The 288,358-nt window shown below is 34.6% G+C and overlaps 27 protein-coding genes, 3 long non-coding RNA genes and 2 other non-coding genes across 61 annotated transcripts in view; 22 read left to right on the top strand and 10 right to left on the bottom strand.

Moving 5' to 3' along the window:
- The window catches only part of LOC109603043 (ATP-binding cassette sub-family C member 4-like), a 3,590-nt gene extending 2,932 nt beyond the window's left edge, over window positions 1-658 (top strand). The window contains exons 5-7 of the mRNA XM_049966971.1: window positions 1-161; window positions 234-461; window positions 531-658. The exon at window positions 1-161 is cut by the window's left edge and continues 1,618 nt beyond it. Coding sequence (XP_049822928.1) covers window positions 1-161; window positions 234-461; window position 531 — 390 coding nt within the window. The 3' untranslated portion in view covers window positions 532-658. The remainder of the gene's footprint in view (window positions 162-233; window positions 462-530) is intronic.
- On the top strand, window positions 554-1,471 carry LOC126264130 (probable multidrug resistance-associated protein lethal(2)03659). Its single transcript, XM_049966772.1, has one exon. It carries the CDS (start codon window positions 554-556, stop codon window positions 1,469-1,471), a length of 918 nt encoding a protein of 305 aa, XP_049822729.1.
- Window positions 1,472-2,030: 559 nt separating this feature from the next.
- On the top strand, window positions 2,031-6,618 carry LOC109603044 (ATP-binding cassette sub-family C member 4). 2 transcript variants are annotated; one of them, XM_049966554.1, is made up of 9 exons: window positions 2,031-2,250; window positions 2,314-2,547; window positions 2,608-3,035; window positions 3,094-3,250; window positions 3,307-4,530; window positions 4,611-4,950; window positions 5,005-5,170; window positions 5,222-5,452; window positions 5,545-6,618. In XM_049966554.1, the coding sequence occupies exons 1-9, from the start codon at window positions 2,186-2,188 to the stop codon at window positions 6,459-6,461; spliced, it is 3,762 nt and encodes a 1,253-aa protein (XP_049822511.1). In that variant the 5' UTR covers window positions 2,031-2,185; the 3' UTR covers window positions 6,462-6,618. The 2 variants fall into 2 exon arrangements, with proteins under 2 accessions (XP_049822511.1, XP_049822512.1); XM_049966555.1 differs by having other exon boundaries at window positions 2,032-2,250; window positions 5,005-5,155.
- A 576-nt stretch (window positions 6,619-7,194) lies between these two features.
- LOC109603066 (probable multidrug resistance-associated protein lethal(2)03659) lies at window positions 7,195-20,588 on the top strand. Of its 3 annotated transcripts, none has more exons than XM_049966221.1 (7): window positions 7,195-7,479; window positions 8,095-8,862; window positions 8,933-10,749; window positions 10,807-10,957; window positions 11,017-11,247; window positions 11,311-12,260; window positions 12,330-12,480. In XM_049966221.1, exons 2-7 carry the CDS (start codon window positions 8,115-8,117, stop codon window positions 12,354-12,356), a joined length of 3,924 nt encoding a protein of 1,307 aa, XP_049822178.1. In that variant the 5' UTR covers window positions 7,195-7,479; window positions 8,095-8,114; the 3' UTR covers window positions 12,357-12,480. The 3 variants fall into 3 exon arrangements, with proteins under 3 accessions (XP_049822178.1, XP_049822179.1, XP_019875080.1); XM_049966222.1 differs by lacking the exon at window positions 7,195-7,479 and adding an exon at window positions 20,579-20,588 and having other exon boundaries at window positions 7,910-8,862; window positions 12,330-12,357; XM_020019521.2 differs by lacking the exon at window positions 7,195-7,479 and having other exon boundaries at window positions 7,911-8,862.
- Window positions 18,100-19,248, top strand: LOC109603057 (twist-related protein 2). The gene has a single exon (XM_020019508.2). The coding sequence runs from the start codon at window positions 18,126-18,128 to the stop codon at window positions 18,849-18,851; it is 726 nt and encodes a 241-aa protein (XP_019875067.1). The 5' UTR covers window positions 18,100-18,125; the 3' UTR covers window positions 18,852-19,248.
- A 1,727-nt stretch (window positions 20,589-22,315) lies between the features above and the next one.
- On the top strand, window positions 22,316-47,634 carry LOC109603045 (pleckstrin homology domain-containing family G member 5). 5 transcript variants are annotated; one of them, XM_049966219.1, is made up of 22 exons: window positions 22,316-22,495; window positions 24,191-24,336; window positions 26,572-26,624; window positions 30,925-31,003; window positions 31,085-31,196; window positions 31,918-32,104; window positions 39,126-39,344; window positions 41,837-41,940; window positions 42,319-42,458; window positions 42,525-42,595; window positions 42,664-42,780; window positions 42,878-43,028; window positions 43,093-43,187; window positions 43,249-43,586; window positions 43,761-43,881; window positions 43,946-44,056; window positions 44,119-44,274; window positions 44,649-44,876; window positions 44,937-45,142; window positions 45,203-45,717; window positions 46,639-46,739; window positions 46,816-47,634. In XM_049966219.1, exons 2-22 carry the CDS (start codon window positions 24,210-24,212, stop codon window positions 46,906-46,908), a joined length of 3,324 nt encoding a protein of 1,107 aa, XP_049822176.1. In that variant the 5' UTR covers window positions 22,316-22,495; window positions 24,191-24,209; the 3' UTR covers window positions 46,909-47,634. The 5 variants fall into 5 exon arrangements, with proteins under 5 accessions (XP_049822176.1, XP_049822177.1, XP_049822174.1 ...); XM_049966220.1 differs by lacking the exons at window positions 22,316-22,495; window positions 24,191-24,336 and adding an exon at window positions 25,739-25,794; XM_049966217.1 differs by lacking the exons at window positions 22,316-22,495; window positions 24,191-24,336; window positions 26,572-26,624 and adding exons at window positions 27,112-27,403; window positions 28,835-29,719.
- Window positions 47,635-47,761: 127 nt separating this feature from the next.
- On the bottom strand, window positions 47,762-48,911 carry LOC126265282 (uncharacterized). Its single transcript, XM_049966240.1, has 2 exons — window positions 48,765-48,911; window positions 47,762-48,594 (listed from the first exon to the last, which is right to left on the bottom strand). The coding sequence occupies exons 1-2, from the start codon at window positions 48,779-48,781 to the stop codon at window positions 47,766-47,768; spliced, it is 846 nt and encodes a 281-aa protein (XP_049822197.1). The 5' UTR covers window positions 48,782-48,911; the 3' UTR covers window positions 47,762-47,765.
- A 419-nt stretch (window positions 48,912-49,330) lies between these two features.
- LOC109607645 (eEF1A lysine and N-terminal methyltransferase homolog) lies at window positions 49,331-51,694 on the top strand. Of its 2 annotated transcripts, none has more exons than XM_020024119.2 (6): window positions 49,331-49,468; window positions 49,518-49,640; window positions 49,693-50,391; window positions 50,471-50,654; window positions 50,720-51,344; window positions 51,408-51,694. In XM_020024119.2, exons 1-6 carry the CDS (start codon window positions 49,377-49,379, stop codon window positions 51,680-51,682), a joined length of 1,998 nt encoding a protein of 665 aa, XP_019879678.2. In that variant the 5' UTR covers window positions 49,331-49,376; the 3' UTR covers window positions 51,683-51,694. The 2 variants fall into 2 exon arrangements, with proteins under 2 accessions (XP_019879678.2, XP_019875061.2); XM_020019502.2 differs by having other exon boundaries at window positions 49,357-49,449.
- LOC109607648 (beta carbonic anhydrase 1) lies at window positions 51,683-53,270 on the bottom strand. Its single transcript, XM_020024123.2, has 4 exons — window positions 52,781-53,270; window positions 52,608-52,692; window positions 52,242-52,429; window positions 51,683-52,183 (listed from the first exon to the last, which is right to left on the bottom strand). The coding sequence occupies exons 1-4, from the start codon at window positions 52,871-52,873 to the stop codon at window positions 51,782-51,784; spliced, it is 768 nt and encodes a 255-aa protein (XP_019879682.1). The 5' UTR covers window positions 52,874-53,270; the 3' UTR covers window positions 51,683-51,781.
- A 283-nt stretch (window positions 53,271-53,553) lies between these two features.
- LOC109603053 (ras-related GTP-binding protein A) lies at window positions 53,554-54,950 on the bottom strand. Its single transcript, XM_020019503.2, has 3 exons — window positions 54,801-54,950; window positions 54,651-54,750; window positions 53,554-54,594 (listed from the first exon to the last, which is right to left on the bottom strand). The coding sequence occupies exons 1-3, from the start codon at window positions 54,810-54,812 to the stop codon at window positions 53,783-53,785; spliced, it is 924 nt and encodes a 307-aa protein (XP_019875062.1). The 5' UTR covers window positions 54,813-54,950; the 3' UTR covers window positions 53,554-53,782.
- Window positions 54,951-55,269: 319 nt separating this feature from the next.
- LOC109603064 (serine/threonine-protein kinase Pak) lies at window positions 55,270-58,938 on the top strand. The gene is made up of 6 exons (XM_020019515.2): window positions 55,270-55,428; window positions 55,540-55,805; window positions 56,320-56,972; window positions 57,041-57,420; window positions 57,479-57,813; window positions 57,885-58,938. The coding sequence occupies exons 2-6, from the start codon at window positions 55,545-55,547 to the stop codon at window positions 57,966-57,968; spliced, it is 1,713 nt and encodes a 570-aa protein (XP_019875074.1). The 5' UTR covers window positions 55,270-55,428; window positions 55,540-55,544; the 3' UTR covers window positions 57,969-58,938.
- Window positions 58,939-59,012: 74 nt separating this feature from the next.
- Window positions 59,013-59,753, top strand: LOC126265283 (uncharacterized). Its single transcript, XM_049966243.1, has 2 exons — window positions 59,013-59,269; window positions 59,419-59,753. The coding sequence occupies exons 1-2, from the start codon at window positions 59,099-59,101 to the stop codon at window positions 59,665-59,667; spliced, it is 420 nt and encodes a 139-aa protein (XP_049822200.1). The 5' UTR covers window positions 59,013-59,098; the 3' UTR covers window positions 59,668-59,753.
- Window positions 59,754-59,817: 64 nt separating this feature from the next.
- On the top strand, window positions 59,818-60,388 carry LOC126265284 (uncharacterized). Its single transcript, XM_049966244.1, has one exon. It carries the CDS (start codon window positions 59,947-59,949, stop codon window positions 60,196-60,198), a length of 252 nt encoding a protein of 83 aa, XP_049822201.1. The 5' UTR covers window positions 59,818-59,946; the 3' UTR covers window positions 60,199-60,388.
- Window positions 60,389-60,759: 371 nt separating this feature from the next.
- LOC109603054 (elongation factor Ts, mitochondrial) lies at window positions 60,760-62,337 on the bottom strand. 2 transcript variants are annotated; one of them, XM_049966241.1, is made up of 5 exons: window positions 62,202-62,337; window positions 61,789-61,929; window positions 61,485-61,739; window positions 61,166-61,412; window positions 60,760-61,092 (listed from the first exon to the last, which is right to left on the bottom strand). In XM_049966241.1, exons 1-5 carry the CDS (start codon window positions 62,202-62,204, stop codon window positions 60,806-60,808), a joined length of 933 nt encoding a protein of 310 aa, XP_049822198.1. In that variant the 5' UTR covers window positions 62,205-62,337; the 3' UTR covers window positions 60,760-60,805. The 2 variants fall into 2 exon arrangements, with proteins under 2 accessions (XP_049822198.1, XP_019875063.1); XM_020019504.2 differs by lacking the exon at window positions 62,202-62,337 and having other exon boundaries at window positions 61,789-62,067.
- A 237-nt stretch (window positions 62,338-62,574) lies between these two features.
- On the bottom strand, window positions 62,575-63,346 carry LOC126265287 (uncharacterized). Its single transcript, XR_007547819.1, has 3 exons — window positions 63,224-63,346; window positions 62,705-62,803; window positions 62,575-62,640 (listed from the first exon to the last, which is right to left on the bottom strand). It is a non-coding gene; the product is annotated as an uncharacterized LOC126265287 (long non-coding RNA).
- A 205-nt stretch (window positions 63,347-63,551) lies between these two features.
- LOC109603046 (dynein axonemal heavy chain 7) lies at window positions 63,552-78,051 on the top strand. Its single transcript, XM_049966215.1, has 35 exons — window positions 63,552-63,783; window positions 63,847-64,076; window positions 64,138-64,439; window positions 64,502-64,994; window positions 65,058-65,431; window positions 65,491-65,712; window positions 65,777-66,278; window positions 66,351-66,763; window positions 66,817-66,970; window positions 67,027-67,948; window positions 68,004-68,140; window positions 68,209-68,605; window positions 68,677-68,822; window positions 68,881-69,129; window positions 69,197-70,066; window positions 70,130-70,327; window positions 70,394-70,514; window positions 70,610-70,785; window positions 70,837-70,988; window positions 71,038-71,185; window positions 71,251-71,463; window positions 71,518-71,690; window positions 71,747-72,532; window positions 72,592-73,000; window positions 73,058-73,283; window positions 73,347-73,917; window positions 73,986-74,465; window positions 74,528-74,754; window positions 74,821-75,190; window positions 75,246-75,430; window positions 75,496-76,166; window positions 76,242-76,398; window positions 76,461-76,627; window positions 77,028-77,696; window positions 77,751-78,051. The coding sequence occupies exons 1-35, from the start codon at window positions 63,552-63,554 to the stop codon at window positions 77,955-77,957; spliced, it is 11,949 nt and encodes a 3,982-aa protein (XP_049822172.1). The 3' UTR covers window positions 77,958-78,051.
- A 3,458-nt stretch (window positions 78,052-81,509) lies between these two features.
- On the bottom strand, window positions 81,510-81,825 carry LOC109603059 (uncharacterized). Its single transcript, XM_020019510.2, has one exon. It carries the CDS (start codon window positions 81,754-81,756, stop codon window positions 81,610-81,612), a length of 147 nt encoding a protein of 48 aa, XP_019875069.1. The 5' UTR covers window positions 81,757-81,825; the 3' UTR covers window positions 81,510-81,609.
- Window positions 81,826-84,100: 2,275 nt separating this feature from the next.
- Window positions 84,101-84,172, top strand: Trnae-uuc (transfer RNA glutamic acid (anticodon UUC)). The gene has a single exon. It is a non-coding gene; the product is annotated as a tRNA-Glu (tRNA).
- Window positions 84,173-92,952: 8,780 nt separating this feature from the next.
- On the top strand, window positions 92,953-93,070 carry Trnal-caa (transfer RNA leucine (anticodon CAA)). Its single transcript has 2 exons — window positions 92,953-92,990; window positions 93,026-93,070. It is a non-coding gene; the product is annotated as a tRNA-Leu (tRNA).
- A 647-nt stretch (window positions 93,071-93,717) lies between these two features.
- On the top strand, window positions 93,718-96,203 carry LOC109603058 (oligodendrocyte transcription factor 2). Its single transcript, XM_020019509.2, has 3 exons — window positions 93,718-94,255; window positions 94,875-95,116; window positions 95,182-96,203. Exons 1-3 carry the CDS (start codon window positions 94,127-94,129, stop codon window positions 95,615-95,617), a joined length of 807 nt encoding a protein of 268 aa, XP_019875068.1. The 5' UTR covers window positions 93,718-94,126; the 3' UTR covers window positions 95,618-96,203.
- Window positions 96,204-96,244: 41 nt separating this feature from the next.
- LOC109603049 (uncharacterized) lies at window positions 96,245-105,984 on the bottom strand. Of its 2 annotated transcripts, none has more exons than XM_049966226.1 (2): window positions 105,856-105,984; window positions 96,245-98,533 (listed from the first exon to the last, which is right to left on the bottom strand). In XM_049966226.1, exons 1-2 carry the CDS (start codon window positions 105,967-105,969, stop codon window positions 96,410-96,412), a joined length of 2,238 nt encoding a protein of 745 aa, XP_049822183.1. In that variant the 5' UTR covers window positions 105,970-105,984; the 3' UTR covers window positions 96,245-96,409. The 2 variants fall into 2 exon arrangements, with proteins under 2 accessions (XP_049822183.1, XP_019875058.2); XM_020019499.2 differs by lacking the exon at window positions 105,856-105,984 and adding an exon at window positions 100,424-100,740.
- Window positions 105,985-106,422: 438 nt separating this feature from the next.
- On the top strand, window positions 106,423-107,536 carry LOC109605587 (dTTP/UTP pyrophosphatase). Its single transcript, XM_020022174.2, has 4 exons — window positions 106,423-106,682; window positions 106,845-107,083; window positions 107,139-107,291; window positions 107,355-107,536. The coding sequence occupies exons 1-4, from the start codon at window positions 106,593-106,595 to the stop codon at window positions 107,491-107,493; spliced, it is 621 nt and encodes a 206-aa protein (XP_019877733.2). The 5' UTR covers window positions 106,423-106,592; the 3' UTR covers window positions 107,494-107,536.
- A 1,809-nt stretch (window positions 107,537-109,345) lies between these two features.
- LOC109605586 (uncharacterized) lies at window positions 109,346-127,317 on the top strand. Its single transcript, XM_020022173.2, has 5 exons — window positions 109,346-109,499; window positions 120,255-120,410; window positions 125,971-126,227; window positions 126,284-126,602; window positions 126,670-127,317. Exons 2-5 carry the CDS (start codon window positions 120,255-120,257, stop codon window positions 126,901-126,903), a joined length of 966 nt encoding a protein of 321 aa, XP_019877732.2. The 5' UTR covers window positions 109,346-109,499; the 3' UTR covers window positions 126,904-127,317.
- A 46-nt stretch (window positions 127,318-127,363) lies between these two features.
- On the bottom strand, window positions 127,364-133,241 carry LOC109605582 (SUN domain-containing ossification factor). The gene is made up of 7 exons (XM_049966225.1): window positions 133,071-133,241; window positions 132,766-132,999; window positions 130,031-130,934; window positions 129,587-129,970; window positions 129,319-129,527; window positions 128,880-129,255; window positions 127,364-128,820 (listed from the first exon to the last, which is right to left on the bottom strand). The coding sequence occupies exons 1-7, from the start codon at window positions 133,133-133,135 to the stop codon at window positions 127,957-127,959; spliced, it is 3,036 nt and encodes a 1,011-aa protein (XP_049822182.1). The 5' UTR covers window positions 133,136-133,241; the 3' UTR covers window positions 127,364-127,956.
- A 157-nt stretch (window positions 133,242-133,398) lies between these two features.
- On the top strand, window positions 133,399-138,506 carry LOC109602207 (probable multidrug resistance-associated protein lethal(2)03659). Of its 2 annotated transcripts, XM_049966224.1 has the most exons (8): window positions 133,811-134,133; window positions 134,376-134,606; window positions 134,667-135,097; window positions 135,162-135,318; window positions 135,385-136,590; window positions 136,649-137,136; window positions 137,190-137,420; window positions 137,485-138,506. In XM_049966224.1, the coding sequence occupies exons 1-8, from the start codon at window positions 134,057-134,059 to the stop codon at window positions 138,396-138,398; spliced, it is 3,735 nt and encodes a 1,244-aa protein (XP_049822181.1). In that variant the 5' UTR covers window positions 133,811-134,056; the 3' UTR covers window positions 138,399-138,506. The 2 variants fall into 2 exon arrangements, with proteins under 2 accessions (XP_019874089.2, XP_049822181.1); XM_020018530.2 differs by lacking the exons at window positions 133,811-134,133; window positions 134,376-134,606 and adding an exon at window positions 133,399-133,430 and having other exon boundaries at window positions 134,871-135,097.
- Window positions 138,507-139,364: 858 nt separating this feature from the next.
- Window positions 139,365-143,918, top strand: LOC109602214 (ATP-binding cassette subfamily C member 4-like). The gene is made up of 8 exons (XM_049966223.1): window positions 139,365-139,586; window positions 139,649-139,882; window positions 139,942-140,372; window positions 140,430-141,846; window positions 141,909-142,347; window positions 142,404-142,554; window positions 142,615-142,845; window positions 142,905-143,918. The coding sequence occupies exons 1-8, from the start codon at window positions 139,510-139,512 to the stop codon at window positions 143,813-143,815; spliced, it is 3,891 nt and encodes a 1,296-aa protein (XP_049822180.1). The 5' UTR covers window positions 139,365-139,509; the 3' UTR covers window positions 143,816-143,918.
- A 639-nt stretch (window positions 143,919-144,557) lies between these two features.
- Window positions 144,558-148,784, top strand: LOC109602213 (probable multidrug resistance-associated protein lethal(2)03659). Its single transcript, XM_020018539.2, has 8 exons — window positions 144,558-144,682; window positions 144,748-144,978; window positions 145,030-145,457; window positions 145,517-145,673; window positions 145,732-146,943; window positions 146,997-147,327; window positions 147,385-147,535; window positions 147,602-148,784. Exons 1-8 carry the CDS (start codon window positions 144,606-144,608, stop codon window positions 148,744-148,746), a joined length of 3,732 nt encoding a protein of 1,243 aa, XP_019874098.2. The 5' UTR covers window positions 144,558-144,605; the 3' UTR covers window positions 148,747-148,784.
- LOC109602202 (putative malate dehydrogenase 1B) lies at window positions 148,751-150,945 on the bottom strand. 3 transcript variants are annotated; one of them, XM_049966238.1, is made up of 6 exons: window positions 150,872-150,945; window positions 150,382-150,494; window positions 150,117-150,317; window positions 149,254-150,054; window positions 149,096-149,207; window positions 148,751-149,049 (listed from the first exon to the last, which is right to left on the bottom strand). In XM_049966238.1, the coding sequence occupies exons 3-6, from the start codon at window positions 150,306-150,308 to the stop codon at window positions 148,802-148,804; spliced, it is 1,353 nt and encodes a 450-aa protein (XP_049822195.1). In that variant the 5' UTR covers window positions 150,309-150,317; window positions 150,382-150,494; window positions 150,872-150,945; the 3' UTR covers window positions 148,751-148,801. The 3 variants fall into 3 exon arrangements, with proteins under 3 accessions (XP_049822195.1, XP_049822196.1, XP_049822194.1); XM_049966239.1 differs by lacking the exon at window positions 150,872-150,945 and adding an exon at window positions 150,613-150,791; XM_049966237.1 differs by lacking the exon at window positions 150,872-150,945 and having other exon boundaries at window positions 150,382-150,513.
- A 243-nt stretch (window positions 150,946-151,188) lies between these two features.
- Window positions 151,189-155,464, top strand: LOC109602215 (probable multidrug resistance-associated protein lethal(2)03659). Of its 2 annotated transcripts, XM_020018541.2 has the most exons (8): window positions 151,189-151,410; window positions 151,463-151,696; window positions 151,760-152,187; window positions 152,239-152,395; window positions 152,454-153,975; window positions 154,033-154,183; window positions 154,237-154,467; window positions 154,532-155,464. In XM_020018541.2, exons 1-8 carry the CDS (start codon window positions 151,334-151,336, stop codon window positions 155,425-155,427), a joined length of 3,696 nt encoding a protein of 1,231 aa, XP_019874100.2. In that variant the 5' UTR covers window positions 151,189-151,333; the 3' UTR covers window positions 155,428-155,464. The 2 variants fall into 2 exon arrangements, with proteins under 2 accessions (XP_019874100.2, XP_019874101.2); XM_020018542.2 differs by lacking the exons at window positions 151,189-151,410; window positions 151,463-151,696 and having other exon boundaries at window positions 151,944-152,171.
- A 16,663-nt stretch (window positions 155,465-172,127) lies between these two features.
- LOC109602208 (protein muscleblind) lies at window positions 172,128-265,268 on the bottom strand. Of its 16 annotated transcripts, none has more exons than XM_049966235.1 (11): window positions 248,767-249,089; window positions 239,333-239,999; window positions 196,352-196,522; window positions 194,841-195,023; window positions 191,985-192,200; window positions 188,973-189,101; window positions 185,879-185,920; window positions 185,353-185,482; window positions 180,382-180,437; window positions 179,010-179,094; window positions 172,128-177,220 (listed from the first exon to the last, which is right to left on the bottom strand). In XM_049966235.1, exons 2-11 carry the CDS (start codon window positions 239,516-239,518, stop codon window positions 177,069-177,071), a joined length of 1,350 nt encoding a protein of 449 aa, XP_049822192.1. In that variant the 5' UTR covers window positions 239,519-239,999; window positions 248,767-249,089; the 3' UTR covers window positions 172,128-177,068. The 16 variants fall into 16 exon arrangements, 12 of the variants coding, with proteins under 12 accessions (XP_049822192.1, XP_049822185.1, XP_049822184.1 ...); XR_007547814.1 differs by lacking the exon at window positions 180,382-180,437 and adding an exon at window positions 195,660-195,740 and having other exon boundaries at window positions 177,081-177,220; XR_007547815.1 differs by lacking the exon at window positions 180,382-180,437 and adding an exon at window positions 195,660-195,740 and having other exon boundaries at window positions 177,081-177,220; window positions 185,353-185,479.
- LOC126265286 (uncharacterized) lies at window positions 222,348-223,006 on the top strand. The gene is made up of 2 exons (XR_007547818.1): window positions 222,348-222,524; window positions 222,858-223,006. It is a non-coding gene; the product is annotated as an uncharacterized LOC126265286 (long non-coding RNA).
- Window positions 232,722-273,800, top strand: LOC126265289 (uncharacterized). The gene is made up of 3 exons (XR_007547821.1): window positions 232,722-232,806; window positions 232,869-233,804; window positions 273,465-273,800. It is a non-coding gene; the product is annotated as an uncharacterized LOC126265289 (long non-coding RNA).
- The last annotated feature ends 14,558 nt before the right edge of the window (window positions 273,801-288,358 follow it).

Genomic DNA, 288,358 nt, shown 5'->3' with positions numbered 1-288,358 from the left:
CTGTTCGTAGATAACATGCATGATAGTCGGAGTGACCTATCTGATATCCATCGTGAACAACATGTACCTGGTACCGGCCGCAATCTTTGCTTCCGTCGTCTACTTCCTGCGATGTTACTACATCCCGACGGGGAGGAGTCTCAGGAGACTGGATGCGATTAGTAAGCTGTCATCTGTGGCTATATATATATATATATATTGGTTGACGAGACTCAAAACGTGCTCATTTTTAGCGAGAAGTCCGATGGTGGGATATTTGAACGCAACTCTCGACGGTTTGAGCACAATCAGAGCTTACGAGACGGAACAAATCCTGAGAGATCAGTTCGACCGCCACACCGACCTGTTCTCCTCCTCCTGGTACATGATCCAATGCACTCAGAGGGCGTTCAGTTTCGCCATCGACATTATCTGCACAGGATTTATGGCCATCGTCATCGTCGGATTCTTCTTCAACAATGGTAAGTCACCGATCGATCGGATTGGCTGTCGATTGTCGTGATTAATGACGGAGGCTCTTCCTCTTTCAGATACGGATTCCGGAAGCGTCGGAATGGCCATAACTCAGGTGTTCATGTTGACTGCGGTCATAACGTGGGCGACCAAACAGTTTTCAGAGCTGGAGAGTCAAGTGACGTCGGTCGAAAGAGTTCTGGAGTACACCGAAATACCTTTGGAGAGCAAATCCGAAGGTAGGACGGTGACGGAGTGGCCCAAGAACGGACAAATCACTTTCGACCACGTCAATTTGGTGTACGAAACGACGAACGAGCACATTTTGAGGGACATCAGTTTTCGAGTCGAGCCGGGCGAGAAAATCGGAATTGTGGGTCGAACGGGGGCGGGGAAGTCCTCGATAATTTCGGTCCTGTTCCGATTGTACAACATCTCCGGCAGCATCGTGATTGACGGCGAAGACATCGGCACCTTGAATCTGGAATTTTTGCGATCCAGCATTGCCATCATCCCTCAGGATCCGATTTTATTCTCCGGAACGATCCGAAAGAACATCGACCCTTTGGACAAGTACAAAGACGAGGAGATTTGGAGAGCCATTCGAATAGTAAAACTGACCGAAATGGTTCCGAACCTCGAGATGAAGATCACAGAAAGCGGCAGCAAGTACAGTTCGGGCCAGAGACAGCTGATTTGTTTGGCCAGGGCGTTGGTCACTCGCAACAAAATCATCGTTTTGGACGAGGCCACTGCAAATATGGATCCGGAAACCGATAAGCTGCTCCACGAAACGATCCGAGTGCATTTCGGACACAGCACGGTTTTAACGATAGCCCATCGTATCAACACGGTCATTAAGTCTGACAAGGTTTTGGTGGTCGACGGCGGACGAATCGTTCAGTACGGTAAGCCAAACGATTTGTTGCGACAGCGAGACGGACAGTTTCGGAAGATGGCCTCTCAAGCCGGGATACAATTAACCGACGACATTCAAGAGGAAGACGATCAATATTAATTAGTTCCTACTCTTTACGCGTAGTTAAATCAGATTATGTTCTGTACTGTATGTATTGTAATAATAAAAATCGTGTGTTGGCCAAACTCGTACAAGTTTTATTTGTTGTTTTAGTTTCAGGTTTATATTTAGCCTGAAATGTGTGTGTGAATCATGGACCGCTATATCGGCAAACTCCAATCAGTAATGTGATTCGTGAAATTTACTGCCATCTATCGAGAGTGTACATTACAATCAATCGTTTGAATTTGCACCAATCAGTGTACATAGTTTTCGATAGAACCATCCGGTGTTGATGTGTTGAGAGTGCGCGTTGCGCGTTGAGCGTTGAATGAAGTAACACCAACCGATTCTTTGTTTTGCTCAGTTTAGTTTTACTGATTTTAATTGAATTGGTTGGTTATTATGTATTAATTATTATTAATATTTTAATTATTAATTAATTATTTGCCAATTATTATTATTATTACGTATCGTAATAATGCTGTGAAAAAAATTGAAGTTTAAACGTTTCAGAGAGTTGGCGTTTAAATTTTTGTATTTTGATTGTGTTTATTAAAGAGATATTTTATTTATTCGATATATAACTTTTATCGATAAAGATAAATCGACATCAAAGTTGTGTAATGATCGGCAGCACTCCAGATAAGGGAAATGAAATAAAGCAATAGGTGTTGATAAGAGTCGTGAACTCAAATGTAGCTGCCTGCGACAATGGATCGTCCGAATGTGAAAAATCCGGTGGAAAATGCAAACATCTTCAAGAGACTATTTTTCCTGTAAGCAATTTCATCACATTATTTATTCTTGCTGTGACACTGGTGGATTTTCTATAATTTTAGATACACCATTCCCATTTTCAAAAAGGGTCGAAAGAGGGAATTAAATTTGGACGACGTTTACGGAATACCCGAAAGCTTTGCGTCGAAAAGACTGGGAGATGCTTTGGAGAAAACGAAAGAACTCATGAGCATCGATGAGAAATCGGTCTCGTTGAAGCAACTATTGTGGAAACATTACGCCAAGACGTATCTTTTTTTGGGTGTGTTGCAGTTAATCGTAAGAACATCCATCATGTACGTCGCAACGGAATCAATCACAGACGCATCATAATGCTAAAACCAATTTACTTTCAGAGTCCTCCAACCGATTTTTTTGGAAAAGTTCCTCAACTACTTCAAGGATAAATCCGCCTTTCCCAAGTCGTACGCTTACCAGTACGGTTCCGCCTTGATCCTCATCGGCATCTTCCAGGTCATCTACAATCACAATTACATGCAACTGATCTCGGAATTCGGTATCAGAGTTCGGACGGCCTTCACCACTTTACTCTACCGAAAAATTCTCGTCATTCACGAAAACGCTCTGTCCGAAATCACAATCGGAAAAGTCACGACGCTCCTCACAAAAGATGTCGCAATTTTCGAGAGAGTTTTTATTTTCCTAAACGATCTGTGGATCGGATTCTTTCAAATATGTGTGATGTGTTATATCATCTACAGAGAGGTACACGGCGCCCTTTTCGCAGGACTCGTGTGCTTAATTCTGTTGACTCCTCTGCAAGGTAAGTTGATGGCTTATTTCGTTTCGTCCCGCCCAAGCGACGGTGTTTCTCTTTCCAGTTTACATGGGCAGAAAACTGACCTCGCAGAGAATATCGATGGGAAAGAGGACCGATTACAGAATAGAATCGACACAGGAGACTTTGAGTGCCATCAAAGTGGTGAAATACTACACGTGGGAACGGTTTTTCGAGGACAGGATCACCGGAGCCAGAAAGTAACTACACCGTCCGTTCGGTCAGGTTCCTTTCAAAAGAGTCTTCTTCGTTTCAGGGAAGAAATAAAAAAGTTGCGCAACATCTACTATCTGAAGGCGTTGGGATTGATCCTTCCCGTGTTGAACCACAGCATTTCCTTTTACCTGTTGGTGATGACTTATGCATGGCTGGGACATGCTCTGGAGGCGGGCACAGTTTTCTTCATTCATCAGTGCTACGGCAGTCTTCGATCCTATCTCCAAGTCACCATACCGTTAGGCATCATCTCCATTTCCGAACTGCTCGCCAGTTTGCAACGATTCGACCAGTTGTTGGGGGCTGAAGAGAGAAAGACTGCCGCAGACGTCAATGTCGAAGAACCGAAAATTTATTTGAACAAAGTGGCGGTCAAGATCGAAGAGAAACAAGTGTTGAATTACGTTTCCATGAAACTGACGTCCGGACTGAACGTCGTCACCGGAAATTACGGAAGCGGCAAAAGTACGCTGTTCAAGGTGATCTTGAAAGAGTACAGCATCTGTCAGGGAATGATGGACGTGCGCGGTTCGATCTCGTACGTCTCCGAAGATCCGTGGCTCTTTCCCGGCACCATCAAGGACAACATCCTCTTCGGACTCGAGTACGACACGGCCAGGTATTTGGAGGTCCTGAAAGTGTGTGCGTTGAACAAGGAGATAAACTCTATGCCGAACGGCGATGCCACTCTGATCGGAGACGACGGGATAAACTTGAGCAACGGACAGAAAACGAGGATCGCACTGGCGAGAGCCTGTTACAGGAACACCGACATTTATCTGTTGGACGACTGTCTGAAAGGTCTGGACTCGAACGTCAGCAAGTATATTTTCAACGAGTGCCTGAAGGGCTACCTGGCTACCAAACTGGTTCTGTTCGTCACGAACAACGTGCACTACATCAAACAGGCCGACCACAAAATCATCATGGAAAACGGGACCACACCAACCATCGAGAAGCAGAAGCAACTGCTCGACAAAAGGATCACTTTTTACATGGACGACGTCGACGAAGATCACTTCAACAAAGAGTTACGATATATCCAGGGAGACGAAGCCAACGAAAGCGACACCTTATTGGAAAACAAGGAGATCGCACATAATAAGCTGTACCAAGAAAAGGGAAAGGAAGGGACAGTTTCGTGGAAGGTTTACAAAAAATATTTGAATTTTTATGGCGGTTTTTGCATCGTCTTCATCGTAGTTCTGCTCTTCGTTCTCTATCAATGGACCACCAGTTACAGCGACACACTTTTGAGAGATTGGTGAGTTTCGTTTGACTTTTTACTTTGAAACAATCACCTATTAACCGTACCTGTACTCAGTTGAGTTAACCGTTTTTCAGGATCAACGTGGAAGACGAAATAAGCAAACTTCGTTCCAACAACACAACCCATACAATAGGGATGGGTCCTTCGAAAGAGATTGAAAGAACCAAAATAATGTACATTTACACTGTTCTCGTCTTTGGATCAGCCGCATTGGGAATTATCAAATCGTTTTCCCATTTCTATTTTTCTTCGGTTTCTTCAGAGAAGCTGCACAATTCTTTGATTTCGGCAGTTTTGAAGTCTCAAATGCAATTTTTCTACGAGAACAAAGTCGGAAACGTTCTGAACAGGTTTTCGAAAGATTTGTCTGGAATCGACGAGAATATTCCTTTTCAGATTTACGAAGTTTTCAGAGTATGTTATGAACACCCAAACACATACGTCTGAACGTAATTATTTATTTTTTAGGGTTTGTGCTTGTTGATTGGCAGAATTGTCGTAATAGCAACGGTGAAAGTTCTCTTTTTGATACCGTCCGCCTTTGTGCTTTTGAAGCTGTATTTTATAAGAATGTGTTACATCCCGGTGGGAAGAAGTCTGAAGCGTTTGGGCGCCGCAAGTGAGTATATTAAATGTATACAGCAATTAAATCATCAATCAAAATTTAAATGACAAATAATTTCAGCAAATGCGCCAATAATTGGACACATAAACGCATCGCTGGAAGGACTGATAACGATCAGAGCGTACAAAATGGAGAACCACTACAAAAAAGACTTTGACCAGCACCTCGACGTTTTTACTTCTTCTCTGTACATGGCCCAATGCTCGTCCAGAGCTTTCGGTTTCTATCTCGACTTGACGTGTCAACTGTTCCTCGCCACCATCATAATTCATTTCGTCATCAGCAACCCAGGTACGTACGTACGTGGCTCCCCATTAGAATTGATCGTCAATCCGTCAATCGTCAATCGGCAGAGCAATAAGAAAACATTAAAAACGTTTCAGTGAAAGCGGGAGATGTCGGTTTGGCGATCATCCAGGCTTCCGCATTGACCGGGATGCTTCAGTGGGTGATCCGTCAATGGAGCGACTTCGAGAGTCAAATGACCAGCGTGGAACGAGTGATGGAGTACATTGGAAATCCGCCGGAATCGACGCACGGCTCCATCCCGGAAAACTGGCCCAGCGTCGGTAAAATCGAGTATCGAGGTGTAATGCTGAGATATTTCAGAAAGTTTAATTATGCCCTGAAAGACGTCACTTTTACGATCGAGGCCGGCAAAAAAGTGGGAATCGTTGGGAGAACGGGAGCGGGAAAGAGTTCCATCATTTCGGCACTGTTTCGAATGTATCCGATAGAAGGTAAGATTCTGATTGACGGAATCAACATTGCCGGGGTAAAGCTGGAACTGGTACGTTCCAGTATCGCCATAATTCCGCAGGATCCGGTTCTATTTGCCGGCACGATCAGAACCAACATCGACCCTTTGGGCAAACACACGGACATGGCAATCTGGAAGACCATAGAGAAAATGAACCTGAAGGATCTGGTGCAATCGTTGGACTGCAACATCGTGGATGGAGGCAGAAACTACAGTTCCGGCCAAAGACAGCTCATTTGTCTCGCACGAGCTTTGGTCAGCAAAAACAAGATAATCGTGTTGGACGAGGCAACGGCCAACATGGAACCCGAACTCGACGACAAAATACAAACGACGATAAAGGAATGCTTCCAAAAGTGCACCGTCTTAACGATTGCCCATCGATTGAGGTCCGTCATCAACTCGGACTTGGTGATGGTGATCGAGGACGGAGCGATCAAAGAATTCGATGAACCGTCCGTTTTGTTAAAGAACGAAAAGGGTTTGTTCCATCGAATGATGCAGAACGCGAACGAACAAATCAATTATTTTATACAATAAATTTCATACTAAATTGGTTCCTTTGTTGTATTTTTTTAAGTTTAAGAACTGACCTTCAAACAATTAGCGTATACGAAACGGATTGAGCAATGTGAGAAAATATGCCATTGTTGGAGTTTAATTGTTTAGTCAGTATTAAAGTTATCTTTTGGAGAAAAAGAATCGACGTCTTAACTTTATCACCGGTTTACACAACTGTGTTGTATACTTGTTTCAATATTTAAATTAAAATTTTAGAGAAATTTATAAAAATATTTCCATATCTAAAACGACCTGCCTAAAATTGAAAGCGATTATGAAATACTGAATAACGTAACCTTGAAATTGCGGGGATTAACCTAACGCAAATACATTTCCATTCCATGCATAACACCGTAGTAATATTACGCAACGTGTAATTGTAATGGGAAACGTAAACGAATCAATCAGCTGTTCGATTAATGAGACGCGTCAGCTGATCCAACAAATTAATTGATCGGATCTTTCAGTTTTATGGCTTATTTTGCGTTACAGGTTTCATGATAAAAATAGTCTTTGTTGTCTGTCTGTCTGTCTGTTCCCCTGTTCCGTTCCTCCAATGAGAAATTCCGTTCAATGAAGAAAAGGGACAAGACAACAATCGCGAATCGATAATAAATGAGTTAGTTAGGTTCAAGGCGATTTATTTGTGTGTCCATCTCTCTCCCACTCGTCCGAATTTCGGTCCGCAGTTGCGCCACATGTTGCAAGAAAAATTCAATCTATCTGACAGCAGAGTATGCAAATGGAGTTTGCGCTGTTTTAGCCGGATTCAAACCGAACAAAAGTAAGTGAAAGACGTCAGACTACACTACAGACACGAGTCGGTACTCGTACTGATAACGAATCGTACGTGAATCAGTCGCGATTCGATCGTTGTGCCGGTCCGGACGAATGTCAATGGAACGCGAAGATCCAGTGCCGCGTTTTCTGTCTGTGATATTTACTTTCTTATTTATATTCATTTTCTAATTACATTTATCATACACACCAACATTCGGTAAGTTTTTATTATGTTTTAAAATAGTTTCATGCACGAAACAGGTGAAAAGTGTTCAACGTTTATCAACGTTGTCTTTCTATTTATACATTTGGAAAAATTTTTAACTAAATTGTTTTGCGTACATGAAACGTGCGATGACCAATGGTATTTTAATTAGCGTTCAATTTTTATCTGAAATTATCAAAAAATTAATATTCGACAAAATGTTGAGTACAAGTATTGATTGTGATCAATTGATATGCATATTTATAAATAAAGAACATTTTCAAATCTGATTAAACCATCTGTACTTTAAATTGTCTATTCATTTACATACATACATATTGTTTAACTGTCAACAAAATATTTGAGATAATTAAATGTGTATAGTGTAAACTTACTGAAAAGTGCTGATCAATTGTTGTAATCTACATTTCGACAGATTTACAACAGATCCCGGTTTCATATGCAAATGTGTAATTAAGAGATAAAATACGCACAATATGTATAACAAGTTTGAATGTGATTAATGCAGCATTACAAAGCGAAAACAAACCATCCTATCCTGCTCGTTATCAAAATCAAGGCTACTTACCTACCAACAACATATAAAGTCATTTTTAATTGTTGCAGGGTACTAAATTGGAAGAACAATGGAGGAAGAGAAATCGAAGAACGAAACCAAGAAACCCCATCCAGGGAAAGAAGCAAACGTTCTGTCGAAACTGCTCTTCATGTGGATGATCCCGACGTTCGTGAAGGGCTTCAAGAAACCGCTGGACGAGGAGGACATCTACGGCAATCTGAATTCCCACGACTCGGTCTTGCTGGGTGACAAAATGCAGACGGCCTGGGAGGATCAACTGCGAAACGGACGGACGCCGTCGCTGTGGAGGGCCGTGTTCACGGTGTTCCGCGGCGACATCATCAAGACCGGTTTCGGTTTTCTGGTCATCGAGTTTGGCATCAAATTGGGCCAGCCGATCTGCATTTCTAAGCTGATGGCGTACTACACGCCGAACCAAACGACGATGACGTTGAACGACGCTTATTTTTACGCGGGCATGGTCGTCCTGCTGTCCTTCCTGCAGGTGCTGTGCATCCACTCGAACGTGCTCTGCCTGCAGCACTTGGGCATGAAGATACGCGTGGCGATGTGCTCACTGATCTACCGCAAGGCGCTCAGATTGAGCAAGTCGGCGATGATGGAGACGACCGTGGGCCAAATGGTCAACTTGCTGAGCAACGACGTCAGTCGCTTCGATCAAGCCATGGTTCACTTCCACAACGTGTGGGGAGCTCCCGTTTTAACGGTGATCGTTCTCTATTTGCTCTACGACCGGTTGGGAGTCACTTCTTTGACGGGAGTCGCCTTCCTCTTGATCTTCATTCCGTTACAGCGTAAGTATTGTTTGTTGATGCCTCCAACGTGTTCCGTGTATCTATTTACATAATTGTTCTCTTGTTTCAGTGTACATGGGAAAACGGACGTCCGTTTATCGATTGAGAACTGCGATCCGAACCGACGAACGGGTGAGACTGATGAACGAAATCATTTCCGGCATTCAGGTGATCAAAATGTACACGTGGGAAAAGCCGTTTTCGAAACTGGTCGAAATTGCGCGGAAGAAAGAGATCAAAGAGATCTGCAACAATTCGATGTTGCGTGCCCTGATGCTGTCCTTTAATCTGTTCATTAACCGAGTGGCGATTTACTTGTGCATCCTGACGTACTTCCTGTGCGGAAACAAACCGAACCACGAGTTCGTGTTCGTTTGCACCTCGTTTTACGGCATCCTCAGGATGACGGTCACCATGCATTTGCCGCAGGCGGTCACCATGATGGCGGAGAGCAACGTCTCGGTCAAACGGATAGAGAAGTTCCTCAATTACGATGAGGTCGTCGATTCTTCCAACTCCAAGAGCTTCATCGTCAACGGCGCAACTGAGGTAGGTGGAGGTAAGAAGGACGGCGCCACACTCAACGGCATAGTTCTAACGGAAGTCGGAAGAAAATCGGAACCGACCGGAATCAAGATAACGAACGGGACGGTCGGCTGGGCCAAAGAAGCGGATGCCACGTTAACGAATGTCGATTTCAAAGTCGCCTCCGATCAACTGGTGGCAGTCGTCGGTCCGGTGGGAAGCGGCAAAACCACTCTTTTACACGCCATCCTCAGAGAACTGCCTTTGCAAAGCGGTTCGATCGACGTGCACGGAACCGTCAGCTACTGTTCCCAAGAGCCGTGGCTGTTTGTCGGTAGCATCAGACAAAACATCCTTTTCGGGCAAAAGTACGACGAACGCAAATACAACGAAGTGGTGCGAGTGTGCGCCCTGCAAAGGGACTTTTCCCTCTTCGCGTACGGCGACAGAACGACGGTGGGCGAGAGAGGTGTTATGCTGAGCGGTGGCCAAAGAGCCAGGATCAATCTTGCCAGGACCGTGTACAAGGACGCCGACATTTATTTACTGGACGATCCTTTGTCGGCCGTCGACACTCACGTGGGGAAACAGCTGTTCGACGAGTGCATAACCAAATATCTGGCCGGAAAATGTGTGGTCTTGGTGACGCACCAACTGCAATATTTGCACAAAGTATCTCGTATCGATTTGCTCGAAGACGGGAAAATAACGGTGTCCGGAACGTACGAACAGTTACAAAACTCCGGACGAGATTTCACGAAACTGTTGGACGAACACAAAGAAGAACACCATCATGAGGCTGCGACGGCGGCGACTGCGCACACTAAAGACAGAAAATCGAAGGAAATCGGAAAGAGCAATGGCGACGGTCCCGTTCAAATGAAAGAGCAAATCCAAAAAGGCAAACTTAACTTTAAGGTTTATGTGAATTATTTTGTAGCCGGAGGAGGTTTAGCCAAGGCCACGCTCATGCTGATCATTTTCGTGACGGCCCAAATTCTGGGCAGCGGCAACGATTACTTCATCACCCAATGGGTGAACTACGAGCAGGACAGAACGACCAACACCACGAACAACACGAGCACTCTCGCAGACGAGCTGTTCGCCGACAACCACGGATTGTATATTTACAGTGCGTTTGCGTGCATGGTCATTGTCTTCACCATAACCAGGTCGGTTCTTTTCTACAGGTTTTGCATGACGGCTTCGAGAATCATGCACAACAGCATGTTCAACAATATCGTAAACGCCACCATGAAATTCTTCAATACGAATCCTTCCGGAAGGATTTTGAACAGGTTCTCCAAAGATATGGGAGCGATCGATGAAAATCTGCCCATGACCATGATCGACACTCTGCAGGTAAGTGCGTCAGCTTTTACACGACTGCGCAGATATTAATTTGAGTTATTTTTTCAGATCGGTTTGACCGTTTTGGGCATAACTTTGGTTGTCGGTTCCGTAAATCCGTGGATTTTGATGCCCACTGTCGTAATTCTCGCCATTTTCTATGGACTGAGAGTGGTCTTTTTGGCCTCGAGTAGAAACATCAAACGCATGGAAGGAACAAGTAAGTACATACAATATAATCAACTCGAAGAGTATTAACGAGGAAAACGTTACTTTTAGCGAGGAGTCCCGTGTTCTCACACCTCTCCGCTTCGTTGCAAGGATTGACGACGATAAGAGCGTTCGGCGCTCAGGACATTTTAAAGGACGAGTTCGACAAACATCAGAACTTGCACAGTGCCGTTTATTACATGTTCTTGGCCGCAAATAGGACGTTCGGGTTCTGGTTGGATTTCCATTGTGTCGTCTACATCGGTCTGGTGACTGTCAGTCTTCTCTTTATACAACAAGGTAAGTGGATTCGAAAATTGATAGTTTAATGATGGTATAATTACGATCGAATTTATGTTACAGAAACTTACGGTGGAAACGTGGGTTTGGCTTTGACCCAATCGACCTTGCTCTGCGGCATGTTCCAATGGGGAATGCGACAGTGGAGTGAACTGGAGAATCAAATGACTTCGGTGGAAAGGGTGCTGGAATACACCGAACTCACGCCAGAAAACGACCGGAAAATCAAGGAACCGCCGAAATTCTGGCCGGAACAAGGAAACATCCGGTTCGACGGAGTGTCGATGAGATATTCGGAAAATGAGCCGTACGTGTTGAAAGATTTGAATTTCAACGTGAGATGTAGGGAAAAGGTGGGAATAGTTGGGAGAACGGGAGCAGGAAAGTCCTCACTGATCAGTGCCTTATTTAGATTGTGCGAAGTAGACGGAAAAATTTTAATAGACGACGTAAACACGAAGGAAATCAGACTGCGTCAACTACGTTCGAAAATTTCCATCATTCCTCAGGAGCCCGTTTTGTTTTCGGGAACGTTAAGGAAAAACTTGGATCCCTTCGACGAATTCAGTGACGACGTGATTTGGAACGCTCTGGAGGAAGTCGAATTGAAATCGGCAGTTGCGGAACTTCCGTCCGGTTTGGACAGTAAAATGTCTGAAGGCGGAAGCAACTTTAGCGTCGGACAAAGGCAATTGGTTTGTTTGGCAAGAGCGTTGATCCGTCGTAACAAGATACTGGTTTTGGACGAGGCCACGGCAAACGTCGATCCTCAAACGGACGTTTTGATACAAACCACCATCAGAAACAAATTTAAAGATTGTACCGTTCTCACGATCGCTCACAGATTACATACCGTCATGGATTCGGACAAGGTTCTGGTGATGGACGCCGGAAGAGTCGCAGAGTTTGGACATCCGCACGAATTGTTACAGAAAAGAGAGGGAATATTCTACGGATTGGTACAACAAACGGGTAAAGCGATGGCAGCCAATCTAACGTCAATTGCAGAATTGGTAAGTTCTATTTATATTGTTTGTATTGTATGGATATTATTTTAATCGTATCTATGTTTTTTCTTTCAGACTTTTAACTTTCAAAAGGATAAGTGATATTTATGAAGAAACCGATACGGATAAAAAGTATGAATTCGAGGAAACGTTTGTATTATGAAGTATTAATATTTTTATAAAAAAATTGTTATTGTTAAAATAAAATATTATTTTATTAATAAAATGTTTAAATGTTTGTTTGTCAACCTAAATTGGATAGAAATTGATTTTCGTACGAGCACTAATAAATGTTAATTTAAATCTGTTGAAAAACTCACTTTGCGTTGCCAGTTGCCCAGTTAACTAGTCTCGTGCTGGACCTACCTATAAAAATGAAATTTCTTTGAATTAGACTGATCGATTAATTGGATCAAACGTCGTTATTTTTTATACCTTTAATGCCCTTTCCATGTCGTCTCTTAGGGTAGAAGAATCTTGAAACTTTTGAAAACTTCATTCCTCTGCTTCCTGTAAAAAAAATAAAAAATATGTAATTAAACAAATTTAAATATTATATATAGTTTTGATTAAAGTGAGTAATAAATGTGGGAATAAATTAAGTTACAACTATTTCATAAACTTATAATCGTAATTAGATTATCGTTTCTTGTAATTTATAATATGACTGATATCATTAATTTCGTTTTTCTTAAATTATTTAATAAAATTATAATGATTTTTATATATACTAATTCATATAATATGTAAAAATGTGTATTTACGTTTGAAAAGTTATTGAATGCTAAAAAATATTATGATAGATAAATCGTTTGTAACTGTAAATTTTGTAATTATTTCTGATAATTCGTATTTTATTTAACATTTTAATAAAATAATCATTTCATATTTAAAAATGATTCCTGTTTTGATTCAATCATTTGTTGGTCGCTGTACTGTAGCGTTCCGCAGTATGAGATATTGCCATCAGAGGGCACCATTTATATTTCGAAGAAACATACGTTCACAAGTTGGCACCGTCAAGTCGTTCCAAATTCTGTGTTTATTACTATATTTTTTTGGAATTTTAACATGATATTGTATTAATAGTAAAATGTATATTAGGAATATATGTAAATATATTGAAAAAATAAATTTACTGAAATAGTTATGTACAATATTTATGTTTTATTTTTTTTAGGAATCATCAATGAAATTGGAAATAATATACTGAAACGGATTTGAAATATGATGTGAAATAAATTTACAGAACTATTAATTGTTGTTGTTTCGTGGAAGAAAAAGCGCCTTAAGTGTAATCTAAAAATAGATGAAAGGAGACAAGACTGGTGAACCATTGTATTTTTTCCATCTTGATTCTCGTCGTCGAATCATTAACGGTGTTTTCAGTGACAGTTTGTATGAATTACGACGTTCCGCCTTTCGAGGAAAGGGCGGGAGGGAGAGAGAGAGAGAGACGCTACCGAAATTGATCTCGGATTTCAAGGCAACAAACAATTCACTTTACAATTCATTTCTGCGGCACCTCGTGATTTTTTCATTCCAAGACGGGAGAAAGGAATAGATGATTGTATTATTTTATTGCGAGATGAGTGAGTTGAGCGATCGGAATGTCGTCGGATCCGTAAATTATTAGACACAAGTGTTTTTCGGTATCCCGTCTGAAGTGAAATGACATGACACACTTCCAGACAGGATGTGCTCCCAACTGGGGGGTTCGAAACTTTCAGCTGTCCTTCGTTATAACTTGTGTATCGTCGCAACGGCAAAAACTGTTTTAATTAAAACAACCATGACTGACTAAAGTTTATTTTAACTTTACACATTTTTATTACGCATATTACGCATACGTGGGTACCACCACGGTCTGTTCCAGGAACGGTTCGAACCACTCATAATTGGGATTTGTTTATTCGAAGCGGACAATTATTATTTTAGTATGAGCAAGAACAAAAGCACCGACGCGAAGACAGAAACAAAACCAGAAGCCCCGTTGTGGTCACAAATCCACCAATAAAATGTTTCCGACCGGCTCCTTTCAATTCGCCGCCGACACCGGAAACATGTTTCACGAAACGGCGAACAAATGAATAAGCAAAAATCGCTTATTAGTGCGGCGCATCGAGATGAAGAAAGAGAGAGAGAGAGAGCGAGAGAGAGAGAGAGAGGAATTTTGTACCTGGGTACGCGAACCAATTGGATTTCGGCCGTTGCGTACCTGTCCAATTAAATTAGGCGGGAAGGGACGATACGGCTTCAAGATGGCACCGAGCATCGTTAAAAAGGGATGCGATGAGCTCAGTTTCACGGTCTCGGTCTCAATAATGAACCGAAACAGGAAGTCGGAATGTTCGGACGGTTTTTAATTAGGACTACCGTCACCGAACCGACTCCGGTTCCATCCATATTCGCACCATCCAAATTTAGAACGATTTACTTTTATACGATTGAAAAAGTGTGGATGGATATGATTGAATTTAATAGAATGTTTAACGTAAATGAATTGAAATGAATTTTGAAACGTGTAAACGTGTTTTCAGGTAAAATTGTTTAAATTCGTCGCATTCGATGATTGGAGAATTGGAAGTAAATTCGAGATCGGTATTGGCCGTTTCACCTGAATCGAATTAAAACCTGTTCCAATCGTTGGGGAGGGTCGTCCCAACCAATCGGACGGCGGACCCTGTGTCGTCGTCTCTACCTGAAAAGGGCCACTTTGTGTTTCCTGAAAAGACATCTGAATTGTTGTAATGACCGAAACAGACCCCGAAAGGAATAATTGATGGTCTGGGGTTGTTTTTACGTTGCCTCGTCGTTTTGTCATTTTGTTGTCCGGCGTCTGTTTCTTGCATTAAGTTTTAACAGAAAAGTGGTCGCCTGGTTATTGTTGTTTCGTTTCGGATTTGGGTTCTTTCCCACTGGGAAATCCAATAAGCGTCTCTCTTTCTTAATCTCGTTAAACGAACAACTCCCGGAAAACAAGATTATTTCTTTCGAGTAGGAATAATCAGTTTGATTTATTATTTCAGATTGATGCATGTTGTTGATGAAGAGTGAATGAAACGGTGCATTCACGGACGCAGAGTATTACACAAGAATGGAGTTACACAAGAAACACACACACAGAGAGAAATTTCAATTTAGCCAAAGTAAACGACTAATTAATGGCGGGTTTTGTTTGGACGATCGTGATTGAAAAGCTCTATGCAATGTAAACATCAGTTAAAACCGTTTTACTTTTTATCATGTCCATTTTTGAGGGATTTCTACGGGATCTAATCGGCTGCTGACAAATTGGAGCGGATTAAGCATTTATAATTAGAACGAACGGAAGAGATTGTGCCAATGAAAATAAGACGTGGTGGTGGGATCGCCTGAAAGTTGGCTGAGAAAATGTTTTTCTTTTCGCGAGAATAAATCTTGGTTGAAATAATGGAGTGACGAAGCCACTCAACATGTGACACTTCGGGTGTAATTAAACGATGGAACGGAGTGAAATGCACCCTCTGAGATTTTTTCATTGGTGTAATCCGAGCCGAGATAAGCCGCGTCTCTGTGGGGTGGAAAGAGAAGCGCAGGAGGTTGACATGAGTTATGGATGCTTTTACCATTTCTGCCGCGGCGGATGACGCATGTTCTCCGCCGAAATTCACTTTTGGACCTTTCGTCGGTCGCTCTTTCTTACCATCCTCGCGTTTATTAATAACCCCTCCGATTCCGATCAGCCACGTTTTGTTTACTTGTGTTCGACATTGGTTTGAAGCAAATCTAAACAAATTGTTTAGTTTGCCTATTTGCGTAGTTTGTTGACATAATTTTTTTCACAGTCAAAACAAACGGCGGGAAAATGAAAATGGGCCATGAGAAATATCGGTGCGGCGCAACAATAAAAAGAGGAGGATGAGGAGACACATGTTGGTTTTTGGAAATGTTTGCTCCGACACGTTTCCGAAATCGGCGATCGACATCTGCGGGGAAAAAACGGCAATTCCTCTCCATCTGGACGACAGATAAGTTTTCGGGGCTCGTGCGAAACTCCGAATTATTATTGCGGTAAAAGCCCACGTTTTTATTGCTCATCGAGAGAATCGCACGAACATTACAATATTTATTATTGGCTTATTGCTCATCGCTTATTGCCTGTTGCGCCCCGATCGACATTTGTCTCACACATTTTTCGGGATTCACGTGAGTCTTCTGTGACTGAGGGAAATGAATGATCATGAATATTGCATAAGTTCATAAAATGTTCGTGCACAGCCGAACCGTAATAACGCAGTTACGATGGGAAAATCAAAACGGGAGGAATTCCCTTGTTAGCCCTTACACAGGTAAAGCTGATGATGCTTCTGGTAATTCCTAATTCAAACTACTGTTGCTCACTGCGACGACGGATTAAAACTTACAACTGTCATCCCTTAAACCGCATCGGAACATTTGTAATCCAATTTTTCTAATCAACCTCATTCGTAAAGCGAATCTGTGCACAATAAAACTGTTTGTTTGTTTGTTTGTTTGTTTGTTTAGTGTTTGTTTGAGAAAAACCGAAAATCAATTGGGCCCAATAAAGTTGGGATGGTTCGGTTCTGGTTTTACCGAACACTTTAATAATTCATGCATTTATATTCAAATTGATTTTGGGTCCAGATGCAATAAGGAACAGAAGTCAAAATGTTCGCCTCGATTTTAGCTCCATTATGATAATGGTGATTGACGACTGATGCAAATAAAACGCCCACAAATTTTTACCTTTTCTATTGTTTATGTTAACATTTTAATTAAATATTTTTTCCAATTATTAAAATATGTAATTCATAATATACAAATATACCTAATTTATCTAAATAAATAATGTCGAATGTACCTTTAGAATTTTTTAAAATCATTTTATTTAAAATATAGTAGTTATTTGAGAAATGAATGTTAATCAACAAATGGTCAATTTAAATTATATTTATAAACTTAATGATAATAAAAATCAGTTTCATCTCTTAACAATTAATTAAAATTAGTTTGTTATAATTAATAATAAGAAATTAGTAAAATTTTGAAGAAGAATAAAATGAAATATTGAATATTTTTCTAATTGTTTGATAAATATTTTCTGATAAAAATAACATCTTATAGATTTTGAACTAAGTTTGAAATTTAAAGATAATTAATGACTTTTAATTAAATTTATTTAAATTTAAAAAAATCGTATAAAAATGTTATGTTTTATTTGGAGCAGTGAGACAAGATCAATCATGAGGATTTCAAGAGAAAACATGACGTCAAAGTTTAGTTTCATTCATTGACGTCGACACAAGTGTAGAAAACGTCCCGGAAATGTTGATCTCCTGCGGGATTTCTCTCATGTCCACGTACAGAACACAGGAATTTCATTCTGTCCAGCTGTCTGTCTGTCTGTCTGTCTGTCTGTCTGTTTGTCTGTCTTTCAGGCGCCTCTTTTCATATTCCTCGCATTGTTTCACGACTGACTCTGTGTTTTCCACCGCTCAATTTAAATGGGGAACTGATTCACGACTTGCAAGTCGGATCAACTTTAAGTTTAACCATTCGTTATTAAGTAAAAATGAGGAATTGTCAGAGAAGAAAGATTTTAAAGTCAACGCAAGTTTAGAACAAAGACAACCAACAGAGAGGGTAAAAAGTAGAGAGTGAGAGAGAGAAAAGGCATAAACCATAAAGATCGGGATGCGACAAAAGCCGGAGCATCTTGCGAGATGGGCGGGAACATCTGCCGTCCCATTGGTCGGACGATCCCGGTTTATATTTAAGTTAAGTCGCATCGGACGATCATTCTGATCAGTCTGTCTCAGAAAGTGTTTGGTCGTCGTTATCGTCGCCGTTGTTACCGTTGTCGCGAACATGTTCGAGACGCGCAGTGATTCCTCTTCGTCGCCGCGTTCCAGTGAATACGAACACTATTCGCCCGCCAAGCTGATGGACCTCACCAACTCGAACGAAAAGTATTTGCCCACCGTGTTGCCCCACGAGTCCGTCCACCAAAACACCTACAACTACTACAACTACCACCACAAGGAGCAGCCGTACCAGTCGGAGCTGCGCTACTACGAGGACGAGTACCCCGATTCCAGGACGCAGAGCTTCGATTACGGCGAGACGTACATCAAAGTGGAACCGGAGGACGAAGCGGCGCCGAAGCCGCGGGGCAGGAAGCGCAAGAGCATCGAATCGGACGACGAGAACTCCAACTCCAACTCCAACTCGAACGGCAACTTCGGCAAGTGCAAAGCGAGACGGAAGAGTTCCCAATCGTACGAGGACATCCAGAACCAGCGGATCATGGCCAACGTGAGGGAGAGACAGAGGACGCAGAGTCTGAACGAGGCGTTCGCCAGTTTGAGGAAGAGCATTCCCACTTTGCCGTCGGACAAACTGTCCAAGATACAGACGCTCAAGTTGGCCGCCCGCTACATCGACTTCCTCTACCACGTCCTGTCGACCTCCGCCCCCGAGAACCCGGACAACAACGACGTCCTGGGCAACGTCTGTTCGTACACGGCCCACGAGAAGCTGTCGAGGGCGTTCAGCATGTGGCGCATGGAGGGCGATTGGAACACGCAACTCTAAACACCACCAACCCCATCAATCAACCAGCGTGCTGATGAAATATGTGATAAACTGTACAAAGGACCAAAACAAGGACGAGAAGGAGGAGAAGGAGGAGAAGGAGGAGAAGGAGGAGAAGGAGGAGAAGGTGGTGTGTGTGTGGGTGACCGAACGCACAAAGTGGTGTGTAAAAAAGTTGGACGAGAACTTGATACGTTTGGGAACGGGACTGACTGCTCTCGGTTCCACAGCTGTGTCCCAACGACCATTTTGTAATTGCGACACTTTAGGACTGTTAATCATTTGTTTTATTCCATTTTCCAAAAGTTAGTTGATAAGTTTATTATTGTTTTATACCAAACAAACAAACAAACAGATTGATGTATTTATTTTTGTTGAATAAAATTATTTTTTTACACACCCTCTTTTACTTACGAACCAGGTAGACAGACACATAAAGAGGTGGAGTGGGAAAACCACCCGATTAAGGCCCATAAAACACTCATGTTTATTCGCAAATTTTCGTAAATCACAACAAACGAGGGCAATTTGCAGTAAATCTCGTGTTAACGATTAACGATGACTTTTTTATTTGGCACGGCCCAAAATAAACGGTCTCCTTTGAACCGCCGCACCAATTTTCTCTAATAAAATATTTTCCCGGCCGAATAAATTAGTAAAAGTTAGTTAGTCAGTCAGTCCATCTCCAAAAATAAACGGAACCAAGTTCCGTATCAAAGAGAGAAATGTAAAAATCATCGCTTCATTAAATTTAGATCGAATCCAAATTTATCCGTTAATATTAATGCGAATGTGACACATTTATTTTATTTTATTCTATTTCTCTCTCTCTCTCTCTCTCGACTCAACATCAATTCTCATTTGTGAATTTCTGTCATTTGTAAAGACATCAAAGGTACAACTTTGCCATTGCTGAGTTTCCGTCTCGAATTCGGAAAACCACAAACAATCTCATCTTTTGTTGTTAACACAACACAAAAACGCTTAGCAGGAATGCCGAACGTAATTTTTCAGCAGGAATTTTCAGTCGTCGTCGTCGTCGTCGTCGTCGTCGGTATTTTCGTCGGCCACCGCGATTCTTTTAATTTATCTCTTCCTGCTTCGAATTTATTTATTTCGGCCCAGTTGAAAAGTAAATTCGACGTGAAATCACATCTCTTGTAATTTTTCGTTGAATTTCGAGAGTTATGAAACCGGCAGGAAGTCGGGATTTATTTGTAGAGGCGGAAAAAACGAGAATGTCGTGGAATTGAACGGAGACGAAGAAAATGTTTATGTTAGTTTATGTGCGAGAAGAAACAAACAATCCGACGACGACCTGTGCACTGTTTTACACGCGCAACGCAAACAAACACTGCACTCGAAAATGCGTAATTCGAAACTGCTTTTAACTAACTAAACAAACGGGCACGTTAATCGACTCCCCCAATTATTAACTCCATCCTTCCATCCCCGGATTCAAGATGCGGCCGCCACTTGTTGGATGCGACATCGCAGCCAATGTAAAACAACATCCATGCACAGATATTATTAACCTGTCGCTGCCGGATAAACAAACACAGAGACAGACAAGTGTGGAACGATCGACGGCCCAATATTCCCCAAATCTAAACACTCCGTAATTTACGTTGGAGACAAGATTATAATCGTAATTGATAGACACAATCCGAATATGTCACCGGCTCCAATTAGTGTCTAGAACGGATTCGGTGGATCAACACTTTTTATGATTTATGATTTTTTAGCTGAACAAAAATACAAAAACCCAAAAATAAAAGTGCCTTTGCTTCGTGAACGTCGGCTAATTTGACAAGACAGTTTGAAGGGAAGAACCGGTTCGAGAGTTGTAACGTACACCACATCAAACTTAATCACTCACTCTCTCTCTCGATTGAAATGGGCGAAATAAAGTTGAAAGTTTCGTCAAAAGAACGTGTGTGCAATAAAGGAAAAAGCTTTTCTGTCCGTAAAGATCAATGGGACGGAGGAAGATGTAAATCGAGAACGGGTGACTTTAACGATTGTCCGTCTCTTAAAACTAAAACCACTTTTATCTTTTGTGATCTTTTAACGTGTCACTCAACCGTTTCAAAACGATCCCGGACGAGTCTAAACAAACTCGCATTCATTTTCCATCGACTGTTTTACGACTTTCCGATGATGAACCACTTTTTGTTCCCAACTGCGGATACTCAATTCTCCTCTTTAATTCATTCCGAGACTTAATTGACATCATGTCAGATGGCAACGTAATTTTTGAGGCCAATTTACATGTAAAAATCGCTCATAAAAAACCTGCTGGTTTCAATGTAAAACAACGTGTTTTGGCAAACGGCTCTTGATTTATTTGGCAACGGAACCGACCACCAACTATTTCGTTATTATTTCCAACAACACATTTATTGCGGTCGCCTTTTCAATTATGCTCCACATCGATCCGTCAATCATCACGTGGGGCATACGTTGGAATAAAGAAAGTCAACCCGACCCGATTTACGCGGCGGTAATTAATTCGGGAGTGCGGAGAGTGCGGAGAGAGCATTTCGTGTCTGCCATAAAACTGGGAACGGGACAAGTATATTTTGAGGCCCGGTTGTCAAAGCAGAACCGTAAACGTCGCCTTTGACAACGCAAACAGTCCCAATTATGTGCTGTTTATGTCGTCCCATTCTAAATCCGGATTTATTCCTCCTCCTATTTTATCTCTCGCTCGCACTTTCGACAATTATTATAAATAATGTGCGTGTTATGTCACACTTTGATCTTTTATTTAATCTCTTCGAATGTGCGACGTTTACGATCTACCGATTTACTTCGTCAACCGTAATTGACGCACTAAAGTAAACGACATTTGCGCTAATTTAATAATTTTACGTCAAATTTCGAACTTTACGATGTATTTACTTACAATGTTACATTTAGAGTTTAGAAAAGTTCAGAGCCGCCATCTAGGTGGGACGCGGTGAAACATTATTTTTAAATTGTACATGTGGCGACGCGAGTGATAACATCAAGAACTGCTTTATTTTAAATACAGTTTCCTTTAAAAGAAATGGTGATATTTAAATTAAATGTGTTATCTTAAATAAATTTTGTTTTAATTAAACACTATTCAACACTAAAATCTAATCCCAGTGTGCACATTATTTATTATTTAGTATACCACGTGACGTGAATTTTTTTTATTTATGTATGAATTTTTTATAATAAAATTATGTTCGACGTAATTGAACAACAATTAAATAAATCGGTTACAGAATTAATAATATTATTTCTGTATGTCTACAGTCAAAACAGCCGGTTGCATTTTGTAGTAAACAAACCGTGGTCAGGTTCAATCAATCCGTCTCTCTTTCTCAGTTATTTTTTCGCGGTGCGCTTTCTAAAGAGTCGCGACTCGCGTGTTCTTCGGGTTCTCAAATCAAAAGAACCGGACGGACAGTTTGGTGCGGTATCTGTTCGGTAAACGGTCGACTTTTCTCTGTTTTTCTTCTCTTTTATGGTGTCGCCTTCACACCTTCACACCTTCGTACGAATCGATGATTTTTTGTGAAATGTGATGTGATGTGTTGTTTTAATTAAAATTGTCGCGTGATTTTGTGGATTTTTAAAGGAATATATATTTATTTATTTATAAACTAAAGGTAAATATTATTTAAATTTTATGATTTGTGTTTATTCATAATAATGGTCAATTGAATTGTAAAATTGTTGACATTCATTGAACGTAAGAAACGATTGAGCAGAGAGAAGAGAAAAGAAGGAAACAGTTTCGTTTGAATTAAATTTGAAAGAGGAAACAGACGATTGTGAATGGAGGAAAACGAAAAACGTGCTCGTTAATTGACCGATTTAATTAGAAATTACGTGTTTGGTTTGGAAACATGCAAAGGAAACGACGACGCATTCGCGTTTATGCTTTTTAGAGAAGAAGAAAAATGTGTGATTTTTAGTTGGAAAGTGGAGCGAACTTGTTCAATCTAAACAAATCCATTCGAATTATGCGTGACTTTTGTCGCTAAATAAACGTGGTTGTGTAACAAGGAACCGACCGACCGACCGACCGACCGACCGACAGGTAATGTTACAACAATAGTTTGTTGCAACGCGAATTATGATGAATGTCCGTTCGAAGCAGGAAAACGATCGCGTAATTGCGGTTTCACTTTTCAACAGTTCAACTATTCAACTAAACGTGCATTGATTCATCCTCTTCATTTTCGTGTAAAGGTCCGATGTTTGAGTCTTCAAAACCGGTCGCGAATTTGATTCTCGGTCTCTTGACCCAATTCACGCATTTACCGTTCCTTAGTTACCATCTTAATTATAACGCAATTCATCATTACCGAAATTTACTATTTTCCTTCCTTTTTTCACTCGTTTTGCCGGTTTACAACTTTACAACGTTCTTCGACGATTACACAATCGCGCCTTCAAATTGCTCTACATTTCACGTAACACTCTTTGTTTATATAATTTCAATTGGAATTTTACACTTTTTACACAAAATCTGTGTAACGCTCATGGATGGATGGATGGATGGACAAGTCGAGTGTTGTTATTTGTTAATTTAATTATTGCCTGTCGTTGCAATGGTGGTGTTAATCGGAAAGTAACGGTTACTGTAATGGTCACAATGAAAACATGTAAATTTGACAATTTGGGTGGATCGGAAAGAAAAAGAAAAAGAAGAAGAAGAAGAAGAAGAAGAAGAAGGAAGAAGGAATTAATCAGCTGAAGAGAAGGAGGTCAAGTGCAGAACACCGGGCCACCAAATAACCCGGGGCTAAACGTACGACTAACGACCAGCCTCTTCCATTTCTCTTTTTCCGCATCTTAACACGATTTTACATAACCCGATTCCATAACTCGTTTCCTCACACAAATATTTTGTTTTTTATCCAAAATATGCTTTCGCATTTTGGAAATGTTATTTTACTCTGCTGCTCTTAAATGTTATTTTATGATTTAGAAAGAGAAACAAACGCGATTGCGATAATAATAGAAACGAAGACGAAATGAGTGAAGGAATCAATCAAAACAGGTTTAAAAGAGAGTCAGAAATGTTGGTAACCTGTAACACATACCTAGTTATTACGTGAGAGATGAGATGAGATGCGATGCGATGCGATGCGATGTCCAATTCAATTTGACTCGTTTATTGCCTTTCTAAAATGCCATTAGTCCAACTTTATTTATTTTGTTTATTTGCGTTTATTTATTTGTTGTCTTTCTTGAAATGGGACATTTATATTTTTATATAATTTAATTCGAACACATAACTATAAATTTGTATGCAGCAAATTAATATAGACATTCTATGTTGGATATGTTTCTAGTTTGAAGATCGTCGCAACAATGAGGGACAGAGACATAAAACTGTGGTCGGTCGGGGCGGGAAGATTTTTGAGTCATTCGGAAGATTTGGATGGAGGTCTTCATTCGCTTTCGATCCAAAGATTGGACGCCCTCATTTATACGAACGGTAAGTGATTGTTCACTACAGAAATCTGTAATGGCGATCGTTGTAGTTGTCACGAACGGTTATGGATGGTTCTGTGCTCTGCGCAGTTGTTTAAAATTAACATATATTTGTATTAATTTTGAGTATGTTGGTCATCATTATTACAAATTTACAAATGAGTAAATTCTATATATAAATTGCTATTTATGTGTTTGTTAATTGCTATTTAAATGTTAACATTTAATGTTTTGAATGGAGTTTAAATAGAAAAGAATTTGTGGTAATGAAAAAGAGGGATAGATAAAAGATGCGGAAATTAGGGATGCACCGGCGTATAAATATTTGGGAAGGAGGCACTTGGCGAAATTGAATGCGGCAATTATGAGAGAGTCCTTCATCTCCATGCGGGAGAAACGAGTGGGAAAGGGAGGACGGAGAAGCGACCCTAATAATACGTGTGCGGGTCCGATATTGATGTAAACCGTTTATCTCCCAAGTGAAGTGGGAAAATGGAAAACCGAATCTCTGTTTCCGCTTCTGTTACTCATTCTCAGCGAATGACGATGGTTTATGTGTTTTTTTTTTATTTTATTTTTTCGATGGGACATGTAAAGAGGGTAAACAATAACGGGGCTTAATAATTGGATCGATGGTCTAAAAATATCCGGTGCGATTCGGTGGCAAGATAGTTGGGAAAGAGCAGGAGTAACGTCGCAGGTCGAAACGCCGTCCAGTCACGGAAAGTTATCGGGGTCATCCCGTGTCTGTTAACACTTGACGGAATCGACGAATTCTTACAAACAACCCGATCAATTAGGGAGAACAATGTCTGTGCGGTGTCCCTTAATTGAATTAACAACGGAGATCTATCTGGAGGAATTGCGGATCACTTGAAACGCACAAATGGACCCATTGTTTGACCTGCTGACCCATTCACTCTCTCATCATCATCATCATCATCATCAGTAACGATAATTGTTTCCCGATCTAATTTTGGAGCATTGTCTCCGTCCGTCTCCGTCCGTCGTCGTCACATGATTCGACTCCCGAAACAGTTTTTAATCGTCGCGTGCCCAAATTGTGGATCGTGCGTGTTTTCAACAATTATTCTTATTATCATTAACACGAAAACTATTTTTGGTGCACGATTTAATGTTCTCGTTCTCGTGGCAAACCGTGTCGAATTTGGCCGATTAACTGATAACCATTTTCGACACAATAAAAAAAGAAATAAATTAACTAAGCGTCATTGGCATCGGCCGATTTTTGGCGCATCACCGTCGAAACGAAGTGTTCGCCTTTGTCGACCTTGTGTGCGAAAATGTATCGTATCGTATCGATCTAGCGCAGCCTTGGCTCGATGAATACTCTTCGACGTCGCTTTAATTTCTGCTGCGTCGTCGGAACATTCGCAACGGCCGTTCCGCCAATTCGTGTCGCACGTTCGAGGTGCAGTGTTGAAAAATGGTGGAGTCGCCGGTATAGTCAGAATTATAATAATAGCGAATCAGTTCGGTGGTTGATAGTTGGTCGGGTGGTTTGCGTTCCCTTTAAAATAGTTGGGGGCAATTAAAACGGTTGCAGGTCTGCCAACTATCGATCCGCGTCGAACGTTTACATGTCGTGTGCATCAATTCTTTCTATGTCTGTGTCTGTGTCTTTTTTGCGTCTCGGCTCTTTGCCACGTTCTTTTTAAGACTAAACCGTTCTTTGACGATAAGAAAGGAACAAATTATTAAATTATTTTCTTTAAATATTGAAAGTCATTGACAAATTTCAAGTTTTATTCACATTTAATTACATTTATCGAACATTGGAAAGATTTCGAATGTAATTGGGATGACAATCAAAGTTTGCAGTTTAAATGATCCGTTTAGAGAGGATTGAAAAAAGGGAATTTGGGGAATTGTTTTGATCGTTCGGTTAAGACGTGATCCCGTTCGAAGATTGCGTTTTATCTGCACTCGAAAGCTGAATTACTCATTTGTTTCTGTACGTGATCAAAATTCTATTCCATTTCATCTATGCAGTGGATGGTTACTATTTTATTTGCTTTATCCCGACCGTAACAATAAAAATGTGTCATTAATTATTAACGTTATTTTAACGACCGCATCAAATTATTATATGCAATTTTAGAGTTTCCCCGTTTAATGTCGTAATAATAATAATAATAATAATAATAATATTCAGTTTAGTGCTGAATATACGGAGGTTGGTTTATAAATATTTAAAGGATGATTCGTGTGTTTTCAGGAAAGAAAGCAAACGTGGAGGAGGATGATTCGATTGAGGATTCGTTGATTGTAGTAAGTAATTGAAAAGAAAAAAGCGTGAAGTGAAATTAATGCGGCGACGACAGCTTCGAAGCTGCTAATCCGAAATTGATTCGGGCTGAGCGACTTATGTTGTAAAAAAGTCTCTCACGTTCACAATCAATTTTATTAGAGTGTCAAAAAGAAAACAATATGTGTTTCTTTTCTCTCCTTTCTCCTCATCTCGTCTCCCGCAAACTTCCACACAAATTCAGGTTTTTTAAACTTCATTCTTACTTCGACGTCCGTCGAACGTTTAATTAAAATATTTAATTCATAGATCGAAATAGACAAGAGGAGAGACGAGAAAGAGAAGGAGAGGAGAGAAGAGAAGAGAAGAGAAGAGAGAGGTTAGTGTATGTAGTGGGCAGAATGTTTAGTGTAAACAAAGAGAAAAAGTGCGCAAAAAAATGGGCGAAGAGAACGGTTAAAAACGGAAGACGCAGCGCAGTGCGATTGTTCCCTTTCCACACACAGAAAACACTTGTAATAATAATTTATTATTAAGCCGGGTCGGCTCGGAAATAAGTATCACCAGTTGCGAACACTCGTTTCGTCGCGACGCGTCGCTCGTTCAACCGACTGACTGACGCACGCCGACCGTGCTTTTCCTTCCTTCCTTCCTTTCCTTCCTTTCCTTCTGTTTTTCTTGCGACTTTGTAGTTCTGGTGCAGTGCCCAAAATGGATGTGAAGTGTTTGGTGTCGTCGTTGTCGTCGTTGGCGTCGTCCAGTATTCGATGTTCAGTGTAGGAAGAGGAGAAGAAGAGCGGCGGTGTGTAAGCATCATCATTTTAAGCCGGTTTGTTGTACGACCATTGGGAGGGAAGAGGAGTTCGGGACCGGGATCGGATCCGACACCTGTTGACTCGAATTCCTGCAGGACTGACGTCCGTTTTATCACTTCTCGTTTGTACAGTGCGTTTTCTCGATCTTATCGGATTCTCTTTTATTTATTAACAACTGAGCGAAATTGATTAACTTTTTTCTCGTCGAATCGTCGTATCGACGCATTTTGACATTTAACGGGAACAAATTCACTTCTCAGAATCGGCAAGAGTCACTCAATTATCAGTTTATCGATTTATCTGTAATTACATAAAATATTTCGCTTATCTGCGATAAATGGACTTGTTTAAATCAAAACAATTAGTCGTGGATTTTTTTAACGTCCTTGACCATATTGTTGTTGGTTACATTAAATAGTGTTGGAACAGGAAGGCATTCTTCATAAACAACTATTTAACTTTCTAGTTGCTTTAATTGATCAACATATTTTCATTGTTTCAAATTAACACTACACTTAATTAATCCGTCGTCGAGACAATCGAATCTTTCTGCTGTTTTCCGACTTTTTGAATCTTTTCTCTATTCATTGTTAATTTAATTAATTTGATTACTTATTTTGTTTAACAAAAAGATCAATTAATCTGTATCTCGTAAATTGGAAAAGTCATTTTCAGATGATAACATGATAAGAAAGAGGCAAATGAAAATATTTGTCGCATTTAAATGAAATTATGACATGGGATATGTAACAGAAGGAATCCGAAGCGACATTTCACTTTTTTATTGTGACTTTCTCCGGTACAATTCGTCAGTTTCAAAAGCGGTTCAGATAAAAATGCGACGACGGTGACCTTCGCGATTATCTATTGATAAGATTGTTTGGTTTTCGAGGCAATTAATCAGAGAAGAGGTGAACGAGGTAATGAGAGAAGGAGAGAGAGAGAGAGTCCTTATTTTTGGAGCGCGTCTAATTTAAACCGCGACAAATCGTGTTATCGTGTTAAATCGCGTTTTGGTCGATACTAATTTTGCAATTCGCATCAGCCAATTCAATTCAATTCAATCCGTTTAACGCGTGGGCGATCAATTCAACCTCTCAATGATAATGATGATGATGATAATGTTGCATTTGGAAACGAAACTAAAACAATTTCGATTAAACGTCGGAGAAAGTGTTATACAATTTGTACACACACACACACACACGTTTGTGTTTGTTCTAACGTCAAAAACTGATTTACATTGTTGAACTTTACTTCGAAACTTTTGTTTTATCTCTCGTATCTCGACACACACTAAGCATAAACATAATAAAAAACAAAATTCCAATGTGGTATTATAGTACAACGAGCCGGTCTTTAAATATTACACCATCCCCTTCCGCGAACCAACCGTTGAAACTATCGATTTGTAACAGAACAAGATGGTCCCTGAGGAATATGAGGATGCGAGTGAAGAAGCAAACATGAAAATTTCACACGAAAATGCGAAGGGCTGCGAAACGGAGTCGCCATCCGACTTCATTAGAAGCATGTTGTGGCAAATCGTGAACGACGCCGTCGAGAGCAGTTCGGAAGTGAAGAGACGCAACTCTGTGATGGACCAGATCGAAGTCGACAAACGAAAAACGCACAGAGAGACGAGTCTGTTCGGCGATGACGCGGTGTGCGAAGTGTTCAATCCGAGGATACATCGCAGGACAGTCAGTGAATGCGTCGCCGATGAGGGCGACAAACAGCCCTTCAAGAGTTCCTCGAACGTTCTCGGCAAGAAAATCAAAGAGGCCAACAGGAAGAAAAAGTTCTCGTTGACCACGTTCCTGGGGAAGAAAGCAGCGAAGGACGTGGACAACAGCCATTCGGAGACGTACGACAGATTCGAGTCGTTACCGCCGTCCGAACACAAACTGAAAAAGTCCGTGTCTGCTTTGGAACTTACCACCAGGAAGCCGCAGAGGAGCAACTCCTTCATTAAAAAAGTGTTGAATTTGGGCGAAGAGTCGACCAACTTCCTGAAACGGTCGTTGAGCGTTCGAGACGTGACCAAGAAAAAGGAGTCGAGCAGAAAGACGTCCGAATCGGGCGATCAAAAGTGGAAACAGTCGCTGCAATCTTTGGTGGAGATGGACGTGAGCATCAGCTACAACGACCTCAGTTTCATCAACTACAATCCGCTGAACGACATCAGCTACGAGAACGAAGACCGAACCGAAGATGACGATCGGACGATGACGACGCAAAAGTTTGAGAGGTTCGAGGAAAACAACAAATTCATCGGACGCACACAAAGCATGTATGTCAAAGTAAGTTTTATATAAATAATGTTGATTTCGAGTCGATTGTGCCGCTGCCAAAAATTTCAAGATCGATTCATTCCACTGCTAAAATATACACTAAAAATAAATTAGATTATGTCATTTGTTCATTTTTTTTGCCAAACTCTCAATTCTGTGTTTGACTTGTTTCATTATTTCAAACCCGTTCCTTAATCCTCTCCTTAATTTTATTTGTAAATTTGTTATTTTCAATTTAAGTCCACATAAATTGTAGATCTTTAAACTAGGTTAGATAAAATCTAATTAATTATTTATATTGTATTAAATATTTTATTTTAATATAAATCAATCAAATTAATGAAATATAATATTTTATTGAAGAACAATAATTTGAGCATCTTGTTCTTCTTTAATTGTGCAATATTTTTAAAATTAATGTACAACTTTAATTAAAGATGATAATTAGAAAAAATACTCAAATTGTTTTGTTGTTTGTTGTTTAGTTTCATAGAAACATTAAAAATATTATATATCTTATATAAATTAGCTCTATTAAATAGAAAAAATAATAATTAGTTATAAAACTATTGACAATATTAAATATTAAAAATTAATACTTTGTACAAATATAAAATTTATTAATTTTTTACGTACAGTTTGATAAATATAGAATATTAAACTAATATTTTTTATCTATTTCTACAATATTTGTTAATTAAACACTTTTGTACAAATTTTATGAAATTTAGCTTTGAAAATTGTATTGATCAAAATAATATATTAATTTTATTTTTCACAAATCATTATTACACTATTTTAATTGTGTTTTAAATGTTAATTCATTTTAAACATTTTATGGTTTAGATGTGGTATTTTTTTACAATTATCTCATAAAATAAATTTATTTAATAATGACCTTTTGACTCGTTTTTTGTCATTAATTTTTCATTTTTTATAACTTGTATAAAAGTATACTAATAATATATTCGAGTAGTTGTAGTTTTGTTGCATGCCCAATAAATATCATTCATTTTCATAAAATAGAAATAATAAAATTTACTCTGTTAAATTATAATATATAAAAGTTACCTATAATAAATTTTATTATTTATTTTATTTATGATTTTTCAATCAACTGAAACTATTAATATATTAAAATTATTCAAAATGTTTTGAATGATTAATTTAAGTAGATTTTAATAAAATGATAGTGTACAGTATATCTTTTGTAGGGTTCGCCCGAATTGCAAAGACCTTCTTACCAACGGATGTTGTCCGCTTCTTCGGGGGATTACCGGTCAGATGTGCTCAGTAAGCAACAGCAACAGCAACAGCTTTTCATTAACGCAACAACAACAACAACGTTTGTCTGTCATTTATCATTTGTTGCAGACTTATCGGAACAGTCGGGTGCGACATCGCTGCCGACGTTGTGTCACTTGAACATCCAAGAAAAGGAGACGCTTTCCAGTCAGGATCCCACTCAGACGACTCAGCGACTGTTGTGAGTAGTAAAGGCAAATGAACGAAAGGCGCAATCAACCAATATCGCGCCATATTCCCTTTCTCACCCCGTGCAGATTTTAATTATCGGCCGGGACGCCTTTTATTGGATCCTCTCTTTGTTTCCCGCTCGTTCCCTGTTCGTTCAACGAGAGTCGCTCTTTTTCAAAACGCACAATTCAGATATTTCCTCTCGCTTCGATTGGCCCTTTAGAAAACATATTCGAAACGATTTGAAATTGATCGCGTCCAGTTGACGATAATTACGTCGTCTCGTTGATGACCTGTGCCATCAATATTTTAACGAAATAAATCAAATGGTGCACCGAGTGTGCAATTCGTTCGTAATTGAAAACTCTTTGATCTACTGTCGTTCAAACATGTTAAAAAATTGTACAACTGAATTTCGTCAATTTATTATTTGTTTCTCAAATTAACCGCAGTTAAGAGAAGAGCGTACGTACGTACGTTAATTAAAACATAAAGCGTATAATGGTAATTCGTCTGCGGAGCGGGAACGATCAGTTTCGACGCGTCGAACGACACGAAACATTACTTTGGCGAAATCCGGATCGGTTTCCACTTTTGATGAATATGGATATGACGGTAAAACTCGTGGGAACCCGAACCGCGATTATTTTCACGGTGTTGTTGCTCCCGCTGCTTTTCTCCTCTCCTCCCCTTCGCGCCGTTCATTAATCACGGAACTTGTTTTCTTTCAGCCAGAGGAGGAATCAAAGCATCACGTCCGAAGACGGCTGCAGAGGAAGGTCTTCGGGAAGTTTTCGGTCGGCGTCCGGCGGATGTGCGAAACTGAAGAGACAACATGCGACCCGACAAAAGACCAGGGCGTCCTTGAACATCGAGAACCGAAGGACACAACATGTGGACCAACAATCCGGATCCACGGTAAGTGCACTTTAATTAATAACTAATCCGAATCTCGTAAATTCGGTGAGTTCGCGTTCCGTTTCCGACGGCAAGTTTGCCAACAAACACCCGAAACTTGTTCCAACTAGCGAGAGAGGTCAATTCAAATGTTATAGACGAATCGAACAATTGAATGCCTCGTGCGTTTCACTAAAAAGGACGAACAAAAGGTTTTATTATTTGCCGAGGTATTTTGTCAATTAATCGGATTCCCGTCATTTACTGCTCCTTCCCTTAATTTCCTGCTGCTGCTGCTGCTGCTGCTGCCACGCTGAAAAGGTATTACCCACATTTGCTTCGGAAATTATTCACGTGCATAAATCAGAGATGAGTTCATTTTTTAGAGTGTTGTGTAACGGAATCATTCGCAGATCAGAGAGAGTGAGAGCGACACACGCGACGGAATCGACCGAAATCACTCGATCGATTCTTGATTTGCGTCCGTCCGAATGTTCACTCACTATTTCATTTGTGTCCAATTTCCCCAGAGAGGAAAAATCCGAACTAATGCCAAACGGATTGTTCATTGACACGTTTACATTTCCAACGCGATAAAAGTCGTTTCAATTATCAATCACCACAACTGATTATTATATTAAACTTGTATAACAATTGAATGTAGAAAAAATGAAGAAAAGAAAAGCAATGGAAAGAAAGAAAGAAAGAAAGAAAGAAAGAAAGAGGTGATGTAGAGGATGTAGAGAGGGTGGATGGTGTGGCGGCGTCGCGGCGCCTCGTCTCCCGCTCCAGTCTCGCACCGACCGCCGTTCGAATCGCACCGTCCCCGTTCCGAGACTTGAATCGCCGTCGGACGCACACGCGAACATCGAAATTCCCTTTTTTACACCGTTTTCATTTCGGAATACGTTCGTTTGTTGAGTGTGTCGGATTTCGCATTTTCATTTCCATTTGTGTTTGTTGCGAGAGTGTTTTATGTAAGCGATTTTCAATGTCTTTGTTATTTTTGTTGTTGTTGTTGTTGTTGTTGTTACCGTTGTTATTGGTCTTGTTTTGTTGTTGTGTTTTGATGACGATTTGGTTGGGTGATTGGATTGATGATGAGTAAAACACCGGCGCATCCGCCAAAATCTCTTCCGTGTTCAATTAATTGAACAACCAACTCGTAACAACATTTCGAGTCGAGTTGAACGACGAATGCAAAAGAATCGATCGGTTTGAAAATAGCTGTACAACACACACACACACACAGTTTAGATAGAATTAAATTGTGGAATCGCGAACGAACGTCGTAATTAATAAACCATTGAAATTGACCGCGATCAATTTGTCGTCGGCGTCGCGACGCTTAGATGCACCTAATGAAATTCGCACGAGATGCACAAAGACCTTAATTACAATGTTGTCGACACCACTGCACATTTGCTCTTCAATTACCGTCACTTAATAATAATAACAATTCTCCCCATCTCTTAAAACGAACGAATAAAAATCATTAACGAACCGAAAAGAGAGAGAGAGAGAGAGAGAGAGAGAGAGAGAGGAAAGAAAAGTGAAAAGTTTTTTGTGTTCGAGTATGATTAATAGTGCGGAGTGTGAAAAGTATCGATTTAATTTAGATCGGTATGAATGCAACACACGGTTCATTAATCCCGAATGGCGAAAAAATGTCCAGAAACGAGTCGTTTGGTATTTTGTTGCACGACGGACGGTTCGTCATTTTCCATGACATTTTCTCCTAAAGAATTATCGATTACTGCCAATATTACAATTTTCCTGCCTCTGTTGCACATTTTGTTGTCAAATCTGCACACACATTTTATTTATTCTGCCGCACAAATGCTGTTTTCCACTTAGAGAGGACTCCTCTTTACTTTCAAATATTCAACATTGATCAATACAAACAAATAAATCTTTCAATTTTTAACAAAATAATTATAATAATTCATTTATTCTCTATACATAATTTATTGATTCAGATTTTAGAGGTTGCTAAAGAGTTTGTTCAATAAAACTAAAGATCGATTTCCCTCTTTTCAAATTTGGGCTGAGATGATTTATTTACGTTGATCCATTATCAGTGCAGGAGGAATCTCTTAATAATGTAACAGAAAAGTAATTTTCAGTTGATCGATTCCTCTCGAGGTCTCCAATTTAGTTTTTAATATAGAAAAATCTGTTTCGAAACGGACAGAATAAAAGGGGGGTGAAGTGATACGTAATAATATCGGACCGTAATGAACAGGACTCCGGAGGATAATAAGCTTTCGGTGGAAGGGACACATTATATGAATAATTTAAAAGCGAAACTTCCAAACAATATAACCGTTGTCGAACGATGCTCCGGAGTTTAATAAACGTGCCAAAATTCCCTTTCGTTGTCCACTTTTTACTCGTACTACGAATGACGACACATACAATCCTCTGTCGCAAGTGAAACCGCTTTGCGACCGAGATTTGATCAATTAAGTTGGAGCGAGATTAATTTTTAATTTTGCTCGAGAGAGAGAGAGAGAGAGAAAGAGACTCGAAGGAGTTTTCAAATTAATTCCTCTGGAAATTAAATTGAAAAGGTGTCGCCACACCTGTCTGTCTACCTTTACCTACGCTTTCATATTTATCAGAGTGAGGCTCAAATTAAAAACACCAAACAGAGAAACAGAATCAATTTTTTCAGTAGATTAACGCAACGATCTCGAATATGTGTATACTCGGTGTGGCATGAATTCCATTTATGTTAATATTGTCACAACTTGACGCACGTTTGGCAAATGGCTGAAGATTTGAGGAGCACCAATGCTTTTGGAGTAGACTACGTTTTTTGCAGTCCATACGTAAAGTTGGACCTAGAAACGTCGTATCAAAGACAGAGGAATTAATTTAACTGATTTATCGTTTTGTACGTCGACAAATTCGTGAAATGTTTTCTGCTTACTACGAATTTACGAATTTACCAATTTACCAATTCCTCTGTCTGTTCAGCCAAATATTAATGGTTTCGCAACAATTTTAATTAAATTTCTGATGATCGTTTTGTAACAATCATAAATGGCGCACTTTGCATTATTTGATTTTCGTTTTTTCAACCATTCCATTTCACTTCCGATGATTTTGTTATGAACGTCAAATGTGACAAAATTGAAAATTGAAAGTTGTTCAAAAGACAGAGGAAAGAGAGAGAGAGAGAGAGAGAGAGAGAGAGAGAGAGAGGAAAAAGAGAGGAGACCTTTGATAATTAAACCGCATTCATTGAGTACACATTAACAAAGCGGATCGCACCCGTTTAATTAACCCGTTTCATCGCACGACTCGATCAAATTGTTACATTGAACTGTTAATCATCTTTCACGCGCGTTAAACAACCTTAATTAATTATCAAAAACTAAATTGCTCTAACGAATTCTAAAGTTTACAATTTACAATGTGGAGGAGTCTCTCATAAAACTATTGAATCCGGCGCATCCGCCAATCCCAACCAAAAAGTTGAAACACAATGAATCAGTCACAACCGACAACAATCGACAACAATCGACAACAGCCGACAACAAACAAACAACTTTCCAGTTTGAATTCGAATCATCGAGTCGAAAAGCACCAATGCGTTTAGAGTACGTAAGTCGAGTCGTAACCGGACAAAGGTAGAGAGGTACCTCGGTACCGTGTTCAACATAGTGAGGCTCTTCAACGGGCTCGACGGCCCCAAAATCGAGAGGGCGGAGGCGCAGGAGCAGCCGCCCCACCAAGAGTGGCGCCGGTTCGTCGGCTCGATCCGCCGTCGCGTCCAGAGACATGCTTCCGACGCCAGGGCGGAAAAGGCGGCCGCCCCACAGGCGCAAGCGGCGCCCAAGCAGAGCCTTTCCAGAAAGAATTCCCTGACGAGTGTAGAGACGTCCGTCGGAGCGGACGAGCGTAGCGTTAACTTAGATAAAGGTGTTCGAAAGAGTGAGTCGTCGTCGTCTAAGAAAGAGGGCGGCAGAGGCGGCGGCGGCGACGTTAGACTTAGGCCGAGCATTAGTTTCACTAGGATTAGGAGTAGCCACACTAAGTGTAAGGAGGTCAAGCAGGACGACTTCCTCAAGGCCACCATGAGAATCTTTTTGGTCGTTTCTCCGCCGGTCGGCAAAATACAGGTAAAGTGCAACAACAGACACACAGACAGACAGCAACAACAACTCTATTTCTATTTTTAACCGTGAACTTTCGCGTTGACATTTTGCACGAAACGCCCCAATGCGTCCCCTTTCCACAACCCCCCACCCCATTTGTCCTTTTTATTGCAATATTTACACTTTTTTCATTAACTAAGTAATCTTTGGAGAAATAGAAAAACACTTTTTATTAAACGTGATTTAAAATTCAATTCAAATTCCGAATTAATTGATGCATTTAAAGAAAGGGTCAAAAATTAGATAAGACCCTTTCATTAAGGTTTATTTGCAGCACGAATGAAAAATTATTGAATGAATTTTTCACAAACAACAGCTTTACTTGTATAACGCAGAAGAACGAAAACAATTATTAAATTTATTATTCATCAGCTATAATTAATTTTTGTCAGCGGTTCATTAATTATCTGAACGAGTATTACAGACGATAAATTTAAAAGTTGCATTGTTTTCCTACACCGATTAATCACTTAATTGCCGCTTACCTAAATCTTTTTACAAAATACAATGCATCGTCTTTTAAATGGTCTCCCTTTAAGTGTTTAATGATTTCTTTTCAAACAACACTAAAAGAAGTGTCGAAGTAAAGTCGTAATTAAACAGCTATGTAGCTGTCAAAATATCTCCAATTAATTTATCAACAGGTATCAAATTATGTTTAATTATGCTCTGTTCGAAAAACACAGAAAATATGGGGAATATGAAAATCGAGAGAGATTAGAATATAAAACATAAAATGTGTAAAGTTGAGTTTGTTTTAAATTGAAAATAACGTTACAACTTCCGTATGATTCTGGTTGGAAATGTCAGTGAATAAGATAAAAGTAAACATTTTTCAACATCTTCGGCGTTTCCAATCTTATTGTGAACGATAAGAAAAAGGAGAAATGTTAATTTAATAGAAAACCGATACATACGAACCACATTTCCTTTCCCCGATAACTTCTTTATCTTTGACTCTCTTTGCATTCATTCATTTTATTTGAAAGTTTCAAGAGAAACAATTTCGATTTTCAATAATCGGGGCTCGGCGGTCAGAGGAAAGGGTTCTCTTCCCCGCACCGCACACACATATAAATCTTCGCCCCCCACATTGTTTACTTCCAAACAAGTCGTAATGCGATTTTCCTCCCCCCTTTCCACCCGGAAAAGTCCATTAATCGATCCGAAAACAGGTTGGACAATTTAAACGGAGCCGAGATTTACTGCCGTTTAATAACACACAAAGTGGACGTTCCTTTCCTTAAACTCTTCACCTTTACGATCCAACATCTAATTAACCGGTATCAACAATCATCGAAATGAAAAAAATTGCCAACGACCGATTTAAAGATCAATGGATCCTGATTAATTGATTCAGTCAGTGAATAATCGCGTGTCGAAGCGTGATGGTGTAAATAAACAGAGTCCAAGTTTCGCAGTGCCCGAATATCGATCCTCCTTCGCTGTAACCGTAACCGTAACCGAAACCGAAACGTCTGTCGCGTTTGGCGCCTCCTTTTCAACGTATCGACCCTCGGGGGAGTATTTTCGCTGATCATTTCTAATCGTTAGATGAGGAAATCATCAGCAACAATCGAAAGCGGGTTTGTGATTGATTTCCAATTAGTTGTCTGGATTATCCTGGTTCTCTTTTTCGGCCCAAAAAAGGGATCAAATGAGTTGAATGAAAAGGCTCAAAGGACGCATTTGCATAATCCGGAGCAACGTTAATTGAATTTTCCAATAAACTACTCATACTTGAAGCCAAAGTTGATCCAGTCGAAGGTCAAGAAGTGCTTTCCGAACTAATCAAGAATGGGGCAGAAGAGAGGCAGAGACGGCAGAGACGGCAATTAACAAAACAAATGGAAAAGTCGAAATAAAAGCAATTATATTTTCGTAATTATGCGAAACCGAAACAGTTAGGTCGGTTTCAGATTTCACTTAACTTGGATTTAGGAGTGAAATGAATTTAAGAAGAGTTTCAAACTTGACTTGAATAATTATCGAAGTAATGATGATGGCACAATAAAAAGAAAACATTCGAACGACGTCAACGAACGTTAATCAAATGAGAAAGGTTTCTTAATCACGACTTTCAAAGGATTCATTCCTCCATGATAAATGTCTCTGCTCGATTGGAGTGGGATTAAATTTAAACGGGTACGGTATGGTTTTAATTTCATAAATGTGCATATTCCAATTGTGTTTTCTGTCACATGTTAAATTTTACGTGTACATTCGCGTTGACGTGTGTGACTTTAACCAGTCACTCTTTCAACATTCAAACTGAAATGTTTTAATAGCAACGTTGACCCACAAAATGCTCCTTTATTCAGGTGAATAAAATTTCATGAAAATATTTTTAATAACCGCATAGAGAAGTTTAGATATTTACGACCGTTTCGGGAGGAGAGTAAAACACACATAAAACGTGTGTGTGTGTGTGTGTGTGCGACCGCAAAAGGCACTTACCGTCTCAATAAATAACGCACCGCCCCCACATATTTTTTTATTATCCCTCCTCTCCTCGACCAATATGAATTGTGGCTGCTGATAATAGTTTTACCGCCGCATTATCAGATTATAACAATAATAAGAACTCTTATTTCTGCGCACAAACACGTAAAGAACTGATTCAAATCGGGAATCGGGAATCGGAAATCGATGCGAGGAACAAACGTAAACGGAGAAGCGTCGTGGTTTGCCTAATTGTTTATGCATCAATTCCATCTTACGTCATACATAAAAAGTGAAAGATCCGACTCCGGTTTCTGCGTTGAATTCGTACATATCAAACGACCCCTCCTAAATCACGTATACGTTTCCATGTTTCATTCAGCACATCTGCTCAAGAAGAGGTCGAAATGAATTCCCTTTTTCGCTTGTTGCAGGTTCGCTCCCGATCGCTGAACCACTTGGACACGCTGGAGATGCGACAGAGCGTGGTTCCGACGTCGGAGGGGGCGACGCTGAAGGACTCGCGCTCCGAGCCGGACTGCACGAGGTCCGTCGTGCCGCCGACGTCGCCCCACGACCACAGACCGTCCACGCCGACCAACGAACCCCAAACGCAGCCCGTCAACCGGAGACACATGCTGATTCGGTCGCAGGTAACTTTTGTGTCTGATCAATAAAACAAAGAGCCGCAACCGCGACATAAAACTCACTTTCCACGAGAACGGACACTCCGATTGAGGTTCGATTAATATGAGCAATTTGGAGGTGGATTGATGTCCAACATTTGTCAGACGTACGCTCTCTCTAATCACTTCCCCGACCGAAACTCCAAATTCGGGGACACTCCCGATTGCCCCGACATCAATTAACTGCCGTACACCGCACACACACACCTTCAACCAACAACTCCCACAAACGAATTTTGATTGAATCGAAATAAACTCTCAAAGATTCGACTAATTACTTTTGTTCAAAGTTCACTCATTCATTAAATCTCTCGATCGGCTTTTTGCACCGCCCATCAAATCACTGAATCACACTTTAACCCTTATTTCGTTATCAATTTTGATAATTAAAACGTTCAACATCGCCCCATTAATTTGCATAAAGTAAAAGTAAATTATTTGCCTTTAAACAAACACGTATTAAGTTAACAAACAAATTTATCAAAGTTAAACTATTCTCAAATTCACCGCTTAACTTAAAGATGAAACTCTTGAAAACTTCTTGACCTTGTTCCTCACCCTCTAATAACTTAAACACGTTTCGAATTACTTTTTTAATTTTCCATTTTGTTCTTTCAGTAAAACTGTAATTAATCTAAAATTGTCTTTCATAATATACGTTTATTATTATACTGATAATGTCAACGTATTTCGAATGAATTCTAATCTAACCAAAAAATTAAATAAAACTTACCAAAAACTCGTTCAAAAGCAGCTTCAAAACCTCACAAATCGAACGCACACACACACACACACACACACACGCGTACCGCACTATTTTCAAAGTCAATATAATAAAGTACAACGATATTAAACTGTCTAAAGTCGGAGTGAAAATCGCGGACGCCTTTTAACCGTCATAACTATTCGAAATTCGTTTACCCGCAATACACACGCACCGCATTTGACCACCGTCGACCAATAGAACCACTCGATACACGACCGGTTTTTCTAATTCCCGGAAATAATAATGCTCGTGTGGTCTGTCCTATTTTTTGCCAATTTTAAAACATAAAATCTCACTTGCATGAATTTCAAATATTTCCCTGTCCAAATTATATCGACATAAAGAACTGATTTACCATAAAACTGAACAGCAAACAATAAAATATTTGTGAAATTTCAACACGTTCATACAATAAATTCAATTCATTAAAATAACTGGAAACACTAAAATAAAACAGTGGACATGTTTTGTTCGTCGTCGTAAAAACAGAAATGTAGTTTGTATAAAATTTTCACTGGTACGAATCGAATAATTAAAAACAATATTTGGACTAATTAATGGTAGTTTCGTTTGAATCTTTTGAGAATTTTAAATGCGAAGCGAATTTTTGCTAAAAAATTGTCAGACCTTTTTACTCCTCGTTTTTTGCGTCGTCGAAAAAAAATCCTTTCAAATTGCTCCGTCTCGGTTTTACCTGCATTCATTTTTCTTTCGCCAATTTCTTTCATAAACAAACTAAACTGAACTAAACATTTTTTTAACACTTCGCTCCGCTCCGACGACGGTTCTACGCAACTTTAAGAGTAACTAACTACACTATCGGATACAAAATTGTATTACCACCTCCCCTCCACAAATATAATTTATGCTTCACTTCACTTCACTCATTCAAAACAACTACAACGAAACAAGATAATATCCTTTTTTGTTCTATTGTTATGCTTTATACTTATTTTTTACAAAACAATTTTGAAATAATTCATTTTAAAACATTTGTTTTTGAAAATAGCCTACTTTACTTTTATATAATATCTTTCAAGAGTGTTAAGCAGTAATTAAAATTAAGTTAAATATAATAAATATAATTAATCTCTTATTTGCTAAAATAAAAAAGTATAATATAATTAATAAATTTATTATTATATATCAATTTTTTATTAAAATTCTTATTGTTGAAGAAAAACAGTAATAATAAAACCCCAAATAAATTATTTGTACAAGATACAGCTTATAAATTCCAATATGAATCGGTTTATGTGTGGCAAACACTACAAGCAGTGGAGTAGTAATGCAATTCTATAATCCGCAATAGATCTTCGATAAGTAAATAAATAAAAATATCGTAGCGCATTCACCATTCTGTTAAACAAATAACCATAACTGGCGAACTCACTAATTTATCAAACAACCAAACTAAAAATGGTATATCCACAAATGTATTAAATAACATATTAATACTTTTACTGACGATTGATATTTTTTGTTTACAAAAATCTTATGCTTATTGTTGATATATTTCTATTTACATATTTCAATATAAAATACGAAAAGTTCGTTAAAAAATTTAATAATTTTCTATTCATTGAGATTTGACTGCTTCCGCTGAGAAAAAACTGGCGCATCCACCAATTTATTAAACGATCAACTTAAAACTGGCGCATCCACCAATTCATTAAATTCAATATTGTTACAGAGATCGAGTAGCGAATGTTTCTACGTGACATTCGAAACTGGAGAATCGAATGAAGATTGGCATAACGAATCGCCTTTTCCCGCACAACGAGGATTCACCTTGCAGTAAGTCTACTTCCCCTTAATTGTGGCCTCAACTTAATTGCATCGCTAATATAAATCCTGTCCAAACTACTTTTGCAACGACACTCTCCTACTTTGTCACTGCTTTAATGTTTAAGATTATTATCGGGAAAACTTCTACTCCTTGCTGGATTTGCTGTAGAAATGATAAATAAAAATGATCTGAAAAGACAAATTAATCTCCTCCTCTTTATGTGACTTGATCTCTTCCAGAATCCTTTTTACCATTGACGCATTTTAATCCTCGACAAGTCAATTGTATGTGGCCGGCCTCATCTCATTAAAATTTCTTAACATCACTCGCAACGCTGCTTAATTAATTTGGAGCACCGACTGACTTGAAGCACTTGTTCTTTCCAGGGATCAAATTTCAGGTGTTCACAACATCGATTTCGCAAACAGCGAAGCCCGCTTAATCGACAAGGAGAACAACAAAGAAACAATAATATCGTTCAACGAAGATAGCGCCAACTTACTCGGCAAACACATCAGAATCATACGTAAGTCCGATCCACGACTCCATCAACTGATTCAACATTTTCGTTGCGCCGCTCTTGTTGTTACAGAGAGAGAGTCGACCAATAAAAAAGGGTCGGGGGGTTCGTTTTACGGCAACCACTCGAGAAAGCAATCGGGGGTAAGTAGGATCGATCGATTTAATTCCGATATTCAACGTTAACGCTCATTATCGAACACGTCAAACAGAGTTATCGATTTCGGACGAGCAGCACTGAAGATTCGACGGCGTATTCGTCCCACGACGCGGACATCAGCAAGAAACAAATCAAAACCAGGTTCACCGCCTTTTTCGGAAACCCCAAGGTAAACAATTTATTTCCTATTATAAAACCGTTCACAAAGCAAATTACCCACAGCGTCGTCTTCGTTCAGTCTAATGGCAAACTTATTTTTAAATCAGGATTCCCGCATGGAAGCTCTCGTGGACCAGTTGGACAAGTACACGAAACTGGGAATTCCTTCAAATCAAAACTACAAACAGGGACAGTGCGAATCGATCGACGCTCTCTACAAACTGGAGGACGATTGGAAGGACATCGTCGAATATTCCGGTAAAGCATCCATTCTTTTTCCCCTCTCTTCCTTCGACTACAGCAACAATGTGCACATTTTTAGACCTGAACGAAAAACAGAGGCAGCAACAAACGGTCCTGTGGGAACTGATCACAACGGAAGTGGCCTACATCAAAATGCTGAAGGTCGTAACCGATGTAAGCAAACGGATTGAACACGGTGCGCGGGGCAGGATGTTAATGCTAGTTCGGATTTCAGTTGTTTCTGGCCTGCCTCATCGATCTGCAGTCGAAGAACCTGCTCAAGGAAATCGACACGGCCAAACTGTTTTCGAACATCACGGACATTCTGAACGCGAACGTCATGTTCTGGCGCAACACCCTGTTCCCGCTGGTCCGCACGATGAGGCAGTACAAGAGGCCGCCCTGCATCGAAACCATGGCCGAGGGTTTCTCGCAGATCAAGGACATCTTCCAACCCTATCAGCACTACTGCATCGAGCAGGCCAGATGTCAGCACTACTGCAGGGAGAATCTGAACAACGACTTTTTCGTCACGTACCTCGGATGGTGCGAGAGCCAGAAAGACTGCAATAGGTACGTTCGTTCCCCCTTTTGATTTAATTAACTTTAACTTTCCCATTTTACGATCTTCCCTCGGGCAAACAAAAAATAAAATAACGGGGAATCAAATTTAGTCCCGGGACTTCTACTCGAAATGTTCCGGTTCAGCTTAAATCGATAGATGAACGGTTTGCTTTGCGTTTTCAGATTACGACTAATGGACATATTAGTGCAACCTATGCAAAGACTGACCAAGTACGGTTTACTGCTGAAGGCCGTACTGAAAAACACCGACGAGGACGTGGAACGGGAAGCTTTGTCCGCCATGGTACCAAACACTCCTCCAATATTACACCGTTCGATGCATATTGATGCCATTCTTTCCTTTCCAGATCAAGATGGTCGACGACTTTGTTTATCGAGTCAATTCGAACATCAGAGTTCGACAAGACAGTGAGAGGCTGAAAGGAATCATCGCCAGAATAGAGAGCTACGACATTGTGGTACTTTTTTATTTTTAACCTTTGCCCCCACACAACTAACTACTTTCTTGCATTTCGTACAGGAATCCAAGGACGAAGATATCGACAAACTACTGAAACAGAACAAGACTTTGATGCAATTGGATTTGCGTCGACCGATGATTAATTGTCCTCCAGAGAGGAAGAGACACCTGCTAAGAGAAGGAGATTTGAAACTGAAAGACAACTTGACGTCAAAGGTAAACGGAAGGATAAAAGAGGAACAGAGTGTGTCGAAAAAACCCAATATACCCTCGACATTTAATCTTAATGTTATCAATCAGGGCCGGAGACCGGAGATTATTAAATTCACAAAACATAATAACGACATTCCCGTGTCTGTTTTACGCAGGCAACCATTAACCGAACGAAAATTAGGATCGTAATAAAATGTTGATCCGCTCCGGCCGGAAAATTGCAAATAAACTCGCTCAGAGTGTACGACTTGTATTGGATTGTGTCGACACGAAATGCTACACTTGCACGCGATCGCTTCTGACTTTTCGCGAGCACACGAACGGCTTTGACAGCTTTTTAAGAGATGACTGATTGACAATGATTGCATTATTTTCAGATGGAGGTGCACTGCTTCCTCTTAACCGACATGCTGCTGATCTGCAAACCCTCGACGAAAAAGGGCGGCGCTACGGTGAAAGTTATTCGACAACCTTACTTGGTCGACAGACTGGAAGTTCACAGACTGGAACGCGAAACGCCGAGTTTGTGTGTCGTTTACAAAAACGAATTCGACATGGCTGTGGCTGTTTTCATCTTGCAAAGCAACGATCCCAAAATAATCAAGGTCAGTCAAAATTAAATTACTTTTTTCCCCTTTTTCCTGACATTCGCTCCTCCTTTCCAGTCTTGGAAGGATGGAATTGAAGAAGCAAGGAAATTGTACGCGCAGGCGAAACAGATAAAGCACGCCGGTTCGTTGCTCTATCAGAGTTTCGACGACAACGTTTCCGACGACGCGGAGTACTATCACAGTCAGTACATCATTCCCAAATCGCCTTTGCCCTCTTCGTCCCGTGCGAGCAGAGTCTCCAGTCTTGCACACAGTCACAGGTAACTATGACACAGCTGCCTTTCTCTTCTCATCTCATCAATGTATGTACTGTTTTACAGCGGTTCCGTCGAGATGAACGACCAGTCTTCGATTGGCTCGACCCGAGACGCCTCCCGAGGAGTGTCGGTCGAAAACGACAACCGCACCGCATCCATTTCTTCGGACGAAGGCGTACAACCCCTGCCCCCCGACAAAAGTCCCGTAACCCAACAGAAAGCGTCCTCGTTCAAGAACCGCCTGTTTCCCAAAACCCCAAACACTCTGTCTGTCCAACCGTACGGCAGTTTGGGTCAAAGTCTCCCAAATCTCACGTTGGGATCACCGAACCTGTCGCTAAGTCCACAGAACACGCTCTCGGTGCCGGGCAAGAACGGAGGCGGACATCTGCTGAGTCCCACACACAGAGGAATATCGTATCCGCCACCGTCCCCGACCAGGGGCAACCTGAGACGCAGTCTGGCCATTTCGCAAAACAAAAATCCTCCTCTAATTAAAACGAGACAGGTCAATTCTGCATCGAGTGCGAGTCAATTGGCACCGGCCAGTCTCGACTTCGACGTACCTGTTATCGCAGGTGATTATTCATTTTTTTTTATACTCCATCACCATTCTACGTATTTTTGTTTGGGTTGTGTAAACTATATAGATTTTTTTAATCGAATTCATATGAAATCGATAAAACCGAATTTTGTCACAACCCAATCAAAAATTCACTAAAACATTTTACATTGTCGTCTGTGTCTGATGTGAAATTTTTATGTTCCTCACTGTCCTACCAGAAGAAGACCATTCAGAGCCGTCGTAAACTCACTCTCTCTCTCTCTGTGTTCTAAAGTTGTGTGTGAGTTGACTAATTTCTTGTGTGTCCAAAAGAGTTTTTAGTGCCGTTTTTAGTATGCTTCTCTTTCATTCGAACCGCGTTCTTTGTAGTTGATGCAAACTTGCAATTATTCGAATCGAATGATTTTGTACATAATAAACTGTTTGCTTGCGTATTTTTAGTGATGGGAGTTTGTAAAGGACCCTGATAAACGAGGTACCTACCACCTACGTATTTTAATCCACCACCGATCCACCTCTTTCCAATCCCTTTACCCTAACCAATCTAGACAAACGAGAAAGCTCATTCAGAACGGTGTGTCGTGTGTTCGTTTGCCTAGTACAGTTACAAATAAGCGAAAGCATGCCCTTTTCCGACCTCTCGTCCCGTCCCCTCGTGCATGCATACAACTTTATGTCAACTATACTCACTGACATAAGCAAATGAAACGTACAATATTTCGAAATCAATTCAAAAAGAGCACATAGTTCTTTTTTTAGTTCATAGAGCAATTAGCACACACGGGTCGATAAATCCTTGAATTATTCCAGAATGACTGACTGGATAAATTAAGGTTTTACCACCGAAACTGCTTCAGTTTAACGATTTAACGAATAATTATTCGGCTTTGAAGATAAATTGCAAATATGATCGTGTGTTCGTAACATTTTTCAGCAACCGACGAACCTTTCGAGTCATTTAGTAGAGGTCATCATAGGCAAGCGATGAAGAGGACCTTTCGATATCATACCGCCGGAATCGTCGACGATATCAAGGTTTGGAAGCAAAGTCAATAGATAGATAGATAGATAGCGAGTAATATGTGTGGGTGTGTGTGTGTGTGTGTTGCAGAAAAATGATAGCAGAGACGCGAGCATCCACAAAAGGTTGTCGTGGAACTGCAGCAGTCAGGAGCAGCGACAGCCGAACGAGGACCAGACTTAGCATACAATAATCAATCCCCTTGTGTCTTGTTTAGTGATTTACTATCTAGTTTCCGCCCTGATCGAGCTCCGGGCTTTGTTGGACTCGATCCAGGAACTCTTGTGAATTTCCCTAACAAAATTTATAAAAAATATTGCTGCGCGACAAAGATCTCCTCTTATTAATAGTTTACAATGGGGTGGACCAAAACATTCCCCCGAAAACATTCCGGCGATCAAACGCGCATTGTACCTAATCAAAATAATAATATGAATAATAAGAATAAGAATAAGAAGAAAAAAGAAACAAACATAAAAATTGTGAGGCCTAATTTTTTTACAGAAAAATTAGATAAAATAAAATAATTAATAATAAAAAAAACATTAGGTTAGTTGGTCTAGAAGCTTTAGAGGCGGCGGAGGCGGCGGCGAACGACGAACGACACGCGGCCAATCCGTCGACGGCATTTGTGCACTTGTTTTTTTAGCCGTCGGCCGAGTGACGAGACGAGTCACGTCGTGACGCACACCTAATCAAAACGAACGTTACGCCACGTTCCATTTGTATATTTCAAAGCCCCAAACAAACAAACAAACAAACAACCTTACAAACAGTACAATTTTATATTTTTGGTATAATTTATTTTTTGTTGTTGTTCGAGAATGAATATTTATTTATGATTATACACAAATGTATATTAAACTACGTTATATTTATTGAGAATAAATAATACATTCTTTGCATTGATTTTTTCTTTCCTTCTGCCAAATAAAACACACAACCATTAACGGAAATACTTTAATTTTAACTTATTTGCTAAAATAAACAAAACAAAATTTGAAATCGATAACAACAGCAGCAAACGATATGGTTAATAATTATTGATCAGTTTCCTTTTCCTTTTTCCTATGAAACGACGGTAACGAATTAAGAAGTTTTTGAATTGTAACATCACATTCCACAGAATTTGGTAAATCCACCGTCGAATAATCCACGTCCTTTTTCTCCTTACTCAAATAAACGTTGGCGAATTTCAATAAAACTTCTGACATCATCATACAAGGTGACAACGTAAAATTATTCTCAATTTCCATTTGTTTCAAAAAATTCTTTACTTCGTCCGTTATTTCTACTTTTATGACATCTTTGGGATCTTTTTCTTTAAACTCCTGTCTTATGTCTTGAAAGTATGGCAATCTGGTCATGATAAAATACGGCACGTTTTCATCGGTGCATGGTATTAAAGCGTAGTACTTTGGAACGTTGTTTTTGACATAAACGCGTCTCGCAAGTCCGTACTTCTTCAAACGCTTTGCTTCCAAAATTAAGTATTTCATCAGTCTGGTTTTGGGTTTAACTACATATGAACCGTTACTATTATCATTTATCAAATAATGCTCCATTAAGTTGTCATCTATAAAACCATAAAGGACAAACTCTTTGAAAGAATCAACATAAAACATGCTCTCGCTTTTGATTGGGATCAACCTGTCACACCTCTTCACACACCTTATCAAATCTTTTCGATCATATGAAACACTGGAATCATCAGCACTTACATATTTCCTAATTACATATCTTGCTCTACGTGAAAAACTAATCTTCTTATCGGTATGTAACATTCTTACCATGCTTGAAGGTATCTTTAAACTTGAACAGATTGTTAGAGGTTCGTTCCATGGTTGTTTCTCATGTGGATTTCTGTAACTATAAAAGAGATGCAATCCAACTGACAAACCACAAACAACAGAATTGTTTGTTTCTTTGATGATCTTCTTTAAATATTGAATGTTTGAAGTTTCTTCCAAAAATTGTAAAGATGACATGCATTTTTGAACATCACCTACTGACTTGATGACCATAGGAAATTTACTAACCTTTGGACCCAAAGCATAAAAATATATTTTATTCTCTTTGATTAGTTCGATTACAGATTTCAGGTAAGTCTCATCATCTATTTCGGTCTTCAAGTCAGATAACAATACCAATTGCTTTGTTAAAATGCCACGGCCTTCATATACATCCTGAATATAATTACATCCCACATATAGAGCTTCAAGCCAGTTTCCTTTACTCGTGGTGACATCCAAAATGTCATCGATTTCGAAAGGTGGATCACTAAAATCTAGTGATTTATTACAGAGGCATATGTTCTCAAATTCGAATTTGTTATCAGATCCTTTGGTGTTTAAAAGTAGAATGCGGATTTTGTCGTTTTGAAACTGTGACCATTGCAGGAAACACACTTTTTTGAGCAGCTTAAATTGTTCCACTTTGTTTTCGGACATACAATCGAAAATGATGACACTGCAATGTTGTTTTCGTGGCGGAGGCATAATTTGTTTTCATGTGTTACCTTTGTATTTATCTTCGTCAACAATGTTTATATTTGCGACCTTTTGATAATTGACAGAAAAATATTAAAATTAACCTCACTTTTAAAAAACTTAACCTCAAAGAGTCGGGAACGTCGGGTCGTATTAACGAAGATGAATTTGTTACCGAAATCGCATGAGGAATTTAGCCAGAAAGAATATTGGGACTCGTTTTTCAAAAAACGGGGTAACAAAGCATTTGAATGGTAATATTTGTTAAAAAAATCATCAACATTTTATCATTTAATATTTCAGGTATGGCGAATATCCGGAACTATCAGAACATTTACATAAATACATAAAAAAACAAGATCAAGTGCTGATCACAGGCTGTGGCAACTCTGCTTTAGGCCAAGACTTATATGACATTGGATATGAGTTTGTAGTGTACTCAAAAGTGTAACCTTTTTATTTTGTCCGCTGTTTTCAGGAAAATCACAAATATTGATATATCCCCAATTGTTATAAGACAAATGTTGTCGCAAAATGAAAAAGACAGGCCCGACTTGAAGTACCTGCAAATGGATGCACTGAACACAACTTTTGACAATGAACAATTTAATGTAGTATTGGACAAAGGCACGTTGGATGCTTTAATGCCCAATGACAACCCAGACACAGTTACCACCATAACAAAATACTTTGAAGAGATCAGAAGAGTATTAAAAATAGGCGGTCGATACATATGTGTCACCCTCTTGCAAGAACACATTTTAAATATACTTTTAAGCTATTTTCCATCCAACAATTGGATGTTTAGAGCGGTTCGTTGTTTTGATGCGGAAAAAAAAGCGATCGAAAATGGTGAAAACGCTTTTCCAGTATTTATAACAATCTGTACCAAATTTAAAGATTTACCTAGAAAAATTCTAGAATTAAATCTGGGTTCGTTTGATAAGATGCAACGTTTGGAATCCGTGGAAGATGTAAAAACTCATATAAGTGGAGCACAACGTGCCTCGTTCGTGTGTTCCGGCTTGAAGCGAAGCTTGTTAAATGAAGATGACGAAGTTTCTTTTGATTTAATGGTACCTGGAAGTGATAAAGCCCGGTTCACTGTTTACGTTGTTGACGTCTCGCCTGCTGCCAAAAATTCGCAGTACGCCGCATTTATTGTACCTCAAGGAAGGTAAAAAAAAAAAATTATTACTATTATTAATTTTTGCATATAAAATATATACGACTATTTCTGATGTATATACATTTAGAGAAGCTGAGTGGATGTTTTCGACAAAAGCGGGACGTAAATGCTTGGTAAAAACGACAAAACACAACAGATTGGCAATTATTACGATGCATCGCGGACAAGTGTACAACTCATTCGAAGCGGTCCAAGACGAACTGTCCGATATCGTTTGTAATTTAGCTCCGGCTAATATGACCACGAAAAAGGTTAAATTGCAAAGTAGTGGATTGTAAAATCCCGTAAATCGATCTATCCGGATTAATTGTTGCAGATTCCGTTTTTGTCTTTGGGTTCCGATGTAGGCAAGAGGACGGTCAGACACGAAGGGAAATCGGAATTATCCGGCGGTTACATAATCGAAGACGTAGAAACAGATACGAAGGAAAAATTCAGACGACTCTTCTTTTCAAGTACTCAAATGGTGATTCAGTCTGAGGCCAAACTGAAAACGATCTTAAAAAAGGGACAGCCAAAAGAAATTGTGGATCTAAACTTTTTATCCTGCCAGCATCACATTTATATGAGTGTAGGTGCGCACTTGGCAGCTAACGGACTGACAAACGCCGTTATCGCTGTGATCGGTCTTGGAGGTGGAAATTTATGCTCGTTTCTGCACAAATTTCTTCCAAATGCGAAGATAACGGGCGTAGACATCGACAAGGACATGCTGAAAATTGCCACCGATTGGTTTGGGTTCCAGCAGAACGACAAGTTGAGCGTCGTCATTGAAGACGGTCTCGAGTTTATCAGAAATGCGGTACGCAGTGAGAAGAAAATCAATGCGTTACTCTTCGACGTTGACAGTAAAGATACGTCGATAGGTATGAGTTGTCCTCCCAAACAATTTTTGGATGACAGTGTTTTGGATGATATTGTTACAATATTGGATTACAGAGGTAATTTGTCTTCTTAAGCCATTAATCCAGTTTTTTGACTGTTCAGTGGACTTTAATTTTTAGGGCTCTTTGTGCTGAACATCGTTCTGAGAGATACTTCGTTGAGGCCGGAAATTCTTTTGAAATTGAAAAAGAAATTCAAAACGATTGTGGCTTACAAGTTTGAAGCAGACGTCAATGAAATTATGATTTGCTCCAAGGATGAAATTGAGGAGGAGAAACTCAAACAGTCTCTTATGGAATCGTGTAAAGTCGTAAATAAATTTTTCAAAAATAAAAACTTGAAATGTGACATTTGTGTGAGCGATTATATCAGTTCCTTAAAAATAAACTCTTGAGAAAATGAACAACTGTATTTCATTAACAACATTATTATTATTTATAAAAATATAGAGATATATAAATAGAAAAATATATATAAAATTACGATATCACATTTAAGAATAGTACTTGTTGACTTCTAGGAACAACTTTTCAAAATTATTTTCGTCGATTATGACAAACTTTTTAGCCGCCCTGCTAAAGTAATAAATATCGCCCGTGTAAATGTCAAACCACAAAGCGTGAATGTGCAGTTGATGTTTTTCCAGTCTTCTTTTTAAAAAGCCATAGCTGGCGATGTTTTGGAGCTGTTGTAACGTATTAATCTGCGACAGTTTGTCTTCTATTGAGAATTGATTGTCCGGATCGATGTATGCCACGAATTTCCTTAAAGGCGTTTCCGCTTGAAAAATTAATGGTTTTGAATAGTCTGTGACCTGCAGCTGCTGGAATTTCTCGAGACTTGATAATGCGTGCGAACACAACCACGCTCTCAACGGAGATATCCTTCTGTTGTCCTAAGAAAAACATATACATAAACATAATCTTTTTAACGCCACATTAATAAATACATACTTGCGACGCGAACTCGCTGTCTTGCAGTTTATACAAAAGATTTATGGCTTTGCAATCGCTGTGTCCGCAAACGATGATGTGCCTTATGTCGTTGACGACGCAACCCAATTCCAAAGCAGCCGGTTCGTTTGTCGTTAACTCGTCCATAAAATGTTGCGAGTGCGGGATTATGTTTCCCGCATTTCTCACTAAAAATACACGATGCAAATATGTAATATTTCTAATATTATTGATGGATGTGTGTGTGTGTGTGTGTATAAATAATGAAATAAACGAAACACACGTGTTGTCGAATTATTATAATTATTTCAAATGCGCGCGGCGTCCTTTGTATTGTAAATTTATCATTATCTAAAACATTCTCACCAATAAACATATCACCCACGTTAGTTTGTGTGAAGCGCGTTGGGATCATTCTGCTGTCTATGCACGTGAAAAATACGGCTTTCGGCTAAAAAACACTTTCAATGACGCGTGTTGCGTTTTTCAGATTTAATTAATTAATTAAACGTCGAATTCGATCGAACGTTCCTCCTTACCGTTGGATTGTCTTTGACTTGTACAAATTGCTGCACCATTTTGTCCTTTATCACTTCTCTGTAACGCATAATCCCTTTTAACAGTTTGTCCATAGCGAAAATTCCTCACCGGACACTTGTTGACGGACGCGTTGCGATATTATTTGGAAAATCGTATGCAATCAATTTCCCCTTCCACCAACACTGAGTCAAGGTTCAAGAAAGTTTGTTTTCAATACCAATTCGAAACGAATTCTATTGATTCGGAATCGTGTGCACATGGTACGAACGCTTTTTTCGCACCGAATCCATTATCACCGCGTATTTAGGGTCAACGTTATCTTGTTTTGTTTTCGGATGTATAGTGTTGACCTTCATCCGCATTAATCGTCCGCTTTTTCTAAGATTAACCAAACTAGTACGTACGATTAGCGCACACTTGTCTGAGTCGTCTTTTAATAAATTTCTGATAAGAAAAAAGAAAAAAAAATAGGACTAAGCAATAAAATTATTTTGAGACACGCACAAATGCGTTCTATGCAAGTCGCAAGATAAACTGTTAATAAAACAGGAACCTTTAATGTTTAAACCACATTTTAACATGATAGACAGTATTAGGCAGTGGAATTGAACTTTTTCTAATCAAGGAATATACATATTGTTTTAGTAATAAAATACGATTTCTCTCATTTTATTTATATATATATTATATTTTTCTAAAAATCATTAATAACCATTATTTAAAGTTGTTTTAAAATATATATTTATTAGGAACTTATAAAATAATAATAACATTTAAAACAATATTATTTAATTAATTTCATACATATTTACAATCAATAATAAAAATATACATGATCCTTTCTCACATTTTTTAATTTATTTTCCGCAATTAATAAATACCCTGATAGGTTCGAAACCAAAGTGAGAAAAAGAGTGGTTGCAAATATCCAACAGTATTCATCAATTTTAACACAGCTCCAATAAAAAGAAGTCGGCACCAAACGCATTTTGTAGTTAGATTTAGCGCCCAATCGACGGAGCTGAACTGGAAACTTTTTCCAGTTTTTCAAAGTGCTTCCTGGCATTTCTGATATTGATTAAAGTCACTTCTGATGGAATCTGTGGATCAGACATGCAAACCATTACATATGTATTACTCGTAAACATATCAATGTAAGCTGCAAAGGCAGAATTCCTAACTTCCATGCTTTGAAACTGGGCAGCCAATTTGGAACATGACAGTTTGAACTGTTTTATTATGTTTGAGACTTTTTCAAATCTGTGCACGTCTCTGTGATGTTTTCTCTGACAATGTGATATGACTAAAAATGTGGCTCTTTCGAACAGCAACACCTCATCAGCATCAACTATGTTGGCAAATTGTTGCAAGCTGTGCTCCAATTCCTCAACATTTGGGATTAACATGTAAACAATGCTGGACCAGGCACGGTACAGAGTTTCATCCCAGATTGAGGTTCTGAAACATGTACATTCCATAGGTTTGCTCAATTCTTTCAAGTCATTTTCCCTCTCTTTAAAAATTATATCCCTCTGCTCCTCTGTCACCAAGTCCATTTTGTGAATGAGACAGAAGATTTTGGCATTCGATGAGTTTTGCATTATGGCTTCCACACATGTCTGATAATAGTGCATATCTTTTTCCAATTCCCTACTTTCCACGTCAAATACGTAGATCAGAACTTCGACGTTTCGAAAAATATTGTCGCGTTGCGAAGCGAAATAATTCTCCATGAATGCTTCTTGACCGCCGCAATCCCACAAATTCAATACCAGATTTCCCAGGAATCTCACATGAGAATGTTCAACATCAACTAAAAATTATAACCATTAGATAAGTTAACGAGACGTTCTGAAATTTATTATGTACTTGTAGCTCCCAGACGTCGTGTGTCCCTCGCAATATAATTTGCAAATATTATGGATCTCATACTGGTTTTTCCGGATCCACTTTTACCCATAAGGAGCACCTGTAACGATTTCTTTTACGAAAACGTACTAATCGTTTCAATTTTCTCACCTTTTTCTTCATTTTGATCTTTTTGTTTTTCAGTCAATTACTTTTTCTTAATTAATTAGAAGATGAAATGTCAACACACAGTTCCACAACAATATGACCCAGACATCACATCACAGAATAACAAACCTGAGTGTATTTAGCCTTAAAATCCCTAATAGCTGTCACATACAAAATAGATGCACAAATTACAAAGTTATTTTAAAAATGTTACGAATGAAAATGTGAGTAGCTACTTTTTGGGGTTTGTAACATTATTTGTGATTGTTTTAACAATAAATAAAAGTATAGGAAATGGACACGTCCAATGGTACAGTGTTTTTAGTACGGTGACAAATAAAAAATCCCTACCAGTTGTGACTGTCAATAGATTGTTCAACATACGTCCGTATTTTTTATCTCCCTCTATGTGACGAAATAAACAGAGATGAAAGAAGATCAGATAGTGGTCCATCATTTTAAACATGACTAAAATGGTGGTCATCAAAATTCTTATCTGTTTTTAGATATGGATTTTGTACATATCTTCCTCTAGAGTACCCCGTTTAAGTTTAAGATTAAAATTGAAAATCGCACGCGAAAATACGCGATTTCACTTGGTTTCGTATATACAGTGCCTGTAACAATTAGGGTGAGTACCATTCACAACGGCCTTTCTTTCTTAACTGGGAAACGAAATAAGTGCCCCTCCCAAGAATTGTCTGCAAAGAATGCTCAAAACGAACTCGTTTTTCAATTTCAGTGATAATGTCATCGGATGACGAAAAGCCACCAGCACCCCCTGTTCGATTGACCTCGAACAGGGGCACAGACCTGGTCAACAGTTCGATAGCGGTGGACAGGCCGCTGCCGAAGGAGCCCGAGGACATAGACAAGAAAAAAAAGACGCCGAAATCAAAGAAAACCGCTAAGTCCGTCTATGCCTCTGAAAAGCCCAATATATCTTACCCGACTGATTTTCAGCACACTGTTCACGTCGGTTTTGATCCCGTCACTGGCGAATTTACGGTAAGTTTTCCGCACTTTTTACTACATTCATTTGAAACTTGTTCAATGTAGGCGCTTGTTTTTTTTTTTAAATTGATTCAATTAATTGTTGAACATTTTGTTCCAAGCTGCCCCTGAAAGTAAGTAAAGTAAAGATGTTTTTGTTTAGTTGCATCTAGAATTCCAAGCACATACAGTATGACTTTCGGTCACTGCATGATCAAATATTCATTTTTAACGCGTTTTACATTTACAATAAATTCGTTGTTTGTCCGTGAATCATTGATTGTAAACATGTTTGACTATCTAATATATCACTTAAAGTAAATATTGCTGCATTGATATGGTGTATGAATTTTAATTCTGTTAGTTTTTCACTTGGAAAGATAAATAAAATTGAATTAAACAACAATCAATCAGCGATTCGCGTATAATTTTAGTTTGTTAGCATTAGTATGCACATTAGAAGTAGGTGAGCATCGGTGCGTGGTCTGCGAGTCACACTGACAACAATTTTTGTTCTCGTTACTTATAGGGTATGCCGGAAGCGTGGTCTAGACTGTTGCAAAGCTCTAACATTACGAAGCAAGAGCAGAAGAACAACCCGCAGGCGGTCATCGATGCCATAACGACGTTCTACGATCAGCAGCCGAAGGAACAGTCGAACACCAAGTACATGACCAAGGCCACCACCACCACGCATTCGGGTTCGTCGTTGAGCCGCGTGTCGAGTTCGAGTCCGAGCAGCACGACGCCGACGGACGGCGAGAGCGGCATCCACATCTACCACAGTCCCGCCCACGCACCCAGCTCCGAAATCGAGGAAGACGTTCCGCCCCCGCCCATCGCCAGTCGTCCCGAGCGCACCAAAAGCATTTACACGAAACCGGTGGACGACGCGAATCCGACGCCACCGCACGGCCTCAGTCCGGCGCACGGCGCCTCGCAAACGGCGCACCTTCACGCGCTGGGCGCCAACTCGAATGGAGGCGCGGCTCCGCAGCAGGCGCCGGGTGCGCCCGCCCTCGACCGCAACAAGAATCAACAGGGCTCGGAGATGTCGCGCGCCGCCTCCGAGAAACGCAAGAAGAAAATGTCCGACGAGGAGATACTGGAGAAGTTGCGCAGCATCGTGTCCGTGGGCGATCCCACCAGGAAATATGTCAAGCTGGAGAAGATCGGACAAGGGTAACGTAGCACTTGTATGTGCGTCGCATGCACATCTTAACGATCTGTTCGTGTGTGTTTTGGTATAGGGCGTCGGGAACCGTGTACACGGCGATCGACAATTCGACGGGCATGCAGGTGGCCATCAAACAGATGAACTTGTCGCAGCAGCCGAAAAAAGAACTGATCATCAACGAGATTCTAGTCATGAGAGAAAACAAGCACAGCAACGTGGTCAACTATTTGGACAGCTATCTGGTGAACGAGGAACTCTGGGTTGTGATGGAATACTTGCCGGGCGGTTCCCTGACCGACGTGGTGACCGAGACATGTATGGACGAGGGTCAGATCGCGGCCGTCTGTCGCGAGGTGCTCCAGGCTTTGGACTTCCTCCACTCCAACCAAGTGATACACAGGGACATCAAGTCTGACAATATTCTGCTGGGCCTGGAGGGCTCGGTCAAGTTAAGTAAGTAGCCGACCGTAGTAGCTAAACGGCGTTCGTTTCATTGATCTCCTCGTTACAGCCGACTTCGGGTTTTGCGCTCAAATTAGTCCGGAACAGTCGAAGCGGACGACGATGGTGGGCACTCCGTACTGGATGGCGCCGGAAGTGGTCACCAGAAAGCAATACGGCCCTAAGGTAGACGTGTGGTCGTTGGGCATAATGGCCATCGAGATGATCGAGGGCGAACCGCCCTATCTGAACGAGAACCCCCTGCGCGCCCTCTACCTGATCGCCACGAACGGCAAGCCGGAGATCAAGGAGCGGGAGAAACTGTCCGAGGGCTTCCTCGACTTCCTCGACGCCTGTTTGGCCGTCGACGTCGACAAACGCGCTTCGGCACGCGAACTTCTCAAGGTAGGAACTTTCTTCCGCCGAGTAGCCGGCCGATTGCCGAATTGCCCATTGACCGTTCCTGTTTGTTTCAGCACCCGTTTTTGAAGCTGGCACGGCCGCTGACGAGTCTGACGCCTCTGATCTTGGCGGCAAAGGACGCCGCAAAAGGTCACTGATAGCCGAGTGCGCCTTCCGGGGCCGCCTTCTTACTACTGTATTATATACTTGTGACAGACTATATCCCGTGCAGCCCGCGAGACTGTCCGAATTCGTTAATTCGTTTCCACGGCTGCGCGGGTGCTATTTTCTTAGGGACGTAAGCATTTAAAAATAGAGCCATGTTTGTATAAATGACAGGAGACTGTGCCTAATTTCACAATAATGCACACGCGGGTCCGGAGGAGGCGACGACGCCGTCGACAAAACGTTCGAAATTTAGACGTTCTGTGATACTGTATAAAGTTGTAGTGCTGCAAAATTTGTATTCGTTCATCATCCGCGTTACGTAATCCTAGTACCGTTGCCATTGACGCGTCGCCACGCTCCGCTTTTCGGGCCCGACAAACTACAAACTGCTGATCGCAGTTCCATTGTTATTTTCATTGTTATCGAATTTGTTGTTGTACTCTGGACATTTATTTTTCATACGTTAAAAGCATATTGAATGTATGCTGGTTCGAATTAAAACCGTGTCTAGAGATTAGTCTAGGCTCCAACAAAATATTGGTTTCCCGCTTTAAAAATTGTCTTGAGCTGGGCAGGCAGTTCCATCCTTTCACATGTTTTATCGCTAATGAGTTCTTATTAGACTTGTAGTATTTATTATCACTATTTTTATACGTATTCATTACATTTTGTTTATTGCTTTCATTGTCAATCTATTATATTTTATATAAACGCCATTTATTTATTGTATTTCATTCTAATATATATTTTTTACGAGATAATGGATTTAAAACAAATACATAAATATATAAACGCCTGAAAAAGGGGTCTACAGTGTAAATGAAGATGGATGAATGAGTCAGAAAACTAGTTATAGTATTTTTGCACTAGTATTTATGAACAAAACATATGTGATTGCGTAGACATATTGTTGCCAATGAAAGATAGTGTGTGGTATGAAATAAAATCATTTTATAAGCATATTCTTTTTTCTTTCCGTCTCTCCTCTCCTCTTCTCTATATGACACTTTTGACACAAACTGGCTGACTGACTGACTGACTGTCTATCTGTCATTTATTACTTTACTAATTTTATACACCGCATAATTTTTGTGAAGACTACTCCCCCACCGATTCAAAAATGAGCACAGAAGATCTAAGTCCCAGAAAAGCATTAATAAAACCGGGACGACTGGTTTTAAGAAGATCCGTTTCGGAAACCAAAATAGACTCGCTTTTTCCTTTCAATTTGTCACTCAGAGAAGCGAAATCGTGCAACGTGAGCATGGAAGAGATCGCCAACAAAGAAACGGTCGGTATAAATTTGAAATAAAAAACACACACACGAGTTTTTACTTGAAATGCCATAGACTCTCGTATCGCTTCAAATTAATAATAATGCCCCGTGTAATTGTAAGTTCCCGCTTGACTCGTTTGATGAATAAATCATAATCATTTCAGTCGTTCACGTTGGAAGACTTGTATAAAACCGAAGACCCGAACGACGGCGAATTCTTCGAAACGAAAGACATGGGAGCGAACCAAATGGTCACGATGAAATACGACATACTGAACTCGCAGGGACGCAAACATTCGCTCTTCGAGGTCGCTTACAAGTGGAAGAAGGATTGTCGCATCTGGCTCTGGAAGAACAGTGACGAGTTCAAGAGGAACAGATCCGTTGCAGAGATGAATCCCACAAGATTTTAAACGATGTGCCATTTTTGCCAATATGTATGTGTGCTTTTAATAACTTGTATTTGTGATTATACCAATAAATGGGATTGGATTTTTAATTCGCATTTTATTGCCACTATTATCAAGTTGCCAGTGTGCGTGCCTAATGTGACCATTATTATTTTAGTAGGCTTTGGAAAAAATTAAGTGGCATTGTTTGCAGTCACCATGGATGTTTTACTTTCAAAACTCATTTATACTGGATCGGTTCTGCCACTGGTAAGTGGAATGCAATAGTTGTTGCAACATAAAATGATGGCCGGGGCCGATCCTCAGTCGTTCTCGTTCGAGACCAGGGACATCGGCACCAACACGATGGTCACGATGAACGGCAACATCCTAAAGTCGAAAGGACGCTGCCACACTATGCACGAGGTCGCCTACAAGTGGAAGAAGGACTGCCGCATCTGGCTCTGGAAGAACGACTATCAGTTCAAGACGAAGCGCTCGATCGCCGAACGCATTGCGGAGGGCATGATCTACGAGGCCGAACAGTTCGACTGACAACTTTGTTCATTTAAAATTAGTATTTAGTTGGTAGATTGAACACCTGACACACTGACCGTTCGTAATGTAGGTTTTCGTTTTTTGGATTGAATAATCCACCAATGTTTTATTAATCAATATTTCACTGTAATGACTTTAATGAAGATTCACTTTTGTCCATTTTGATACCTAACTTTCTATATATTTAAAGACTGTTCATCCTGACACTTCCAATAAATTAATTTGCAAAAAAAGATTTAGTTTTATTTTTTGTAAACTTCTCGAAAAACGAAGAAACAAATCACACACAGATTGAAAGATGTGTTCGGGTTTTTAATTAGTCTTAACATTAAATATATCTACGTTTGTTGGAATTATTTTCTGACGTTTCACTAACTAGCATGAGTGGCACGTTGGCCGTTTTTTATTTGCTTTGCGATTTTGGTGTCCATATTTTAAGATGAACACAACGAAATTTCTAAATCTGTTATATTTTAGTAAAAAACTTTTCGTTCTGTGTATATCAAAAATGTGCCTGCCGTGTGTAGAGCACAATTAGGAGAATAAAAACAAAAGTAATATATTTCTAAACGCAACAAATTTATTTGATAAAAACGATCCATTACTACTGGCAAGTCTCTACAAAATCGATGGGCTGTTCAGTGATAAGAGGCGAGCCTTCTCCGCACTCGAATCTCTTGAAATCGACTATCTCGACTTGGTGCTTGTTCAAAACTTCTTGTACAGTCATCGATTCGTCCAAAAGGTAGTCCTGGTGAATCAGGCACGTTTCTTCGTCCCTTTTCGCCGCAGGTTTGTCTTTAGCACTGCCAATTTTGAGGGGATTCATGCCGACCACGTGTTGGCACAGTTTCTTCCCCAAGTCTTCTAAACTTTCGTTATCCATATTATCTGTTTTTCGTGAAACAAACAAATTAGCGGGGCCATCGAGGACGACACAGAAAGAGAGAAATAGTCCTTTTACCTGAGTTAGATTTAAGCGCAATTAAACCACAAAGTCGTCCGAAGAGCACGTTGCCTTGTGAATTTCCCGATGGATGCGCGTATCCGACAATTTTTGTATCCTCACCGGCTTGTAAACATGTCGCGCGTTTCAGGGACGCGTTTTCCCCGACAACGCCGATCATGAGTGCCAAGTGATCGGATAGGGGTTTACCGTCGTCGGCCTTCAGACTGCCCAACTGCTCTGCACTCAAGCTACTCTGAATGGTCTGGAACGAACGAGTCAGTCAATAAGGAAGGAATAATAATCAGTAATTGGATCGGATGACTGCGGTTCTTACCCGGGAGACGGATTTGGTTTGTGGGCGCGCCTGGGAATGAGAAAAGTTGAGGCAAACTTTTGTTGCCGTTTCAACGATTTTCCGAAACTCCTGGTTCCGGGCCACGAAATCTGTTTCGCAGTTTACTTCCACTAGGACTCCGTGCGATTTATTAACGGCGACTCCAATTAAACCCTGCGACGTTTGTCTACCTTCTAATTTTGTTGCCTTCGACCAACCCAAAGCCTGAGCCTGTTCTCTTAACCAAACCTCAGCCTGAAACCAAACGATTCTCAACCCTTGTACAAAACAAGGGAACACTCACCTTTTCCAGGTCGTTGTTGTGCATTTCAAGAGCTTTCTTACAGTTGGAGAATGTGTAACCGGTTTTCTTTCGGAGCGCCGCCAACACCGATTTCTCTTGGCTTGTGGACGAAAAGAATCGCGTCCATACTCTCGTGCATATCTGTTGGAGGATGAACGCAACGATTAGGGCGGCTATAACTCCGAAACCGTATGCGTAATGGATCATTTTGTGTTCGCAAAAATTTTGATCTGACTATCTGACCGAACGTGCCGAAATCGATTTAATGTTTTATTTATTCTGGCAACTGTTGCCAGGTTCGACAAAACATTTGTTTCAACACACTCGAATAAAACAACAGTTGTCAGGCAGTCGATTGTCAAGTTTGCTATGAAATGTTTGGTGTCAGCTAATTGAAGGTCTGTAAAACGTACCATTTTTCTTGTTTTTCTTTTTTTAAAGTGACCAACTCCGGTACACCACTTCTAACCTCACTTTAATCGAATGACATAACTTTATTCATTGAACAGCGTTGCCAAATCCGTAAACGTATTCCTTACATATTTTATACGTGATTTCAAGCGATAAATGTCATACACAAACATTTAAATAAATTGGTAATTTACTTAAATTATTTGACTTCATAAGCGCACAACACATAATACAAGAAGTGCTACAACTGAACATTTTAAGTCTGAAAATATTATTTTATTATGGTGGGGAAGGAAAAATAAGTGTGGTGATTAAAATTAATAAGTTAGTTACTTTTTTATTTAAGCTGAAAGAGAAGGTAATTTTCCAATTACCCAGATTGTTGAAAAACTCACTTTGCGTTGCCAGTTGCCAGATTAACTAGTCTCGTTCTGAACCCACCTGAAATCATTCAAAAACGTTCTATTAAAATTGATGTTACATTGATAAATAAAATTATCATTACCTTTAATGCCCTTTTCCTGTTGCCTTATCGTCTTTCCAATGGTACATTGAGTCATCAGGCTAAACGTATCCAAGGTATTTATAAGAATTATTTGCTCCTCTGTAACAATAATAATAATAATAATAAATCATAATGCAATTTGATTAAAACGTATAGCTTATATTTGATTTAATAATGAATAACTAAATAGTAAACATAAAACATAAAATTTATATAAGTTAATTTGATCGAAATAAGTTTTTATCGATCGGGACAATGTTGAATTCATTTCCGAGTTTAATTAGAACGAGTGAAAATATTGTATTTTATATTTTTCCCATTATTTAATATACGAGTCTACATTGTTTGAAAGTTTAAATGAGTTAATTTGTCCAACAGTAAAAAGAACTCTTCAAATGAAATTCAAAGTGGTTTACCGAAGACTTACCGGTAACTCTTATCTAATATCTATGTAATTGAAATCCTTAATTAACCTAATCAATTGTCTGTCTTATAATAAATGAGTGTAAAAAGACGTACCGTTAACCATCTTAAAGGGTATAAACGTATCCACTTATCAATTAAAGCACTAAACACATCACTAATTAATCGCAAAAATGACTAAACCGACCGCACCACCGAATAAATTAGCGCACCGACCGATCGATACTCGGTTCGATAACGTACTGACTGATTTCACGACACGACTCAAGGACGACTCACCCCTTGCGACAACTTATGTAATTACGTAAGTCTGTGCCGAATATTTTTCTTTGTCTCACAAGTTAACAATCGACAACAAAATCCGTTCCCTTGCCGACATCCTCTCTAATCAATTTGAGTAAAAATGTTTTTGCAATTTTTCTAGATGTCTCAGAGGAACGTGGAAAGAGACCGTCTGCTGAAACGGATAGCTGAAAAGCGGCAAAAATTGGAACAGCGTGGCGACCTTAACATCAAAATACCTAGGATCAGTCTCCCCGAAGATTTTAATATCAATGATCGATCAATTTTCACTCTTCCGCCGGAGGTTTTTAAACCTGTCTTGGCGTCGCAACATCCCAAGTATCGTAAGAAAATTGCGGCGCAGAACAAGAAAGGTAAAGTAAAGTATGGAATTAGTGAGATTAGTGAGTTTCTATATAGATTCGGTGTGTTTTCAGCTGCCGAACAAAAAGCCAAGTTGAAGACGTACACTGAAGTGCGGAAGCAACGAGAAGAATTCAGACAGCGTCTCGTAAAATTGATTACATGCAAAGAAGACGACATGGAAATAGATCCCGCCGACATTCCGAGCGCCGAGGAAAAAGAAATGCTTCGCTACTATTACTACATTCGATACGGAGTCGACACAATTTACGTTGCTCCTATTGACAATCTGGTCCTCAAACGGGTACGTGCTTCGATGATTTATGTCGCACAATAATTTCATACATTTTGAACAATTTCGACAGATCCTGAATTTAATTCCTCCACGTCTGCAAAAGTGGAAATCGATTCTCGATCAGTCCGTGGAAGACGTGAAAGAAGACTTCATGATTGCCGTGAAAAAAGCGATTGTCGATTTCGTTTTGCAAGATCCGAGTTTCGTTATGTCGAGCAGTGAACAGGATACGGTTTTTAAAAACGAACTCAAACAAATCGGCCACAGTTTCAGGCCCAACTACGACATTGCGAAACTGAAGATGGAGCGTCACCTGCACATCATCAATCCGTGCCTGGCCATGCTCCTGGACATTTGGCACGGACGATTCACGTCAGTAATCGTTCTTTAGGATATCTATACAGTTTTGATGAAACGACTCATTTATTTTACAGGGAACTTCGGTTGGTGGATACAAAAGCTCTGATAGCAACCGGAACAGCGTTTGATCTTAACGATTTTCGAACAACAGTTATCGATCATATAGCAGTATGCAAGAAAACGTTGATGGAGGAATATTTTTATGCAGTTACCGACGTTTTTCTTCAAGGTTCCAAAAGGAAAAAGCTCCCGGAACCGTCGAAACCCAAAAAAATGAAATCTTTCTATAATGCCGTCGCTGCAATCATGACCGGTCAACTTCAAGAATTGTGCCTGAAGTCCTTGTACGATTATGTCAATTATATTTTGGATATTAAGTACAAGAATCAAGGATTCATTGTTAACTTGGTGATGAAGGTGAATGCTCTCGGTTTTGATCCTTCTTTCAAGAACATACAACACCAACTTTTGAACATGTTGGAATTAATACAAGAGGCAGTTATGGATATTCCTCGTTTGGAAACCAAACTCTATTTGGATTACGCAGGAGAGGAAGAGTTTCTAAAAGTAGAAATGTCATTATAATAATTTTCAACGCAGTACGATAAGACTTGTGTTTTTCTTTTTCAGCCGATCATCTCCGAAGAAATAGTCGCGGGTTACGCTGAAAGGATCACTGAATTATTGGAAAACCAACGAATCGGTCCGGAGTTAAGGGTCCAAGATTTTGATGATTTTATGCCTCTTATAAACGGCGAGTATCATGAACACGTCACCAACTTTCTTTTGAATCCGCAGAGAAGTTTAGAGGAACTCGAGGAGGAAATTTTAAAAATCACAAAAATAATCGATTCGATTCCGTTTGCAACAGCGCACAGTGTTCGCATGGAGATGTACGACATGCACAGAACCGATTTGATCAACACTTTGGAAGTTCAAGCCATAAGCTTTAAGGATATGTTGATCGGAAGGTGTTCGACGGATTATCAGTTCATGAGCAAATCGTACGTCGGCTAATCGCCTTTTATTTTTATTAAGCTAATTGTGCTAATGTTTTATTCAGGTTGGGAGAAGAGTTCCAAACGATAGCGGAAAATTTGTTGCGTCCTCCAGAAAACACGGAACAGTTGGTGCAACTTATTTACTACGCTAACGAGTTTGATACGAAAACTTTCTACAAAATGGAGGAGCGACTGAAAGACATGCTACAATATATTTTGTTCTTAGCCGATCACATGCTTTTCACTCCGGTGGAGGTCAAACAAAACAGTAACACCTTCCTCTGGTAAAATATTCACAAATCTGTTCTTCTAAGTGGACGATAATAACGGTGGACGAACGTCTTGCAGGTACCTTCGCATGCCGAAAGTTTTGGAGGAGAACAAACAGCTGGTAGATATAAAACGCGACGAGTTCCAAGCAGGATTGGCCGACAAGATCCAGAAGTTTAGGGACGAATTGGAGATGTACGCCAAAATGGTGGACGACATGGAAAACAACGGAAATATCGAGGACTTGGAGAAATATCACAAGAAGGCCACCAAGATTGACGAACGTCTTATCGCTGCGATGGAGAAGATAGATCAGTTCAACGAAGAAGAAGCAGCGTTTGGTTTTGAATTGACTCAGTACCCGTTGAGGAAACAGATTCACGAGAAACTCGGTCCCTATAAGAAGTTATACGATAACGCTACAGATTTCTTGTCCAAGAGAAATTTGTGGCTGTGCTCGAAAGTTGGTAGTTTCGATCCGGATGAGATCGATAGCGATACCGGAACTTATTACAGAAACGTCTACAAGTTAGAAAAACTATTTTCTGATAAACCTCCGACTCTTATGTTGGCTTCAAACGTAATGTTTTAAACAATTTTCAATGTAGACTGATCATTGTTTTCTATTTTTTTATTTTTTTGCTTCATCTAGGTTCGAGAACAGATCGAGGAATTCAAGGAGCACATGCCAATCATTCAAACGTTGGGCAATCCTGGAATGAAGGAACGTCACTGGGAGAAGATCTCGGAGATTGTGGGCTTCCCCATTGTCGTAGACGAAGATCTCACTCTCGAAAAAATCATTGATTACGGTCTGGACGATTACATCGAGAAGTTCGAGGCGATTTCGGAAGCTGCCACAAAAGAGAACAATTTGGAGAAGGCTTTGATCAAGATGATGGCCGAATGGAAGGACATGGAATTTACCATATTGACTTACAAAGATACCGGAACATATATATTGTCCGCTGTAGATGACATTCAAGTGTTGCTCGACGATCATTTGATTAAAACACAAACGATGAAAAACTCTCCTTACATCAGACCCTTCGAAAAAGAAATACTGTCAGTATTAATTTCAATTCACGTTCGATTTGTGTTAAATGGATATTTTTTAGATCTTGGGAAGCGAAGTTGCAACTGTTACAAGAGATTTTGGACGAGTGGCTCAAGGTGCAATCCACATGGATGTATTTGGAACCTATATTCTCCTCTCCAGATATTCAACAGCAAATGCCCGAAGAAGGAAGACGTTTCAGCGCTGTTGACAAGGTAATCGATTCTGCTACGACATAAGGTGCAAATCTGCAAAAATTACATTTTTCCAGATTTGGAGGGATTTAATGAAGACCGTCTACGGCGACGTGTTGGTAATGACGGTTGTCGACATCGATAAGATGGCTGAGAAATTGAAAAAATGTAACACTCTGCTAGAAATGATTCAAAAGGGACTGAACGACTATTTGGAGAAGAAACGTTTGTATTTCCCGAGATTCTTCTTCTTGTCAAACGACGAACTGTTGGAAATTTTGTCAGAGACAAAAGATCCTACCAGAGTACAGCCGCACTTGAAGAAGTGTTTCGAGGGGATTGCCAAACTTACCTTTACCGAAGATCTGGATATTTTGGAAATGCGATCAAGTGAAGGCGAAATCGTACCGCTGAACGATGTCATATCCACTGCGCTTGCACGTGGACAAGTGGAGAAGTGGCTGGTTGAACTGGAGGTCGATATGAAAAAATCGGTTAGGCAGATGGTTCACAATTCAATTTTGGATTATCCGAAAGTAAGCAGAGAATCTTGGGTATTGAAATGGCCGGGACAATGTATCCAATCGGTGGGCTGTACCTTCTGGACATCGGAAGTGACCGAGGCAATCAATCAAGGTAATCAGGCGATGATGGATTATCACATCAAATGTAATAAACAAATTGGCAAAATTGTGGATTTGGTTCGTGGCAAACTGAACACACAGAATCGAATCACACTTGGAGCTTTGGTCGTGCTCGACGTTCATGCCAGAGACGTTCTCCACGACATGATCAGACACAAGGTGTCCGATGTTACGGACTTTCAATGGTTAGCACAATTGAGGTATTATTGGGAGGAAGCCAATTTGATTACGTCAATGATTAATTCCACCTTGAAGTATGGTTACGAATATTTGGGCAACACTGCCCGACTTGTGGTCACTCCTCTAACCGACCGATGCTACAGAACATTGTTCGGAGCTCTGCACTTGCACCTGGGTAATGCTGGACACATCAAAATTGTATTGTATTGTAATTAATTATGGAATTTTAGGTGGAGCACCGGAAGGTCCTGCGGGAACGGGAAAAACCGAAACCACAAAAGATCTTGCGAAAGCAGTTGCGAAACAATGCGTGGTATTCAATTGTTCTGACGGACTGGACTACATTGCTTTAGGCAAGTTCTTTAAGGTACGACTTACAAGCTATTTCGATACGTGTATGTCAAGATGATTCGTTGATATTTAAATAATTAACAGGGTTTGGCTTCTTGTGGGGCTTGGTCCTGTTTCGATGAGTTCAATCGCATCGACTTGGAGGTACTCTCCGTAGTGGCACAGCAAATCATGACGATTCAACGTGGCATCAACTCCGGAAACGAGAAGCTCTTCTTCGAAGGGACCGAACTAAAGTTGGATCCGACTTGTGCTGTATTTATCACGATGAATCCCGGTTACGCGGGAAGATCCGAACTGCCGGACAACTTGAAGGCACTGTTCAGATCTGTTGCGATGATGGTGCCAGATTATGCTCTCATTTCCGAAATTGAACTGTACGCCTCTGGATTTCTTACCGCCAAGCCACTCTCCATTAAGATCGTGGCGACGTACCGACTCTGTTCGGAGCAATTGTCTTCGCAACATCATTATGATTATGGCGAGTTTTAGTTTTCCCATTCGGCCAATCGTTGATGAATGAATAATAGATTGATTATTTCAACGTTTTAGGCATGAGAGCAGTCAAGTCCGTATTAAGAGCGGCTGCAACTCTTAAACTTCGATACCCAGACGAAAAGGAAGACATATTGGTTCTTAGATCTATCAAAGACGTGAATCTGGCCAAGTTTTTGAATTACGATGTGCCACTGTTTCAGGTAAAAATAAATGTATTAATGTATTGTAAACGTGCATTGGACAATTACTATTTTTTAGGGTATAACGTCTGATTTGTTTCCTGGTGTCGTTTTACCGGAACCCGATTACGTTGTGATGAACAGGGCGGTAGCGGACGCTTGTAAAGCCAACAACATCCAAAACACACCGTTTTTCTTAGAGAAAGTGCAACAGTTGTACGAAATGATTGTCGTCCGCCACGGACTGATGATTGTAGGTTTGCCATTTGCCGGAAAAACCACCTGTTACAGAATTTTAGCCGACGCACTTGCTTTGATCGAAGAAAGAGTGAGAGACATGCCTTATTTCAACTTGGTATTATTTATGCCTTTGATTGAATATTAACTTCTTTTAGGGCGGTATGGATGAACATCGAGCTGTTTACACGATAATGAACCCAAAGTCGATAACAATGGGTCAATTGTACGGCCAATTTGATCCAGTCTCCCATGAATGGTCCGACGGAGTTTTGGCGGTGAGTTTCAGAAATTATGCGATGGCTCAAAACGACGACAGAAAATGGTTGATATTCGATGGTCCGGTGGATGCCGTTTGGATCGAAAATATGAACACAGTATTGGACGACAACAAAAAATTGTGTCTCATGTCCGGAGAAATTATTCAGTTATCCAACAACACAAATTTGATTTTCGAACCGATGGATTTGGATGTGGCTTCTCCCGCGACCGTCTCAAGATGCGGCATGATTTATATGGAACCGTCCTCCTTGGGTTGGGAGCCTCTACTGCTCTCTTGGCTCAATAATTTGCCTCCATCGATCAACACGGACTTTTACAAGAACATGATGTACACATTGTTCGTCAGGTTCTGCTATCCTCTGCTGTGGCTTATCCGAAAGGGAGGAGTGAAGGAAATAGCAACAACGTCGGATCATAATCTCGTTCAAGGCACGATGTACATGTTCGATTGTTTCATGGACGACTTCTACGACGAGAAGTACAAGGAATCGGTGTCCGATTTGGACGTGCGAGCACAACTCGAAGGCTCCTTCTTTTTCAGCTGTATTTGGTCGCTCGGTGCGACTTTGGACGTTAGGAGCAGACCAAAGTTTAATCTTCTTTTCCGGGGACTGCTGGAAAAGGAATTTCCAGAGAAAACTCTAGAGTCGTTGGGAATTCCGTTCGAAATATCCAAGCCGGATAAACCATATATTTTCAGTCTGCCCGTTGGAGAATCGGTCTTCGATTATAGGTTCTTCAAAGAGGTAAGACACGGTATCTTGTAGTTGAATATGGTAGAAGCAGGTTTGACCAGTTATTATTTTCAGGGTAAAGGAAAGTGGAAGTTGTGGTCGGACGAGCTGATGACGGCCCCGCCAATTCCGAGGGATATTCCCGTGAATCAGATCATCGTAACCACCATTGAGACCGTGAGGAACATTGCCTTGATGACTTTCCTTGTCAGGCATCAAAAACCGGTGATGATTATCGGTCCCACGGGAACTGGAAAATCAGTTTATGTAACAGTAAGTGACACGTGTTTATGTGTGTGGTTCGCGAACAAGGATTATTGTATGTGAATTGTGTTTTAGGATTTCTTATTGAAAAAAAATACTAATGAATATATACCATTGTTCATCAATTTTTCTGCTCAGACTACCGCCAATCAGACTCAAGATATTATAATGGCCAAGTTAGATAAGAGAAGAAAAGGTGTGTGTGTGTGTGTGTGTGTGTGTGTGTGTGTGTGTGTGTGTGTGTGGGTGCCCGTATGTTTTACCTCATTACTATGTGGCGTATTATTTTAGGAGTATTTGGTCCTCCGGTTGGTAAAAAATGTGTGATTTTTGTTGACGACGTGAATATGCCACTAAAAGAGGTATACGGAGCACAACCACCAATAGAACTTCTTCGACAATGGTTCGATCACATGATGTGGTACGATAGAAAAGAAATTGTTCCCATGAAATTAATTGACATCCAAGTATGTTATCTGAATCTAGAACGTATCCATATCGAAATGTGTTTGTTGCAGTTCATGTGTGCCATGTGTCCTCCTGGGGGTGGTGGGAACACAGTCACGCAAAGATTTTCAAGACATTTTCACCACATTTGCATCGACGAATTCCAAAACGACGTGCTGATCAATATTTTCAGTAAAATTATGCTCTGGCACTTGGACACGAGGTAATTAAAATTTGATTTTTGCTACTGCATTTTTCAATTGTTATTTCAGGGGATTTTCCAAAGATTTCGATCCTTGCATCGAAGAGATTGTCATGGCTACATTGGATATTTATACGTGGGCCAGAGCCAATCTTCTCCCTACACCTGCGAAATCCCATTATCTATTTAATTTACGAGACTTCTCTAGAGTGATTCAGGTTTGTTTTCTTTTCCCTTCTTTTCTTACGGATGCACGCTCGGCATCTGTCGTATTCCATTTCAGGGAGTATTGCTGTCAGTTCCTGAAGCAATGGAAGATCTGATGTCGATGAAGAGACTGTGGGTTCATGAGGTCCTCCGTGTCTACTACGACAGACTGACGGACGACGACGACAGAATGATGTTGATCGATGCCTTGAGGAACGTTTCTCAAGATCGACTTCTTGAAAACCTCAACGACATGTTTGTGCGACTTGCCACTCCCGGATCAAAGGAGGTGATTAAATTTTAATTTTTATTTAAATATTTTTACTAATTTTCTATCATGCAGATAGGAGAGTTTGAGCTGCGCCAACTTTTGTATTGTGATTTCGCCAATCCGAAAGCCGATACCAGACATTATATGGAAGTCCAAGACTTAGATCAGCTAAAGGAAATTGTGGAGGGGTATCTCAATGAATTCAACAACATGTCCAAGAAACCCATGAATCTCGTTTTGTTCCGGTAAATTGGATGGATGGGTTAATGTGAATCGATGGGAGTGTTAATTTGTGTTTCAGTTTCGCAATAGAGCATCTTTCGAAAATATGCCGCATCTTGAAACAACCTCGTAGCCACGCGTTGTGCGTGGGAGTCGGGGGTTCGGGTCGTCAATCTTTGACACGTCTTGCCGCTCACATTTCCGAGTACGAGCTGTTTCAAGTGGAGATCACCCGTTTGTACGGTGTGAACGAATGGCGGGAGGACGTTAAGGGCATTCTGAGGAAAGCCAGTGCGACCGATCAGCACGGCGTTTTCCTCTTCAGCGACACGCAGATCAAAGAGGAAGCGTTTCTTGAGGATATCAGCAATCTGTTGAACTCGGGAGAAGTGCCCAACATCTTTACCGGCGAGGAGAGAGTTGAATTGTGCGAGAAGATGCGACAACTGGACAGGCAGAGGGACAAGTCGATGCAAACCGATGGCAGTCCGGCCGCGCTCTTTAACTTCTTCGTGCAAATCGTCAGGGAACAGTTACACGTCGTTCTGGCGATGTCTCCGATCGGTGACGGTTTCAGGAATAGAATCCGTAAATTTCCCGCGCTGGTCAATTGTTGTACGATCGATTGGTTCCAGACTTGGCCTGAAGACGCACTTTTGGCTGTGGCCACCAAATTTTTGGGTGTTATAGATTTGACTGAAAAGGAGAGATCGGTGTGCATAGACATGTGTCAGATGTTTCATGTGTCCTCTCAGAATTTGTCCGATGAATTCTTCATGAGACAAGGCAGGAAAAATTATGTCACTCCCACTTCCTACCTGGAGATGATAAACACTTTCAAAACTTTTCTGGACAAAAAACGAAAGTAACTCGTTTAAAATTCCAGCCCCATTAGTACATGTCACATAATTGATTTATTTTTAGTGAAATTCTCGTAGCTAAGAACAGATACGAGGTGGGTCTGAAGAAGTTGGACGCCGCAGGCGCGGAAGTGGCCGTGATGCAGAGTGAACTGGAAGCTCTGCAACCACAATTGGTGCACGCTGCCAAAATCGTCGAGGAGACGATGAAAAAAGTGCAAGCTGAATCGGCAGATGCGGCGGCCGTCGAGCACACCGTGATGGAGGACGAGGCTGTGGCAAACGAGCAGGCGAAGGACGCGCAAGCCATTAAAGACGAGTGTGACGCCGACTTGGCCGAAGCCATGCCAATTTTGAATGCGGCATTGACGGCGTTGAACACTCTAACTCCAGCTGACATAGCCATCGTGAAGACGATGAAGAATCCGCCCAGGGGTGTGAAATTAGTAATGGAAGCTGTTTGTATCTTGAAGGTAAGCGAAAGGAAATCGCATCCAGATCAGTTAATTTTGTTGCCTTTTGCCTTTTAGGATGTCAAGCCGAACAAGGTTCCGAATCCAGGTGGTGTAGGTACATATGATGATTATTGGGGTCCTTCGGTGAAACTGTTGGGCGACATGAAGTTTTTAGAAAGTCTTTTGCTCTTCGATAAGGATAACATATCTCCCAAAATCATGGATAAACTGAAGAAAGAAATATTTACCGACGAGAACTTTGATCCAGACAAAGTGAAGGTAGCTTCGACGGCTGCCGAAGGTTAGAGACGCATTACATTGAGGTTGTTCTTATCAGTAAGAACATAAATGATAAATATTTCAGGTCTGTGCAAATGGATTATTGCTATATCTAAGTACGATAAGGTGGCAAAAGTGGTAGCGCCAAAGAAACAAGCTTTGGCAGCGGCCGAAGCTAAATACAACACTGCAATGGCTGCGTTGGAGATCAAACGGGCTCAGTTAAGAGACGCTCGTGAACGAGTGGCACTATTGGAAGAGATGCTTGCAGCCGAGAATAAAAAGTTCCAAGATTTGACAGATTCGGTGAATTTGTGCCAGCTAAAGTTGCAAAGAGCGGAAGAACTGATTGGCGGTCTCGGCGGCGAGAAGACGCGATGGAGTCAGACGGCAATCGATTTGGGAAAACAGTATTTCATATTGACGGGCGACATTTTGATTGCTGCCGGAGTTGTGGCCTATTTGGGACCGTTCACTATGATTTACAGGTCGAAACAGATCGACATGTGGTCCTCCACGTTGTCCGGATACGGAATTGTGTGCAGCAGAGATTTCCAATTGACTCAAGTACTGGGAGAACCGGTGGTGATTCGTGCCTGGAACATATTCGGATTGCCTAGTGACAATTTCAGTATCGATAACGGTATTATTATAACGTGAGTCTTCTCTAGCACGATTTCAAATTCCAATCGTTAATTATTAATTAATCAATTGATCCATTTAGAAATGCCAGAAGGTACCCTTTGATGATTGACCCACAAGGTCAGGCCAACAAATGGGTGAAGAACATGGAAAAAACGAAAAACCTCGCCATCATCCGATTGAACCAATTGGACTACGTCCGAATCTTGGAGAACGCCATACAATTCGGTCAACCGGTTTTGTTGGAAAACGTCGGCGAGGAATTGGATCCGATCCTGGAACCTGTTCTTGCGCAGCAAGTGTTTAAACAAGGCGGTGCGATGTGTTTGAAACTGGGAGATTCGGTCGTTGAGTACAACGCGGATTTTAAGCTTTACATAACGACGAAACTGAGAAATCCCCATTATTTGCCCGAGGTTGCTGTTAAAGTAACGTTGGTGAATTTCATGATCACCGCCGTCGGTTTGGAAGATCAAATTTTAGGTATTACGGTGGCGAAAGAAAGACCCGATTTGGAAGCCGAGAAGAATGCCCTTATTGTTCAAGGAGCCGAAAATAAACGGTGTGACGTATTTTTTTTACATAATAATTAGTGTAAACATTAACATTTAACTTTTGTCGTAGAGCGTTGAAAGAGATCGAAGACAAGATCTTATACGTTTTGTCAACCTCTGAAGGCAACATCTTGGAAGACGAAACGGCCGTACAGATTTTGAGTTCTTCCAAACAACTCTCGAATGAAATAGCAGCGAAACAAGCAGTTGCGGAAGTTACGGAGAAACAAATCGACAAGGCCAGATTAGAATACAGACCGATTGCAGAACATTCCACCATTTTATTCTTCACCATCGGTAACATATATTCGTTTCACTAATAAATATCATTATTTGAATGATTTATAATAATTGTGATTGCAGCTGATTTGGCGAACATCGATCCGATGTACCAATATTCTTTGGTGTGGTTCATCAATTTGTACAAGTCAGCAATTGATAATACCGAAAGAGTCGAGGAAGTGAACCAAAGACTCATCGACTTGCAAAAGTTTTTCACCTATTCGCTGTACGTCAATATTTGCCGCAGTCTTTTTGAGAAAGACAAAATATTGTTTTCCTTGTTGTTGGTGGTGAATTTGTTGAAAAGCAAAAACGAAATCGAAATATCGGAATGGATGTTTTTGTTAACCGGAGGCGTCGGATTGGAGAATCCGCATCCGAATCCGTGTCCTTGGATGATTAAGAAGTCTTGGGACGAAATTTGTCGACTCGATGATTTGCCCAACTTCAAGTACCACAGAAAACCGATTCTGTTTGATCAATCTTAATAATTTTTTTTTTTGCAGGGGTTTGATGAAACATGTGCGTGACAATTCCGATAAGTGGAAGGTGATTTTCGACTCTGGAGAACCCCAACATGTACCGTTGCCTGATCCGTGGAACACTAAATTAAATACGTTACAAAAATTGATCGTCTTACGTTGTATCAGGTACGACAAAATCGTACCCGGAGTCCAGGACTTTATCGTTGGTAAATGTGTTCTCTGTCGTTGAGATTGATTGAAACGAAATTAATTAAATTAAAAATGTTTACAGAAAAACTGGGAAAACAGTTCATCGAACCGCCACCGTTTGATTTGAACTCGTCATTTTCGGATTCGCACTCGTGCATCCCGTTGATCTTCATTTTGACCCCCGGTGCCGATCCGACGGCGGTCTTGTTAAAATTTGCCGATGACCAAGGATTCGGACACGGGAGACTGTTCGCCCTGTCTTTGGGTCAAGGACAAGGTCCGATAGCTCTGAAATTGATCGACGACGGCGTCAAGAACGGCACTTGGGTGGTGCTTCAAAACTGTCACCTGGCCAAGAGTTTCATGCCGTCGTTGGAACGAGTGTGCGAAAACCTCACCCCGGACTCCACACATCCTGATTTCCGATTGTGGTTGACGTCGTATCCGGCCGAACATTTTCCCGTCACCGTTCTACAAAACGGAGTTAAAATGACGAACGAACCGCCGAAAGGTTTGAGAGCCAACATAATCAGATCGTATCTCAGCGATCCGATATGCGATTTGGAATGGTTCGAGGGCTGCAAACAGCCGATGCCTTTTAAAAAATTGCTGTACGGTTTGTGCTTCTTCCACGCGTCCGTTCAGGAAAGGAGGAAGTTTGGCCCTTTGGGTTGGAACATACCCTACGAATTTAACGAAACCGATCTAAGAATTAGTGTCATGCAACTGAGAATGTTCCTTAATCAGTACAGTGTACGGTGTTTTTTGATTCTGATCAATTTTCACCGTGTCTCGCCACTTATAGATCTCTCTTTTCTTCTGTTTTAGGATATACAATATGACGCGCTTTTATACTTAACTGGTGAGTGTAATTACGGAGGAAGAGTAACTGACGATTGGGATAGAAGGACTTTGTCGACAATTTTAAGGAAGTTTTACTGTACTGAAATTGTTGAAGTGCCAAATCATGCTTTGGATCCGTCAGGTGAGTTACATTATACACTACATTAAGTCTGGCAAATTTATATTGATGTTTAAATGATTTAGGCGTTTACTATTGTCCGGATAAAGAAGACTATGAGGATTACATAAATTACACAAGAACACTGCCTCTGATTTCACATCCGGAAGTGTTTGGAATGCACGAAAATGCGGATATCCTTAAAGATCAGCAGGAAACTAACTTGTTGTTTACTAACACCCTTTTGACACAGGTATGAAGTGAATTCTTTTAAATTACTTAAATTCATATAAATTTTCTGCTTTTATCTCTCACTTCTAATGCTTTTTGTTGAATCTTTTATGCTCATCCAGGATCGTATTGTAAGTATTATGTGTAGTTATTATGCCAGACAGAGAAGTTGAACTATAAATTTTAAAATGAATTAATAACAATATGTAAACGCTGCTCAATCAGGACAAGTACCAGTTAAAGGTATAGTAGATGAACGTTAATCTTTTATGGGAGGTCTATTGAAACTGTTTTTTTTTTTGTAAAAGCTGCTCGTGGAGAAGGTAAGATGTGACTAATGGTAATATTTACTATTCATAAATGTGTATTTTTACGTGAATGTATTTACATATGATATACATAATTATGATTGATTTTCTTAGGACACCATGGCTTCGGGAGGTTCTCAAAAGTCCCCCGAAGAAGTTCTGATAGAAGTGTCATCTGACATTCTATCTAAACTACCAAAGAATTTTGATAGAGATGCCGCAATGCAAAAGTATCCGGTGTCTTATACGCAAAGTATGAACACCGTGTTGGTGCAAGAAATGAACAGATTTAACGCTCTGCTTTCGACGATAAGGGACAGTTTGAAGAATGTCCAGAAAGCGATCAAAGGATTGATAGTGATGTCCACAGTTTTGGAAGAGGTCGCGACCAGCATGATGACGGGACGAATTCCGGCACTGTGGGCGAAAAAATCTTACCCTTCGTTAAAACCTCTAGGAAGTTATGTGACCGACTTCTTGGAACGTTTGGAATTTTTGCAGAAGTGGTACGATGAAGGTCCACCTCCCACTTTTTGGATATCGGGTTTTTATTTCACACAAGCGTTTTTGACGGGTGCCCAGCAGAATTTCGCCAGAAAATACACCATCCCCATTGATCTGCTTGTTTTCGATTACGAAGTGAAAAAGGAAAAAACGTTTTTGAAGCCTCCAGTTGATGGCGTGTATGTTTACGGTCTGTATTTGGACGGTGCCCGATGGAACGAAAAGAAAATGGCTCTTGCCGAATCGCTGCCCAAGGTTTTATATGAGCCCGTTCCAATTGTAAGTTACACATACTATTTTCTACGTAAGCAGATAAATTCTTGTTTGTTACAGATCCAACTGATTCCCCTGAAAAAAGACGATTTTAAACATTCTAAAACCTATAAATGTCCTGTTTATAAAACGGCAGAAAGAAGAGGCGTGCTGTCGACAACGGGACACTCGACCAATTTTGTAATTGCTATGTATCTGCCGACGACTGAACCGCAGGATCACTGGATCATGAGAGGTGTCGCAATGTTGTGTGCCCTTTCTCAATAGTATAAATATTTATTTATTTACATTATTTATACAGTCTAGAATAGCTAGTAATATTTATTATAATCATATTATAAATAGAAGTTTTACAAGTACAGTTTTCCTAAATGAAATTTATTAGTGGGGGTAGTATTCTACGAAGTGGAGTTTAGTTTACGACGCAGTCTTCGTTTAGATGGCACCACAAACGAAATTGTAACCGAATCCCTCTCAGTCAATAGTCAATTAATTCTCGCAACATCCTTCTGTATCTCAGCGAAGCTTAATCCCCCAATCCTCAATCAATAAAGTGTTTAATTTATTTACAGACTCTTACAGGATAATGATATATACACAAATTTTCGACAATTGTTTGTTCAATGAAAATATTGAGTACCAATTAATCGGATACGCATTTATTATTATTTAATAATAATAATAATAATAATAATAATAATGTGTAGAGTTGTTTATATAAAATTGGTTTAATAAATCCGAAAATAGTCGAGACCCATTGACCCCAAACCGGCAACAACTCCCCAGGATCGTTACAGCATCTCTAAAGCTCATTCCCGCCCCTGCGTCGCGCCCTTCTCCATTGATTGTCGTACGGGACGCGTCCATCCCACAGGAGCGCCCGTTCCCGATTTTAAGATGTTTGCATTGGACGAGGGTCGCAGGAATCACTCGCATTTATCACCGCCGTCATTCTCTCTAGTGTTTGTCGTTATTCGATCGTTCCGGGGGCAAATTCGAACTCGATCTCGTGTTGTTCCTCTCCTCAAATTTGTTTGAGATACACAAATTAAACCGTCCCTAAATATATTGCTTTGTAAACACTTTGCCGTTGTTTAACTATTGAATATCTAAATGGAAGTGTCTCTTTGGTTTTCCCGTGTATGAAAGACGGGAGAGTAAACCAAATGAGTAATTGAGACTAATATCCTTGATGGTATTATTTGTTCTCGTGTAATTGTTCGCAATAAATCCAGATAAAACATTAACGCCGAAACAAGAAACGATTAATGATCGGTCGGACCGTCGAGGCGGACTCTGCTGGAAAAGAATTGCGGAGAATCAATTTTTGAGCACCGGTTTCGGCTTCGGTCCGACCGTAAAAACTGGGTTTTATTTCTTCGTTTTCTACCCTCATTCACCGTCGATTGTCGACTTGAACTCGCCGCACAAGTTTGCACGACTTTCTCCCCAGGGTTTGGTTCTCGCTCTCGGTCAAAGTGCTGCTTTTACCTCTTCGAAAAGTTTTAAACTAAACTACTGCTACGTCAGTTTTATTGTCTCCTTCCGTTTTTTACTCGGACAGACAGCGGTTTGATTTATTCGAATGTTGTTCAGGGGTTTATCCTGTTCGCCAATTTGGAAGAGTGGACGAAATGGAAAAGTAAATAAGAATTTTTAATTCGTACGGAGATGAAATGATTTGAAAATTGTTGTAAAAGAAAAGGGAAATCAAAGGAGTTTAACGAGCGGATCGTCGCCGTTTGATACAATAACCGAAACTGTGATAATTGGCCCCCTTTCACGAACATCCGTCCCGACAATAAACCGGGGTGGAATTCGGGGGTGGAATTTCCTAGATGATGATGGGAAACTAACGGCGGCCACTTTCGACACATCTTCCGTCGTCACCAGATCGATACAACCGGGAGTTGGATACAGTTAGTTCCTCTCTCTACATTACCATCACACGGTGCTCTCTCTCTCTCTCTCTCTCTCTCGTGCCCCTTTTCTCCCTCTCAATTCCGTCCGTTTTTTATTCAGAATCGTGTGATGAATTTTTTGATGTTGGTGCATTTTTTCACTTATTTTAAAATTACTTTTAGTTGCTTTATATAAATAAATTTAATTAATGTAATTAATAGTGTTCTTAAATAACAATATGTGTTTAAAACTGATATCGGTGTTTTTCTAATTCTTTGTCGAGTTAGTCTAAATCAATGAGAATGTCAGTCAGCTTTTCACGTTACGGGAGAAAAATGTATGACCGTCTTAAGCTAATATGTGTCTGGATGGCATGTGGTTGCTAAGGGTTACAGAATCGGGATCGATGTTGCACCCCGTGTGCTCCCGTTGCCCCCGAAATGTTATTTCAGCGAGTTGAAATATAAAATTGATTTCAATTGATCTGCGTCTTTCATTAAGACGTTATGTTAATGTGGTTACCTTGTAACGGGATAAGGTGAGATTGGTGAGATGAGGAAGAGGAAGGGAAAGAGACGGCGGGAGACAAAAAGGGAAGCAAACGTGGCAGAAGTTGCACACGGACGTAATAAAGTAAAGCCATGCATTATTTACCGCGATCATAAAAAGTGAATTGGTCATTTCGAGTCCGTAACGGGTCGGCGTTCAATTCCGAGTCTCGCGCCGCCGCCTCCGGCCTCCTTTGTTGCGGATTAAATATTTAATCGACCACATCCAAAAAGGGAAAAGAATGGAAGAGGGAGGTAAGCACATTCAACAGGAGGAGACGGGCCGGGTCAGAGTCTTGCGGCAATTATGCAAAAGGGCGCATCAAAGTAAAAATAGCGCACGGGGCTGACGAGCGGACGGGCGAACGAACGACGAACGACGAACGACGAACGACGAACGACGAACGAACGAACGAACGAACGTCCCGTCCAAATAATATGTGTAAAGGAGCCGGCCGCGTATATTTCGGCTATTTCGGGGCACCGCCCGAAAAAGTGCGGGGGTGGGTGTGTGTGGGGTCGCGCAGCATCCCGAGATCAATATCTGGTCGCGGGTGGCCCCGACCGTTGCCAAGCGACCAGCTGCTGCTAGACGGTGTGCCGCCTACCGCGGATCCACGTCCCGCCTCCGCGGATGCTGCGCCCTCGTTTAATCGCTTTCCGAGTTGCCGTTCACAAATTAATTACGACCGCTAACCGAATTTCTCTCTACCTGAAGAGAGACTGAAAGAAACGATCAATTCGTTAGGATGATTCTTCCCGTTTCCAAGGAGACGGTTCCCGCGATGGTCGTTTGACATTACGTTAGATGAGTGAATGAAAGACTCAACGGTCAGATGGAGAAGAAGAGAGTTTTCGGTTTCTTGCGTTCCTTCTACACCAACAGGTTCAAATGGTCGATCGTCAAGAGCATCGTCATCTTCGCCTTAGGCATCAAAATCGCTCACGAGTGTATCGGATTCAATGTGCTGCCGTCACAGTAACTCAACTCCTCTTTACAATTTCATTAATGCAATCACTAAATAAAAATTATTAGCACGCGACTTCTTGTTGTGTTATTTATTACAAATGGCAATAATAAATCTGATAAAAATTCTGGTGTAGAATGAAGTCAATTTCAATTTGAAATGCTCTGTGAGTAAGAGAAAAAGGGTGACAATGGGGCCATAGCATGAAAACGGCCGGATGGTTTGATGGTCGCTTGATGTGTGTCTGGCCGCAAAAACAGAACGACGTTACCTAACACACAATTTGTGTCAGATCACATCTAATCTTTCTCTCCCATTTCCACACTTTTATCAAAAGCGACATTTATTCACTTTTTATTTTGATTTTGTGAATGTATTTGTGCCCGACAGTAAAACGACAATTGTATGTTTTAAAAATGTATATTAATTTTATTACATTCTGCCAAAACATTTAAAATGAGGACATATTTAGATTGGGGTACCTTCCTTGCATGTAGCTGTTTATTGTGAGGGAATGACTTCGACTCCAACACATTCCTGGGCGATTCTGATGCCCAGAGCGAATATTCCAATACTTTTCACTATGGACCATTTGAATCTGTCGCCGTAGATCGATCGCAAGAAACTCAATATGTTTTTCTTTTTCATCGGTGGAGCGGACTGTTTCGGTAACTACGTGTACGTCGATGAGAAAACAAACAGTCGAGTGAAATGCTTAGTAACAAATATCAACAGCATATTTGTTTGGTTTCCAGACTCCTGAGATGTTTCTGACACGACTTTTGTCACAATTATGAGAATGCGTGATTTGATGCCATTCCTTGGGAAATGGATGACAGTGTGGTTAATCGTTTAAGTAACAAGTGATAATCCGTGTTTAGATTGAAATATTAGCAGAAATGTAAAAACAAAATGATTCGGTCCGAGAGGCGAATCGATGGCCCGGACAAAGGGGAGAGAGCCGGAGAGAGCCGGAGTGAGTCCCGGGGAACCGCGGATCCCTCCCGAAAAGCCGCCACGCAGAAAGAGAAACACAGTCGGGGGAGGAGAAGAGGGAGAGACACGTTTCCCAGGGAAATGATGGAAGGGCTCTCTCGCGCGTCGCTCCCGTATCGATCCCGTTGCCAGGACGACGGCGGTTGCCTGTCCCGCTCGCGCCGCGCCGCAGCATCTCTGGACCGGGAACGCGGAACGCTCCAACGCTCCAACGCTCCAAAAATTACGTCTTCCAAATGTTCTTGTTTTCTAAACTCTAAAGTTTAAATTAAAATCATGTGTATGTAAATTGCGACAGTATGTTTATTTACGTGTTAAATTGATAATTTTGCAAAACATACATTTTAAATGAAGGGTATGAGAGTTAAAACGAGGAAGAAGTGGAAGGTGAGCACATTGGTTGACCTCACTGCAGATGCAATGAATGTTGCATCAAGTCGGGCTTTAATGGCTCACTTACTTCCTCACTATGTTTCTACTGCATCGTTACATCGAGTGTGGTACATTCATCTTCGACATTTCCCCCCTTTTCCTCACTAACATTTATTATGTTAATCAAGTGTTTTGGTGATGTTGAGGATGAAAACGAGATAAATAAAATTTTAGGAAGAAGCCTTTATTTAAAGTTGATGATGCGAAAGTCCAGATCGATCGACCTGTTACATAAGATGCTGCTTTTCCCGGATTTGCCATTTTTATTTCAGATTCGTAAATTTATTTCCGTGAATGACGTACTTCGATTGTGCAACCGAATCTAAATATACATTCCCGTTATATAAATTTAATTAAAGGGAATCGAAATGAAAAAAGAGGAGAGAAACGTGCGTTGCGGATGTTCCGCCTCGAGGGACAAATATTTTGCAGGGTTGGCTGTTTGTTAAGCGGGAGTTATTTATTTTGTGTCCGTCCGCTTATTTACTGCCCGGTCAAATATGCATGAAGATCCCACACAACCCACAACACGCCGATCGAAACTGCTCCTTTTATTCGTCATTTTATCATTGTTATATTAGTTTACAAAATAAAAATATGGAACAATTGCAAATATTTTTTATTCCAAAAATATTAATTTTGATTGAAAAAGGTATCGATGTTAAAAAATATATGTAACTATTCAAAAATATGGTAAATAAACACAATTTGTTAATAAACATCCTTTATTAGATTTGTTTTACAATTCATCTAATTAAATTTGTATATACAAATATCTCAACATGGAAATAAATATTTGTAATCAAGTGACACATGGGAATCGAGAGAAAAATAATGTTACGTGAGTGGAACACCCCGAGGGGATAAAACATTCACCCCAATTGAAGGACCCCTTCAGAAGTTACCCTCCCCCTTGTTAGTTCGGACTGGGTCTGCGCGGATTTCCATTGTGTGTCCGTTGCATATTTTCCCTAATTAAATTATGCGCCGTGCGTCACTTTTCTACTTTTTTCAACAACTGTTGGTCCTTTCCAGATTATTTATGCACATTTCGTTCACTCTTCGGTTCTTCGTACAATCACCACTTTTACAACATATATATATATATAAATAACAACATAATCTATTTATAAATCAACAAACGATACTCGTAACAATTTTATCACCGATTTCTCTTTTATTGACCCTCAACAATCAATTTGATTACAGTTTTATTACACGTTTCATTTCATATCGAGTTTCCTCAATATTTTCGATAAAAAGTTGAAATTCGTCTGCTCTTGGCATTCACCGCGTGCCTTATGAATTCAAAGGTGGACATAAAAGCTCACAGTGAACACTAGGAGAACGACAAAATCCGGGGATCGTCACAAAATTCAATCTGAAATGTCTGAAAAAAATAAACTGTGCTATATTTTTTATTAACTATTCTTTATTACTCAATTTTTACAGAAATAACTTTAGTTTTATGACACTTTCCTATTTAATCAAAGGTAATTGTAATAAATATTCAATACTCATGTGTATGTGGATATGAACAGTGTTAAGAGTGAATTCATCAACATCCGATATGGTCTAGTGGCTAGGATACCTGGCTTTCACCCAGGAGGCTCGGGTTCGATTCCCGGTATCGGAATTACTTTTTTTCAATTTTCAATACTCACAAATAATAAAATTTATAAAAGTCACTAATAACCATTGAAAGTTTAAAGGAAATCCGTAAGGTCGTCACTCATAAAACACTTTCTCCATTATTTGACAGGGTGTCTGTCGCAAAAGAAACAGTCACTGCGAACAGTTGGTGGAACGTCCGTCCCTGTCCGGAGAGCAGAGAGTCGTCGCGACGGTCCTGTGACGTCACGCGTCGCACGGGCCCGGTCACGTGGCCCCAACAGCTGATAACGAATGCGGAATCGCACCCCTCAATCGCGCAGCCTTTTGTTGCGCCGATCGACCTCGATCGTGATCGTTCACATCGAAAAACCCGCCACCCCTGCTTACACACTTATCCAAACTTGCAAACGATTCTTCTTGTTTGACCTTACTCTTCCTCCTCAATGGAGCGGCTCTTCTCGTTTTTAACTTCGTATTTGTTGTTTGATCAATAGATTCAACCAACCAACCAACCAAAAGCGGCTCCCAAATTTTATTACTCTTCCTCAAAACCAATCAGAACTAATGTTCCTTGAACGTCATCAAAATAATTCGAATGCGATCGATTCACTTATTCATGATACACATATAACAATTGTCGAGGCTTATTTTTACCACGTGTGTTTTATTTATACTCGCATTGAAACTGGTGTGCATCTACTAATCTATCCCCTACAACCCCACAACAGCGCACTGGGGAGGGTTAATCTCTATTTCAAGCTGTATTTTTTAGTCAGTGAAGGGGTTAGTTTTGAGGGTGTACATCTGTACGAGTGTATCAATTAAATTCCCAACACAAAAAAAATAATTTTCTCTTGGGAAATGGAAAAGTCGCAGCAAGTGTGGCTGCTTTAATTTAAGCTCATTATGCAACTGAGTTGGTGCCCCCGTTCGCGTCTGGCCACATTGATTTTGTCTATGTCTGTGCTGCTGCCGTGCTAGAACCAACGACGCCCATTCAAAATACAAACAATGCAACCTACTCCTTTTCCTTCGCTTCTCCACTCCATACTCCGTCACACATACGTTCCTTTCTTTCTTTCCTTCTTGCTTTCCTTCTTCACAGCTACACACACAAATACATCTGGCAATCGACGGTGGATGGATGGTTTTACAACACTAATTTGTGTTTGTATTGGGACAAATATTTTAGGAATTTTATTATGTAAAAAATGTGAAATCTATCTGGATTGTAATGTTATTGATAAAACTTGGTTTAACTGAAAGTTGCGAGAATGCGTGACGTCGCCACTTCTCTTTGAAAAAACAAAACAAACTACCGAAAAAATTATAATTTTCCAAATTTCTCACTCGAAAAGTAAAAATTATAATTCTTTTTTTCAGAGTATGTGCAGTTCTAAATGTATGTACACATTTATATAAAATAATTAAAAATGGACTAACGGAAAAGTGTAAAACACACTCGTCCTTTGTCCTTATTAAAGTTGGGGCATGCGCCACATCCGAATTTTGGAAGTGGGTGTGGCACTTTTTCGGAAAAAACAACAAATAAAAGAAAAAATGAAAAAGGAAGCGAAAGTTGTGATGGAAATAAATAGTTTCGGTGAAACAAACGAACGTGTTGTGGGACAATCGATTGTCGGTTTAAGATGCCACGTGACCACAACATAACCAACCTTTCGTCGAAGGGGCGATTTGACCTTTTACAAAACGACGAACTCCACGGTCGGACGGAAAAATTTATTCCTACCATAATTCATGATGTGATGATGATGAGCAGCTGCAAATATCACTGATAAATTGTCACGAAGGGTCGACCAAACGTTCGACAACTGTTTCAACGTTAATCTTAATCGACTTAATGATAAATAATAATCAATTTAATATTTAAATTGCTACACTTTTACTTTTAATAAAATTTTTATTATTTTAATACAATTTATAAAGATTAAGGGAAATTAAAATGTATGCACATATTGTTAAAAAGTAGACATAGTAGTAACATCGCATAAATATGTAATAAATGGAAAATAAAATTACTACAAAAACTTCAACATTTAATCCATCAAGTTATTTCTAATTGATCAACTTTGCTAATCATTAAAAAATATCAAAATATTCACAATAAAACTTCCAATAAAACCTAATCTATTGAATCTACTAAGAACAAAAATAAAAGTAAATCTGACTTAAAGTATTCTAAAAGTAGTTTGAAGAGCACAATAAAGAGAGACATGAGCGTCAAAACTACAACTACTTCTAAAGAGAAGAGGCAGAGAGAAGAAGAGAAGATGAGATAAAAGAAGTAAAGCTTACGCACGGTTCGCAGTGACACCGAGAATCACAGTCTGAGTAGCACCCGAAGCAATAGCGAGATCACCAACCAATCAACCAATCAACCAATGAACCGGGCAACCGAGCAACCGACCACCCAACCGCGCACGAGTCCAGAAACGAAGGAACGAACGGAGTCCGAGTCCAGCACACATTCAAGGTTAGAGATTGGACTTACCAAATGAGCATTGGGGACTGGGAGAGTGCGTTCGAGCGGGCCGAGAAGAGTCGGGGTTAGACACGGTAGACGACCAGACGCCAGACTGTCTGCACACTATCTGTGGCGTCGCGACGGCCTGCCACATCGGGGCGACGGTGCCCGCGCAACCGCGCATCCCCTCGCTCCCACCACTCGGTGGGGGTGCGACCGGTTTTCGGTGCTCCGCGCGCGGGGCCAACCGACCCCCTTCGGCCGCACGATCCGGCACCTGGAGCCCGGGAACTCCCCGAAACGGCCGCTACTCCGGTACCTTGACCCCATGACTGTCTTACTTATTCACACACATTCTTTTCCTTCTCGTTTGCCTTCCACATCACCCTCACCATCACCATCACCATCTCCAGCAACAAATCCGGGAAGCTGCGAATTCACGAGCGAAACGCGAAAAAGGAACGAGTCCAGCAAAACATGGGAGGGATGCAAAAGTGGGTGATTGACATGTCTAGACAGTGGGGGAAACCGGTAAATAATAAGTATCGTTCCCGGTGCTCTCGCTCTAACACACAAACGTGCATTAATTTAAATCGAATGGAATTTTCGAATCGGCGAACGCAACGAACGGAGGGTGGCTTGCAAGGGGGTGGCGAACTCGCCCCGGCTAATTGGCACACTGGTCGGACAGAAAGCCGCATGCATGAGCAAACAGATTCGCTGATTCCACCGATTTATGCTTTCTGCCATATCATTTCATTTTCTTTTTCCTTTTTTTCTGATTGACAACATCCCAAACTATGTGCTAACAACACTAAATCGAACAGGAACAAAGGAAAAGGAAGAATGTTCACAAGAATAGGTGTGCATTTATTGCGAAATAAAGTTATGTAACGTATGTCCGGGAGGTACAATTAAGTATCCGAGTCAAAAACTGTAGTTTGGCGGTGTTCCGGGAGTCTGTTCCCTCGGGATTCGATTCCAGCTAATGGAAACGAATGAATATGCATTTCCAGCGTTCGGAAAAAATGCGCCCCGTTCGCCAATTTCGGGGATGTCGTGCGCCACGTTGCCTGGCAACCTCATCTCGTTGCCTGGATCAAGGTTACTACGTCGAGGACGGCGTTGCCATGTTTTAATGCGATATTCGGATGCACAAATGATTAATTGCACTGCTGCTGCCGCCTGCCTCCTGCTTGCCTCCTGCCTCCTGCTGGCTTGCACCTTAAACATTTTCTACAATCACACATCATCACCTTATTTAATATATTATTTGTGTGTGCTGTGCTGTCGAAGACTAATTAACGAAAAAATTTCGCAGTTTCATCTTTGCGGTTTATGATTTTATTTGTTCTTTGTGTTGAAATAAAACGAAATCATGGTGTAAATTTTCTTCAGGAGCTAAAATTGACATTTATTAAAACGTGTATCAGTTAGTTAGTAAAAGTCAATAAAACCTGAATTACTAGTCTAAAATCTAAATTAATAATAGAAGATAATTGCAGTCCTGCTGGTTTGGTGTTCATAGTCATAAACTGCAGCAAATACTTTCTGTTCGAATAACTGAACAAATACCAGGGACAATTATAAAGGGTAATACTTATTTTTTCGTACTGAAATTGAATGTTCAAAAATTATATACCACTTCATCCTACATAATGTGGTCGGTCTGTCTTGCCTGATTAATAATTATTTGTCCGTAAACGACGAAGTTGATCACAATCAAACTTGTAATGATTAAAAGCAGAGCTGAAATCAGTTTCTTGGATATGTCTTCGTTCTATAAGAAAAAAGTCATAAAAGTTTATATTTCACAAAAATGTAAACATATTTTCACCGTAATTATGTCCATAATCAATGAAAAACCAATAAAAGTACCAATAAAAAATTTCGTCACTATACCTGACTTTGAAATTTTATTAATTTTGAGTAAAATTCTAAAAAATTCACTTCATCAAATATTGTTCAAGTATATTTTTTATTTATGAAACTCACGATTTATTTTCACAATAACTTTTAACACAATCGACTAAAACAGTTTGTACCCTTTTCTGGTAATTGCCGTCTGTGATAAATCTAAAACAATTCTTTCTGGGTACTTGTAACGTCTTTAATTTGCCATCAATATTGCTGAGTTCGCGTATCAGAGTCAAATTAAGTATCATCGAACCATAACTGCTCGGCACCAGGAAATATCCCGCAAATAATCTAACGGAAAAATAAAATACTTTCAACGAATGGATTTGACCAAAGACGTGAGTTTCTGGCACTTGATTTAAATCGCACACGTTATAATAGAAAACCAAAAATAAGCAATACAAAATGTAGTAAAGAGTCAATATTAAAACACTGACTCTCATTAAATTTCGAATAAACCTTTTATTTTCGTGTGGACAGGTCCTAAAAGCAGAGATATATTTAAAGATGTCGTTCAAATCCGTTTTGTTGTCCATTATGAAATAATAATCGGACAGTTGCTAAAAAGTCGTCATCATCAATTAGTAAGTGAGTAATGATGGTAAAAATATGATGACTCACATATAGCATAACGAAAGCATAAGGAAGGTAGAGTTGTTCCACAAAAATTGTCACCATCTCTATAAAAGTAATGAAAGTAATCGAATAGCCAAACTTTGATAACAAGATTTGTTCATTAAAAACCAAGATTATTAATTTCTGAGTCAAAATTAAACTCTCGTAAAGTTTCATCAAACGATGCAACATGATGTACTTCAAGTATAAAAATGTGGTACTGTGAACGTTTCAATTTTGTGAAAGTCATTAAAAACTAATTATATTTGTTAAACACACAGTTTAATCTGGCTGAAGAGTTTTTGATGATGATATCTTTATTATGACCGTTAAAAAACAATTATTTTTAGTCTCTTATAAATATTAAATAGTAGATATTCAAAAACATACACTGAAATCCAAATATCTTTAGTATCTTTACTTTGTTGAGTTACATTTAATACTAAAAACTGTGTAGATAACAATAATAATAAAAACCATTTAATATTCAGTATTAAATTATATTTACAAGAATTTACATATTGCTCAGAATGAAGGCAAATATTGACTTGTTGGCGATAGATACCTATTGTTTAAAAGCAACTGCTGATTCTGCAAATAATACTGATTCGGTATCACATAACTGGGCACCAAAAATTGGCTGCTGACGACCGGTTCGTAGTGCTGAGTAAGTCCCACGTTATTAGAAACCCTCACTTGAGGTGTGTACCGCACAGTGGCTCTGTACTGTCCGTCGTCCCCCGAATACAATTCCGGACGGTACTGGCCGTCATCTCCGCCGTAACGTTCCGGATGGTACTGGCCTTGCTCGTCGCCTGAACCGTGCAGTCTGTTGTATTCCAGACTGCGTACGATGGCGGCCGGAATCGGAGGTGGAGTTGGAACGTGGTCGCCGCTCACTCTGAAGCCGTGCTCGTCTGCCACATAATTCAGAGCCACAGTTTGGCCTTCCGGAGATTCATACGAGAACGCTCCGGTCTTTGCGATAGTTTTCTCGTCCTTCAGTTTACCCGTTTCTTTGTGCTCGATTCCGTTTCCGGTTTCGTACCTGCAATCATCATCATCATCATCATCATCATCATAATATTACACCATTAAATATTAATGATCGATGGAGGTCCTCACTCGAATTGGTAGTTCCCTTTGTTGTCGCTGTGATAGTTCGATTTGAGGATCGGAATGACGTTGCCATAGTCGTAGTACTTCGTGTTGGGCACCACATAGTTCATATTCTCGATGGAATAAGAACGGGTGGGAGAGTCAGCCACATAGTTCCCAGTGGGCAACACCTGTGGACGTTGTTAATTTGCACTCAATCAATAGAGTTTGCAAAGTACGGTACTCACTCTGTATGTGACTGGTTTGTAGTTTGAGGCAGCGCCAACGATCGGATGCAATGGAGCGGCCGCAGCTGCAGCTACCAGAACCAGCACTCCCGCAATTATCTGTAACAAGTAACTGTAATTAGAACAATTTTGAGTCGGGACTTACTTTAGGATCGCCTTACCAGTTCCATGTTAACAATCTCAATTCTGACTGACGACTTCTGACCAAGTCAGAGCAGTTTTTATTGTGTCGACTTTGCGTGGACGAGAAGGATTTATTGGCGTTTCGAGCGTTTTGTAGAAAAAACGGTGGATGTTACTATAATTGTAATAAGGACGGATGCCGTGCATAGATTATTCAGATTGTTCGATCATCGTCCGAGCCGGGCAAAATGTCAGCCGGAATGTGTGATACAATTTCGGTGTGTGACCTTCTCTCTCACCATTACTAATTTTTATAAATAACATAACGTTAATGGTTGTGCCACAATTGCAGTTCACCCACCACGCGGTTACGACTATCGATCGATCTCTTCTTTTTTACCTTTCGGAACAAGGAAGGACCATTATTATATTCCAATGACAACTCAATTACAAATTATTATTGGAAATGTACTAAATTACATTTGTATTACATAACATCGGGTTCCTTAATAAAAAATGACCTTTTTGAATTTATCCTTTTCTGAAATGAATAATCGAAATCAAAATCTGCTGAAAAGAAAGATGGAAAGACAACCATAAAGCGAAATCATTAAAGCGAAGGCTGAAAACAAAACTGGAAGTGTGTAGAAAGGAAGAAGTGAGTGCAGCCGTGTTGGTGTGTTGGTGCGTTGGTGCGTCGGTACGGTGGTGCGCCCGGAGCGGCCGAAAATGTGCAACGGCCGCGCGATCCGGGACCGACGTCGACGCCCTCGTTCCCACCCCCACTTCCACCCTGTCGGTTGCCATAGAAACCATCTGGGGATGCTGCGATCTTGGCTCGATCCGTCACGTCACCCCGAAAACGAAACGCGATCGGTTCTCAACACAAAAATCACCGCTATTTATCCTTTCGCAATAATTCACTTATTCACAATTATGCCACAACTGAGCGATTACTCATCGAAAAATCTACTTATTGGGACAAGATGACTTAAACCAGTAAATAAAATTGATGCCCGCTTTTGTATTTCCTCCCTTAATCCCATATTTCATGTTAATTGACGATGAATCTGATGCTTGAATAGACACATATTACTGTTACTAAATATTGGACAGGTCAACAACAATAAACACCAATACAATCTTTTCTCGTGAATTGCAACAGAAATGGTTATATAAAATCAATAATGAAAACCAACAGGAAGAAGGAACGAGGAGTCCGACCGACCCTAAGGACTCTAATTAAAAGCAAACAACCCGCTCCTCTGATCCCGGGAGCGAGTCCGGAGAGGGCAAACATCTGTGCCATAATATTTTTAAGGCGCCAATTGATTTTGGCGAACCGTCCTCATCGCGTCCAGCTTGGACTCGGTCCAACTGCATTTCCACCCTTCCAGACGGTTTTATAAATAAACCGCAATCGAATTCATCCTTGATCCAGTTGGAACAAAGCGAAAAAAACATCAACATCAACAACGGCGACGAATCTCCCGATATGCGTACACCACGAGTATAAATAAGGTTTCGGGGGGCGGTGGAGTGGTACGAATATTTCGGGATCGTTTAAGAATCGGGGCGTAGTCGTTTCGGTGCGCGTTTGATTGTTATATTGATCTTATGTTGCTAGGGAACGCGGACGTCGAGTGTGGAGCGGCTGGATGCTGCGATGCCGCCGCCGGACCGGACCAGGTGCCTCGATTCAAAATTTAAAACTGTTTCTTTCCAAACAATTCCTATTTTTCAATTACAAACAGGTGAATAACAGTCAAGGGTACTTAGCAAATTACTCAAAAACATTGCGTATAGGCATAATAATTAAAAAGAAGTGCAGATTCAGTAAGAAAGTTTTTGTTAACATAAAAATATAAAATTGTAGCTTTCATCAAAAACATTTCCCTTGATAAAATGCAAATTTCTGTTTGTGTTCTACTGGTGGTACGTTTGTGAGTGATGTAAAAACTTTTAAAAGTACAATATGAACAGGTGGTTCAATTTAATAAAATAAGGAAACGAAGTTGTAGCGCCATCTATGACAATACACCTCAACTACAAATTTAATTGATTACACTACAGATATCTGTATTTGAGCTTCTTTTTTAAATATCTATTATACTTTTACAAAAATGTCGGTAAATTTAAATTTGCATTTGAATTAAATGTACAAATAAAAATAAAATACCTAAAATAATTACTAAATAATACAGATATTTATATTTTTTAATTTCAATTTAAACGAATTAATTTATAATTTAATTAGTGTGCAACATTATAAAATGTTGATCAACAAAAAGTAAATTTAAATTAATACATCCAGTTGTCAGGATGGCCGAGCGGTCTAAGGCGCCAGACTCAAGGTTTCCTTGCCTACCAACAGTGGGTTTAATGAGCGTTCTGGTCCACTCTGTGGGCGTGGGTTCGAATCCCACTTCTGACAAAATGGTTTTTTGATTATTTTCAATGTTTTAATCGATCGTCACGTCAAATTATATAAAACATTTTCTGTATTTAAATGCGAATTGATAATTTTAAAAAGTCTTGGTTGGATGGCAGCACCAAAAATGGCTAATTCATCCCTCCCTTTCAGTTTGTTGCCCGGGCAACGGCAGCATCCTCTTTTGTCCTGTTTGGCGATTGAGAACGGGGGAACAAGGGGGATAATAATAGAGTTGCGGACTTGCCATTGGCGTAACAAACCACAAAACAAACATACATACATTTTTAATATCGCACAATTAAAATTGATCAAAAAATAACACGATTTAACACAAGTGCGTTATTTATTAAATAATTGTCCTTCATATAGATATTGTTACATCTTTTTTCTCACACATTTTCATATATATGATACCAAGTGTTTGTTTTTAGATAGTTCTCCTGACAGTTTTAAGTTAATTAACGAGAATAATTTGTAAGTGATGTGAAATTTTTAAAAACGTTAAAAATAATCATTCGCTTTTGTATTATTTTGTAACACTTAAAATTTACTCAGCTATCTCATTTCATTCAATTTGCCTGATCAACCAACCAACCAACCAACCAACAATAAATTTATTCACCCCTCCGCAACCGGGTAAACTGAAACTGAATAGTTTCGGTGTGTTTTGCGGATACGCACGCCGCTGTTCGCCTCTAACTGCTCTCTACAACCCCCAGTTTCTGTTCCATGGGGTCGCATCTGTCAATTTTTCAATTCCCGCATCCACTCTCAGTTACCGAGTGTTTTGGACGGCATTAAACATTCATAACTGCCACAAACATTTTCTCAACAATTCTAACGTTAACAGAAAGTGATGCTGTGAAGCTGTGATGCTGTGATCTGTGACTTTTCTCGTACCGTGAATAATAATCTTAATAATCGGATGAATAACAGTGGTGAAGGTGGGGAAACTGAGTGATGCTGAGATGAAATAAAATTTAGACATCTTGAGGAGGATTGTTGTTGTTGATCTGTTGTTTTAACTGAACGGGGTGCATAACAAATTTATAAACAATGAAATCGTTTGAGTGCGAATCATCGTCAGAGGGTGAAGAAGGACAGGTCCACGCCATCTCGAGAGGGATAGTTCAACCCTCCCAGTGGTTAAGGGGACACTCCTCGGGTTGGGGCTGGCAGAATCCTGTGAGTATAAATAATCGATATTTGTAAATTTTTAAATTAAATCGAATCGAAAAGATGATAGGATAGTTCAATATCCTGTTTACAAGAAATTTCGACGACGTTTTTCTCCAAAAATAATGTTTTCTTTTCAATTTCAATAAGATCTTATTAGATTTAATATTTTAAACAATTCAATTTAAAATTGTTTGCCAACACTTTCCATACAACGAACGAAACAATCAATTCAACAATCTAAACTCAATACAAACACAGGATCAACAAATTCCATTGTTTTTGGAGGTGGTGCATATTTATTGAGAGTTTCAGTACAGTGTGTAGTTGTTGTCGTATTCCCAATTGCTATTAGTTAATTACGTTCGAGATTCGAGTTGGTAATATATGTTCCCGGACAATCAATATCCCATATGTACGCATCACTAATCCGAACTATGCAATTAAACCGCTAACTAATTTCTATTGATTGTACTCCCGAATCCCGAATCCCTTTAATAATATACATCTATATATATATATATATATACATACATATTACCTTCCTGTTCCTGCTATGTCAGGTAAACGGGAAACAATGTTAATTACACTTGGATGCAATAATGTCACAATTTAAATGTATCTTTAGGGTGGAACTTCTGGAACTGGTCCGAGTTCGTCGTCCATGGAACAACCAGCAAATTTTGCGCCGTTCCATCATTCACCGACGTCGGAGGAAAGCCAACAAATACCTGGACGCAGAACACCTCTGGGCGCCGTGGGTCTCGGCGGTTTTTATTTCCAGGGCTGTCCACCCAACTTGGCCGGTCACGGACCGCCTTCCGACGAGAACAATCCCGATCCCTGTTCCTCTCAACCCAACAACACCAGGTAACATCAAAATACAAATAGATTGCGACCAACCAACCACCAACAGAAGGTGATGTGTTTTTTAGGAGAGAGGAATCGAGGACGTTGCCCAACTCCCAAAATGCGCCGCCGTCCAAAGCGAAAAACCGTCAGGGAAAATCGGTGCGGTTGAACATAAATGCCAGAGAGAGGCGACGAATGCACGACTTGAACGACGCCCTGGACGAATTACGGGGCGTCATTCCCTACGCCCACTCACCTTCCGTTCGTAAACTGTCCAAAATTGCCACGCTGCTTCTGGCCAAGAACTACATTTTGATGCAGGCGAACGCCCTCGAAGAAATGAAGAGGTTGATCGCGTACTTGCAAGGAACGGCAGCTGGGGCGGCCATCGTGGCGCCTCCCGGTTTCGATTTGCAAGGCTTCCCTGCGGCCGCCAAGTTTCTGCAACAACAGCAAGGGATGCAGCAGGAAAATTCAAGGAACAACGATGGAAATAATGCTGGCTCGTCAAGTTTATGAGATTATTGAATTAAAAAACGAATTTTTTAGCTTTGTAAAACTAATTGTTCATCTCGTTTGTTGCGACCACAACATAAGTACATACGTTGAAAGCCGTAAAATGAGATAACAATCATTGATCTTATGTAACTGTTGATGCTCAAGAACACTTTCATTTAATCGATATTATTCTGATATTGTTGTTTTTGTAGATTTTTTAACGCTAACTTAACTTGATTAATTCAAATGAATGCAAAGCATGCAAAGATAAAAATGTTGTGAAAAGTCTTAGTTTAAAGTGATTTACGTTTATTTATTTTGTGCGACAACAATTTATCAAGTCGAGGAACAAGTACTGAATGAAATTGAAAGGAGATAAATATATTTAAGTTTAATTTATAAGAATATTATGTAACGGTTGTGTATTCTAGTCGAAATGCTGATTAATAATTGCGTCCCGATTACAACAGCAATATGTATTTACAAAAACATGATTTCTATGTCTACAAATGAGCAATACGATCTGATCTGATATTTTCTAGTCAATTAGCGGATGTGTGATGTAGTTAGTTTTAGATATTTCAAATATACAATAATTCAATAAAAAGATTTTGGGTTTTCTTCACGACGAAAATTGAAACGCAAACATTAATAAAAAAGAGTTTTTCACAACATTTATTAAAACACTTTTTTCTCTAATATTTTTCTACAATTTCATATATAAATCATTTACATTATATAATAGTTTCATATTCTATATTGGAACGTAATAATTGCATATACATATTAGTTTAAATTATCGATTAGTATAACTTATGCGGAGACCGTTTCTACCATCGACTTTTTTATGATTTCCCCAAAATTTTCGTCCAAGTCTTCCGAATTCTCGTTCCCCGAATTCGTCTCACTTTTCTCTCTAATTTCGGTACTTTGACTTAAATAATTTGCCTCGTCGTAATTTTGGTAGTTGTATCTGCCCTGCAGCAAATCCGAATACGACTCGATCTTATTGTTGGACCCGACAGGATTTAAACTCGTGTATTTGCCCTCCTGAAAACCGTCGCCAGAATTGAAATGCTCGTAGCCACTTAGCTGCGGTTGCGAATGTTGTTGCGGCTGTTGTTGCTGCTGTTGTTGTTGCTGCTGCTGCTGCTGCTGTTGCTGCTGCTGCTGCTGCTGTTGGTAATTCTCCAGTGGTTTGGTACCGAAGTCAGTTGTGTACGGATTGTACGGGTTGAAAACTGGTGCGAAATCGCTGAAACTGGTCTGATATTGCGGATACTGGTTTCCGTTCGACGAATGATGGTAATTCGACTGAAAACTGACATCTGAGAATCTGGGTTCGGGGAAATGAAACGTTTGTGCATTGAAAGATGGCTGTTGCTGTTGTTGTTGCTGTTTTCTGTCGTTGGGTACGTCTCTGGTTTCCTCCCCGTAACATTCCTCTCGAAACGAGTACAGATCTAGGGAGTCTTCTCTGTTGGGCAGGTGCTGGAACTGTTGCTGATTATGTATCGTTCCCGGCCCTTCTCCCGGTGCTCCGTAATGTAGATTCGTGAAGGAACCGCTGTGAACGCAATTCTCCACTTCCACATTTGATTCCAGATTTACATCTCTGAGTAAATTGCCTCCGTATTTCATTCCTAACTTGCCTTGGTCTTGCTGTTCGTCTTTCTGTTGTTGTTGTTGTTGTTGTTGATGATGGTGATGTTGATGATGATTGTAGTGAACGTTTAGCCGATCATTGTCCATCCAGTCCTTTCGTTCGGTCTTCATGTTCTCCTCCTCTTTTTCCTGTTTCTTCTCCAGTTCCAGTCTCATAATGGTGTGAATGAAATGAGTGCGCACCCGTACGGGATTGAACTCGATCCTTCCGGTGGAATTGCCGCAATTATCTCTGGAACAACCGCAAGGAAAGTTGAGTCTGTCCACCTGACATTTGATTCCGGCTTGATTGCAGGAACACGTGTCCGGGTCGCAGAATCCTTTGCATCCGCAACCGCAGAACTCTCTCGAGGAACGGATATCCCGACACTCGTCCTTCTCCAGCGCGTCGATCTTCCGTACTCCGGCCGCACGCAGCAACGCTCTACGTTGCCGTGCCGGCACCGGCTGCAAAAAGTAATAATTGTCCAGGTCCATTTCGGATTCGGAGGCGTCGCTGGGATCGTCCTCGCTGTCGCTTTCGTCGCTGGACGAGACGACGTTGGTTTTGACGACGTTCCGTTCGGAACGGAGCTGCTGCAGGAGCTGTCGGTGGATGCGCCGTTGCTCGTTGGCGTGTTCGTTCAGCGTGAACGTCCTCATGTGACTGTGGCTGGAGCCCATGCCCAAGGTGCTTCCGCCCTGCGAAGGGACGCAGGTGAAACCTTGGGCGCGCGGGAAGTAGTACACCGTCACGCTGTCAAAGGTGATGCCTCTCTTTTTCTTGCACTTGGGCTGATCCACGTCCACGTCCTGAGACAGCTTGCGTTTCAGACTGCTTCTGGCCGGTTTCTTCTGGTCCGGAGTCGGCAGTGGGACGGCGGGTGCCGCCTCCAACTCGTTCTGCATCCTCTGGCTGGCGAACTCTTCGAATCGGCTCGCCGAAATCGTGTTCTCCTGCAGCCGATCGAGGAAGGACGGTTCGCTGTCGCTCTCTGGCAAAGAGGGCGTCGTGCTGGTCGGCACCTCGGGTCGTTCCTCGGACAGTTCCGAGCCCAAACCGGAATCGGAACCGTCCGATCGGTCGTGCGGTTCCTCGCAGAGTTCTTCCACGGGCGGTAGACTTTCTGTGGCCGAATCTTCTCCGTCGTTCAACGCGAACATGGCTTGGATTGTTACTTGGTCCTGGTCTGGCGTCTCCGGCGTCCCTTCTTCCTTCCGGTCCTGGTCCGTCGTCGGTTCTGGCATTGGCGGAAGAGCAGGTAACTCCACGGCTGCGCCCGACGGATCCATCTGGAACGGAATTCACGCAGGTTAGTTTGGTTGGAGGATATGGCAGAGTATGTGGCAGTGTTGGCGTACGATAAACTTGTTTCGAATTCGATAACCTTGCACGAAAACAGTTGTAAATAAATGTGTTTACCGCAACAAAAACATAAAATCATCTCTAATTGCGGATATCGGAACGACGAGAAAGTATTGGGGTTGTTGGTCGAAGGGGAACCCGAAGCCGAAGTGGTGCAGGTCGCGAGAGATGTGCCATAGATAGTTGGTGTTTGTTATGTTAGTCACAACGCACGCGGTTTAAAAATAGACGAGACGCCCGAAATAAGCGCATAAATGTGTACGAGCGCATTTCCCGCGGTGCCACGATCGACTCCCGATTTTCGAAACGGACACTTTTTTCATTAGGCGTCCTTGAAAAATGACGTAACGACGCAACGACGCAACGACGCATTCGTTGTCCGTTTTTTATCGAAACCATCGAGAGGAAGTTCGAATCTTCGCAGGATTAGAACCGGTGCACTGCGGTGCACTAATCCACATTATTAGTTGCTTTCTACGAAATTGCGCAAACTCTCTCTCTCTCTCTCTCTCTCTCTCAAAACTGCTGCGAGAAGAAGTGTTCTTGTTTCGTCGATCATTTCATTTCGATGTTTGGGAGATGAAGTAACGGTTCAGAAATCATCAGGAGTACGTGACAGAGTAAATTTGCTCAACTGCGTTTGAAGATGTGCAACAAACATTATTTTGTAACAAACAGATAACGAAGAGATCGCTTGATCGAAATGCACAATCAGTAAGACACCGAGTCGCAGCGGCGATGCAGGTTTCGCAGCCGGTTTCGATCTGGAGGTGCATTTCAGACGAGATCCTCCGGCCGCGTTGCCAACTCACGGCTCTACGTTCTACGTTCTACGTTCTACGTTTACAACACGCACGAACCGTTGGGAAACTCTCCCACAAACATCGGCGCAGGAAGGAAAGAAATGTTGAGGATGATGAAGACAAAAAGCCACAATTGACAACGCAGAAGAACCGTTCTAAGCGTAGTTTTGTACCCACGCCGCGACTGATCTTCTCTTCTCTTCTCTTCTCTTCTCTTCTTCCAACTTATTACACACACACATTCAACATATTTGCTAAATATTATTTATTAAATATTTCATCTGAATTATGTAATGCACATTAACAAGCAATATTCCCCCTAAAAAACTTTCAAATCACTTCGTTAACACAATGTAAATATTTATAAATCGACGATAAACTCGTGCAAAAGTGTATAGACACGAGAAAAGGTCCATGAAAATATATTTATCAAGTGTCAAATAATTGTTAAAAGTTGAATAACTGTCTCACTTATAAATATAAATTTATCGATCGGGGAAACGTATGAAAAGTGCATTTTACCTTGTTTACAATGACATGAGAGTGTTAGTTTCGTTTTTTTAATTGTCTAAGGTCGCAAAACAAGTTGTGCACTTTAAATGAACCTTTCGATTAATTAACTGTCGAGCGGGAATTCGAAAACGTCTCACTTCTTTCCTATCAACATCTTTTTACACAACCACAACACATATTTCAAATATATTTCTCATATTATTAATTATTAATTAGTGTCGTAATTTAAAGCAACAACAACAATTCGTAATATTATATAGAGTCAGCTATGAGAAATGATCAAGTCACAAAAGTCATTGAAAAACAAAAGCCAAACAAATACGAGTTAGAAACAGGTGAAAAGTTTTCAGGTAGATTTTTAAATGGGGTGAGTAAGAGTTAAACCGAGATGTCTTAAGGTCGAAAGTCGACCGAAGTGAACGCACGGTCTTGTTCAAAACACTTTCAAACCGTACTTCATGAATTTCACGAATTTCCTTGCGGATTCATTAGTTTACTTACTTTAATTCGCTCGTTCACTGCGATAAATTAGTGGAATCGTGGACGGAACGCGTAAATAACGTCAACCACATTTGAATTTAACCGCCACAAAAGAAAAGAAAACGTCCCGTTTGGATCGTCGTGATCTCACTGATCATCTGACAAAACACACCAAAGAAAATTTAATAAATTTGGATCCTGCTCCGGTGAAAACGTCCCCAAACGGCGAAGGGCACAAAACAAAATAACGCACAAAAACGAGACACTCGATGGGCGCAGAGCGGCAGAGTGGACGACGTCTTCTGAGAATCGAGTGCAACTGGCAAACAGCAAACAGCAAACAGAAACGAAACGGGTCCGATGAGCGGCGCGCGCACGCGCATTCCCTCACAAAGCCGCCGTCGAGATGGGTCGCGCAATGGTGTGAAGGTGGGTGCGGGCCGGTGAAATCGGTTCAATACGGCGGATTCGAATGATTCGACTCGAGCCGGCCGGCCACTGTGGTGTACGTTGCCCTCGAATCTTTCCTGCGATTTCGCGCCTTCCATTCGAATTCCTCGCTCGGTCTTTCCCTGCATTATATTACAACGATTGCGATTTTCGTAGAGTCCGCAGAGTCGGAGATGTGCACACTTAAAAATAGATTTGTAATTGCAATTCACGAACGGATTGTGAGATTGTGAGATGCATGCGAGTTTATATTTAGAGAGCCGATTACGGATTACGTAGCGTCGTGATTGAACAACGTCCTTCGTCATTGAAAACATCTCGATTCGCGACGTTCACTTCGCTCCATCGATATTTTCTTCATAACATTATAATTAATTGTGTCAGCAAAATTCTAATGTGAAAATGTTCACTTTAAACTTGGAATAATTCCATTAGAAATTAACATCGAGATCTTATTGTCATCGTTGATTATTAAATATTACATAAACTTTATAACATTAATAAACCCACTGTGAATATGCATAAAACAGTTTTATTCGAAACAAGGTTGTTTTATGAACTATGCAATTGAAAACAATCAAGTAATAACGGTACACATAAACTGTATTCACTGAACACTTCAAATACTCTACGCTGAAATGTTACAAATTAAAAGTAAAAAATTATTTTTAAATGACTTAAATAATAAATCCAAATCTGAGATTATTTATGACCGAAATGAGTTTTTTCAACAATTAACTTATCAAATATAAATATTTATTTTCAACGACAATTTATTATTAAATTACGTTTTATAATTAACAATCAACTTTCCTTGAACATAATCTGTATTAATATAATAAATTTCTGTAATGTTTTGATTGTTCCATTAATGACAGTATGTTTATGGCACCGAAGAGATGAGATACTTCTGAAGAACGACAAAAGATAATAACTATAACTCGCCGGAAGTGACATCAATTTCCTTATTTTCAATGAGAACACTCTGTATACTTGAATGAATTTTTAAACATATTATATGTAATTACAAATAACATGGATACATCCAAACTAAACCACAGTATTTGAGTAATTATTTTTTGTATAAATTTGACAGATTGATGGTATACAGTCACCAATTTTATAGAATAGAAAATTTATTTTGACATTATTAATACTTTCAAATTTTATACAGAGTTTTCATTAATACACTAATAACTATGATACTTTCAATAAATGAAAGTTTATTCATTTAACAACATTGCTTAACATATTTGTGAATTTAATAAATGAAATTATGTTGACAATCCTCGTTAAAGAACATTTTTATTTTGTGTGTTGCGTCGGTTAAAATTGAACATTGGATGAAGTTTTAATTAAAATTGCGTCAACAATTAATTCCTGATCAAACAGTTTCCACGAGACAAAATCTAAATTTCCAATTTTGAAAAAGCATAAAAAATAAAAAAGCGGCGAAGAGCGAAGCGGGACCAAACACAAAAGCATCGTTTAACGTTGGGGCGACAACTGAAACGCGAATCAAAAAACTAAAAAATAAAAAATAATAACGGGACGAAAATAATAGAAAAAAGCTATTTTCCATCCGCAACGTACGTTCGTTCGTTCGTTCGTTCGTTCGTTTGCGGAAAACGTACAAAAAATAAAAACGTGAAAAAAGGAAAAAAAAATAAAAGCGTTCGTATTGAAAGCGACGCGGCGCGGTGCACGACCTGATCAATATGCGCCCGAGCTGCGCCATCTTTTAACTCGCGATTTTGCAGAAAACTATCCTTTCCCTTTATTAATTCAACACAACCTTTGTTGTCCTGTTTATGGATCAAATCAAACTGAAATTTAGTTACGCATTAGAAAACCCATTCCCATTCTAATTCTATACAGAGATCACTTTGACGTGAACAAAAACATAGACCAAATTGTTGTTAATAAACTCTCTTATCCGAATAATCAGATAATTTAATTAGAGGTGCATCGAACAAAACAATTCCGCACAATTTATTGTTACGCAAAACAAGACTTTGCCGGTTTTAGCACTTTAATTATGTACGGAAACTCCGAGAATAATTCTACACCTTTCGATCCGTGTTTTCTTTTCAACACTTCGACGTTTCCGCCTTAATTAAAACATTTTCTCGTTTTTATTAATTCTTTGCCTCGTTCTTAATTCAAAAATTCATTCATAATTCAAATTTCGGATTGACTGAGTTTTACCTCTTGTTTTGACCGTATTAATTGCCTTAACTCTTCATTGAATGTTGTATTTTAAAAGTGACCGCGTGTAACAAACAGGTGGTCGCATTCAAATTATTTTATCTTTTATTTATTACCATTTGTCAATCCGAACATTAACGACATTCGAATTCAATAAACATTGAAACAACACATTCAATTCCTATTTCATAACAAACCCATCACGATCATTTTCTGTTCATTTTAATATCAAATAATTTCCCAATCGAAATGTTTTAAATTAGATTTGGAATAAAGTGAAATTCGAACATAAGTTTACGACATCTGTTGCTCATGACTGCGAACGAAAATCTAAATCCCGTTCTCTAATTAGTCCGATTAAAAAAAGGAGTCGTAATAGGAAGGGGGAACAACGGGCGCGACCTACCGCAACCAAGTCCTGCTGTTTATAGTTTTCGCTCGCAACTCGATTGATTCCGCAGCATTTTTCCAAAAACAAACAGACAGACAGACAGACAGACAATCCGATGAGATGGGATGAGAAGGAATGAGAGGAGAGTCGAGAAAGAAGGTGGGGAGGGAGAGGGCGAGCAGAAAACATGTCATTGTCTCGGTCGGCGTTTAACACCCCGAAACCCGTTCCGTTCCGGATTCCAATTTCGTTTCCATTTTCCCGCAGCCCCGAAAATCTCCTCCATCGGAAAGGTCTGCGGGGAACAGCGCCATCGCGATGCGGGATCAATAGTTCGACGAGGCGGCCGCCGACTAGCGCCGAACGAACGAACGTCGGCGTCAATAGATTTAACAATGGGGCGGCGGGCGGAGGGCGGACGCCACCTCCACCACCTCCACCACCTCCACCACCTCCACCACCTCTCTGCCACCTCCTGCCGGCAATATCCATAAAGTCGGTCCCGCTCCTGCGAGACGCCGGCACCGAAGTCTCACCGCAAATTTCCAACCCCTTCGTTCCTGCCACTCCTGCCGCTCCTGCCGCTCCTGCCACCACCTCGCTCCTCGCTTCTTCCTACTCGTTTCCTTGCTGCACGACACTCTCCAATTAAATATCTCATCATTTCCATCAATTCTCCTTTGAACTTGAGCAATATTTTATATTGTAAATTGTCTTTATCGTCAAAGTGGCTGAATGTTGGTTGATTAGAAAAATGAAAATAAATAAATAAATAAGATCGAGTCCGACTTGTTACTTTCTACGAGTTCGTAACCTCCAAACAACGATAAAAGTGGGTCAAAAAGATGTTGGTGTGCTGTCCAATCTATTCGACATTGAGAATTCGTACGAGACGCAATTACTTTGATTACCATTTCCAAACCGGACTCCCGGCTTGTCGGAGACCGAATGTAAATGCGCAAAACATTTTTGCCATGAGAGGGAACCAATAAAAAAAAAACCGTGGGAGAAATTTCAAATTGATCGCGCGAAAAACGTGCGCACCACGACCCAGAAGGAGCGGCGTCTGCGCGGTGGCCATGGCAACTGGCGCGCCGTCGTCGTCGTCGTCGTGGCAACCCGCTCGACACATCGATTGCGGCGACGGGGGCGACCTCGCGATCTCGGGGGTGGGGGCGCGCGCTAATGTCGTTAAGTGTGCCATACGTTAACCGGAACCATTGTTGTGCTCCACATTTTGAATTTCGGACGGCGCGATTTCCAGACGCGGCGTTCCAGTTATTAGGTCCGCCCCCCTCCGGGGGATTCACCGCCTCGAACTTTACGTACTTTTTATTACGTTGCCTCCCTTTTTATTTCAAACGCTTTATTACCGCTTGTTTCGGTCTTTTATAAAAAAGACATTGTTGGCTCGTTTCTTACACTAATTATTATCACCATTACATGCTATAACTGTAAACGGTGTGGTAAACATGCCTCTTAATTAGAATAACACCGAACCTGTTAACGAGAATATTTATTTCTTCTTTTATTTTAATAAATTATTCTAGAATATATTGCTGTAAAATTGACAATTGCATTTTATATAAATTCTTTATCTTCTCATTAAATTTATATATTATTATTGATTATATCATCGAATTAAAAAATTAAGTAATAATACAGAGATGGCCAATTTTTTTGATACTTCGAGCTATTTTTCAAAATTTGAAATGTTTCGTGAACTGCAGTATTTAAAAGGTATTAAAAAAACATAAATAAAAGTACAAAATATGTGTATTGAATTTAAGTATGAAAAATTAAATAAACACTTTTATTTTACTTCTCTTGATAATTCTGAACGAAAAGGGTACATTTATCGAGAGCCACAAATAATCCTTCAAAGAGCTCTCTAATAATATTTTAATGTAGAATTTGAAAATTTATTTTTAAATATATTGATCCTTTTTTAATTACGTATAACTAATAATGAACATGTTAGAAATTAATAACGATTGATGGTGCATCCATGGTAAATCACGAAAGCCACAATTTCGCAAATCCGAACACAATTTGTTAGTTCGAATCCGAAATGAAGTTTTGATTTATGGGGTGAACATGAAGTTATTGGACATCTGCAGTGAATAAATCACGTTGACGCGGTTTTAAGTAATTCCGTCGATTAACGACGACGTTGCAGTTCGTCGCCGATAAACGCATCGCCATTTACGACCTTCTCTTAATCGACACACTGATTTAAGTGCACATTAACGCAGTTCCAAAAAATCCAATCAACCATGTGATTATTTGTAAAGAATAAATTGAAAATGTTGTGTAAGTTAATGTGTTGAGCCACCCATCTAATGTGACGGATATAAGAATAGAAAAAGGAATGTTCTGAAAATAGAAGAGATTTTGTAGGTACCTGTTTGGTGGGCGGATTCGGCGTGGGTGCACGTTGTGCGGCCGTCGCAGTCGGCGGGTCTCCGGGAGGAACGACTGCGTGGGGGGCGACGAAGCGACTGACGGATCCGATCATTCCGATCGGCGACCGCATTCCGGAATCCGGATCTGAGCGCCGGAGTTGCGCCTCAAACGTCGAGACGCTTTCGTTTGCTTCGGGACGGTGCGAACCGACACCATCAAGAAACATTTTTAATTTGTAGAGAACGATTCTCAATATTCTCAAATTCAATGTGCTCAATTAAAATACGCTTAATTTCACAAAATTTTAAATATTATTTTAGGGTTTTTATTAGAAAACAAGTTTTCTAACTAAATAATAATTAGCAGTAGCTTTTTTATCTTCTTTATGTAAATTGGGAACAAGGGAATGTTAGATATCAGATAATTGTATAAGGTTTTAAATATTTTGTTATAAAGTATAATAATAATATTCCAGGAATCCTTGTTAAATAAATGAAAATTTAAAATTTAATAATTATTTTTAAAAGAGCATTCATTAGTTTTAGTAAATCTATATTACCTAAAATTATTCTCATCCGTTTAATCACGCTTTCCATTATAGATTTCTGTAATTCATGCTCGAGAGATACCACATGAGTATACATAGTCTATTGTTATAGGTCAAGTGTGCGATTAAATCACTGTAGATCATATTGTTATTGTTAGTGTCAGAAGTGATAGTGAAAAATTTCAAAAATGTTTCAACCGTTAATTTCACAATTAAACGGATTAAGAATTGTTTTAGCTAGTACATCGAAACAACGTCAAAGTCTTTTAGCTAGTACGGTAAGAGATGTCTCTGCTTTTCATTAAGTTTTATTATAATATATTTTTTATTGTTTTGTTCCTTTAAAAATAAATAAGTAAATAGAATAATAACGTTTATATAATTTGAGCAACCACAATACAAATGTGTTTTATTTACATAGAATTTTTTATATTTTTCAGGATCTTAAATTTGAAGTAGTAGCTTCGAATTTTGAAGAGAATTTGGATCCAAAAGAGCATTCATTTTCGGATTTTGTTGAGGAAACAGCTGTCGGCAAAGTAAAAAGCGTCTACGAGCTTTTAAAACATGACCAAAGAAAACCTGATATCATTATTGGAGTCGATACTATGGTGACATTTAACGGAAAAATATATGGCAAACCTAAAGATGAAAACGATGCTATAAGAACAATTAAAGAGTAAGAGAGAATAAACCTATTTAACATGGTAATATAAAAATAATGAAAATTTCAGTTTGACTCAGTCGGGACTTCCGAACTCAGTTTATACAGGAGTAGTAATATGGTACAAAGAGAAATTGCACAAGTTCACGGAAGTTACTACCGTCCACATGATGAAATTGACCGACGAAGAAATAATGGGTTATATTCAAACCGGAGAATATAAGTGAGTATCCATTTGTAATTCCAGTTGCCTATTGATTGCTGATTCGAATTGTTCATGTTACAGGGGCAAAGCAGGTAGTTATGGGATACAGGGGATCGCCAGTACGTTTGTCAGTAGGATCGAAGGCGATGGAAACAACGTAATCGGATTACCTTTATGTCGATTGTGTTTTGAATTAAAGAGGATTCTCAATGAAAATTGATCAATAATATGTTTAATTTATAAGAATACGAATGTTTCGAACATGTTAAATGTGTTTTATTTAGAAAAACCATTATTAAAATAAAAGTAGAAATTATTCATTAGAAATGATTAATAGAAAAAGTAATGTCAAGGTAAAGCCCGTAGGATAAAACCCGGAACAGCTATTTTTATAGCAGCCCACATCAATTAGCACCGATGGTACAATTACCTTTACAAAAGGTTCGATGCATCTATTGTCTGTTTAAATTAATCTGTTTGTAGAAGACGTCTTTCTCGTGTCAATATTAATACAACGTTACATTTTGGGGCACGTGCCGTCATATTGGAAAAGAAACAACGTTGTCGGTGGCAGTAAAAGTAGTGTGGACGGCAGTACGACCTTAAACAGTGCAACTAAATAAAAAGCGATTTCCTGAATTCAATCAAGGATTTTTGCCTCGGTTTATTATCGATATCGATTTATCCGGACATCTAATTGCTTGCAGGAATGTGTTTGATTGCGTAATTCGGTTACAATACAACAAGGTAAACGTCACACAATTAAAAAAGAAAAAATGGACGTTCCCACAAATTTTGTGCGGACAAAGACGAAAGGAAAGTATATGAGAAATGGACCATGAATTACTTCAGTCGTCGACTCAAAACAATAATTAATATTTGTGGGAATTGATCATGAGAAATAGAAACTTTTTGCCATTTTTAACTAATTAAGACGCACGGAAAAATGCATGGGTAACATTGGGTTACTTAAACAAATGATCAACATTTTAGAGGAAGTTGGATGACTCGAAATGGGAGAGTAGTTTTGCGGTGCAAACAACATTTTCCTGTTTCCGCTAATTAGGACACAGTTAAAAATACGAATAGAATTTCGAGAGCACAATAAACAGGATAGGGACAGTCATAGTCACGTTTTTCTGTAAATATTATTAAATTTCTCACTGTTTCGAATTAACGTGATCATAAAATAAGGCGTTATAAATTCTAAAGGCATCTTCATTTTTTTATTAGTTGCCACATGTGTTGGTATTGTACAGAGTTTGCATGTTAATAAAGAGTGAACGAAAGTTTATTGTTTTTTGAAAAATTCTCAACGATAACAGTCATTTGACGGTTTATCTTTGAGTAATTGCGGACGAATGTAAGAAATCCGTGACGTGTTGTGGATGCGATGACGCACTCATAATTAGATATGGATGTGTAACAGAATCTTCATCTCATCTTGGAGTAAGTTAATACAGCAGCGAACATATGGCGATAAACAAAGTTGTTTGTAATTTTTTCGAAACCATGTGCTGTTTTACGTTTGCATAAGAGAGTTGAGCAATTTTTCTAAAATAGTCCGATTCACTTTTTGTATTTGTAAACCATTTAAAATTTAAGTAGCTACTAAAGCGTATTTTTATTTCTAATCTTTCGTTTTATTATTACAAATAGAGTTGTTTTGATTGTAATAAAAATTTAATTAATTTGTTATAAGATAACTATAACTAAAGTTTATAATAGAATTAGAAAAAATATTTATATTTATTAGAAACTTGTGGGAAATAATATAATGATTTTTAATTTAGTAATTAAAAAATATATATTTAACATGAAATAAATCAATAATGTTTAATATACTATATATAATTTTATAAATTTATTAAAGAAAACAAATAAATGATTGATTTGTTTCGGTATAGCGTCCAAAAAAATGAACAGGATGCGATTTCCCGTAAGAGAAGCACTTGTCGAAACAAAATGCATTTTAAACGAGTCCCATCTATTGTACCACTTCATCCATCCCCTTTGTAGTCGTCGTTGGAAGGAAAAGTATGAGCGCTTCAACGGAGTGTCCGTAAAGTGTTGGATAGTTCAGTCGCGCTCCGAGATTCGAGAGGAGCGGTCGCGTCGGTCGTGTCTGTGTTTGTTGACCGCCGTTACGTGTGTTGTGTTGTTGGTTTGGTTACTTTACGTCAGTTCCACTCTTGGGATTACCATTTGGAGCCTTAGTGTTGCAAGGTAATTAATTAATTAATTAATTCGTCATGTCACTTTGGGGATTCTCGGTTCGAATATTTGTGTAATTTGTTTCTCTAGTGACGCACAATAATTTGTTGTTTCTCGTGAAAATTAACAGAAACAATCACGTAATAGTTCTGCAGAATTGTTCGTTCTTAGAAGAAATAAGTTATTAATGTTAATAGTGAAGTAGAGTATGTTGAAGGCGATGCATATTATCTGGACATTATTCAAATGATGTCTATTCCAAAAATAAACGAGTAATAGATATGTTTTTCCGATAAAATAAAATTGTTGTTTGTTGGCAGAACATTATAAAATGATTACATTGTTTTTATTATTATGAAGAAGAGTTTTCTCAGAAAACGTGGTTCTCATGGTTTTGTGGTTGGCGGTGGAAAAGGAGTTCACAATCAGATCAGAAGAGAGAGAGAGAGAGAGAGAAGCATAAACAGGTTGTTGTGTGAAATTGGATTTTCCTCGTGCATTTTACCCAGAAAATATAAAAATAATTACGTGGTCGTGATTAAGAGGCAGTTAGTGCGAATAATTACGACCGTGTTAATTGCGAACCTCCTGAGAAATGTCTAATAAACTTTGTGCGAGATTAATCACGGCAGATGTTAGTGTTAACGGCTTTTCATCAACTTCTTTTTGGTCGGCACTTTTCTCAAACACGCGTCCGTCGTCTCTCGAATTGAGAAGTGGGTCGTGGCGACACAAATGTTGCAACTACCTGTTGCGGTGGAATTTGAATATTTCCCGTGCAAAACGGTGACATTTAAACGCGGGCACAGAGTCGGTGACTTTATTTCTATGCACAAATCGCACACTTAATCACGTAACAAAGATTCGGTTACCGAGGATAAACAACAGTCTGCGTCGCTTGCAACTGCAAGATAAACAGTTTCGAGACGGGTCTGCGTGATAAGTGTCTCGACTAAGAAGAAACGGTGATTAAAATCGTTTAGGTTTTACTCGGAACTCTTTATTTATGGAGATTGACGTTCGTCTTGGAACAAATTTAACAAGTGTACAATTGTATTACACACATTTGGTGTTTCAGCACTAATAACCATCCGACGATGCGTCGATGCGTCGATGCGTTCATCTCGCGATGGAAGAGGATATCCCGTTCAGGCTTTTGTTTCGATCGATCAAATAATTCGAAACTGTCACGGTGGTTGGTTGTTTTTCCGGTTTCACCCCGCCGTGGGAAGGGAATCCTCTGCACTTTCATTGAAAATGCAGGAAACAATGAAAATATGATTCCGCACTTCCGGATGCAAATCTCTCCGACTTTAATCGTGTGTATCGAGCGAAGCAACTGAAAATTGGTCGTCGGTGACAAATCGGTTTACTTGGAAACTGCTGCCATTGCTTTTCTACAGTTCGAGGTTGACCAACGCATTAATTCCCAAATGCCATTGCGATTAGCACAGCTCATCATTTTCCAAGAGTTACGTTGATTATTGTGCATCGATCGATTTGGTTAAATGATGCAAACCATTCCGGAGCATTGTCTCAACCTAAAGTGCGTCATGGCTGCATTAAGTTGGTGCACAGGATATCCTATAAAAATGAAATATGTGCATGATTTCAATAATCAGTGCTCACAGCATCCTGTCAATCGTCGATCAATAGGTTTCACAAATTACGCTCAATCACTGCAATTTCTTCTGTGGAACACCACAAACTTGATTTTTTCTCATTAGTTTAGTAATTAAATGCATAGTCGGTTAATCATAATTGTCCGGCTGTTTGATCCATTTCTGCTCCACGATTGGTTAATAACCGATTTGGATGGAAAGTTCACGGTATTTATCATAAAATGATCGTTTGTGTTTCCTCGATTCGGCTCTTCAGATCGTGATTTAGATATGTTTCACTTAATTTCCGCTTAATGATAATCCTGTTTGGACATTTCGATACACTTTCTTGGGAGATATTGCCACAGTCTATTTTTTAATAAGATTTATAGAAAAGTGTGATGGTCCAAATCATAAATGGGAGAGAAACGAATAATTTTCATAGTTTACAATGGAAATTGAAAATGCGGTTCGTTCCATAAAGCACGAAATGTCAATTATTGTAACTGTAACGCGTATTAAAGGCGACATTAGTTCTTCTTTGCGTTCCTTCTGGTTGTACGCTCGACACAGTCAACGACTGTCTTAATGCTGCACAGCAAAATGTCACATTCCATCATCTTTCGGATGTGGAAACACGAAAGAGAACACAAAGAGGAGGAACGGAGAAGAGAAGAGAAGAGAAGAGAGGAAGGAAGCGTTTAATGGGGACTAATTAAACGAGACGCAGAGAGCGGTAATTAATGTGGAATTGAGTGTAAGCAGGAAATGCACTGTTTATCGGCATTTTTATTCAATCTCCGCCTCTGCAGGAAAAGAATGTCGACCAATTAACGTTCAACTGTCGATTATCGGACTCGCACAAATTGTGCCGTTCGAGGGAAAAAAGTGTTCCCATAAACACTTGGAAGAAACAAACCGCATTCTTTCGTACACAATGGGCGAAATGGTAAAATGAGTCCAAGTCGACAAAAGTTAATGGGCTCTTTGGACAGGTCGTGGTCTCTTTTTAATTTATTCTGCGTGACATCTTCATAAAAGTGTGAGAAAAGTAGAGTCCGCCGTGGACGGTTGTTATGCAAGCGAGTTGTGTCATTTAACCTCGCAGTTATTAATAACGTTCATCGATTGTTCCACTGAAGGGCTTGGACCGATTTCTCCGAACTCATCCCACACACCCTCGAACTGGTCACGTTCCTCGACTGCACCGACAATTATTGTGTCGTACATTTAGCGAGATCAATCGGAACAGTATCGGGAATGCACAGAAACTAATAAAACACACGTGTAAACGTCGAAATGTGTGTTCACTCACGGTTCAGGTATTTCGCGTGTCTTCTCCTCCTCCTCTTTATATTTAGACTCCTTCCATAAAAATAGTGCTCATTTTCAAGTGTTGACAATGAACAAAACATGCAACTGTAATTTGAACAAGTTTAAAAATATATAATTAATACCTTCGAATAATCTTTTTAAAGAATGATTAAATAAATATTGTTTCATAAAATATTAATAATATCGATCAAATTTAATAACATTCAATTTATGTACAATAAATTTGGACTAAATTAATTTAATTATAAAATTACATTTAAGTACATTGTCAACAAAACAAATTTATAACTAAATTTTAAAAATGAATTTAAATTTCATTTAATATATTTATTGGATAATATGTTAAAAAAGTAGTAAAACATGTTCATAATTAGTGCATAAGACCCTAATCAAAATTTTAAAATGTTAAAAATAATTTGAATAGAGAATAAAATAATCGCCAGTGCAATCCTTATTAAAATCATTCTCAACAACAAAAATCCAATGTTTCCCCCTCTCCTCTCTTCTAAAACAATTGAACGTGCGAACCACACAAATTCGCACATTCGTCGATTGTTACTTTCATCTTTCTCCAACACTCATAATTATGTATTTCTTTCTCTTTTACTCTTACGGAGATAAATACAAAATTCGAATTTTGATTCAAATGAACACACCTGACAGTTGTAGTCGTATTTTATTTATTAATACATAAACAAATATGATACTAATTTCAATGTGTTTCAAAACGAAATTAATATAATAGAATATCTACAAATTTTTTTCAAATTATCATAAAATTTTTGTTGAAATGACAAATTAATCAGAGAATTCAGCATTTAAATTATTTTCATAATTTTACACATTTCTTACTAAATTATCATAATAATCAATTTAATTTTAATAATAAAAACTTTATTTTAAAATATTATTTAGTATAAATAAAGCATATATTTAAAATGTATATTTGAATTAAAAATGAAATAAAGTGCTCTTCAACCATCAAAAATCGCAAAAACTGCATTTTTAAGAAATAATAATTAAATTCACCTTAAATTAAATTAATACAATACATTTTAAAATATCAAATCACATTTAATTCTCTAAATATATTATTATTAGTTATAATAACGTAAATGTAAGAAATATATGGTAAAAATATTAAGTATCACTGCGAATCTTATTTCGATGCTCTGAAACACCAAAAACGCAACATTTCCCCTTCTCCTTCCAAAAAGTGCACTTCTAAGAAATAACAACCGAAAGTGTCGGACACACAAATATGCACAGCACACTAAATCGGTGCATCCACCGAACTCTACTCTCGTCTCTCTCGCACATCCAGGAATATATATTTCTTTCTCTTTTACTCTTACGGAGATGAACACAAAATTCGAATTTTGATTGGAACAGAATATAGACAATTCTGATAAATGATGAAATTGATTAGTTGTTTTTGTATTATTTAATGTAATCAATCGTATTCAGATATTTTTAAATGAAATTAATTTCTAATCTAATATAAAAAGATATAAAATAAATCATCATATCAATAATATTGATATATGTTAAACTTAATCAAATTTATAACTAAATTACACGTTTATATTTAGTTCGAGTTATTTTAATAAAAATTACAATTTAACATATAAACTTAAATTTAAGAGACGATAATAATTTATAAATATTTGTATATATAAAAATTAATTTGAAAACAAATTTAATAACTCATAAAATTCATGATTGAAATTTTAAAATACATTAATTAACATAATTAAGTAATTCATGTTAAAATTTAATATTAGTATAAATGACACTAATATATACTTGAATGTTAAACGAATTTAAAAACGGGACAAAATAATCGTCAGTGCAAAAACCTTATTGAAATCATTCCCAAACAAATTTCCCCTTCTCCTCTCTAAAACTGCGATTTTTAGAAATAACAAATGAACGTGCGTTCCACACAAATTTGCACAGCTCACTTCGCAGGCGCATCCGCTGATTGATATGTTTGTCTCTCTCGCACACACATATACATATATTTCACTCTTACAGGAACAAATGCAAAACTCGAATTTTGAGTCGAACAGAGCCTAAATAATTCTCCCGTCATACATGATTAAAAATATTTAATTATAAATATAAAAACCATAAGTTATATATAGTAAATTTCATTAATTGTTTTCGTTTTAATTAATATAATCGTATTTAGATATATTTAAACGATTAAATAGAAATCGTTGTGTCCCAATTTGGAATTAATTTCTAATCTAATCTAATATAAAATAGTTTCAATAAAATATATTCAATTTATTTTCTGTTATTTTAAACTATATTGGTAAAAATGACAATTTAAAATATAAAATTAAATTTAAGTGTATTTTCATTAGGCCAAATTAATATAAAATATGTATTTGATTATTTTATTCTAAAATAAAATTTATTTTTTGAATTTCTGTGTCTGAAATAGTAAATTGTAGTCAAATTTTAAAGTGATGTGATTCAAAATGATTCGATTCATTTTGATAATATTTCCAAAGTATAAATAAATAAGTATTGTTTCGTAAAATATTAATTATATTAACATATGTCAAACCGATATGTATATATATGAAAACCAAATTAATTTATAAACAAACCTAATAAATAATCTTAATAAAACAAAATTTTCATTTCAAATCACTCATTGAAATATTAAGATATCAAATTCATTTAAGTATATTAATTAATCTAATATACACTTATATATTTGAATATTAAACGAATTTAAAACCGGAACAAAATAATCGTGAGTGCAAATCTTATTGAAATCATTCTCAAACAACAAAAATGCAAAATTTCCCCTTCTCCATTCTAAATAAGATAATTGAACGTGCGAACCACACAAATTTGCACAGCTCACTTCGCAGGCGCATCCGCAGAATTATACGTTTGTCTTTGTCACACACACGTGAACATATACTTCTTTCTCTTTTACTCTTACGAGGACCAATGCAAAATTCGAATTTTAGTTGAAACAAAACTTAGAAGATTCTGTTTTTGTACATGACTGAAAATATATAATTACAAATATAAAGACTATAAGATGTATATGGCAAAAAATATTTCTTATATTTGTTCTATCCTATTTAGATAATTTTAAAGGATTAAGAAAAAAAATATTTTAGTAAATTGTAAATATATCGATGTGTCTCAAAATGAAATTAATTTTTAATTTAATCTAAAAATTCTCAATAAAACATACCCAAATCGCAAAAATCACTCTTGAAAAATATAGAACACCACAACACATATTTACAAAGTCACTTTGATGAACAAATAATGAAAAGTATTGAAAAAGTGCGGAAATTCGGAGGACGCGTCTAATTTTTATCAAAATCAAAAATCGTTTAAACTGCAAATACAGTTTCGTGCACCGCCGACCAATAGAAATGCAGAATAAACCGGTTGTTGCGATTCCTGGAAAATATAGATGCACCTGAGATCTATTAAGTTTGTTTGCAGTCACTTTGAATTGTGTTAGTAAATTTAAAAGTGTATTTTCAGTTGGTGAGTTGTTTCAATATTTTATTATTAAATAAAATTTCATTCGTGTGTCTCTCTGTTGTTTACAATACAAATTTGTAGTTACATTTTAAAATATGTACTTAAAAAGAATATTTAGTATTTTATTAAAAACATTTGAATAATTTATTAAATGAATAATTAATTAAGTAAGTATTGTTTTGAATAATATTGATAAGATAATTCGAATAAAATATAAACAATTCGTACATGATTAAAAATAAACAATTATAAGTATAAAGACCGTAAGCTGTATCTGATCAAGTTTATTTATTGTTTTTATTTTATATTTCGTAGTTGTATTTAGATATATTTAAATAATTAAGGAAAAAAATATTTTGATAAATTGTAATTATATCGATATGTCCCAAAATGAAATTAATTTCTACTCTAATTTAAAAAGTCTCAATAAAACATACCCAAATTTTTCACTCTTGAGAAATATAGAACGTCACAACACATATTTACAAAGTCACTTTGATGAACAAATAATGAAAAGTATTGAAAAAGTGATGAAAGTCAGTCAGATGCGTCTGATTCGGACCAAAATCAAAAACCGTTTAAACTGCAAATACTGTTTTGTTCGGCGTCGACCAATAGAAACCAGTTGTTGCGATTCTTGGAAAATATTGATGCACCTGTGACCTACTTCGTTTATTTTGAACCATGTTGGTAAAAATTGCAATTTAAAATATAAAATTAAATTTAAGTGTATTTTCATTTGGCCAACTTAATTTAAAATTTCGTATCTGAGTTTCTCTATTGTCGGAAATATAAATTTTAAAATAGTAATTAGTATTTTATTGAAAACATTTAGATAATATATTAAGTGAATAATTAAATAAGTATTATTTTATATAATACTGATATATTAATTTATTTATAATGAATTTGAGCTAAATTAATAAAAACTATATTTTAAAGTATGAAATTACATTTAACGTACGTTAATTAAATTCATAATTTAAAATATAATTTTTATTAATTTAATTCAAATTTTTTATAAATAAATTGAATGTAATTAAATTTGATTTAATTTAATGTATATTTTACAGTACATTTAATCTATATTGTAAAAGTTAAAATTATATTATGATAAATTTAAATTTTAATTTTTAATTTATATTCACTAATGCAAAATAATTTTATATTATTATAATGTTTCAGTTGTATATTTAATTAATATATTTAAAGAATGACAAAGTAAGTGTTGTTTTTTAAATAATAATATTATTTATGTATGTATAAATATATCAAAACCTAATTAATTTTTAAACAAAAATGAACTAAATATATGTATTAGTGTTACTTAATTTTTGAAGATTCTGGTTGAAATTTGAAAATATTAATAATTTAAAAGCAGAAAATAATAATCGTCAGTGTAAACCTCATTGAAATCATTCTCAAATAACAAAAATCCAAAGTTTCCCCTTCTCCTCTTTAAAATTGCGATTAAATCTGCGAATCACACAAATTCGCACAGCTCATTCGACGGCGCATTCGCCGATCGTTACTTTTATCTTTCTCGCACACATACTAATATATGTTTGTTTCTTTTTTACTCTTGCGAGGACAAACACAAAATTGCAATTTTGATTCAAAAGAACACACACTTAAGAGTTGTTATAAAGTGGAAAATATAAAAACCATAAATTATATTTATTTTTATTTTATTTAGATATTATTAAACAGTTAGGAAAAGAAAAAATAAAAATAAATTACTCGTATATCGATGTGTCTCAAACTGAAATTCGTTTCTAATATGATGTAAAAATTATGAACATTCCACTTAATGTTTGTTATCAAATTACAACAACTATCTCCGAGCGAAGAGGGAAAGAAAGGTCAATTGTCTTTGCGACTGTGTAAAGTGTCGCTGATCTGTTGTTAGACCGGTACACCTGTTGCTGTCACTTCGGTAAAAACCGAACGCAATTTTCAGGTCAAGAAAACTTGGTAAGGAGATGTGTCCGTAAAAGGCGTCGCCAACTTTTTGGCCCACGTCTTAATTTATCTTCGGACACCCACAGAACAACGCGAAAGTAATAACTTTACTACAAGTTCTCTAACAATAAATAATAATAAACGTCCCACGGGAGTTCATTGATAACTGAGGTCGGATTACATCATTTGTACCGAGAATTTCATTAGTTCTGAACAGATGGCCGAAAAAGGGAAAGTCCTCGAGGAGATTAACTAAATATTTTGGTTAATTTACATCACTAAGCAACACTGTTTTGTTAGTATCAGTTCATGCAACGAACACAAATGACCGAACCACACCCTCAGATGCACTTTGAAAAATAACAGGGCCACTCCTAATAATCATATTGCGAAGGGCCCAACTAATGTAATTGCTTTCATAATAGAAAGAGGGAGCCGAACGGGTGGTAAAGTAACAGATTGACTGCAAATAGACAAAGGCAGTTCGGTCAAAGCTCAAGGATCCGACTTCCGATGAAAAACTGAATCTGTACCAACGGAAGTCAACGGTTCCACATGGGCGGACGTCAATAAAAATACCAACACGAGCCGTTCCGTCGGTCCTTTCCACTTTCCGAAACTCATGTGTTTTATTTTCAGCAGAGCGGTGCATGAACCTCAATTATTACCAATTTCGTCCCATTAACTCTCGCGCATTGGTCAAGGTTGGAGTCGGTGTGAAAATACGTGGCGAAAACACAGCACTTTTATGTTTCCGCTCCACGTGTGCTTTTCAACTTTTCAGGGTGACGATTTTTTAACGTGTACGTTTCCGCAGGATCCTTTCAACCGATCGGTTAACGTTGATTGGCTTCGTTCATTCTACCTGGACCTGAACTCATTTCGATTATCTGTTTCTAATTATCTTCCTTGTTCGGGTCACTGATGAGTAGAATGGACCATTGTTGGCCCCGTTTGTTGAGCGATGTCCGAACATGTGGCTTCCAGACAAAGTTGAGCACATTGCGTCGCCAGAAACGGATTAATTGTATCAAAAATCTGGCCCAGACAGAGATGGCATCGCCGCGCGGCGTCACCAACAATTTAAATTCGTTTATTGCTCGGTGACTCACCAAATTTACAATGCATATTTCGCGTCACGTTCCTTTTGAATCATGAATCCGGTAAATGTTGCTCTTACCTTTAAACTTGGTTAAAGTCGCACCGTGTTAAAATCGATTTTCAGAAACAACATCTCAATACTTTTACTGTTTACCACAAAACTCAGCTAATCTCCATAAATGGTTATTAATTATTACTAAGAAATCGACGTGACGCTTCAGGCTTATCAAACTAATCATTACTGCTACATTTGTTCATTCATTTAAGAAGAAATGTTCACTTTCACTCTTCGAATCGATTAAATAAATTGCCTCTTGTTTAAAAGTCTGAGTGACCCCGCGTTGAAGTGGTGGGTGTTTGTCTGAAGAACACCTGGCTTAGGTTAGTCCGAAGAACACCCACCCACTTCTGTTTCCATATGTCTCGCCCGGCCACTTCCAACTTGCTCTATTTTTTATTGGGATTCTGTAACTGTACAAAATCTTTTTGTGTTTGTTTGTTTTTAATAGAAATGATGTTTGTTTTTGGAATGCGGTTCGTATAAAGAGTTTCTTCACTTTCACAATGGACCCTTGTTAAGTTGGATGATCAGTTGTAACGATAACGATAACCTCGACCGTTTCGTTTATCAGTCCGTCGTCTTTCATAAGAGATGTGCCCAACAAACCGATTAAACATGTTTTCTCCCCTCTCACTCCTTCTTTCACTTTGATAATTCACTGATTATCATTTCATTTTCAGCATTCCTCCTTCTAATTAAGCAAAACAAATAAACAATTAATCATCGATCTGTTTGTTTCCAGTATACGATACGATACGATACGATACGATACGATACGTTGAATAATTACAAGGCGAATTCGCGAACCGTAGAAAATCCATTTTAATTGCTTCCATGCGCCACAGTTGTCTTTAGACCTGGAAAAAATGATATTTCGTTACATAAACCGATTTACAGTTAGTCAAAAAAAGTCGAAAAAATAATTTACAGTTGAGTTTCCTCCTCAAAGGCCAATATGACATTTTCCCATCCTAAAAGCGATATCGTAGTGTGAATGGTAACTTACACCGCCACATTCTACCGGTGTAACGAAATCCTGCGGTTTCACGACTATTCCTGCGGTCCACGACTGAAAAACGACCAATCTGGGCCGATCGAGTGTGAGATAGACATGTATTGTTGTGCGGCGCATTCCCAAAAAACTTTTTTAACAAAATATGCATTACGATGTTGTTGCAGATGATGAAACACGTACAGCTTTCTCCGTTCAGGAGCAGAGCTGATACAGTGTCCCTCAGTTCCACCACGTCTTACGGCAGTTTGAGTCCGGAGCCTTTGGGCAGCAGATCCTCCAGTTACTCTTTCCTCAACGAACCCGGATCGTCCAATTTTCAGGTAACAGCTATGTGTACATATCGAAAAACCAACAGAGATAACACGCACAAATAGTCAGTGTCGAAATAGAGAAAGAAAGAAAGAAAGAAGCCTTTAATTGTGTCTGTTTGAAAAACGATTTATCATCGATCACAACAGTTCAGTTCAATATAAAGGAGATAAGAAGGAATGCGCTTCGTAATCCGTTCCATCATTCGAACGTTTCGACCTCACAAGGCTGCCCATTTCCACGGGAAGTTGGGAAGTAAGTTCCCACGTGTGTGTTGTCTCACACGTCAACTAAATTGGAGGCTAATCTCGATGTTCTCAGCCACTACGCGGTGTGCACAATGAAGGAAGGTATCGACACAAGGCCGAAGCGATTGAAACTTTTACTAAACGTTACGCAGTTTGCGGATTGCGCCGATTAGTCATGTGGGAAAACCTCCGTTCAGTTTTCATTGTTTCAATCTCGCGCCCGTCAAAAGACGCGGATAATAATGAGTGTACCGCTACGAATTCGGTTTCCGTTCGATTATGATCGATTTCCTGCAATTTTTACACATTTTCGAAATGGTGGAACGGTCGTCTCGGCGCGCTCTGAAATCTTTTCCAATTAAAAAGCAGTTCTAGCAGCGGTAATTTATGCGACATCCGCATGTCTTCGATGGCTCTGTGTCCTGTGCCGCGCCAGGAAGGCCAAAGACCTTCGCAGACCGACCGATAACACTCTTCAACAGCTCTCCTCTCACCGGTCGTGTCACTCTGTTCGGCTCATCACCCGATCGACAATTAACGCAAACTTACCCCCGAATGTTCAGAGAGGTGCTCCCATTTTTTATCCGTCGAGTGCGTCTCATTTTCCCATGTCAGAAGGGAAAAAAGCAGTAATTTTCGGATGCACAGGTGAAAGATCGTGTTTCGATTCGTTCGTTCGTTCACATGGTCATTATTCTCCTCTCTCTCTCCTTCTGGTGGTTGAAAGAAAGCGCGAGTCGGAGAGAGATGGTGTGTGGGTGACGTCTTTTGTTGCATCCGAGAGGTTCCCATCGGATGTTCTCATGGTCTGGTGCGGCATCTGGTCCATACGAAAAACCGAATGAAAAATCGCCAAACGATTCCGCTCAATTATCGATGAATAATTCAGGTCGATCGTTTTGCGTTTCCCGTCGTTATTATTAAAAGGCAATAATCGAATTTTGATATGTGTACTTTCGGCGTTTCCGTTGCCAAAGCTTTAAATGAATTTTAATGAGTGTTTTGGTTTGGCGTTTGTTTGTGACCGTAAACTGTAAAACTTGTGTAAGATCGGTGCTTAAAGAAAAAGGTCTCCTTTCTGGGAATTCGTTTATGGAGGGCGTAAAGTAAGGTGTCTGTCAACCTAATCAGGTAATCTGGTACCTGCCCAAGTTTTAAAACGTGAGCTTCAAACTGGAAACGAATGTGAGATTATTTACGATATCTTCCCATAACCGAATTGCAAATCGTCCGTAGAAATTGGGTGAATTGGAGGCAAAACGGAAGCGCAAATTGTTCTCGCCTACTTGCCTTGCCTCCACAACTGGGTTAATAAAACGTATCAAACATTTGATCGAACACTCATTTTTTCGAATCATTGTTCTTTTTCCACAATGCACACAAATGTGCGAATGAATCAAGTGTTTATTACAATATTGTTCTTTTGATGTGATACCAATTAAGTCAGTGAAAGTGGGCAAAACTCTTTCTAACATTGTCTTCACCGCACTAACACGATTTTATTAATTACCCGCAATGTTAATTGAGGATGTACCAACTTCTTTTGAAGGCGAATCCATCGACATTCTGTTAATCGTGTTGGTGAATTGAGTCGAAGTAAACAACACAATTGGAACGAACATCTGTTCTACACGTTCGTGTAAATGTTTACCTAAATTTTGCCTCACATCCGATTCTTTTAAATCAGAGCCGTTTATAAAATTTACACTTTGATAACGTACACTTCATTCCACTCATATAATGGGTCATTGTTAAATAAATCTCGAGATAAACAAACGTAATTTAAAAGTAATTATGGCCAAAAACAATTCCAAAAATCCAAACCATGAGAAACGTTTCAAGGATTGCTAATTAATTCTAAATAAGGTTGTTTCACTCATTTTACCAAACTTAAAGTTCGATCGGGACACAGAGTCATCACAAGTCGTTGATTCTCAAACACACATGTTCAACATACGAATGGAAAACAAATAGTCGGTTAGTGAAAAATTAATGTGCGTTCGGTTATTGAAAAAAGGCCGCCCTATAAATCAATCGCGCATCTTCCGGTCGCGACACCGACAATGCCCTTTTCGACTTCCAAAGGACAGGATGCGGGACAAAAGATTTACAATAACAATGACTTTGCCTCCCGATGGCACATGCATCAAGTGCCCCGCAAATATTTGCACTCGATAACGCGACTCTTGTTGCCTGTGTCTCGTCTCCTCTCTCCATTAAAATCATGTCTTAATTGTATTAATTACGTCTTAGATACGACATTAGTTTCGGATGAGATAAAGTCGGTGAAGAAAACCTATTTCACACGTGCATTTTGACGTTTCTTAACCGTTTCTCACGTCTCTTTTTCAGGGCTTTGCCGCAATTATAATCTCATTATCATTCGTTGTTGCAACAATGATTATTATTATTTTCATTACAATTAGAAATGTCAATGAAGTAAGGACAGAGTCTTAAAGATACCTTCCTCCTCTTCAGCACTGAACCAAATGTTGTGAAACTTTTTTAGGATATCGACGAACATACAGAGCCGTAGATTCGACAGCTGCATCCAACTTCTTTGGTTTTATGCAGTTTCCGGCTAAAAATAGACTGTGAAATTTATCACTTTTGTCCATTGAATACCAAACGGCGCTGCGCGTTAAATATGAACGAGGAGTTATGAAGGTGTGATTAAACATGCGGAGATCGTTCCAATCAAGGACGCGGCCGTAATGGTCAAACACCTTCCATAAACATCCGCCCCAACCAACCACCAACTAATTTTATAATATCTGTGTAACAACAATTATGTTTGTTGTCATACTGTGCGGATATCAGATGCGAGACAGGACGTTGACAGATGTGCACATTCTCTCCAAACAGGATACAAGGTACCTTTCCCTTGCTGAAATCTCGCCCCTCTTGACTTAGACGTCTGGCACGTTCCTTCCACTAATTTCTCCGACTAAAAATAGTATTCACCGCGTCCTTTATATAATTACGACGATACCTTTCGCATGTAACCCACATTTTACGATAACTGATGTTTAATCACATCCTCATTGTGGTTTTTTTTAACAAACGATTTACGATTTTGTCTCCTGGCATCAGGCTAATTAACCGCGTACACTTTTATTAAGACGACTCAATTAAAATGCGGAGAGTCGTCGGATTTTTCGTAAACCGCATTAAAATTAATTAACCAATTACTCAGTTTTGCTGTCGAGACGAACACATATAATTTAATAAAGAAATCGGCGCACAAAGAAGGTTTGTTCCCATATTTGTTTGGCCATAAAACCGTCCGAGTTTCCATGCAAATTGCCGTCTAAACTTATGTTTAGACTTAAGTTTACGACGTAAAAATAACCACGCCAGAATATGATATGTTATCTGTGTTTGGGTGGAAGGACCATTTAAAGAACAAACATCCCCCGATTACGCCGCGAACGTGCCTTTCCGCTTATTATTAATATCTACGTGTGCACACATGCAATTTTACGCAGGCTACTTTCTAATTAACACTAATTAATTGCAGTGCATTGTTTCGATTACAAAGAACGAAAGTGTGGACTTTTTTTTAGGGAACAATGCCGATTGTTGCCCGATTATGACGGTGAGAATCGATCGGGTTTCTCCATTTTTGTGGGAACGATTTTGAAAAACACGACCGAAGACACGTGCCCCAAACTCGAGAGATTTCACTACAATGCGGGTAATTAACTTGGCCATTTTTCCTAATTGAGATTAAGTGTAATGACGGTTTTAATGTCGACGAACAAGGTAATAAATAAATTGGGAATTGATTTCACAATTCACCACTGACACGACTCAAGTTTTTTTTTTCTTTTTCAAACGACAAATTGATCCATTTCGACGTCAACAATTAAAGTAGAAAGTGATGCAAATCGATCTTCGTTAATACCTTCAAACGACCATCATTGAACAGTCCAGTAAGTTTTTAGGCGATGGAGTATAAAAAAAGCGTTTAAGAAGATCGTCGACGCCACTCCAATTTAACTTGAATCCAGTAAATTTCAATTGTGACAGTGGAAAAGGAAATGGACACTCAAGACAAATAAAACTGACCACAAACATTAAAACAATGACTGATTCTTAAGCCGTTCGAGCACGAGACAGGAAATGTTACATTATTGTAATACAACTTTTTACAAAACGCTCATTGATTACCTTTTGTTACTCAAAATTCTACACCGATTATATCACACAAACAACATTTCTTTGGCTTTGGAAACTTCTACAGTGGAAAACCTAAAAATTTACATATTAGGATTTCCCGTTGTTTCAATTATCCATTCCGCGGTTATAATCGTGTTTTTGGGTTATTCTGTAATTTCATATTATTCAATTAGTTTTTTTGTCGGAATAAACAATTACGATCGAGTTTCAAGGCTACAAACAAAACTGTTTATCTCAGCCATAATCAGCACATTTTCAAATTGAATTTCGACCATAATTTGAAATATCAAATAAATCTTGTCTACCGTACAATAACTAAAATATGAAACAACCATTTTATCAGTGCCTACAAAGTTTATTCCAAATTTTATCAATTACACGAAATTATATGTTAAAAACTTTCACAAATTAAACAGACAGAGTATTAAAATCACACAACATATTTACATGACATACACAATGGAAAAATTGTTGTTCTCTTAACTCTTCATAGTATAAAATATAATATGAAATTTAAGTATGCTAAAAATAGTTGTCAGACGAATTGCACCGTTCCAATTCCAGACAAAACTCATCGTTCCTCTCGAACAAGGTAAACAAAAACACCTTTCATGTTTACACGCGCCAAACGGTTCCACCCTCGACATCCAAAAAGACGCAACCCATTTGTTCCATTAGCGACTTTCGGAAATTGGTTATTAATAGCCTGAAAAAACCGCGACTTGCTCAGAACAAACAGAAAACAAACCGGAACACACACATACACTCAAGAGAAATATAATACTCATACGAAAACCGTTTAGGATGTGGGGGTTCGAGTAAATAGGAGGGTAAACGGCGTAATTCTATACGTCCGGAAGTCAGATGTTCGAGTAGGCACGTGCACACAAAAATTGCTCCGAATTATGGAAATATGGAACGATTTATCATTTTTTCACGGCCTTAGCGCATTCTTTTTTTACCACGTACACAGGAAGGCACAAGACTAATCTAAATCTGGACCAGTTTATTGTCGACGTCGAAACCCACCCAATGTGTTCGATCCTCGCGACAAACATTCATGTAATTTCTCTAAACTCTAAAAATCAATTAACAAAAATAATAATAATAATAATAATTTTTTTTAACATTTCTATTACAGACTACCATAAAAGTGTACGCAAGATGTTTGAGGTCCGACATAGAATATAAAACGCTGAGCATAACATTTCAAACCACATGCAAAGAAGTGGTTTCCACGTTGCTGGGAAAGTACAAAATGAAACATCGAGATCCAAAGTTGTTCTATCTGAGCATGGAAGTGACCGTCAGGAAGGCCGGAGTCAAGACGCACTTGGCCCTGGACGAAGAAGCACGACCTGCCGTTTTGCAAAGTTGCCATCCTAAAGGAGATTCAAAGTACGTACTTCAAACAGTCGAATCCTTTACAATGATTTTCTTTTACACTTTTACAGATTTTCATTACAAACGAGACGTGGAGGCTTGGTAAAAGTGTACGATTCGGTCTTGAACAGCAACAGCCAATACAAATCGCTTTTGATCAGTGCCAGAACGACAGTTGACGAACTAATATCGCTATTGCTCAACTGTTACAACAGCAAAGAACGGGTGGAACAGTTTTCTCTGTACGAAGTGAACAATGATAAGGAACAACAGAGAAAACTCCATCCGGACGACAGACCTTTGCAAGTGCAACAAACCTGGTTACCTTCGCACGAATGCCATTTTCTAATTAGGAGGAACCCCGATTATCTTCCGCTCTCCAGAAGAAAGGTAACAAAACCCCATCAGCGTTCAATTTATGTTTATTCATTTTGTCATTTATATATATATTTTTTAGATATTTTGGGTGTCAGATATGCCGCCTCTCCCCGCTTCCAAACAGTTTCAAACCCGACCGTTGAACATGTCGAAAAGTTCCACGTCTCTGACGACCATCAAGAAAACAGACGAGAAACCGAAATCCGAAACGGTGACGAAAAGCACGGAGAAACTGTTCCAGAATAAACAGCTGACCACCAAAAAACCGGATAGCCCTTCTTATGCGGACTACGAGAACTATTTTTACATCTAACGTTGTTCAACTTTTAAAATGCTTGTAAATAATTGTGTGACATCTAGTTATTGTTGTTATTGTTTTACGATTAGATGTGATAATTCTCGATTGTCTGAGCCAAAGAATTGTTAGGATGTTCAAAGGATTCTTGCCCACTTTCAACTTGTCTCAAAGACCCGACCAACCCGACCAATCATTACATAATCCTTTAATGATGATATATATATCACCGTATGTATTTTCCCAAAGACTAGCGGTTAGTATTTTTTAATTGTGTGTGACAACAAAATTGTGCAATTAGTTGTTGTTCTGCTGAGACGAACGATGATAATTTTCTAATATGTTAGGACAAACCAAAGATCGTTTATAATTTTGTACATATTCTTTAGTGTAAGTAATAATCATGTTTGAATAAATGTGTCTACATTCAAATATATCTTTTTATTTTTGATTAGTGATTTAAAAAAAATACCCACGATACTGTTTAGTGTTTTATTCTTAAGATATTTCATGTCTCTCGAATCTTTTCCAGTGCTTACGATTATGTAAAGTACATAAGTAAATAAAAATTAACGGTAAATGTTCTATATTTAAAGCAATTTTCAACTGCATTTTAATACATACGTTTAACAAACAATTCGTCTAATTTCACCGACTTATAATGATAAATTAATAAAAAAAAAATATCTTTTATCACAGCATACCAAACAGGAATTTCAATATATATAGAACACAATAGATTGGCAAATATTTTACAAACGGACTGATTGATACGTAAAAATAAATAAGTCAACGCACACTCATACATACACACACACACACACACACACAAATATAAAATTAATTGGACTTACTATCTATGAATAGGAGGTACATTTGTAAAATATTTGAGATAAAAAAAATATGATTCCTAAAGTAAGGTATTTTTAAAGGTAAATTCTCTACACTAATCAGTCTCTCATCTGACTGTACCACCAAAAAGAAAACAAAACAGTTTGGCCTCAATAAATAGAAATTATGTACAAATAAAATATACTTTGAATTTATTACCCTTAAAAACGCCACATTTTTTCAAAACACTTTTTTCAACAGCTTCTTGAAGCCTTTCCGTTCCTTTTTGGGCGTCTCATCCGAACTACTGTTAGCAGTGCCGTTTCCGTTGAATGCCTGAATAACAATTTTATTGTTGCTCTCGTCCAAACTCTTGGACTTTTTTCCTTTCATCATTTTCTCCTCCGACTCCGTATTTTGACTAGAACGACTCAGTCTCGCACTCGCCGCGGTCTGTACGAAATCGGGCACGTCGATTTTGCCCAAATCCGACGGCACCGGCAAATCTTCCAATGTGGAATGTTCCATTTCGTCCAAGGCGAAAGGCACTTCTTCGATCCTCTGGTTCCTGTCATCTATCCAATCGCCGTTCAGGTTTTCCATCGACCCCGACCGTTTCAACGGTTTCGTACGTTTCCTCTTCTTTCTCTCCTTCAGTTTCCTCTCGTTCTCGCCGCTCGAAATCGACCTGTAAATCTTCAGAGCTTGATCGCTGGGTCTCCGTTTTTTCTTGACGACGGGCGGATTGTGACCTACCACGTCTATGGATTTTCTTCTCTCCATTCTGACCGCATTGCGCGTCACCTCACTAACTTCGCCGCGTCTCAGCGCGAGCGCGATGCCGAGGGCGACCGCGCACACCAACAGCGGCCACAAAAACGAAGGCCATCCTTTCCGTTCTGCCAGCAACATTTCCACCGACTTGGTCAAGTTGTCCAGACGGTCTTCCAGTTCTTTGTTACGCTCGTCCTTCTTTCTACTTTCCTCCGTCAGTGTTGAAATGGTACGTTCGAGGAGTTTCTGCATTTCTTCCACTTGTTTCTTGTATCTGCGACTTAGTTCTTCCAAATACTGACTGGACAGCGACATATTTCTCTCCAGTGCCTAAAAATCATTGATTCATTGATTTATCAAATAATGTTCATTTCTAGACGTTATTTTACCTTGATTCTGTTGGACAAACGGAGAAACACCGATTCTTTTTGGGCGTTAGGAGGCGTCGCAGCCGTCGGATTTACGCTGTTTACGTGCGTTTCGCCACTGAATTCCGACAGCAAATTATCCATGTGATCATCCTGTACGACACCAACTGTTGATTCGACGGGCGAAGAGGCGATCATATCGGGCGAGGCGGACGATTCGGACGGCGAGTGTTCCGGAACTTCCGGCACATCCGAAGGCGCAACTTGCTGTTCCGATTGGTTGGGAGGTACCATTTCGTTTTCCATGGACGCAGAAACCGTGCTGGTGTCAGTTAGATGGTTAACGTCCACGTCTGATGCTTTTGTCGGTTTTATTTGGGATGTTATTGAAGGGTCACTGTAAAGAAACCGAATATTATTTTTATTAAGGTAATGAAAAAATTTTTCGATGAAGATTTACCTAGAAATGGTGGTGGTTTTTGTTTCCGTTTCGTCAAGAACGAGTGGCTCAGTCGGTTTAATTGTTTCATCCTCCTGCAATTCTACTTCTTTAGTTAGCATTTCGATTTTATTTTGAGGTTTCGTGGTCGAAACGTCCACAATCATTTCGTCGCCCGCCGAGGCGTTTTTCGTCACGTTGTTGAATTGTTGACTAATGTTCAGCACGACCTACAGTTTATTCATAATTAATGTGTAATGAATAAAGTAAATAAATGCGAGTAGAATACCTTGTTATCGAGAATAGCGACGGTGTTACACATGGCGGCCAAAAACCGATCCGGAAAAAAGGACCTGACACATTCTGCACAGCCATAAGTACTTTTGTTCGCAGTTTTGTCGCGCAGATCCAGACCGTAAGATTCGCAGACGTCCGAGTTACGAAGAGCGGCTCCTATAAAAGGCACCGCAATCAAATTGCGGATGTAAGCAGAGTTGCAACTCAGTAGTTCGAAGACTCGGCCGAAGAGGGTGTCGCTGCATCCGTTGCACACCACCAGGTGGCTTGGAGTGGTACAGGCGTGCACTAATGGCGTGTAACGTTGGGTGTCGTTGCCGGAGCTGTTACGAGTCTTGTTTTGTTTGTTGCCGAGTACTTCTGCGGCTTTCTTCACCTGAAAACCACGCAACATTAGCACCAATGTCAACGTAAAGAACACAACGACAAGTAGTACCATCGAGATGACCGCATCGGTGGCGGAGCTGAACAGGTTTTTAGGCGAGTCGCCGACTTCCTCGGTCTCGTCGTCGTCATCGTCCTCGTCAGTTCTGGCGTCGTCGTGAGCCGGATCGTCCTTTTGCAGCACCTCAAACACGGAGGTGCCGTACACCCGGAACAAGGAAATGGGACAGAAATGCTCGGCGCCGTAATGCGATTTTATCTCCACTCGTATATACTTGCCGAACATACGAGGCTCCAGATCGAAGCTCTGAACGTCCCGCTCGTCTAATGCGGTGAACTGTCCGACAGTCGTCCATTCCCTGGTCGGAAACCTGTCTGCGACGGTAACCGCAAAGTCTCGCGGCGACGACGAGAACAATTCGTAGTTGGCCAGATCTATCTTTTTCGCCTGTATCGCCTCGCACAATTCGACGACGAACCAAATCCGACTGGTACACGTGTTCAGTTTGTACTCGTCCTTGGACGGCGATAGCACCGCCCACGGACTTACCGCCTCGGGATTCGAGGCGATAACCTTGGCGCCGCAGTCGAGCGACGCGTAGTTCTTCCACCGCAACTTGGCGCCGGATCCTTGTTTGCCGTTCGACGCCGTCTGCGCCTTGTCGCCCTGAACGGACGAATTGACCTGTTCCTTGCGTTCCGCCTCCTCGAGTCGTTTCTGAGCCCATTCAGAAAATGACGGCATGTCCTCCGGCCGTTCCTCCGCCGTCGCGTTCCTGTCGATAGTTGGGGGCGGCGAACCTGTGTCCGCTTCCGTTTCGGACGTGGACTCCGAACGATTGTTACCGCCGGGGGAGACCGTAGGCGGGGACGTAGTCATGTCCGCCCTCTGTTGCAGCTCCGTTGTCGCCGTGTCGGACAGAGTGAGCACGACCGGCGCTCCGTTGTTAACAATTCTAAAAACAACAACAACAACGACAACAACAAATTATTCCTGTTTCCGAATGTGGCAGTAGAGAGTCTAACGACGAAGAAAATTGCATTAGTCCGTCGACCTGGATCGATCGGCTTGTTACGCATTTAGAAAGCAAAACCGGCCTCTCTCGATGCCCACACATGCTTAATTCCTTCTTCTTTTCTTTTCATCACTTCTCTTTAGAAATCTCCACAATCATGTGTTTAAAATGTATGTAACATGCGTGTGGAATTGGTTTGTCATCTATTTTAAAAAATTCCTAAAGCATTTTTTGAGTGATAAATTTATTTTTGTCGCCCGGCGCCTTACGAACAAGAATAAACTTACGGCGTCAATTGTTATGCAAAATTTCGTCTGTAGGAAATGCGACGACGGAATCGATTGTCTGGCATAAACGGTTTCACAATCGAACAATTCTATAATCATAAGCATATGTGTTGACGTTGACCCTCGTAGTTACGTGTCTGTATGAGGCCGAGAATAGTTGTAAATGATACGGGCATTTATTAAAAATGTCTCGTCTATTTTTGAACGGTTTATCAATCATCTGAGAAATTATCGATAGTCTCGACGTATGATTTAATAATTTGTTGCGTTTCATATTTATGTTCGTCGTAGTATTTGTTTGAGGAAAATATTAAGTTATTTAACACCATTAATTAGTGTGGATGATTTCAATGTTTGAACAATTTCAGAGTATTTATACTTTTTAACACTTATCACATAACACATGTTATCAAATTTAATTCGAAATGGAATACACCATTTACATAAAACATATGCACATAAAAATAAATCAATTAATTTCCTTTATCGATTAATACGAGCAGAAATTCCTTGCTAGAACAGAATGTATGAAAACGAGACCGGAAACCGGATATGCCCATGACAAAAAGAGACACAAAAAAGATATTGTGTTCGTCACGATAATGTCGATCTAAGTAGCTTTTAGAACTTGTGTTTCGACGAATCGAAATGATTTTATCTAGACTCACATTCCACCTTCCACTGATTTTACATTTTTTTTCGCCCATACCGATTAGATATCTAGAAATTTCGAATTCGACTCTTCTATATTAATCTACACTCGTTCATTTAGTTATAAAATATTTTTCTTTATTGTTATATGTTCCTCTTTGTTTGCACTGATCTAATTCAAACAGTTTAAATTGATTGGTGCAACGACCCACACCAAAAATACTTCGTCTAAATGCGGAAGAATGCATCGTTTCAAACACAATTAACAATCAATTTTATCGTGTAACTAGTACATTCAAACTCGTGTATATTTCGATAAATTTTAATTATTCAACGTTGGTGGTCATTAATTTATAATCGACAAAACCGATAAACTAAATTATTAAAGCGGCGACTTTTTATAACTTTGACCTACAATTGCGAGAATATACAACACGCTTTTGTGTATACATTATTCATTAACTATCCTAAAAGTTTGTGTAATCTAATTGGAGCAGAGCATTAAAATTAAAACTGTTGCGTCAGGGTTTTCTCTTTGATAACGAATGACAAGTTTTGCACAATAATGCACACACTCGCAGCAAGTTCATTGTCAGACACAGTCTGACTCAAATGAAACGATTGATTATCATTTAATTAAATTGCAATTTGATGACGCAATTTCGCGCCAAAAATTAACAGAGCATCTGTTAAACAACTGGCAATAAACTGTAGGTTTTTCAGCCTTGAAACGGTTTCTAAACCTCCAGGAAATTACACAGGATTAGGATAGTAAATGGATATTTTAACTGTGCCACCATAGGATACACAAAAATAAAGGCAGACAGACATACTCATTTGGTATTCCAGAATTTTGACTGGCGACTTCAGTGAAAATCTGCTGATGATATGATTCCGTATTTTCTCCGTTCTTTTCGGGCATCAACGTTTCCGCATCGACGCTGGGTTCCAGCGGGGCGTCTTGCACCCCAACCACCGGTGCACTTCCGTTCTCGGACGTATTGTCCGACACATGTACGGTTCGCAAGTCTCCATCGTCACCGGACACGAATATCCCTCGGGAATCTCTGCAACAACAACATCATGTATGGGTGTTTTAGGTCCCGATGGAATGGAGCCCAATTGGATGGATACTTACGAGTTAAAACATACAGCCAAAAATAATAGAGCGATATAACTGGTACATAATCGACACTGCTTCATCTTAACGTACGGAAATCCGGTTTCAGACGCATGTTTTGCGGTGTATGTACGATTCAACACTGGAGAATTTTATACGGACGTTTCGCGAGGCGCTTCGGCGAAAAACTGACGTGTACTTGGACATCTGTCAAATATCAAGGACAACAACTTGTAAAAATGAAGTAACAGGGGTTGCTTGGTGACTTACTTAAGTGTAATGGCGGTTGCCTAACTGTGCGTATTGACAAACGTTCGGTTTGGAGTCCCCCGCGGTATCGGATAACTAACATTCTCCCGTAATTACTACCATTTTTCAGTAAGTAAAACTTTTAAATTAACTTTAATTTAATAGAAACGTTATTAAGTTAAACATATTGGAAACTTTTATTAAACTCAGTTGCCTATATATATTTTTTTAATTATCAAAATTTTAAATTAAATTTTAAATATTAATGTTATCATGCAATAACACGTGAAGGAAAACAATTCACTCATTATTTTATTAAAAACGTTTCGTTATATTTAATTCACTAATTATTTTTTTTTTTTTTTGTTTTCCCAATTGTCAAATTGAGTGCATAATTTTATTTGTAATTTGGGACGATACAGTTGATCAAAAAATAAAAACCTTTTTTAAAAAACAATTTAATTTTGAAAAGTTAATATGTTGTTATATTTTAAACAGTTCGTGTTTGTGTCTCGGTAATTGACATCAAGCATAGATAAGACGACTATTGTACAGATTTAATTTTCGTCCTTTATTCTATTATCCCACATAATCTTTCTCAATGAACGAGATTGGTTTTCTTCACCAACAGCGCAGTTTTTTCTATTATTATCCGAGAATTCTGTCGCTTGCCACCATTGATAATAACCAACTGATTAGATTTTGTGTTTGAGTTGTGAGAAACTGTTGAAAAATTGAGCGTGTAAGTGGAAAAGATGGATAGTTTCGAAAGTACTCGACGAAAAACAAATCCAGTGGAAAATGCCAATATTTTTTCTTTAATCACTTTTTTGTAAGTAATTTTTTGTAACGATATTTTTATTTTGTAATGAGTTATTTTGAAATTCTGTACAAGTTAAGTTAAAAGTACAACAAATGTGTGAGAGTGTGAGAGTGTGAGAGTGTGACCTCCAAAATACATCGCATCACAATTTACCAGATTTCGTTAGTTACACTATTCAAATAATGACTTAACAAATCTTTATTTAAATAAACCAACACTTTATGATTGATTAAAATGTAACGATTTTACAGTTACACACGTGGACTTTTCAAAAAGGGTCTCCACGGACCTCTGCAAGACGAAGACATCTATAAAGTTGTGACGAATCACAAAAGTCAGACGCTTGGAGACCAATTAGAACATGCGTGGAATGTGGAATGCGAAAAAGATAATCCTTCCATTTACAAATTACTATTAAAATGCTACGGTTTAAAATACTTAATAATCGGCGTCGTGCAGTTAATAATGAGAAGTCTAATAATGTAAAGATCATCTCATCTTTAATTTACGGCAATTATAATATTTTGTTTATATCTTTTTAGTATTTTTTCCACTGACGCAACGGGAAAACTAATCTCATACTTTTCCAAAGACCAAACGGAAATATCGAAAACAGACGCTTATTATTATGCAATTCTGGTGATCAGCCTCAACCTCTTAAACTACATTTATTTGCACAACTACTTGCTGATCATCACTGAATTCGGCATCAAAATCAGAACAGCGTTCTCTTCATTAATTTACAGAAAATGTTTGCAGTTAAACACCAGTAAGCTGTCTGACATCACATCGGGAAAAATGGTAACTTTGATTACGAAAGACGTAACCGCTTTTGAAAAAATCGTCTTCTATGGAAACGACGTTTGGATCGGCTTTGTACAGGCTGGAATCGTTTGTTACTTGATTTACACTAGGATAGGATCGCCGGCGTTCGCAGGAATAGGTTTTTTCTTATTCGTCATGCCCATACAAAGTAAATCTACATTGAATTGCTATATTTGTTGAAAAATTTTACTTGAATACGTTCACGTTTCCAGTTTACATAGGCAAAAAGGCGACTCAGCTGCGAAAAGAGACGGGAAACAGGACGGACCAACGATTGCAGCTGATGCAGGAATGTCTTTCCGCCATAAAAACAATCAAGATGAGCACGTGGGAGAAACTGTTCGTCGGAAAAATATCCAGTGCGAGGAAGTAAGTTTAAATGTAAGCGAAACTCTAAACACCATCTCACCATCTATAAAACTTTTCACGTTGCAGACTTGAAGTCTCCAACATCGTCAAGATCTTCTACACCAAAACCATCATTCTGTTGACAGGAGCTCTTACTACCAAACTGGCATTTTACATTTTGATTACGACATACGTTTTGATGGGCAATCTGATTCACGCCGAGCTGGTATATTATATTCTGTCTTGTTTTGCAAGATTGAGACACGCTTTGAGCGTTTTAATACCCTTGGGCATAACTGAAGCTGCGGAGCTTCGTGCAAGTGTAGATAGGATCGGAGTCTTGCTTAAAGAGAAGCCTTGTCATAAATTGAAAAGTCATCCAATAATCGTTCCCAAGATCAAGTTCAGCGACGTAACCGTTTCTCTTAAAGGAAAGGATGTTTTAAAAAAGTTGACATTGAAAATTGAACCGGGCTTGACCGTTCTAACCGGAAGTTTTGGTTCAGGAAAGACGAGTCTTCTGAAAACGATTTTAGGAGATTATGAAACGAATTCGGGAAAGCTGGAACGTGGGGGTGTAATATCTTACGCCTGTCAAGAGCCGTGGGTATTCCCTTCTACCATTCGACAAAACATATTGTTTGGAGAAGATTACAATCCGTACAGATATCAAAAGGTCATAGAGATTTGCGGCTTGAAATCTGACCTAGACAACATGCCTAAACAAGACTTGTCTCTGGTAGGTGACAAAGGTTTAAACTTGAGTAAAGGACAAAAGTCTAGGATTAATTTGGCACGTGCAGTGTACAAAAACAGCGATATCTATTTGTTGGATGATTGTTTGTCGTCGCTGGATGCGAACGTGAGATTACACGTCTTTCAGGAATGTGTGCAGAAATTTTTGAGGGATAAACTCTGCGTTTTGGTAACGAACGATATTAATTTTGTTTCTAGATGTGATAATATTATTGTGTTGTCGCAAGGTGAAATTGTTTCCAAGTCTGATTTGCTGTCAAGATCTTGTAAAGATGCGGATACACTTCCTGGAAACGTAAAAGATTCAGAGAATATAGGTGACGAAGAATTTGTTGCTGATGAAGCATCGAAATTGTTGAAGGATGGGGAAAAGAAGAATATTTATTACGAATCTAAACGGTCAGGAAAGGTTTCCAAAAAGACTTATAAAGAATACGTCAGGTCAGGTGGCGGCTTTATAATGTTGGCTGTAGTCGTGGTGTTTTTCGTGCTGACTCAATCTTCGAAAAGCTATACGGAGAAGATGGTAAGCACTTGGTAACGTATGGCTGTGTTTGTTTCACGATTTCGGACTGTCTGACGTTTCATGTTGTAGGGTCAATCTAGAGGACAACATTACGGATCACATAAAAAAGAATCTAACTGATGCGCAGAGTTATATGGAACTGACTCAAAGTCATTCGAACACTTTGATACTATTTTCGTTGGTGATATTGTCTACCACTGTCTTATCGATCGCAACTGCAGTTCTGTTGTTCACATTTACGAGAAGGGCTTCAAATAGATTACACGATAGGATGATTTGCAGTATAATGGAAACAAGCATGGACTTTTTCGACAACACTTATCTTGGAAACATTCTTAACAGATGTTCCAAAGATCTGGCAACGATCGACGAATACTTGCCTAATGTTATATACGAATTCATCGAAATAACACTCGCATTAACAGGAATTATAATACTGATAGCCTCCGTCAATCTAATCTTTTTAATTCCTACCACTGTTTTTTTGATTGTAATGTATTGCATGCGACTGATTTACCTTCCAACGGGCAGAAATCTCCAGAGACTGGACGCAGCAAGTACAATTTCTTTTCTCTGAATCCAATACACAATTCGTAATTGAAATTTTTAGCACGAAATCCTGTCATCGGATATTTGAACGCCTCTTTGGATGGTTTGAGCACTATCAAGTCGCACAACGCAGAAAAATTATTGATAGAGGAATTCGACAGTCACCAAGACTTGTACACTTCAGCAAATTATATGTCCAAGTGCACCGCAAGAGCTTTCGGTTTCTTCTTGGACATGCTTTGCATGTTTTACATCGCTTCGATTATTTTCAAATTCTTACTATACGACACAGGTAAGTCATTCATTCATTCATCTACAGAACTAAATCTACGTGTAATTTATGACAAATTGTGTAGATACTTCGGTGGGTGACGTTGGTATGGCAATAACTCAATCATTTGGACTGGTAGGTTTGGTACAATACGGAATCAGACAATGGGCAGACTTGGAGAACAACATGACTTCAGTCGAAAGAGTTTTGGAGTACACCTCTATCAAATCGGAAAACAAAACGGGTGTGGTGCCGGAAAACTGGCCAGGAAAGGGTCACATTTTGTTCAAAAATGTTTCGATTTCATATAAGAATAATAAGCCAACACTGAACAATCTAAACTTGGAAATAAAACCAGGCAGAAAGGTCGGAATAGTCGGTAAAACTGGCATAGGAAAAACATCGCTGGTATCCAGTCTTATGAGAATACACGATTTCGAAGGGCTCATTCAAATTGATGGGGTCGACATCAAAACCATTCCTTTGGACATCTTGCGAAAAAACATTTCTTTTATACCTCAGGATCCGGTTGTGTTTTCCGGAACGATCAGATACAACGTGGATCCTGTCGGCGAACGATCGGACGAAGAGATTTGGCGAGTCTTGAAGAAGGTGAAGTTGGACGTGCCCAGTTTGGATAGTGAAGCAGGCTCTGGTTTCAGTGCGGGCGAAAAACAACTGATTTGCCTGGCTAGATCAATGATGACTGCGAATAAGATTGTCATTCTGGACGAGGCTACGGCCAACGTCGACGAAACCACCGACTTTTTGGTACGGTCGACCCTTAACGAATACTTTCAAGATTGCACAGTTTTAACTGTCGCCCACAATTTGGAGAGTGTGTTGGACAGTGATTCGGTAATGGTCATCGACGATGGAGGAATTGTGGAGTACGATAATCCGTGTGTCCTGTTCGAGGATAAGCGCAGCATATTTAGGAAAATGATCGAGACTGCCGGATTAAACGAAAAACTAATTAAATCATGTAGTGAAATGTAAATTAACGTAGTTGTAGTTGTATATATATATTATATTCGTCCTACGATTCCTGTTTATTACATTCGGAGAATTTGTAAATCCCATTAAATTATTACACAATTAAGTTTAGTTGGACTTTTATTCAGATTAATTTGGATTTCCTACTCACAATCAGTTGTACGAAGCGAGAGTAAAACAGTAGTTTTAGCTGCGAGTAAGAAAAATGTGTAAACAAAAAAGTTAATGGTAAGTTGCTTCAGTATGCCCACTGAAAAATCCAAATACATAATTTTCTCTCGATTTACCTACCACAATTAAAAATGATTTTTGCTTTATTTTTCCTATTCTCAATTAAATTTATTTTTAGATTACGACAATTGTACACATAATTATTAACTAACCATCTGTATGTTTGTTTTCTCACAGTGTGCTTTAAGATCAAAACGAAAATGTGACGTAAATAGAGTTTGATAAAAAGTAAATAAATGGCAATTGTGCAGACAAAACGTATTCCAACAATGGAAGTGTTAGATCCTTAAAACCACAATCGTCTTAACTCGGTTAGCCTTAATCCACAAATAGACCATAAACAAACACTGATATTTGTAAATAAGTAAACGGTTATTTTTACATTGTATTCTTAATATCAATTAAAAAATATGGAGAGACGGACATGGAAAACGGAACAATGTTATGGACTTAAACCTCTTTAATTCTCTGATAGTGTCCACACTAAATAAACTAAATAAACTAAACACCGAGTAATTGTTTTTTACAGTGGATTCCCGCAGATATTTAAAAATCAATTAATTGGTGCTAACAAACTTATTATCTGTGTATTCGTTTCACATTGTCTGAATGTTGTTTCCATTTAGATAATAAGTTGATGTTGTGCAGTGTCTTTGGCGCGAGGAGCGTTGGAAAATTTTAAGGTATTATTAGTGTATGTCATCAGATTCAGGTTTACGCAAAGAACTGGAATTAGCGTTACCGAACAAAGAGGCCTCGTAATCGTTTAAATCCATTACAAATATTAACATCATTTTTATTAATATAATAATAACAAGATAGGCGAACCGCTTCACTTTTAGCTGTGAGCTCGAGATGAGGATGAAATAAAGCGCCCATCAAAATGGATCACTGCCAAACTCAGACACGAAAAATTCACCCCATCGAAAACGCAAACTTTTTTTCAAAATTATCTTTTTTGTAAGTATGAGTGGGTAGGACAGACGGGGACAACACCGTTCTATAAACAATTTCGTTTTCAGTTATACGGGAAAGTTGTTTAGAAAAGCGTTGAAAAATGAGTTGGAAGAAACGGATCTCTATCAGGTCACAGAGCAGTGCAATTCGAAGAGACAAGGCGACCGAGTCGAACTCGCTTGGAATAAGGTTTTAAAGAACGGCGGCAAACCCACCATTGGAAAACTGTTGTGGAAATGTTTCGGCCTCAGGTATCTTCTTTTGGGCTTGATACACGTCTGCTTCAGAGTCTTCACGGGGTAAGTACTAATGCAAAATATGTTCTTTCTTTATTCGGATTTTTATGGATTTTTTGTAGAGTGGTTGAACCATACGTCATGAGTCAACTGATAGGCTACTTCAAGGAAGGCCAAACTAAATTGACGAAACAAGACGCGTACTACTATGGCGGAGTGATGATGTTTTTGAACATCTTCCATTTCTTCTATTTTCACAACTGGTGCCTGTACATGCAAACGTTGGCGATTCAAATCAGAACCGCCTTTTCCTCTCTGATTTACCGAAAATCATTGAAACTGACACCTTCAGCTTTAGTGGACGTAAACTTCGGCAACATTGTTACATTAATCACCAAAGATGTTCAGACATTCCAAACGTCCATTTGGATGTTCAACGATTTTTGGATTTATTCAATTCAAGCTTTGGTTGTGTGTTCTCTCTTGTACTACAGGATGGGCTTCATGGCGTTCATGGGTATAGGGATTATGCTCACTTTCATACCCTTACAAAGTAAGTTCGTCATCTTGCGTGACAAGTCAAGAATTGTATTGATTTTGATGTTTTCAGTGTACATGGGAAGAATCGTGACCAGAATGCGACTGACTGTCGGTGCGAAAACAGACGAGAGGCTCCAAGTTACGCAAGAAACCTTGTCCTCCATCCGCATCATAAAGTTCTACACTTGGGAACAATTTTTCGACGACAAAGTCACGGCAGCAAGAAAAAAAGAAGTGAACGCGATGCTAAAAGGATTCTACATGAGAATAATGTTAATAATGCTCGGAATTCTCGGCTCGAAGTTCTCCTTCTACGCACTGATCAGTGCGTATTTGTGGTACGGAGAAGACGTTTCGGCCGATTTAATATTCTACATAGTGGCGTGTTTTAAAGAACTTCGTCACTCTTTGGGTTTCATGATCCCAATAGGTTTGGCGAGAGCTGCCGAATTGTACGCTGCCATTTGTAGAATCGACGTCATTTTACAAGCTGAGGAGCTACAAAAACCCGAAGGATCGGACGAGATCACCATCAAACCGAAGATAGAACTGAAAGGCGTCAGCGTCAAGATCAAAGACAAAACTATTTTAAAAGATCTTTCCATCTCGGTGAACTGTGGCCTTATTTTGGTAACAGGGAACGTCGGTTCCGGTAAAAGTGCCCTGCTCAAAACGATACTGCAGGATTATCCCAAGGACGTCGGTCACTTGGTGACGTACGGCAGGATTTCGTACGCCTCCCAGGATCCCTGGCTGTTCCCGTCGTCGGTGAGGCAAAACATCCTCTTCGGCGACAAATACAATGCGGAACGCTACGAGGAAGTCGTGCGAGTATGTGCGTTGAAATACGACCTGGATTTGCTCGACAATCGCGACGAAACCATCGTGGCCGATCGAGGTATCAATCTGAGTAAAGGACAACAGGCCAGAATTAATCTCGCCAGGGCTGTTTACAGGGACAGCGAAATTTACCTGTTGGATGACTCTTTGACTGCGTTGGATGCGCACGTGCAGGATTACATTTTTAACGAGTGCATTAGAGGATTTCTGAAGGACAAATTGGTTATTTTGGTGACACAAAGTGCGGCTCATTTGGAGGAAGCGGACACGGTGATTATTATGAAAGATGGAACTATTAAATCTGCCGGAAAGCCCACGAAGAACTTGCTCAAGGAAGCCGCGGAACTTATTGGAGTGGAGGATGATTTGGAGAAGGAGGGCAAGGAAGATGAAGGGTACGAAATTGTAGAAAATGGAGATGAGAAGGAAGAAACAAAAGAAGAGGAAACTGGTTTGATACAAGCTGAACAACAAGTCAAAAGGAAAAAGGTTTATCATGAGGAGAAGAAGAAGGGAAGCGTCGCATTTAAGGTCTACGAAAAATATGTGCAGTTTGGAGGTGGTTGGCTGATGTTTGTTTTAATCCTCATATGCTTCATAAGTGCACAGTACAGTGAAAGTTATTCGGACGGACTGCTCAGTAAATGGTAAAAGTTATTCAGTTACTTATTTTGTTTTGATGAAACAAACATATATATTTTCGTTACAGGGTGGATTATCAACCGAAAATCATTGTGTGCAATGAAACTGTTTGGAATTCAACGAATAAATCAAGCCCAGAACACAATTTCACTTTAAGTGAAACGGTGACGGAAGTCACATTACATACCACCACTTTATCAGATGCACTAAACTTGACGGCAAACAACATATGTTCGGATTATGTGGAAAAGAGCAATTTCGCTTTCAACATGTTCACAGGAATGATGGCCGTTTCCGTTACTTTAATGTTACTTAGATCCTACGTTCTGTTGAACTTTGCCAGAGTCGCGTCGTTCAACATCCACAAAGCCATGAGTCATTCGATCATCAACGCCGTGATGAGCTTCTTCGACTCTCATTTTATCGGTAACGTGATCAACAGATTCTCGCAGGACTTGAGCAACATCGACGAACATCTTCCTAGTATTATGCAAGAGTGTGCCAGGGTAAATATAAGAGCAACCTCTGATCCAACTTTAAACGATGAAACTTGTATTTTTAGGTGCTCTTCTCAGTTCTAGGCGTCGTAGCTTTATTGACACTCGTAAACTGGCGTTTCTTTATAGGCTTCTTGATTTTCTTCGGCGTACTGATTCTTGTTAGGTACACGTACATGCCCACAGGTCGTAGCTTGAAACGACTGGAAGCTTCAAGTAAATATTAAACACTGTCTAACAATGTTAGATATCATTCAGTGACGGATTCGTTTTCAGCACGAAGCCCCTTATTGGGACATCTGAATGCGTCCTTGGAAGGTCTGACCACAATCAGGGCATTTAAGCAACAATCAATACTCATTGACGAATTCGACAGACATCAAGACTTGTACACTTCAGCCCATTACACGTTAACTTGCTCATCTAGGGCTTTAGGATTTTGCATTGACGCCATGTGTTCCTGCTACATTTTCTTGATCATCAGTCGGTTCCTCTTCTTCGACACTGGTACGTGAACTACGTGACCAACACATCGAAATGCTAATTTCAAAATTGTTATTTTTTAGATGAGACTGCAGGAAATGTAGGTTTGGCAATAACTCAAGTATTGGCGTTGGCTGGTCACGTGCAATGGGGTGTTAGATGTTGGGCAGAACTGGAAAATTTGATGACCTCCATGGAAAGAGTGATCGAATACACGCAGGTCAAAGCTGAGAATGTCGCTGGTCAGGTTATTCCCAACTGGCCGAATAAAGGAGCTGTCAAATATAATAATGTGTCTTTGACTTATAACAACACGCACGAAAAAGTGCTAAAGAACTTGGACATTAACGTCGAAGCTGGCGAGAAGATCGGCATTGTGGGAAGAACCGGAGCGGGAAAATCTTCGATTATATCCACGTTGTTCAGGCTGTACGACATCGAGGGCAACATCACGATCGACGGCGTGGACACCAAAACCGTGCAGTTATATTATTTGCGGCAGAACATCGCGATCATTCCGCAGGATCCGATTCTGTTCAGCGGCACCATGAGATCGAACATCGATCCGTTGAACAAATATTCGGACGCCCAAATTTGGGAGGTGATTGAAAAGGTGAAGGTCAAACACTTGGTGCCCAGTTTGGATATGGAGATCACAGAAAGCGGCACCAACTTCAGTTCCGGACAGAGACAACTGATCTGTTTGGCCAGAGCGATCATCAGGAAGAACAGGATCGTCGTTCTTGACGAAGCCACGGCCAATATGGATCCAGAAACGGACGTTTTGTTGCACAACACGATTAAGGAGAACTTTCAGAACTGTACGGTGTTCACCATTGCTCACAGGTTGCACACCATCATCGATTGTGACAAAGTTTTGGTGCTTGATCGAGGCGTTGTTGCCGAGTACGATAATCCTAAAAATCTACTGAAAAACAACAAGGGGCTATTTTATAAGATGGCTGATCAATATGGACTGTTGGATGGAAAATAATTATTTATTTGTTCTATTTATTAAATATCTTATTACTTGTTTTAAAGTCATAAAATACTATGTATTTTGTTGCAAAATTTAATTTAATAAAACATTACGAATACTTTTTGTTTCCCTTTAATAGATAAACTCGTAAGTTTGGATTTTTAAAAACGTCGAAAGGCGTCAACTTAGTTAAGTTTAGACTTGACTTAACCAAACACTGATAAAGAGTTCCACCCTATCAAAAATATTTGTTTGCATTTAATCTCTTGCATCAAAATATTACTATTTGATCTGTGTACATTACGATGCCAACAATCGAAATTATAACAAGCAAACAATTAAAATGTGTTGATTCAAAAAATGATCTGTTTACACAGACCGATAAACTATGGATGCACCGATAGTGCCAATCAATAATTGTTCCATTCAACTTGTTCAGAAGAAATAATGTAATTTCTCGAGTGACAGCCAAGAAATATAGCCACACAGATAACAATTTTGGTTTGATGGAATTTTAACAGGTAAATGGATTTTTTTTTATTTTTAACTTGTATCTTCATCTTAATACGATCTGTAAACAACTATCCGATGTTAAATAAAATATAAAGCGCAGACAATGGACATTGTCTGAGTTTTCTTAAAGAAATGTAATATTTTACAACCTTGTCGTTTTATTTGCTTAAATATTAAATTTCAGATACACGTATGCCCACCTTTGTTTCCACTATTTACTTGAATTAGTCTGAATTTGTAGATCGAGCAACAGAGAAACAATGTGCCATTAACGCTGCATTCTACGACAATAATGGACCACAGCGAGAAACGACATCGAAAAAGTAATCCCAGAGATAGAGCCAACATTTTCTCTCTTCTGTCCTTCTTGTAAGTTTTCACGTTCAACAACTAAATCAACTGGAGCTTCAGTTCAATTCTATTTCATGTCTCAGTTATATGGGAACAACCTTCAAAAAGGCTCTAAAAAAAGATTTGGAAGAAGAAAACCTGTACGAACCCGTGAAAAGCTGCAAATCGACGCGATGTGGGGACAAGTTAGAATACAAATGGGATTTACAACGGACCAAATCATCAGTGAGTGCATTTCAACTGCTGGTCCGAAGATTCGGACGTCAGTACCTGTTTATGGGTGTCCTAGACCTCATCTGGCAAATAGTTCGAGCGTAACTATCTCCTTCATTTGTACTATTCCTTTATAATTTTGAGATTTGCAGGACAGTGGAGACTGATGCGATCAGCAACTTGATCGGCTACTTCAGTCCGCACAGTCAACAAACCAAAACGGATGCTTACATTAATGCAGCCCTGGTTTTGGGATTGAGCGCCTTTCGAGTCGTCTACATGCACAACTACATACTGGTCATGCAAAAGTTGGCCCTGAAGACCAGAACTGCCTTCTCCACGTTGATTTACCGAAAGGCTTTGAAGCTAAGTCCCGAAGCTTTGTGTGACATCAGTTTGGGGAACGTCGTCACTTTAATCACAAAAGATGTGACAGCTTTTCAGACCAACATCTGGACCATAAACGACATGTGGGTGGGAGCGTTGCGTTCTTGTTACGTTGTTTACTTGATTTACGCCAAAATGGGACCCATATCTTTAATTGGCATCGGGATGATTTTGAGCGTAATACCTTTACAAGGTTTGTATTTAAATTTCCGAATTGCGAACGGTTTTGATTGTTCCACGTCGTTTTTGTAGTGTATTTGGCCAAAGTTGTCGTTAACATGAGGCTAAAGGTAGGAGAAAAAACCGATGAAAGGCTGCAAATCATGCAGGAAGTTCTTTCCGCCATTAAAATCATAAAAATGTACACGTGGGAAAATTATTTCGACACCAAAGTGACACAAGCTCGAAAGTAAGTGGTTAGAAATACAAATGCAAACCGTTACTATTAATCCCAATTTATTTTACAGAAAGGAACTGAGCAAGATGCTGAAGGGATTCTACATTAGAATCGTCGTCATTTTAATTGGCATTCTTACTTCTAGAGTGGCCTTCTACATCCTGATCATGATTTACATCTGGTTGGGATACACGACGAATGCCAAATTTGTCTTTTACATTCTCGAGTGCTTTAAAAATTTGCGAACGGTTCTCGCTTTCGATATACCATATGGTTTGGCAAGAGGAGCTGAAATGTACGCTTCGCTGATACGTATCGATAGAGTTTTGGACGCCGAAGAGCTCGATTTGGACCGTAGGTACGAGGAAACGGACAAGCCTCTTGTTAATTTAAACGGAGTGAGTGTTAGGATAAAGGATAAGGAGATTTTGAACGATGTCACGATGAAGAATGTTAGTAAAGGTTTGGTTGTGATAACTGGTCCTGTGGGATCAGGAAAGAGTTCTCTCTTAAAAACGATTCTTAAAGAATACCCTCATCAACAAGGAGGCGTTGAAGTCAGGGGTAGTATATCTTATGCTTCTCAGGATCCTTGGCTCTTTCCCTCAACTATAAGGCAAAACATCCTTTTCGGAGAACGATACGACGAACACAGATATCAGGAGGTCGTTAAAGTTTGCGCACTCCGCTACGACTTCGAACTGTTGGACCACGGCGATGAAACGATCGTGACCGACAAAGGAATGAATCTTAGCAAGGGACAACAAGCCAGAGTAAATTTGGCAAGAGCGATTTACAAAGAGAGCAACATTTATCTCTTGGACGATTCCTTAACTGCGCTTGACAGCAGCGTTCAAGACTACATCTTCCACGAGTGCATTAAGAAATATCTCAAAGACAAGATTTGCATATTGGTAACGCAGTGCAAAAAACACCTCGATCAGGGAGATTTGTTGATGGTAATGGACGAAGGTAGGGTCGTGTCGTATGGGAAACCTACAGAAATCAATTTGGAAAGGTTCCTGATCGATACCGAAAAAAGTGGAGGAACAGAGGACAAGGGGAAGGAGGGCCACAACGAGGAGTCGGATATGCTGAAACACGAACAGGTGTCCAACAAACAGGTTTATCGCGAAGTCAAAAGATCTGGAAGCGTCGATCTGATGGTGTACTATAAGTATTTCAAGTATGGAGGAGGATTTTTATCGCTCTTTGCAATTGCTTTGCTTTACATAAGTGCGCAGTTTGCAGAATCAATTTCTAGCACACTTTTAACAAACTGGTAAGATTATTATCTCAATATTGACACGTACAACTGCAATATTTATATTGCAGGGTCGATTTAAATCAAAAGACGATGGATTTGGCAAACAGTACTAACGCAACAGCTTACAAGACGAGTTTGGACGAAACAAATCTGACTATTAATTTGTATTCGGGTGCTACATTACTGTCGATTAGTTTGGATCTGACCAAGTTTTATATTTTGTTGAACTTTGCCAGAATAGCATCGTTGAACATCCATAAGGCATTAACTAAATCGGTCATAAATGCTGTCATGCCATTTTTCGACAACCATTTCATAGGAAATATTTTGAACAGGTTTTCCCAAGACCTGAATAACATTGACGAGCAATTATCTTTTATTCTTTCGGAAGTTTTAAGAGTAAGTAGATAAATACACTGAGAGTACCTTAAAGGAAGTGACTGATTTTTTTTGAAGGTGTTCTTTCAACTTGCCGGTGTGATTTTGGTCATAACCTACGTCAACTGGACATTCTTGATTCCATCACTTATCTTTTTGGGTGCGGCAGTAACTTTAAGACAACTGTACATGCCGACTGGAAGAAGTCTTAAAAGACTGGAGGCTACAAGTAAGTAATCTACCAAATTCATCGGCAAATCCATTACAACGTAGTTACGTGTTGTACGTGTTGCAGCTCGCAGCCCTTTGGTAGGTCACTTAAACTCCTCCCTGGAAGGGATAACAACAATCAGAGCTTATAAAGCTGAAGACATTCTTAAAGAAGAATTCGACAGGCATCAAGATTTGTACACCTCAGCGCACTTCATGCTTTTGTGCAGCTCCAGAGCATTCGGTTTCGTCGTCGACTGTTGCTGTACCATTTTAATATCGTTTATCGTCAGCAGGTTCTTGTTGTTCGATTCCGAACTGTCAGCCGGCGACGTTGGTTTGGTTTTGACACAGTTGTTTGTTTTATCCGACAATGTTCAGTGGGGCATAAGGCAATGGGCGGATCTGGAGAACCAAATGACATCGGTTGAAAGATTATTAGAATATACAGAGATCAATCAGGAGGTGAAGCAAGGAAAAACCGTGGACGATTGGCCCAAGCAAGGACAAGTGTCCTTTGAAAAGGTTTCTTTAACATACAGCAATAACGAGCAGGTTTTGAAGAACTTGAACTTTACGGTGGAAGCCCATCAAAAGATTGGTATTATCGGACGGACTGGTGCGGGAAAATCATCGATCATTTCTTGTTTGTTTAGATTATATGACGTCGAAGGAACAATTGTAATCGACAATGTGGATATCAGTACTCTGGATTTAGACTTCCTGAGGAAGAACATTGCGATTATTCCCCAAGATCCGGTTTTGTTTACGGGGACAATGAGAGACAACATCGATCCCCTGAGAACGTATTCGGATCCGGAAATTTGGGAGGCGTTAGAAAAGGTCAAACTAAAAGATGCACTGACCAGTTTAGATATGGAAATTACAGAAAAAGGTTCCAATTTTAGTTCCGGTCAAAGGCAATTGATCTGTTTGGCTCGAGCAATAATCAGAAAGAATAAGATCGTCGTCCTTGACGAAGCCACTGCAAATATGGATCCAAAAACTGATCAGCTTCTGCACGACACAATTAACGAGAACTTTTCTAATTGTACCGTCTTTATTATTGCTCACAGACTACATTCAATTTTCGATTGTGATAAGATTGTTGTTATGGAAAAAGGAGAGATTGTTGAATTTGATGCACCTTCGAAATTATTGTTGAATGAATGCAGCTATTTTTACAAGATGGTCCAACAAACCGGTTTGAATGGCGTCGAAAATTTGTGAACACTTTTATTGAAAAATATATATTTTTTAAATTTGAACAGATTTTTATTTCGTGCTAGATTTGAAAGTCAGTTTTTTTGTTTCGTTCCAATATAGACTTTTCAGAATAAATTCGTTTTGCTTCTAAGTATTCAATAGCTATTTCCTTGTACCGATTTAGAATGTCCCTCATTTTTTCGCCAATATTTTTTATAATTTTTAGTGTTCTTTCAGGCACCGGATATTCTTTACAAGGCACAAATGTGTCATTGACCAAAGACACAGGCTGGGAAATGACAATCCCTTTGGGAAGACCGAAGGTACCTAAAAATAATAATAGAATGTACGTACAAGAAGAAAGCAATCCTACCGTTGCTACAAGAACCCAGACTAAATACAGGTTCATGGTCGTTCTCGTACCAAATCCTTAAGAGATCCATAATCGCTCGAATCTTCCCGAAATTGCCTTCATGTTTATTCGTCTGAAAACAAATGTCATCAAAAGAACTTACTGCAAAGTACACCTACATTTTGTTCTACTTCCTTCTGCAGTTCTTCTTCGTTGGCAATCATGTGAGACAAATACCTCAACTCCGCCACAACCTTTCCGAAACTCAAGCACGAATTTTCCGGAGCTGTCAAAGACCGTTTGTTGGGCATACAAACGTACGCCTTGTAAATGGTCGACCTGATGTCAACATAAACCCCCGCAACTTTGCCGCCCCAAACTGGAGGCGCCGCCATTTGGTCGATACTCACCCCGGTCCTTTTGGACACGGCGTTCAGATATTTTAAGCCGTAAAACGCCATCGGCACAACCACATTCTTAATTTTGATGGCGGTGGCCATTTCGATTAGAAAATTGGCGAAGATGTTGTTGGGACAATTGTAATTGCACAACAAAACCCTCATCGTACGTTTGCCCCATTTGTTGAGGACGTCGGCGAATCTTTCCGCCTCCAGCCAGACCACACGCAATTCGTCAGTCTCCTTCTTGTACCTGGTGTTCTTGAAGTTGACGAAAGTGATGAGCAAATCGCAGTCATTAATCGCTCCGTCCAGATGATCGACAGTTTTGATAAAAGGTTTCGATCCGAAGAGGGCCAACTGGTTGAAGGAGCTTGCCAAAGATTCCATCTTCTCCCTGACTCCGAAGTCGCTCATGTTGTCGTCTTGCAGACGAATTTCGATTCCTTCGCGTGGAATGATCGCTTTCAGTTTCAACAGTTCGTAGATCAGTGTCTCCGTCAGGCTGCTGTTGGCGCCGCAGAAACTGACCACCATTCTTCCCGGTACGTCTGCGAATACCTTCCTTTCTCTCTCGTACATCTGGTAAAAGTTACTTCAATTCGGTTGGATGGTAATACCATGCTTGAAGGGAGTATCCTCACCAGTAAATTTTCGTTGATCATCTTTTGTACCGTGTCACTCGAGGCGTGAGACACAAGACCGTAATAGTCATAACAGTATTCCCAAAACTCGCTCAGTCCTCCAATTTTATGTTTTTTGCCTCCCGATATGAGCTCCTTCCAGATTACTGGACTCTCGACAAAGTTCCATCCGTTTTCGTTGTTCAAGTCCATCAAATAGTTCTGAAAATAGGGAAACAGCCAAACTTATTTTACCTTTGTGCGAAAGGGATATGTGATTGATTACGTTCCATTCTCTTCCAAGTTTTGATACGCAAACGAAAACGAAATCTGGCAGTTTTTCGTTCAGATAGTTTGCCACGTTTATTGCTTGAGCATATTTTCTGCAATCAGGGAAACCTGCAATGACAAACATGATTTGATTGAATTTGATATTTCTGGTCTCTCATAGATTTAAATTAAATAGATTCTAGTATTCTAGTATTTTGAATAGTGTAGAAGTAGCAACAAGACTCACTGTTTTATTGAAAATTAGTCCAACAGGAAGATGTTAATTACAAGAGAATTGTGATTAATGAGTGAAAAAACGGCACCATCATTAGATGAATAACAAACACAACACAATCTATTTAACCTTTTCGTTATGTCATATTTTTAACATGTTTTAAGTAAATAAACAGACAAACCAAATCAGGAAGCTCGAATCATTTAAATTGCTTTATTTTTAATAATTATATGCCACGATATATATTTATTTTATAAATTTTATACTTTACCAATAGACGACGTAACTTTTTACCAACAAAATTGAATATTTTTCACATAACATTGAAATGTTATTTGTTTTTTTCGAATGACATTCAAAACACACTTTCAATCAGTCCAACCGCCACACTTGATAATATGTTTTCGCTTTTGAAGGATGTTCTCATTAATTGTGCACTCTTTCCCATCTAATCAATTTATTAATTTTTCTACCCGTCCTTGAACAAAATGCAATTAAAACTCATATTTATATGTTTAAAACTTGATGATAGTCCTAAATTTGTTTGTGGCCGTTCTCCGATAAACGTGTCGTTTCCTCCACGAGGCTAACATAATATTTTGCTCCGCATTCGCAAAACAGCGAATCGCTCAATTTCACTTGTTCGTAAACAACACGATAACATCGATGATTGTCTTTAATAATTGTGTGTTTTGACGAAATCCGTTGAATTTTGAGTGCGACTCCTTCCGACATGGATCATTGTGAGAGGAAGCAGAGGAAAAAGGACCCAAGAGACAGGGCCAACTTGTTATCGTCTCTGACTTTCTTGTAAGTGTCTGTTGGTGTTGTTTTCCTTAGTTTTCATTCACATTTCGGACAGTTACTCAGGGAGGATATTCAAAAGAGCACTGAAAAAGGACTTGGAGGAGGATAACTTGTGCGAAGCGGTCAAGAGCTGCAACTCCACTAATTCCGGAGACAATTTAGAAAAGGAGTGGAGGGAAGGGAAGGACAAATCGTCAAAGAACAGCGCCCTTTTTCTATTATGTCGAAGGTTTGGAAAGCAATACTTGATTTTGGGAGTAATAGACTTGATTTACTGCCTCTTCGAATCGTAAGTTATAATAATACATTCTTGGACACGTGAATTTATTGATGGTACATACAATATTTTTAGTTACATACAACCAATTGCAAATAGCAATTTGATAGGTTACTTTGCCCCGAACTCAAAAATATCCCAAAACGACGCCTATTATTACGCAGGAATTGTTCTATTTTTAAAAGTGTCGGGCATCGTTTTCTACCAAAACTACACCATTATATTACAAAAATTCGCACTAAAAGTTCGGACGGCCTTCTCCAGTTTGGTGTACAGAAAAGCTTTGAAACTGTCACCGCAAGCCTTAATGGATGTCAGCTTAGGAAATATCGTCACCATAATTACAAAAGATGTTACAGCTTTCGAGGACAACGTCTGGACTATAAATGACATGTGGGTGGGTGGTGTTCGATGCCTTTACGTCTCCTATTTGATCTATGCCAAAATGGGCCCTACTTCCTTAATTGGAGTCGGATTGATGTTTCTGGTACTACCCTTACAACGTAAGAAACCGTCGAAATTGGAATATTTAAATGGAAATATTTCTGTTGTAGTTTACTTTGCCAACATTGTGGTAAACATGAGGTTGAAAATGAACAAAAAGACAGACGATAGATTGCAAATCATGCAGGAAGTTTTGTCGGCCATAAAGATTATCAAAATGTATACATGGGAAAAATGCTTTGACAACAAAGTTACCGAGGCCAGAAGGTACAAGCCAAAACTGAATCAGTTACAATCAATTAAATTAATTAAAATTGTTTTGCAGAAAGGAACTGATAATCATGTTGAAAACCTTCTACATTCGTGTGGTGGTGATATTAATAGGACTTCTTTCTTCTAAAATCTCCTTTTACGTTCTGATAATGGTTTACCTGTGGTTTGGTCATACAACAGACGTGGAAATGGTGTTTTACATTCTTACGTGCGTGGAAGGACTGAGGAACATCCTTGCCATCGACATTCCTTACGGTTTATCACGTGGAGCCGACATGTACGCAGCTCTCTTGAGAATCAGTAAAGTGCTCAACTCTGAAGAAGTCCAGGATCATGCAAATTTGGACAAGACCGAGAAACCTATAGTAGAACTTTGCAACGTTTCGGTCAGCATCAAGGAACGCAAAGTTTTGCGGAGAATTGATTTGAGGGTGGAATCCGGATTGGTTTTGGTCACCGGAACTGTCGGTTGCGGAAAGAGTTCTTTAATCAAGACCCTTTTAAGGGATTATCCGCCAGAAAGTGGTGTTATTAATGTCAGGGGTAGCATTTCTTACGCATCCCAAGACCCTTGGTTGTTTCCTTCGTCTGTGAAGCAAAACATTCTGTTCGGACAAACGTATGATGGCGACAGATACAAAGAAGTCGTCAGAGTTTGTGCTTTGGAATATGATTTCGACTGTTTGGATCATGGCGATGAAACCATAGTGGCGGACAGAGGATTGAATCTCAGCAAGGGTCAGCAAGCCAGAATAAATTTGGCGAGGGCTGTCTACAAGGACAGTAACATCTATCTATTGGACGACTCGTTGACAGCTTTGGACGCAAACATACAAGATTACATATTCAACGAATGCATCAAACATTTTCTCAAAGATAAACTGGTCGTTCTTGTAACGCAATGTGAATCTCACATGGCTATGGCCGATAAAATATTAAAACTTGACCAAGGTAAAATCATTTACTACGGAGAACCTGTTCATAAATCGTCGTATATTATTTCTTCAAGTATTAAAGGAAGCAACAGCACCGAAGTGAACAAAGACAAGGAATCATGTGAAGAATCTCCAAAAGCTAAAGTTTATCAAGAAACGAAACGTCAAGGTGTGGTAGAACTGAAAACGTTCCTCAGTTACTTCAAATTTGGAGGTGGATTTTGGGTTCTGTTCGGAATCGTAATCATGTGCATCTTTGCTCAATCCACAGACAGTTACTCTAGCAAGTTGATTACCGATTGGGTCGATGAGAATCAAGTGGTCGTTGATTTAGCCGCTAATGGCACCACCAACACCACCGAATATCAGGAGAACGTCGACAAAGCCAATTTCACCATAAACATGTATTCCGGTTCGATTTTCCTCTTGATGATTATGGACATGTTGAGGGTATATTGCATGTTGAATTTTTCTAGACTGGCTTCTTTAAACATACATAAAGCCATGACTTCTAGTATCATAAACGCAGTTATGCCCTTTTTTGATAATCATTTCATCGGCAACATACTGAACAGATTTTCGCAGGATTTGAATAATGTTGACGAACAAGTTTCGTTTATCCTTTTGGACATGATGAAAGTGTGTGTTTGTTTGCAATATTTGAAGACAAAAAATATTGGCTGTGTTAATTTCTAGGTTGTCTTTGAAGTTGGAGGAATAATATTTGTAATGACTGCAGTAAATTGGAGGTTCTTAATGCCTGCTATCTTGTTCATAATCGTCTCGTATGTGATAAGGCAGTTATATATGCCGGCAGGAAGAAGTTTAAAACGTTTGGAAGCTGCAAGTAAAATTTGGCAGGACTTCATTATTTAGATGTAATTTAAAGTGAATTTGCAGCAAGAAGTCCACTGATAGGACACTTGAATTCGTCTTTGGAAGGATTAACTACTATTAGAGCGTATAAGGCGCAGGATATTTTAAGAGAGGAGTTTGATAGACATCAGGATTTGTTTACTTCCGCCCATTTCATGATGTTATGCACGTCCAGAGCGTTCGCTTATATTGTTGATTCTTGTTGCACACTCCTTATTACATTCATTGTCGTTCGGTTTCTATTTTTCGAAACAGGTATTTAATCTAATCATTGCTGCAGATAATATAACAGAGTATATAATAATATTTATATTTTTAGATACCTCGGCAGGCGATGTGGGGTTAGTCCTGACGCAAGTAATGGCCCTATCTGACAGCGTCCAATATGCAATCAGATACTATGCAGACTTGGAGAACCAAATGACTTCGGTTGAAAGGGTCTTGGAATACACGGAGGCCAAAACGGAAACAAAAGCGGGTGATGTTTTAGAAGATTGGCCCAAAAGGGGAAGAGTACAGTTCGAGAACGTCTCTTTGACTTACAGCAATAACGAGACGGTTCTGCGTAACATCAGCTTTACGGTTGAAGCCAGACAAAAAATTGGAATTGTTGGACGAACGGGAGCCGGAAAGTCATCGATAATTTCAACATTATTTAGGCTTTACGAGTTGGAAGGGAAAATCATAATAGACGGAATCGATACAAAGACATTAAGTTTGGAATTTCTTCGACAAAGCATCGCGATCATCCCTCAAGATCCGGTTCTGTTTTCCGGATCCATGCGGTACAACATAGACCCCACGGGAAAATATACGGACAAGCAGATCTGGGAGGTGCTGGAAAAAGTCAATTTGAAACCTGTGATAGACACTCTTGAGTACGAGATTGTAGAAAAAGGTTCCAACTTTAGCTCCGGCCAAAAACAACTCATTTGTCTGGCCAGGGCCATAATTAGAAAGAACAGGATCGTTGTGTTGGATGAGGCAACAGCAAACATGGATCCTAAAACGGATGCTTTGCTGCATGATACCGTTAAAGAGAATTTCAAAGACTGCACAATATTCGTTATAGCTCACCGATTGCATTCTGTTATTGATGCTGATCAGATTATGGTTTTGAATCGTGGCGAGATTGTCGAGTGCGATGTTCCAAGTAAACTGTTGGAAAATAAGAATGGTTACTTCTTCCAGATGGTTCAAAAATCTAAAATTTGACATTTTACTTACATCAAATAAAATTGTTTGTGTTTAATAGACCTTTTTATTTGTGATGCCTTCAAATCGAGATGGATTGTGATGATTATTTGTAATAAGCTTTATCGATCATCATCCACTCACCGTAAACACAAATAAATTTTAAGAAAATTGCTGTGCTTAATGTTATAATTTGGACGAGTTTTAACAATGCCGTTGGTGAGCATTAAAACTACCATTGTGTGTCTGACAATCCATTAAATTCAATCGTGCTACTTTTGTTCCTCACATAAAAATGTAATTTTACTCAGGTAAGTCCCTCGCAGTAATTTCATTTAACACAGCTCCAACTAAATCCGAAAACAATCTGTCATCTATCATCATATTATGTTCGTCACAGACAAGTCTGTTTCGAATACAACATGTCCTCTCTTTCGGAGCAGCGGCGCAAGCATGCCCTGAATCTCAGGAGATCTATCTTTCAACACTCTCTCTTTGAGATAGAGTTTCCGACAGTGGTAACGTGATGCTCAATTTTATGTAAATTTAAAAATTCATTAAATAATCGACTCGTTCGATTCCTGCGTCAGATGTAACTTTTTCAAAGTAGTTATGGTGAGAGAAAAAATGCCTTAGTTTTCGTAAAATTTCAAAACTTGCACGATCTTGCAATATATAACATTGAGCATATTTGGTGAAGGAATCTAACATTGTTAAACAAAATTTACTTTTATAAAAGAATATATTTTTGTGTAAACTTTGGAATGGTTTAGTGGAATTAATGGGTCTTTAGTTATGTCGTCTACATCATTATACGAATTTTTATGTTAATTTAATATTATTTCTTGATTGGTAACATCTTTTAAGGAAATTTGTAAAAATATCTTTGAAAATTTGTTCAATAATTGGACGCAGTAAATTTGGTTGGTGCAGGAAAAGGTAACAAGTTTGTGACGGATAAATAACTTCCTTAAGTTGACGTTATGTTGCAATATAATATGGATAACTTGGCTATCTTAAAATTTTATTTTAAGAGGATTCGACTGGGTTATCGAATCGGTTTTGTGTCGATGTTAACTTCGATTCTAGATTCTTTTCCTTTTTTATGAACAATAGTATAGTCGTATACTTCTAATTTTATTTTGCATCTTATTAACCGAGAGATGGGTGTTTTTAACTTTGAAAGTATTATATATATTCAATAATAAAAGGGCGGCTAAATAAATAGGGACGAAAATGTTGTATAGAATCGACAATAGTAAGAAGATCTGTTCGAATATGTAGCATAAATAAAATATGAATTAAATTTCCTTAAATTTATTAAAAATACATATATTTTGTATATGTTTTGTATTTTGCAAAATTCAGTATGAATCTTCGATAATAACCAATGAATCTTAGAAATGACTTGATCTCTTTAACAGTTTTTGGATAGCTTTTGCTTTATTTGAGTTCGATTCTAATCCATTTTCTCTTACAATGTGACCTAAAAATTGAACGCGTTTTGTGAGAAATTTTGATTTGTCCAGTTGTACTTGAAGATCAGCTTTGTCCAGAAGTGAAAATATAATGGCATCATCGTGTATATGAAACATTTATTATATAAATACGGTCTAAGAACTTCATACATCATACATTGAAATGAGACAGGATCATTGCGTATTCATAGTGCCGTTGATTAACGGTAAATGCGGTTTTGAAAATTGTACTGTCAAACTTTATATCTATATTTATTCGGGTTTATAGGTCGAACAAATATAGATATGGAAACGATCGTCACGAAAGCTTTAACCTTTACATGTCAGACATTAAAATTTGATGAGTAGAAAATATCTATAACGACCTAAATTATCTAAAATTTCTATACTATGGAGGGGATATTTGTCTTCAATTGTTTTCATTTAATTTTCGGTGGTTAATTACCATTCGAAATTTTTTCATTCTAGAAGCGTCGGATTTTGTCGGCCCTTTAGGGGCTTGTAGAAAAGCGATTGATTTTCTGGTTTAAAAGTTTCCAAATTTGTTTGAAATCTCGGTACGAGTATAAATTGGATTTTCATGTTTAGTGGTGACTAAAGATGATGGTGGAGTCGATTTGTTATAAAAAAATATTTTTATATCGTTGACAAAGATCAATAATTTTTATTTTAGGTGAGAAAGGCCTAATTTTGAAATTAATTTATTAATACTGATAGGAAATTTAGTTTGTTATGAAACCATTTTGGACTGTGTGAACATGTTATGATGATGAACACCGTCAGGTAAATATAGCGTTCTTTCGTACAGTTTTACCAAAAGTTTGTTCATTCTCGAATTCAGAACTACGCGACAGTCTTTAAAAATAAGTAGAGCTTTTTGTTAGAATAGTTAGGTTTTAATGCGAATAACATTTGCATCTCTATTATGTATATTAATAAGATAGATCAGAGTAATGTTCATTAAAATGTTGAAAGTTGTTAATTCTCTTTCTATAGTAGATTCAGATCTAAGATTAGCAAATTTTCTAAGAAATTTGGAACGAATTTTTCTCCAAATATTAAAAGAATTTGGAATAAAATTGTCGAGTTTGTTTGCAGTTTATTTATTACATAAATTTAATTAGATATTTGAACACATTGCAAAGGGACCACGAAAAAGTTCGATAATCTTGTACACTATACAACATTGTTCTAGTTGGTTACCGGTAATTTGGGGAATTGCAGCTTTTTCATGAGTCATTTTTATGTAGTTTGCAGTGAATTAATTAACTGTTCGATCTCCGGATTAGTTAATTCAGACAAAGTAAATATAAAAAATATAAATTAAATGATTTGAAATAAGGAGGGTGGAAAAGGAACTACTGAACTACTGAACGACTTATTGATTAACACCAGTACGTTGTTAATTCTCAATTGGCTCGGAGGACGAAAAGACGAATTTCAGTCGAAATCGAAGTTGAGGTGATCCAATGGCAGGCTGAAGACAGATGATTTCTTTTTAGTTGCGGATGGGTTCTAATTCACCACAAGAAACAAGCCGAAAATTCATATGATTTCCGTTGAACAGGATTCCTGTGTTGATTTCAAATGTTTAAAGTTCAGTGGAAATTTTAACTAATGTATTACAATATTTGTTGGGTAGGTTACATATTGATTGTTACAGCTTAACATCAGAAAAGCAAAGCCAAGAGAATCAAGTAAAATAGAAAATTAAAAATAAAATTAGAGATACAGAGAAGTCGTTAATGAAAAAATATTCAGTGAGTTGAAACAACTTGATAGAAATTGGCTTTATTATGAAGGTTAATGAATAGGGCTTGGTTTAATTTGAAGGACAGTTCACTGGACACATAATAGTGGCGATGGGTAGTTTTTAGTGGTAATCTAAAAAAGTACATTCATTATGCAAGTAGGTGGGGTTTTTGAACGAATATATTGTTGAACAATAGACCACAATAAGAATAATACTAAATTGAATTTAATTTTTATTCTTACTGAGATGTCTAATCCTACAATTTCATCAAAATAATTTGAAATATAGAGAATATGGTATATTGAATTGAAAATTCGTTGTAATTTTATTCTGTTGTAAAACTATTATCACTATGGGGTCGTTATTTACATTCTTTGAGGATAATTTTAATGTAAGTGATGGTTTTAAGAAGGAATCAATTAAAATTAAAAAGTTATAAAGAGAATATAACAATAAATTGTAGTTTGCTGAAATTTACATTACACAATTCTTCTTTCGGGATTCTGTTGAATAGGCTAGATTCTAAAAATTTTCGCCATTATCTTCTTCTACATTACAATTTTTTCTCTTTCATTTTAGGTTATTTCTTGAATTGGATTGTTAAGAACTTAATCGTAATTTAATTCATATGAAGATTCTTCGAAATTTAAATTATCTGGTCTTTTAGTTTATAGAAATTTCGATTGTTAATTGAAAGTCTTGTTAGGTCTCAATGTGTTTTCAGATATTCCACTCATTGGTGTAGGTTTATTTGTGAGTCTGAAATTTGTATTTAAAAACATTTATTGTTTGGTTAGATTGTTGGGAAAGCTGATTTAATTGACAATTTAGCATGAGAGCAAAAGTTGAAAGTACTGCGATTTCTATTAAATATTGTATTATTATTTTCTCTTTCTTTAGTGAATTTTATTGCTATTTTGAGGACGCATATTTAATATATTCATTCGAAAAGGATCGACCATTAATAAAATACTAAACAATAATGTAGTATATTGCTCTATTATATCACCTCGCGTTCAATAGAAAAGGAATTACACTTTCGACCAGAAAAGGATGCAAAATAAAACATAGCCTGCACTGCCACCACAAAATCAAAACATTCTGTTCCAAAATGTTCGTGTGCAAAACTTTTTGCATGGAACAGTATCGCACTACAAAGCTCATATTTATAGCAAATTTGTTAATTGTAAATATATTATGAAATTTATAATAGTGCTCAATTCTTAGTAGATTATTATTATTAATTAAAATTATATAAAATTATGTCGATTTACTATCGATTAATAACTTAAAAAAAAAATGATCTCTAAGGTAATCTTGAATCGAATCTTGTTGTTTAGATTTTAATATAAGATACAGATATAAGGGCAATTAAATATTATTAGAGCAAATCTAAACTATTTTATTATATATTCAAGGCCAAAAAATAAACTTCACATTGAAATAATTTATAAATATGAAGAGTTTTGTATCAATAAAATGCTTTCGAAATTAGAAAGATTCTATTTTAATTGTATGAAGCCAGATATAATATTAAACAGTGGTGAGCGAAATTTAAATTATTTAATCCACCCTACATCAGAGAAGCACAAGAAATAGCAATATTTTTATCGGAAAATTGTCACTGTACGTACAATCTTTTTAAATATCTAAGCTTTGACATGACATATTTGTTCATTTACCAAAATATTCTTTATTTCATGAGTTATTGCTGTACAAACAGGGTTACAGTTCGACTATCCAAAACGACTGCACCAGTTATATTTTCTATTCTTACAAGTACACAATTTATATTAAACAGAGGATGTAATTAATTATACGTGGCATACATAACATACAGTATTAAATATACGCAGCTACTCGCGAATTGAAACAGAGCATAATAAATTCCCTTTAGTGAGCAGCAAAGAAATATATTCAAATTATTATTGTAAAAAACGACAACATCAACATAAAGCAAATAAAAAACACATTCATTCCATTATAAGCAGAGTTGTATTGCACAGCTAATCTATTACTACACGTGGCATACATAACATACAGTATCAAATATGTTAGACTGGAATAAACAGGAAAAGTTGGGGATTTTAGTATTGACATTTAGTAAATTCTTTATCGAAATTCCTAAAATTGACAGTAATATTGAAGAGCTTTTGGTGTTTTCGGTTGGTGAAAACAATTTCCCCAAACTTTTGACGTAGCATGCTTCTTTAGTAGTTTTTAGTTTATAGAAAAAAAATAAAATAAAATCATAACAATTTGTTTTTGAAAGAATATATGTTGTAAGTACCCTTTAATTAATTTATGTCACTTGTATGTAGCAATGTTTCTTACTTACGTTTTTTAATTGTTCATCAAATTCAGTGTTCCGAAATTCATTTATTTAGTTCTTATTTTTAGTTTTGTTGAATTTATGATGCATGCTTTTTTTATTTTTTTTTATTATTTATCATTAATTCTTATTAGTAACAATTTTACTGAAATGATAATTTTACACATATTTAATTTACTATTCTGCTTCAAAAAAGAACATATCTACACACACTTTTTAAAAGGAGAAGAGAAAGTACAATTTCTCGGGTATGAGATAAGCCAACAAGAAACCTCTCCATTACCAAAGAAAGAAGTGACAATCAAAAACTTTAAGAAACAGTCCTAGAAACGAAAAACAAGTTCTATTGGGCAGTTGAAGCAGTTGAAGGATTTGAGAAAGTTAATACGACATATACAGACCATAAACCCTTAACGTACGCCGATGGGATTGTCATGGCATACTCTTCGTGGGCTACCTCGAAAAAGGAAATTGCAGATTTAGCTCCATCGGACTATTATCTATTCCCAAACCCAAACCATCAATAAAAAATTCGGCTCGCGAAGGAGGACAAGACCCAAAAGTTAAAAAAAGTTAATCGCTAGATTTTTTTTCTATGCTAGCCTACGAACTTTTCATTCCAACTGTTAGTTGCTAATACGTTAAACAGAATTAGTTCAATAAATTTAACAAATACTGTACAATTGGAAGAATTCTGTCAACACCAAGTTCTAGATCAAGAACTACAAAAACTTGTTTATTACGAGCAAGAAAATCATTATTAAATGCTTCGTGGGAGAATTTTAGACCACCACTTTGTTTAGATTCTCACGAATTTTTTCAGATTTTTGAAAGGTTTTCTTGAAATTAATCTTGCATATGTTGATCATAAAATAGTCATAAAAGCGTACAAAATTTATTTTAAAATATTCCTTCTTAATGTTTACGTTAGTTGATTTTTAACATGTGTGCTTTCTTTTCGAACCCTTATCGAGTATCAGGGTGTGATCGCACAGTGAGTTCGAAGTTTAAATGGTTGTGTCGTATCTTTAATTAATTTACAGAATATTCAGAAATTAAATTAAATTAATTATTGAAGATTTAATAAATTTCCCCTACGTGAAATCTTAGAGGATTGTAATCCTGTTCTTTTTATTTATGTTTTTCAATATTGGTAAATTTAAGTTAATGAATTGATTTTTAAATGATAGAAAATATTTGTAAGTACAATGGTTTTTCCTTATGCAAAAAACATCAGAATTGTAATTTTATGGAAACAATGCCTTGTATTGTATTTTGAATTGCATTAGAGTTTCTTATACAAAAACTCTTAAATTGGTTTGGCAACAGTGTTGAGAAAAGGAACATTTATTTAGTTCATCTGATTGGAGATATTCTGTTTCTTAAGGGGCTTAAGTCACCACCCACTTCATTCCCTTCCTAGAATCCGAGTTTATAAAAACTCTGGGATTCATTTATTTCGGAAGATCTAATTCATTGAATTTTCATATTTTTATTTGTTTTGTTTTTGTTTTTCTTATATTTATTTGTTAATATAGTTAAGCTGTTTAAAATTGAGTTATAATTAATCCCGAACTATAAATTTAAGAACAGCAAAACAGTGAGTAGAAATTATCTAATATTTCGGTTTGGTGAAAAATGTGAGTATAAAGTGTAATATATCACATTAGTTGAAGGTCATCTGTTCAACGAAAACAAAGGTTAATTCTATAATTAATTTCAATATCACTAAGTAAGGATTGTATAGTCTAACCTCATATCAATATCTTGTGTAAAATTAAATCGCTCCCTTTAACCTGTTGTAACGAGTCTTTCAAAAAGACTTTGGTTATACCGATTTAACATCTATTTAATTGAATTATCATCGGTAACCCGTTACACTTCTATAATCAGATTCAATCCAAATATTATAGGAATTCCCCATAATGAGTGCTACAATATAATACATACTAAATATAATTTATGTACATCCAAGGAATTTCCGTGGGGCATGGGCCGGCCCTACAGTAGGAAAAGGATATTAACATAACAGTAATTATCCTAATGTACACTAAATACAATAAATGGTAAACAAGATTACATTCTAAGGGATTTTGGTATATTACAATCACACCTTTTGTCAAAATTCAACTATCCAAAGAACGTTTCCAGGAAATCAATATCGATATTGTTGAACTACTAAAATCATCAAATGGTTACAGTTATTGTCTCATGATTGATATGACTGCAAAAATTATAGCTGAAATATTTTATGCCGGTTGGATCAACATATTCGGTTGCCCTTTATTGAGATTTTGGGGCAGATAAAGGACGAAAAATACAGCAAAACGGTTAACAATGGGTTGGTTTATTAAACGAAGATACTATTCAGCATATAATGTCGCAGGCAACTGCTAATCGGATCAAAGAGAGTCAGACAAATGGTTAAATACCATTTTATTAGGTTGAGAGCTCTGATGCGAAAAGATTATCTAATATCACCAGCGGAACTAGTTTCTTAATCAACAATAACACAGCAAGGAGAGTTTTTGTTTTTGAATCCAACACCTACTACAGCAGACTCCGAAACCTTTGCAATGGCCTTCAAAACATGTATGAAACAATTTTTTTTCCACAAGATTTGGAAAATCGCATATATCTTTTCGTTAGAAGAAATACTATTCGAAAGCTACTAGAGCAACCTTTCGATGGACCATTTCAGGTGTTAGAAAGATAACAAAAATATTACACAGTGGACGTCAAATTCAAAGGATCTAAACCTGCACATTGCTCAAAGATGACATCACTTCCATAGAACACAGCTATGCAGCAAATCAAATGACCACCAAAAAACAACATAAATCTGTTAGAAAAGTCTAATAGACCTACAGTCAAAATATTGTTTAATGGTGTCATGACAAAATATTTATGGTAGTAAATAATAAAAATTCCACGTACCCATTCTTCACTCCGACCGTCTCAAAAAGCTGTACAGTCCCTTATTCCAAGACCAAGCCATTTTCAGGACTACGACACCCTTCTCTTTTAGAGACTGGTACAAAGATTTTTTTAACACATTCCCTTACTAAAAGAGGAAACGATCTCTTCTACATTTAAGGCAAGTACATAAATATCAACCAACAGACCTGTTGACCGGGTCGTTACAAAAGTGCAATTTAGACTATAAATGAAAAATTATTTCAACATTTTATTTTAATTATATTATTGTATATAATTAGGGTAAAGTTGCAGAATCCACTACTCTAAGGAAAATGTTCTAGCGCATGCGTCGTGAGGCACTGGCTTCGCGCTTCTTGAACAGTTTACAGTACTGTGTTGTCGCTTTGCAACGGTCAAAATATTGGAATTGTTCTTTGTCAAAGTTTTCTGTTCTTTGAGACTATTATTGTGAATTGCATTTTTTATTTTTTGATGATTGTTGCTCATTAATTAAACTACTTTACTTTACAGGTTACATTTCCGTGGTGTTTTTAAAACAATATATTTTAATTTATTCCCAATTTACTATATTTGCATAATGAATTACAAATTTACTAGTATTCAATTTTTTTAGAGTTAGTATAGATTTGAATGAATCGTACAATTTGGCTGGATTAAGTTTTGGCAATCCATTGCTTGCAATACAATGGTGTGTTAGACGCGGAATACTTAAGAATACGAATGTATGTGCCAACTGCAATCTAGCCATGTCATTCATAAAAAGAAAATGTACAGATGGATACACATGGCGTTGCAAAGGCTGTGGAAAAACATTATCAGTTAGAAGCGAATCATTTTTTCCAACAGCAACTTATCACTAGAAAAAATGTTAAACATAATTTATAGTTGGGCATTTGATATGCCACATGAAGTGGTTAAACGAGAAGTGGGGCTAGGGATGGCGGCTACCCACGCAATGGTAGACTGGTCCATGTTCTGTCGGGAACTCTGCGAGCAACACCTGGTAGGAAATCCTGAGGTTTTAGGTGGATGAGATGAAGACGCTCAAGAGCCTAAAATAGTAGAAATCGATTAATCGAAATTTTTCCATCGAAAATATCATCGTGGACGGTGGTTGCCTGGTGCATGGGTTTTTGGTGTTATTGAGCGCGGCCCTGGGCGTTGCTTCTTGGTGGAAGTTCCCGTCAGAACTGCAGAAACCTTATCTGCTATAATTCAAAGGTTGGTTGGAGTGGCATATTTAGGAAAGTAGAAGCATGTATTTGATGGATGCTAGCTAAAAAATATTTTTGAACTGTGACAATTTATTAGAAATTGTGTATGTTATTTTAGAATGTAAGCATGTGCATGTTAGAAATAATAAAATATTTACTTTTATTTCCAGAATTTCGAATTGAGTTCTTTTTTTTTTTGTTTATAAGTATAAAAGTATAACTTTATTTAACGGAATAGGTACATCTTACCAGGAACTATAATTATGTCTGATGTATGGAGGGCATATGAAAACATCGAACACGAAGTGATTATTCGTGAATATAATTTTGTGAACCCTGAAAATCATCTAATTCATACGTAGAACGTGGAAAATATGTGGATGAGGGCGAAAAGGAAACTAAGCCGTCAATTTGGTACCTCAGAAGCCTTATTTCCATCATAACTCCACGAGTTTATTTTAAGAAACAAATTTAAAAATCATAACTTGTTTATGAGCATACTAATGTGTATTAGGGAGCAATATCCTTTGGAATAATTTTATTTTTATTTTAATTGATTTTGTTTTTTAATTATAAAATATATAAATATATTTTTTTGTTATATTAATGTATTATTTTTTATAAAAAGTATTTCCTTTTGCAAATTTACCTATAAACTATTAAATACTTTCTGAATTTATTTAATTAGATATTAATCTATCAAAGAAATATAGAAAATAAAAAATTAATATAGTAATTAATAAACTATGATCAGTCTAATTTTATTTTTTTTAGAATTCAATTACATAAATGACATAAGTCGTAGACGAAAAACAAATTAAATTACGTATAGATTTTTCTAATAACATTTTTCTCTATATATTTTGTTAAAACTGAAATCTGGCAACTATGCTGTCTAAAATCTCCGAAACAGATGATTTCAAATTAAGTTGACGCATGCGCTAAGACTTAGAGTCGCGGATTCTGCAATATTACCATAATTAGTATAAATTATATGTTAAATATAATTTATGTTGTATTAAAATATTTTATTTCATGGCTCCGCTACTAGAGGGGGAGTGATGTAATGTATTTAATTAAGTTATTTTTCTATATTTGGCAAGTTGAAAATAAATTAGGTTGGCAAAAATGTCGAAACTTCTTGATACAAATAAATTGTTGTAACCCTAACATTTGCCCAACACCGCCATTGTTTAATAGTTGGCAATACTGAACTACTACCAGCCGAGCACTATATAGCAGAAATATAAACTCTAAATAGCGAGCTACGATACGACACGTAAATTTGAACGCTTCGAATTTAATCTCAAGTTATCTCATTAGCCAGAGGCACGCCTCAGCTCCCCTACCATTGAAACAATAGCCCGACCTTAAAGTGCGTGCTAGAATGTATTTTGGAAGCAAATAATTATTATTATTAATTATTGGTTTAAGAACATATTATCCTCCTACATTTGTTTAAATATTAAGAATAAAAACATAAAAAATGGATTTTTAATATTAACATGATGTCAATAAAATCATTTTCATTGATGAGGCACTGTCTCATCTGCCTCATCTGAGTAGTTGCTATTGGGATACACACAACCAAAGTCATATGAAATCACCTAGAAATTAGGAGAAACTCAGTTACCTTTTGGAAAAAGTATGTTTAAAATAAAAAGCTGTTTATCCAAACCAATTTCACTGCCATAGACAAATATTTTAAGAAAAAATAAAAGGTTTTTTATAATTTAATAATCAGTATAGCCACCTCTAACAGCAACTGTTAGAAGCAGCATGAATTCATCGTGGCATGATTTCTATTGTCACACATGTGACTTATTGGAGGTTGGGAAGTAGCTCAGATAAACACAGACTAAATATACACCAAATACTTTATTACTAACAATAGGAAATAAACAATATATTATACTTATTCTAACTTACGCTAAGAGCCATCTTTAAGGCTGGGGATGACAATAACCCCTACATGATTGTACTCCACCTTCTATCTCACCATCTATCCTCTTGCCTCCCCCAACTAGTCAACTGTTCTACGTTTCTATTTTAATTAATTAAACAATACATTAATGTTTACTAACACATGACCCCGATGATTCCTTTATTCTGTACGTAGTACAATCAGATTCGGAAATGCCTTATTGTCCATGTGTGACACAATTAAATTATGTTAATTATTAATGTTTTCTTGGGGAACATTTCCCCATCCTTCAGAAGCTTTCGGTATAAGTTGTTCTGTGTTGCCAGTGATATATATTATGACGAGCTCTAGTTCTTTTTTAACATAATCCCTTATGTGGTCAATGTGCTTAAGATCCAGCGAACAAGAAGGCCACTCTAATTCGGTCACGCCTTCCATTTACAAACAAAAGGCTTACTACAGGTTGTAGTAATCCACATACCCTTGACCGGTTAGTGATTGTCTAATGGGAATCAAAGGAGTCTTTTTACCAATCATAATGCTACTCCAAAACATTGCACTTCTTCCTTTTTATGTTTGGAGACCGATCGGGCATCCGAAAATAACACATTTTACAAATCTTCAATTGTCTAGTTTTCATGCTCTAAACACCAACTCTGATATTTGTGGAACCCTTGTCTGTCTTTTACTAAATAATTTTCGAGCGCGTATTTTCCTAACAATTTCCAACAAAATACTAACACTTTGCAGAAGTTGTCTTTGAAATACGGAATGGGATGTGAAATTTCTTATTGATATTTCAGTAAAAAATTTGTCCTGGCTTTGTGTGATAACTCCACAACTTCTTCTGAGTGTATTTTTTAGGGTTCTCAACTCCAGAAACCTTGAATAGTTTTTCGAAACAGAGCAATAATTCTTTCTCTCTGGACTTCTGATAAGCCCCAAAGCATTTTAAATAAAATTTGGGAAAATAAATAAGTTCACTTTACTACTACTATACATGGGAGAAATGAAATTGACACTGCTGTCTGCATTTACATTTTTGATCAAAAAAAATGTTCGCTTTTAATTCACGACTAATATTTTCCCATAAAAACAGTTCTTTCTTATGAATACTTAATGATTCCATATAAGTTTGTTAGTGTGTTAACACACAAAACTATAATATTTTTCAACGTCTTGGAAAGACAAGTAAACCAGAAAATCTTCCAAGTAGGTACAGACCCGTTAGATTTTTCATCCACCTTCTGAAAAGTCGCTGAACAACGCAGTTGTGAGAAATAAAATTCTTGTGACATTCACATCCCTCAATCTCTTTCTTTAAATGTAAAAAAATATTCACTCGGAGAAAAATCCGTAAAATTATCTGTCCATTCCATATTATATACGAAATGTCTAGAAAAGACGGGAGCTTAAATTCTTGCACTTTTCTTCCTTAAGTATAAGAGTCCTTCTCATTTAATTATCTAAAATCTATACCTAAATATCCAAATTTTGCAGAATTTAATAGATAATTTGTGATTATTTGAACCATCATATGGGTGCACAATTTTTAAATATTAATGAATTTTAAGTTAATGTAACGAAAAATAATAGTTATTTGTGAAATGTTTAAAAAAATAATAATATTTAACTTTACTGAAGACGTTGAAATAAAGCGATCCAATTACATGATGTCTAACAATTCCAGTCCATACATTTTTTGGATCCAATGTGGGTTACTCTTAAATTAATATCGACACTATAATTAAGACAAACAAAATTATTTCTTCACAAATCCCTCTGTTGAAATTTACAGCGGTGTAATTTAAAACTGTTCTCCTTTAACTTGTTTATCCTGTTTCATAAATATATTTCATTATTCTGCACCACCTGAATGGTCATATTAAACTGATTAATCAATTTTTCGATAATTGAATATCGATTATCTATTTGAGTTTGTGAACTGCGTTGGTTTTCTTTAACATATTTTTTATTTAGCTTTCTAACGTCACGCGCGTCCATATTTCCTATTACAAATTTAACAATTGAACCAAGTCGTCTATAAGGCCTCTTTTCTTTCTAATTTGATGTTACGTAATTTTTCTTTAACTGATGTTAAAATTTTTAAATAGTTTTTCGTATTTTTCAATTTTTACAAATTTTCCCAAAGCATTTTGTAGATATGTTTTAATTTCTTAACTTCGTTATTTATTGCTGATAAATCAAAATAGTACCCTAGAGTGTGTTCGGTTTCTTGTAATTTAGCATTCCCTAAGTATATTGGTAGTAATTAGTTTTAGGTCTACTGTTGCATGTTAGAAATTAGGATTGACAAATAATTTTTCGAGAATTATTGGTGCATGACTTTTTCGTTTTGATTTTCGATTTTGTCGTAAATTTGTTGATAAAGTATTTTTGTCTCATCAATGCATGCAATTTGTCGTTCAATATCAATATTTATCGGATTGTTATTTTCTATATGTCCGTTTACGATTTCAAAAAGAGATAATTTTGTGGTGAAGAGTCTAACAACATTTGTTATAGGCAATTACAGAATATTTGACTTTTGTGCATCGTTTATAAAGTTTTTTCAAATATTAGTGTGGAATGAAATCTTGACAATACCGTTGGATTATGGTTACTGACTACTGATCAAATGTATTTCAATTTTGTGTATTTCTAATAATTTTCTCAAAAAATCATTTTTAAATTCTCCAATATTATCCGAAATTATTAATTTAAGAACGCTATATACTATTTTTGTTCGTTGCAGTGAATGTATTGGGTAAGCTTGCGCCTATTTAGAAAAAGAATCAACTATAGTTAAGAATTTTTGTTTGTCGAGAATCATGCTTTTACCGGTGTGATACAGACCAATGTCTTTGTTACACAAACTTAAATAATTTCTACTTAGATGTTTTAAAATATTAAATAATAATTACTAGTTGGGAGAGATATTTTTTTAAGAATACAAAAAGTTCGATATCAAAATTTGATATGGATATTCATTTGGCGAGTCTTTGATGTTGTTAAATAGACTCTTTATTTTTATCTTTTGGGAAGAGTAATATATTTTTTTAATTATTATTTTGTTTTTATAAGAATTTAGTGGTTTTTCTAATATTGGGATTTTTATTACTTTATATTCCACTATATAGTTTTCTCGCAATTTTTTTTAATTATCATCTTGTTCTGAATTAAGAACAGTTTCTACAACCAGTGATTGACAATCTAATTCTCTGTTAAAATTTTCCATTAACTCAACAATAGGGAGTTTTTCTATAATTAATTTTATGATCATTTAAAGTGCGAGTAGCATATGCTATCGGACGATGTTATTCTATTGGATTTTGAGATAACACGGCTCCGATTGCATAATTTGAAGTGTCAGTGGTTAAATGAAAGATTTCGTTGAAATTGGCATATTGCAATATTAGTTTGCTAACAATATTTTACAGTAAATATTATTATAATAGACCAATGAATGATTTTATTTTTTTTGGCATCGATCCATATAAGGAGATTCTTATAATGTGTCCTGAATATCTTACTTGTTTTTGTAAAAATTCGCATTTATCCAATTGGATTTTGAAATTGGGTTTCTCTAATTTATTAAAAACTAAACGTAGTTCTTCTATATCTTCTTGGATACTAGTACCGAAGACCATTATGTCATCTAGATAAACAAATCATATTTGATTTTGCAAACCCTTAGTAAATTGGTCATTTTTTAAGGCAAAAGGCATTCATTATGTCCGTTCTCTGCGTTGAATGTAGTTTTTTCCATGTCGATTGGATTCATCTAGATTTGATGAAGTCCAGATGCAAGATCGAGGATAGTAAAATACTCTGCTCCAAGAACTTGACGCACTACACAAATAATAATTGATATATTATGAAAACGATAAAAATAAACGTATATACTCTTTGTATATTTATTTAAAAATAGGTTTTTATTTATAATTGTTTCAAAAAATCTTAAAAAATATTGTTTTTCTAAAAAAAAAATACAAATTAACAAAATTTGCTTATTAGTAAAATAATTGGACATGTAAAAGGGGAATATGGCACGACTAACCTACCAGAATCGGTATATTTCAAATAATAGAAAAACTAATCATCTTTTAAAAGTCATATTTAAATGTACTATTCACTTAAATAGAAAAATTTATTTACAAAATTATAGGTAGTGCGTTCATTTCTTGGAGTACTGGAGTTACAGCGTTCAAGTTTGTCTAAAGACCTGTAATCTGTGATTTGTAATTAGGTATTTATGATCAATCATTAATTAATTTATCGACTTTACATTTAGTTTGCGATAGTCGATTACAACACGACTTGTGCTCGTTAAAACACCTTGATTTAAGGTAGTGAATTTTCGATATGATTTTTGGTTAGGATTCTGACCAGGATTTGAAGGTTTTGCGAACGTTTGAGACTGCGTGTACTGCATTTGATTGCTGCAGAAAATTTTAAATCTACCGGGCAAGTGGAACGTGTTATGAGTACACTCAAAAGCATGTTAACGGCTGTCCCAACCAGTAAAGATTGTTTGTTCTATTTGACTTACAATTAGCTTTAAACTGTGCAACAAGTCATATAAATATTAGATTTAATGAATTTTAATAAACGCTTGTAACATAATATTACTTGTTTAAAAGTAGGACCTAGGAGGACACCATATAGAAGAGAACTTCTGGTCACTGACTATTTAACTGAGGAACAAAACATGATGATCCCCAGGATCAGTACCGCTCCACAAGCCAGTGGTAGTGGGGAGCTAACGGATCCAACACCTGCAAGTCCAATCCATCCCCAGAAAGGTCTCGGATCTTCCTCAGATTGGACTTGTTCTTCCGAACCCAGTTGACAGGGGGCTGGCATCTTTGTCAGTCCAACGTCTTCTGGTTCAGCATTCCTCGTATATGCAAATATACGTTCCTTTCCCCCATGTATGATTTATCATAAATGGTAAACACTATGGCCATGATCTTCGGATCGATGCCCGGAGAGGGGTTTTTAAACTTTCCCCTCTTTGTCCCCCAAACAAAAAAAAAAAAAACATAATGATAAATTATTGTTTAATAAAACACATAGAAAATTTCACATAATGTTTATTAACTCTACTATATTCAGAAAATGAGGGTACACAGACCCCATTAGTATGATCTAACGATCATCATCACATCATTAGTTTATCCTTATCTTTAATTAATAATAAACAATAATATATTCAATAATCAATTCAATGTCTATAAGACATAAAGTGAACGCTGATTTGACAAAATGCCTGACTACACGACGTGTATGTATAATTTTCGAGAATTAAAAATTAAGATGATCAACATATATATTCCAAATTTTTTTTACATTACCTTTTTAAATACTGATCTAGAAAAGATTTATTAAAACAATTTTGTCACATATGACACATAAATAATTAGCATAAAGTTTCAGAAATTAATCAGGATACATACACCCATATATAATATTGGAAAATATGAACAAACAAATTCGGTAAATACCTAAGAGACTAAAAAATACTTAATTATAAAAGATAGAATGACAATTGTCATTTAATTACTGACTGATCAGTTATGGCACAAAATTTAATTACAAAACACAAACTGAAAGGCAAGGACTTTCGTCGGCGTAATCACACAATTTATCAAAATACACTAGTTCACACGCTCTCTTTGGGGATAAAATAATAGGAAAAGACAAATTCTTCAAGATCAAGGGCCTGCTGATCAAAATTATTATATTTTATACAAGGGTTTACAAGAATAAATAATTTTAATATCAACACTTATCCAAGAAAATCCAAAAATCAATTAATCAGCAGAACTGACTTTCAACGAAGAATATTGTAAATTTCGCTACTATAATGTCCTGATATTCAATAACAAGGAGAAATTTTGTCCAATATTATGATTATGTTTAACTTTATCTTAAATATCATGCATACATTTTTTTATTTTACACTTGATCAATACTTAAATATCATATACATATATACTTTTTATATATTTATATACTCGTATTTTTATATTCTTCAAAAAATAATGTGTTTTTTATTAATACTCTTCATCTTTCTCCTTATTTTTGAACAACCTCGCCTTTTACAAGATTATTGTGAATAGTTTCTTAAAATTAATTTGCCAAGACTTCATGACAACCGTCAATCTAAGACTAAATAAACGGACTGATGACGGGTGACAAGTTTCTTGGTATCAGCTTAAAACAGATCTGCTGAGAACTGAACGTAGGCAGATAAACGAAGTCGAGTCAACGTTCCTAGTATAAATGATGCTTTGTGCTCATTTCCCAGCAGTATCACAAACAGTTAATTGTTTGCTTTGTGATGTGACTTAAATAACAATCATTACTAAAATATCACAAAATTGTTGTTGATAAAATGAAAAAATAATGAGCCACAATATATACAATTATATTTTATACAAATACTAGAATGTATTTGAATTATTATATTAACGTGGCTCACTCACTCTAGCCATTTCAGGTAATTTTACTTAATTTAAATTTAAGTGTTGTCAAAGACAATCAAATAGGAAACATAATTTACAAGAAAAATTTCCATAAAAACATTTAAAAACGATGTATATATATAAAACTTTATATCGAAAACGATTAATAAATAATATTACAACAAAATAACTCAAATTGTACCATATTTGATTGACATTGATCACAAATATTATCTGACGAAAAATATATTGATAACAATCAGATTTAAAGACGGGCAGCTTATTACCGTTTTTTATCATTATTAATATCAACAAATTACAGAATTCAGTTACCAAACAACAAAATGTATACATAAAACAAACAACAAAAATAAATATATATATATAAATTTATAAAATAAACTAAATCTAGTTAACCGACGGATTCCTTATGTATCCCAATTTTAGATATGTAACAACAACTGAAGCATAAACAGTCATAAGTAAAAGTGTTGATTTATTTCTCAGCAAAGCTGGCCGTTTTTTTTTTGCGCGGAAGCATAGCAACTGATTTAGAAGCAGGCTTTTAGAATTTTTGTAAACCTATATTAGAAAAATCAACGGCAACAATCACGTCCAATATATAATTTATATAATGCATTATTAGATTCTTACTTGTTTATATTTTCAATTGCAGTTAATTTATCTAATGTTTAGGTAAAAAGGACTAGTTACATTATTTGCAGTTTTTTATTAAGCGCTAACGTCTCAATACAGTGTACAGTAATAAGTAGCAGTAATAAAATTACCGAAATTTTATAAATCTTTATCATCAACAACAATATACAATAAAGATTAGAATTTAAAAGAAATGTTAAAGAGGAATTTATGCCGTGGAAAACAGTAATATCTTAAACTGTAGTCGAAAAATGGAAGCCAAACTGGATTAGAATAGATGTTTTCCTACGGAACGATACCCTCTTAACAAATAAAAAATACTGAAAACATTGTCATGATCTTATCCCATGTGACGAGAAAAATTAAACAAATAACATTAATAAGCGAAGCTTAAAGAAGCTGGGTCAATTATGCATAAATGCAACGTAATAGAAGTCAATTCAATGAAAGGAACTTTTCCGTTTCTTGCAAATTCAAAACTAATAAATATGCTAAGGAACTGCTAAGTCTATATAACTATAGTATAGGTAGAATAAGAGACGTTGTAACTAGGGACATGCAATATAATATGTTAGGAAAAATTATTCTAGATTAAGCTATACTATGGACTAATATAATCATAATATAGCAGGGTAAAAACAGACAGTGTGCCTGTCGTCAGTGGCGTGACAAGATGACAATTCGTCGAAAGCGCCTTTTTATGGAGCAGGGGAATACACACTAGCGCAACCCAATACAGAGCTAAAACCTAGCAAATTTATACGAATGCACGAAGCGGTAAGCAGAGACCCTTTTGCTCTGAAAGTGGAAGCTCTCACTCTATCTTGTATATTGGTATTAAAGGGAAAGACCAGAAATGTGGTCTAGTCTGTAGAACCACGTTCTGGACCGCGTAACAATTATATATTTTTAAGTTACCTATTAAAAATATTTATGAGATATATTTCTAAAATAATCGTGTCTAGTTCGTTATCAGATGATTTTAAATAAAACACTGGTTAAAATGGTGATTATAGTATACCTAGCTGAACTGATTGTTAGTATCTCAATATCAATATATTGAATTCCTATAAAATGCCACATTAATGTGCATGTTCGATTTTGGTGGTGGGCTTCAGCATTACATTCTTTAATTGAAATAATCAAGAGAAATAAGTAATATTATTATTATTATTATTATTCTAGTCTGAATAAATTTATCAGAATACATAAATTGTTGAATTTAAATTATTAAAAATAACATATTTGCACATGCTGTGATATTTCGAATTATTAAAAAAAAATATATGGACGTCTTAGTTACTTTTTTAAAAAATGTATAATTGATTACCCAGAACGTGTTAACTGTTACCCATGTACAATTTATGTACGCAATATTTTGCTTTTTAAATATTTAGTTTAAGACCTAATGCACTATGTATATATACGATTAGAGTAACTCTTTAATGCGAGTTTTGTCCGTTACAACCTAAGTATATCTATATACAATATATCAATATCATTAATCACTAATGCTATTAATCCAGACCACCCGATATCACAAAATATGTCGCCCCCTTTAATACCAAACCCATATTGTTAACACTATTTTATTTTCATTTTCGAAAATATTTTAGGTAAATGCTTTACAGGAACATATATCTTCGTTATTAATGCGTTCTGTGGCACTTGAACTTGGGAGATATCCAGTTATCAACAGAATTATATTCATTCAAAATTAATATTTTATTGTTTTGACTAGACCAAAATCCAAGGTTCTGATAATCTATAATATTTAATTTGATCAACTAGAACATGCATTATTGCAGATAAAGAATATATCCAGAACCAAAAGAAAAATAATTTTATCACATTATAATTACAAGAGACTCTTTCTTTAACTACAAAATCTTTCAAAATAAATGCACTTTGTTCATTTATTTCATCTGTCCCCTCTTACATATGTATTTGTTCTTTGGATTATATTTTTATACGAATTATTCATCACTATAGACAACCGTATCAATAAATTAATATGTAATGAACAATAGAACTTCAACAGAAGAAAATATCTTCCACATGCGACGTTTCAATCCAGATATCCCCCGCTTTGACTTGATACACATTCATTTGTTTTATTTTTATATTCACTAGTAAGTACCACTATATAAAAAATATTAAAGTCTCGTTAAAAGTAGACTTATCGTATTAAAATTGTTTTATTTCGCAAATTAATATAAAAATAAAAAAATGAAATTCATGTCATGGCCATTGATTTATGGGTAGAACCCATGGGACGTCAATTGTTCATAAGATTTCCTTATCTAAAAAGGGTGGCCGTGGAAGAAACAATTGTCAGAGAGCCTTATGCAGTAAATGGGGGTGGCTTGTGGCTAATGGCCATAGGTACAAATATTTTTAATATATAAAACATTTATGCTTCTACGTTCAACACAGAAGTACATACAAGTTACATTATGTATTTTTGTATTTTATTTTAGTTTCCAACGATTTCTAATATTGAGATTGTTTAAGTTAATTATTTTTTAACAATTTTGAGATGAGATTTTGATTTCTGAGAAGCATATTCAGGATATATAAAAATACTGGCTTTTACTCTCTCCAACTATTAAAACCGTTGGATACTTAATACTAGCACTTAATGACACAAAAAATACTGAATGCAACCAATATACAAAAAATAGTTATATAAAAATTTGATCATTTTGACTCACTCTGCATTCAGTCATTATACTAATCTAAAATTTTAAATAAATACAAATATTACATAATTTTTGTCATTATATGACTATGATTTTACAATAAAAATTTCTATATAAATGTATCTCGTCTCACAATCGTAGAGGATTTCGGTTAAAATATGTCGTTGTCGAGATGGCTACTTTTGTTTATTCCTACTGAAGATAAGCAGCGAGGGCGGCCATAACTGGAGCAGGAGGCAGTGCTATGGGGATGTGATAATATTTACAAACGGATCTATTGCACTGCCCCTTCGCTGCGTCGCGGCACACTGCCACTCTATGATCCACCACTTCCACCCCTTCCCCTAAAAATCAAATTAATACATCTTAATTTTTTATATATATTTTACAAAGATAAAATATATTTATACAATATAGAGTACGTTCAACTTGTATTAAACTATATCACTGTTTTTTTTACTTTCTTCTCAGAGTACTTTTGTTCTGAAGAATAAAAGGATTATATTACGAAATCTGAAAATATTATTCTCAAAGTGTTTATAATGAAAGACACGACCAAAATCAAACTACAGTAGACGGACCTAACTGCCTATTACAGTACGTTTGTTGATAATGAAAATGTATCATGATTTGAAATTAGACTTATTCTGGTCAAAGTTTAAAGAAGGACAATATTTAAAGAAGTACATCAAAAATTGTCGATCATGTGTTATTGGAAAATCACACACTGAGCGCCGATGAGGATTTTAGCAACATGGTGAATAACCTAGCGATATTTTAGAGACGTGTCACATTGATCATGCTGTACGCAAATGCAGGTAAAAGTCGACGTATTTTCAATATATTGTCGACTTCAGCCTGCTGAATATTCAATCTGTGCTTTATTAGTTGTATATGAAGAACGGAAAGCCAAAACCTATTAATGCCAATGGTGGAACGGCCCGTTCAACCGCTTTTCACAATTGTCTGCTTGAACAGAATGTTGAGATATATCATATTTCTACAGAAAAAATGGTGAACTGAAGCAACATTAACTACAGACAACTCAAATTGACACATTAGAAGATAATATATATTCTACTATACACTCTACAAGTGATTACTATCTGCAGTACTTCAATTGGGGAAAAATCCATGATTAGTATGCACTCGGCAATTTTTGGAAAACGCCCTGCTAAGTGATCATTTTATTAACCCAGACATGACCATTGCCGAAGAATGTGAACGAACGGAACATACGAAAAACATGATTACCATTTGATGCAACTTGATATCGTTAAAGTTTATTCTTCAAAGATGACCTTGGTACTTGAGGATTCTCAGCTGGTAGGTGGAGGAAAATTAAAATCAAAGTACAAACACCTACATAAAAATGGACAAAGAACTATATTAACAATACATGAGCAGTTGAGATGTTTACTCCGTACCGATGATGGTTTACTAAAAGTGTATGTAATCTGCTCTAGTTTACTATATTCTAAATGGTTTGATTGGAATAATGATAAAACTTAATAATTGACCCAATTTGAAAGGCTTCGCCAATCTAGTATGACACCAATATTATAGATTACTGAGTGGTATAAAGAAGAGTACCAAGTTATAATGTTACATCGGTTCGTGTCCGTTGTATTATATCCTTGAATACAACCCTTTATATATATATATATAATATAATATATAATCCTGAACGCGTTGCAACATACATATTGCATATTAATGTGATATATTGGATTGTTAGTATACAATATTTTTTAACAAAATTGTAATTCACTCCTTTTGTAGAAATTTATTTAAAAGTGTGTATTAGATTTCAATTTATTATTTCAGCATTGCTCAGTTAGATTGATTTACATTATAATATTATTAAAATTATCCTAATCCAATGCCCATTTTGTATATATATATATATAGAGTAAACCATTTTAATTTTTAAATAAACGGTGATTACAGCGGTGACCTTCTATGCCTTTTAGTTAGAAGAGTTCTTAGTTATTTAGGTGGGATAAAGAGATATTTATCATTAATTTTGTTAACTTTGAATAGTCCCTAAAAGACTTTAAGGTTAAAGCTATGGTTACCGTCATTTTTTGTATGGGAATTGCCGTATTGTGTATTTGCAAGTTGTTAATTTACCTTCTAGTAGATGTACAAATTTGCAGGCAGGCCGATTACACAGGCCTCGATTAAAATCTTGGCACACCGGGAGGGTGTCCAGTAACTGAAAAATAAAAATTATATTAAGTTGCAGTTGAACTCACCATATGACACAAAATTTATATACGTATGAGAAATATATGGAAATTGACATATTGTGCACATATGTGCACTGTCATGAGTCTTACGTACGGTCCAGTCTAAAAAACAGCATACATAATAAGCTTTACATAAATCTAAACATGTTAATTGTTGCTTTTTTCCATTCACTAAAAATTTTGGGTGCACATGCCAATGTTAAACTGGGTAAAAACTAAAAATAAAGATAGTTCAACCATTCTGCACTGGAAATAAATATTTATATAATTGAAAATATATTTACATGTCAATGTTATAATGTTCTCAAGGTACTGATTTCAACAAGGAATTTTTAATTAATTAAGAATCAAAAAGCAGTGTTAGCAAATAGGCCAAAACCAAAAAGCATGTGTTACTGGATTGCGTGTTTGATGCAGAATGTTTGAAAATCTGCAAATATAGGTATGCCAACCTTTATTTAATAACCAAAAAAAAAAAAAACTAATGAAATATAAATATTAATTTAATTATAATAACAAGTGAAATGATATGAATGTATATTATTGCATATGCATAAATTGTAAGTAAACTGGATTTAACACAAGTGATTAATTTATTTTTGTTGACAATGAGCATCACCGTTATTTATTAAAAAGCAATTTGTTAATATGCAACATCATATCGAGACTAGTGCAGTTTAGTCCACAATATTTTTATAGAGTAACAAGTTACAATTAATTCAGATTCTCATTGGCTATTTAGTAAATACCGACAGGTAGGGTGCATACAATTTAATTTTTATAAGGGAAAAAATAGATCATTAAACAGTAAGAAACATTTAGAATTTAGAAAAAAATACAAAAAATCAAACTCACTCATTGTGACTTATAATCAGTTTCTTGAGTGAAAAACTATCGTCTTCCTAATAATGGTTAATGACACTTTAATCTACAGGTGCATTATCTTCAAAATAGGTATTTTTAAAAATATTTTCATAAAGGTAAGATAAAATTAATTATTTATACACTTTTTAAATTTAATTCGAAAGATTTAAATAGAAAAAATAAATTGTAACTTGTTACACACTCGAGTGTATTATCAGACAATTCTAGCCAAATGTGAAAACAAAAATAGATCGTTAACTGATAACACACTCTTGCTGGAAATTATACATGGTAGCTATACCACGTTATGATTGTACATATAAATGAGTAAATGAGTCGTTTGATAGAAATTTGATAGAACTACCAGGTTTGTAAACATACGAGAATACCTGTCCTTGTTCGTCTGTGTAGATCACAAATGGAGCGTTGGTTGGGGCACCAGAATCTACGCAATCATGCAGTAGTGCAGCAGCAAGCATCATCGCAGGCAACAATTACGCCAAATAACAATAACAGCCAAAATAATGTATATATATATTTCCCCACCACATACAAGTTAAAAATGATCATAAACAAAAATATATATTAGTGACGAGGACATGCAGAACGAAATGTGTAGTACGTGTGGATATTGATTTGAATTTCGAAAATGTATAATAGAACAAATCAAATTTAATTGTGAAATTAATTATTATTGTTGTTGGTAAACCAGCAAATGGTAAGCATGAAACAAAAATTAAAATCATTAATTAAGTAGACAATAACAAAAAATCTCAGAAAGTGTGTAGAACACAACAGTAATTCTTTTCCCTATGTGTACGTTTATTACACAATATTCAATGGCAGTAGATTGTTTTACTTTAAAGGAAACTAAACTAATTTTCATAAGACTCAAAATATTGTCTAAAATAGGTAAATAAGCACAGTCTATTATTGAAACTGTACCATTTACGTGAATATGGAAAAATTAATTATATTATACTGTAATACACCATGCGCCATTTTTAAATCTATCTCAATAAAATTAAATTTAAATTAAAACTTATGTATTTCTAATATTAAAGAATAGAGCATAATGCATTTAACAGTATTATGCTCCTGGCATCATAAATAAATGAAAGGTAACAAATACTACCAATAATAAAAAAATAGCAAACTTCGTATCTATACTTATGTGAAAAATGTTACAATATGTGTTATAAAATAGCATTAGCAAAACAAATTAGTATAAATAAACAATCAAAAACAAAATTAAAAATAATTACTTACAATTTATAAGTGCTAGGGTCAAAGTAGGTAAAGCAGTAAGAAGCAATAGTACTGTTAAAAAATAAATGAGTAATAAGCCGTTACGTGTAGAACAATTCTGCGATGCTACAATTAGTCTATGCGGCTGGTTTCTGCAAACATAACATATTAAATATGGGTATTTAAAAAAATATAAAACAAATATTTTAAGATTAAATTTTGTGATGATATAAACCTTCAAAATTACCTAAAACATTTTACTTACTACAAGCTACAATTACGTTTAGCAGAAAAGGAAACATTCGAAATATGTATGTATAAAGCTGCTAGATCACTCTTTGCATAACACTGCAAGTTGATTGGACGCTTTTTTCTATTAAGTTGCATTTTTATATTAATAATTCAAGCTGTCTTACTGGACAAATTTGTCCATTTAAGGCCTGTGCAATGTGTATGGAAAATCCATTATTATGGAAAATATGTGCACCTAAAGAGATAGTCAATAACACCTCTGGATTCTCAGCTGACAGCAATTGTTTTCACATTACACAAGCATCTGGTCCGGCACTGATTTCTTATTTTCAATACATTAAGCTCTGTTTTGCACTAGAATTTGTATGTGTAGGTAGGTAGGTATGCTTAAAGGATGGATAGGACACTTGTCACACTCAGGTTAATTATAACATTCCACAAGACCACAAAAAATGGGTACATATTAAAAAGTAATAATTACTATCAACGTTTGTAATATAATAAAAATATGAGGAGGAACGTTTTATTGTAAAAAAGTATATCTGCAAGTGAAACTGTATGTTTGTTATAATTGAATAGTTCAACTAAAACGAAACTCAGACTATTTCATATTTTAATCAAACTATTTTAAAAATAATTTTTGTGTTTAAAATGAAAACAAACAAGAATTAATAATAGATGACCTATAAAAAGGGTTAAAATAATAAATATAGGGACAATATTTGCCAGTACACCTACCTTTTACCTGATCTATTTTATTTCTCCAGAAATGTTTTCTTTTAATGGAATTAGTCCCAATCTACCTACCCCTTTTTAAAGGTATAAATAAGCATGTGTTAGTTTTGTGTAAAAGCAATGATGGTATGTATGTTTGTCAACATTTAAAACACAAAAATAAACTGTTGAGGGACAAGCATTTGGATAAAATAATAGCCTGTACAGTACATTTTCTAATTAAAAAAGGATGTAAAACAAAAGCTATCTTTTGAGAAAAGGGAAAGTGATAGAATACTATAGCGTAATATAACTTTATACCACTTTAAACGCGATGATACACGAATATAATATCAGTATCATAAAAGTTTACTTATAGTAATACAGAATACTTTTGACAGAAACGTTCACCTTTATAAGTATACAAGTTATATTACATTTATAGTGATTCCTGCCCTCTTAAGGGTACTGTAGAGGAAGGAAATAATCAAATAATAAGCAATGATTAATAAAACAAATATCATGCATCTTCAAGCATTATTATTACAAATAGTAGCGGTGATGTACATACACCTGGAGGATTAGAACAATACAATACACGGTAAATTATATAAATATGGAGAGGTATGACCCACACCAATGCAAAGCGTGATCAGCAGCCTCAAGGCACTACAGATTAAAAGTGAAAATAGCTGGCAGCTGATTACGCCGTTACTAAAAACACTACTACTAGCAAATAGAAATTTTAATTGTGTGTAATTGTTACTATAGATGTACCGGTGTACAGTTGTCGGTACAACAAAGTCTACGATTTCATCATCACGATCATAAGAGAAGATACGAAATGTGAAATAACTGGGATATAGTGGGGATACTAACGATGAAATTGAAGACACTGTTTAATAGTAGACAACTCAACAGGTCTATCCTAACTTTTACATTGTAAAACCTACTTTAAAAATGCAAATCCTTTTTTATATTTTAAACTGATTCAATTTACTACCAATACATGCAATTTGAATCATATTTCTTTAAATGCCAACTAGTAAGACACTTGAATAAATATGCTTTCTTCTAAATATAATACATCACAAGACTATCTATTAATTTAGCCTATATCTTACAGATTATTTAAAACCTTGTATTCAGACCATAAATAATTGTTATAACATTCATTCAATAGTGTCGTACTATATAAATACCAACGAACAATTAATATATCCAAAATTGCACATAAATTATATGTTCTATATACAAGGTCCATACAGATATAATTGTAAATGATACGCAGAAAAATTTCTACATTTGTGCTTAGAGATCAAACGTAGGAAGACTAACATCTGCCGGCTTACTGCATGTAATACATATTAATAAAACTTTCACAAAGTCTTTTTTTAACAAAAAACAATACGGATTTTTACTGTATATGTCTAGTTCCTATAAAGGTGTTATCTAAATTAACATATTCAACATTTAGAATTAAATAGCACAGTAATAAAATAAAGTAGACCTAACCCAAAAAGAGTCACTTTTGTCATTTATATTTAAAATGTCGAAAATGAAGTTTGGACACATATCGAACTTAACTTCTTGATGAGTATTAATTTGGACATGCGGAAATTATAGGACATTTTATCGTAGTGACTAAAATTAAATAATGGTCTGTAAGATATTTCAATTAAAATAAATCATAAAAGTACACCAGACTTACCAAATATCAATTATAACTAAACATTACTGAAATTATCACTAATACATTTTTGATGTGTTTGTTAGATTCAACATGGTCAAACTACTTTAAGAATATTAATAACGGCATGCATACCACGTATATAAAATGAAGCCCCATGCACAACCGAACTATTCCACAACATAGAGCGGTTAATGAAATGAAATTCACTAAAATATCATAAATATCATGAGGTAATGATGACGGGTGTCTTTTTGGGTCAGTTACAAAAACTACGAAGTTTGCAAATGGCACATTTCTAATTCACAAGTACAACAATCGCTTAAATTATCTACTACCATGCTATGGAACTAGGCTTTCAATAATAATTTTTTATATTCATGCAGTATATATTATAATATATTCATATAATGGGATATAAGTAGTTGAGAGGGATGTTGTTAAATAGCAGTGCATTTATAGCAGGATTTTGTGAGAGTATCACAGATTTTAGGCACTCGCTTGGTCCAGTGTCGCACCCGACATCGCCCAGCTCTTATTCTGATTTATATACAAAAATCATTAAATATTTTTGTTTTTTGACTAGACTTATCCCAAACCATTAAAATTTATAACAATAATAAGAATAAAAATTTAAAAACTTATTTACTACGGAACAACACAACAAAGAAAAATAAAGTGTTTTATGTGGTTTTAAGTTTTTTATAGGGTTGCATAACAACATTATTATTGTTTTGTACAGCTGCTGCAGCAATATTTGTAGCAGCGGAAACGTTAGTGATAGGGGCAGATGACACTGACGCTGGATATTGAGCCGCAGTCAAAAGTCCATTTCCTAGAATGGCATTGGTCGCAGGGGCGGTAGTGGCAGAATATGGACTTCTTATAATTGAGTAGGGATTAATAATGGTTGGTGGTGGACGAGTTGCGTTAAGCAAATTTTGCTGAGCCATTGCAGCTGCTTGGTACGGGTTTGTAAGACCGAGATTAAGTCCGGTAGGCCCAATTCCAATTGGAACTGTGGAATATCTAGTGAAAGGTGGAGGGGGGACACTGAGTGTCTGCTTATTCAAGGCTACACCGGTATAATTAAGAGGATTGAGCTGCTGCTGCAGTTGGGACGCGGCCAAGCTGTGATTAACGGCTGCTAGTTTGACCGCCTTTGCATAATTTTGTTGGGCAACCTCTTTTGCAAGCGTTGCTGGGTCTGGAACTGCAGTTGCTGTCTGGGGCGCAGAAAGAATAGAGACAGCTGCGGCAGTCGTGGCAACAGAAGTAGCATTTAAAGAAGCAGCAGCTGCTGCAGCTTCACTCTCTTTATTTAGTTGAGCAGCTGCTGCAGCTACTGACGGCTGCGATGGCTGGGTGGATGTAGTGGACTGTTGGGAGCAAGATTCGGAAGTAGGTGGCGAAGCACGGGTAGAGGTAGGAGGCGCCGGGGAACCTGAATACTCACATGATACGGGTACGAAAGGCTGTTGCAGCTGCATAAGTTGTTGGTATGTGGTGGCATTCGGTTGATAAACAGGTACACCAGATTTATCAGCAGCAGGTCTTTTGTATGGCATCATTCCTGGGAACGCCTGCTATTAAAAAAATATAAAGTTGGATAGACAAATTATTTAGATTAGCATTATATTTGTTTATTTGACAATAAACTATGGATTAAACAGAACAGCTTTGATTCCAAAAAAAGAACTCAGATAAATATGATTAAATGTACTACTAGAGAAATATTATTTGATGACTTCAAAATTGGGCTCCCATTTTTCGATATTAGTCACACGAAAACAACTAAGTACTAAGAATTTAAGAAAGTGATAGATAGATAGATGGTTATTTGTCGTTAATCAGAGCCTTATTTCAACTATATGCAGATTTTTAATTGCTACTATACAAGTTTAATTAAAAGGTAACCATACAATTTTTTGTTGTATTTATAACCATTTTAATAAAATATTAAATAGTAGAAGAATACTTACGAAATTATCGTAGTAAAACGATCCAACTGATTTCATATCCATCTGAAAGTGAAATATACATGATGTATTAATATCCAACTCAGTGCACGGTAACTGGGTCAAAATTGAAAGTTAACTGCAGAAATATATTTTTTTATAAACTGCGCTTAAACAATATTTTTGCAGATACTTTCAAAATTAACGTTTCACAAAATTAGTCTGTCTACACAATGATATTCCGCCAGCTGTTAGTTTGTCTTCATTGCAGGCAAAACATCACAAATAAATAAAAAAAAAAAAACTTTATCAACAAGGGTTGTTGCTGTAATTGTCGTTGTTAGAATGTTGCGAGTATCACCATTGCATATATTTCGCAATAGTCAATCTTCATTGTATATGTACATAATATCTTCTGAATATTAAATAATTAAAGCAATTTTTACATGCATACACTTTAAAATGGTAGAAAGCATAAGCCCCAAAATAAAGCAGGTTTATTAGGATAATTTTATGATTTTATACATTTTTCAAAGCAAAACCAGCCTCACAACATGCTAACAACTTTACTTATGGTAAGGTAGCAGTTCGCGACTTGGTTTGAAAAAAGTAAATTTCCTATTGAAACAAGAATTTACTTTTATATAAAACTGACAAAAATAATACCTAATACCTACATAATTAATATTAATACAAAGTTAAAGAGATACACATATATTTACAAAGTGGGCTACGATAAGCATTTAGGTGTTTTCAAAATCGTATTTTTCTAATGATATCAGAAAACTAACCACATCATAACTTCGGCACATTTTCTCTGCGTAATCAGATTCAGATATACCTTTGTTATATGGAAAATTATGAAGAAAGAAAGAGAATTTTTTTTTATTTTTTATTTAATATCTTAATAGTACACTTTTATTTTTACATATACATGGAGGATTTTATTGATTGGGCTGAAAAAAACAGAAAATTGGCACTTATTTCGTTCACTGTGGTAATAAAATTAATCTGCAAAAGTATTGAAAATATTTAGTGCATTTACGAATATTATTCAAAAATTGTGTGTATATTTGTGTATGTTTGATATATAGTAGATTTATGATTTTTTTATATGTGAAATGAAATAGAATGATTATGGTATAACTGGTATTTAAAGAGGCATGAGTTCATGATTTATATTTAATAAATTAGATAAAAGTGAGTTATTTAGAACTCACAGCACTAGTATGAAACTGCTGCATTTCTTAAACAGGACAACATGAGCCAGTGGGATGTTCAACATCTCTCTGTTAAATACTATATGGTTAATCAATGCTGTTATAATTTAAATCACTTAGGTTAAAATGAAAATTCAATGGCTGCAGCATCAAGAAAAGCTAAAGGGTTTAGTACGTATTATTCTGACCACCTTTCCTCTCCTCCCTGTATGTAATTTAATTAACATAAAAACATATGCACGTCTATTGGAAATGTTATGGTTTGTAATCACTCTAGTTTTATTGAATTAGTAGAATTCGTTTTTCACATATTGGTTTTAGTTCCATCAAACTATACCAAACAAACCAACAAACCTACACCTAAATATTATTCAGCCCGAAGTACACATGATTCTATGAACTTAGCAACAAATAAATAAATTTGTATATAATGTGGTAAGTTTTGCGACATTTATGTAATATAATGGAAGCATGACAACTTTACAGATGAAAGCACTGGTACCTTAATCAGTCCTACAAATGCTAATATATAAAGCCATCATTGAAATGTATATTTTATTTTCTACACCCAAAAATTTCCATACCTTAGCAGTGAAAACGAAAAGCAATGCGAGGATTTGAAAAGCCCCGTATACATATAAGAAAATAATACTTATAATTCTCAGTTGCAAACCACTACCGATGAGTATTTGTGGATGTTAGTTTGGATAAAGGAAAAATAATGTGAAAAAAGGCTGATGAACTGATAAAAGCTTTGTGAAAATAGAGCAAAAATAGTCAAATATAATAAATTTTTTTCAATGAATTTTTTAGAATGATATTGATTAAACTGCAGAACCAGCAATATTTTTTAACAATAACTATAAAATATTAATCTGTAATAATATAAATGTTAACCAACACTGTTTATTATCATTACGAATTGATTAATATCGATAATTTACTAAATAAAATTATCGACTCAATCGTTAGGTCAAAATATATTATTTTATGTGAAAATATTTTAAAAAATAATATAAAATTTATATACAGTCATTCATTTTAAATCCCAAATTTATAGTAGTAGTTATTTGTTTAAATAGTTGCTGATAAAATGCATAGTTCCACACCTACAACTATTAAGAGCACTCAGTGTAAGTAAATCAGGTGAAATAAATCATCTGTGAAGATCGAGTGCTGATTAAACAATAATTCTTGATATTAATCTAGTTGTTCGCAGAAATTTTCTTAATATGGGATTGTTGTTATAGTCTAGTATGTATGAACGGACTGACTGACTCACCTGAAATGATTTGTAATAGTAAAGTGAAATTTTGTATAATTTATCAAAGTTAAGATCACCTGTTAATAGATAATGTTGGGAAATAATTTATTGTAAAATATGCAGAAAATAATCTATTAATATATAATTTCAATAAAAAATCTCCTAGAAAATCTGTATAGCCACAACTTTATAGAGTTAAGAAATATTTATTTTTATTTTGTTTGACAAAATTATAGAAAAAATAGAAAATGGAACCAATTTTAAGTAGCAGTTCTGCACTCATGAAACTGATCCTCTTAGAACTATCCATATTTTAAGGATCAACTTCTTGTATTTGTTAAAAGCTCTCTCATATTCATATGGTAAACATAAATTTATAATTACAAAATACATCTTGTTAAATAGTTGAAAGTTGATATCAATTAATTGAGTTATTTCTGCCCTACATTCTATATAAATATATATATATATATATATATATATATATATATATATATATATATATATATATATATATATTTAAATATATATTTAAATAAGGTAAAACGAAATGAATTTTGAAGTGACAAATTATTAAAATAATGTGTGTCTGTGTGATTGAGCATGCATAAAGCAAAGGCTTGGCAAATGGTACCAGTAATAGATCAGTGTCGGCTGCGTTACTAGGCTCGCGGGGCCTCTTCTTGCCTATTTCTAGGGCCGCAGCTGCTGCGGCTGCCGCTTGGGCCTGCGGTGCCAGCATTGGCGACACAGCGGCAGCAGGCTATTAGTAGTGGTGTGGTAGCGGGTCAGCAAGACAGAGGAGGCGGGCGGTTGGTTGAACACACAATACCAGAGACAAGCGACAATTTCGGTGGACGCACCAACAGGAGACGGACAGGAGTTCAACGATAACAAAAAAAAAAACCAGCACTAAATTAATTTACGATAACCCGCTGTACCATATTTGTATTACAGAATATTTAAAAATTAATGAATTATAAAAAATGTTTGTCTCTGGATATGCAGGTAATGATGAGAAATATATATAAGTAAGTATATTCTAATAAAATTATTTATAAAGTAAATTCTGACATATCATAATTGACTTGGCTTCATAAATCTTGCACGTATTGTTGCTACATTTTGTAAGAGATACCTCAAACCTAACAGTGTTAGCGTCCGAATTTTAATTACTCTCTTTTCTTTTGAGAGTGCAGACCCTTTTTAAGGAAGGTTAATTTATTTAATTAATTATTGTTTAATTTACTATATTTAGAGTGATACGAAAATAAATAGAAATTTTACATTTTCGACAACTACGTAATATTAAATTACAACTCGTTTCTTATCTCTTACAGTATGTGGTTTTAATTTCACATTTTAATAATCAATGTTTATTAAAATGTCATTAAACTGCTTAAAAATATTTATTAATTAATCACTGTAAGGTTTGTATATCTTTCAAAAAATATTCCTTACAAGACAGATCTTCCATAATAATAAAGAAACTCTTTTTTATAAAATGTGTGACTAAATAATATTACATCTTTAAGACCTGTTTTTCCTGAATAAAGCTTTACTCAAAGGAACAAATATTTAAATCTGTATATCCGTAAAGATAGAAATCAGAATAGTTATTAAGTAGAGTAGCCACGTCTTATTTTTGTAAATAAAATAACATTGTTAGGCAGAGTGCAAGTGCTGTAACATGATATTATTGAAAAACCAGTTGAAGCTACCACGTGATAACTGAAGCTGCATGCCTTCGCTGAAAGAGAATGAACTGATTTGGATAATCACAATAATGCTACGTTTTAAATTTTGACTTAGCTCTACGATGTCAATGACTACATATATCTGTGAAGGTTTAATTTCATGTATTGTGCCTATTCGAAAATATATTTCTAATATTTTAAATTTATAAATAATTGGAAATAAACAAAATTTATTAAAACTTGTAATTGGATTCAATGCCAATTCATATTTGTCGAATAAACTAAGATTTCGTTTTACATATTAAGAAAGAAATTAAAAAATTAATACGTAGGCTTTATTAAGAAGTCAAATATTTTAAGATTTTTGTCATTATCCTACATTCAATATTTAATCAGTATTTTAATTTGGTAAATTTTCTATATTTAAAGTAAAAATAGAAAATTTCTCAAATTTAGCGCCATAGTTTCAGCAAACGTTACATAAAGCATGCAATGATAAAAATTATCATATAAAAAAAAATAAAGATAAACCACAGCAATTATAAAACACACATCGCAAGCTAAAAGAGATGTTGACAACATATTTAAAAGTTTTTTCTAATGATAACTTCAATTACAGCTTGATTTTAAATTTATTAAGAAATATGTAATGATGACCTGAAAATCATTCAGAAATAAAAACATAGCAAAATATTATAACACGTATTCTTGACGCAATGATTTTCATCTATGAACAAAACCAAATATACAAAAAGTATCGTATTTTGTGTTAAAATAATATTTTATAACCACAGTTTATAAAGAAATAATATTTACAATATTGTTAATAAATAATTAATTGAATATATTATCCTAATTACTTTTAACAGTTTTAAACTTTAACATATATATAAAATGTGGTTATTTCAAATTATTTATAGAAAGTGTTATATAGTACATTTATTTCATTATAATATGTTCACTGAAACAGTAAATTGTATTCTATCACTAAAGTAAACTATGATGATGACGAGTTACCACAAATCGTTAAAAAAAATTTAAAAAAAATCCGTAGAATGTGACACAAAAAGCGTTGGACTTAGATCACTGTGCTTAGATGCCACATCTGTATCATATTGTGATTAATAATGCATTATAAACAAAAACTATACTTAACTATCGTTAATCAAGAAGGGTTTTTAAAGGATAGGGTGTTGCAGTGTCATGCTGAATAAAATCAAAGGAATACTCTGAGAATTTTTATATATCACTAAAATACTACTGTTTGAAAATGTTGTCTTCTATTTTTGGGATGCTTAAAAGGGGAATAAATATAGTAAATAGCGCTAGAATCATTGCATCAGGAGTAAGTGGTTACTAGTCTCTTCTAAGAAAAAAATTAAAAAATTGAATCTAGTTCCAGCAATTGAGGGCTACTGGGATAGTACGAGTAGATTTACCTGGTTACTCAAAAATAAAACACAACTACGAGCATGTTAGCCAGTATAAAATGCTTTCCACTATCATCGGCAAAGGAAAACATTTTAAAATCACTAAACACCGAAAACAACATACAGATTCTCACCATATAGGTACCTTTCAATGCATTGTATCACAAAATTAAAAGCCAGTTTAATAATTGATTAATTGTTAATGAAGATACGACTAGTAATATTGGATTAAAATAAAATTTTCTGAATATCACATTTAAAATTTCTAATTGCACTTTAAGAAATAAAACAAAAATTATAGTATTTGTTTATGAATTAAACCTTTAAGAAACTGTAGTAAAATGAAACTTATACATTTCTTTTGACCACCAAGAAACTGAGTGGAGCAAAAAACTCCACTACTAACTTGTTAAAAGGACTTATATAGTTCACATCTGTAATATACAAAATAAAACAACAAACAATCAAGAAAAAAAAGGAAAGGCTCTCGAGCGTGCGGCCTAAAACTGCGTAGCATACCGCGTTAGCCCGCGATTGTGCGGCCTTGATTTGGGCTTGGAGGTGCAGAGGGGGATGGAAATAGCGGCAGGGGTCGCGGTTGCAGCGGCCCTTAACTGCATCCATGCAGACGGTGACAGTGCCGTCTTCGTTGGCAGTCACAGAGTCGGCGGGATGCGCAAAACGGCACTCTGACTCTGCCCGTTTGCACGCCCCGCGTTGGAACTCGCGGCACACCTAAGAGCACAGACATACACGTACATACACACCCGCTACGAGTTTTTTTACTTCTTCGTTAATAAAACTCTCATTCTTGTTATATTGAACGTGATCAGCCACTATATACTTATGTCATATAGAACAGACACTGTGTAACGCTACACATGTATTTCATACTTTATTTTGGTATATGCAATTTCATTAATTTCTTGTTTGATTTGAAAAAAAAAAAAAAAAAAAAATGGTTTAACAACAAAATATTGAAACATTTATGACTTAAGAACTTTTTAACTTCTACTAATAAAAAAATAAAGATTATTTTATTTGGAGACTCTTTAAAATCTAACGATTATGGTAAGTAATCAAATTAGTCGATCAACTGATATGTAAATAATATGAACAATAACATTTTCAACTTATGTAAACAATATGGTTCCCATATTGAGATAAGCTTATTTAAAAAATGTATGTTAGGTTTCTGCATAATTACCAAATCAACTTATAGGAATTAAATTAAATTAGATTAATTAAGAAACACTAGAAATCAGATTTGCCACAAAAAATATATAAAATTATATACAAGTTTTTTTTTACACTCAACGTAATGGGTTCTACTAACAATTAATAATAATGATTTCTCTTAAGTATCATTATTTTAACTCCTATACCACTTGTTTGAAGTATAATGATGTGCTTTTGATTGATTTTTCAATTAATAAGTGATGAAAATTACATCAAAAAATGCTCTATGTAAAAAATATAATAATTTCGACGAGTCTGACCTTGTTTTTAATATAAAAAATGTATTGAAAATGTTTTACTTTTAAGTATTTATACATTAATCAGTACATATTATTGGGTGTATATATATATATAAATATTATTAATGAAATATTTGTACTGCATATTGCACATCAGTAAATAAGTTGTTACAAAGTTGAACAGCGTAATTCGACTTAGTTAACTTTCAGAGTGAAAATCGGGAGGTAGTATTAACAGAACTATGTATTATTAATGAAAAAATAAGTAATAAAACATTTTTTTTTACTTGCTACACCTTCAATTCTTAACTAACGACATTCATTTTGTTTACAGTTTGTGTAAATATATACACGCGATGTGAAATTATTATTAGTTTAGGAAATTCTGAATTACAAATATCATTCTACATTATGTTTTACATATAAAAATTTACAAATACGAAATTTAATATATTACTAGAACACTTATAACATAAATACAACTGATCACGCAATATATAACTTTTTAATATACCAGTACTATCAAAAATTGGAAAAATATATTTACAAACGCATATGAATACGTTGACAATTAATTGAAGTGATAAAATGCATACTTGGAATCCGGCCTTCAGTGCCCAAATCATTTTCTTTTTTTCTAAAATTTAAATTTAATTTAGATAAAAATTATTCATCAATCATACATATAAGAAGAAAGAAAGACTAACAAGACCACAATTTTTGTACGTGTTTTACAAATTTTGACTTAAAATAAACTTAAAATGTCGACGAAATTTCAATTTTATATTACGAGATTAGATACGATTTTGTGATTTGGGCACTTGATACTAAGGCTAAACAAAAAAGAGCTCTGTAACGCCAATCAGTCAAATAAGTTTTGAAACTTAAATAATTGACTGAAACTCAAACATATACCTAATAACTACGGGATTAAATCAAGAGCCCATTCAGCAAGCTGATCATTTAGGTAAGTGATTTAATTATCTGTCGATTTGGCACTGGTTATGGAAAAACGAAGAGTAATAAAAATTATTTGACTTTATTCCAAATCATCTGATAATAAATCATTAAGATGACTCACTAAACGATCATCTAAATAAATAACCTTCTATCGAAAAAGCGACAAGACTGTCATATAAAAGGGTCATAAAGGGGGCTAATCTACAAGGAAAACAACTCGTAAAAATTGGATTTAAAGGTGACACACCGTGCAAATAAAAAAAATCGATAGAAAGTTACAAGTGCTCAAAAGGACACATTGATAAGATATACAAAGGCTAACGCTAGAGAAAAATTCTAGTTAATTTTTACCAAATATGTTTTTGTCAAACGTTAGCATAATTTTGTATCAATAATTATATACAGCAAGAACTAACTTTGAAAAATATATTTACATAAGGGTTTAATAAAACACTATTCTAAGTTATGTTATCGCCAGTGTGTTAGTATTGTGAAACGTGTTATTACCTCTTAATTGATTGAAGCATAACAACCCAAAAAATAAAATACAGTCTGCTAAATAAATGTAACTGAAATAAAAAAATAAAAACTAAAAATAAATAATAATCATAATGTCGTTTTCATGCCAAAAATAAACATATTTCAAATAAATAGTAAATAACATTGGTTTAGTAGTAATAATTATTTATGTCAAATAAAAATTATACATATTGAGTATGTTTAACAAAACGGGTTATACAAAAAAGAAAAAATATGAAAACTGAAAAGCCTCCGCTGAAAACATTGAAATATAAATTTGGATATTAAAACAAACAATGTGAAAAACGAGAAATGGATTTGTAATGCAGTTGTATAAAAATTTACAAATCCATTCAGTTTCGAGATACAAATCTTATGTAGTAGGCAATAATAATAATAAGAAATAAGGCGACAATACCTCTAATCGGTCCGAACGAGGCAACTTTTGTTGGGCCACCACAGTTTGAGGTACAACTCCTAAAGGTGATCCAACTCCTGTTGGGTCCGGTCCCATAATTGTAGGCATGATGGGGCCTGGTGCAAAGTATGGGCTATACGTGCTACCCACCTGCGGCATTCCAGTTAGATAGGGATTTGCAGCCTGAAATTGTAACGCAAACGTTATAACTAAATGGATCGGGTAATAGAAGATATGCGCATGCCAAGCTAACAAAAAGCAATGAAAATGAGTAATTCTATAAAATCATTATCGATAATAAAAATATAGAAATATTTGCACATATTGTGTTAATGTTGATTGTTTTTAATGGGACATGGATATTGTTAGTCATGTTTAAAACATGCGATGGATTTATATCGACAGTCATAAATTTTATAAATTTCTACGTATGAGAAATCAGTATAAAAAATTAGAGTATTGAAATATTATTATTATTACTATGCGACGTTTAAGTTCTTTATGAATTAATTATATTTAATAAACAAGAACCAAAAATAAGAAAAAACACCTCCAACATAGGTGTGATTAATTAATTTATTTACCAAAGTGTAATATATTAAAAATTCGGTACTAGTTTTTAAGCCTTTTAAAAGCCGATCATATTATATATTTAAATAAATTTCGAAAATCATGAGTACTACTACAAAATATTGAATATAATTATAAACAAAAAGTACATTATTTCATACTCATATAACATTATACGTGCAAAGCTCTAAAAAGCATAACAAACAATTGGATAGAATTGACATGAACATTTAAAATTATCAATTTTACCATGATCGCATATTGCTCATCAATTGACATGGACAAGTGCGGGAAGAAGGTCAAGGGAATGCTCTCTAGTTGCGGGTCCATCTCCAAAAAAAATTATATTAGTTATAAACATCTTCAGACTCAATTGAATTTTCTTTTAAATAAGTTTTAAAATAAACCTAATTTATGCATAAAGTTGCTTTTTATATTAGCCTATACCACTGAAATTTTTTTGTTGATAGGTTTTGTTAACTCAATTGAGCCATCGACATAATACACCAGTTCTCCATAACCATGCTAAGAGTCGTGCCACACATAAACTAATATACAAATAAAAATGGCGTGCAGTGCATTTCCTTTTTTATAAATGATGAAATATTTATTTCCTGTCCAATAGAGCATATATGTAGAAGTCATATGTAGAAAGTCGTGAATGAATGATTTAATGAAATTTAAAGTATATGGAAATATATTGTATATACCACCACTTTAGAAAGACTGACATTTATAGAAAAATATAATATTAAAATAACCCAAAATCCGTAATAGTAAGCATATTGTGCAACACAAAATATACACACACACATAGGCATACATCGGTGTATAAACAAATTAGTCTAAAACTTAATAAATGTTATCAATCGTTATTTAAGCTCTATCAAAACACTGAATAATGAATATAGGTAAAATTAAAAACCAAACAAACTACTTACAACAGCTTGTACTTGTCCTGGTACTATTGGTTGTCCTGGTGTCAGGCCCATCTGTTGCATGAGTGCGTTCTTCAATGCCAGGTGATTTCTCCCATTTATTAAAAGCTGATCTTTTAAGTGTTGCGGTGGATGGAAATATTTGCACGGTGGTTTTTCGCGGTTACAGCGACCCTGTTCAGAGAAAAGAACAAAATTATTTAGTTTAATAATTTATTAAAAAAATAAAATTAAATTTTTCGATTTATTTTGTTGATGGAAAAAAATTCTTAAGATTTAATTTAAAATGATATTCAGTGACTTTTCACAAATGGCTCTATTATTCTATTGAAAATTAGTTTCTTAAATTTTGTATGAGTATAGTTTTTTTTCGCCTAGACGAAATCGAATTTTACTAAATTTCGTATGAAAATTGATCAAAAAATATGTTTTAGACAAATTGTAAATATTTTTAGACGTAGAATTCGAATCTGCAATAAAAATGTGGTTCGAGTTTGAGTTTTTAAAGATATCCATCCAACGCCAAATCCACAATGGCCAATGGCATTGGTAGAACTAATTAAAATAAAACTAACGTATTTCCCTTATGGAATAGTTTTTTGACTTGACTTTGAAAATATCTTTCCAAAAATCAAGATATGAACAGTACTGCATTGGTTCACTTTATTTTGTTTTGTTTTTGCCTTTTCAAATTAAAAATATCAATGTGACGAGAATTATACAACGTTGCTTCACTCACCATACTATTTGAACTCGCTTAGTTAAGGTGAGTAAAATTACGTCGTTCACTAAGATATATTAAAAAGGGCATAAGTTCGGGTCAAAAAGTAATGGCTATTTTTTCATTGAATATAAACAACTAATACTAGAGAATCAAAGTATTCTTTGTTAAAAAATGTGGAAATTTTTGTAGCCTTCGAATTTCGGTGCTCCATTAATTAGTCTAAAAAAATCTAGTAATCTATCTAAATACAAAATTATAAATTATTTATGAAACAAAATATTCTTTGAGAAAAAAAGTAAAAAACTGATGAATTTGGTATTGGATAATTAATCTCTTAGAATAAAAAGTTAAAAATGACACTTTAAATTTGTTGGACAATCTTGTTGGTAGCGTTTTACGAGATTTTTTACACTTATTAAGTAAGTAGTAGGTCGGCGGTAAACACGTAAAATTATACAATATCAGTGTTTATTCTACAGACTAACATCATTTTTTATTTCTGTGAATTGCATATTTGTGCAATATAATTAATTATAGAACAAGAGATTTAATTTGTCGCCAATAGATAATATTTAATTTTTATACCGTATCCAATATTGACATTATTGTAGCCGGCGCATCCTAAATGTATAATAAAACACATTATATGCTAGCGAGATAGCAACGTACTATGTGAGATATAACATCGCGAGGTTGCGGATGACTTCCATTGCCGCATTATAAATTCTATAGATTAGATAGTTTTTAGACCTTGTTATCCACTTTTTTCATTTAATTTGCACATTTCATAAGAAATAAGTTTAACTAGTCATAATTAACAATTTTCAATTAACAACAAATTATTAAATAAAATTTTAATATCAACGTTGCCATTACTAACTATATATAAATTGAAGCCTACTACTGATTGACGTAAGTTTGTTTAAAGTAATTTACAATATTGTATATTTATTTGTGTCCGTACGTAATGAATTAATAATAGATAACCTAAAAGCTATGCTGTCTACAACATTGAATAATGGTTGTTTTTGTAAGATTTCCTATATGGTAATTCATATTTTACAGTAGGTAAGAAATATTCTTTGAAGTCGAATTACGTTGAAAGGGAGAGAAAACCAAAGAACTTCTCTTAAGATGTTTCGGTTAATATAAAATGCATCCTTTTGCGTTTAAAAGCTTCACTCTTCATTTGCTAAACAAGACTGGAGTAGTAGACATTTTATAAAAAAGATTTTACTGTATATAGGATATTACGATAAACTATCATATATATAACTATAACTTTTGTAAACAGTGTTTGCTTCTTAATATTCTTAATTATTGTATCTGGTTTTTTATTGTTTCAATTGAGGTACTAAATATCGGTGAAAACATTGGCCCAAGTTTGCTTGCAGCTTTTGTAGAGTAAGGTTTGTTACAAACTTTATCATTTTTTATCTCGTTTTCCGTTTCCGACTTTTATTAGATTTATATATGAAATTGACTTATTATTTATTTAGAAGTGCATATCTGGTTAAAAATTTGTGTATAACAATTACTTTTGGAAATCACTCGGTAGTAATATAATATTAGTTTATTGGTCCACGTAATAAAGGGGTCAAAAGACCACCTAAGATGTGATGTGGGAAATGTTGTTTTATGGGCATTCCTTGTAGATAAAATTGAATGGAGCTGCTATATGGACTTGAGACTATCTGATAACAAAAACCTCCAAACGAAAAAGTTAATAAACCGTACAAAATTACGGGAAAACCGAAAGAATCAGAAGGCGGACAATACCTTTAGACGGTCCAAGATGACCGTTTCGGCATTCAGGTGGAATTGGTAGAATTCTAACTTCGATTATCAACATTCCAGATGGGGGAAACGCACACTATAATGCGAAGAATATCTAGCATGTCCTACGGCATATTCCAATATTACATCAATTTTATATAGTTAAATCTCTTATAATGATTTATATGCATATGACAATAATAGTCATGTTGTCAATATTGTTGTTACCTTCTGGGAACGCATTGAAATATTAGTTTTATTTAGAATTTTTAAATATAGCAAATACGTGTTCAGTTCGTCTTAAGTAAAATAGAATTCTTTAATGAGAGGAAGACTCGATTACTCGATTTGTGTGGCGTCGGTTGGGTGAGGCGATGGTTCTTTCATGGAAGGTCGATATTCACCCAATAACCATATATTGTGTCCATATCGGTCCTGAGGGAGCGTGCTTGTATTTCACGTCTCTACATATTCCCCTCTCAACTTCGTACCCAGACTAGACGGACAAATAGCAGTGATGCATAAAGATAAATTCGATGTTAGATATACACTTTAATGGATACGAATATAATTAATTCGGGGATTGTTGTTACTATAAAAGTGTTAGAACAAATTAAGTTATTATATTTCAAACCTCACTACTAATAGGTCCCTATAAAATTTATTGCAAAATTAGAATATACTTAAATAGTAGGAAATGCAATTTAAAAAAACTTCTTAAAATAGACAATTTCAAGTTTAAAATATTCAAAATTGATTGTTGGTGTCCACTTGATGACAACTTATAAATTGCTTTAAACTTTAATTTAGCCTCTTGTAATTTGCAGTCTGGATATTTTTATAATTAAATTTTATTTTTAAATTTGTTGGTATTAATTCTTTTATTTAACTTTTGGAACATTGGAATACCTCTTTTTAAGCCATATTTTCTATGTACATTCGAAACTATTAAAAATAAATATTATTGATATCGATAATATAATACTGTTAAAAGTAAAAAAGTAGAAATTGTAAAAGACGAAGAAGAATTGTATAGTATTGATACAATAAATAAGATAAACTCAAGAACAGAGTGGAAAGGATGTAGAAAATTTCTATTAACATATATTCACATACTTGTAGTATGTAAGTGGGGATTGTAATAAGATATTTAAGACAGTGTACTTATAAATATCCATATATATTATCATTGATAAAAACAAACAAAAACTATCTAGAAGAATCAATTAAGTCAACTGATATAAAAATCACCATAATCATTATTAAATCCCATGTGATATGTTACATATCATGTTTTGTTTATTTTGTATATGTGATATGTGTTTGATTGAGATTATTATAATCATTATCATTTATATATTTCTATCACAAAATCTTTACCAATACTATCAACTATTTTTCTCATTTGGGACAACAAAATAAACCAACGAGTACAGCAGCGAGTTACAATGGTTGCATTCAGTGATCGTTCAGAGTAAAAGAATTTTAGATAGTCCCATGGCCGTATTGAGCTTGTGATATGTTACAGAGACTTAATTATCATTCCAATTGTTGTATATCTTCCAACAGAGTGACAACTGGATGAGAACAACATTAGGTGTCATGTCTCAAGAAACTCAGATGATCCGATTTCAAGAAAATCCAGAAAATAGGGTGGCCCCTGTACGAATCAAGTGCATCTGATATCGATACGATAAACTTTTGAATTTTTGTATTTTTCTAAATCTAGTTTGTTTATTCAGCGCCATATGCTTGAATGTATTGTACATATGTGAAATTCCATATATAAATAAAACCTATAAACTAGAAAAAATGTGTCTAATTAAACATTTTAAATTGTTACCTAAAATGCTTAATTAAATTATTTAAATTTTTTCACTCTCTACTGATTAATTAGTAAGATAATCAGTAAGACATACGTAAGTTTATATTTTATATAGTTAATGCAAACATAAGTTTCGATTACACTTCGAACACTGTTTTTATTGATGTATTTTTCACATGGGTCCTGAGAAGTAACAAAATCATATAATCAACTATTCAATAACTAGTCAAGAAAAATAAGTATGTTTTGTTCGTTTATACTATTATGTGCGGTTAGGTTATCTTTTAAAATCTAAATATTGTTAACGTAATAAAAAATTACACAAGTGTGTAGGCAACGAATATTGTTTTAATTTATTTAATGGCTGTTCCAGGACACGGGCGTATATGTGAAGGTCGAATGCGTAGCAGCAGTTTCAGTTGTTAGCATTTTGGGGTCGGCCACTTCGAATTTATCGTTATGCCTCACGACGATATTTCCACCAGAAGTTGGCCGTGCTCCGTGGATCCCGAGGGAGTAGTCAGTTGGCTACGTGGCCCCAGCTTCGCGTCTCCCACAGGAACCATTTACCTGCCCAGCGACTGATTGGGAATCCACTACGAACTTGGCATTACATCCAGACAGTGTTCGTAAAGCTTCGTACATTTTTGCATGCTCATGCCATCCATAATTTGATGTTGCCTTTTTTATTGGATATGCTTTTTTAAATTTGATTACCAACTTTAATATATGTGACAATAAAAATGATATTAGTTTCGTTTTTCGCAAACAAAAGTATAACAACTAAAACTATAAAAAAATTAATAATAATAAAAAATATAATAATTTGATTGTGTTAAAACCAACCCAATTATATTGTGTGGATGTGATTTAAGTGATGTAGCTCGATAGCCATGTATCAGTGCAAAATTGAAAGGTTTAAAAATGAACTGAATGAATTTCTAGAGCAACAAAGTGGGTTCTAAAAACCTAAGATAATTTTTTCCTCTATCATCTATATATAATGATAGTAGAATAGTTAAAATAATGAACTATCCAATGTTCTTTTAAGTCATCTAGAATTATTAGATATCAAAAATATATAAGTTAAAAGGTTTACAATTGTAGTCACGTGGGTACCCGGAATGAACATCATATGTTCACCAGTCTAAAGTTTTAGTTTCGTTCGATCGATGGTCGTCATGGAAACAAGGCCGCCACGATTCCACGAGGAAGCTTTCTGAAAAGTGGCGTCATCTACATTAACTAAAGAAACTATTTGATGTATTTACATATGTATGTGAAAAACAATCGTGTATATATATTAAAGAGTGACTGAATTATAAATACGATTATATTATTATTATATAAAAGCAGAAGACTGACACAGCTTTCGGTAATATGATAAAAAAGACAAACAATCTTAAACTATTTCTATTAAGGCCATGTTCGAACAAATTTGGTATAGTTTGGCTTGTTTCGTTGATAAGGTTTTGAGTGACGGTCATAATATTCGCCGAATGAACCCCGTAGCGTCGTCAACCCTGTGATGATTGGCGTGATAAGGTCTTGTGGCGCCGACGGTATGATATCATCGGCGGGTTACACACGTCCACACAGTTCTCTACAGCCCTCACCGATTCCATTTTATAGCTTTTTAATGAACACGGGTCGTCGTAATGTCGACATGATGTCACCGTTTTATGATGTCCGCTCTGTTCCGTTTCACGATAAATAAATGCAATCACGTCTCAATTAAAATTCTTATTAATTAATGAAAAAACATAAATATCAATAATCAATCATTTTTTTTTCAGAATTAGACTAAAACAATTTACGAATATAAAAATTTTCTACTTTCAAATACTAAACTAGGAATCTAAAAGAAGGTGAAACACTACCAAGAAATGTTCTAAAAGAACATATAAAACTTGCCAGTATTAAAATCTATCGCAATCAATAGGGCCTCAAGTGAAATAACTATGGCGCATTTATCTACAACAGGAAATAGGAAAAATGCGGAGAACGGAGTACAGACTGTCTGGCCTGCGGTCCCGAAAAGGAAGTATAATAGAAATGTTCGAGAATGAATATGTGTATATGCGAATATTCTTGAAAAAAATCATTTTCAGGATATAAAGAATTCTACCAGAAACTGGGACCCCAACTGTAACTTATCTCGAATCTTAAAATCTCCAGTTTGCTATGTTTGCTTCACGGCACTATCTCTATCAACGACACAACGGAACGTTTTAGGGAACTATATCGAACCCACTTATACGTCCTTACTTTGAAATATTATCAGTGGTATGATAGGCAAGGCAACTACTTTGATTGAATGTTTATGCCCGTTTAAAAATTGCATTCACACCATTCACGACGTAAGAATCACGGTGTACAATATTTTTTATTATGACAAGAAATATAACTATATATAAAATAACAAATTAATATTTTTCATTAAGCTGAAACCGCCATATGCATGATCTACGGAAATTTCAAAAATGATATTTCAATCTTCACACAATTGCACTTATCTATTTGTGAACAATATATTTTTGTAATCTTTAAAAACATTTTTTTGAAGATTAATTGGTAATGCAATAAGGATAGATTCATTAATCTTAATTAAATTAATTCATTTATAAATACAGTTTATAGGGGTGCAAACAACTTAAACAGTAAGTATGTTAGTTATATTGGTTGAAGCTGAAAATTCGAAAAAAATAATATCCATCTTTAATTGAAATATAGAAAAATTTCCTAATACAAAATTAAATTTTCGAATACTTTGTTAACAAAAATTAGTACATTTAATTAAGCTAAAATTGATTGGAACTTGGAATAAATTTTGAAATAAAAGTGATAATAATTATTACTCATAGATATGAGTAATAATTATGACGATTAGAATTAAAAATAAAAATTGAATTTTGTCATAAAACTTATATCCTATTTATAATAGCCATAAAACGAAATTATATTGATGAAATGAGAAAATGTCGAAGAAATGTCTTTAGTAGAAATTAAAGTTTGCCCACGTTCTGAATTGGCAAAAGATTTGGCTGCAGAATTGATGCAGGAATGTGGACCAGTCGAGAATACTTAACGAATTTACTGAATGCACTATGAACTGCGGGAGCAATTTCATGGCAAGGTCCGTTCTTTCGCTTTGCTTTTTTTTTTGTTAAAGTCAGCATGAAACTGGCACTGCGTCTATACGAGTTTTATTGTGAGAACGATCGCAATAGTATTATTCCACAGATAATCGGCCCTTTGTGCAGTCAGCAAGCTTGTGGCACAAGTGATTTCTATCACTTCATTTAATATTTCACATAATATATGTACATATATTGTACATATAGGTAGATGCTCATGTGATTGATGTTTGTTCCATAGATAAAAAAAGAAAATTTTACCAATAAATCGAAAATTCATCTTCTAAAATTAATACTTTTTGATCGTACAGTACGGCTGCAGCAGAATACACTACCTAAAATTTAGTGATAAAGAATTATATAATGCTGGAATAGTAATATGTATATTGTTAGTTTCTAAAACCAATAGTCAGTCTCATCGAATGCGTGATAAAATTACCAATTATATAATGTAATTTACAATTTGTTAATACAATGCTAATTATTTATTAAAAAATAAATGGGATACTCTAGTTATAAATGAAAATAATTGAATATAAATGTGCATAATTTACAAATGTATATAATTTACACTTACCCCGGTCTGACACACAGCTGGCGGTGCTAGTATTAAATCCATATGATTTTTAGTTAGTACCAACATTCAAAGGATACGCAGTCCGACCATTAGTTTGTGATGATAAAATATTGTTTTTTGAAGGGAAGAAATACAGTTGAAGCAAAATCTTGGCTTGACGAAGAGTTTCCGGTGTCTGCACCAGGAAAATCAACCATCATTGATTGGTATGTTAAGTTTAAACGCTCAAATGAGCACCGAAGACGGCGAACGCAGTGGACGCTCAAAAGAGGCTGTCACCGACGAAAACATTAAAAAAGTTCACAAAATAATTTTGAATGACCGTGAGTTGTGAAGTTGATCGAGATAGCACACATTGTGAAGACATCTGATCAAAAGCAACAATGTGTGATATGTGACAATGGATGAAACATGGTTCCATCATTTCACTCTGGAGTCCAATCGACAGTCAGCTGAGTGGATTGCACACGATGAACCGAATCCAAAGCGAGGAAAAACAACAGTCAGCTGGCAAGTTTATAGCATCAGTATTCTGAGATGCGCAAGGTATAATATTCATTGATTACCTCCAAAAGAGCCAGACCATCATCAGCAAGGATGAAATCGTTAAAAAACGGCCCCATTTGAAGAAGAAAAAAGTGCTGTTCCATGAAGACAATGCACCGTGTCACAAATCAATGAAAACAGTGGCAAAATTGCATGAATTGGGCTTCGAATTGCTTCCGCATCCACCGTAGTCGCCAGATCTGGCCCCCAGCGACTTTTTCCTGATCTCAGACGTCAAAAGAATGCTCGCTGGAAAGAAATTTAGCGCCAATGAAGAAGTAATCGCCGAAACTGAGGCCTATTTTAAAACGAAAGACAAATGGTATCGAAAAGTTGGAAGATCGAAGGCAACTGTGTTGAATAATAAAATCGAAATTTGCCATAGTAAAAATGTGTTTTACTATGGTAGACCGGGTACTTTTCAATTGGCCTGTTATATAGCCCTGAATTTGATTCTATCACATTTCAATTATTCTAAAAGATACACACCATTTATGATTACAAAAAATCATACCTGGACAACGGAAATGGGAAAAACATTAATTATTATTCACTTAATATAATTTGCTATAATAATAAATGAATAGTCCTATTTACGATTAATTTTATTTAATTATCAAAATAATCATTCTAGTTGAACGTGTTTATTTATATTTCAAATGTAGCATATTACATTTGTACAATAAAAATACAATACTTCTGAAATGGTGGACTTTTTAGGAATATACTTAACTATTTTCCAATAGGACGTTTTCAGAATATAAAATTGTCGTAACTTCACGTTGCTTCCTATTGCTGCAGAATTTTATTCCAATGCTTTCCACATGAATTATTTATTTGGTTCTGTGCATGTAAATAAATGCGCGATTCCACTTATGAATTATAATTTTGATTGACATATTTAGAATTTTCGGATCAGATTAAATACATTGTTGTGAAATTTCAGTAAAGCTTTATTAATAGTAATAGCAATGAAGAAACGATGTAGTTGGCAATAAACAGTAAAAAGTTTTAACATTTCTTGACACTGTGTTGATCCAAGCAATCTAACAAATTCCCACTAATGTACATCTAAAATCCTTGGCGATATATACTCCTGCTAGAACTTTTCGATGGCTCAATTTCGCACTTTTATAGCATATTATGTTAAAGAAAAAGTTTAAATGTTCAAATAATGTGTTGCCAAGTAGTCCTGCCTAGTCCAGAATGATTTTGACGAGGAATCTTTACAGATACAACAGATTCATTATTAGATTAGAATATTGAGTGAGATCTTTTTCATATAATAAAGATTTTAAAGAATTTTTTCAGATAAAATTATTTTGATTCAAATTAAATACGACTCAAAAATATTAGGCACAATGATGTTAAGAAAAATGTAATTATAAAGCAATCAATTGCAATTTAAAGAAAAGGAAATTGGCGTTAGAAAATGTGTTTGTTTTACTACATATCTTAGAGCGAGGAGAAGAATGGCGCAAACGTCGTAAACCGTTCCAATAACACGACCTGAACAAGCGTAAGGTTCAATTACGTAAGCCGTAAATCCCCCTTTACGGTGTTTTGATGAGAGCATTTGATTCCACTTAATTTGGCAAATAATTACATGGAGCAAATTGTTGAAAAGATTCTTGTTGTATCGATTCATGTGTGCAGCTGCGCAAGTTTATCTCGTTAATGAGCTAATTCTCCTTAGTTTCATACCCTCTAAAATGACAAACCTAGTCAATTAAGAGAGAAAAGTTGCCATTTGGGAATACTAACAGAGCCCATATATAAGATTTATTACAATCATATTAAATAAATAAAATTACTTAAAACAAAAAACAACATACTACATGTTTAACGAAAATTATTGAGAAAATACTTTCTCAACAGACGGAATACGCACGTAAAAATAATAATATGAGTAATAAATAATAGTCACTCAGGAGACATGAAAAAAACATGTGCATTTAAACCTTTTTTGGTACTTAGTTTTTTATTTAAAGGAAATAAATTTGAAAATTTTAATAAGGAAACTTAAGATGTATCCTAGAAAACGAAAAACCTACAACAATGTTTAATGCATTTTAAGAACATCTTTATTTATATTTATCATCACCCAAGGGCCTACAGAGATGCTGAACCAACATGCATGTTTTATACTTCAACTTCCAGCTCCAATGCGTTTGAATACCATCTAGGATACAATCTTTTCTATTATTCATTTTCATTTGGTGAAGGTTTGTTCAACTATTTTACAATTATATTGCCCTTTACACCCCAAGGCACGATTGTTTTAGTCGTTTAGTCTAGTTTATTATTTATTTATTTTATGCTTTACAATGCAAGTTTTAAAGAAATATTTTAAGACAAAAAATTTAAACGTAGTTTGATAAGATAAACATAATTCGTAAAATTGGCTATAAGTAATACATAAGAAATATTTGTAAAATATGAGGGCAGGTTTTAAAACAAATTGCGCAATAGTTGGGGAAATGAAACCACCGTAACCCATCCAAGATGGGATGATATATTGGGAAGCCTTGATACCCCATCTTAAATTTGAGTTCTTTATAGTGCACATAAAACTTTGGTGGTGGCATTAAGAGCTTTGCAGGGGATTTCGAGACAAGGTGGTAGCTGGGATGCCACCCGAGTATGTAATTATAATGTAGTGGCGTTGTAATTATGGCCATGAAACGTGTCTGGATCTTGGGTTATTACGCGGCAATGATTAATCGGCCAATTATGCCACTACTATGCACTGCGTCGCTAAGGTTCAAAAAATAAATAAAATAAACCATTTATCACCGTTTTAAATTTTCAGATCTAATAAATTTAAGAAGTTATGAAAACAAACAACCTACATAAAATTTATACTTTGTTTTTGCTGTTTCGGAATAATTACCTTGTTCGTATAAAGAGTAGATTAATAAATTTTTAAATTATTGTAAGTGTAGACTTAAATAAATTATCAGAAAAAAGTTACTACTGTAAGCTAACTGTTACTTTGGTTAAATCAATAAATACGAACTTAAATAATAATTATGGGGACAAATAGAAATTGACATTTTTAAATTTCGTAAAAACACATTTTCTAGTTTCTAGGAAAAATACCCTACATATATTCAATACGTGATGTTCTTATCTCATTTAAGGAGTTCCCTTTGGAACATATTACTGCAAATTTGCTGAAGTGTATACAAGAGAAACTGTCAGATAGACCTTATCTCGAGTAACTGTCTATGCGTCTGTATTTTTATCTTTTCTCAATTTACATCTCATTTTGGTACACAACACAAAATTTCCACTTTATTCACATCTCCATTGTATGTTTCGTGCGTATCTAGATTCCCAGAGTAATGTATAAGTTTTAACTGTAATATTGTAAAAAAGATCCTCTAACAACTTATTTGGAAAGAATTACAACTGTGTGTTTCACTGAATCAAGAGTAAACTATCTTCTGATGTATAAATGTGCAGTTTCAAATTTTATTTTACTGCTAACACTTATACAATTTGAAAGAAATGATTTGAGTAATAATTTAAGAAATACCATTTTCACATAATGATAAATCTTTCTTATGTCATAAAGTTTGTCAATATAAAAAATATATGATCAGGCAAAAGTATTTTTGAAATAAAATCATTGTAATTTTCTGTTAGGGCGAAAGAGAGATACGTGAGCAATTATAGAATAGAAGAGAATCTTAAGTGAATACTGTTCCTAAAGGAATCTTACTACTAAATTTTCTCACAAAGACAATATCCTTAGATTATATTAGGCAATACATTTTCGTTCCGGAATTCTGTAATTTCACAAGATGCCAACAATTTGCAAAGTTACGAAAGATAGGGGATGAAAGTAAGGGTTAGATAGATTTGGTTAAACCTGACACCAATGATATTAAAATTTTAAGCGAATTAATCACTGTCCGTTTAATTTTTAAGACACATCAGTAAGCAATTCACAATTTGCTGTGTGTAGATGAAAATATAATCTAAATAAAGTCACTATTACACAGTGAATCATCCCTTCACCAAAATTAAAATAAATAAGTACACATATTATTTGATTTATTATATATTTGAATGTCGAATGAACACCCGATTCGATTATTCAAGTTAACTTTCCGACCAAAGTCGGTTGCGTGACCCACCACACGCACTTTTTGTGGAAAAGCGATAGCACACACCCATAATAATCGGATTAATACTATGACCCATATAGAGTTCTAAATTCTTAACTAACGAAACTAAAGTAATAATCAACTAATTTGATATATTTAATTTGAATTCTATGCATAGTTTGATTAAGAAAAATAATCTTACTATGCATCTTATAAACGAATAATAATAATTGAGATGAGAAAAGCTGCACCTCGCACTTCGTCAAAGCGGCATAACAATTATATAGAAATTTCAGGCACTTTTCTCACATTAATAATTATAATAAATTCTTAGTTTTCTTAGTTTGTTGATTTATCAATAAGCCATGAAATCCATTTAGACTTTAATTCAATTTTTCAATAGAACTGTAAATGAAAATATAATACAATATAGTTACAAGCCAAATTAACATACATAACAAAAGTTATTATTGTCATTAGATAAATCGTGTAATATGCAAAAATGAAAACTAAAATAATTCGGTTACTGAAATTCAAATCAAAAACATTTTTTCTCCAACAATAAAACTCATCAATTTAGAACGTGAAAGTAATTACAATTCCATAACCTGTTTACCCACGACCTACTAGAATCACAAGTGAAGTCTGAGTCAGAGCATATATAGAAGCTATAAATAGACACGGGTGCGAATAACGGTTACTCATTTATGAAATTATAGTTTACATCACGAAAACAAACAAAAAAAAATAAACAATACATTTTTAGAATATGCAATATATTTGCAAAATAATTAACAGTGTGAAACTTAAGTTAAATAAATACAAGTTTACAGATATCTATCTGTACATCTCCTATGTAAACAAATATACCCCTAAAATTCTTTTTTCACTATTTTTAAGGGACTGTTTTTAAACAAATTAACACGAACAATTATTACATTATTTATTGATGTGACTGATCAGTATTGAAAGATGTATCACAAGTAGTGGATATTAACAGACTCGTTACATTGTTAACAGAAAGTCGTTTTCCCAAATCTAAAATTAATTACCAAATAAATTCTAAAGACAAATCAATGGTACACCCATTTGTAAAATATATTTGTAATAATAATAATAATAATAATAACATTCGAAAAACTCAATCAATAGATTTTTCTAATAATAGGTAAATTAATTTTCAACACTGTAGTGATGATATGGGTCAAGTAAAAGCATTGAGACCACTGGGCTTTCATTACGTGTACCTGCAAAAAAGAGAAATAGCTATTGAGCACGCTATTTTGTTTTCATCTATTTCCATAAATTTTTAATTTAATAATTTAAGAACAGCAAAAATAACAAGATCCTCCTGCTAAATTGCTGATTGCTAAATCTGATTCTATTTTCAATAATAATTCTTGATAACTAAGGTGACATTCATAACTTGATAAATATCAAGTGTTAATTAATAGGTCAAGAATTTTGGTTCTCTTCCAAACTTAGCATAAAAAATCAGCGGGATATGTTAAAAAATTAGTTAAATATAAAAACAAAAGAGGAAAAAAAAGAATAAGTTTTAGAGGTTAAAATCGAATAAAAGTTCAGCATAGAACGAAATAAAAAACAAGTCGGCAATTTTCTAATTATGTAAAATTAAGTTAATTGCATCACACTTAATTAAGTACATTGTAACATAGTCAATGAACTAATTATGTTGAATTAAAAATTTTAAAATTTTCGAATTTTTTATCTCATTCAGTGAGCTTTTCCGAAATAAATTAAACATGTTTCATCCAAAATTTGAGTTAATCGTTACTAGAGTGAAATGCTAATTTAGATATAAATATTAGATAGAGAGAATGTCGGTGGTGTCGCACTAATACTGTGGCGGATGCATATTCGAAATGTACGGACGCACAGTCTCGGGATACAATTCCCCGTTCCCAACAGTCTAAATCCGGGGAGAAGGATTTATTAGATGACGATTGCCTCCGACCTGGATGGCCATGGTAGATTACTTGAACGCCAACCAAATACCTAACCTTAACCTAGCATACCACTTGTCACGAATATATCTCAACTAATTTGTTTCTTTTTCAGATTATAAACATTTTTATAATGAATTATATATAAGAAAAGAAGTAATGTTCAATTCAACACAAGGAACTTTCGATCAAGGAAAAATAAAACAAAAAAATAAATTGCTTTTCCGAATCACGTGGATCTATAACTTCATTTTATAGTCAATACTGGTTAGATTTTATTCGCTACGTTTAATGCTAAAGGTTCAATATGAATACATTTAGACAATGGGTCGGTCCATTTCAGATGGACATATTCAAATCCGGACAGTAACGAATGCGCTGATGTCATGGTCATTGCGTTTCATCTATTTTGGATGTAGCAGTGTTAATTAAGGCATGTTTATTTTGTTCTGAAATCTCACATTGAATAATAAAAGATTGCATCGATTTTATATGAAAAATATTACTTCGAAACCGCAAGCTACAATTATATCTTTTACATTTAAAGGAAACTTGATATAGATGTAACAGGGGAATATTAAACTATATATTAATTTCTAAATATCATAATTCAGGTTTTGCTCTGAATTTTTAATTAGGTTTTATACTATCGCATCACATTATCGAGTACAATTGAAGATTTATTCTAATGGGAAACGACAGAAAGTTGAATTGTTGTGAATGGCATGCATATCATCATCAATGTGATACAATAAATAAAAACACAAACCATTGACAAACAGTTATTAAACAGCAATTAAAAGTCCAATATGTTTTATAAATTTAAGAACCAGTAGGAAGGACAGTCGACAGGCGAAATCAACAACAACAACAACAATTTTATCGATAAGACTCTACTCGGAAATTTTATATTTTTGTTATAGTTATAGTTCTAACGATAGAGACCAAACTGATCAACAATCGATGTTTTAAATATAAACCACTTTCTAATTTTACTAGATATAGTATAGTTGAACACACACAACGGAAATTCTAAACCTAGAAGCAGATAGAAAATGTAATTGTCTTTCTTGTATTCCCATATATTATTTATTCCATTCCGAATAAAGTGGAATAAATCGAAATTAATATTAACTTTTAATTTTGAATTCTCTAATTAAATATCGTTCGTTAGATTTGGATTCAAGATTTGTCAAATTTTTTATTAGAAATATTGTTAAAAGCACCAAGCATCAAGTAGTGTTAATCACAATTAATGAATAACCCGCTTGACCTACGTTAATGAATCACTGAATGAACTTTAACTCCTACGGTTCGATAAACACGTTTTCTTTCTACACAATACATTGTAGTTCGTGATATTATTGTAAAACATGATACTAGAAACAAAAATCTGAGACATTCATTATTAGGTTATTTCAATAGAATTAATTTAAAAAATAATTTGATTTTTCAATAAAAACATGACGAAAATTAAGTATATGTCACTTATATGTATATTACAAAGTATTTTAATCTGTGATGAAAACTTACTGAACTTCAACTGAAATGATTAATGGCTATTAAGCGGCATCACTTAAAATGAAATAAATTATATTTATATATATATATATATATTTAAAAACATATCAGTATTAAAAACAACAAAAAATAATTTTTACTGGAGTTTCTTCTGTCAAGAATTTCCGAATATACATTTATTTTCGATTTATAAGCTGCCTTGAAACTTAATAATTTAATTTATATGAATGTAAAAATAAGTTTCAGGTCGTTAGTTTAACAAGATTTTCCTGCAGATAAATTTTTAAATATTAAGTAATGCGAATTGGGTTGTTGTTTTTACGAGGAAACTTGTTGGTGTCCGCCATAACGCGGGGCACTTAATTAAATTCTGCCCCGAACATCTTGTAAAAGTTTGTAAACTTATTCAATTATTCCCCATAACACTTAATAAAGTGGAGCCACTTCAATACATAAGTTATAATACGTCGTTGTTGGACGTCAAGAGGCAAGTGGAACAGAGGGGACACAAGAGTATAAACTTCTTAAACAATAGAAAGGAACCCACCAAACTAAAAAATAATCAATATTTTAAAAATGTCAGTCAATTGTTATCGTTGTACGAACTTTCGTATATTCGTAAATATTAAAATTATTTATTTAGTAACCTCTACATTTATATCCATAGCAACTCATATTTCAAATAACAATATCTTATTAATTTTGTCATAGTTAAAAATTTCGATAAATTTTATAATGTTTGATTGTTCCATTTAAGAAACTAAATCATATCTCACCATGCCATATTTTGGTGTTTGAAAGAGAAAGTTGTTTGTCGTAACAATTTAATATTTTTTGAGATGAAAAACCACCTAATTATATACTAAAATCTAAGTAATTAGTAATAGTTTCCATTTTTTAAAGGCAATTGGTTATAGTGACATTTTCGTTTGTTCTTCCTCAGAAATGTGTTAAATAAGCAGTTTTTATTTCAGTAAAACATTCCTTGAATATATTCAAATAGGTCAATATGTTTGGCAAGCAATTTCATGGTGAAATGGATAACGATAGGGGAAGGGTTTAAAAAGTATTTGGTCCTCTGGGTAAATTTTTCCGCATAATAAATTACCTTTTTCACTATTCATGAAGCGCGCCAGATAGACAGTGGTATGTAATGATCGGGTTGATGGCGCTTTTAAAAATTCTTAAATGCTCACGTTGTTCCAATGGCATATGTCGGCACGCGATATTCCCCGCACTGCGACGTCCCGCGACGCATTTGTATTCCCGTCCGATGCCGCTGCTGCCTCGCAGTCCCTTAGCAAATTTCCTCTCACCCCTCCTACCCACGTCACTGTCTTTTTGCTGAGCTCGGTGTTTAATTGGATTTCTTTCTTTGTTCCAAACCCTCGTTTGTGAATTAACTCCTTTGTCTTTAGCCACGATGTCCATTGGTATACACGAGGCATATTCACTAAGTTAATCTATCCTGAATAGATGTACAGATAGAAAGATGCCTTCTAACAAATGAAATGTGACATTTTAGGTATTCTATAAAAAATACACGTGGCAAATGTATTAGAAAAACCTTTAATATTTTTATAATCAATTTTCTTTCGTTAATATTGATTTTTTCCAGTTTCTAGTATAAATTTAAATAAAACAATGAGAAACGTTAACCTCACCATAATTAATTTTTAATAGAATAACGATTTTCTTACACAATTCACACTATCCAAATCCAAATTGGACACTAATATTTTTTGTCCCAACATTTGTTTGTGACTTTTCTAGTAGTGACAATTTAAAAGTGTTCCATAAAAATTAAATATCTGTGGCAAATCAATACTCTAACACAATTAGGACGTTGTAGAGAATTATATTTATTATTCATTTTATTTAAAAAATTTCATTTTTGCAATAAATATAAAAACTATATTTTTGAGTAGACAATGAAAACTTGTTTTAAAATAATGAATGAATTTATTCAATTTTGATGTTTCTCAGTGTGCAGAATGTCCCAAGTTAATTTCGATGTTGGGTAATGAATAATTCATAAACATTTAAATGTGTGATACAAACGAGGAAGATGAAAATTTATTTTATCATAAAAAATATTGAATTTTAAAATTCGGACGATTTAACATCATTAAATAAAAATTATTCTTACATTTAATTTACACTTAAGAAAGGAAAAATATAATATTATACATGCCGAAGGTATTTTATCCCATCTTTTTATAATTTGCTGGTGAACTTTCTTCTGGTGTTGGTTTTGGTCTCATTTATATTCACAAGGTGGTTCTTTTTCAGGGGCCGCTCATTTCATGTGATCCTGTCGGCGCTATTATCTGATGTCGTCTTTCCCGCTCGCCGTAAAATATAATAAGGCGGACTCCCAAGTATTATTTTCCGTGTGCCTTACCCTAATATCACCCTACAAAGTGCCGCAGAAATGTCATATAACGTAGATATAGCCCGCAATTACTTCGCAACTGTGTCAAACGTATTGCTTTTATTCATAATGATGGCTACGATAACATTTTCTATCATATCTAAAATTGTTTCTATAATCATTAACAAGACCATGATTAGCGTCAAAATTAAATATATATATATATATATATATATATATATAGTAAAAAGTATAACAAAAATATGACAAATATTCTCTAAATGAATAATCAAATGTTCTAAATGAACATTTAATTGGTAAATTACAAAAAAAAAAAAAAAAATAGCTGAATTTGCTTTTAAAATATTGGAAAAAATCAATTTATGATTGTTTATAAAAAATTATAATATTGTCTATAAAACAAAGAAACCATAACTAATATTTTATTTAGTGTTAATTTCAAACAAACTATCAGTTGCTAAGATATATACATTAATGTTTTTGTTAAATACCATATTTGGAAGCTTTAATATCAGATCAGATATTTTCATATAATTATAAAAAACGTATTGTCGGTTATTTGTATGTAGAGTTCGAATAAGAAATAATTTTAGCCAATTAAACGAGTTTGATAGAGATAGAATAGTGGGCGTCGTTTGAACAGAAATGTTGCAGTCATAGAGTGAAGAGGACAGAAGAAGTACAGCAAGAGGTTCCGGAAGATGAGCTCGGAGGAGCTACCACAGAGTCGTAAGACCGTCGACTGTGTACAACGCGGATGATTGCAGATCAATCTTTTGCCGATGAAGGTAGGTCAATTGGTATTTGATCTGTTTACCTCCGTATAAGGTATTTTGGCATACGGATTTATCGCCCTTTTTTGGACTTACTTCTTCTATCAGCAAACCTTAGTAACCTAGGATTAGTAATGGAATCGCATTGTGTTTAGTTATTAATCACGGTTTTGCTTGGATATTCACAAATGTCATGTGTAAGACGGAGTCATATTCATAACACTATATTCGAATCCCAACGCCTACCGATACTTTTATATATATATATAAAATAGGATTCATAAATTATCATGGAATTGTGGTGGGAAGGGTGGATGGCGAAAGTTTGGAACATACGAAATCCTCTAATGAATCGCATTATATAATGGGATGCTGCCGCAAGAGTGTGCAGATTGGACAAACGAGATTAAACTCTGGCAACATCCGTTTCAGGGTGTATTGATCTTATTAAGTTAATCAAAAGCTAGCGCCGTTTCTAAACTGGATGCACTATCACTCTTAGAAAACATCATAAACAAAATAATAATTTTTATAGAAATTATCTGCATACAAAACAAATTCTCGAATATAGTCGTCCGTAGCTTCATAAAGCAAAACAAATAAAAAAAGTTTTATTTCACGGTGGTGACAGTCGGAACAAAACTATATTGGTTTAACTTTACGACCACTTATTAATTATAGCGTTATCACATAGTGGCAGGCAATTCGTGCCTGGAACCCACCATCGCAGATCCCCGTGACCTAGTGCCGCGAGGTGGTTATGAACGCCCGCTGCCTGTGCCTGGCGTCCCAGAGTCTAGACGCCGACGACGCCATCGACGCACATTATAGTAATGCCCTCCGACATAGCAACAATCATTGATCGAACTAAGTTGGCTGCCGCATTTTGATTGGAACTAGGATTAAATGTATCCATTTTATATTCTATTTCGAATCAATGTTTTTATATTTTTTATTAATTTTAACAAATAGTCTACTAAAGATTAACAGATACTTATTATTGTTATGAGATACCTATCTCTTAAACAATTTATTAACTCTATTAAATAATATTATAAAAAATATTTAAAAAACCAGAATCGAATACGTACCTGAAACGATAAAACTATTTTTTAATTTTATATATAAAATTCAGTAGGTATTTTATAAACCATTATTCATAGCGGATGAAAAAGCAAGGTGAAGTTTAGTTCACCCTCTCATGTCATAACTTCGTATAAGCTGCCTCCACATAGCAAAGATAAAAGAGTGGTTGAGAGATGGAAGGAAGGTCTCATTGTAAAAATAGAAAAATGCTCGATACGAAAAGTTATAAGACCCGACTTAGTTAGTATTCACATAAAAACACCTAAGTAAATATATGTTCGTAAAATTAAAGTAGAATTTAAATAAACCCAATACCAAAAAATATTATGTATTATTATGTAAAAAAAGATTCAGTGAATTAAAATAAAGTGAAACTTAATAGAAACAAAAATTCACCTGGAGCGACTGAACATAAAATTAAATGAGACACGACGCATATACAGTAATGTGTCACTCTTTTCAGCAAGTCGGGTGAAAATTTTATCGTACTAATTTATTAAGGTTTTTATCTGACAACATTTAACTGCTCTGTGAATATCTAAAACCCCAGCTCATAGCTTCCTCCATTCCATTTTGGCTTTTCCGGAGTTAAATGTTACCCTAAAGCAGAGAATACATTTTTAAAGCAATATGCAATTATAATTTTAATATATATATATATACGTTGTAGTTAGTAGTGCATATTTTATTACAATTTTCTATTTAGCTACAAATGGCAATTGCAGAGAAAAATTATTGATGAAGTAAAATTGGGACCAACCGATTGCATGTCGCAAATTATGTTGCAGTCGGGGCGAACTTTTATTCAAGTTTGAAGGCGTCGTCTCCTGAAAGTCCCATGACGCCAGAACAGCTAGACGCACGCGACGCCACACATTATTTCCCTGGAACGAACCTAATTTTGTGGTGCCAAGTTATTGCCGGATTTATTACAGTGCCGGTTTGTTGGTTAAATTTATATTAATTTGGATTTTTAGTTCTATGTTATGTCTTGTTTAAGCATATATTGAACTACTTTTGAACCACTTACATATTACAAATATTATATTTTTATTAAACAATATAAACTTTTGTCTTCTAAATTTAAATATTCATGCCTTTCCAATTTAGTAATTATAAAAAATTAATTAAATTAAATACGCATACTTATATTTGTTTATCCATATGAACTTGTAGAAAACAAGCGAGTTGAATTACATACTACTTATTAATATAATAGAAACTGAAACTCATAAAAAATTATTTTGTATTATGACATTTGCTGTACACTTTAATAATAACAATATTTTATTAAGGATTTGCCTCTTAGGAAATATAATATTCGACACGCAATTTAATCAACAACCAGATTGCCAATTTGTGTCTGAGACAAATTTACTATGGATTTCGAGCTTCAATACGGACAATATAAGGTTTTGAAGATAAAGTATGGTTGCGGGCCTTAACACTTCCTATATACACTGATCTGCATTTAAAGGGCCTCCTGAATGTTCTGTGGTGCCTCCTATAAATCCAAAGAGGGCCTACTTCCAAAATCATTAGACTCAACTATTCTAATACATTTTGGTCGTCCAGCGAATGACCTCCTTGACCATAATAGAAGGAGATCAATTAACTCTTCTAGCAATCTGTCCTCTAGCACTTCATCCTCCGTTCAAACGAGTTATTGATGAAATTCTACACGTATTCGTACTAGACAAAAATATTAATCCAAACAAAAAATTTGAAATAAATAAAAAGCATAAAACACTAAATAAAAACCGTTAGTTCTAATACAATTCACAAGTTTAGTATTTCCTAATATTCGAATTTTACTGATCAACCGTATTTATTTTAAATATATATCAATCCTAATTAAATAATATAAAAACAAAAAAATATCGAGAAGAGGAAAATGTTAAAAAAATATAATAAATCATTGTTAGTAGTGTCTTCATTAGACAAGTATTGCGAGTGTAAATGGAAAATTATTATCAAAGTTATTATTATTCAAAGAAAAAATAGGTTCGCTGTAATAACTCCACTTTATAGGTCTTCCGAGTGGGATAATTCACAGCTGAGGGCTCGTACATTTAATTTATATATTCCCCATTACTACTCTTCTCTTCTGCTACATTTACCCGCAATATACCAATCTTTATTATCGGAAATGTTTGAGAGAGGGCGTTAGAAAAATGAACAACCATTTGAACGTATCCCATCTGAACCCAGAGAGAGAGAGAGGAAAAGATTTGTATCATCGAAAACATTACAAATTTTTTTAAAAAAAAATATGTAATTAATATTTATTATATTAATTGTAATTACGATTGGATATTACCTAATTAAATGTACCCATTAAAATAAACCAGTCCCATTTGTTTGTTCGATGAACTAACAGCAACGTCTGTGGCGACCGTCTCCTCGGGTCTCATCGGATATTTTCCACTCAGGATCGTGTTTTGTTGCTAAGGGCCTTTCTCTTGTCGGAATGGATTTAAAAAGTTACTTCGAGCCAATGTGTAAATGCAAAACCGTGGACCTATGTAGAGACCGGAATGTTAAGTCATTCGTATGGTACTCTTGTTCTGGCAAGAAAAAAATGTAAATTCATTTAAGAATTCAAACGAATAAAGTTTAGAGAGCAGTATATTGTTGATAATAAAGTCAATAATAATCCTTTAAATTATGACACATTTATAATGTACTCTACTCATATTTCGCAGATAATTACTTTAACGAATTTATGTTCCAGTGTTACTGTATGTTTAATATAAAACGCTCCAAATTACGTTCGGGTGGAATAAAACAAGTGATAAACATAATTACGAGGGAAATTACACCTCCATGAATCCGGTGGCCATATTCAATTTAGACCCAAAATCGACGATAAATATGTTAGCAAAACGTCGGCCGGATTATACCACTAAACCTTTTGTTCAAAAATACCCACAGCAGATGACAATAATCGAACTGAATATACAAATATAAACTTAACAGAATTCAAAATGTTCAAATTTCAATATCATCATAAACATAAAATTATCTATTACAGACTGTCAGTGTTGACAGAGTCAATCTGTTAGAAAAATTTACACTTAAATCAGTTCTTCCCTATCTGAAATATTCTTAATAATCAAAATTAATTAATTAACTTAAAACACCTTGTAAATTAGTAGCATGTGACCAAATTATGTTATCGGAAACAACTATTCGAATAAATATGAAAAATGATAATACAAATGACATATCAGAAAAATTAATTTTTCTTTCTAATTTAACACTTACTTTAAAACATTTGGTTACTAATCTTGAGAATATTTGGCATATTCTTTATTATAATTTTTTTACTGTTTCTCTTATATTGGTATTAATCAGAATAATTATACATTTAAGAACAGACAAACATAGACACACGAGTTCCAACTCGAATATAATTATATATCATATAAATAAACACAGAAATTCTAATTTTAATATTTGGACAGTAAAATGTAATAAATGTACATGAAAAAATGTTTGAATAAATTGTGAAAGTGAAAATAAACTAATGTCTAAACATTATGGACACTATATATATATATATATATATACATAGTATGAATGATTTTAAAGATAAGTTACAAACATAGTCAAACTTGGAAAAATTCTGAACTTATTTTACATACAATATTTTTTCCTCTGATAATCTCTTATAATAATAAATCTCGTATGAAAGTATAAATATAAAAGGGCAAATATACAACACAAGTTGTATGCATATAATGTAATCGATATTTTCACCTGAAAGGGCAAACATCGCCGAGCCACGATTTCCCGCTATCACGGGTCCGTTTCAGAAGATAGTGGCGTTTTAATTTGATTTTTTGAAGCGAGAGTAAATTTCCCAGGGGTCCTCGCAACCACGTTCCTCTTTCACGCTCATCCAAAGGTGAGGCGCAAATACTCAAAGAAAGAGAAACGGCGTACCCATAATAATATGGAATAACAAAACTGAAAAACCCTTCCAATGAAAACGACTGCAAATAGAAAAGACAGTGGCAGTACTATCTATTCTTCAACCAGTCCTATTTTTGTGTACATAACCAAATAAAATTAGTTCTTTTCACAATATTAAATTTTCTACAATATACAAACTTTTTATAGAGTGTAACATCTATTAAGACTAAGGGTTCAATTAATTAAAATACTGCTTGTTGTAAAATTGTTTGAACAGTTTATTATAAAATTAAATTTTTCTTATTTGCCAAAATAAATAATTTATTTAGTAATTTATGTGCGTTTAAAACATTCGAACCGCATGATTTGCACCCTCATTTATAACTTTAATTATGTCGTTTTGTCACGACTGGAGAACATTAGATTAGTCACTGGTTCGGAAATAACGTCCTGACAGTGGCGTTAATATGTCCGCATGTATCCTGCAAATCGAACTATTAGTCTTTAACGTTAATAATTTGCTTGGTCTCCAAAATCCACCTGAAAAGATATATCATTTTTTATTTAAAATTTTTAGAATGTCCAAAACTTCCGAGTAACTGAAAAAATGATATTTTTATAGTATTTAAGTTTGAAGATAATATTTGTACCACACCCGTAATGTTTGTGTGTTTGTATTCTTAACGAATATATTTTCAATATTATTATACTGTTCCTAAGTCTTATTATGACCATGAACTAACTCCTTAAAATGAAGACGTGACGAAGATTTTTTAATAAATGGCAGAAAAAGCTTATAAAAACAAACACGTAAATTTGTTACAAAATTTTAACAGATATTTACAAAAGAATTAATTAGAATTTAACTCACTTGTCAGAACGTAAGCCATATTCTTAAGAGCTTAAAATTTTGTAGAGTGTGATTTTGAATCAATTAATTAGTAATTAATTTATCTACCAAATTTGAGATTAGTAGTGAATATAATTTCACAAACATTGTATAGTAAATTATAGATGCTTAATCCGCTGAAAAATGCGGCTATTAAACATTTGTTTTTTGACTGCTTATTTTTTAAAATTATTATTTTTAATAACTTTTTTGGGGGTCAAAAAAATTTTTATTGATATTATTATTTTTATTATAAATATTATTGATATTGAAAAATATAATTAAATTGACATGGGTTTATTAAAAAAAAAATAAAGGAAATTGAAGTGAACAGAAGTATAGGCAACTCAACTGTTTTACGTCTCCTATTTTACGAAAAATTTTAAAGAAACTTAAGTACATTATTGTATAATATATTATTATGTACGATAACAATAAATTTAAAAGAACATTAAACTTCGGGTTATTCGTAACTACTATAGTGTAATATAGAGCTAGTTTGCTGCAATATTCAAACTGTAGGCAACCGAGCTTACATTTTCATCCCAAAATTATCCCGTCAATCATAGAGGTCGAAGGAAATTAAAGCATTTATTTAATCTAGAAAAATTAATTTACACTATACAATTTTATTGTTCAACAATCTAAAATATTCGTAAATCTACATCATCTAGATACATTTTTGATATGAATAGTTTCAATATTTATTACATATCTTTACATATTGATTTAATAAATTATTTTATTTTTTTAAACAATTTGGACATGGCATTTTTAATTGACCACCATGTTGGGTCACGCCTTATGAGACATTTTGACCTTGCAACCAACCTCAATGCAATGTCTACGAGTCTGTCTTCAAAAGCACCTCACAATCAAATTCACGAGCCACAAAATTAGAAGAACAATTTCTCTTAAAGGAGAATAGTAAGTTGTAACTTTTATTCAAATTTTGGGAAGTATCAATTACTTAACAATAATATTTTTTAATCTTCATTTTGATTGAAAAAATTGGAAACAGTTCTTCACACTGAAGTAAACAGAACAATTTAAACAGGGCATAAATAGTACCGACATAATACAAAGAGGGTATTCTCATGTAATTTAACTTATGTATCTAATATGATATTATAGAGTATATATAACTTTCGTCAGATAATAATAATAATAATAATAATTAATAAGATTAATTTTTTACATTTTTCGAAATTTTGACAATATTATATATATATATATTACAAATACATCTTCATGTTTCAGGCTTAGGAAGGAAAGGAAGCAACTTCAGTTTCAGAAAGTCTCCGGCTTTTAGGCTCCTTCGCATGTATGAACACTAATAAATATCTAATTTAACCTATAATAAAGTAATGTAAATTATTAAAAAGACATAATATAGCAAGGTAAAAATGTTAAGTCCTTTATTCCAATCTCATACACATCTTATAGTAACTTTTGCATCAAGAAATATGTATAGAGTTTAGATTATTCTTCAATTGAATATTTATGTATGTATAACTACTCGTCGTAGTTATGTAGTTTGTGTAGCGATCGGATCAGAATGAAATCTCTTTCAAAGTCTTGCAGGATTTAACCTAAAAAGGATTTGATGTAAAGACCTTCTTTATAGCAATAACTTACACATACGTTATATCGTCTGTTATAAACTACGCAGCATAAGTTAGGGACATGACTTAAAATTAAATAAACAATAAAGCAATAAAATTGTACCCTATTTCCTAAACCGTGTCACTTATATTAACGAGAACGTCACTCTTTTATTTTAACTTCATTCAATGTTTGACTTTTATAACAATAAACCCATTTCCAAGTGACTTTGTGGTTATTAAAAATATGCCTCTTCGTAAATAAGCCAAAATGAAGCCAATAGAGCAAACATTTCCAATGTTTCACAAAGTGTTATTTCTAGACTTGCGTATAGGTTTGAGAACACGGGAAATGTTACTAAACGACAAAGAACAGATCGACCTAGAGTTACCACCGCCCAAAGTAACCGATATGTTACCTTAATTACGCGAAGGGCGCCATTGTCGTAGTGTTTGTTTCCACTCGAACCATCAGACGACGATTAAAAATCAAAGGGCAATCCAATTGGTTCATCCATTTGGAGGTGAAGGTTTTAGGGGAAGAACAGATCTCTACATTTGTCAGGGCAGTCTATTAGGTGATATATACAGGCGAGACATTATTAAGCAAATAATTGTTAATTTTCATGCCGACATTGGATACTATTTTTTTTAACCGATAACCAATAAAATCTTGCGGATCACGTACCACCTCCAGAGGCTCATAAGCAACTTCGGGTATTGTTACCACAATTATGGAATTAGCACAAGATTAGAAGAAAGTATGCCTCAAACGTGTCAAGCATTAATTGATGACAATGTGGACATACGACTTATTAAGGTTCCATGTCAATCAATGCAAAATAATATTTTTTGTAAATTACTACACATTTTACATTTTACAGCTAACAGACCTAATAAATTTCGTATATAGATGATTGTTCTTAGACAAAATATACATAGGTATAGTGGGGGCGACTTGAATAGACGGAAACGACGAACACGATTATATTTCAGTAAGTTGTCGCGACGCAATACAGCAGAAACAATGATTCAGAGTATTGAATTAATCATCATCTATTTCAACAACACATGTTTTACATTTACAAATACTGATCTCAGTGTTACTAACAACCTGTTTATAATTGCCTAATTTAACTAAAATTAATATGAACATATTAAATAAAACATAATTTTACATATATAATATAATATGTACATGTACATGATTACAACAGGCACTATGGTGTGTACTCCCATATTGAAACTGTATTTACGTGCACCTCTATCGACTATTTGATGGAAATGCATCCGTTCATCTCTGGGGGATTTTCACAGAACGTCCATAAATGTAATTGCACAGTTTGAATGTTCGATACAACAAATGAAAGCATGGATAACGGGACATTTCCAATAGAAACACAATGATTGTTTTATTACATTTAACTGCTCAATATTTAAAAATTATATATTGTTCATGGTGTGTTTATTAATCTAAATTATATACGACATTACATATTATCAAGTCATTAAATTGCCATTTGAACAATGCTCAAGTAATCACAAGTGAATAGCTTAGAATGTTTACTAAAAAAGAATAATGGCAATAAAATAGAGATGTAAAATAATCTATTAAATATGAAAATGTAATTTTAAAGAGATGTCGCTATATTTACGAAATGGAAGAAGGAATTTTTCAAATACAGTTTAGGAAAAACATTTTTACAACTTCATTAATACCATGGCTGGCCTTAAATATAACCAAAAATGGGGTGTTGAAATTAAAGTGTAAATTAAAAAGTGGAATGGAGGTTCACATAGCAGTGCGTCATTATTTTGGCCCCAGAAGCGCAATTGAACATAAAATTTCCGAAGTTCTGCATTCAACCGTACAGCAGAAGCATTCTTAAGGCAACCGTTTATTGGAGATTGTTAAGGAAATTCGAACGAGTTTTAATATAAAGTGGGGGCTCCGTCGCTCGAAACAAATTACCTAACGCTTAATCGGCCATTCAGGAAAATTGGCGAAATTTAGCTTTAATAAATTCAAGACTTTACCTTATCTTAGAACTGGCGCCCCAGGCCTGCCTACGTACCTGGAATAAAACCGAACATTTAGTTAATTGTGTACATTCGAACAATTAAAATTTAAAGCAAAATTATACTTTTTATTGTAATACAATGCAACCTAAAATAGTACGTACCTTTTTAATTAGCAATTAATTACTTTTAAAGAGTATTATAAAGGACATAATTTGTAAAGTTTATTAACGCATTAAATGTCTAAACAATAATGATAATAATTTTCAAAAACATATCTTGGTAATAGTTTAATAGTTAAAGGAAGGTAATATTTGATGGAAGCAGAGTTTTGGGCAATAGTTAACCACTTAGAATGTCGATCACGGTTCAGAAAAGGCTGTCTGATCGTTTTGCGATGCTACAAAAGTGCTGAGCTATGCATGTTAGCAATTTCGAAGGCGTGCAACTTGGGCATCTATCACTGAGAAAATATCTGGAAAGTATAAGCCGGTGGTGCTATGGCAGCGAACTGGCTGGCACTCGTCTAAGCGGAACGGCATCGCAAAACATTCGAGGAATAAGAATGAGGTCCGGATACAAAATTGCGTTTATATCGAACTCACCGCGATATAAATAATTGCTTTCTGGATGTGGCTTTAACCACGACGTAGGTCGTTCTTTCAAATATTGAAGTCGTTACTAACTTCCATTTCCTTTTCGCAAAACAAAATAATTCGATATTTCAGTCTAGATAATAATTTTCTTTCTTTCATTCTGATATAAGATACCACATATTTTAAAATTTAGTTTGTCCCAACTAACATGTGGAATTCTTAAAATGAGAGCTGGTTGTTTTGTTCAAAATTCACTAATATTAAAAATAAAAGTATTAGTAATACGTACAAAAATATTCAAAAATGTAATAATTTTAAGCATTTGTATATTCGAATAATTCTATAGAAGTTGAATATTCGAATTATTCGAATTGAATACCCGCCCCACTTAACGCAACAACTGGTTAGCACAAACAATTACTTTTAATTAGATAAATCAAATTTAAATGAGTTTTCAATGTAAAAATTGTAACAGTTAAAACTACTTTAATTTCTTTCGTGTTTAACATTTTATCTAAATAGGTAAAGCTAAAGAAATAAGAGTTATTGTAATTTTCAGAATATATTTTCAAATATATTTTTTTCATAGATATGAAAAAAAAGTTAGCAAGTCGTTGAAATTTAATTGAACCAAACAACTTTCAAATATATTTACAATTAATAATTTTTAAATAGTTAGTTAATACCTCATAAATATTTATTTGGGATTCTCCTAGTTTCTCTTGAAATGGTTAATTTTTAAATAAATACATATTTCGACAGCAAAATAAAAAAAATTATTATTATTATTAATTATTAATTTATGTAATACTAAATGACCCCATTTAGTAAATTAGACATATTACATACATACATACATATTATATTATATTATGTAAATATGTTATTTTAGATTACGTCATCATCATCGTCACCGATGGACCGATGCAACGTGAGTTAATCTATTTAACAAAATTGTTAAATAAAAATTTATTTTTTGCAATTAACACTACCAAACTTAGATGCTATTTGTACAAAAATTTCAGTCCGACTGACATTACCCTTTTGGAAGGGTCCATTTAAATAAAATAGGAAATGTTTACGCAACCGCCATTAAGGGATTCTCGAGGTAATCTTAAGAGCGGCGTTTACTAGAAAACGAATCACACTTCCGACCAGAAAAGGATGTATTGCCGCCACAAAATTAAATAAACATTCAATTCTAAAATGTTATAATTATAGCAAATTTACTGGTTGTAAATACATTGTGAAATTTATAACAATAATGAATTCTTATACATTTTTTTTAAATAAAATTATATGAAATTAATTATAATACAATAGTACATATTAAAGATATAATAATGTGTTCAATTATTAATTTTCTATTAGTGTCAATGAGTTTTATGATTGTTTGTCGTATTGTTGTAAACTCAGAGTGATGGGTGATACAAACCAGTACATATGACCTGCGAGTATTTTTCTGTGTTGAAATGGAAGTGAAATTGCGGTATCAACATCATCAACAGTTTCAGAGCTTCAACAGTGATGGTATCATATATATATAGTGTATTTTTATAATTAAATTTCTATATTTTCAGGAATTATTTCTAACGACAAAATGTTAAGTTAAGTGTTCTTACAAAATTTTCAAATGAGAATGTTCATTAAAACAGGCAACTTTAAATAAACAAATACCCTTAGGAAAAATATTATTGGAGCTGGTCTAAGCTATTTTATTGCAACATGTTATATTCAGGGCCAAAAAATAAACGTCACGTTGGAATAATTCATAAAGATGGAGACTTTTTGATCACCCAAATACTTTCGAAATTAGAAACATTCTATTTTAATTGTCTTGGATAATATTATAATATTTGAAAATATATATAATTTAATAAAATATTATTTTTTAAAATAGACGCCGCCCTTAATGAGTAAACAAAAATATTCCTATGCCTAAACCAATCTAACGTAAATATTAACCCAGAGAACTAACAATTAATCCATATTTTGACTATTTTCATTTGTAAACAAACGTGAAGGATTTGTTAACATTTATTCATCAAAAGTATAAACGGGGGAGTTTTTAAGAAAGACCAAGCCAGTTAAGCTTTAAATGTTGAGGCTTAATGTACAACAAATCAAACAAAAAAGACAGATTTACAATCGCTAAACTATCATAATATCATATATGTAAAAAAATTAACACCTATGTTGAACGTAGATTTTTCCTTCCAATCATTTTTAATCAAACCAAAGTGTAATTAAATATATTGATTTACATTGATTTGAATTTCTAATATGTCGTAAAAAATGTAGATATAATTTACTGAAAATTTTACCTTCATTGGCGGCGGGCAAATATTTTATTAATAAAATAGTGACGATAGGAAAAATTTAGCTTTATAGATTTAAACAGATATCCACTATTTCTTATGATTGTTTTGTTATATTGTTTAAAATCTAAATAAACATAAAAATATCTATACAAAGTTTATAGTGTTAGTAATTCAAAATTTGGAAGGTTTTCTTTATATTTCATCACTTTTCTCTAACAAACATAATTAAAATTGAAATTTAAGTTATGTATGAATATTTTTATCGTATTATAATGACGTGTTACAGTACAAACAAGCATCACAATATGGTTCTTCACTTCAATTTTAACAATTACAATTCAATAAGTTTACAATCTGAAATATTACATAGTAATCCTTATTAATTTTTTTAGGAAAGCTAGAATCATTTACAACACGAAATGTTAAAAAATTTTTGTTGAATGTTGCCAGCAGATAGATGTCTGGCGAATTTAGGGGGATCATAAAAAGTAATCGCATTCACATACTTACTCGTCGACTTCAGTCGCTATTTAAGGAAATCGTTGACGTCACGACTGTATGCGCCAGGTGTAGTCTCTCTCTCTTCAATATTATGTCGTGCACGCCCAAAACGAGCCTATCATAACACGGCATTTTTCAAACGAAATGCGGTTGCTAGGCAACGAATATAAACGGGTTTTAACACATGAACACGGCCGGCTTAAACGGCACAGTGCAGCGCGCCTACTACAACATTGAATATCTGCCGTGTATCGCTTGCTGCTTATTTTGAGATGTTTACTTTCAATTCAATTCAATATATTACACTCGCTAAATTAGCGAAGATAATTGAATGAATAAATATATTTAACCTCCCATGTTATGAAGTAATTTTTACTGTCGATAACACTACCCATTTACACAAATATGTAAGTATATTCTAACCTTCCTTAGAAATGGATGACGGTGTTAAGAATACACACTGAGTGGGTGCCCCTAACCTGAGGCTTTTTCGTTTGGTTCGTTCGAACAGCAATTAAGTTCAAATGTAAATAGGCATGCAGGTCGCGCATTTTAGGTTGGTAAAAAGTCTGGATGCGCACTGATCGTGACCTGGCGCGACATTTGAATTGTTCCAATGGCGTACATTCCAACACTAAAATGTTGACTGGTGTACAGAAAATTTTATACTTATCGTTACGAATTACGTAAAATATTCCTATAATTTTATTTATTTATAAACAAAAAAAACAACAATTTGGCCACTTGTATACCATAAATAACCACATTATGTCGTCGAAGACTAACTATATCTTACTTTCCGCTTTATAAGTACATACTCAAAAATTTTCTAATAGAGATTAAATGATGAATGAATTATATTTTTGGCCATCACAAGAAAACAGACACAGAACCTAAAAATAATGAAAATTTTATTTTATTAATTATATGCAGTACTTTTGGTGAATCCTATGAAATACAAGTACTACTTATTTAACTACTCTCAGATGACCGAGGTAGATATCAAAAAAACTTAATATTAATATTGAAACTGGAAAGGGGAAACGTCAATGACAGTACTTGTACATTTTTATTTTTGCAGCTTTTTGAATTGCTTATATTTTATTGAAATTAAGAACTAATAGCATTTAGTTGATCAGTTTTTTATTATATATGTTATATTTAAGCAATAGTGAACATGTTGGATGATCTGCCATATGTTATTAATTGATGTTAAATGAACTATTTGTTTGTAGTTAAGTTGAAACAAAACACCACCAATAATCTAATGAAATAATTGCAAGTAGGTAGGTAAGATAAATGAAATAAAATATTTGATTAGTAAATCAAGTAACGCCACTGGCATGGTATATTTTTATACCGTGTCGACCCGAGTAGCTTCGGAAAGGTACTTGTCGAGATTCTAAAACGCATTAAATAGTGTCTTAATTTCACAACACATTTTCATTTCTTGTTAAATACAGTGCAGAAACTAAAGACTCAAATTCAATGATCGGATTAAGTCACGGTGCATATCACATTATTCCTACTCGATTTTGATTTCTTTGCGAAATGTCATTAAAATGCAACGCACCATGTCCTTGAATAACAATTTTTATAATGTTTGTCAAATATAATTATCATCGGTTTATTGTATAGATAAGGTGTATGACTGCTTGTTGGATGTCATAGGCTAACTAACATCTAAAACAAAATTATTTTCTAAATAAATAATATATATCTCGCAATGCGGTCAGGATTATCGGCCATTTCGAATATGATTTATAAATAACACACAATTAAACCAAGAGGTACATAATTATAAGTAAAAATATGCAACCATTAGTATAGTACTACTTGCATTTCAATTAATTTCTTTGTCATATGGATCATGCTTTGAACTTGGGATTATCAGTAATTTTTAAAATGTTTGTCAAATACGTAATATTTATCATTTTATACAGATAGGAGGTAAAGTGATTCATTGTTTCGATGTCATAGGACATTTTCCTCTTTTATTAAATACATCAGAATATGGGAACTAAATGTTTCATAGATAGATTTGATTATATTTTGATTTGGAAAGTGCACGTCACAACATTCCTTATTGATATATCGTTAAAATGCAATCCACCGTGCTCCTGAATATTCGTCTGAATTTAGCACTATCAGTAACTTTTAAAGTGAGAAGAGAAATTTTAGGTTCGAAAAATAACACCCTTTTATTTTTAAATACGGGATGTAGCTTTACCAAAAAGCTAGACCCCACACTGAGATTCAGGAAATGTGGCAATCGAATCGAAATTTATACACTGCAGGAATTTCTGACTTCATTGGTTTATGAATGAATAAATTTCCTACTTAGGAGTTTTATTTAGCATGTAAGAAGTATGAAATTCCCATACTATGAAAATTTCCAATTCAGTATAAATAATCGTATAATTTCAATAAATGAAAAAAAACTTACTGTAAAAAAATACACAAAAACCTATTATTTTTGGATCCCAAATTGTCCGCTATTGAACAGGAACAAAGTCGGTACAATTAACTGTTTAATGTCATTGAGATTTTTTTTTTTTTGATTTGAGCATTCACGAGACCTTACAGAGTCCTAAATTCCTGCAATGTAAATATTTTAATTCGACTTTCGTGAAACTCAATGTGGACTTTAAACTTCATGACAAAAATTTTTGCTTTTGGGATGAAATTAGCCCAACAGCTCGAAATTCCCATAGAGTTGTTATACCCGGTAAAAAGATTGCGTGTTTTTAACAGGTATATCGATTGACGGTTCTAAATTCTATAAGTTAATTAAAACAAAAACACTTTCTGAATATATAAAATATAAATATATTTTGCAATAAATATTGCAAAAATAAAAAGTCACCATTTTTATTGTGATATCAATACGGATACTCGAATTTGTCAATAGAGTAATCTGGTTACATACAATACTATATGGGCGTTAGTACGAAATTTATGACCTAGCTATAAAATATCGATTATAGAGTATATAGAGTACAAAATTATGTTTTCTAAGTAAAACGGCAATTTTATAATAATAATTTACAGTATTTTAATATATTGTAAAATTATTATATAATTATTCTACATATTAAATTAATATATTTTAGGGCAAATATTCATTAGTTCGATTAATTAAACAATAAGGATACTGCCTTGTCTTACCGTCAACAAAAAGACAAGGATGGTAGGTCGAAAAAAGTTGCAAATTGGTCTTTTTATGATTCCAAGTCAAAATCACGATGTTCTCGCTTTGGAAGATTAAGATATGCAAAGTGAGAAAACTTACGTTGTTATTACTACGAATGAAGTCAGTGAAGTGTATGACATTATTTATTAATCAATTTTTAAAGGAAATAATTCATATTTAAATTAAATAATAATAATTACTAGTCAGTTACTTATTTAAATTTCAAAAATCATGTGCCGTGTGTGTTTATTGCAATTTACTTCCGATTTAAAACATTTTATATCCAATTGTTCTTACACGACCATGTAAGAAGTATTTAGATGACGGAAGTCACAGAAAATCAGATAGTTGTTCGACTAACTTTACTGAAGTTAGGAAAACATCTTTAAAAAAGTTTCTCGAGACACAACTAATTAGCAATTAATTTTTATATAATCAATTCAATCATACGTACTTTAAATCGGAGAGTAATTTGGTCAAATTTATTTTAAGTTGGTAATAAAAATAAACGTTAAAATTTGAGGGTATTTACAATATGTAAATAATGATATCGTAGTAGACTGTAATATCTTGCCATACCACCCATGTACATTTGTTTATCTAGGGATGTGGTCAAAATTATGATAAGATAGAGCAAAATGAAACGAAAAAATATTAAAATAATTTTATAATTTTTCATAAATACATACTGAGGAATTTTGTAAAATGTGTGAGACAGTGCAAAGTGCCATAGAACCATAAATTGGTTGGTTTCTGCTGTTACAAGTATTTCCAGACCAGGGGGTCTACCACGAACCCGGTGAGTTAACTCACTTCTGAAATCAACGTGGCAACAGCGCATTTCGTGTTTATGTTTGGTAAATTTTAGGGGAATTCAAATTTTAGGTTAATTTATATTTACAAATTTGACATCCAAACAAAATTCATACAAGTGCAAAAAATAATGTTTAATTAACTTGAAATGGTTATAGAAAGGTTTGTGTATATTTTAATCATTAAAATATACTACTATATAATACTATTAATTTGTTTATTAGGTGTGCAAGTTTGAAATGTTTTTCTATCAAGAATCCGTACATAAAACATATTGAAGCAAAAGATAATCGCAAACAACTGCTTTGTTGGTAGGACTCCCCGCTACAATACAACATATTCATTTAGTTCTTTATGAATTAATAAGATATTTTTTTTCGTGGTAAACATGACGAGTGTTGAGCCAAATAAACAGCATTTGTGGTCTGTGATATTTTTTTTGTTTAATCAAAGAGAAAGGCATAAGAAAGTGATTAAATTCTTATCGAGACTTACGGCAATCGTACTGTAACCATTAAGTGGCGATTTCAATGTTATTGTCAAAAAATACGAAAATCGACCAAAGAAGTTTGAAAATGAATTACAAGTATTATTGGACAAACATGATATACAAATACAACAAATGATGGTGGAGGAGTTGAATGTTACTCGGTAAACCATTTCACACAAACTGAAGGAATAACGAAAAACTACGTGACATGATGCTTTTACGCCATAACGAAAAGATATCACAATCAAAAATTAATATATTTTGAAATTTTCAAAGGTAAAAAATAATGGGTAACACCATCAACATTGAGTGCGAGATCGGATAGGTTTGGGTAGATGAAGATGTAATGTGTGCGGATCCGAAAGTACTAGTGAACTACGTCCGTTCCCGACAACAAATGATCAATGGAGTTCAATGGAAGATGATGTTCTTGTTTGGAATGGTATCCATAAATTTCTTGAGAGATGAGCTAAATATATAGAAAAAGAGCGCCGATACTTTGATTAAAATCCAATCTTGTCATTGTTCTCTCGTTCCAATCCAACGTGTGTGCCCAAATACATTTTCAATGCAATTTAATTTTCCAGGATGATGTATGGTGACATTTGAAATATCTAGAGTTGTCCCACATATCTGCAATTTTCTCAATAATTGATGATGTCTTTAATAGGTAAGCATAATTATTGATGGATTGATATCTTTTCAATTCGTACAAATGCTACATGTGTGCAAACAGTACGTTTTGTGATTTCTGGGAAATTATATTTTTCAGAAAAACAAGAATATAAACATTATAAAGTTGTACTTATAATTAAGTTTTACTATTTATCTTTTTTCTATAAATGTTTAACCCTTCAACATTTTGAAGATATCCATCTTATCTCTAGTGTTAATAACTTAAGTTGAATCAATGTATTTTTTACTTTTTGAAGCAATTACTAATGGGAGACTTATAAACTAGTTACATATGATATCTGCTTGAAAACTAACTGAGGTATAAAAACACAAAGCTGTAAGTAGCAACAATTTTCAAATTATATATTACAACAACATATATTAACATTAAGCATAAAATTAAATTTACCTTACACAGGTAAACCTTTGGTGTTGAGCTAAGGATTTATAAATAGATGGAATATTTCAACAATATGTGAAAGATATCTATTAGTATTAGTACCCCACACAACTTAATAAACTCTACCTCACTTAATTATATGATATATGATATGTGATGTACAGTATAAATTAAATTTTATTCGTTAAGGTTTGACAATCTTAATTGAAAACACAATCAAATCATTTGTTTTATTAATACCTAATAAACAACGGAATTATTTTATATCAAATATTTTTTATTGCTACTGACGTAACACGGTCATAATAGATTAAAAAAATATATAATATCAACAAAACATTCAACTTGAACTCACGACAAATTAACCTAAATTTAAAACTTTATATATTCCTAATTGATGTAAATAAATATAATAATGTCTTTAAAACACTCAAGGTATCAATGTATATCAAGAAATCCACATAATCCGAACTCACGCAAAATGTGACAAATCTCACTCACTCAACACCAACCGTGTAAAGTCACCGGTTTTGGGTGAGATATCTCACCTGTAATACAAGTCACCGGCATTGTAAAAGGCGTTTGGACACCCCTACAAGAATAACGTCATTCGAACCGAATAAAATATCTCATAGATTTTCGTAAAAGTTCTCCTGGACTTTTTTTATTACCAAGTAATAACTTATTAATACAACGATTCAATTATTTTTATTATTTTGGACTTTATAGTGGAGAAAAATTGTAAACAAAGACGAAATGCGCTGTTGCCACATTGATGTCATAAGTGAGTTAACTCACGGGGTGAGATATCTCACTCGGGTTCGTGGTAGACCCCCAGTAGCCAAATTTCGTAGTGAGTTAAATGTCAGAAGCTCATTTTTCACTCACTCAGCTTATTTTAAACCGCATTTCGAAAAAATATAATAATAATAATTTTCTTATTTGTTTACTTTTTTGACAAATGATAAAAAGCCAATTTGACGAAATAAAAGATCCTTATTAAAAGATTTTTAGAGATAAAATGTGCATGTAACATTTTTATTTAAAATGGAATAATTAAATTCGTCTTAAAACGTAAAATCAAATTTTCCTGAAATATATATTAAATTGTCATTAACATTATATATATAAAAAATTCTGGTAATTTTTGAAATAATCAATATTGTTTTGTACGAAACATAAATATGTTAACTGACATTAAGTCGTAAAACTGACAAAATGACACGATTTACTAAGTTTCAAACAAACTAGTAAGATAAATTAGTTAAGTCAATTGAATTTATCTATTAATAATAATCATTTGATTATTCTTCTTGAAAATAATTGCCATATTTTTTTTATATATAATAATTACCATAAATATCTAGAAATTTACTAGAAATCTCGTTATCGCTGAGATTATTTAAAAACTCATAAATTATTTATTCATGTTTTTCATATATTTAAAATAGAAATTCAATTATGGTGTAATATACATCTTATACTACGAAATCTGCCAATTGTCACTTCTTGTAAATACTTTAAAGATAGTCAGAAATTAAAATGAAAGTGTCCTTTCCTCCATTCGATTTGAAAACACTGGTAACAACCAAAATCTGTATATATATACAAGGAATGACGATGATGTTTATCACTATTCAAACGTTGGGCGCCGTTATATTCGACAATCCGAGATAAAATGTATTTGGATTACTATCAATTCAGATACAAACTAGAAATGCGGAATTAAGTATGTAGTAAATCGATATTTTTGCCAAGGTAAAAATTATTCAAACTGCACAAGTACCAGTATTTTCCATTGTAAAAATATTAAATTCAATTTACACGTAGAATGTTAACCAGGGTTAAAAAATGTAACTATTAAAAATAAATATTGAATAATTGCTGCACAACATACATGGACTTAAAATTATAAATAGTTTACATTTAAGCATGTTTCGTGTCGATGATTCAAACAGATTTATTTTTAAATTTTATATAGGCTTTATGTAACATCACTTAAAATCAAATTTTTCTCAATTTTTGATGAATTTAAACATTTTGGTTTTCAGAGTGCAAATTCTCCTGATGCCGTGACAATGACTAAAACCTTATCTCACATTCCGCGCCGCTTGCACTAAAACCAGTCCTCTGTGGAGGTCTGAACATCTTGTCTGGAATTTCGCCGTTTTTATGGGCTAGTTCTCAAGGCTATATGCGAACGATTAAATAATTTATGTGTACTGTTTGCTTCTTCCTACGGTTCATACACAGCGGTTGCAGTTTACAGTCTCTCTGTATACTGCCAACCAAACTGCAAAGGATTACTATACCAATAAGAAACGGTAGATGTATATGCACGTAGTTTGCAATAATCCATAAGCCAGAGAAATTTATGTGCATGACAGTTTAATAAAATATTAAAAATTTTGATGGTTATGGTTATAGTTGACTAATACTATTCGACCTCTTTCATGGAAAATATACAGTTATCTGTAGTACCAAACCTTTGGAGAAAAAAGATTTTGATTTTGAGTTTTTGATTTCTATCACAAAAACCTCCTTGATAAATTTTAATTAATAACAAAATGTATCTCTTCTCTGTATATTATGGTATTTTTGGATTGATCAGCTTAGATATACTATAAATAATTTTAATCAATAAATGTCGTAATCGGAGGAAAATAAGATGATTTACACGTTAATCTATACGTATATGTATTAATAGTAACATATCTTGGTCACATTTTAAAAATATTTATTGACATCCTTTTTAATGAAAAGCTCAGTAAAATGCCGGTTATAAAACATAACATAGTTTCCTTATAAAAATTGTTAATTATAATTTTTTTGACAACGAAACATATACAAGTGTCAAGGTCAACCTTACATATTATAGTGTCACTCGGTCATCATTGTGTTCTATATCAAAGGTAACTAACTAATAATAAACACACACGGGTGCTTTTTTGTACCCTCTTGCCACGTGCCGCGACAACAATGGTAAATAGGCGCAGCCAACTACTAGGGTCCCGCGTCTAAGGAACGCTACACACCCAACAAGGAATCAACATTTTTTTTCGAACCACACACAGAATAGTATATTACACCTTAAGTAATTAACTGACCATGTAAAAAAAGGAACGCATAAATCTAACGCCCGGCGCAACAGTTGGGGGGAGGGGAATCGTGAATGTGAAATTTCACCCCGAGTTTCATTCGAATATCCCATTCATAATACATAACCGCCCTCCACGTGTAGTTGAGATGCATTAATTCCAACAGAGTGCGTTACGTTACCCAACTACAAACGATTCAGCAGAAAACACTTTTTCTTTCTAAAGCGTATTCGTATTTACGCTACTAACTTTCATAAATGTTATAGTTGAAGAAACTTATCGTTTCTTTTAAACATTAACTTGTTTACCTATATTTATTTCTACTTTTGTCTAAATTTTTAACCAAATATTACTCACAATCATATATTTTATTAGGTATGGAGTTGTTGGCTTTGAAGCATGTTTTGTCTGTTGCGAAAAATATATATAGCCAACATGATGCCTTTTGCATTTGAAAAAAAATAAAATTATCAATATTAGAATAGAAAATAGAATTTGCGTTGTGTGTTTTACTGGTCTGTCATGTGGCTTTTATGGCATATTTATAATGAAATTCTTTCGTTCAAGTAAATTGTAGGTCGATGGTGAAAAGTTAATACAAAATTAATTGTGAATTGGAAATATTAATAACAAAAGGATTTGTATCTAGACAAATCTTTGGACAAATCTTGATCACAATTTTATTAATCAAAAAACTCAATTTAAAAATTAAATAAATTTAACATATACCAGTTTTACTCTTCATTATATTATTTAGATATATTTAACATTCATTTTTTTAATTGACTTGAATATAATGTTCGATGAACAATTTCATTAAATACTTAACTTTTTTCAACTAAAAACAATTATGAATTATTTTTTAAACGTCAAACTTGTGTTATTTTTCAATCAAAATGATAATTATGATATTTTATCGTATAATGACATCTGATAATTTAAATATTAGAAAATCAAGCATTAAAGTTGTGCATTTTCAATAACTATAGTTGGTTAATACATGTAATGCAGCATGACATTCAAGTTTTTCAAAATTATTTCTGCAATTTTATTTAATGTAAATAGAAATGGAAAATACATTTGGCAAGTTAAAATTTGCGAAAATACGATAACAAAATTTGAAACATAATGAATATAAACATAAAATAGTAAATAGAAAATACATATTGAATAACGCTTAACTGAAGATTCAGAGTAACTAATTAAGAAAATTCATTAAAAATTTCACCAATACTCTTTTGCACTTAAATATATAATGAAAATATGTTAACTTTAAGTTTATTACACTTTTTTGAACAACCAGAAATTGTCCTAAATCTATAATTAAACGATATCAGTGTAAATTAAGGACACCCTATTTATGTGTATAGTTCTATAGTAATTTAATGCTAAAATTGAAATGTCAGGTCTGGTGGCCATGAATATGGGTAAAATACATGTGAATAATATGTGTGAGAAATCCCTTTGTTTGTATTGTTACATGGTTCCGAACACAACGAATGTTGTGATTATGTATTTCGGTAAAATTCAGTTTATCCGTATCTTCATTGGGCTTTCTGAAGGTATAAAAGTATTAAGTTTTAATTCTCTTTTAATTTTAGCCTTATAATCAAAACAAATTTTATTAGGTTATAAACTGTGAATAATTTTTGCTATTAATCAGCTAAATGTAACGTAAACGTTAAAACAACGAACATGAATCCTATGTAAATTCCCCAAGTGCTCATAATTGTTGTTGGGATATCAGCTTTGCCTCACAGGAGATAAAATCTTTCTTTACATAATGATTGGAACGTAACAGATAAGTTTCATAAATATTTGTAAATAACAGTATCACAGATATTTTTAGCATCGTTTTAATGTTTAAAATTTATACGGTTGTTGACTGCACATTTTATTTGAAATTGTAGCAAATACTCTTTCCACAAGATACTACTAATAAACCACTTAAAGTAGTTTTGAGTAGAAAATGATTCACCATTAATCGTATATAAATGTCGGTATATTAATAATAAATTAACTTACCTTGATACTGTCGTAGCAGGCAGTCACTCTTCCGTTCTGAACCTCAACATTGGCCGGCGGATGGGCGAACTTGCATTCGGTGTCTGGTCTCGAACATTTATTCCTCTGGAATTCGCGGCAGACTTCTAATTGAAGCCAACGCGAATCCTTTCCATTTAGCAGATTATTCATGTTGACCATTGCCATTTTTTCAGAGATCGATGTAAAATAATTGTTGATTAATGTGGTCTCTTGAGCCTCTTGTGGCTACAGAACACAGTGAAAGCACTATAAACTTTTTTATAAAACTGGACTTGTTGACTGACACCCTCGATTTATAATTATATATATTATATATATATGTTCCAGAATTAGAATGAATTATTGTCCATTTTCAGTTATAATATAACTATCACACTATCAACTAACTTAGTACTTGGTGTTGAATTCTCTTATCAAAAATAAATCACGCTTTCGGTCCTAGAGTACGTGGGCTCGTGTAAAAGGAAACGCAGGAAATCAGACAGAGTGAGTGTTTTGTTGTTCACTTATTGAAACTTGCAGTAAGCAGGTATGCAGAAAGCTGAAGCGATTGTCGAGATTTTGGCTCAAAAATAGATCTAGCGCATTTTTTGCAAGTCCTGTGTAACACTACTGCGGACGCTGTTGAACTTCGTCGTCGATGGGTCTGCAAAAGCAAAAGGCAAGAATTATACTACGGTACTGAATGGCCGGACAAGCACAAACCCCACTCTCCAAAAACTTTGACTACTCTGACTACTCAACGCATTGCACGCTATATGCGCACGCATACAGTCTCGATAATGTGCCCTTAACACGGAGGGAAAGCGCACTATGTACCTTCGATACCTTACACTACGATTTCACTTTACATATTCTCTGTATTCAGTGTTATTAAATCACCGCTGTATATATATATAATAAAGAAAATAACAACAATTTGGAGAGTGTTGTCTTGTATACATAAATTCCCATAAACTAGATGACAAATGAAACGTTTATATTCTTAATCATTAGTAATTAAATTTGAAACGTGATCATCAACATATTATTTATCTACACATAGTACAAGTATTTTTGTCATGGATCGAAACACACATTTAATTATGCCAAAAAATTTAATCACTACTTTTTAATTTTAGTTGTTTTGTTTGTGATTTTATTTTTAGAATATAAAGTTGTTTAATCATACAATTTGCAATCTAAATTGTAAATGTATTTGAGTTAAAAATTCAAGGACAGTTAAAAGACGACACCATGACCATACTATAAATATTTATAAATCTCTCTGAACGGTTACGGGCGGGGATAAAATCATATCTATAAATAAATATTTATTCATTTCTTTTTGTGTGTAAGACTTTTCTTTCGCTCCATTTTCTAAACTATGGCATTCGTCCATTTTACATACTGATATACGTGTATCAAAGGAATTACAACTGGAACTAAGGTGACTGTCGATTATATTATTTTTGTGTCCAAAAATATACATAAAACATTTTCCCAGCACTATTTTATTTTACATATTCACACAATTTGGATATAGATAAATAAATGTCATAAATATGCATGATTCCCATTCAACATAAGTTCGTTCGTTCGTTCATCTTATGATGCACCCCAACTAAATTTAGCAGCAGATGCTGGACCGGTCAAGATTGGTCAGTGTCTTTACGTGCAAACTGGATCTTAACGTAACCCTTTAATGTGCTAAAGATTTACATTTTTTATAATATGAATTGAAGAAAACCAATAGGAATTTAAATATCAATAGGAATCAAATGCAAAATACGACGCAGATGTGAGGAAACTGTCCTCGGCATTTTGAAACCGATATTATACTTGTAATTAACGCAATAATTAGAATTTATTTAAAAACTACTAATTGACAATTATATTAATATTTTCTACTTACAGACAATAAATCATGTCAAGTAATCAATATGATTTAAACACAAAAAAATTATATTGTCACATTATAATAAATAAAAACAAATTTGTTGAATTCCTTTTATTAAACAATTGATAACTGAGATTGAATACAAAAAAAATATTAATTTTTTTGAATTATTCGACAACATAAATTTTAATGTGTTTAAATCATATTACGACTTATTGTCTGTATTGTTACCGACAAATAGTGTACTCTGTAAGTAGTAAATATTAATAATTGCCAATTAGTAGTTTTTATGTAAATTCTAATTATTACATTTAAGTGTTTTTTATGTGTAAATTTTTAAATTTTACCTTATTACTAATACTTTATAATAAATTTATAATTATTAATTACATTAATTTTATAAAAAATAAAATGATATTTATAAGAACATTGAATGTATGAATTTTTAATTAAAGCTTATTACTTATAATTCTAATTCATTGAGTCCTAAATATGTGAATTCTTAAATTAAACAATATTACTTATAATTTTAAAATTAATATATTATTAAAAATAATAAATTTTTTATATTTTTTAATAATAATACTATCAAATTTAAAAGCACACAAATTTTAGAATGACCTCTGAGGAAGATGTTTATTAAAAAAATAACAAACAATTACTAAGAATAGGATATTATGGAGTTGGTGAAAGGCATGCTCTAGAAAACAAAACCGTCTTCATTGAGAATAAAAGTAATAATCTGGATAAAAAATAAAAATACGATCTTGACGTTTATTATTGTTATACTTATGGTACATACATACATACATACATACACACAGTTAACGAAAATGTGCTTTAATACACGACAATGATGACTCACCGTAAAGAAATTCGACTTAATTTAACGCTTCGTCTTTATTGGCGCTAATTAAATTTAACCAAGCTTTATTTGAGGACTTGTAAAATATGCAAATTTGTATAACGACAGAGTGGACCTTATTGAGTGTAGGGTGATTTGCTAACTATAAACGATTATCAAGTATATTTACTAAAATATCTAACATTTTTATACAATTTTAAATAATTTTGTACAAAATTGATAGAAAAGTTCGTTTGTTTATTGTTGTTCATGAGTTTAATTGCAAAAGTCGAATTAACTAATTATTATAATATTGATATAATTAAACTTACCTAAGTTCATATGTAACATTGACTTAATTTAAAATTCAAGGAATCTTTATTTTTAATATTTTATTGCAATTACTTTTAACTTAACACACACTTACTTAATCTGTAACTGTCACTGTCAAAATAAGTATGTCAATGTTCATGAGAGGTCTATGACACATAACTTATAAACAAAATTTTTGTGGTTCCCCTTAACGTTCTTAATTGATGAAAGAAAAATTATTATATATTATAGTTATATGTGTATATATTTAGTTTTATTCCGTACGACAATAAATTAAATAAATGATTTCTTGGAAAATAATAAGCGTTCCAATAATACATACTTAAATCACATTGACTCGTAACCCTTAGAATTAAATATTGACATTTTGATTAGAGGAGAGGTACGAAGAAAAAACAGCTGTAACGAAATTTATAAATAGTTTAGTTTTCCTTAATGAACACCAATAAAACTTTGCACTAATTTATTACAAAATTGGAATATGTATATTAATAACACTTGCATCTCTTGTTCTTAATGTTTCGAACACACCGTTATCACACAATCGCTTGAAAAACGACTCTTTTATCATAAAAAATATGAAGAAGCAAACAAATTATAAAATTAAATATTTTCTCAAAACTAATTTCATTTTGCGATGTGTCTGTCTGTCCAAAGCAGCTTAAATAATATTTATAATACTACAGCAATAATTTTAAATTCAGTTTCTGAAATTATAGTTATTAACGCATTCTATTAATAAATTTTAATAAGGATTATACTCTAACACAATTGATGTCTTTATAAGGAATTAATTTTTTTAATATTCTGATACAGTATATATGTGATTACAGAACAGACAGAGAAAGGCACATTCGTTGTATATACGAAATATAATACGAATATCATATGATTTGGTAGTGTAGTTTTTGCGCAGAGATGAGATCCAGTACTATCTTTGTCATTTTACATATATCACATAAGCTCAAAGCATATTAATAATATACGAATTAAAAGTTCAACGTGTCAAGGTTGTCATGACATGTATTAAAAAAAAAACAAAACAAGTTAATACATTATTGATTACAAAAAAAGGCTAGTCAGATTTTTGAACTTTAAAATTAACAAAAGGGTATGAATCTCATAAAAAATATCACAAAAAAAATCGAAAAGTAAGTTTTTTGTTATTATATTTAATCAATTTTGATCTCTTTCAAATTTTATTTAAAAACACATGTGTATATACATAGAGAGAGAGATATAGAATATAGAGAACTGAAATAAACATCAGATTGTCTAATAGACTATGCATTTTCATTTTTAATAGTTGTTCTATCCTCATTTTTGTAAAGTACAAGTGCAAGTCTAATGTAATTCAAATGTCAATAATTTTTGCTAATTTTAAATTTTGCTCTATTCAACGTAGAATTTTATCAGTAAGGAACGGATGTGATGAAATATACATTATAACTAAAATGATTATTTGCGCAGATGTAAATGATGTTTGTGTGTTCGAAAAACTTTCTACTTAATTCGACTCGAATATTTACAGAGATATTATAAAAATTTGAAAAAGCATATTATTAATTAATTATTTGAATGATTTAGATGAGGAAAGCTGCACGCCGCACTTCCTCAAAACGTCAAAACAATTATATGGGAGTTTCGAGTGTACCATTTCTTACCTATATAATTTCAATTTAACATATTATAAGATTTTAAAATGTTTTAAATAACTCACGGAAGATTGTGACGAACATTTAATAAATTTTGTCTTATTTTTCAGTTGCATATTAACATAAAATAGATAGATTTTTTAGTAAATTTGAATTATTGAATTATAATATAGCAATCATTACTATACTACCATATTATGGTTGTCTGTAATAACGAAATTCTGCAGTCCTACCACTCCGTGGCATTTGATGCGCGCTTTCTAATATGATCTCCACAGTTACCATGTGGCCTACATAATTTGACTTCTATTTATAAACAGGCGTTTTCAAGATTTTACACACCAGTTAGATGTAAAACTAAAATTAACCTGCGTTGTAATATAAGTACACTTTTATAGAATGCATATATTTCTGGATGTTTAAGCTACTCAGTGTAAATTTGGACAAAATTTTCATGATTCCCGACAATTAACACATAGTGCACATTGCATGAATATTTCGGTCTCCATATTTGGCAAATACAGTTAAATGTTTTTAAATAAACCATTATTTACAGTTTTTAAATTGGGCACAATTTCATATCTCTCGAAATTGCCTGGAATTAACATCTGAATAATAAAAATGCCACCGAGGCTCGGCAATAGTGTTTGGAATCGAATTTCATGCAGTTAATGAAAAGAGCATACGTAACAGATAAAATTATAATTAAAATGACAAAATCCAATTTCACACAAGAAGAACTTTGAAATATATAGCCATCGCTTCATCCTATATATATATATATATAGTCCGACCAGTAGAATTAGGGTTGGAATGAATTTGGTAATTGTCCACTTTTCAAATTTTATGCACTTAAATCATTGTAAAATTCTTAACATACAAAGGGGAAAAGAATACATAAAATTATGTGAATTAATATTTTTACCCATAGAGTATAGTTTTTAAATAATATAAAACAGCTAACACTGACTGACAATTAAGTAGTGGTAACGTACTAAACATTATAAAATGGCCAAAGATTAGAGACCACTCTGAACATTCATTAAAATTTGTTTTTTCAACAACAGATCAAGCGATTTATTATCTAAACCAACTAAAGACTTTCCGTGATACGTGTGTTGTTAATATCATACTTCACTTTCTAAAATCGTGATATTAAATTACCGTTATTTTTATTTTTTTATGTAGCTTAAAAATAGCAATTACTTCTAAATTCTGTCGTATCAAAAAATACTGAAAAAATATGGTTTTCCTGTTAAAATTCGTTCAAATATTTTTGATCACACGAAATATATATTCAAACGAGCCTTTTCAATATAAATAATAAAAACATTTACAGATTAATTCGGACTTTCCATACATAACGTCTCTGAACGATATCTATTTCCTCTTAACTTTTTATCTGAATTTTGCTCTGGGTACAATAGAAATTCCTAACCTTGGATCATTAAGTTCAGTCTAGATATGCAGTGGCGTATGAAACTTGAAGGGGATTTACTTTAAACAAAATATATATTACATACAAATTTGTTATTTTCAACTTGTTTGTCTCGTTTAGTTTCCGACCTTAAGACAAAATCTCGAATTTAAGAAATAAAAAAAATTACTTCCGACTAAATTACAAAGAAACATGCTAGCCACATTAGGTGAAAATATTTTTTATATTTCAAATATATATATATAGCAAATTTATCATGATTCATAATTTAAAAGAAGACTGCATCCAAGGTTTTACGGCACGTATACACCGCCATGTCTAGAAACAAAAATAACACACCATTAATTAAAGACCCGATATTAACGTCAGTATATCTGGGTTAGATATCGAAAATAATAACATAAATTATAATAATATACTTAAACAAACACCGTTGTAATTTTTGAAACACTTCTAAATTTAACATTCTAAACGATGGTCGCAAAATATTTTAAAACTATAAACCAAGTATTAACAATAAATGCTTTACAAGTTGAATTAATCTAATATTTTAATTCGTTTGATGTATATACAATATATAAATAATAAGTAAACTATTGATTCGTATAAGAAACATTTAAAACTTTGGGTGCAAAATAAACCTCATACTTCTTACATGCTTGAATGCATAATAATACATATAATGTATAATTATAATTGATAATATATAATTCTGTTATTTGGTTAATTAAATCTTCATTACTTATTTTTTACGCTAATGGCCATTCAATTTTACCATATAAAGAGATTATTTAATAAAAAGACGTAACGGGACATCTTTAAAACTGAAATATTATTCATTTAAATATTAAAACTTAAAATAAATATGCTGATGATTTGATGTTATATTATTATTATTGATTATACAATAATTTTAAACGGAAGAAAATTTAAAATAAGAACAGCTAAACAGTTAATCTTAGTTATTTAAATTAAATTAATTAATTCACATGAATATGTAATTATGATAATAAATTACTAGTGGATGATACACGCCTTCTTTAAACATAAAATATTTTTTATTTAAATATTTAAACTTAAAATGGGTGCAAATCGATTTGGATATTACTTGTACCATGGTATTATACATTGATTTTCACCCTATGAAAAATTAAAATAACAGCAAGTAGCGTAAAATATTAAAGAACCAAATTTGGTTATTTAACATAAATTAATTACACAAAAATATGTCAGTTTAGTGGTATTTGAGATTAAACCAAAATTAGGAAGTTTTGTGGCTCACAAATTTATTTAAATATATGCATGTGACATTTATATATCCATATATTTAAAATACATTTATGTATGTCACCATTTCCTATGCGTGGTTGCAAATGAACTCATGCAACTCAAAACAAGCATATAGGGGAATATTATTACTAGAATTACATATACCAAGTCTCTTGTTCATTTAGTTATCAGCAGCAAATAAATTCAGATTCAGATGAAATAAGGAATGCGCAAAATTGTAATTTCTTCCACTAATAATTAAACTAACGACTCTACCAAAGACTCTTTCTTTGCATCTTGGAAACTTCGACTTGTGTTCATAAAATCTAATTGAAAATGAAAATTGTATCCATTTATACAATAATTAAACAATCGCTAAATTGTGATTTTAAAAAATCGTAATTATATATTTAATTTCTTTCCATTTGTAATAATTGAGTAGTAATTAGAAAATATTATTTTATCATGAATATTTAAAATATATAGTCATTGGAAAGTTTTTAGATATTTTAACTTATAAAAATTACAATTTTGCAGCTAAAGGTTGTAGAGTCGTATTTGATATTATTGCAGCATTCCTTGAGGTTACATTTTGTTTTCATAAACATAACCTGCAATAAATAGATTCAACTTATTACTAATTAATTAACAAAGTACTTGCAGGCGTTACATTTTGTAGCAAACGAATTCAACTACAAAAGACGCATACAGAATGATGTTCCACGTTAGTTACAAAATAAATATGCTATTAATGATTTATTTACTGTTTATTAATTTCCAATTTTATTATTGGAGAATTAGTAGCAATAAATTGAAATTATTGTTTACCACGATATATAAAAATTAAAGAAAAATAATATTTTATTGTTTTTTCTAATTTGTAGCAATTTGGAAGAAGATAAAATTTAAAATATTTAGGAACATACATAGATGTTTAAGCAAAATACGTTATTTGGAATCGCATTTGATGTTATTGCAAAAGTCCTTCAGATTACCTTTTATATTTTAATAGATATAACTCAAATAAATTCAACATACTACAACAAAATTTAATTATCAAGGCTCTTTGAGGTAATTTTGCAATAAACGCTGTAATAGAAATAAATTCAGATTAATATGTAAAAAATTTTCAATTTTATTTACGGCAAATAGCTCCTGTAAATAGTCATCTATTCACCAATTACTTCAAAAAGCCGAATTCCGGAAATTTTTTCCGGTTAGTCACAAAATAAATATATTGTTTACTGTTTATTAATTTCCAAATTTATAATTAGATAAATATTAACACTGAAGTCAACAGATGAGCCTATTCTGGCTTACTGATTACTAAACCTGCAATACATAAAAATCTTCCCTATTAAATATTCAGTAATTCCTTCCTGCAGCATTCAGATTACATTTTGTTTTAATAAAAATAACATAAATACATTGAATTTATTGTGACAAGATGAGGTGTTTTATTTTGTAGTAAACGTCATTGGGTAAATTAAAATTCAGTTACATAAAGTAATAGACTTAATTGAGTAAAACTCTATTTCAATTCAATTTGGGGCAAATAACTTCTGAAGATAGTGTAATCGATTAACCAACTAATATAAGAATATAAATATGTTAACCTCTTAGAGTATGAATTGAAAAAGCCGGGTTCTGAAAGGAATTTCACATTTGTTACAAAATGAACATGACGTTAAATTAATTAAAGTTGAAGGTATTAATTAAATATCTGTAACATACATGATGTTAATTTGAATGAAATGTAAGAAATTAAAATTAAAGAAAATCCTAATCAACATAAAAATTGAAATTTACTGTTGATAAATTATATAAATCATAAAAGCGGTATAGAGTGAAATATTTTGCCGCAGATATCTATATCTTATCGCAAAATGGATATGTGACAACTGATAATACCTTTACATACACAAACAAACATGAATCATGCGGTGTTACACTTAATGAACAATATTTCATTGCATATAGGAAAAGTAGACTCACTCTTTTGGGAAAATTCCAGCAGTGTTAGATGAGATCGGCAATAGAAACAAACACCAGCAGGAAAACGACGATGGATGGCGGTGAGAATTTTAATTGGGATGGAAGATTTAAATCCAGGGTACTGATCCCAAGTTTATTTGAGATTTCTAGACAATCAACAACGTTTCAAACTTTATAAACAACCAGCAGTCAGATAGATAAAGGACAGTACACCTCGCTGAATTGGGGGGAACGCGTAACACATTTGTCATTAATGGTACACAAACGATTGTATAAATTTCGTATTTCGAAAATTCTTCGATTTAATATTATATATAAGTTTTCTTTTTGTAATAATATACAATATTGTGTTGTGCGCGACTCGGACAAACTGGTAGTATTACAAGCGTCGCGGGCAAGCTAAGCGAACAGGCAATAGCGAGGGACTGAGGTGGCCAAGTTCGCGCGACGCGGTCTCGATGCGACGCATGCGTCCGCGCGACGTTGTCCGCGACGCGAGGGGAGAGTGGAACGGCGAGAGCGCGTGGGGGGGAGAGGAGCCGTGCCGCGACGGCGACCGGACGCGAGAGTTGCGCAATTCCTACGATCGCTCCAAATGTGTACGGACATGGATGCGACCCCGTCTAATCAGACACGTAACCGGTGGGTGGGTGGGTGCTTGGCTGTAACCCCTCCGTCCCCCTGCCGCGCGCCCATCTAGGAACGCCGGTCGGTTCTCTCTCGTCTAGGCCTCGGCGACGTCGGCGAATCTTCCTAGTCGGGGGGGAAAAAATCTACACATACCGCAACATTATGCCGTGCACGACGATCGACAACCAATGCAATGCAGTCTTCCTTCTTTTCCGTTCGTCGCTTCACACGTATTACCTACCATTATTATTAACTTGCTAAATAAGAACAACAGGCGACCAAAATAATAAAGATCATCTGCCGTTCCCCTAATCTAATAAGTATAGATAAAACATGTTATAATATGACATCAAGAGTCTCGAACCATAATATTTTTAAAATTATTGTCAATATTAACATTAAAAGTACTGTAATTATTGCCATAATTTTATGAATACGAAATGTACAGACCTCTATAACTCGAAGAGGGTTCAATAAGGGGTGACATATTTTTGCAGTTAGATATTATTTCTTAACACAAAATTGAAGTATTTTTACACTGTATATAAGAATATGAGTACAACATAGAATATATTCTTTCCAGAGGTTCCTATAAACAAATACACTGTTTTAATAAATTGTGCAAGACAAAACGTGTGCTGCCAAACTGCTATTCGAATAGGTATGTAACGACCGTATCACAGAAACTACTATCAAGTAAGTACAAATAAAAATATTGTATTTTGTATATATCACTGTTAAAAAATATATCAATTTCTTTGGTTTTCGTTAAACTTTATTTACCATACACTGAGTAATAAAATTAGCATATTTACATATATAGAAACCACAATAACATACCATGTTAAATATAAAGCAAAACAAACATATTTTGTTATTAACTTTATCGACTTTTGTTGAGTCATATTAGAGTATTAACAGATGTAAGAGATATAATTAAAAGATTTTAATACAAATTTAAGTTTTTACATTTTTTGTATCTTCTACTCCTAAGAATTGAAAAGAAATATAATCATTCATTAATTTTGATATTTACTATTGAACATATAATAAAATAAAAAAGAGTTTTTTTTCTAAAAACTCGAAAACCGTTTTAGATAAAGAACTAAAAATTTTTGTGAATTATTTTTACTTGATATCAAAACAATTGCCCAAAATTATTAAGAGATTATTTCAATAGTAAGTGTTCATATTTATTGCGTAAATTAACTAAATGATTTTATTTTGTTAATAATCATATAAAAAATATATAAATATATAAGTAAAGTTACATTCTTATATTATGAATTTATCAATTATACTAATGGTAAAATGATAGATTTTATTTTATTTTTTAATATAATAAAAATAAAAAATATTTCATGTCATTAAATGTAAATAAATATTTTTCATTTGACAACGATTAGTCGGTTACACTTTTAGAAATGTTTCAGTCAATCAATTGATAAGTTAACGTTTTCTCGTAAATTGAAGAGTGCTGTAGATGCTGAACTTTTCAATTCACCATTTGTTCCAACTTCCAATATTTAAAATTCCTAAAAATATATATTTGTGAGATATAGAAGTTGTTTGAATAAAATGTAACAAATTTTCACTCAGTTCCTGAATGTTTTAAAATTTTTAAAAGCTTCGACTATAACAGTATAAGAATCCAAAAAAATGCGAGTAGTTATAACGGTCGTCACTAAAATTAAGGTTTCCCGCACCCTATTTACTCAAAATGTGTATATACTGGAGCATATTATTAAAAAATTTTAAATAAACACAAATAAAAATATATTTAAGTACTCTAGAACACCCTACCAGTTCTTTCTTAGGTTATACTATGTTAAACCCAGTGAATACGATATTTATAAAAATTATTGTTAACGTATCTTGGCCATTTGCTTGAAAATTAGTTATTATTTTCATGGGCAACAATATTAATTGTCACTTAAGATACACAAGAAATATCGGTATATCTTAGCTGAAGATAATTTCAGCGAAACACTTTAAAGACAAACTTAGCAATAGTTTCAGTTTTGGAGGAGGTTTATCAAAAATAAATAAATATTTTGTATACATTCCAAAAAAGAGACAGATGTTTGAAAAAATTTGTTCAAATAAAAATTTACACAAGTACAGATAGTGCAGATGTCAAAACATATTTTACTGTTTCTTTGGTCGGAAAAATAAGTAGATTCCCTTTAATAGTATGTTCTGAAATCAAAGATATATATTGTATGTTGTTTTTAGAAACCATAATAGTTAAAATATATGAATTTTTTGTCAAGCAAAACTGGAGTTCATTTAGCCCTTTTAATTAATGCAGTAAAAAGATTTTAAGAAAATATATGGTAGATGTTCGTAAGATAAATAATCAAATCTCCTAAATATTCGATCAGCGACAGATTTGCAGTTGCACCTTGAGGGCTATAGGAGGGAGAGTAACAATGCACCGCACCCAAATCAGAAAGAAAGTCAGATACGACTAACCCAAAATTTTTTACAAATAAATGCCACTCTCGGTTTTAATTCTTGTATGAAACATTTTCCCAATTCTAAAATTGGTGAATTCAAGAGTACGAGATAATAATATAAAATCTCCTATTTAGAATTTTTGAAATTTTAACACCATTCGGTACCATCCCATTCATGGATTATCATCTAAATTCTTCTTGGCTTTATGCATACTAGGAAGGGTCGCAAAATTACACATCGCATGTTATTACAAAGAAGTGTACACATCAGAAAATGCCGGATCACATAAACTGCAATGCTTATCCCTTTGTAGCCTGGCGTTATATAATTTACATAAAATTTATTAACATTAGTTTAAAAGATGGGATAGAGAGAGACCAACGAAATCATAAATAATTCGAACTGTACCAACATACGCATGCATGCAGTGGATTATGAAATTTTTCGGTCTCCGTTGCCCGACTATATTAAATTCGCCGCCCTCGGACTAGACATTGCTCCGCGGCGCGCCGCTGTGAGCCGCCCCCTCCTTGTAAGGAAATTCCACTTGCGTGTTCCTTCCTCGCGGCGTCTATTTGTCTATACGTTTTCAAATATTTTTCTCACGTGAATGCTTTGAGTCTTGTATATTGCACATTTGCAAAGTAAGGATCCTTTATAGAATTCAAGTTGCTTTTATAAACTCATTCATATATTAGGACGTGCTACAATATAAATTATTTTTTTTAATTAAATGTATTAATCATATTCTGCTATATACATGTATATTCAAAAGTCCTATTTTTAGGACAAATTGACCTATTACCTATCTATGTTATGTGTAATAACTTTTTAAATTTATTTTTGACGGTAAAAGCTTTGTATAAGCAGTACTGTAAAATACTTATCTCAAAAAGATAACTCCTTAATATTTCAAAATAATATGGGAAATTCATAATTTAATTTTTCTTTAAATAAATGTCGAAAATAAACGTTTCCAAAAGTGTATAATTTGTGAGATGTTGAAATATCTTTATCAAAGGAACAACGATATTTCTGATAAATTTAACATTCATATGAAACATATAGAATATATTATTTTCCTGTGAGAATTTTTACGTGTGTGTGAATATAAAATATAAGATTTAATTTTTAAAAACATGAATAAAATAAATTATTCGTTAGCCCTTTGTTCTATAGTCAACAATATTAATTAGCTTGAATTATATAGTACACTTTTGGAACTCTTATAGTTTAGATAAAAAATATTAAAGTTCAATTCAATATTTCTACAAAAAGCTGTTCCTTTTCCTTTGAATGCAAGCTGGACCCCTCGAATTCAATTTTGGCACACTAGTTCAACTGTTCTACCTCCCTACTGATCCCAAACATGCAAATTATGCTGTTCTAATCAATCCTATTCTATAATATATCTCAATTTTTAAATATACCCATAAGAGGTACAGGATTCAGATCTGACAACCGCAGAATTTAATTGTTTTCAACTTATGTTCCAGCACTTTTAATCACAGTTTCAATTATCTCAAAATTTGCCATAAATATCATATCTTAGCAAAATATTTTTAGTATATCATAAATTATATATTATTGAATATTTAAACTTAACATATTATTTTGAATTTTTGAGAAAATTTGACATATGTATGTTACGAAAAAAAAGGCTCTAGAAGGTTATTATCGATTGGCAAAAATGTGATACTTTTTTAAAATGTGCCAAATGTAGTTATTTTAGAACATATTTTCAAATAAAATACAAATTAAATAAAATTGTGCTTAATTTATAAATTAATTAATTGCATACCTTCTTATAATCTAGGATATAGTCAATTTATGTAAATAGATCAATATACATTATTACGATAAAATTAAATGGAAAAATATATATTTCTAGTAATTTCCTTTAGGCAGAATACCGATAAGACCGGACATTTGACATACAATGCATTTTGGCTTTCAAAGGCGACTACCGTATTATGCATGAATTGAAAATTGCACAAAATATGGTATGATAATATATTTACAACAACCTATTGTGGAAGCTACAGAAGCCTGAGGGCGTCCAATCTCAAACACACTGAGTTTCATAGCTTACCTACGGAAGTATTATGTAACAAAAATAAGTAAATAAACAAATAAAAATATGGTGGATCACTTTCAGTATATCAATTTTAAATCGAACAACGTAATTATCGAATGAATTTAATTCTTAATCAAATAAATTGATTTAAATATTGATTTTTAATATACTTTTTATAAGTGAATAAATTAATAGTTTTGAATATATCAAAATTTGATAGTTACTTGATTTTTCTTAATGATTTGATTTTTATCATAATAACCGTACTGTCATTAAATTACATTTTGAAACGTAGATAGATACCCTTCTATTTTCAATGCAAAATCATCGTTCTTTTAATTGCTATGCAGTTTTCTTGAATACAAATAATGTAAATCTTATAATTTCTGTCACAACAGTTCTGATGGTTTTGTTATCATGATGACATGATAACATTATTTATAATACTTTATGTAGGAAGTAAATTTATAGTTGCTATTTACTTGTAATGTAATGATTGCACCGTAATATTTAATCGACACGATTAATAACCGCATATGATCTTAGAAAAAGTTTTCGCTGGAAATTTATAACAACTGGGTTGGAGTAATTCCACCCTTTTATTATTACGCCCTTCCGAACATATCAGCGTCTACATATTTTACAATAATCCCACTTTTCGAAGTAAACTTTTTCTCGAAGCGAGTGTTGGACAACTTTTCTCCTTCTAACTTAACAAGTACCTAAAACCTGCCGTTCCTTTAAAGATTTATTTTCCAACAATAGATGTTAAAAAAAGTAATTACTAGTAATATTTAAAAATCTCAAATTTCAAAGTGTTATATTTAGATTTTTAATCTTGAAAATAGTTTTAATATTTTAATACATTTCTTTTGGGATTTGAAAAATATTTTTATCAAATGTTTTATTAACGACAAGATTTTATTTTTCCCCTTCAATAGGGTTGCACAACACTACAACAATTAGATGGAATGATTTAGCATTAAAATAGAGGGATGTAGGAAGAAAGATCAATAATATAATGCACTTTCAGTCTAGTTGATCCATACAGGACTGTAAGTTATAAAATATGTTGAAATGTGGATTTTGTCTACAGTTCTTTTGCTCTTATTATATAATTTATAGAACTAACCAGTTTATCTCTTACTAAATTTCATTTACATTCAAATATTTATACTTACTTATATTAACCAGATCAGATATTTAAAACTATCAATTTTTAATATATTTAAATCTTTTATTTTAAGGGTACATAAAACAGATACATATTTATAGCATATCTAAAGATTTACTACATTTGTATAATTAATCAACCACTTTTTGATATGTTCAAAAGAACTTTTTATCTATTTGATAAAAATAATTTAAATAACTTTCAACTCTTTTAATTTTCTCAAATTTATTTCATTGTTGGTACTAAATAAACTGATAAAATATTGTGAAGTTATAATAATTAATACATAAAATAAAGTATAAAAATTATGTTATTAATGAAATTCAATAATGTTGTTTTTGTTATCGATACTAAATATAATATAAATATATAAATTTTGATGAATTGATCTGGTCATATTTTTTTTATTGTAAAAATATTATAGTAACCCCTAATCGGGTAATATAGAAAATATTATTTAGTTTTTTGGACTACTATAACATTTATTCATTAAAATCAAGAGGGAATATATTGTATTTTAGGAAGAGTTTTTGTTTTAAACAATATCTAATAATTGATCATTCATTTTTCACATTCTGATTATTAATTCAAGTGTATTTACACAAAAATTAATATATATATATATATATATATATTACGATTTTACTTCTATGTTTGTTGTCAGCTTTTCGAAACAGAATGTAGTCTAGAGTACTTGCTTTTTATACTTTTCTTACTTCATATTTTTATAGAAGTTGGTTTACTAATAACATATTACTCTTCTTATATAATATTTTAATATTTTTCTTTATTTGATTTAATGAAAAAATATGGTCTAAATTAAAAAGAAAAATAAAATATCTTTTAGAATATTTGATTTATTGATTCTCCCAGGACCACGAGAAATTTCACGGTCTGTAGAGGAATACAAATAAATAAATTATATAAAGTAATTTCTTTACTATTAACGTTCGTACAAGAAACATCCCTATTAAATATACACCGAGGAATACTAAGTAGGCCCTTTCAATTCCAATTTTATAGCACTTGGCTATTCACCAAGAACCGCTCTTTTGTCCGTGGCAAATAGAGGTTTGTAAGAGAATAACCCTTATTTAGAATTTATTCATCGTAAGTACATTAAATAAAAATATTCATTATAAATAATATTTATTTTCCCCCAACAATTTAATTGATTTTTTATTCAAAATCTAAAGACCATAAATTATATAAATTAATTAATTTAAATTTGGTTTAATCATTTTAATGTTAACAAGAACAAGTGAATATTTACTTTGATTGACAAAGGGAGTGTTTATCTTACATTTCATCTTTGGTATTATTATATTTTATCCGACCTTTTGTAGTAATGTGGCTGGTGAAAGGTCTTCACGAAGTATAAAACAACTTGGACAATCTTATTCGAGTCTTTCAGACATCCAATGCGAAGATTCTGCAGAACTGGTCCATGTAGAGTCTCTGTTTGAAAAACCGGTTTCGTCAATTGTGAATTTAATTTAGCATACTAAGTTCGAGTGCGGCATGGATATGGAATTGTTAAGATTTGCATTTAAATGATAAAGTTCACCTTCTTCCCTACCACCGAAGTAGGACGTAAAGTAATTTGATACTCATTAATATACTATTTATATTATGATTTTCAAATTACACAGAAAATGTTTCTTCTTGCAAGAAGCGTAATAGCAGTCAGTAAGTTTTTACTTAAATTAGTTCAGTCGTTACTTTCTCTTTTAAGTCCTCACAATAAAATATTCGATATTCTACAGAAGATAATTTTTTATTAATTAGGAGAATAAATAACAAGTAATTTGAGAAAAAGTTTTTTTAAACACTATCAATATAAGTTGTAAAGTTGACTAGGGATGCAGTTCGCAATAAAGTATAAAAACAAACAAAAATTATGTCATCGTTTAAAATATTAATGGTCCGTTGGTCTACTAAAACGCCAGAAAAGGAAACTGCAATTACGGATTGGAAATTCATTAATTTCGTATCAACCCTTCAAACCGTCAGCTAATGTGCTGCGGCAATTAATACAAAATGTGATGGCACGGTTCGCGAAACAATGAAAAGATACTGATTGATGAATGTTTAAATTTTAACCCCCGATTTAACTGAATATTAACATAACACAAATATAGAATAATAGATAATCAAAAAATTTCAAATAAAATAACTGAAATGAATATTTTGGCATATATCATATAATATATTAATTAATATAATGTGATGTTGATAAATTAGACAGGGGCTTTTAAAAATGTGAAAAGAATACACAAAATTAATTTATACTACTTATTTAGTTATTTCTGTACATATAATCCATTTCATGTAAACATTTTACAGTTATGAGAATATTGTGGATATTTCAGCAAAAAGGGAAGCATTTAAGGTCTCAATAAAACTGCTAATATAAATATATATATATTCAATTCCAAAAACTCAGGAACAACTCGGATAGGGATTAAATATGAGTCTCTAAAAGACAAGAAGTAATGGCGTTCCATCGTCTAGGACACACGCAAAAGATCCAAATGGGATGTGTTACCACACCTTCTATATTTGCCAGATCTTGCTACATCTTAACCTCAGTTATTCCGGTCGATAGTGCATGGCTCTCGCGCTCGCAATAAAAACGTTATTTTATATTTTTGGGTTTTGGGAGATGGATAAAATATGAGGCTTATTTTCTTTAAAATAAATTTCTTAACAATTATTGTATTCCACCAATTACAACTACAGTTTCGAGTAGATGGAGGTACCTAAAACGTTAGAAAATAAATATATAAGTATAAGCCCATTTTTAATATAAGCACTCGCTGACTCGGTGTGAGACTTTCAATTACAATTCTAATTAATCGTTGTTTAACCTGGTTAGTGACAGAATAAGGTTGTCGGGTTCGAGAGTCGCGATCCATTTGGCCGCGTTGCCTCATAAATCGTACGAAAGGTCGAAGCAATCTGGCTTTCCTGCGTTCATCAAGCCAAGTACTGTCCGCATATAAAAGATCTGCACATCTCATTATTTCGTACAGCACATTTACTATTTTTTTTTCTGACCACCTTTTTTATTAATTTACATATGAGCAAATTTCGAGGTTTTTCCATCATCTTTCCGCCTTCATTCTCTTGCGATCCTTCCCTCTCCCATCATATTTTAGTTCATGTAGGGTGCAATACAAACACATTCAGTCGCTTGCGGCGTTATTCTTTATTTGAAAGTCAAGGTTATCAATATCAGTTTATGTATAATTTTAGATCCCCTCATAAAAGTTAGCTTAATTGCAAAATATAGAATTATAAATAATGTTCTTTCGTTTTTCAGTCAATTTACTTTCTGATGCAATTGAAGCTTTTTAATGAAACATGAATTTTAAGTATTTTAAAGTACATACAAATTTGGATGTAGCTAAAATTTTTTTCATTTCGATCTACATAATTATTTAAGATATAAAAAGTTTAAATCTGTTCTTAGCATTTATACACAAACATTAAGCACGAAGCAATTAATATAAATCTGATCTTATATCTACATGAGATATGTACGCATAACACCCACCCAGTAACGTTTGATTAGTTGTTTTATTAGTGAAGTAATTCGGCTTGGATTAGATTATCACAACATCTTAAAAGATGCTGATCCAGTTGATCCATAGTGGATAAGGGAGTTAAGGCGACGAGTCCGGGCATCGTTTAAAGGCGTCCACGATAAATGAGGATCTATTAAAACCGACACATTGCTTGCTTAACCTATGTGCAATGATCTTGTTCGAAATGTGGTGTTACAGGGGTTTATGCTGTGCGTGTGTACTTAAAATTATAAAAATCAAGAAAAACTTTGCACATGTAATATTGATTAAAGTTATAAGCAATATTAAAAAAATATAATATCTATGACACAATAACTGTTGAAAGAGAAAAAAAAATGATAAAATAATAATAAAGTTGCCAAACATGCTAATTAGGACATCACTGTCAAAAAACAAAAATAGAATATCATCGTACATTTGAATTATCATTGTTATTTGCTTCATTCTATCAATATTATTGAATAAAAATTCATATTTTTACGGAATATTGCTATGATTATTGGGTCAGTGGCCAACGTACCAGACAACACCACCATATGTAACGAGATTTATTTTTTTTTTACTTATTCTTTATTATCCATTCTTAGAGATTGTTGTCAATTACGTAGTAGTCTCTCCTGTGGAAAATTGCAGTTCTTTTCCAGACACTATCTGTCCACCGTAAAACTTCTTTAATTAAAACTTGATTTTAAGCCGCTTATAAATGGCCTCTCCGTTTCACTGTTGCCTGCAACTGTCGCTACCACTATATTTTTTACTTGTGTTTGTCCGATTCTAAACGATACAGGCAATGCATTGCAATAGTGTTGTCTTAAGTAATACGCAATATTAATCTTTAGACAAAAGGCACATTATAAACAATATTTGTAATACAAATTATATAGCAAGATATAATTAGATATTTGATACAAACGTACTAATACAATTTACAAAAGCCAATTATCATTGTATCATTGTCATTATAACATTGTAATTAAAGTCTTCATATTCGAATTTGTAAAAGTAAGTTTCTACATCCAGACATTATACCCAATTTTTATGGAACAATTTTATTAATTTGCACTATGTACTGCATGTAATAATATTTAATGTAAAGAATAAATATTTGAATAATGTATAACATATACTTACACAGATACATTGTCCTTATCCCGAAGACCTTAAAATTTTCAACAGTAAAAAATTGAGAAAAAAAATACAAGTGCATTTTCAAGAAAAATTATTTCATAATAAGTAAATAAAAGCACATGATACACATGTTGTATGTTTGGAGCATTTTATGATAAATCGATCACTTGTAACCTATTTTCAAAATTATTTACTAATGTTTCAAAAACATGACATTTATTTTTTCAAATTATGGCAACTCTCTTTTTTGACATATGTTTGACAACTCAATGAATTCTGTCGTTAAGAAAGCAATTGAAACCCATAAACACAGAAATAATTTTTACATGAAAGAAGAAACACTAAAATTTAAAACATAAAATATGGACACCGGTGTTCAGAAACACAAAAATGACTAAGTAGATAAGAACAGCCAACGAACAGAAATAAATTACTCAAACATCAGTTGTCTCTGAAGATGTTAGCCACTGATGCTAGCGAAACGTCAGGAAATAATTCCAATAAACGTCGACCTACAAGGATACTCCAATAATTATCACGAAAACTTTAACCTTTACATTTCAAAAATTGACTAAACAATAGGCTTTTCATATTTTTATTTATTTATTTGTTAATTATGACAATTATCTATTTTTATGTAAATTTAAGTTTAGAGTGATTTAGATGTACTGATTAAGGAAAAGGAACATTTAATTTTTCTCATTTAATTCATATCCCAGTTAACTAAAATTTCAAATTTTAAATTATATATGTACCTACAATTACGCGTCCAATAGTACCAAACTCGTCTCGATCGAATAAAAAATAACTCTCATAGTGCGTTACGTATGTGGCAAATTGGTAACCTAGTTTTTTATTCTGATCAAAATATTTTTTATTCCTTATTGGATATCTAAATCTTTTGTTGTAAGTAATATTTGTAATTATATAACAAAATGTGAAACTTGAAATATTAAATTTTTTTGTGTAGTTTAAAAACACAATTATATCGTCCTCTAGGTGAATGTTGCATTGTAAATTTAAATAAACATATTTATTAAACACAACTGGTATCAAAATTTATAATTTTATTACAACTAATTATAATTACCTACGGTAACGTGGATATCATACCTGAAAGAAATAATTAATTATTAAAAAATAATTTAATCAAAGTTATCTGAAGACATGCACATAGTTGATTGTGTGATTTTGAAATTGACGAAATACATTTCGAGTATTCGTATCTAGAAGGATAATTGATCAATCTCGCTAGTACGCCTACAACTATTTTTAATATAGAGTCATATCACCTTCCAAAAATAGCCTTTAACAATTTTATCGTTCAGTTCCTGTCAAACTTAAACATTAAACCCGTCTTTATTCTTCCAAACTAAAGACTTGCATATTGCTGATAAAATGGTCAAATAAAAATGTATTGTTTACTTCTAATTTTATTAAAATGGAAAATAATCAATACATTTGTAGGTTAAGTTGTTATTATTTGTTACTAGATAGGCAAATAATTGGAAGGGGTCGTTCAGACTTGAAATTAGTTAACTAGGCCCTGGATGGATGTAAACGTAAATATGTATGAACAAATCGTCTTTTTTAGGAATAAGGAATAGGTGGTAAAGAATAGTCCAGATCATCTATTTATTTAAGAGTTATTTAATATGAAACCCAAATATATACTTTTTAAGGTTTAATGCATTACCACCAATTTTTTTGCGAAAAATGCGGAGTTTAATAAAAATATTATTGCATTAGAAACTTTCAAAATAAAACGCTGTCAGAACAATATTAAAAAATTATGAAATACAACGAAATTTAATAAAACTATTTAATTTTTATTTATTAAAAAAAGTCGACACTAATTCGAATAACCATACCTTACGCCGATGTTTTAAAAGTTATATTTTCCCCTCCCTTATAGGAATATTTTATCTTTGAAATTAATTTTAAAACTACTACACTATGCAAAAATTTTAATAAAACCCATCAATACTGTGCTTGACTATTGTTTGAAAATTTACAATAAAATGTTTAAAATATATAAAAATAGTTGTTTAAAAGTTATAATGAATTATCACATATTTAAATTAATTATTCTCACAATAAATAATAAATTCAATGATTTCTAAAATATGTTTACATACAAATCTTAAATTCAATTAATGTCAAAAAACTACTGTTGAAATTAATTATGTTTGCTAGCAAAAAATTTATTTGTTGCTTAACGAACAAAAGTTTTGATATATGCAGTTTATTAATCTTCAATTAAAGAAATTTAAGAAAATCCAACAATTTGATGTGATTATTACTACTAATAATTTTGCTCTCTATACAGTATAATATTTAATTTTTTTAATTGTATCATCCTTATTAATATTAATATTTATTTTCAACAGACACTTCTCTGCACTTGATTATCATCAATTATTATTATTATTGCTCTCTCGTAACAGGAATGTTTGAATATTGGTGTAAAAAGTAAATTCAATAAGTTCTTTACTTGTGTAATTTTTGTAAAATTTGTTTTCAATTAAAAAAATATAAAAAGTCTTGTTTCCGAAAACATTAAAATTTTGTCATGAAATTAGTAATGAATTACTATTATAAATATAATTCCTGTTTGAAGAAATACTTCCTTAAGACACCAAATCTAGCTGGCATAATACGATACCAATACAAATATGCCTGAAATTAAATGTTCGATACGCAAACTGCAATGTGAAACTATTGATATTATTTATTTATATTTGCATACTTACCAAATTTAAAATTTTATTGTTACAATTTGAATAAAAACACATTTAATTTATTATTAACACACATTTATATAATTTTGAAAATTCAGAATTATTTTAAGAAATATTTATTTACACTGTTTTATTTGTCTATATATTATGATTGAAATATTGTACTAAACTACTCAGTACTTTCGATTCGATTAAGCAGACCTATTTAATTTAGACATGGTTCTTTACAAATAGTAAATTTACCTCTCACAATAATTTTAAATCTGCTTATTAATTCGTATGAAAGAACATAGTAGGAATAGTTTTGTATTTTTAAAGTATGTAAAGTTTAATCGTTAATAAAAGTGGTTTAATATTTTTTACGCGTATGAGCTCAATTCTACTTGTGTAGTCGACAGATCAAATCAAATTACGTACGACATATCAAATGACAATGACAAAGAGCAAAAAAAAACTGCGAGTCACTCTTACAACTAATTCACGAGGCGAAGTAATTGATTTAAAGGCTTAACGAATAAATAATGTAACTTTATCTAATATTCTGACTACACCAGTCTAAACGTAGAAAACCGTGTAAAATGCAAAAAGCAAATATTCATATATTTCTGGACGCGATAATAAATATGTTGGTTGGCAACCATAATGAAGGCCTGATATTTTTTAATGAAAATTCAACGGAGAGATTTATTTTATACCACATAATAGCATACCCCCTTTATTCGAGGAAGGAGGAAGCAAATGCCGTTGTTCCAAGGAAATTTTCCAACAGAAGTGAGTTCTCCCTCATTATTGGGTTCAAGTTTACTTACGCGGAAATCTTCTTTTAAGCCAAGATAATGTTTTTATGAAACCACAAATTTGAAGAATTTAACAGACTTGTCCTATCATTTCAAATTGCTATCTCTGGTTCTAGATGGGGCGCCGACGTTTTTGTGGGAGTTTTTTAATATCATTATATATTATATATAACACTAATCCATAAATCATTATCAAAGATAGCTAAAGTATTAATAAAATTAAGTATATTGTGGTTATATATTATAGAATAAGTAAGCTTTTATTAAGGAATACAAAAATGTCGTAGAATTACGCTTTTTTCTTTATAAATTTAATTAGTGTGTATGTTCCCATATTTATTTCAAATTATTCATTTTCATACTATTTCTTAATATCGGTGTGGCTAATAAGAATTAAAAAAAGAGATATTGCCATTAACCATAAGCGATAAAACCCAAGTAGAAATAGTTATTAGGCGACGTCTAATCGGATCGAATCGAATCGAATCATTTTTCACCGGAGACTGTATTAGTCATTCGTTCAAGTGACGTTATTCCATCAGCCAGTAATGGAACGTCATATTATCATATTAAATCATATCAAAACTATATTTTATTAAGGTGATATTGTTACAAATTACAAATTCTAAACTTTAACGCATCACTCATTGTGTATGCTATAAACGATAGGTCGATGTAAGGCGGGACATTACAGATCATAAAAAGCGGTTTTATTTTTGAAATCAAGTAGTTTTCTTATTTTCTTGTGTGCAAATAAATTGAGCATTAATTAATATTGTTGATTAATCAATAAGACTATTTCGTGCCATTATAACCTTATTACATATCACATTTCACTATTTTGTTCGAGTTTAAACAAAAATATGTACTCAATTTTATATAATTGTTATATATTTATTATTTATTTCCCTCATACATATAGTATGTATGATATACCATATAGTATTTTATCTGTAGTTAAAATAGTATTCCAGAAATGCTTTAATTCATCAAAATTTAAATCGGTTTTAACTAACAAAAAACTAACGCATTGACGTAATATTTCCAATATGTATTCCTTTTTTAATAAAATTACAAACATACATTTTAAAGCTTTCTAAAAATTTTAACTTCTTGTTAATTATGCCTGTAATTATATTATTATTAGTTAAAGAAATAAACATGAAAATATTTAGGAAACTTGCGAATACTTTAGACGAGTGTTACTTTCTAGTAAATTTGAAATAATATATATTGTAAATTAACTTGTTTGTTCTTCTACCATCATTATAATGGTAGATACTTACTCAGATACAATTAAAAATATTTATTCTAATTTAAAATGGTGAATGCGTTTTAAAATTGATCAAATTTGAATTCAAGGCAGATTTTAACAATGTCACAAAAATTTTAATTTTACTTAATATTTAATCGTAGATTATTAAAAGCATTTATTTAGTAACTGCTTTTTACATGATTGTTCTTCGACGAATATTGAAAAATCGTTCGTTCGTTCGTTCGTTAAACGTATTAAACCAAGATTGAAACTTTTCGGATTACAGATCGGTCGCGTTCGGTTTCCGATTGGTAGCATTGTTCTAAATACAATCTCTAATATAATGTGTGGTGCTTTTAAATATACGTTTTCGTGTAAACTGTGTGCTGTAGGGTGAAACATCATGTACATGTATATAGTTGTGGTACTAGTGTTTTTACATTGTGCCCCTTTCTAATGTCTGTAGTAAGAAGAAACGAATTGTTTTTACCTTCAGTATGTCTTACAGCTATCCAATTTTCGGGGCATTTAGAAACAATATATTAATAGTTTCTTCGCACCAGCACACAGTTAGCAGTACACATAAATAAACTAAATTTAAACTAAATTTACGAAGCAAGCAACGTCGGACCGCTGTAAAAGCAAGCAGATGACAGAAAGTATAACAAACACATTCTGTATTCGGTAGATGCCGTGCAAAATCGTCCGCGATTGTGACTGAAGCAACTCATTCAAAGCGCGCAATTCAAACAGTTTGAATTATTGATCATGTATTGAGAATAAGTATTTTTATATTTATAACAATTATTCCTTCAAATTTTTTTATGAAATTAACGTTCATGTATACTTTAGTTTTAATATTTTGTATTTTTGTTTCAAATCTCCAAAAACACATCTAAAAAGAGTAAATATTTGGTTGAATTTTTTAATTTTATTAATTTAAATATTAAATAACCCACAAATTTTGAAAAAGTTTTACTAAAATTTAAAGTTTATATTTCGTTCAATAATATTTATTTTATTCTCTTGACTATTCTATATTTCTAACTCTTATACACTTTTTAAAGAAAAGTACAAATGTGTATTGAATATTATTTTAATTATATCATTTATTATATATTATTATCATATATGATGTCACAAATTGGATCATTCTGGCTATTATGAGTATTTCTATAAAAGAATAATTTTCCAAGCAACTCCCAGGCATGTTCTATGCAATTTAGATCAGGCGACAAGGCTGGTAAGGACAGACGTCTCATTTGGGTTTGAGGGCAATCCTAGCTTCGAAAATTTGGTTTCAAATTCCAGCGACAATCTTTAACAATGTTATCGATAAAGTCTGATGCATAAATTTCACCAGTCATGCTAAGTTCGCAGATGTAGAGCTCCGTTCTTCTAGAAAAATACCACCCCATACCATTGTGGACCCAGCTTGGTATGCGTGACCTTTCTGCACATAACGGAAGTTCATTATTTGACTTGGAGATCTCCAGACTCGTACTGACCTTCTATCACTAAATATTCCAAATCTGCTTTTGCCTGTAAACATCACAGTATTTCCCTCTTCATGACATAATTCTCTTTCCTGACACCAAGGTAATCTCCTTGAACGATGGACAGACTGGAGAGGTAGCTGCAGAGAACCGATTTAAAATTATCCTTGGGCTTATTGACGTCCAGTGGTCAAAATCAGGTCTAGTCTTAGAAGTATGCTGTTTTTTGCCTAAGATTTTATTGTCTTCATTTACGTTTTTATTCACAAATGATCAATGTATGCAGGGCGTAGAAAAATGTATAGTTAAATTTATATTTTGGTAGAAATATGTTAATATGTTTAATTTTTTTCGATTAGTTTATATCAGTACATTGACATATATTTTAAAATCTTTTCAAATATAGTGAAACTCGTCTAACACGAACTTATTTAACTCGAAATTTTATCTAAATAGATATTTTTTACGAACAAGAATGTTTAACAAATTATATATAATATTTTCATTTCTTCAAGTATTTTTCTATAAATCATATTTTGCTCCTTAATGCTGCTTAGTCCTTAAATATTATAGATGGGAGAGTTTTAGTGTAATTTTAACTTTAAAAAGAGTTCCCTATAATGTACTTGTTACAGCATTTTTGGAACACTCTGTATGTGATGGTTTATAGCTGTGCTGTTCAAATATTCAGTCACACATACAATTAATTGAAAATTATATGACAATTTTGTAATAGAGGTTGGAAAATCACCGACAGGTTAGCCCCAAAATGACACATTATAGCCAGAAAGGACAGGCAAGGCTAAACGTTCGGGCATTCTGAGGTAGTGAATTTTTGGGATATATTAGAGGCTGGCAGCATGCGGTAATGAATCTTTATCGCCTACGAAAAACGTAACTATTCTTGTTCCGTCGGTCCCGAAATTGCTTTCAGGAAGATTTGTGCACACGGCCGAAAACAAAGCTATGTGTAATTTACGGAAATTGGAGCTACACGGTATTACCCTACCTTTAGATCGAGAACATCCAGAACATTATTACGGATGCTGTTTCATTATAAATGAACTTGAATTTTATATTTCAAACCGAATTTACATATTGCTGCTTTCGAATTAACAATACAATATCAGATTAATATAAGTAACTAGATGTATGATTATAATATATCGTTTTAGTTATTCTAAGTAACTTTATTGGGAAAAATAAATATTAGTAAAAAATATGTGATGTAAATGCGGCGCAGCCACCAATTTTTCAAATATATTAATTGTTTAGTGTCTACTGTTCGATTTAACATGCTTATACAATTTATTTGAAGTATGAAGTTTAAAAATAACAAAAAGTATAGGGTCATTTTTAGCACATTTGTCGGTTGACATCATAAAACAAGTTCTCATTAAAATAAATGAAGCCACTTTAGTATATGCACTAATTATGTAAATGCACTACAAAGCAGGTAAGTGCGTTAACAAAATAATTATTCTTGTTGATGCACAATTTAGAGAATATATATAAAGTAAAGAAAGGGAGTGAAAGAAAGAAACAAATCAGACGTGTCGTTTAAGTTTATTTATTATAAGGAAAAACATTGTTATTCGGATATTTTTAGACACTAGTATTATTTGTAACAATACTTTTTCGCGCTAACTGACATCAATCTGACGACGATGTGATATTAACACACTATAGGCGGGCAGCAAAATAGTCCAAACTAAGTTGTTGAATTATAACAAAAATTAAGAGATAATTCTTTCAGATCCCGCTTTTAAAGTAAGTACATTCAAAAAGGTAAAAATTACCCGACCAGCTAACAATCAACAGTTCTCGAGACGGGTATTTTTACCCGACCCGCTTATAGTGTGTTAATTAAAAATTCATGTCCGTGTTCAATTATGGCAGCGCTAGGTAGACTAGAATATGGGCAATATCAATTTGGGTTAAATTCAGAATCAGATTACAGTAGTAACATCTACACATCTGATACATAAAGTATACTTTCTATTAAAGGATAAACTTATTCATCAGCGATTTAACCTCATATTGCCATATATTGTAATATTTACCGAAGACCATTCTCTAATAGATTGTAAAGATTTAAAAATTATAAACTTAATGTAATTAATTAAAAAAAATATTAGTCCGGAAAAAACTAATTATATATATATTTGTTTGCGTTTTATAATTTAATTTAGAGATATTTTTAACATGATAATGCACCTGCTCATACTGCAAGAATAATGCATTATGGAACGTTTTCTCAAAGTATACTCTGATATATTAATTGACTGAAGAATTTAAAAACCAAGATCCCCAGATTTAACTCCTTTATACTACTTTTTGATTGGACAATTAATAATATAATTTATAAGATTCGATTATACACCATCGAAGTGTGAGTCATGATCATTAATCAGTTATTTAATTGGAGTAAATACAATTAACTTACTGGCATTATTATCGTCTTAGAAATATGAAATATATATATATATATATATATATATATATATATATATATATATATATATATATATATATAATATATGTATATACATTCTGAAAATATAAACATAACCTGTGGAACCTGTCAACGTATCGGTATGGACAATTTTTGACCACTCAATATTCTTTTAGTCATATGTTTCTTCTTAATAATATATGTGTTAATCATTTTCTGATGTACTTAGTATTTCTGTATATTGTATTTCCTGATAATTTTTTGCCAGATACTGTAACTTTTGTTTCTACTTAAAGTATTAACTCTCGCTTTTCTTGGTGTTGTGACTGTATATTGTATATATACCGTTTAAAGATTGCATTACTACCATAATTTGCACTTTCATCGTTCGCCGTTGTGCAACACACATCAGACCAATTCACTCTATATTTGCGGAAACCAACTTTTAATTGAAAGTGGTAATGCAATTCTGTACCCAATAGTACCTCCCTGTTATTTGGTGTATTCCATTTACAGTTACTGTATACACACACATTTCGAGCAGTAGTAATGCTTGTAGATTACTGCTCTTATGGTACTTATTATCTGGCATTCTTCCATATATTAATAATACATACTTACGATTGTTATGTATATCTTTCTTATCTAAAAATCAGAAAATTGAGGACCATCATGATAAGTACTTAAACGAATGAATTAAAAAGGGCAAAATAAAAATTTTAATAGTCGTGTTTACATTATTAATATATTTGCCTATCTCGACTTTCATTTAAAAAGTAATATTATTTCTTATCGTCATCAATAAGATTTTTAACGTATGCAGTCGACATACTCTGTTTCTATTTATATAATGTGCAAAGTATCTTTCTTCTCTGTCTGAATATTGAAAGATACGACAAAGACAGTAAAAGTTTATCTCCAAGTGGGAGTTCTTATTCTCAAAAACAATGCGCCCTGCTAGTACGCACAATACAAATTAATCATTTCAATACGTTTAGTAACTCTCTATATACGTTGGGTTATAGATAGAGGTTCTTAGGATGATCTGTTTAAATTAAAAAATATTTTAAATTATATCAAAATCAAAGAAAAGTATTGTAAGAATTAATTTCTTTAATTTTTCAAAATATAAATGTATCTCAATAAATGAATAAAGATGTACGGAAAGGTCTTTTTTCGGCAGTGGTATAATATCTTAACCTGTGATAAAAATTCTCACGCACGTTTCCTTAACTCATTGAAATTATTAAGCCTGCATTCCTGGAAAGTGTACAATTAGTACTTGAGGTAACCCCACAGAAAGAAGTCACATTGTGCTGTCACATGGTCCGGTGGTCTAAAAATCTATTTTTTCCGCTTTTAATTCGAGCTAAATACGACCAATCAAATGATCCCTTCCACATATCTCTTTCTTAATTTTTCAGTGCATTCTATTAGTTTTATTAGTTTATTTTGCTGTAACTTTTAAATAACAAAAAAGTACAATTTATAGTTTAAATAAAAATGTTAATATCCGTTGAACTGGTAATTTATATTACATATGTGCTACAAAATATTAATGTATGTTTAAAGATGAATCTGGTGCGGATTAATCGGACGCTTACCAAATGTGGCTTATTTGACAACTGAGCCTCATCTGTGTAACTCTGCTTTATTAGTCACTAACTTGTACTATCTTAATTACCTACTGCAATATTGAAGGTGGACTGAGTAGGATATATCAACTGTTGTTGTTTGTGATAGATTTTAGATTACACGAAAAAGTAAACTGGGGTACATAGACTCACATATTGGTATGTAAAAACTAAATTCTAACGGAATTAACTTTCTAAATATTAAAATTGATAGAAAATAGGTTTTTTGTTTAATTGAGTAGAGGTTATGATATGGATATGTGTACAAGTATTTCCTCACAAGATTGCAACACATTATTTCTAATATAAAGATTTTTGTTATGGTTATCTCAAATTCCATAACGACTTAGTTAAAAATCAGTTCTGTGAGAAGTCTGGAAAGTAGATCGATGTATCCTCCTCATCTCGTATTCTCAAGCCGACTTCATGCGGTATTGTAACAAAACTCATCAAATTTAAGGCGTGTTGACAATGTGGATTATATTCAACCTGTGTGGGGTTGATAATCTCATCTTAAGGATACGAAACTTTGATCATCTTGTGAATTATGATGATGCATGGAATATAAAATATTTTCAGCCGCCTCCAGTAGTCCTTCATTACTTCAACTAAAAATCTCGTAAAAAAACGGATTTGCATTCTTCAATTTACACAGTTGCTAAAGTGGATATTGGCATATTTTTTTAAATATTAAGATCAATTTGAATACTATTAGAAATTATAGATATTTACCTATCTAAACTTTACGTCATTAATGTTTGAAAATATAAATTAGAAAAACAAGTCAATACAAATACAAATACAAAATACAAAATACAAAATACAAAATACAAAATACAAAATACAAAATGCAAAATGCAAAATGCAAAATGCAAAATGCAAAATGCAAAATGCAAAATGCAAAATGCAAAATGCAAAATGCAAAATGCAAAATGCAAAATGCAAAATGCAAAATGCAAAATGCAAAATGCAAAATGCAAAATGCAAAATGCAAAATGCAAAATGCAAAATGCAAAATGCAAAATGCAAAATGCAAAATGCAAAATGCAAAATGCAAAATGCAAAATGCAAAATGCAAAATGCAAAATGCAAAATGCAAAATGCAAAATGCAAAATGCAAAATGCAAAATGCAAAATGCAAAATGCAAAATGCAAAATGCAAAATGCAAAATGCAAAATGCAAAATGCAAAATGCAAAATGCAAAATGCAAAATGCAAAATGCAAAATGCAAAATGCAAAATGCAAAATGCAAAATGCAAAATGCAAAATGCAAAATGCAAAATGCAAAATGCAAAATGCAAAATGCAAAATGCAAAATGCAAAATGCAAAATGCAAAATGCAAAATGCAAAATGCAAAATGCAAAATGCAAAATGCAAAATGCAAAATGCAAAATGCAAAATGCAAAATGCAAAATGCAAAATGCAAAATGCAAAATGCAAAATGCAAAATGCAAAATGCAAAATGCAAAATGCAAAATGCAAAATGCAAAATGCAAAATACAAAATACAAAATACAAAATACAAAATACAAAATACAAAATACAAAATACAAAATACAAAATACAAAATACAAAATACAAAATACAAAATACAAAATACAAAATACAAAATACAAAATACAAAATACAAAATACAAAATACAAAATACAAAATACAAAATACAAAATACAAAATACAAAATACAAAATACAAAATACAAAATACAAAATACAAAATACAAAATACAAAATACAAAATACAAAATACAAAATACAAAATACAAAATACAAAATACAAAATACAAAATAAATACAAATACAATACAATATAAAATATATGAGTAAAATATCGTAACATTATTGTTTATGTGAAAGTGTTAATGGCAAAATTATAGTTCTCATAAAAATTGTTACTATTGTGTTATTCCAAGTATTAGGGCTAGTTATTTCTATTTTTCGTTAAAATTCATTGCATCTTTATTCCTATTTATTACAAGCCTTGTTGAAAATTCTGATAATTGCCAATGACGGAAGAAATTATCCCTGAATTGGTATTACCATTGGCGTAACCTGACTAATATTACATTATTATTATTGTACCATGTGAATGTACTATTCTCTCAAAAAACAAACTATAGAAACTTTAAAATAATTTAATTGATTTTATATTTAATATTAATGCAAATCAGAAATAATAAAATATTGAGTTTTATTAATACTTTTATAATTGTTTATTTTTTACTTCATAAAATTAAAAAATAAACATTCATTCATATTGTATCTAGTTAAATATTTTAACACATAAGTAGCATGGTTGGTTGCCTATGGTACTTAGTTGGAATCAGCGGAAGTTCCAAGTATGGATGGTACTCGAACAGAGGCAACGGTAGAAACCTGTGAGGACAGACTGTTTCGTTCAAGAAAGCTGAGTATAATCTTGGCTTGGCTTGACTAAACGGCATTTTATACAATTTATTGTTTATCGGTTGCTTCATATCCTGGACCTGTTGATAAATTTACATTTGTGCAAGGACTCCTTCGTGCGTTATTCATAAACTATAATAATATTAATTACATCAAATTAATATTTCAAAAAATGCAATTTAATTTAAAAATTTAACACAATAACTCTGAATTTTTAAGAAAGAATAATTTATATTCCTGAATATTAAAAACTCATCGTTATTATTATGTGCAACATAAAAACGGTGATGAAAATATTCATAACAATTTGAGTTTATTTAAAAGAATAACAATTTCTAAGTTTATGTCTTATATATTTTTTCGGAATATATTTCTTTCTAATCAATTTTTTAACAATATTTTTTTGATAATTATGTTCTTAGAAATTTAGTCTCGTGATTTAATATTTTTCAATGCATCACAATAAAGGTATAATAGCAGATTAAATTGGGTTAATCGAAATTTCTATAAAAACGAATGAATTGTCACAAATATTGTATGTTAAAAGAGTATTACTATTTTAATTTTCTAATTGATTTTATAATGGTCTAATAATATTATAAAGATTATTTTGTCGCTGCTAGGAATGTAAATAGAATCTTCACTGGATGATTCATGAAAACGATCTTCCGGGGTAAATGGGGTTGATATGATCTCTTTTTTTTAATAGTTTTCTTCAAGAAATATATTCTGTCTAAAAAGTTGATGCTAAATATAACTGTAATTCAAACATTATATTATAATATTATTATTCAATTTTGGGTTGTGAAGCAACTTACCTTTTTCTTGAAAATATAATTGCTTTTTTTTATTTTCAGAGAAGACATCTCAATCTAGATGAAGTTTGCGGCATTTGCACTTCTGCAAAAAGATCGATCGCAGAGATACGTGGCAAACTTATTCCAAACAAAACAGGCGATTATTCACAGAATTTGGAATGGATGCAGGAAAATTGGTATCAGTCATAGAAGACCACATACTGTTCGTTAGAGACTGACTACTTCTCAAGAAGATCGACATTTGGTTCAGATGTCACTTCAAGAGCGAACAAGAACTGCTTGCCAGTTAAGAAAAGAGTCAGGTTCTCTTTACAGATGAATCTAGGTTTTGTTTAAGATACAATGACCCACAACAAAGAGTCTAAATACGCCGAGGAGAACCATATTTGCCTACAACTGTGGCTGAGGAAGAGCTTTTGGAGTAGGATCTGTAATGGTATGGGGCAGTAGAACTTCAAATCGACGTCTTGGCGAACGGTATCTGACGGCCAGGCTATACATTGATGATATTATGTAACCTATCTTGTTACTTTCCATGAATCAGTATGGATCAAATTTCACTTTACAAGAAGCTAATGCAAGACCACATACTGTCACAGTTGTTTAAAATTTCTTTGAAAAGCATTGTTTGGGGGTTATGGAGTGGCCGGCGGATAGTCCCGATATGAATCCAATAAAACATATTTGGGACATTCTAGGGAGACGCATAAGAAATCTGAAACGCGCATATATCCTTCAAGAACTAGCTCAACAGCTTCAGAGAGAATGGAATAATATACTTGATCCGCCGGTTGATACAATTAATGCCCCAATGTTGCACCGAACTTCGCAGAAGAAGAGGAGCACATATTCACTATTAAATATAGGGATATTTTTAATTCTATAATATTAGTTCATATTTTCATTTTTGTTACGCCCTTCTCTACAAGGTTGTTTTTATATGGGTGTTAGTTATAATTGATCAAAATTTCATTTTGACATATTTATTAAATAAAAAGTTACAAAGACTTTTAAGATGATTTTGATATCTATTTTATTGTGACATATACAGGATGTTTCATAACTTATTCGAAATTTTTTAGAAAAATGTGTGTAATAAATGAATTTCTTGAAAAAATTCTAATAAAACGAGATAAAAAATGTTAAATTTTGTAACGTCTATAACATAAGTTATATATGGGAAAAAATCTAGTTACGGAACTAAGTAAAAAGTGATATAAAATAATTAATTACATAATTTATATTTCTGAGGTAAAATTTTTAAGGAATATTTATATAAAATTCAATAAATTTTGTAAACCCTGCCTATTAGTTAATTAAGTACAAATGCAAATTTAGTAAAACCGTAAGTTTCTGTTTATATTTCGCCGGGAGGTAAATAAATGGTTTCTTTTCCCGCATCTCACCAATGCGGAGCAATTATGGAATTACTCTGCTCCAATAAAATATTTAACTTTGTTAAGAAAGAGAATTGCATGAGGAAACATAATGAACACTAGAAAATGGCCATGAAATAGTATTTATTCTTTCATGAGCCCATTTCTTGTTCCTTTACTGCATCTACTCTTGCAATAAAACGCCTTTTCCCTCCGTTTTCTACTGTACAATGAATAAACAAACAAATATTAAATCTTTATTAATTTCAACACACTTTTGCGTTTGATATAATAATAACATGGAAATATGTTTTTTAATTTGTTGCATATGTAGAGCAAACTTAACGTAATAATTCTTGTAGTTTTGGTACCAAGTTTTACAAGTAGTAGTATAGTAGTGAATACAATTACGACTCAGTTAGGATAATCTATTATCATACGTTGAAATGATATGTGAAAACACTAGTTAATATTTCTCTATAATCTCCCTAACTAGATAGAATCTGTCCAATAACGAGGATTTTGCTTCTAAGTGGTAAAATCCTAAGGGCATATACAGGATTGTCACAGATAGCGTGAAAAAAGTTTCATATTATTTTTATTTTCAAATCAGGAAAAACTGTATTACGTTATGTAACGTCATTTGGTATCAGTTGATTAAAACAAATAAAAGTGCAACATTAATTTAATTAATAATTAACAGAAAATACAAATAAAATAAATAACAATAAAATTCACAAAAAAAACAAATTTGGGCCATGTGGGAGCAATGTCTATGTTTCTCCAAGAATAATGAAAATAATTGATAAATCTATCCCATTACAATGTGCTGAACTTTTGATAGAGGAACCATTCCACAGTTCATTGTTAAGAACAACGGTGTTTTTTCTTCGTAGTATCAACAACCATCGTTTGTTATGCCTGGCGAAGAAACTAATCTACAAATCATTAGTTTTATACTATTTGGTCTATGTTACAAGGGGGCTTTATTTCGTTTTATAAATAATTATAAGTAAAGTATTATTTTCCTCATCTAGCACTAACTGTGAGATACGTGGGTGCAACGACTCAAGCCCTTTCCTTATACTACTTAAAGAGTAATGAAAATTCTTTGCAAAATAAATGTGAAAAAGATGAGTCTCTGAGTAAATAGATTTGGTCTTGGAGTGGAGTATTTGTAGCCGAGTTCTTTATTGACTTAAATACGCTACCAAGGCCTACTGGATGTTTTTGAGAAAATTTCCAGATGACCACTTCAGCTTTATTATTATCTTTAAACTATGAAACGAATTTACATTTTGTAAACATAAACTAACGTCAATAGTCTCATTGCCTGATGTGTAGTGGTATTCTCTGATGTAAAGTTGGATATAATTATAATCAAATAAAATAGTGTAGCATCTTAAAATTTCGATAGACGACAATTCAACAACTTTTGATCTTTCGATCTAAGTCCATCTTCTTGGGCAATACTGTTGTATTATAGTTTTAACCTCGCTATTGGATACAGGTAGAAATATTATACATATGTATAGCCTGTGAGAAGAGAAGGAGATACATGGTGTTATTAGAGAATTGTTCACCAATATCTCAGTTGATGACATTTAACAGTTAAACTTGAGAATATACGTATCCTGGGGCACAGTACCACTCCACAAGCCAGTGGTAGTAGGAAGCTAACGGATCTAACTGCAAGTCCAATCCATCCCCAGGAAGATCTCGGATCTTCCTCAGATTGGACTTGTTCTTCCGAACCCAGTTGACAGGGGGCTGGCATCTTTGTCAGTCCCACGTTTTCTGGTTCAGTAAACCCGTATATGCAAATATGCGCCCTGTTTCCCCGTATGTGAGTAATCGCATATGAGAAACATTTTGGTCATGATCTCCGGATCGGTACCCGGAGAGCGGTTTTTACATTTTCCCCTCTCTGTTCCAACAACAAAAAAGAGAATATAAAAATAATAATAAATCATATTCAAAATTATAATCTCAATCGCAATTATAATCGCAATCTCAACAAAAATCACAAGAATAAAAACCACATGCGTGTTTTAGGATCATTCTTTTCTGGAAGATAGTATGTAAATCGTGAACGTATGAAATCTTAGATAAGTAATAACAGATATTTTGTCGAATTTGTCAAAACAGAGCTGCGATAGAACCAGATTGGATTTGATTAATTCTCTGTAACCGTGCCCTATTGGATGTTATTTTACCACAATCAATTAATAAACAATAAATTACATATTCAGTCCTTGAGTTTGTAAAGACAACTACAGCGGTTGATAAAGAAATTGATCGCATTTGTAAAACCACTAAGGAAGGATTTAACAGAAGTATATTTTCTGGACTTTACAAATTAATTAAGCAATTGAGGTAGTTGCTTGCCATCTGTTGTTAGAGACAAAGTAGCAAAAGAAAATAATCAATCAATCAATTGTCATATGGAGTATAACTAAAGTTAAAATTTAGTAGCGTATTATTAGTTGCGTACTTAGCCTGAAGCACAAATAGAGATCCTCTGCAATAAAATGGTCAATTGTAATGAACAAATGCAAATTTTATGCCATTATTTATTCCATAAATAATAAATAATATAAATTAATACACTATATAGTTTATGCTTAAATTTCTCGTTAATTTAATTAAAGGTTAACTGGGGTTAAAAATTAAAACTTATTTTTCACTTAGAAGTTCTTCCTGTTTAGGAAACTCTAATGATTTGTAATAGGGATTTGAAGTGTGGCCCTTAAACTGAAAACATGCATAATTATTATTTCATGTAGAACGATGAGTCGGCATCAGAAACTTAAAAGAGGTCTAAGGGCGATCTCTAGGGTTTTTGAAGGACCTCTTAAGTAAAGTTGTCCACTTGACCGAATAATGAATTTGTACTCCCAAGCACTATCAAGTCTATTCATTTTTGTGGCTAACAAGACAATCTTTTAAGTAGCGTATTTCACATGCCATTATGTTCAAGAACTTAACAGGTATGTTTTACCAACATTTTAAATTCTCTACATGTAATGACTTTAACTTACTTTTAAATATTATGCCATATATAGTAAATACATTAAAAAATTGTAATAATTCACATAAAGCCCATTCTACGTTTTGCTCGAGTGTTTAATTACACTCTAGGGATACACCATTTAGAGTATCACGGGAGTTATGCCCCACTTTTATGTAATTAGAAACGAATATAATACTGAATTATTAGATTAAATTTAAGATTTACAAAGAGAATTTTCTAAATCAAAAAATGTTATGAGTACTGCAAAGGTTAAACTAGGTGTATTATGGTGCGTACATACATATATGTAAGTACATATTCGCTCTCAAGCAGTTCGTGAACTGCTAGTGGGCCTCTTGCGATGTTCGGATCGGTTTTTTGATGTGGACAGTTCGTGTGAGGTTCCTTATATTATTATGCTCGTAAACTCCTCTCGCAAGCAAACACACAATCATTTTATTTTTTTCAAGTATTAATTTAAATATTCTGTTATATTCGTAATTATTTACAACCTTTAATATATAATTTATTTCATTAATAAATGGCAAAGTATCAAAAGTAGTTTTAAAGACCCGTTATGAAATTAAGGGAGCTATTTTTCTATTACAATAATAAGATAATAGTGTGACGATACAACTTCTATACATTACTATTTTTATATACTAACCTTACTAACTGCTGTGATGTTTCCTTCGATGAAATTTAAATACATTATACTCACGTTACACCTACGGTATTTTTATTAAAACTCTGATTAACAATAACCTAACTATATTTATAATAAATATCAATAAAAAAACAAACAAATTAAATTATCCGAATTAATTAAATGATTTTACACTAATATCTTTGGACAAAATCGTTGAACGGTAAGATGTTTCAAGTAATGATGACTTAATCCATCACCTACTTTTTTAAAGTTTCATGAGCCAAAACGTTCTCAGCATCAGTAGTACTTCAATCAGTAAAATTAACATATATTTTCATCCCTTAACAATATTGTTGCCTAACTAAGTTTTCCTCATTACGAAATCCTAATCTAAAACATTGTACATGGTCTAAAAAACATGTTTGCATTTCTTCATTTCTTTTTATCATTATGTAATATACAAAACATATATGCAATTAGTAACAAAAACATTTATACTTTCAAACAAATTAATTATTCAAAATTTATTAACCAATTACTATTATTTATTCAACAAATATAACAAAACTCGTTGAAAGAATTTCCTTATAATCTCTAAATTACTGAAACTTAAATTGAAAGTTAAAAAAATTACTGATAATATTCAAAATTTCTTTATAGTTATAGATATATTTGTCTCACTGTGTGATTTCTCAGAAAATGCTTGTTCATGTTATGCACATGTTAACAAAAAAAAATTAACCAAAATCTTAAATAGAGAAATAAATGTCTACTATTTATACTGCCTTCCCAAAATGTGTTCAAAAATATTTGAAACCTTTTGGAAAACTAATAAAATAAACCAATCCTAGTTCCCAATAAACTGTCAACCTTTAAAATTAATCATATGGTCTGAACTAAAATTCTCTATTGTTTTGATCTGCTATACGTATCTGTTTATATATACTGTATGAGGGAAGTAGTTGTTACAAGTATATTATATATACATATTATTTACAAAAACTACAAAAGAATTTATTGTAGCCTCGAATGCTTATTCGCGGTCTTCGTTTTTTCCTTCCTATGGATAGAATCGAGTTCGCGAACGGTTAGGAAGCAAACAATGTCGTCTGGACACACCATTAATCATAGTAATAGTAAAATAAACATAATTTTTAACATTTTTTGTTGAAATATTACTAATTATTAATTTTGCAACTTAATTAATAAAATTAATTAAATAGTTAAAAAGTGAACATCTGATAATTATATGAAAAATATTAACAATAATATGAATACATAATTTAACTTTTAGAGCTTTGAATTTTATCTTTCCGATTCTCTTTGGTGAATGTACTATTTCAAAAACCTCGTAAATTTAATGTAGTCACATTCTGTATTACCGTGCACTACCGACTCCCCACCACATCGTACAGAATGTGACCGTTTACGGCCTGACGTCGTTGAAGTGGCAGACCACTTATGAACGCGATAGTACATGTATGTTACATGTTTTTTTTAGATTAAATTAATAATTATTTTCTTTATAAAATACTTTTAAATTGTAATTTATTAATACGTCCATGAATACATTAATTTTAATAAGTTATAGTTTGAATTTATTCTAGTATTAATTATAGAAATTAAAAAGGGGATGATGAAAATATTCGTGATTTGAAAAACACTGTGTTAAAATAAAAAAATCTGCTAACAAACAATATTTAAGGTGCCATCTAGTATCCTTAAATGAATGTTATTTGATTCAGTGGACACTACTGGTCAAGGTGGTGCAAAATCGTCATTCGAAATTGACATTTATAAAACCCTTATTCCTTAAATTTGTCGATACGCTGGTGCTGTCTATATTAAAAAAGTATTTTAATCAATGCGATTGCAGTAAACGGAGCATATTAACTTGTAAGTAGCTTTTTTGAACTACACTTTTAATTGTATTAATTTTATTTTTAATATCATAACTAATTACTTTTGAGAAATATATTAATAATTTACTTTAAAAATATAAAAATTCAATTCATGTAAATATTTAAAAATATGTTCTTTTATTAAAGCAATTACGATTTTAATTAATTCGTACAACATAAGTTTTATAACTTCTGAGATAAATTAACGTCAAAATTGAAACCAAGAAGAAGAAAGTCCTTACTGCCCTGCCTGTTTATTAAAGAACAAAATTGGAACAAGTCGGAGAACAGATTGCCTGCCACCAGTCACTCGCAGTGATAAATCAGAATGATAAAATTTATGGCCGGGTATAATTAAATTTAGTGGTGGTGTTCTACGTTAACGGACGGTAATGCACGATAAATCAGTCATATTTATAGTGCGGAATTGCGAATTTATAAACAAAGTTCAAGTATGTAGAGCTGAGCCCCAGAGAGTGGACTACAGTGTTGTGCAGCTACACCACTATAGAGCCTTAGACCGTCGACGGTTGACCGCAAACCACGAGTTGCTCTTTCAGCCTTGTATAAATCACCTGTGTTTCTGAATTCGACCACAACACCATGCTATCTCACTTTAATTATTGTAATCGCAAAAGTTTGTTTTATAGTATTGTATTGTTATACACATACCTAGCTGAACTTATGCCCGGGGTATTTACGATATAGTTTTATTGTTTTAAATAAAATGTTTTTTCCTACATATTTCTTGAAAAATGTATAATTTTATTTTTGAATAGTTCAGTAATTTAATTTGCTGTATTTTTAATACCAAATACTGATTAATAAACTTGAAACTGAAAGAATTATTAACACATGTTTCATGTCTTTTGAAATGAAAAATATGTAAAATATATAAATGTAAGATAAATAATGTATCATTAAATAGACTTTTACCACTTTCACCATGATATAAAACTTTTATGAATTAAGATGGGCCCACTTTAGTGACTGTATATATAGGCAGTGATTATTACCAAAGAAAACCAAAGAAAAATATCGATATGATAAAAGCTCATCGTGGTCTTTGCAACTGGCTGGTCATCTATTAAACGCTACAGGAGCTCAGCTCCAATTACGATACTGAGTCGCTTAGTAAATGTATGATTTCGTTCGTAAAGACGGTTACAACAAGCAAAAACGACTGGAAAAACTTAGAATATTCATCTTCATTGTCAGATAATAATAGTGTCTTAACTCTAATTTTTAAAATAGGAACATATAAGTATTTTATTATAGTTATAAGAGAATATGAGGTAAAGGTAATTAAGAAATATAGTACTTATTTAATATTTTTATCATTTAGGTTTCAGTTGCGGTTTAGGCAGAGTTGTTGTAGAACTCAAAAATGTTAATAATTGCTATTACTGAAAAATAGTTATGTAATTTTATATCAAGATACACTTATATTTGAAATTGATTTGAAATATTATATTGAGATTTTTGATATAATTTGGATATTTGCATTCTTCTAAAATATTTTTGACCTGTCGAAATACTTCTAAATAAAGTATAATAGTATTGTAGGTAAATTTAGTTTGTTTTCATTGATTTATCTACTTTGTATAGAAACGAATATTTATCATGATTTCCAGAGGATTTACTTTACAAAATGCCGTAGAAAAAAACACAGATCTAACATGCGTTAGCAAAAAAAAATAAACTGTTTAGATGCGGCATTAGAAATGAGACCACGAAAATTAATGGTTTTGTTTTTTATTCCACAAGACTATTTACGTTACCATAATAACAACAGTACATTAAATTTGTTACAATCCATTTTGCAAATCAAGTATTTTTGTATAGGAATACTTTAATTACATACTTGAAGACTTTGTTGTGTTTTTTTGTACAATAGTTTCAAACATCTTGTATACTTCACACAATATTCTTGTTCTCTCGATTGTATGGTTCTATCTCCCGGAATAAAAACTTATTTACGAAATAACTAGTTACTGAGTAACGAGGCGAGTACTTCGCAGCACAAAAATACCCGTACTAATTTTTCTTAAACACACTGGTAAGATATTCAAAATCAACTAAATTAAAAATCACTTATTAAAAAATCCTAGGCCTAAAGCATTTCTAAGTTCTGTTTATATCAATCAACCGTTAGAGACCATTCAATAATTACGTCCCGAGAGGGGAAGGTGGTTATCCAAAATCTGTACATGCCATTATCTAAACACACTTTTTTCTGGGATACCGAGGAAAGTAACAACGTTTACCATCACAGATCGCATTGTCGCGGTAATGACGTTCTGTTGAAGTTATTTTGTCGCTGTATTTTTTTGGAGCGATCGCTTGGAGCGCGTGATTTTTGTGAAACTCGCATTCCCATCTCCCACCACCATAGGCAATTAATTATAATTTTATATGGTAACATTAAAATATAATAAAAATAAATGGTGTAGCACGCTAAATTTAAACTATTTTAAACTTATACAACAATTTAGTTCCATTTCTGCTTGTTTAAACTTTTTACAAATTGGCCATGATCTTCGGAACTTGCCTTCGACTTCACCAGAAGGCGTCTTGCCTCTTTGATCCAATAATAAAAAAAGGCTATCTCAGTTGAATTATTTCCTGATGTTCCGTTAGCACGAGTAGCTAGCATCTTCAGAGGTTTGATCTGATTCGTGTCTCTTTGACATCTGATTGACAACTAAATGACAACTGATGTTTGAAAAATTTCATTCTGTTCCGTAGCCGTTGTTCTTACTTGTTTAATGAAACTGAAAATGTGAAATAATTCCAATGAACTCGAATAACTCGAATACAAATTATTTAATAATAATAATATTTCTTTTTAGATGTAAACTGATTAAGATACAAACATTTTATTCTTAAACATGTATGAAATTATTTCATTAAAAATAAATCATTTTGACTGGGATGGATCCTACTTCTTGTTTCAATGAATAATAACAATTATGTAGTAGTAGACTTGAATATGATACCTCATTGATAAAGTTCATAACTCCATTTCTAAAGAAATAAGTATTTACTATTTGCTACGACATTAGACAACGACATGCTAAGGGCACAAGTGGAAGCAAATCCGTGTTAAACAATCGAAGAATTGTCAAACACCCTTAACCAATCATTACATGCAAGGGGTATTCCTTCAACTGCGTCATATACGACCGTTTTTTGATCGTCTGATCACTGGAGATGAAAATTAGGTTCCATATGCTAAAATCCATACGAAAGTATCACGACACCGGATTGACATCCCAAAAAGGCGTTTCTGTGTGTGGTGGAGTGTGGAGTATTTTTATCAGTCTAATATTGACATTTGGATGGAAAAAGGTTGTTGATAACGAGAGTGATGTGTGAGTGAATAATATAATTAAATTAATTATATTATTGATTAAAAATACAATTTATTCGTTTGAAATTAATGTAAGAAAGCGACATATAAATTGTTTTCATTAAATTTCCATATACTTTGTTACGTTTAAAATCTGGCAACGATGTTTTAAATATAATTTTATTATTTCAAGCAGCGTTTTTATTAATGTTTTTTTGCAAATTAAAAGCAAATAAATTAAACAAATGTAACAAACAAATAAACCGATCTCGCAGTTACTGGACAATTCTCACAAATATCAGTTTTATTTTGAGATAACAATATCCATATTATTGAACTACTAATGCTTCCAAGTCCTTTAAATTTATTTTCTAAATATCAGTGTTCATAATTCAAATAAATTAAACAAAATTGCAAGTATAAAATCACATATTTTTTGAATGGTCGACAATGACCGAATGCATTTTAAATGAATTTCGATTCTCATCGGTTTTCACAAATTTTCCTCTTTATTTATTATGTAAATGTATTATATGTTTTGTTTCCTTTAAGTGACTTGTACAACAACATCCACGTATTTATTTAAATAGAAAATATTAGAAAATGTAGGAGGAAATACTAAAAATGATTTATTTATTTTATTTCAATTATTATGTAAGGATTCATCTGAAGTCGCAAAACACTTCTGGTATGTATAGAAATTTAAGATATTTTATTATAGCAAGACATCATGAATAACACTGGGGGCATTAAAAAAGTTTCAGAAATCAAAATAAATTTATTAAACCAGGTGTTTAGATGGAGGGTATAACTTTTAAACGAAAGTCACGGGCGTCAAAAGTATAGTATTGTTAAATAAATAATTTATGACCTGTTTAGAAAAAAATATATAACTAAAATATGCTAGTTTTTTGTATTACTATGTTCAAATATATGTTTTAAAATGTTTTTATATTCATTCATAATATCCTCTACGGAAGATTAGATCAATAATTTTAAATACTTAAATTTATGTTAATCTTCTAATTAGATGTAGTAGATGATTAGGTTTGGCATTTACTAAATGAGGTTCATTCTGACCGATTACCCTTTAACATATATATGGCAAGCATAAAAGATCCTCTGGGTGCACATTAACAGCAAGTTAGGAAAAAAATTGACACTTATATATTGGTTGCAAAGTTGAAGATCAGGGTAAAAAATTTTACAAAAAATGTTATTTGCAAGGAAATAAACTTTTTTTGTAAAAGGTATTTTTAAAAATATTTTCATAGTATGATAACACTATTACATATAATATCATATTAACGAAATATTTTGTAACATTAAATTTTTATATTTCAGTTGACATTAATATTATTTTTGAGGTTACTAATTTCATAAAAGAAATACATGGCGTATAAAGAAATAAGTCTATTGTAATTCTAAGTAAGAAATGATATTTATCCACAAATCCTATCATCTGACATGTTATAAATGTTTTCCCTATTTTAAATAACATCTAAAATATGTATTACGATTTACCTATTATTCAGGAAATATTCATGTATTATTGTTTTGTTTATATGTGAATGCAAGGATAATTTAAAGAGCGTGCAAAATCGGCATATATTAAGCTGTTACTTACTATTCAAGCATTAGTAGAGACATTGTTACATTAGCCTCGAACATTTTGATTATTAAACATCTTAGTAATGTGTCATAACGTTTTAGGTTTAATAGTGATCTGAATCAAACCACAAAATACAAACATATACTTTACTCAATTTTGTCGGAGAATTTCACCATTCAAATAATTTCTGATATATACATGTACATTATGAATTTTAAAATATTTTTGTTATTAATTGGATCAACAAATATGTATATAATAATAATCCGATTGTGTTGTAACTTATATTTAAACTGATATTAACGTTTAATTTCATTTTATGTGTTTACTTTCTAAAATAAAAATGCCTAATAATATTAGAGTAAAATCCATTCCAAATCTAAGTCGTGCACCCTAATTTAATCATGTACTCCTGGACAGCTCGATAATAATATCAAGGCAAGCTGTGACAAAATCTAATAATAAGGAAGGGACATTCTATCTAATGATTTCCACAGTCCTTCTAGGAGTTACAAGACTCCAGCAGTTTATTTTCTCCCTTCACGATATCGATTGTTATTGAATTAAACCCTCTCAGTTCTTAATGAATCGTATTGTAATGTCTTAAGACTATTGCCATTAAAACTATGTCTACTGTTTACTTAAGCCTTAGTAACTAATTTTTCAATATAAAGTGAGGTTTAGTCTATAATAAACACGTTGCAATATTTGTTTATTTCATTTAAGAATAATATTTGTAGTTTTTTGCTGCCAAGTTTTTAGAGAGGAAATTATCCATTGTGTGTATACATTAATAACTAATATAATATTTTAAAATATAGATATATTGATATTTAAAATATTTTAAACTAGTGTTTATAAATTGAAGCAGAAAAATTAAAATGATTTTCAGGTTTACGTTTCTAATAACTGCACAGTCTGGAAATATTTGCGTCCTTTGGTGTGAATTTTTATGTCCCTCCGCCTCTGCAAACTGTTGGACGAATGTTTTAAGATGGCAGCGGAGGAAGGAGAGCAAGGTATTAAGGAACAGGCCGACATAGCTGAAAAGAATAATGATTCTTAATTTTCATTTCGTTCCTATACTCGACTACGTGACGCGAAAGCCAAACTAAAATATGTCATGGGGAATTTTTTAGCCAACTTCTCTAACTTGGACCATTTGTTAGGAAATTCAATAATGCTGTACTAAGTTGTCATCTTACCGAACATCATCGGTCACTATGAAATATGAGTCTATATACTCAATTACATGTTATTTTGAAATAAATTATTCGAAGATAATTACAATTTATTACTAAAATATAATTTTGTATATTAACGAAATATCTTACATTAACTTGATTTGTTACTGAATGGATTGAAAGTTATTTATTATTTTAATGGTTTCACACTTAGATCTATTTAAATTGTATTATATATACATCATAAATGTATACACATGTAAAAATAATTTCCCTTGAGTAATGTTTGTAAATGTACGAGGGTAGTTCCAAAAATGTCCAATCTAACAAATAATAGATTTGAAATTTAGAAAAATCTATACATGGTTTTCTTGAATGTCTTATTTTTATATTCAATTGCAAACTTCAAACAAATTGATTGATTAATAATAAAAATTATTAGTCCGTGGTATATCTGGTGAATAGGCTGCGAATGGAAGTTATTTGAAGATTAATTCACTGGTATTAGACATTGTAACAACAACATTTCATAAAAAATTGCAATATGTCGGATAAATCTTGTTGTTGATGTTTTTTCTTTACTTCTTAATAATCAATAAAAATATATCATTAGGGTCCTAAAAACAAACGAAACTGTTTTTACCTCCTTTGGAGCCAATAATTTTCTTTTTGTCCATTGCTTTGACTGTTCTTTCATCTCAGGTGTCCATTGTTAAAAATCTATTTAAACATTTGACTTTATTGCTGCGTTCAATCGTCATTTAAAACCCTCTATAGAAAGAAAGAAATTGTCAAACCTCTTCGTAATAGCTCGGCAACTAAATGAATATAAATATTTTCTATATATTTATTTATTAAAAAGCACAGCAAAGAAATCTCATTCGTATAAATATTTTGATTAGTATAGTTTTTAGTACCACTAAATGGTAATTATAAATAACTGTTTTAGTTTTTTACATACTGTTTTGCATATTTTCCTTATTTTATTCTATAAAATTGAAATAAAATCAATAATAAATTAATTTTCTTTTGTTTTGGTATTGTCTGTAACAAGTGGGGCATAATGTTTTCGTCATCATTTACAATTTAAATAAAAACAATAAATTTATATAGAAAATAATTTATGATAAATAATTTTTGGCATTTATATCGTATTAAGACGTTGAAGACCGTATGCCTACAAGCAAATTTGGAATTTTGAACTCTAAAATATCCTTTTTAAACAAAATTATAAACTACAACTGGTATTGAAGTAAAAAGCAGGGAGAGCAACAATGCACTGCAGGCGATTATGAATTCGATTCGATTTACACTGCACATGTGTCGATAACCGTACCTAGATACAATCTGATTTTGTTTTCTATGAGAAATTAAACAATTAATTAAAGAGTGAGGTGAGTGAGGTGAGTGAGGTGAGTGAGATAACGATTTATGAACGACTGAATAGTATTGTAATTGGAGTTTAACTACTAATAAAAAATACATCGTGCTTTATGCTGTGGGAGACGCATTGCAAATGTGCACTAGTAGAGATACCGAGCAAAACTGTCGGTAATTAGTTTGTAAATTAGCAAGTTGCATTAAAGTAGTTAATTTATTCTCAGATGTCACATAATGAAAACACATGTTCTGAATTTGAGATGACTTTGTGAAAAGTTGGGCAAGGCAAGCAACAGCTACCACGTAACGTTTCCCTCTCAGTTTGACCAACCTGTTTAAAGGTCTTAAAGTCAGATACAAAAGAGTAATTACCCTCTTCGCTTTGATGTGGTGGTTCGATTAGAAATTTTAAACTTCATTAATATTTTCGTAGGAAAGTTTACACTTCTAATAATTAAATATTAGG

The sequence above is a fragment of the Aethina tumida genome, chromosome 4, assembly GCF_024364675.1.
Source record: "Aethina tumida isolate Nest 87 chromosome 4, icAetTumi1.1, whole genome shotgun sequence".
Taxonomy (NCBI): Eukaryota; Metazoa; Arthropoda; class Insecta; order Coleoptera; family Nitidulidae; genus Aethina; species Aethina tumida.
Note: the sequence above shows the minus strand (reverse complement) of the source record. Positions and strands in the feature narration are given on the sequence as shown.

Coding starts and splice junctions, on each gene's coding strand:
- LOC126264130 (XM_049966772.1), top strand. CDS start 554: ATGGCCATAACTCAGGTGTTCATGTTGACTGCGGTCATAACGTGGGCG.
- LOC109603044 (XM_049966554.1), top strand. CDS start 2,186: ATGGATCGTCCGAATGTGAAAAATCCGGTGGAAAATGCAAACATCTTC. Junction 2,548..2,607: donor ATCGTAAGAACATCCATCAT/GTACGTCGCAAC, acceptor ATTTACTTTCAG/AGTCCTCCAACCGATTTTTT. Junction 3,036..3,093: donor TCTGTTGACTCCTCTGCAAG/GTAAGTTGATGG, acceptor TTCTCTTTCCAG/TTTACATGGGCAGAAAACTG.
- LOC109603066 (XM_049966222.1), top strand. CDS start 8,115: ATGGAGGAAGAGAAATCGAAGAACGAAACCAAGAAACCCCATCCAGGG. Junction 8,863..8,932: donor GATCTTCATTCCGTTACAGC/GTAAGTATTGTT, acceptor CTCTTGTTTCAG/TGTACATGGGAAAACGGACG. Junction 11,248..11,310: donor TCTTCTCTTTATACAACAAG/GTAAGTGGATTC, acceptor TTTATGTTACAG/AAACTTACGGTGGAAACGTG.
- LOC109603057 (XM_020019508.2), top strand. CDS start 18,126: ATGTTCGAGACGCGCAGTGATTCCTCTTCGTCGCCGCGTTCCAGTGAA.
- LOC109603045 (XM_049966216.1), top strand. CDS start 27,369: ATGTTCAGTGTAGGAAGAGGAGAAGAAGAGCGGCGGTGT. Junction 32,105..39,125: donor ACCAACAATCCGGATCCACG/GTAAGTGCACTT, acceptor CGCTTGTTGCAG/GTTCGCTCCCGATCGCTGAA. Junction 41,941..42,318: donor CAACGAGGATTCACCTTGCA/GTAAGTCTACTT, acceptor TGTTCTTTCCAG/GGATCAAATTTCAGGTGTTC.
- LOC109607645 (XM_020024119.2), top strand. CDS start 49,377: ATGAATTTGTTACCGAAATCGCATGAGGAATTTAGCCAGAAAGAATAT. Junction 49,641..49,692: donor TTATATGACATTGGATATGA/GTTTGTAGTGTA, acceptor CGCTGTTTTCAG/GAAAATCACAAATATTGATA. Junction 50,392..50,470: donor TTTATTGTACCTCAAGGAAG/GTAAAAAAAAAA, acceptor ATATACATTTAG/AGAAGCTGAGTGGATGTTTT.
- LOC109607648 (XM_020024123.2), bottom strand. CDS start 52,873: ATGGACAAACTGTTAAAAGGGATTATGCGTTACAGAGAAGTGATAAAG. Junction 52,693..52,780: donor AAGTCAAAGACAATCCAACG/GTAAGGAGGAAC, acceptor AGTGTTTTTTAG/CCGAAAGCCGTATTTTTCAC. Junction 52,184..52,241: donor ACAGCGAGTTCGCGTCGCAA/GTATGTATTTAT, acceptor TGTTTTTCTTAG/GACAACAGAAGGATATCTCC.
- LOC109603053 (XM_020019503.2), bottom strand. Junction 54,595..54,650: donor ACGACGTCTGGGAGCTACAA/GTACATAATAAA, acceptor TATAATTTTTAG/TTGATGTTGAACATTCTCAT.
- LOC109603064 (XM_020019515.2), top strand. CDS start 55,545: ATGTCATCGGATGACGAAAAGCCACCAGCACCCCCTGTTCGATTGACC. Junction 55,806..56,319: donor CCGTCACTGGCGAATTTACG/GTAAGTTTTCCG, acceptor CGTTACTTATAG/GGTATGCCGGAAGCGTGGTC. Junction 56,973..57,040: donor CTGGAGAAGATCGGACAAGG/GTAACGTAGCAC, acceptor GTTTTGGTATAG/GGCGTCGGGAACCGTGTACA.
- LOC126265283 (XM_049966243.1), top strand. CDS start 59,099: ATGAGCACAGAAGATCTAAGTCCCAGAAAAGCATTAATAAAACCGGGA. Junction 59,270..59,418: donor AGATCGCCAACAAAGAAACG/GTCGGTATAAAT, acceptor TAATCATTTCAG/TCGTTCACGTTGGAAGACTT.
- LOC126265284 (XM_049966244.1), top strand. CDS start 59,947: ATGATGGCCGGGGCCGATCCTCAGTCGTTCTCGTTCGAGACCAGGGAC.
- LOC109603054 (XM_020019504.2), bottom strand. CDS start 61,995: ATGATCCATTACGCATACGGTTTCGGAGTTATAGCCGCCCTAATCGTT. Junction 61,413..61,484: donor AAACCAAATCCGTCTCCCGG/GTAAGAACCGCA, acceptor CGTTCGTTCCAG/ACCATTCAGAGTAGCTTGAG. Junction 61,093..61,165: donor TGCGCTTAAATCTAACTCAG/GTAAAAGGACTA, acceptor CACGAAAAACAG/ATAATATGGATAACGAAAGT.
- LOC109603046 (XM_049966215.1), top strand. CDS start 63,552: ATGTCTCAGAGGAACGTGGAAAGAGACCGTCTGCTGAAACGGATAGCT. Junction 64,995..65,057: donor GAGAGGAAGAGTTTCTAAAA/GTAGAAATGTCA, acceptor TTTCTTTTTCAG/CCGATCATCTCCGAAGAAAT. Junction 69,130..69,196: donor TTGCTTTGATCGAAGAAAGA/GTGAGAGACATG, acceptor AACTTCTTTTAG/GGCGGTATGGATGAACATCG.
- LOC109603059 (XM_020019510.2), bottom strand. CDS start 81,756: ATGAAAAAGAAAAACATATTGAGTTTCTTGCGATCGATCTACGGCGAC.
- LOC109603058 (XM_020019509.2), top strand. CDS start 94,127: ATGAAATCGTTTGAGTGCGAATCATCGTCAGAGGGTGAAGAAGGACAG. Junction 94,256..94,874: donor GTTGGGGCTGGCAGAATCCT/GTGAGTATAAAT, acceptor ATGTATCTTTAG/GGTGGAACTTCTGGAACTGG. Junction 95,117..95,181: donor TCTCAACCCAACAACACCAG/GTAACATCAAAA, acceptor TGTGTTTTTTAG/GAGAGAGGAATCGAGGACGT.
- LOC109603049 (XM_049966226.1), bottom strand. CDS start 105,969: ATGATCGGATCCGTCAGTCGCTTCGTCGCCCCCCACGCAGTCGTTCCT. Junction 98,534..105,855: donor CGAATCCGCCCACCAAACAG/GTACCTACAAAA, acceptor ATTCCGTTCCAG/ATGGATCCGTCGGGCGCAGC.
- LOC109605587 (XM_020022174.2), top strand. CDS start 106,593: ATGTTTCAACCGTTAATTTCACAATTAAACGGATTAAGAATTGTTTTA. Junction 106,683..106,844: donor AAAGTCTTTTAGCTAGTACG/GTAAGAGATGTC, acceptor TATATTTTTCAG/GATCTTAAATTTGAAGTAGT. Junction 107,084..107,138: donor GCTATAAGAACAATTAAAGA/GTAAGAGAGAAT, acceptor TGAAAATTTCAG/TTTGACTCAGTCGGGACTTC.
- LOC109605586 (XM_020022173.2), top strand. CDS start 120,255: ATGATGAAACACGTACAGCTTTCTCCGTTCAGGAGCAGAGCTGATACA. Junction 120,411..125,970: donor CCGGATCGTCCAATTTTCAG/GTAACAGCTATG, acceptor TTTCTATTACAG/ACTACCATAAAAGTGTACGC. Junction 126,228..126,283: donor CATCCTAAAGGAGATTCAAA/GTACGTACTTCA, acceptor ACACTTTTACAG/ATTTTCATTACAAACGAGAC.
- LOC109605582 (XM_049966225.1), bottom strand. CDS start 133,135: ATGAAGCAGTGTCGATTATGTACCAGTTATATCGCTCTATTATTTTTG. Junction 129,971..130,030: donor CCGATGCGGTCATCTCGATG/GTACTACTTGTC, acceptor CGTGGTTTTCAG/GTGAAGAAAGCCGCAGAAGT. Junction 129,528..129,586: donor TCGCTATTCTCGATAACAAG/GTATTCTACTCG, acceptor AATAAACTGTAG/GTCGTGCTGAACATTAGTCA.
- LOC109602207 (XM_049966224.1), top strand. CDS start 134,057: ATGGATAGTTTCGAAAGTACTCGACGAAAAACAAATCCAGTGGAAAAT. Junction 136,591..136,648: donor GAGAAGATGGTAAGCACTTG/GTAACGTATGGC, acceptor TTCATGTTGTAG/GGTCAATCTAGAGGACAACA. Junction 137,137..137,189: donor CCAGAGACTGGACGCAGCAA/GTACAATTTCTT, acceptor TGAAATTTTTAG/CACGAAATCCTGTCATCGGA.
- LOC109602214 (XM_049966223.1), top strand. CDS start 139,510: ATGGATCACTGCCAAACTCAGACACGAAAAATTCACCCCATCGAAAAC. Junction 141,847..141,908: donor GACGGACTGCTCAGTAAATG/GTAAAAGTTATT, acceptor TTTTCGTTACAG/GGTGGATTATCAACCGAAAA. Junction 142,846..142,904: donor GTTCCTCTTCTTCGACACTG/GTACGTGAACTA, acceptor GTTATTTTTTAG/ATGAGACTGCAGGAAATGTA.
- LOC109602213 (XM_020018539.2), top strand. CDS start 144,606: ATGGACCACAGCGAGAAACGACATCGAAAAAGTAATCCCAGAGATAGA. Junction 144,683..144,747: donor TTCTCTCTTCTGTCCTTCTT/GTAAGTTTTCAC, acceptor TTCATGTCTCAG/TTATATGGGAACAACCTTCA. Junction 146,944..146,996: donor AGCACACTTTTAACAAACTG/GTAAGATTATTA, acceptor TTTATATTGCAG/GGTCGATTTAAATCAAAAGA.
- LOC109602202 (XM_049966237.1), bottom strand. CDS start 150,510: ATGTTTGTCATTGCAGGTTTCCCTGATTGCAGAAAATATGCTCAAGCA. Junction 150,318..150,381: donor AACTTGGAAGAGAATGGAAC/GTAATCAATCAC, acceptor CCCTATTTTCAG/AACTATTTGATGGACTTGAA. Junction 150,055..150,116: donor TGATCAACGAAAATTTACTG/GTGAGGATACTC, acceptor AACTTTTACCAG/ATGTACGAGAGAGAAAGGAA.
- LOC109602215 (XM_020018541.2), top strand. CDS start 151,334: ATGGATCATTGTGAGAGGAAGCAGAGGAAAAAGGACCCAAGAGACAGG. Junction 152,188..152,238: donor TCTGGTACTACCCTTACAAC/GTAAGAAACCGT, acceptor TTTCTGTTGTAG/TTTACTTTGCCAACATTGTG. Junction 154,184..154,236: donor AAAACGTTTGGAAGCTGCAA/GTAAAATTTGGC, acceptor GTGAATTTGCAG/CAAGAAGTCCACTGATAGGA.
- LOC109602208 (XM_049966228.1), bottom strand. CDS start 239,518: ATGGCAATGGTCAACATGAATAATCTGCTAAATGGAAAGGATTCGCGT. Junction 185,921..188,972: donor CCGACACTGATCTATTACTG/GTACCATTTGCC, acceptor TTTCACTTTCAG/ATGGATATGAAATCAGTTGG. Junction 185,483..185,878: donor CGTTTTACTACGATAATTTC/GTAAGTATTCTT, acceptor TTTTTTTAATAG/CAGGCGTTCCCAGGAATGAT.